Source organism: Sceloporus occidentalis, unplaced genomic scaffold, assembly GCF_023333645.1.
Source record: "Sceloporus occidentalis isolate IW3139 unplaced genomic scaffold, rSceOcc1.0.p SCAF_3, whole genome shotgun sequence".
Taxonomy (NCBI): Eukaryota; Metazoa; Chordata; class Lepidosauria; order Squamata; family Phrynosomatidae; genus Sceloporus; species Sceloporus occidentalis.
In genome coordinates, this window is record NW_028316983.1 from 159,997,966 (window position 1) to 160,286,323 (window position 288,358).

The window sequence follows — 288,358 nt, forward strand, 5'->3', positions numbered from 1 at the left end:
AAGGAAAATGATGCCAAAAGACTTACAAAATTCCAGCAGGCATAACTGGTTGTGCTCACCCTAAAGGCTGGATGGATGAGGAGGGAACTATGGTAAATGGTGGCTATGTGGTGTGTGTGGGGGGGTGAGGCAACCAGATGCAGGCGAGGCTAAAAATGTGCATATGTCAAAATGAATGTAAAGAAAATGGCAATTATCTTAACAGTGATTATAACCTTTAACTCTAACTCTGAGGGACACTAGTCAGATTGAGTCTACCCATCTGGAATGAAGTCTTCCTCTTTTCTTATTGCCCTCCACTTTACTAACATTATACAGCAGTTGTTTCTAGTGACTCCTTTCTTCTCATGATATGGCCCAAATATGACAACCTGTTTATAGTCATTTTTGCTTCCAATGAGAGTTTGGGCCTGATCTTCTCTAGGACCCATCTGTTTGTTTTTTAGCAGTCCACAATATTCTCAAGACTCTTCTCAAATGAGTTGATTTTCTGCCTATCCACTTTCTTCACAGTCCAGCTCTCACAACCGTACATGGAAATGGGAAATATGATAGTATGGGCAATCTTTACTTTAGTACTTAACAATATATCTTTACAGTTCAGGATCTTGTCTAGTTCCTTCATAGCTGCCCTTCTAAGTCCTAGTCTTCTGATTCTTGACTGTAGTCATCACTCTGATTGATGATTGAACCCAAGTGTGGAAAATCTTGAACTATTTCAATCTCTTCATTGTCTGTTTTAAAACCTTTGAATGTGAATAGACATAGTGAGATATCTTGAAGATGAAGCCCGAGTCAAAATTGAAACAAAATATTCATTTATGTTTCATATATACACTCATCCCTCCATATTCACTGGGGTTAGGGGCATAGGACCTCTGAGAATGTGGAACAATCGCAAATAAAAACACTATGCTTTTACCCAACTTTATGGTTAAAGTTGACCATAGAGTTGCTCTGGAGGACCTAGATATTCCTAGAGAAAACATATTAATATAATCTATGAATAATCAAATCCACAAAAATCAAAGCCGCAAATGTGGCGAGACAAATGTACCTTATACACACAGCCTGTAGGTTATCTGATATATAATATTTTTTTTAATATTACGCACTGAACCATCAGAAAGGAAAGGTGTCACTATCTCATGTGGACATTTTTGGAGTATTTAAGAATTCTGGATAAGAGATACTCAACCTGTACTGAATGTGGCCAAGACTTTCTTAAACCCACCATGAGCTGCATGATGGGCTTTCTGTTGCCTGTCGCCAGTGGTGTGTGAGAACTTTTCAATTAGAAGGGAAAATGAGGACACCTATCACCCAGCTTCATGTTTCATTGGTCCATTTGAGCTTAGCTTCAAGCCACATAGCATCTAAGGGTAGGGAGAGAGCTGAGTCATCCCAGCAACCATATATTATGGTGTGAGCTACACAAGTTGCAATGCAAAATACTGTACTTTGGGATGGCTTGGTTTTGAATGAGCAGGTTAGGCCCATTAGCTTTAAAACTTGCTCCCAAAAGAGAAGAAAACCACTGCAAGAACTGGTTTGTTAAAACTCAGCAACACAGCTGCCTCCATTTTTAGATTCTTTCAAGACCTGGCTATGGGGGCTATCATGATCAAGCATCTTGGAGGAAATCTAGATCCATTTCAAACTGGCTTTAGGGCAGGATACGGAGTTGAGACTGCCATGGTCACCGTTGTCAATGATCTCCATCTGGGAATTGACAGGGGAAGTGTGACCCTGTTGGTGCTTTTGGACTTCTCAGGAGCCTTCAATACCATTGACCATGGTATCCTGTAACGCCTGAGAGAATTAGGAATCGGGGGCACTGTCCTCCAGTGGTTCCTTCCTATCTCTTGGGCAGATTCCAGATGGTGATGCTGGGAGACAGTTGCTCTTCTAGGAAAGAGCTAACGTCTGGCATCCCCCAGGGAGCCAATCCTGTCTCCCATGCTATTTAATATTTACATGAAGCCGCTGGACAAGACTATCTGGAGACATGGATAATACTATTATTAATAGTATGCTGATGACACCCAAATATGTTTCTCCATGTCTTGGACTACTGCAGTGATTAAGGAAGGCATTTCTCCTCTGAATGACTGTCTTAGGTCGGTGATAGACTGGATGAGGAAAAGCAGACTCAAACTGAGTCCTGGGAAACCCCAAATCTTCTCCAATAGAGATGATCTCCAATAGAGGAGCACTTGCTATCAGCTGATACGCCAGTTGTGACCCTACCTAGACCAAGGGGGCCTAGAAGCAGTGGTACACACACTGGTAACCTCTCGTCTTGATTTCTGCAACGCGCCCTACATGGGGCTACCCTTGTACCAAGTTCAAAAGCTTCCATTGATTCAAAATATGGAAGCCAGGCTGGTCACTGGCAAATCCAGGTTCAACCATATATAACACCTGTTTTAAACTCTCTGCACTGGCTGCCATTTAGCTTCTGCAAATCTCAGGACTTTGGGGGAGTCACTAGAGCTGAGAATTATTAATACAGGAAACTGCAAATCCCAGGAGTTCAGGTTGAAGAGACACATCCTCCTTTCCCAGGACATGCCCTTCATCATCATCATCATCATCATGTTCAAGCTTTGTTTATAGAGCAAAATGTCTGGGGTCGGCCCTGGCAAGGAAGCCCCAGTGCCTCTCCTCCTCCTCCTCCTGCAGCCGTGCCCTTTGGTCTGGTGGCCTATTCCCTCCCGCAAGGCAGGAGAGGCGGAGAAGGAAGGCAGGGCCAGGGCCAGGCCAAGCAGAAGCAGCAGGGAAACAAAATGGCGGGGGCCGGAGGGCGATTAGGGAGGCTCCTCTCGCACCTCTCCCGCTCCTCCTCACTGAGGGCTGAAGCACTGCGGACCCCAGGGGCCTACTACAGGTAAAAGCCTCCTCAGGCCGGTAAAGAAGGAAGGAAGGGAAGCAAGAAAGACACGGCAGCAGCAATATATGCTTTAGTAACCATAAGGGGGGAGTAGGGGAAATGGCTGGTTCTTTCAGCTGCCTAGATTGCCGCACTAAGTGCCTCTATACTATTCCACTTCTATTGCTCTAGCTGCCTCCTGTTGCATTCTGGAGTTTGTAGTCCAGCGAGGCCTAAGAGCTCTCTGGCTGGGGATTCTAAGCGCCTTTCCCTCAACTGCAAATCCCAGCATGCAACGGGAGACAGCTAGAGCAGTTAAAGAAGACTAGCAGCACTCTTAAGTAGATTGCCACATAAACCTTGTTGTTGGCCATATAGCAAATCCAATAATATCCAAACAATGACACCTCTATTGGGCCAACCTCAAACTGGATTATTTCTGCAGTGTGTTTTGGGCCTGTGACTAACATCTCTTCAATTTCTTTCTCCTGTTTGCCTGATGAAGAAGCCAGTGTGACTTTGAAAGCTTGCAACATGTACTTGTGCATTTTGTTTGGCCCAATAAAGGTATCATTGTTTGGACATTATTAGATTACCACATTACACTCTTATAGCGCTGCTATTCCACTTTTACTGCTCTGGTTGCATTCTGAGGTTTGTAGTTCAGTGAGGCCTATGAGGATTCTCAGTGCCCTTCTCTAAACTGCAGATCCCAGGATTTCACAGCCAGCGCAGTTAGAGTGGAATAGCAGCGCTATAAGAGTGTAGTGCAACAATGTGGCGTGTGTCTCTCAGACAGCAACGACAGGATGGTGTGCCTTCAAGCCCTTTCCAATTGCATCTGCATTGCAGAAAATAATAATCCACCCTGAGACCGCTTGAACTGCCATGGGTCAAGGCTGTGGAATCCTGGGCATAGTGGCGCCAGTGACAGAAGGCCAAACGTCTCACAAAACTACAAATCCCAGGATTCGCAGGGTGACGGGTTGTCCTAACCGCAAAGGAGGTTAGGGAATGTTTAGGGAAGCATTCCACCTCAGAACCTGATTGAATGATTATTACTATGTGTCTGTGTCTGTCATGTTTCATAATATGTTTTAATGTTATTATTTTTGTTTCTTTAGATTGTACACCTTAGGCGGGTTTTTATTTTTTGTTTTAATTTTGTACGCTCAGCGTGTATGGGGCTGTGTAAATTTACAGCGCTTTATAAATAAAGTTTAGTAAGAATAAGAATGTAGGGCATTCAAGAAAAATGGAGGGCATGACCAAATAGAAGCTAAAAGCACTCATATAAATATAAAAAGTTCATGCTTCTTCATCCTGTTCCAAAAGGAAGACCTTTTGGGAACCTCCTCCTAGTCACAAGGTTGAAATGGAGGACATGTCCTGGAAATGTAGGACCTGTGGTCACCCTGCCATATCATTGAGCCATGGCTGTTAAAGTGGTGTTGTGTCAACCTGGATTATTTCTGCAGTATGGATGCAGCCATGGAGACTGTAAGAGGCAAACCTAAGCCAGCATGATTTAGTGGTCTGAGTGCTGTACTATGACTCTGGAGACCAGGGCTTGATTTCCAACTCGGCCATTAAACCCACTGGGTGACTTTGGGCGAGTCACACTCTTTCAGCCTCAGGGGAAGGCAAGGGCAAATCTTGCCAAGAAAACCCCATGATTGGGTCACTTTAGGATTGCCCCAAATCGGAAACGACTTGAAGGCACACAGCAACAAGGCAAACCTATCACGGGGGTTTCTTGGTAAGGTTTGCCCATGTTTTCCTTTGAGGCTGAGAGAGTGTGACTCGCCCAAAGTCACCCTTGGGGTTCCAAGGCTGATCAGGGATTTGAAACCTGGTCTCTAGAATCATAGAATGATAGAGCTGGAAGATACCTCCAAAGGTCATCCAGCCCAGCCCCATTTTGCCATGCAATAACACAGTCAAAGCATCACTGACAGATGGCCATTCAGCCTCTAGAAGACACCATCAGTCTCCAAGAGAGTATGTTCCACTGTCTAACAGCTCTTACTGTCAGGAAATTCTTCCTAATGCTGAGGTGGAATCTCTTTTCCTCTAGGTTAAACTTTAATCCAGCACTGTAACCAGTAAACCACCAGTTGCTGAAACAGAGCAGGGTTCAGGGAACTGGGCTATTGTTTAAGGCCTAGTGCCCTCCAGATGTTTTAAACAACAACAACTGTCATTTCAAGTCAGAATGGCTGGGCTGTGATTGATGTAGTCCCCCACTTCTGGAGGACACAATTTGGCTATGGGATTTGTAAATTATTTTCGTGAGGCGAATGTCCTCAAAGGTTACAGAAATATGGAATATGCAGGATCTGACATTTTTAACAAAGGCCTGTCCTCCCCTATGTGGTGGTTTGAAAGTCAGACTCATTGAAGTCAATAGTGTTTATTTCCAAGTAAATATGCAAGGATTCGGTTTAATTAAGACCTTGTTGCATTGATTTTTATGGTGTTACAGGTCACAAAACATGTTGGTTTTGTTAAAACAGACTAATATGGCTGCCTCGTGTTTTAACAACAGTATTTTCTACTGTTTCATAATCCAGGGGTCCAAAGCATAATGTTCAAAGTCTACTTTGTTTCATGGTTTAGCTATGCCCAGACATAAATGAGATTGAGTCTGTATCTTATCATAACTACAGTTGAGACATATATATATATATATATATATATATAATTTGTATTATCACTAAGTACATCAGTTATTGGCTCAATTGTTGTATAATTGCCCTCACCACTGTTGCCATTACTAATAATAAAATATTATTTGGATAGGGACCAGACCTTTGGAAAGTTACTTTTTTGGACTATTATTTCCAGGAAATGTACTTTCTGGAATAAAATTCACAGAATCCCTCAACCAGAAAAAAGCAACATTTTCAAACTCTAGTATGAACAAGGCAGCTAACTAGAACAAAGGAAAATAGAAAGCAGACCATATTTTTGGGAAGGGACAATCACACCTCTGGTTCCATCCACATTACATCATTATAGCACTTTGATATCTCTTTAACTGCCATGGCGGCCTCCTGTGGAATCCTGGTATTCTTAGTTTTATGAGTTACTTATAATTCTCCAGTGCAGTGGTTCCCAACCATTTGTTTTGGACTTCAGCTCCCAGAAACATCAGCCAATTTGGCCAACAGTCAGGAATTATGGGAGCTGAAGTCAAAATCATCTGTTGGACCAAACAAAGGTTGGGAACCGCTGCTCTAGTGCATTCCTTGGAATTGCAGCATATGAGCTCTCCAGCAAAGAATTCCCCAACAGAGTATTTGAAATACTGTATCTCACAAAAACTGGGGGAGGCTATCATCACAGTCCCACTTCCTCAAGTCTTACCTTTTATCCTTTGGGTGGGGGCAGGCTTTCCCCACATACCACACCAATTTTTGAGGATGCACAGAGGCTACAGAGAAGGAACAGGAAGAATTGTGAAGATCCCTTTCTCATTCATTCGCTCCAAAATGAGTTCCAAAAGTACTTTTCTGGATCTGGATTTTCCTGTTGATAATCTTTTCATCACTCAGGACATGTATGGTTTTTTTGAGTCAGGTCGTTTAGCAAAATAAAAACAGGATGCTATTTATTCTTCATTATTTCTGTTTATATCTTGTCTTTCTGTTAATTGACACTTATGTCAGCCTGAAAATAACCACAACAATTAAAGTACCTATCAAAAACTCTAAAGGAAGAGTGGCTGATAAATGGGTCTCTCTCACTCCTCTCACAAATCTAAGTCCTGGGTTAGTGTGTATGGAGGCCTCTTGTTTCTTCAGATTATTAACCCATCTCCTAAAAAGCCAACAGGAACATTAGCAGAAAATGTAGTGAAAGATTTCTGATATATAAACAGGCATCACTTGCTAGCTCACCAGGGACAAGTGCAAGTGCATCTGGTGAGCTGGACACCAGATGTGCCATAAATCCCAGCCCTTAATATCTCATTTCAGCTGCAGTTTTCAAGCTGATAAACAGCGGGCGTCCTTCTCTTATGGCTGCAGGAGTTCCCAGTGTTTCTTACCTTCTCCATAGCCAATGCTAATGAGAGAGAACCTTGCTTCTGTGCCTGTCAGATGACTGATCCTATAATTTGAGATGGAAATAACATTTAGGTGTATATGTGGTGGTTTTGAACTGTACAATATCCAAAGTTCTTTGTAAAGTGTACAGTGTGTTAAAATATAAAATACATACAAACAATGAAATAAGTAGTTTATATAGCACCTAATAATTTATATTCTGTTAACAAGTACCGTAGTAGTGCAACCTAGGGATGTTGCAGAAGGAGATATAGTGCACCTCCTTGCATAATTTCCAAGTACCAGAGCACACTCCCATTTCTATTTAGTGGCCAAGACTTGTTTGGGCATCATCCAGCTGCAGTTTTGTAGCCAGGAGAAAAGAGCAACTGTCACCCTCTTGGATCTAGCATAATGATTAGAGATCTAGGAGAAGGGTGTTAGCTCTCCTTTCCCAGTTGCAGAACTGCAGCCAGATGCTGCTTAGACTAAAATTCAGCCCTCCCTTCCAAGTCATTAAATGACCATGAGGACATACTCTGGTGCTTAGAAAATGCCTTCCATGAGGTGTGGAAGAGATAGCTATGGGGAACTATGGTATCAAGTATTGTATTCCACCAGCCTGATGTAGGATCACATTCAATTAACCATGATAAAACCAGCAAAGTATGAAAACACTGCCACATATAAAATAAGCAGCAAAATAAAAGGCTACTGTTATTGAAAAGTGCTTCATGTTATTTTGTTCAGATCTTACAGAGGAGCATCCAGTCTCAGTAGATTATTTACTTTCTTGTTAAGTATAAAAATATTTAATAATAGTAGCATGACTTGCTAAAGATTTTGCTGTAATTGATAGTGCTGAACATGAGCCATTTGTGTGGGAGAAGGATACAGATAAAACAGAGAGGAAGGATTGTGCTCAATAGTCCCACAATAGCACACTGCCGTTTCCTAGGATCTTTTGCATTGTTAAGGTCTGCACAACTGGTTGTATGAAAAGAACTACAATTTAATGTTCACCTAATGTAAACTGAAACTCATCCTGCCTACTCAGTCATATCACTGGAGTCTGGCTATTTAGGAGAGACTGAGAAGGATTGAATTGTGGTTATTCCAGTTCTCCTTGCAGATTAAGTATGAAGGGATTTTTTCCCCCTCTCTTGTTTATTCTGGATAAGAGCAGGGAATTTGCTGAACCTTAAAACAACAGACTTGTGCTGTGAGACCTATGGTGAATGTTGAGATAGCCTTATTTTCTTTATTGTCCAGAAAGCACAGAAGCTCTCCCATCCCAAAATAGCGATAAACCATCAAGTCATAAACCCTTCTTTCAATTTGTTAAAGCAACAACCTTAAAATATAATTAATGCTACAAAAGGATTCATCAACATTGTAAGATGCAGGAAATTCCAGAACAGTCAAAATCCACTTCAATGATGGCACTCTTCATCAAAGTAATGCATGGTATAGTCATGGTTTAAATGTTGGACTATGACTCAGGAGATTAGGGTTTGATTCCCCGCTCAGCCATGGAATTGTGTTGGACTAAGACTCAGGAGATCAGGGTTGGACTATGTTGTTAAATGTTGTTAAATGTTGGACTATGACTCAGGAGATCAGAGTTTGATTCCCTGCTCAGCCATTCTTCTGTGGATGAACTTGGGTCACACACTCTCAACCCCAGAAAACCCCAGGATAAGATCACTTTAGGGTCGCTGTAAGTTGGAAACAACTTGAAGGCACACAACAGCAACAACATAACCCTTTAATACTTTATTATAACTACCCAACAGTAGGCCTGGGCAACTTTGCCAGGTCTGGGAACCAATTACATATTGCTTAGACACCTCCACAGTCTGCTTAGACTATTCCCCCTCCTCTCCTAAAAAAAACCAAGAAGTACTTAGAAGTCCACTTACAATTTTGAAAATTTTGATCTTAAAATTTAACATTAAATGCTACCTATTTAGGGCCAGTATGGTGTAGTGGTTTGGGCATTGGACTAGGACACTGGGAAACCAGTCATGTAAACCAACTGAGTGACCTTGGGCAAGCCACACTCTCACAGCCTCAGAATTTGTGACTTGATCACTGAACTGAGAGGTAGCCACATCCCAGCACACATACAGATCTTCAGAATGAAGACTGAGGGCCTGAACAGACAGGCCAAAATAAAGCTGCTTGGGTCACTTTGGAGGTATGCAGTTTAAATGACACTCACATCTTAAGAGGCCAGAGGCTGCACCGAAACTGCATTTCAGTCCTTTGGCGCGGCTTCCGGCCTCTTAGAATGCAAGCATAATTTAAACAGCACACGTTCAAAGTGGTCCAAAGCAGCTTTATTGGTTTGTATGTTTGGGCCCTGAGTTAGCCCTTAATGATTAATCAAAAGGGCTCTTGTAGCTTCTTAGCTCTTTTGAGCCATGGTGCCAAACGTAGGGCATATCCATACTGCGGAATTTAAGCAGTTTGACCCCACTTTAACTGCCACAGCTCTAGCCTATAGCCTGAGATTTGTAGTTTGGTGAGGCACCAGAGCTCTCTTGACAGACCAGGCTGAATACCTCACCAAATTATAAATCCTAGGATTCTCTAAAATAGTCTGCAGTGTGGATACATTGTCAATTAATCACAATTTCATGTCACAAAAATGCACACACCATGGAGAAAATCCACATAGCCCTTAGAGCTTGGAATGAGTCAGTTAGCTGTTACTTTGGTTCATTCATTTTGGGGTGGAGAGCTGATTCTGGGATTTTAAAAAATAATTGTAATTTATAAAAATTGAAGGTAACTTGTTGTGAATACATACTACAGTTACTATAACAAATTCTATAAAATTCACTGTAGTGATTAATGTCATTGATTAATGTGCATATCAGCATTAACATTTTAGCATTACTCCTAAGTCTCCCATGTTCATTTAGAGTCTCTTGCTAACTGCTTCCCATTGCTCTAGTTTAAACTGAAGCTCTTTTTATCAAACAGATCATCTTGGGCTCTGAGCATTTGTGCACTCCCCTCATACACTCATGTGTTTCTTATATCAGTTGCAGTCAACATCTATACAGCCAATAACTACCCAGTTTGCTAAATCACTTCAGTGCAGTAAACCTAAAATTGTGAATTTTTCTTTGGGGGGATTTTTTTTTTCTAGCACAGTGGTAACCGCAGCAAAAATTGAAGTGAATGGCAATCACTTGCACTATCAGCAGACAGGAGATGGAAACCATGTTGTCCTACTACTCCCTGGCATGTTAGGTTTGTACCTTTTGTTTTATGTACAGTTTATCAGTGGCTTTCTTTTTTTGAACTACCGTAGGATGCACCCAAAAATCTCATAGTTCCTAGTATATCACAGTTTGGCAACATTTTAGAGTAACAGTGTAGGGAACAAACTCTGTACTACATATGTTTCAAAAGCATTAGTAGACTTTTTTTTAAAAAAAATGAGAATGGAGACTGGAAATTAATTGTTTTTATGAAAGCAGAAAGGAATTTGATAGAAGCATTGCTTTCCAGAGACTTTTTTCTTCTGTATCTACTGGTAAAACAGATTTTTGAGGTGATTCAAAATCCTGACAGACCTGTTTACCAGAAGTGAAAAGGGGGGGGGGGGGTGAATGCATACAGAAAAACCAGCAGCACTTAATGCCAAAGCTCCTCTCAGAAACATTATCTGCCTCTTGCCCTATTTTACATAGCCTCCTGTTTGGCATTCCCAGTGATGAGATTCAAACAGGAATGTATGTTTGGCCCACTTTACCAACTTTACTTATTTATTTATTGGTAGTGGCACAAAGATGGTAATGGATAAAGAAATGGATGCGGACACTAATGTGACCCTATAATGAGTTTTTCTTGGCAGGTTTCTCCAGAGGGGGTTTGCCATTGTTATTCTCAGAGGCTGAGAGAATTTGACTTGCCCAAGGTTACATGGCCGAACTGGGATATTTCCATCTTGCACTGCCACAGGAGAAATGAATATACAGGATTAGCCTAGATGGTGTTAGATTAAATGTAGCTGATTTTTCTGGAGGAGCAAAATGGCAACCTGTTTTTTATTCCATTTCCCTCCTTTAAAAACCATCCCAAATTGGATGAACTGAAGCATGGTTCAAGGCCTTGCGCTTTATGGCTGATTAGAGGTTTTGTCCCAGGTCCCCTTGGCCTAGATCTGACCATGATACTACACTTTAGGGATCATAGAGTAGGAAGAGGTCTCATGGACTATTGAATCCAGCCCCCTGTTTATTGCAGGATTTCCAGTTAAAGCATCCCTAGCAGATAGCACTCCAGCCTCTTCTTGAAGACGTCCAAAGAAGGAGACTCCACCAACTCTCTAGACCAGCAGTTCTTAACCTGTGGGTCACAACCCCTTTTGGAACGACCCTTTCACGGGGGTCGCCTAAGACCATTGGACACATTTTTAATTACAGTTATGAAGTAGCAACAAAAATAATTTTATGGGTGGGGGTCATCACATGTGACATTAAGAAGGTGGAGAGCCACTGCTCTAGACAGTTGATTCCATTGCTGAGCCGCTCTTACTGTTAAGAAGTACTGTCTAATGTTCAGTTGAAAACTACCCTTTTGTAACTTAAAACCATTAGACCTGGTTTTACACTCTAGAACAGCTGAGAACAGACCTGCTTCCTCTTCCCTGTGGCAGCCCTTGAGGTATTTAATAGAATCATAGGGCAATCAAAATGGTGAAGGGTCTGGAAACCATGCCCTACAAGGAGCAGCTTAAGGAGCTGGGTATGTTAAGCCTGGAGAATGACATGCTAGCTATGTTTAAATATTTGAAAGGATGTCATATTGAGAATGGAGCAAACTTCTTTCCTCCTGCTCCAGAAACTAGAATACAGAGCAATGGATTCAAGCTACACAAAAAGATATGCCACCTCAACATTAGAAGGAACTTCCTGACTGTAAGAGCTGTTCAGTAGTGGAACATGCTAGCTTAGAGAGAGGTCAAGCCTCCTCCTTTGGAGGTTTTAGACAGAGGCTGGATGACCTTCTGTCAGGAGTGCTTTGATTGTGTATTCATACTGATAGGGTGATGGACTGAATGGCCCTTGTGGCCTCTTCCAGCTCTATGATTCATTGATTCTGAAGAGTTGGAAGAAATCACAAGGGCCATCCGGTGCACCCATCTGCCATGCAATCATGTCACCCCTCAGTCTTCCCACCAAGCTGAACATGTCCAATTTCTGCAATCTTTCCTCTAACCTTTTTAAAATGAGCTCAAAGTGTACATCTAAGACCCCCACTTTCACTAGAATCTTGATATTTATCAATTGGATTTTAGTTAAAATAGTGGTTCAAAACAGAATAAGTAAATAACAGAATATCTCTGAGTAGATGGCTGAAATCAAAATCTGTTTTCAGTATCATTTTATGGTCTTTTTACAAAAAAAAAATCCACTTGCAGTTTTCCGCCCTGGTTTGCTTCATTTCAACATTCATGCTTTAGGTGGGAAAAATTAGAGTAATAAACTGTCCTCAGACAGTTAAATGTTCATTTGTATAAGCTTTTCCAACCATTTCTTAAAGTATCTTTAACTCTAGCTGAATAGTGTATCAACAGAACATTCAAACATGACCCATTTTGTGGTGCTATATACTTTGATCATAATAACCTTTTCATATTTCAAAACCAATTGGGGGAGGAGATAGAGAAGGAACCAAATTCAGGCCAAACTCTTTACATATTAAAAATCTAAAATGTTGTTTCAACTTATTCATACTAGCACATCCAAATAGCAAGCTATGAAAGGTCTTGTTTATGTTCAGTGATGCTAATGTTTGTTCTCTGTTAAAGTAGTATAATAATGGTAAAAATACTTTTAAGGTCATTATATAAATGATATTTAAAGGAGTGTGTGCATGTGGCCATGATCCATTTAGAGAGCACCTGTCTGTTTGAAGATATTCATAAAGTATGAATCCTAAAGAATTCGCCCCACATATAATAATGCATTAGAACTTGTGATAATTGTCAGTGACTCATCATTAACTCCCTCTCCAATTTGTCATTTACCAAGGAATCTATAGGATATAGACAGAGCCCGGTAACATCTGTTTTTTTATATATATTTTAAAAATGGAGGGCTCAACCATAGTTTGTTTTTCTAACCCAGCTGTTGTGGGGACAATTTTAGGTGCACCCTGAAACTATCCCAGCACTTAGCAGGGTGCAACTAAAATTTCTGCATTCTCTTTCCACATTCTTTCAGAAGTATGTGACTAAAGGGAGATTTCATTGCTTTAACATCAGCCAGGTGGTGGTTTTGTGTGTGCTTTTTAAAAAATCCCTTCCTGGTTAGTTTGTGCCACAACTCAGAAGCTTGCACTTTGCTTTGTAACATATTGTCAAACTGAATAGAGGTGATAGAATAATGTTAACCCTTGACAGGGATACACACCATTCTGTCCAGCTGATAACTCTTCAGAAAAGATAGAAAGTCACAAGAGGATTGATAGTAACTATAGGCCTGAGTTTTCCTTTTAGATATATTGCATGCATAAATGTTTTATCTCTCTGTGAAGACTTGCTTGTTTTTTTTAGGAAGTGGCCAGACTGATTTTGGACCACAGCTGAAGACTATGAACAAACAGCTCTTCACACTAGTAGCTTGGGATCCAAGAGGATATGGAAAGTCTATCCCCCCAGTTCGAGACTTTCCTCTAGATTTTTTTGAAAGGGATGCCAAAGATGCTGTTGACCTGATGCAGGTAAATCTTCTCTATGCTAAGAGACTGTTGATGTGAAACACTATTCTGATAAACTGTTACATTTTATTTTGTCAGGGTTTTTACTCAGCATTATCCATGGGAATAAATAAACAACACGTTTAACCACAGAGCATGGCTTGGAAATTTTGTAAGAATTAGGAACTATACACTGAGAGCCAGCATGGTATAGTGGTTTGAGCATTGGGCTAGGGCTAGGACTCTGAGAGACCAGAGTTTGAATCATGCTTGGCCAAGGAAATCTACTGGGTTACTTTGGGCAAGTCACACACTCTCAGCCCTAGAAAACCCTATTATAAAACCCCAGCCATAGGGTTGTCATGTCAGAAATGACTTGCAGGCACATAACAAACACAACAATATGCAATACATCTAGCAGTTAGGGGTATCTGGAACATGGTATGGAATTCTGGGACTTGTTGTTTGTTGTGGCACCAGAGCCCTCTGAGAGACAAAGCTAAATGTCTCACAAAACTACAATTCCCAGAATTGCATAGTATTCAGCCATGGCAGTTAAAGTGGTGTCAACCTGCATTATTTCTGCAGTGCAGATGCAGCTTGAGAAAAAAATGTAAGCATGTGACAATAACATCATCACTTTTCTTCTCCTCTCTGATTTTTAAACACCTTTTACCTGATGAAGAAGTCAGTGGCCATTCAAATAAATAACTTTACTAGCATGTCTAAAGTTTATTAACTTTTGGTAGGATGAAAGAACAACTCAGAGAGCCAAGGGAGCATTTGCACAGTTTGTAGTAGCTGTACCCATTCCTAGAGAAGTCAGATTACATCCTGTTTGGACTACTGAAACATATTCTACATGGGGCCACCTTTGGAAACTGTTCAGAAATTTGAACACATTGAAAATACTGACTGGGGCCAGTTACAAAGAACATATAATTCCCCTGTTGAAACAGCTTTACTGATTACTGGTTCGTTTCCAGGCACAATTAAAATTGTTGATTATGACCAATAAAGCCGTATATGGTTTAGGTCCAGACTATCCAAAAGATCATATCTCCTTATATGAACTTTCCAGAGTCATAAGATCATCAGGAGAGGGCTGTCTCTCAGACCCATTACCATCACAGGCCTGCCTGGTGAGGACATGGAAAAGAGCCTTCTTGGTGGTTGCTCCCAGGCTCTGGAAGGCAAAGACCTTCCTATTCAAGCAGGCTGTTAATGATTAACTGGTTGTGAGGAATCATTTTTAAGAGGTATGACTGTTGTATGTTTAACTTTTAGCTTTGTTCTGTTTATAAATGCTTTTACACTTTGTAAAATATAATGCCATTTTAATATGATTACGTGTTTAATTGTCTTTTAACTTAATTCTTGTGAGGTTTTTAGCTTTTTTTAAATTTTAGTACTTTTGTAAACCACCTTGAGTCTCATTCTGGGATAAAGGAGGGATATAAAGAAAAGAAAAGAACACAAAATAATTTCTGCCTTCCACAATGGGCACAGATATGCATGTGGGAAAGAATAGTTTGAAAACGTGCTAGCAAACCTTTTCCATCACCAACTCCACTAATTTTCTGATAGACCCAGCCTGGTACTTACCACCATGTTTGGCTGTTGCTGGAAATGAGAAGCTTTTCTGTGCTTCACACAGAAGAGGAATAGGTAAAATGTATCCTGTGATCAGCATGCAGCACCCAGAGTCATTTTTATGGCCCCAGAATCAAATTGGGGGGGGGGGGGGATTGAAAAACAAAGGTAGGATATGTAGGCTGTTGTCTCTCTCAAAGCACAGAGGAACAAGAGAACATATTAATGGGAAGGCTAATAGTCAGAAATTGCCTTCTGTTTTGGTAAATTGCTAGTTTCAGCCAGGGCCATACATGTAAGGCAAATTTCAATGGACACTACGCTTTGATAACAATTACATCTCCTTGATCTTTCAAAATGGAAGCATTCTTTCTGAACAGACATCTCTCTTCAGGTAAAACCATTCAGCAGTGAAACTCGGTTATTTTCGTTCTGTTTCTGTATTTTAAATAAGGCACTGAAGTTTAAGAAGTTCTCTTTGCTGGGGTGGAGTGATGGTGGGATAACTGCACTCATTGCTGCTGCAAAATATCCAGATCTTATCCACAAAATGGTGGTTTGGGGAGCCAATTCCAGTGTTACAGAGGAGGATGTGAAACTTTACAATGGTAAGTATCAGATGAAAGCAATGTCCCTAGTTTTCTTCTGTAAAGATTTCAAAAAGTGAAGTAACATAGGCAAAAGAATTCACCTTTTCGTCATGTTCATTAGAATACATTATGGAAAACGATGCATTCATCTTAATGCTTCCAAATAACGTTGTAATAATTATATACGTGATTGCCTGTTTTGTGCCTTTAAATTGTTTCTGACTTATGGCATCCCTAAGGTTTTTCATGGGGTCTTCTTGGTGAGATGTGTTTAGAGGGGGTTTGTCATTGCCTTCCTCTGAGGCTGAGAGTGACTTGCCTAACGTCACCCAGTCAGTTTCCATGGCCAAGGGGGAAATCGAATCCTGGTCTGCCAAAGTCGTAGTCCAACACTCAAATGACTACATGTTGGCTTTATATAAATGATAATCATATTATATTAAAATATTACATATTACATACATAAATGTATTATTATAGTAAATCATTAATATATAGAATTATGGAACAATAATATTGTTATATTATTTGCTTCAGGTAGTTTACCTTAAGACGTAAAATGTGGTTTCAAAAAATGGTCATTTTACACCAGAATACCAAGTCATAGATACTATATCGTTGATACTGTTGAAAAACCCTTTAATATGTATGTTTAACTTCATTATCTATAGGTATCCGAGATATTTCAAAATGGAGTGAAAGAGCTAGAAAGCCAATGGAAGAAATGTATGGACATGAATACCTGAGCAAAACCTGTGCTGCCTGGGTGGATGGAATCTCCCAGTTCATACACCAGCCAAATGGTAAGAAAAGAAGCCGGGAGGGATAAGGTGTAAGTTCACTCCAAATTTTTGTTGTTGTTAATTCCACTGTTGCCCTCTAAATAATGTTGATATGCTTCATATATGCATATGCTTTCTTCCCAGCAATTTGGCAAATATTTTAATTCATCTTAATTAATGCTGAATATGCATATCTGTACCCTCCCCCCACCCTGATAAAAATCAGTGCAATGTTCAGATAAAGTTATGCAGTTGGCAGAAGCCAAGGGAGATGGGCTTGGAGTCCAGGCTGTATTGTAGCCTCCTTAATAGGAATATAATGTGAAGTCAGACCAAAGGAGAATGTAGTCAAGAGTTTGGCCCTACCATTTGGCAGAATGAGCCATCTGCCTCAGGCAGGTGATATTAAGAGGTGCCAGTGGCAACTTCTCGACTATCTTGTGCTCTTGGAGGTGATACGGAAATACTTTAAATAAATGAATTTTCTTGACAAGATTTTTTCAAAGGAGGTTTGGCATTGTGAAAGGTCTGAAAAATTCAAGTGGAGGAAAGAAAGGGAGTACATCTACAGTGTAGAAATAATGCAGTTTGACACCACTTTAAGTACTGTAGCTCCAGTTTATGGAATCCTGAGATTTGTAGTTTTATGAAGTCTTTAGCCTTTCCTGCCAAGGAATGCTGGTGGCTCAAAAAACTACAAATCCCAGGAGCCATGGCAGTTAAAGGTACTTCTCAGAGCATATGTACCCTGGAAGAAAGGAATACTCTTTCTTTCTTTCTTTCTTTCTTTCTTTCTTTCTTCCCTCTCTACTGAGTCATCACTATCTTTGTTGAATGCTTCAGTGTTTAAAAATACAGTCTTCCAGAGTTAAGGCCCTTGTGCTGTGACAGTTGTGCTGTTGAAAGAATGGTGGCAGGTGGAGCTTTTTCCCACTCTGACAATAATCCGCACCTGCCGACATTCCCTCTTCTACACAATCCTTAAAGACACTAAAGCCCTCAGACTGCAAAGGGCCTGTAGAATTTATTTGCTGGGAGACAAAAATCACAGAAGCACAGCAGATACTGTTGGACTTGAACTGAGAAAACACAGGTTCAGATTTCCATTTTTGTCAGAAGCTTACTAAATGGTCTCAAGCCACAGATTTATTAAAGTTAAACCAGAACTTGGGAAATGTTGCTCTTTCTTTTTTCTTTTCCTTTCCTTTCCTTTTTCTTTTTGACTACAATACTCAGTATCTCCCAGCCAGAATGGCCAGTGGGAGTTTTCCAAAACAGTAACTTGTCCAGACTCTAGCTATCACAGCATAGTCTCCTTTCAGATGAAGTTGAAGTTATAATACAGTTCTTTTAAAATATATACTTGGGAGCCCGAAGGGCTGAAGAAATGGGATGCAGATATCTTAAATAAAGTTCGATAATGACAACCTGTGGCAGCAAGTAACTTAATTTATGGTAGAACACAGGTGAAGCTTTCCCTTTATATTGGCCACGGTTAAACAAATATAAATAATATATTCAAGGATTCACTAATAGTTCTTTGCTTAGCAAAGTGAGACTAAATGCAGAAACATTTCCCTGAACTGTGTCCAGTTTTGTTCAAACATTTGTCCTACCTACAAGACAGCCTCCACCAATTTGGTACCCTCCAAATATTTTGAACTGCATCTCGCAGTACTCCTGAGCTGGAAGGTCTTGGAAGCTAAGCAGGGCTGGCCCTGGTTAATACTTGGATGGAAGATCACCAATGAATACCAGTTGCTGCAAGATATATTTCAGAGGAAGGAAATGGAAAAATGGAAAGGAGAAGCCAGGCATAGTCAGACACGCATTCTAGACTTCAGGAGAGCGGATTTCAGTAAACTTAGAGAAATACTGGGGGCGATCCCATGGTCAGGAATACTAAAAGAGAAGGGAGTTCAAGATGGATGGGAGTTTCTCAAAAGGGAGATACTGAAGGCACAAATTAAAACAGTTCCAGTGAGAAAGAAAAATGGGAAGTGTCGCAAGAACCCAGGATGGATGACAAAGGAACTTTCAGCTCAGCTAAATTTTAAACGGAACATGTATAAGAAATGGAAAAATGGGGAAATCACCAAAGAGGAATTCAAACAAATAGCTAGCAAGTGTAGAGATAAGGTCAGAAAAGCCAAAGCACAGAATGAACTCAGGCTTGCTAGAGAGGTTAAGAACAACAAAAAGGGCTTTTTTGGATATGTCCGCAGCAAAAGGAAGAAGAAGGAAACGGTAGGGCCACTGCGTGGAGAAGATGGCAAAATGATAACAGAAGAAAAAGAAAAGGCAGAATTACTCAACACTTTCTTTGCCTCAGTCTTCTCAGAAAAGGAAAAGGGTGCTCAACCTGAGGATAATGGAGCAGAGGACAGAATAGGGGAAATTCAGCACAAAATAAGTAAAGAGATAGTACAGGAATACCTGTTTAACCTAAATGAATTTAAGTCTCCAGGACCAGATGAGCTACATCCAAGGGTATTAAAAGAACTGGCAAATGTAATATCGGAGCCATTGGCAATAATCTTTGAAAACTCCTGGAGAATAGGAGAAGTCCCAGCAGACTGGAGGAGGGCAAATGTTGTCCCCATCTTCAAAAAGGGGAAGAAAGAGGATCCCAACAATTATTGTCCAGTTAGTCTGACATCAATCCCAGGAAAGATTCTGGAGCAGATCATTAAACAGAGAGTCTGTGAACATCTAGAAGGCAATGCCATAATCACAAAAAGTCAACATGGGTTTCAGAGAAACAAGTCATGCCAGACAAATCTAATCTCCTTCTTTGATAAAATTACCAGCTTGGTAGATGAAGGGAATGCTGTGGATATAGTATATCTTGATTTCAGTAAGGCCTTTGACAGGGTTCCCCATGACATTCTCACAAACAAGCTTGTAAAATGTGGGCTAGACAAGGCAACTGTTACGTGGATTTGTAATTGGTTGACCGGACGAACCCAAAGGGTGCTCAACAATGGCACCTTTACATCCTGGAGAGAAGTGACCAGTGGAGTCCCACAGGGCTCTGTCCTTGGCCCAGTACTGTTCAACATCTTTATCAATGACTTGGAGGAAAAAATTGGGGGAATACTTATCAAATTTGCAGATGACACCAAATTAGGAGGAATAGCTAATACTCCAGAGGACAGGATCAAAATTCAAAATGACCTGAATAGACTAGAAAGCTGGGCCACAGCTAACAGAATGAACTTCAACAGGGAGAAATGTAAGGTACTGCACTTAGGGCGAAAAAATGAAATGCACAGATATAGGATGGGGGACACCTGGCTTAAGAAGACAACATGTGAAAGGGATCTAGGAGTCCAAGTAGACCACAAGCTGAACATGAGTCAACAGTGCGATGCGGCAGCTAACAAGGCCAATGCGATTTTAGGCTGCATCAATAGAAGTATCATATCTAGATCCAGGGAAGTAACAGTGCCACTATATTCTGCTTTGGTCAGGCCCCACCTGGAATATTGTGTCCAGTTCTGGGCCCCACAATTCAAAAAGGATATTGAGAAACTGGAGCGTGTCCAAAGGAGGGCGACTAAAATGGTGAAAGGTCTGGAAACCTTGCCCTATGAGGAACGACTCAGGGAACTGGGGATGTTTAGCCTGGAGAAGAGAAGGTTAAGAGGTGATATGATAGCCCTATTTAAATACTTGAAGGGATGTCATATTGAGGAGGGAGCAAGCTTGTTTTCTGCTGCTCCAGAGACTAGGACCCGGAGCAATGGATGCAAGCTCCAGGAAAAGAGATTCCACCTCAACATTAGGAGGAATTTCCTGACAGTAAGGGCTGTTCGACAGTGGAACACACTTCCTCGGAGTGTAGTGGAGTCTCCCTCCTTGGAGGTCTTCAAATGGAGGCTGGATGGCCATCTGTCGGGGATGCTTTGATCTGGATTTCCTGCATGGCAGGGGGTTGGACTGGATGGCCCTTGTGGTCTCTTCCAACTCTATGATTCTATGATTCCTTGCCTAAGAAAACCCTTTGAAATTCATGGGATCACCACAAGTCAACAGGCAACCTGAAAGTGCATAAACATACACAAATACAAATATCACGGTTAGCATCAGTGCATAGGATTCAAAGACATAGACATGTTAGTCTGTGGAATCAGAGTGCAAAGGGGTCTTGTATCACCTTTGAAACTAACTGAAAGAAAGAAGCTTGAGCCTTTGTAGACTTCAGTTTCTTCTTCAGATGTATCTTTGTTCTTGGAATTTTTTTGATTCATCAAAATGCTGGCTGATCCTGTTGTAGATTTTTGTTAGGTAAAAACCAAGTAAAATTTTAGCCAAAGCTGCCTTCAGAGTTGCACTGGCAATTCATATGCAAATAAACAGGAATTTCAACACTTCTGAAACATAACCCATAACCTTTGAGCTGCTAAAATTCATACATTCCTGTAGTTTTTAAGTAAGCAAGTTTGTTTAAAAGTCTGGGAGGGAAAGGACACACACTAATTGCTTATGTCCTGTGTTTTCTCCTTGTTCCAATTTAAATACAAATTAATTTTCCCTGCTTATACTTTACAGGCCAAGTCAATCATTACCCGTTCTAGTTAAAAAGCAATAACTGTCCAAGACTAATTCCTGCATTTTCCACCAAGGACCTTAAAAGTGCCTTCTGAATGGTAAATGCTTTTCACCTTATCAAAGACAGAAAGGTTAAATTAGTTAGGGCACAACATTGACATCAACAATAGGAAGTGAATTCAGCACTCTTAAATGCTAGCCACTGCTTTGATGTCTTGACAATTCTCATTATGGCCAGATAAATCTTGCAGAAATAACTTTGCATGTTAGTTCCTTTGGATAAGATGACAAATCCTGATCTGCAGTGATTTTGAACATGAAAATAAAACATTGTACTCATGGCACAAAAAGTTAAAAACAAAAAGTGAATTTCAAACTCGTGTTATTATTTTTTATTGTGTGTATGTCTATATCTAGATTTGTGTGTACGCACATACTGCTATTCCACACAAGAGAATAAAAAGTACTGTACTGTATACAGTATTCAACTTTTTTAATTAAAAAAATAAGTTTCTAGTCATCACATTGTGAACGTATGCTTATAATTGTATGCTTTCAGGAGCAGGTAAAACATTTGTGTGCTGTCAGGCTTTTTCAAACTTAGGGTTGGGCTTTTAAATGCTGTGCAATTCAGATCTTAAGGCTTGTGTATATTTATAGTTTTAATACATTTTAATATTTCTAATGTTTAATGTTTTTATTTTTATAAACTGTTTTTTAAACTTTTTATTTATACTTTTTAATACTTTTGTATTGTTTTTAATTTGTTGTAAGCCAACTTAAGTCCCTATATTGGGAGAAAGGTGGGGTAATCATTATCATCATCAACAACAACAAAAACGTATGATAAAATGTCAGACTAGAACAGCCACTGAAAAACATTCCAGGGTTTTGCTTGTGGCTGCTACCCATAATTAGAAGGAACATAATAAGTTATGAAAAAGGAGAACATTCAGAATAAATTAGGTATGCTGTGGACCGAAACAAATGGTCACAAAGGGGTGGCCTGAAGTTGTCCCTGCTGAAGATGCCTCAGGACCATGGCAAACACATGCTGTGTTCCTTAAGGTGCCCTCCGCTGCTGGCCCCAACTAGGAGCGTAAAAGACCTGCTCCTTTTGGGGCTGCTTTTGGGCTGCCTTAGGCAGTCCTGGCACAACCCCCAGGTAGCTTCTGAGTCCTCTGGGGGTGTATGTTGTCAAAACGGCACGCCCCCGGAGCAGCTTGAAGCCGCCCCCGTGTGATCGGCTGTTTTGCCCCAGGGTGGCTTCCGGGCATCTTGGGAGCATGCATCATCAAAACACCATGCCCTCAAGCTGCCCAGAAGCCAGCTTTACCAGCCGATCTGTTCAGGCCCTATGTTAAACAAGTTTGCATAGTTTGGTCAGAAAATTAGAATCATCATAGAATCATAGAGTTGGAAGAGACCACAAGGGCCATCCAGTCCAACCACCTGTCATGCAGGAACTCTCAATCAAAGCATACCTGACAGATGGCCCTCCAGCCTCTGTTTAAAGACCTTCAAAGAAGGAGACTGCACCACACTCCAAGGGAATGTGTTCCACTGTCGAACAGTCCTTACTGTCAGGAAGTTCCTCATGTTGAGGTGGAATCTCTTTTCCTGTAGCTTACATCCATTGTTCCGGGTCCTGTTTTCTGGAGTCATAGTGCAGATCTAGTAAATTATTACATATACATCCACAGGAGAATGGAACACATGAATGTAGAGGTGATAACAACCAGCAAAACCCAAGGAACTCTTATCATGAGGACTCAAGCTTCTGCAGACTAGTCTGGAAATACTCTCAGATTCTATCAAACAACATTTTTTAAAGCCAGAAAATGTAACTGTTTCACTTCCCTTGCAGTTCAGTGCTACTATATAGTTTTGTGGTTGTTTTTAAAAAACAAGTACAGGCATAATTCTGTTAACAACGTCTCTTGACAAAGAAATGTCTACCCAACCCCCTTTCCTCCTCATACTCTGTCTATCTGCAAGATTTTTTTGGCAGCATTGATACTAAGCGAATAGTGAAGGAGGGCTGGAGAAACACAGACTTTGGTGGTGTGTTGTTGCAGCTTGTATGTGGTAAACAATGCAATAAAAATCATGAGCTGGAAAAGAGCAGGATTCTACACTAATCAATTCTCTTGTAGCTGTGTGTGCCTCCCTACAAGCAAGGTGAACAGCAGCTGACTCCAGAACCCCTTACTGAGCATGCATGTACAGCAAAAGAGAGAAAAGAGAAAGTAGATAAGCCCTAAAGGTACCAGATCTTGTCTGATTTTGGAAGTTAAGCAGGGTCAGCCCTGGTTAGTACTTGGATGGGAGATTGCCAATGAATACCAGGTGCTGTGGGCTATATTTCAGAGGAACTGGCAAAACCATCTCTGACTATTCCTTGCCTAAGAAAACGCTATAAAATTCATGGGGTCACCATAAGTCAACAGCCTACTTGAAGACTCATACATATATATAGTCGTCCCTTCCTATCTGTGGGGATCTGCGAATATCAAAATGTGGGACCTCAAGTTCCATTGTTTCCTATGATGGCACAATGTGCATGTGGGTCTTTTGCACCATGTGCACACGTATCCATTAAAAACAACATGGTTTGTCATCTGCAGAAGCTCAAATCCGCGGATGGCAAGCCAATGGATAAGAAGAGCCCACTACACACACACACACACACACACACACACACACACACACACACACACACACGTACGTAAGCCTGGTTCACAATCTTCACCTAGCTTGTTAAAAAAAGAGATCTATACACTTGGCCACCAAAAATGGAAATTAAAAGAAAAGTGGAAGTTGCTGAAAGAAATAGTCAGCCCTAAATTCACTTTGGAAGAAGACTTCATGTGCTCCCTAGTGTTTTTACTTATATGCAAGGCTTATCTGACCTGGTTGTTTCTTTTTGCATATGCATATTGTTAGTTTGAATGAAACATTTGCTGAAACATATTAACAGCTCTTCTTTTTAGTGGTGTTGGATCCTATCCCTATCTTTCCCATGTTATTTCCGCCTTTGGTACCAGTTTCTGTTAAAGATGTAATACCCAAGAACACATCTGCTTTGTTAACTGGTATACCTGTACATATTTCTCTCTTTTTCTCACACCCCCAGGTAGCATCTGTCAGTCTTTACTGCCTCATATTAAGTGTCCAACATTAATAATACATGGTGAGAAAGATCCGTTGGTACCACGTTTTCACCCAGAGTATCTTCACAAGCATATCACAGATTCACAGTAAGTCACTTTAAAAAAATCTGGAATGAACTAAATATTTAATTAAACTGACATTTTTTTGGATGAAGTTGTAGGGTGGGCACCTTATAGCTCTTTCAGTTATGTCGGACTGCAGCTTCCATCAACCCTAGCCAGCATTCAGTGGTGATTGGAGTTACAGTCCAAACAATAGCTTTAGGGCCACATGTTGCTCATACCACCAGTACCTAAATGCTCAAAAGGAAGCAGGTCCTTAATGTAGTGTGGGAAGGACTGATATTAATCAGGATCTATTTGTGCACATAATCTCAAACTGTACCTTTCCCAAAATGGCAGAAGTTCCATTTGGTTCTGCTGTCTTTGGTGATGCACCTGGAGTTAGTCAACAGCATGCTATGAAACTCCCAACTACCTTTATTCCCAAATTATACCCAAGCCATCAGGAATGTAGTATTGTCAGTGAAGAATTATTATTTCTGAATCTCTAAATCTTATGTGAAAGTCTGGAGTGCTTACTACAAAACATTGCTCTCAATTAACATTTTGGTGTTCCAGCAGTAATTAGCACAACAGTGTTGTCATTGTTCAAATAAGCTGCTCCTGCCCCCTAATAAACCCAAAGCTGGAATTCCAAGGCCAGTTGATATAAACAATTTCCATGTCATTTTTAAAGAGAGAAATGAAGGGGGGCTTATTTGTCTCTAGCTGACCTGGACAATACTAGTAAGTAGAAGACTTAGGCATTGTACATCTTGACTTTGGTGATGAGCAGGAAAATGTCTTAAGCCAGTCTTGTTAACTTACAGTCAAGTAGACCCACTGAAAGCCTAGCCAATCCAATACAACTGTTTCAGTTGGGACTAGCCACTGAATTTAGGTCTGATTTCCACATTAAAATAATGTATACTGATTTCATTTCTGTTATGGTAACCTGGTTTCATCATCAGATTGGTTTCTGAATTGTAATGCAGTAATATGATGAGTATGTATGCCAGAAATGTTCATAGGTTCTCTGCACTCTGAAACTTACTCAGCACTTCACTTGCCTTTGCAGGTTATATTTTGTGCCTGAAGGAAAACATAATTTGCATCTACGCTTTGCAGAAGAATTTAATAGAATGGTGGAAAAGTTTCTTCTATAAAATTGCCAAGTTGGCCTGGGGTTAAGAGGCTAGCTCTCATGACAATACTGCCTGGCCAGGAGTGCAACCTACACCCCCAGTTTTCTTTCTACAAGTGTTGCTACTTAATACATACCAGACAAGCATTTGTTTCTTCACTGTTAATCACTGGACTGATATGACTTAACTAGTAGCAATGAGTGGGAGAAAAAGGGAATGAAATTTCTTCTTGTTCTTTACTTATTGTCCCCAAATTACAATATAACCATATTCCAATAGTTTTTCTGTGTGAAGAAATACTGGGGTTTTTTCTATACTTACTGTCTAGAAATTTTAGTTTAAAAATTGACCCTAAAAACTTGAGTTGACTTATCCACAGGTCAATGTAAGTACTGTATTTTAATTCTTATATATATATGAAAGAGTTTTACACACACACACACACACACACACACACACACGAGTTGCCTGGTGAAAGGCAAGATCTGTCCTTGAAGCACCAACTCTCCTCTACTCTCTCATCCATCCAGCCTTTAGTGCGAGTACAAAAAGTGATGCCTGCTGGAATTTTGTACATTTTTTGGCATTGTTTTCCTTTGCTTCATTTTTTAGATCCTTTGTTACATCCCTCTAAGTTTTACCTTTCACTTCTCCACGGGTCATATCAAAATCCATAATTTTGGCCCCAAAACCTTCCCTTGACTTATACAAGAGGTCAATTTGTAGTCGAGTTTATATGGTATATTAAATGAGGATTAAAGTCTACCATTGCTTAATGAGGACTGCTGTGTTAATAAGCAGCTCTAAAAGAATTGTCAAGATACCAGTTGCCAGTTTGAATAAATACTTTATTGCCAAAATCCATCTTGAAGAATAACAGAAGTCATTGTTCAGACCGCATGCCTTTATACAGAGTCCTTAACACGAACACCACACAAAAGCCATTGTATAATTTGATTTCATGACAGACATCCTTGATGAGTTTACACAATGGACAAAAGAATGCCAGCGTAACACACTGCCACAGAAAGCATGCTTCATCACTGCTATCAGAATCCATGCCTACTCTATTAGCATTCTACTTGCGGATGTGCCCACTCCCACCCCACCACTCACCCTTACTTCCCCACCCCCAACCTCTAAAAGTGCTAAGATCTAACTTAGATCCAGCTTTACTTTGAAGAAAACAGGCGCACATGAGATCTGCAGACTTTTCAGAAATATATCCTAACTATTGGACTGAACGATAGAAAGCCCATAACTATACAATCCAGTGGCAAGGGTCCTGCCCTATAAGACATATTTTTCCACAGTGCATAACTGCATCCTTTGAAGAGCCCAATTCAGCAATGGGAAACAATGAATTCAAGATGCAGTTAAAATGCTGTAGACTTAGCACACAATTCAACATTGCACATATAAACACTTTTACTCTGTGCATTGTGACAACACAAGGAAGACAAGGGGAAAGGAGTCAAAAGATCTGTATCAAATCTGCAATTCTGTTGTGCAGGGAGGAGCCATCCAGGTGTTGCACTGCCATTTTAATTAGACCTAGCCGACACAGAGGGCTGATGGTAGGCGTTGCAGTCCAACATCTAAAGCCACACAATGCCCCTGTCCTTGCTGTAGGTTATTGTTCCTTACAGTATCCAATTCATTGTTGTGGGGAGAATCCACTGCTTGGTCCTTAATGAGCTTCTCAAATTAACATATCTTAAGTTCCTACCTTTCAGTAGGGAAAAGGTAGTTCAGCCACTACATTTTTCCCATGTAAAACAATTTATAAAGTCTCCTTATTTTAGATAAACTATTAAAATATCTTTGCAATAGAATTTTTAATGCCAGCAATAACATTGATTGAGTGTTAACTTCACTATTACCTAAACTGCAGGAACTAAGAGTTGCTTAACCCCAAAATTTTATTTTTAAATTTTAAGATTTATTTACAGTTTATTTATTTATTTAGGCTACCCACATGTGGGGACAAATTCATATCACTCATCTTTTCTTATACTTTTAATGAGATGTCCTATGCATTTGTTACAACTCTTTCTAGAGCAGTAGTTGTCACTTTGATTCTCCAACTTGAAAGAATCCCAATTAATATAGATATATAGGGCTTCCAGAAGATGAGGTTGGAGAATGACTGTTCTAGATCAGATGATCTTCCAAATTAATATATGAACATACACAACATATAACTTACACAGCTGACAGAGGCAAGAGCAAAAATGACCAAGCGTAACTGAAAAAGCATGCACCAGTACAGCTGAACAGACCTCACCCCAGACACTTGTCTAATTGAAATAAATCAACTTCAATCCTAAGCCTCATCCTCCTCGCCTTCCTCTTCAAATTCGCCTTGCTCATCAGCAGTAGCATCTTGATATTGCTGGTATTCGGAGACCAGGTCATTCATATTGCTCTCGGCTTCTGTGAACTCCATTTCATCCATGCCCTCACCGGTATACCAGTGCAAGAAGGCTTTGCGCCTGAACATGGCTGTGAACTGCTCAGAGATCCTCTTGAATAGCTCCTGGATGGCAGTGCTGTTGCCAATGAATGTGGCAGACATTTTGAGGCCTCGTGGTGGAATGTCACACACTGCCGTCTTCACGTTGTTGGGGATCCATTCCACAAAGTAGCTGCTGTTCTTGTTCTGGACGTTGAGCATCTGCTCATCTACTTCCTTCATGGACATCCTTCCACGGAAAATGGCCGCCACCGTCAGATAGCGCCCATGGCGTGGGTCACAGGCCGCCATCATGTTTTTAGAATCAAACATCTGCTGGGTGAGCTCTGGCACTGTCAGGGCCCGGTACTGCTGGCTGCCACGGCTGGTCAGGGGAGCAAAGCCTGGCATGAAGAAATGCAAGCGGGGGAAAGGAACCATATTGACCGCCAGCTTGCGAAGGTCTGCATTGAGTTGGCCGGGGAACCGGAGGCAAGTGGTGACTCCACTCATGGTGGCTGAGACCAAGTGGTTCAGGTCCCCATAGGTCGGTGTGGTGAGTTTCAGTGTGCGGAAACAGATGTCATACAGCGCCTCATTGTCAATACAGTAGGTTTCATCTGTGTTCTCCACCAGCTGGTGGACAGAGAGGGTGGCATTGTATGGCTCAACCACTGTGTCCGACACCTTGGGCGACGGCATTACACTGAAGGTGTTCATGATCCTGTCGGGATACTCTTCCCTGATCTTGCTGATGAGAAGGGTGCCCATCCCAGATCCTGTACCACCACCAAGCGAATGGGTGAGCTGGAAGCCCTGCAGGCAGTCACAGCTCTCAGACTCTTTCCTGACCACATCCAGCACAGAGTCCACTAACTCAGCCCCCTCTGTGTAGTGGCCCTTGGCCCAGTTGTTCCCAGCACCACTTTGGCCTAGAGGAAAAACACAAACTCAAGTGATGAAGGAGAAGCTCCTTTACCTAAAATAATTTTCCATTGCTGGCATAATAAAGTATGTAGGTCTAATTAAAGGTTTGGTTGTTGTTGTTGGTGGGTTTTTTAAAAAAAAATCCAACCTGACAGCAATCAGGTTATGTTGCTTCCACCTGTATATCTTGATAACTGTAATTAGAAAGATGTTTCCCTTCATCCTTTTGAAAATCAGAGGGTGGAATTAAAGAGTGGGTTTATAGACAGCCGTATAACAAGTAACAGGCGAAAACAATGGCACAAGCTGTTGTTGGACTGCAATTTCCATCAGATCTGGCCAGCTTGGTAATGGATGATAGAAAGCACAGTCCAACAACAATGCTGCCCATAATATAACCTATGGTTAGTCAGCCTATAGCTGCACTGCATTTCTGCTAGTTGGCTCAGCAGTGCTCAGCTATTCCTTCTTGCATTTGCAGTGACAATTAAAAGTTATGGTCACAGGAAAGCAAAGCTGAATTGCTACGATTAGTCAAATGCTGCTTATGTTAGTTGAATTTAAGTGTCTACTACATAACCAGATGTCCCTGTGTTTTTGCATTTCATACAAAAAAGCAAAACAAAACAGGCAGATAAAACATTTGGAACAAGCAAGCATCAGTTGTTCTGCCAGAGCTATTTAAGATACAATTCCACTTAAGGCAATATCTATTATTGCAATCACTGAAGCAAAATTACATACCAAAGACAAAGTTGTCAGGTCTAAAGATCTGCCCAAAAGGTCCAGACCTGACTGAGTCCATTGTACCAGGTTCCAAGTCAACAAGGATTGCACGGGGAACATACTTGTTTCCTGTAGGGAGAACAGAAACCAACTTACAGACACATCAGCCTTATTTAGTACCTGCCAAATATAGTGTTCATGCCAATTTCACCATTAACCCAAAAAGGAAACATTAAACAACACTTAGTGGAACAGAGAATAACGTTAAATTTTATGTAAACAGATCCTAATCAGAAACTGCTTTATGTTCTCCAAGCAATGAGTCAACAGGTTGAAATCATACCCTAGAACACTAGCACCTCAATCCACAACCTAGTTGTAGTATAGTCTCCTGCTATGCATTTATATGGAGGTATATTCACAAAAGCAAAGCCATTTTCCTGGATCCCTAGTGAAGAGGTTTTCTCCTTTCAATCTTCTTTGGTGGTAAGGATGTGACATCTTAGCAAATTTTAAAAAAAACCTTCCAAAACAGCCATTAGAAATGAAGGCAAATGGACACAGATGTCTTCTATCCATTTATCATCTTTCAATACAGGACCTGAAGCACCAGTTGGAATGGGACAACATGGAAGCACATGTGACTTGACAGGATCAAGGATGACTCACAAGGGTTACAGTGAGTTACTGATGAAATTCATACTTGGTGAAAATGGGGTCTAGGCAGAAGGTGGGTGTGTAAGGAAGTTAAAGGAGAACCATGTAATTCAGGGCTCTTTCACACCACACATTTATAGTGTTATGATCCCACTTTAACTGCCTGCATCCTATGAAATCATGGGTTCTATAGTTTGGTGATGTACTGGAGCTTTCTGCCTGACAATTCTAAATGCCCCTTCCTAAATTGCAGATCCCAGGAATCCTATGGATGTTGTATGGTCAAATCTTATGGCTTTTGCATAGCATTTAAAATGGAATCGTATTACTGTAACTGTGTAGCGTGAAAGTGCTCCTGGCTTTCTTATGTGTGCAGAACATTTTTGTATGGTGGACTAATCAGCTTCCTCCAATCTGAAATGGTACATTCCACATAGAGATTTACCTCTACCTGCTTCTTGAGATAGCTAGACCTTATTTTAGGATACATCTACTTTCACGCAGCCACATACAAACCTTGATTGGGTAATTCATTGTTGAAATAGGTAATGCAATATAGTTTATTGCAGCTTTCTTCCAACCTGGTATCACTCAGATATTTTGGACTACAACTCCTACTAGTAGCCAATAGCGTGGGATGGTGGGAGCTATAATCCAGAACACATCTAGCCACCAGGTTGAGGAAAGTTGACTTTATCATGTTGAATTTCATCACTGGTGGCTCACTCAACACATTTGCTTTCAGTTACATATATCTTAAGTAGTCTTCAACATATAGAAGCAACCATGTTTATATTTCTCTGAAAGAAAAGCAGGGCTTAAATGATTTAATGAGCAATATGATACCTCATTTTGTTTTTTGTAGGTAGATTAAGATTTTAAGCCTACTAGGGTGGTCCCAATTTAAAAAACTAGTTAAAAAAACAAATTAATCATTTTAATACTCACAATAGGGATTTCTCCTAAATCTCAAACTGAACTTTGAGTATTATTACTCCATTAAAGCAGCTTCCTGTTACCTCATTCACTCTGATTGTACATAGTTATTTCATTGAAAAATCTGTTCAAAACTTAGACTTTTGGGTATAGGAATGGCTGACGGACATCTCTTTCTTGCCAACTATGGCAGTCGATAGCAACCAAAATGTGGGGGGGACACCACAGAAGCTTTAGGATTGAAGTCAGAAAGTGTAATAATTTTGTGAGTAAAAATAAAAATAAAATCCTGTATAAAAAAAAGGACATTTCAACATGGAATTATGAAGTAAACTCCTAAAGCTAGAATACTGATGGTTTTTGTAAATACATTGTAAGTAAAAATGGATTAAAAGAATGAGTCTGGTTTGGCTTGGCTGGAAGTGGTTTCTCATTGAGAACAAGCTGATAGTAACAATAGAGTTGAATTACCAAGCTGTGTCTTTGCTACTCTGTGTAGGAGGAGTCACTGTGAAGGAAGAAAGATTAACTCTTTGCAAGCCAAGTTCCCATTTAAAAGAAGAAGGCAAAGATACAACCCCAGGAAGAGGATTTTGTTTTAGTAACATGGCAAGAGATGTGACAGGATCGTAAACGGATGATTAATGACCTTTAGAACTATAGAATGAGATTTAGGATGAAATTTGGATTGGAAGAGGATCAAGGAGGGAAAATGGAATTCTTAGAGGAGGAAATGAAGGAAGCAAAGAGCCCTGGAATGGAAGAGCAACAAGGAGTCAGCTTGGAATGTGAAAATTAAATCAGACAGAGGTTTGTGATTGGACTGAAGGGCTGTTGAAGATCAGGAGGTCACCCTGGAGGAGAATGCTGGCAACATCCAAAATGATGAAGAAACAGCAAGGACTGTGCAGAAACTTCAGAGACTTGGGTTTTCCTCCGCAGTTCTTCTCAAAATGGCAACATGAAATTGATCGGGAGTACTTTGGTGTGTTTTCAGGCATTGGAGAAGATTTCCAATTGTCCAAAAATCATTTGTTTCAAACTGAGAACTTTGGGGACTGGCAGGGAGGCTTCAAGGACCACTTGGGTTTAAGAGCCACATGCAACCCACAGGCCACAACCTACCCACCACTGTTTTAGGTCTTTCCCTCCGAGGATGGAGCAGGGTAGATCTGACCTCACAAACCCTCCTGCCAGATCCTGTGCTTTCGGCATTCTTCCCTTCCTACCTCTGGAGCAAAATCCATAGCCTCTGCAGATATAAGCCCAGAAATAGGGGGTGCATGCCAGCCGTGAAGCTGGTGTACATAATTTCCTCTCATGGGATGCAATCGCAGATTGGTAAAGAAGGGGTGTACCCTTCAGGAGAAGGGGTGTACCCTTCCCTTCTGCCTGACTGAAATGACCCCTGCAAGGCTTTGTACAGGACAGTTCCCCTGTCTTTCCATCTTTCTTTCTTTTTTTTAAATTCAATTTATTTTTATTACCTATTAATAAAATCCATTTGTTACATTTTGACATCATGATATAACTTAAGTTGACTTCACTACATCATTTTCTTTTCTTAAGTGAGTTGACATATTAACACTAAATTATTTCCCTTGACTGTGTGTGGTCTTATATAATATGTATATGTATACATACACATGCTGCCTGTGTCATTTATATGTGTACATATATACATATAAATGCCTTTCAATCTTTCCTGACCCACTCCTCCCTGTAGCAGAATGGCTCTGCCTAATTCCTGCATCACAGGAATAGGATTAAATGTAAGAAAACCCCAAAAGGGAGAAACATTTCTAAAAGTTAAGCATTGCCTTTATTACCAGCTGCTTCATTGTAGTAGACGTTGATTCTCTCCAGCTGCAGGTCACTGTCTCCGTGGTAGCTGCCGGTTGGATCGATGCCATGCTCATCACTGATGACTTCCCAGAACTGAAACAAGATTTGTAGGCATTTGGAGAGCTATTAGCCATCTGCCTTCAGCAATGCCAAGAAGGCTGACCCAATACATACCGCTGCCACACCTATCCGCATCCAACAGCCATGCCCACCTCCTTGCTGAAGATCCCAGGGTGCAAACCTGCCTAATCCAGTGCCCTCCAGATGTGTCAAACTACTACTACTACTAGGGGTTGAAGATCATGGGAACTATAATTGATCTGAAAGTTGGAGAAGCCAGCAGGAGGCAAGCTCATCTTATGCTATTTGTTATTGTGTGCTTTCAAGTCATTCCTGACTTAATGGCAACCAATGAGCCAAGGTGCAGTAGTGGTATGTGTGTTGGATTATGCCTCTGGAGAGCAGGGTTCGATTCCCAGCTTGGTCATGAAACCGATTGGGTGGCCTTGGGTAAGTCACACCCTCTCAGCCTCAGGGGAAAGCCATGGCAAACCTCCTCTAAAGAAATCTTGCCAAGAAAAACCCGTGATACGTTCGCCTTAAGGTCACCATAAATCAGAAGTGACTTGAAGGTGCACCGCAACAACCTATGACTGACTGGGTTTTCTTGGCAAGATTCGTTCAGAAGAGGTTTCCCTTTGACTTCCTCTGAGGCTGAGAGAGGGTGGCTTGGCCAAGGTCATCCAGGGAGGGAGGGCTCCATGGCTGACCAGAGATTCAAACCCTGGTCTCCAGAGCCATAGTATGAGGTCCAAACCACTCCATCACACTGGCATATGTTACAGCTGTGTTTTATCTTTACAAAAAGCAGCACCAAGAGGGATCTGTAGACCTGCCACAGAGGAGTATCTCACCATTGCCCAAAATCATGGCGTCCTCATCTGGGCTTGAGTCAAGGATCTTTGAGATCATCCCCAGGGTGACCAGGTGTCATAACCACAAAGGAGGACATGACACCGCAAAATGTAGGGGAGTCCAGGAAAATATAGGATATGGCCAAAGAACAGCTAAAAGCACTTCCTAGAAATATAAAACCAGGATCAAAATGGAGGAACTTTTGGCATTCCACCTGGGCAGAAGGTGGCAAGGGAGGGCACGCCCTGGACAAGGAGGATGCCTGGTCACCCTGAACTCCTGGCATTTGCAGTTTCATATCCTGGACACGGGGAGATACTAAAATAAATGGCAGTACTTGCCCATAGAGAATATTGGGGAATATCTGCCCATAGGGAATCATTGGGGGACCACTGGCTATGGGCAAGTATTTTCTAATGATTCCCTATGGGCAAGTACTGTCATTTCTTTTAGTAGGTCCCTGGACAAGAAGGAGGCCTGGTCCCTCTGGATCTTCTGGTGTTCCACCCGCATCCATCCTCTGCAAAAGGGCGAGGCAAGCCTCCTCTCCCTTGAGAACCGAATTGTTTTCAGGGACTAAAAAAACGGTGGGAGTGCCAGGGAAAGGGGGATCTAGAGAATGGAGGCTGGTGGGAGGGAGGGGCGTGGGTCAGGGCGATGATCCTCAACAAAGGAAGGAAAGGAGGTTCCCTATTGTTCTCTAAGGAAGAAAGGCAACTGCAGGAGCAGATCCACTCCCCCTCCCAAAAGCAGGGCGAGGTTGGCACAAAAGCTTTGTTTCCCAAGAAATGGCCACCTGATCTAGATCTTATGTCTGACCTCGCCTTCCCACGCTTCCTTGGCCTGCTTTTCATCCTCAGGCCAGCATTTTTATTTCTATATCTATTTTATTTCTATATTATTATTATTATTATTATTATTATGTTCCCCTCTCCAGGTACCTTGGCTCCGATCTGGTTCCCGCACTGGCCGGCTTGGAGGTGGACGATCTCCCGCATGGCTCCGATTTCCCCGAGTCACTGCCTTCTCCTCCTCCTCCTCCTCTCGCCTTTTTCTAAGGGGAGGGAGATGCCCAGCTCCGCCTCCTGGCCTCCTTCACATGCACACGTGTCTGCAGGACCAGGCGGAGCCCTGTGGTATAATTGCAGCCTCTGGCTCATTATGGCGACCCTATCCTGGGGTTTTTCTTGGCAAGGTTTGTGGAGAAAGGGTTTGAACTTTGCCTTCCCCTGAGGCTGAGAGAGTGTGACTTTCCCAAGGACACCCACCTTTCCTGTGGTGGGCCTTCAAGGCCCTACTGATGTATGGCAACCCTGAGGTGAACCTCTTGTAGAGGTTTCTGAGCATGTTTCTTCAGAGGAGCTTTCCAATTGCCTTCCCCTGAGGCTGAGAGAGTGTGACTGGCCTAAGGGCATGGCCAAGGGAGTGTCTCTAGAGGGAGGTTGCCATTGCTTTCCTCGGAGGCTGACAGAGTGTGACTGACCCAAGGACAGGCCAAGGGAGTGTCTCCAGAAGGGGGTTGCCATTGCCTTCACCTGAGGCTGAGAGAGTGTAATTGGCCCAAGGGCATGGCCAAGGGAGTGTCTCCAGAGGGAGGTTGCCATTACTTTCCTCTGAGGCTGAGAGAGTGTGACTGGCCCAAGGGCATGGCCAAGGGAGTGTCTCTAGAGGGAGGTTGCCATTGCTTTCCTCTGAGGCTGAGATAGTGCGACTGGTCCAAGGGCATGGCCAAGGGAGTGTCTCCAGAGGGAGGTTGCCATTACTTTCCTCTGAGGCTGAGAGAGTGTGACTGGCCCAAGGGCATGGCCAAGGGAGTGTCTCTAGAGGGAGGTTGCCATTGCTTTCCTCTGAGGCTGAGAGAGTGTGACTGGCCTAAGGGCATGGCCAAGGGAGTGTCTCTAGAGGGAGGTTGCCATTGCTTTCCTCTGAGGCTGAGAGAGTGTGACTGGCCCAAGGGCATGGCCAAGGGAGTGTCTCCAGAGGGAGGTTGCCATTGCCTTCACCTGAGGCTGAGAGAGTGTAATTGGCCCAAGGGCATGACCAAGTGAGTGTCTCCAGAGGGAGGTTGCCATTACTTTCCTCTGAGGCTGAGAGAGTGTAATTGGCCCAAGGGCATGACCAAGTGAGTGTCTTCAGAGGGAGGTTGCCATTGCTTTCCTCTGAGGCTGAGAGAGTGTGACTGGCCCAAGGTCACCCAGTGGATCTCATGGCTGAGCTGGGAATTGAACCCTAGTCTCCAGAGTCATAGTCCAGTGCTCAAGCCACTGTGCCGCACTTCTCTTCATTTGACATTAGGCCAGGAGAAGTACAATAACACCCCAAATCCACAGAACAACCACACCTTTCTTGTGTTGGGCCTTTAAGGCACTACTGATGTATGGCAATCCTAAGGTGAACCTATCATGAGGGTTTCTTAGCAAGTTTCTGTGGAGGACTTTTCCCATTGCCTTCCTCTGAGGCTGAGAGGGCGTGACTTGCCCAAGGTCACCCAGTGGGTCTCATGGCTCAGCTGGGCATTGAGTCTCCAGAGTGGTAGTCCCCCACTCAAACGCTAGGCCACACTCCTCTCGATTTTGTACTAGACTCCAAGAAGTACAGTAACATCTCAAATCCACAGAACTGGATACCTTTCTTGTTGTTGTGGGCCTTCAAGTCACTACTGACTTATGGTGACCCTGTCATGGGGGTTTCTTGGCAAATTTCTTCAGAAGGACTTTGCCCTTGCCTTCCCCTGAGGCTAGAGGATGGGAGTGGGGAGGAAACTTGAATATACCCGAAATTTGGAATTCGTGGGGGTCCCGGAACAGATCCCCCACGAATTCCAAGGGAGGACTGTATATCTATGACCTGTGTGTGTGTTTGCCTCTGTGTCCTTTGCTCTCCTGTCAATAGAGTGGTGTGTCTGGAATGGAGGACTCAGGAGGGAAGGAAGAGAGGGAAGGGCAAGGGGGTGCCTCTCCTTTAAAACAATAGGATTTATGCCACTTTGGAATATTTCAAATATATCTGTGTATGTGTGTGTCTCGGTTAAACATTGCCAGAGTCAGATGGCATCCCTTAGTACACAAAAGGGCAAAGCCCTCAAGGGTTCCCAGCTGGAATTTATACTACTTTTCAATATTTCAAACATGTGTGTGTCTTGGGTGGCAACCCTTATTATACAAAAGGGCAAAGCCAAGGGTTCCCAGCTGGAATTTATACTACTTTTTAATATTTTGAATATATATATGTGTGTGTGTGTGTATTGTGTATACATATATATATTCTATGGGTTAACTTACACACACACACACACACACACACACACACACACGGAGGGCGTTGGGGTCTCCTTTGGAGGGTGATAGGTTGGAGGGCCAACTTTGGCGAGGGTTTGCATGGTGACTTCCTGCATGGCAGAAGAAGCAGATGAGACTGTATGGCCCTTGGGGAGCCCTTGCAACTCTAGGATTCTATGGTTCCCTGAAGATGCTGCTGCCTCCATGGAGCACAATGGAGTCTTCTTCTTTGGAGGCTGTCCTTAAGCGGAGGCTGGACAGCCATCTCTCCCAAGGAGGGCTTTGATTCTGTCTTTCTGCATGGCAGAAGTGGCTTGGAATTGATAGCCCTTTGGGGTCTCTTCCAACTCTAGGATTCCAATGAACCCCAAAGTTACATAAGATGGAGAGTGCCAGATGGCATCCTTCCATCCATCCCTTCAATGTATGTCCTGCCTTTCTCCTCCAGGGGACCCAAGGTAGCTTACAAAATTCAAAATAGCAATTTGGTATTACAACTGTACAATGCAAAGGTAAAGGCAATTCAGTATCACTTCTAAAGCTCATAGCTAAAAGCAGTTTAAGAATACAAGGACAAAACTAGATTCAACACGTTCAGGAGAAGCAGTGTTGGCCACAGAGCAAAACAGAACAAAATTCCAAATCCACAAAACAGCAATATGCTTTTTGGGCTAACTCAAAAGCCCAAAATTCATTTCCCATCTTTGTGAGGTGTCTGTCTCTCTCACACACAGCCCTTTCTCTCCTTCATCCCTCTTTCTCAGAGTTCCTGCATGGCAGGGGGTTGGACTGGATGGCCCTTGTGGTGTCTTCCAACTCTACAATTCTATGATTAGGTCACCCACCTTCTTCCTCAGAATCCTAATACAAAAGAGAAGAAGGAAATAAAGTTGCAGAAGAAGAAACAGAAATGGAAAGAAAGAAAACGATGGTAATGAATCAGCAGGATTTTTTTTCTTGGAGAATCCTCATCTTTAATACCTAGATGGCAGGCAGATACAAAGAGTAGCTGTACCTTTGGATTTGGCCAGTGGAAATAAAGTAATTTCAGTCCATTTTTTAAAAAATTACCTAAATGTGCAGATTTCTTCATATTTTTAAGCATAAACTTATGATTTAAAAAGTCCAAATGTGGAAAGAAACAAAAATGGAAGATTTCCCCATCCCTTTTCCTGGACTGATGGATAGGATGTTAGCCAACTGTCCCTCCTTCTATCATCACATCACCTTCTCTGTCCACATTTATTACACGGATGTCCTTTTTCTCCAACAACTTTACATCCTCCCATGCCCTTGCACTTCTATTTTCACAATAGTCCTTTTTGGTAGGCTGAAAGAGGTAGCAGGCCCAAGGTCACACAGGGAGCTCAGTGTCTGAGTGGAGATTTAATCTTGAGATCTGTGGTATTCATGTAAATACATCATGCTTATTCTTTTGCCCTTGCTGGTATAGCTGAGAAATATGAATTCTCTCTCATTAGCCATGTGCAGCTTCCAGGTAGCTGGATGAACATAATGCTGTGACTGGTTTCTTTCTTCTTGAACAAGAGAGACTTAAACACAACTCAGCATGGAAAAGTTATTTTGGGGGACTACATGGCTGTTGTTGAGAGATCAACTTGAGAAAACCAAACAAACTTTTGTTTCAGAAAAATAAAGTTTCTCCATTTTTAAAAAATGACTGCAATGTAAAATGAGGCATGCATAACTTACTAGTTGTTGATGTTTCAGCACACAAGGGAAAGTACAACCCTACATAACACTACAGAATGACACAGAAGTACAAGCAGACCTTCAGAGTGGACTCCCTTGGGCAGAAGGGACTTTGGGTGATCCCTCCCAGGAGCATTTCATCTCCAGGCAATTTAAAATGGCTAACAAATCATTAAAGTCTAAGAGCTCATTAAAAGGAGCACAGACAAGCACTAAAGTTGGTTTAGAACTCAATAGTCCTAAAAAATAATTTTAAAGAACAAGACTGAAACATGTTATGCGGTGTTGCTTTGCAAAATGATGTTGTTTGCTGTTGTGGGCCTACAAATCATTTCTAACTTATGGTGATCCCAAGGTGACCCTATCACAGGGTTTTCTTGGCAAGATTTGTTAAGAAGGGGTTTGCTTTTGTCTTCCTCTAAGCCTGAGAGAGTATGACTTGAGGAAGACCAGCCAGTTGGTTTCCATGGCTGAGTGGGAATTGAACAAAGCCACTACACATAGCACTTTTCAGATCTTTAGAGATTTGCATTAAATACCTGCAGCCTAAATACCCCAAAGGCACCATATTCCTCTGATCTTGCAAGCTAAGCAGGCTCAGACCTGGTTAGTACTTGAATGGGAGACTGCCAATGAATACTAGATGCTGTCAGTTATAGTTCAGAAGGAGGAGCTGCCAAAACTCTTTTGCATATCCCTTGCCTAAGAAAACCCAAGTGAAATCCATGGGGTTGCCATATATTGACAGGCAACTTGAAGGCCCATATACATTACAATCACCATTGTTCTGTGATATTATGTAGATTTGCTCTTGTATAAGCAAGAGATGAAGCCTCAGCATAGGCTGGTAGAATTATTTACTTGGGCACTGTGGAAGAAGTATCAGCGACCATGCTTTTGCCCCTATGCCACCTTATTCCCACCTACCCCTATGGTCCACCACATATCCAGTAGGCCCTACTGTGTGAAATGATATAGCAACCAGGAAGAGGTCAGCTAAAGCAGTGGCAGGTTAGTAAGATACTGGTGGGTATACATCCTGTCTATTGATGTTGTAGAAAGCTTTTGCCTTGTATGCATTGCCCTTACCAGTTTTTGTTCTGTCCACCTTCTCCATGTGGGACTTGCTTTACACCTCTTGAACTTCCTCTTGCTTCTTGCTTCTGTTCTCTCTTCCTGTTTCACCTTTCTCCTTTAAAAAAAATCTCCCCCCATTGCTTCTGGTATTTCTCATCCTCTTTCTCTTCCTTCCAGTTTGCTTCACAGGCCCAGTGGGGAACTGCATACCCTCACAGATGGCCTCTTCCTACAACCTGGGTAAGGTATTTGGGTCCTTCCTACCAGCCCCACCCACTATGGCCAATGGTATGGGATTGTATGAGTTACAGGCAAACACATCTGAAGGGTGAAAGCCTCCCTACTCTTTTTCTATATTAGTCTATCTGCATTCTTTGATTTACATTGGACATTCATAATCCCTTAGGTCCAGCTATTTGCAGGAATACCACACAAAGCATTTTATGGCCCAAATGTGACATGTCATTTTCATCATGGGAGAGCTGGTTGTGAAGATAGTTCAAGTTCTGGAAGAACTTGGAGAATTCTGGCAACAAAGATGATTCTTTCCCACCACTTCAAAGTATGCACAAGATGAATTTTCATTATGGACAGAGAGATTTGCAAAAAATGCACTTTTAGATTAGAGCCTTCCCCAGTATACTAACAGAAACAAGTAAACACACCAAGTGGCAAGTTTATTGACTCTGATTTTAAGAGGTTTCCTTATACCTTCTCTGAGATGTTACTCCACACTAAGATATTTCTGTACTTACTTTTATGATTTGCAGAATGGACATATTTTCTATCCACGCCCAAACAAGCAGTGGCAGGTGTAATCACATAGTGCCAAAGGAAGAAGAATACCTAGTTATTAACACCTTGTATCTTGTAATACCAACCTACATGTTCAGCAGCTTCAGTAAACATCCTATATACATCATGCCACCCCACCCACACCTTTCTTTATATGATTAACACTGAATGTTCATTTGTTCTCTGAAGAATGAGTTCTTTTTTTTTTCTCCACCAAAAAACCCTCCAACACTAGGATTGGAGCATGTTGTAAAACTGAATATTTGGCCGGATGAACGTGGAAAAAACCCAAGCCTTTCCTCTTCTACAGCACAGAAATAAGCTAACCCAGTTTTCTTGTTGCTAGTCAGATCTGTAACAGTAATGCTGCATGATGTAAAGGTGCTTTTTATGATGGGGAAGTAGTCAAACTTGACTTTTCCTTAATTAAATAGACAGGTTATGTGTATCACCCTAGCAAAACACACCCCTAGGCAGCACCAGGATTTCAAAATACACGTAACAATTTGATGGAGCACTTCTGCCTTACCACTGTGGAGAGCAACCTTTTGATTTCTCGTGGCAAGGTTCGCATAGAACAGGCCCATTCTTGTTTTACGTATGATCATGCTGATCATCTCCCTCTCCCTTAACCATCAGGTTAAAACTGAGGACTTCATTCTCACTTTGAAGACAAGGATGATTATTACTTAATATCATTCAGTACACATTAGGATATGGAGGGGTTTGTACTGAACAAACTGTTCTTCATGGCAGTGAACATGAGAACAATAACTCTGTAGATTAGCTATTTAGGTTCCAGATATTTGGCCTATTTTGAAAGCTATCTTTTGGTGTAGCTATAGCTAGGCAGAGTAACCACATTATTTTCCTTAGACAAAATGTCAACAGAATCAGCCTTTAGATGCAACACATTTTCAGCCAGATCACTGTAAATCTCATAAGAGCATGTTTTTTAAACACTTCCTAGGTGGATTAACAATAGGACCATAATCCACATTTATTACCAACATTTGGTTAGGTACGACCACAAAAGGGGAGTTAAAAATGAATCGAAAAAAATATAGAGGTGAAAGCCTGTTAACTTCCCTTTCATTTGATACTATTATTTAAATGGGTGAGGTATGTAGTACTCAAAAGATTGCAAGGGGACAGCTATTTATTGCATGTCACCAACTGGATTTCAAACACAGAACTCAACCAATAAACCACTCAACACCTTCTATGTCACTTTCTGGGAAAAGAAGAGTCCAGACACCAAGGTGAAACACAAATGCCTTTTATGTTTGAGATAAGATTTTTAGACAGAAGACTTTTTCAGAAGTATTTTGAAACTACTGTTACATAAAGGGTGAAGTTACAAAACTGCTGACAGAGGCAACAGTAAAAACCACCAAATATAACTGAAAAAGCATGCACCAGCACAGCTGAACAGACCTCACCCCAGACACTTGTCTAATTGAAATAAATCAACTTCAATCCTAAGCCTCATCCTCCTCGCCTTCCTCTTCAAATTCGCCTTGCTCATCAGCAGTAGCATCTTGATATTGCTGGTATTCGGAGACCAGGTCATTCATATTGCTCTCGGCTTCTGTGAACTCCATTTCATCCATGCCCTCACCGGTATACCAGTGCAAGAAGGCTTTGCGCCTGAACATGGCTGTGAACTGCTCAGAGATCCTCTTGAATAGCTCCTGGATGGCAGTGCTGTTGCCAATGAATGTGGCAGACATTTTGAGGCCTCGTGGTGGAATGTCACACACTGCCGTCTTCACGTTGTTGGGGATCCATTCCACAAAGTAGCTGCTGTTCTTGTTCTGGACGTTGAGCATCTGCTCATCTACTTCCTTCATGGACATCCTTCCACGGAAAATGGCCGCCACCGTCAGATAGCGCCCATGGCGTGGGTCACAGGCCGCCATCATGTTTTTAGAATCAAACATCTGCTGGGTGAGCTCTGGCACTGTCAGGGCCCGGTACTGCTGGCTGCCACGGCTGGTCAGGGGAGCAAAGCCTGGCATGAAGAAATGCAAGCGGGGGAAAGGAACCATATTGACCGCCAGCTTGCGAAGGTCTGCATTGAGTTGGCCGGGGAACCGGAGGCAAGTGGTGACTCCACTCATGGTGGCTGAGACCAAGTGGTTCAGGTCCCCATAGGTCGGTGTGGTGAGTTTCAGTGTGCGGAAACAGATGTCATACAGCGCCTCATTGTCAATACAGTAGGTTTCATCTGTGTTCTCCACCAGCTGGTGGACAGAGAGGGTGGCATTGTATGGCTCAACCACTGTGTCCGACACCTTGGGCGACGGCATTACACTGAAGGTGTTCATGATCCTGTCGGGATACTCTTCCCTGATCTTGCTGATGAGAAGGGTGCCCATCCCAGATCCTGTACCACCACCAAGCGAATGGGTGAGCTGGAAGCCCTGCAGGCAGTCACAGCTCTCAGACTCTTTCCTGACCACATCCAGCACAGAGTCCACTAACTCAGCCCCCTCTGTGTAGTGGCCCTTGGCCCAGTTGTTCCCAGCACCACTTTGGCCTAGAAGAAAAGGCAAAAGGTTGATGAATTAGTAGTACATACTTTCAACAGTCAATTTAATAAAGCCACCTCAACTTATGAAGCCACCTCAGACAGGTAGAACATGGTGAATGTCCTAAGAGTTAATCTTGATGGGAATTCAAGTGGTTGTGTGGGTTTGGCCTGAGGGCAGTTTTGATGGGACACTGTCTACAAGCATAGACAGATCTTCAGTTATGGTCATTTGCCACCCAGACAAGGATATTCAGCAAGAACTGTAATGTCTTTGCTACTTTTATATACATTTCAAAAAAATATTATTGAATGCTACGGAATATTTCCCTCTGTATCCACAGATTCCATATCCACAGATTCAACCATCCACAGCTTGAAAGTATTTTTAAAATATAAATTCCAAAAAGCAAACTTTGATTTTGCCATCTTATATAAGTGACACCATTTTACTATGCCACTGTATGTAATGGGACTTAATCATCCATGGATTTTGGTATTCATGGGAGTTCCTGGAATCAAATCCCAGCAAATACCAAGGGTCCTGTGTATGCCATTATTAAAGATGTCCTTTAATAAAGGGGTTACACAAAGGTGTTGGTATCAGGGAACAATCTAGTATTGAAACCAGATGTATGCGCCCCCTGTTCTTCATGTCCTTCAACCTACACATCTAAACTTGTTCTCTGAATGTCTTTGCATGTTACAAAAGGACAGAAAGAGCCAAAGTAAGTAAGTTGTGGTTCTGTGTTTTACTTCCACAATAAAACATCAAAAAGAGGGAAGGCTGGCACCTCCCCTGTCATAACGCCCATTAATGGTGTTGGCATAGCTTATATATCTCACTGTTAGAGAGGCATAAGAATTCTTCCTTTACTCATTATTCTAGATTGCAACTCTCATTTCATCATAATAAGCAAAGCAGACCTTTGAAGGTAGTGTGTTGCAAATAACTATGATATGTACCTCTAACAAATTGCAGGGAGAGATAACAAAATATAAGCGGAAAAAATCAGAAGTGATATATCATGTAGGAACAAAGTTACCTTTAGGTATAATGAGTTCAGTTGATAGTTATTTTTTAGAAGCTACCTTTTCAGTAATTCCATAGGCACTTTGATATTAAAAGCTAATAATGAACAGCAACAGAAAAACAAAGAACAACTTTATGAGTTACTCACCATGATGCTTCAAAAAGTAACAATGGATTACTTTTTAACCATTACAATGACTAACAGAAATGAATTCAATTTAAGAAGCAATTTACCAAGTCTGATGTAAAGCAGAAAAGCAACATCTGCCCATCTTATGCTTATATAATGCCAAAAAATGTACATAGGGATCAATGCCTGGTAATTCTATCTAATAAAGACACTCACAATATACGGCAAAATTTCCCAATTTGGTGCCTTCCAGAAGTGTGAGACTACAAAAACCAACACCTATAGCCGGTACAACCACCATTTTGGCAGTGGGTGATGGGATTTGAAGTCAAACCTATGTAGAGGGGGGACACTGGGATGCAAAAGGCTGATGTTTAACCATGCTTTGAGGGCAAGTTTTCACACTTGATCTTAGCCAAAAGGCTGAGAAGCAATCAGAGCAAGTGTTCAACAGAAGTCCTCCTCGCATCTGCTAGAACAGGACTAGGAGACTCAGACTGCATAGTGTGTTAAAGCAACATTCCTTTTTAAACCTTGCTACTTAGTACATGGAATGCTGGTGGCATGGGAAGAGGATGTGGCAAGCACTGGGCATGGTCAGTTCACATAGCCCCCTGCCCCTACTTGTGTGCTTATCGACACTGTTTAAGCTTAATGCCTGAACAATGTTTCTCACTGGGAAGAAGCAAGCAGGGGAACTACAGAAGTGGAACTGGAGCAGATGGTAAGGGCTGGACAGCTGTGTTCCGTTCTGAAGAGGCTAAATATTCTGAGCAGCAAAAAATTCAAGCAAAGTTGGCAACCCTGCCATATAGTGAGCAAGAATCATGTCCATTAACTCCAACTAGATCATTAGGGAAGAAATATGATGGGCATTAGCCTCACCAAGGAGATCAGATTTTTAAAAATTTGAGCTCTGTTCAACAAGACATCTCAGTTCTGTTGGCAGAAGTTTCCCAGTGCTGGCAACATATTCAAGAGGCAATCTTCTCATTTCTTTGTATATACCAATATCAGTCTTAAGCAGAATCAGCTTATGCTTACATATGCATTCTATGCATATGAGAAAATGTCAGCAGTCCTGGGCTAGCCCCAGTTTTCAGCAGTACCAAAATAACTCAAAATGGGGAGCTTTCAAAGTAGCCCAATGGAGTCTGAGCATGTTCAATGGCCATGGAATGCTGGTCACCTGTTTGGGAAGGATGGAAAAGGAATAATTGTCTGATAGGCTGAAAAATGATCCTGGACAAGAGCACTCCAGGCTGCAACATTTTGTTGCAGGACCCATGTCTGCCACTTGGTTTAACCAGGTTATCAGCAGGATAAACATGCAAACTATATTAAGTTATAGTAACATAACCAAATCCACAAAACAGTGATAACTTTATTTTACTATACTTTGCTGTGCCGCCAACATGCCTACCTCTAGATATATTACATTATGTTACTGCTGTGCCTTAGGTAAATTGTGTTAAAATAGAAGTTGTGAGTTTTTGTTGTTTTTTAACATCACTGGGTCCACTAATTGTATGCTTTCCTCTTTTTGGTGTGATGTTTGTTGCTAGGTGAAACAAAACTGAATCAGTTGAATTAGTCAGCTGAATTATCCAAGCATCCTTAGATAAAGAGACTTTTGTAACTCTAATGAGAACCATGCTGCACTGAGCTGGGAAAATCACTGAGCTGGGGTATGGTATTGTAGAAAGTAACTTGATAACACTCTGGTTACAGTAAACCATTTGTGTTTTTGTGCAACAGTGTACTAATTTCCTTTACAGCCCACAAATCTGTGTATGTACCAGAAATAATTTGTTCAGTGCTACAAGGCCAAATGGAAATTTGACCTCACACATCTCTAGCTTTCAGCAAGAATGTTTCACCAATGATAGTACAGTGGGTATTTTCTTTGTGAAGGTCTCTTCTGTTGCCAAGATACGACTGATCAGTTCACTAAGCATTTCAGCCTTGCTTAGACAGGCTGTTTTTCAGAACAGCCAATGTTGCCACACTGAAACACATACCAAAGACAAAGTTGTCAGGCCTAAAGATCTGGCCGAATGGTCCAGACCTGACTGAGTCCATTGTTCCGGGCTCCAAGTCAACAAGGATAGCGCGGGGAACATACTTGTTACCTGCAAAAGAGACACAAAACCAGCATCACAGACCTGCCATCAGCAGATTTTGTTCAGCCCAAGGCAGCTCCCGCACACTTGGCAACCTCATTACTATTCACTGGAGAGACACAGCAACTCTCCAGACAGATATAAGGGGGAGGTGCTGATTTAAAAGGGACAGGCTGATGAAACAAGGGCTTGAATTTTAAGAAGGCATTACGTCTTGGCCAAGGATTTCAAGCCAGCCTTTAAAGGGGCAGCCTTGTCAGCGCTTTTGTTCCACTGTGCCCGCAATAGGGTGCCTGCAAATATCTTTCAAGCACAGCATTACCCTATGCCCACAATAGGGTGCCTGTAAATATCTTTCCAGCAGATGTTTTGCAGTCTATTATCACAGGGGCTTGTATGTGTGTATGTGTGTGTGGTGGTAGGTTACCGGTTGCTTCATTGTAGTAGACATTGATTCTCTCCAACTGCAGGTCACTGTCTCCATGGTAGCTGCCGGTGGGGTCAATGCCGTGCTCATCGCTGATGACTTCCCAGAACTGGAATGGGATTTTTTTTATGCAGAGCTATTAGCCAACTGTCCTTGAAATGCCAAGAAGGCCAATCCAACACATGCCACTGCAGACACGCCTTGTCTAAAATTCTCTGGTCAGGGCCACTGGCGTCCCAGCTTTTAAAAAGTGCCTGAACGAAACAGGCAAAACAACACAGACCCACCCTGCCCTCCCTCTGCAGCAAACAGCTGCACCGAACTGGAGGGTTCACCTGACAAGTTACAAAATGACCCATTTAAATATAGAAGCACACAACAGGCTTTATTCTAAAGTCTCCATTTATAATGTTCAAAATTAACACTTGTTTATTAGCACAAGGAAGAAAATGAGAGAAGCTACAAGAGTTCTCAGCAATGTCTTCCCCTTTTGCAATGATTTCCAGGGAGCAGCTGTGTTAAATCTGTCGGCGCAGAGGCAACAAAGAGACTTGTGGCACCTTCAAGACAAAGCCATCTCATTCGGCATTCGCCTTTGTGGAGTCCAGCCCACTGCAATGCATGCCTTCCATTCAGACTCATGCCATCTGATGAAGTGGGCTGCAGTCAACAGAACAAATGCCAAATATAACTTACTCATCTTAAAGGTATCACAAGATCCTTTGTGCTTTTGAGGCCATTTCACACACACCCATGCTTCAAATGTCAGTCTCATACATTTATTTTTATTTTTTGCTCCATTTTAATGATGAAGATAGAGCTTACTAAAGAACAGACCTCAGTACAGACCCATGGATGGAGAAGAAAAAGGCAGATACAATTGTTTCCCCCATCATTCATGGCCTCGCCCCTGTGCAGTTGCTCTGCATAAGGTGAAGCTGAAGAAGCTACCAATTCTTGGTTCCATGCTTCCAGGATGCATTTACACTGTAGAAATAATGCAGCTTTATACCCCTTTAAATGCTGTGGCTCCCTCCTATGGAATCCTGGGATCTGTAGTTTTACAAGGTCTTTAGTGTTCTCTGCCAAAGCCTTACAAAGCAAAAAATAACCAGCACTCTGTAGAATGGAGCCATGGCAGTTAAAATGGCGTCAAACTGCATTCATTCCACAGCGCAGACGCACCCTTGGACCAAAAGTGCCCATGGCAAAGCTTAGATGTGGAGGGAGTCTTGCCTTTGTCCTTATCTGCTTGAGAACAGGATAGTAGGATGTTCCAGTGCCAGGAAAGCTCCCATTTCAGTGGAATTGTTTGGAAAAACACCCAGTTTGTGACTCTTCTGGGTGGGGGCAGCTGGAGAGGGTCAAGTTCCCTCTTTTGAATAACGTTGCAGATGTTTAAAGAATTAAAGCCCAGGCACCCAGAGTACCTCCTATATGCAAGCTTGCCCCACATCCTTCCAAAGCAAGGGGAATTGTTTTGCCTCCCCTGCCACTAGCCACAGCTGTGAGAGAGGGAAAGCCTAGATCTGCCCCCAACCCACCTGATCCGGCTTAAAATACTACGATTGCCAACTAGCTTTTGAGAAATGGTTCTTTGCAAGGGCAGTGATTGCCAGGATCGTCCCAGCTGGGAACCATAAGCAGCTGTAAAGGAAAAATAAGCAGATCCATCAGCCCAGGGATGGAAAGCGAATCGGACCCAATGGAGAACTCCTTCTCTCCCCATTCTTGTGTCTGTGTGAAAGAGGAAGGGCGTGGTCCACTCCTCTTGCATTTGCCCAAATCAAACCCCAGATTCTGAGTCTGGTGGTTCAGACAGCGAAGGGCACCAGCTGACAATCCTCTCCGATCTGCAATGCGAAAGGAAACGCCCCCCAACTCTCCTGGGGTGGGGACCCCTGTTTTAGAGAACCCCCCCTGGGTTTTGCTCAGCTTTGCGGGGGTCGTGTGAAGGGGGAATCGTGGGGGGGGGGTGAGAGGTGGTCGTGTAAATAGGGCATTATGAACGGGGCTATAGGGGTGGGAAAGGGGGTCCTGTGAAGGGGCAATGATGGGGTGTGAATGGGGAAACTAAGGGGATGTGAAGGAGGCAGTAATGGGGTGTGGATGGAGCAATAATGGGAGTGTCAATGGACAATAATGGGGTTTGAATGGGGCAATAAAGGAGGCGTCAATGGGGCAATAAAGGGTTGTGTGAAGGGCCCTCCTCTCTCCTCTCCCCTCCCCCACTCTTTCCACAAAAGAACGAGTTACAAAAGAACAGGTTCCAGAGGTGACAAAGACCCAGTGGGGGTGGGAGGCACAACACAATTATGGTTTGCTTTCCAAGGAAGACGATCGATCGATAGATCGATAGATAGATAGAGTACACAAATCCACACATTTCTGCTTCTATTAGGGAAAAAAGAAAAAGACATCGGGACAACCCTGGGCTCCTTCTTTACAGCTGGTCTCCTGCCTGGAGAGGGCCCCTCCTCCATTGCAGAGATGCGCAAGACCCCCTCCACCCAAAGCTTGCAACAATAGAGGCCGCGCCCTCCCTCCCTCCCTCCCTCTCTCTTTCGGTGTACCTTGGCCCCGATCTGGTTCCCACACTGCCCGGCCTGGATATGCACAATCTCACGCATGGCGCCGGCTTCTCCTCCTCCTCCTCGGGGCTGCCACCCACTCTCTAGCCGCGTCTGCCTCGGGCTGCTGCTCTTAGCCCCGGCCACCGGCAGCAGAGAACGCTCCCTTCGGCTGACTCTGCCTTTTATAGGGGCGGGGTGTGGCGCCCCGCCCCTTCCCCACCGAAGCCCCTCCCTTCTCCTTCGGATCCCTGGGTGATGTAATGCAAGCACAGGGGCCGAGGCCCCGCCCCCAGACCCACCCTGCAACAGAGGGGCAGCAGGGGATGCAAGCTGGCTAGCTTCCGCTGCCCCCCTTTGCCAGCTGTTTGCCCCCAGTGGGTTGGGTTGCCTTCTTTCCCACTGGCCCAGGCCCCTGTGCCTGGAGAAGCAGCCCCACAGGCAGAAGTCCAACCGGCTGCCTTTGTCTGAGCCCACCTCCACTGTAGGGAAAACCTCTTTAGGCAAGAACAAAGCCAGGAGGACTAGAATTAAGCAGGAGCAATAGAAGAACTTAGTGGTCGGAGTGTGAGGCTGGATCCACACTGGAGAAATAACCCCGGTTTGGCATCGCTTTAACTTTTTTCTGGCTCAAGGCTATGGAATTCTGGGAGTTGGAGTTTGTTGTGGGGCCCAAAGCCATCACCACCACTATCATCATCATCATCATCATCATCCCCAGCCCTATCCCTATCATCATCATCATCATGGTCACAAGAGAGCTTCCTCCGCATCCAGCCGCGCCTTCCTCCTCCTCCTCCTCCTCCTCACCTCCCCAAACCTTTTGTTTCCTCGAAAGCTCCTCCGCCCCCTTGAGTCTCTGTCTTCTCTCCCCTTCCCTTCCCTTCTTCCCCGCTGCCCAGGGGACCAGGGATGCTCCCACCGCCCAGGAGGACGAGGCACCGAAAATGGAGCCCAGTGAATAAGGGAGGACGTTGCCAGACAAAAGCTTAATACACACACACACAGACACACACAAATGCCTGCTTCTTGGTCCTGCTCCAAAGGGAGGACTTTTGGTGGGGATTGCTCTTGGGCAGAAGGTGGATAACGAGGACAGGTCCTGGGAAAGGAGGACGCCTGGCCCTGCGGAGTAGGGCGGCGGGAGAAGGGGCTGCTTGGTAGAAGGAGGGCAGCCAACAAGGAGGCTTTAGGTCAGCCTCCCTTCCCTTTCATCTGCTCAAGATGAGGATGTTGAGGATGATGATGGTGGTGATGGTGATGATGATGGTGGTGGTGGCCAAATGCGCCTTTGGGCACCTTCTTCTCCAGCCCTGGAGTAGTAAGTGTGTGTTTAACTCTGTTTATCTGAGAACCATTTTGCCTTCCTAGAACAATAGGAGTGTTGGGTGATGGGTGTGCCTTCGTTTCCGACCTTTCCTATCTTGGCAAGCTTTCTTCCGAGGAGGGTTGCCCTTGCCATCATCCTTTGAGGGGCTGACAGCCTGTGCCATCCTTTGAGGAAAAGGTACCTGGGGCGATCGCGCTACTAGGAGACCGCTCTCTTAGGCATTCCTGTTTCCCAGGGGAGGGAATGAGTGAACAGAAAAAAAGAAAGGGAGCAACCATCTCCTTGCGGGGAAACAATAAAATGATAGGAATGCCAGAGGGGCAAGGAAAAGAGGAAGCTGGTGAACTGCAAGGCCTAACTCCAAGGGCGATTATGGATTCTCTTCCTTGATTCCTTCACTGGGTTAAAGGGGGACCAGAAGTCCTCACTTCCAAGGAGGACAAGGCACCCAGAATGGAGGACATGGGAGGCAAAAGGGAGGAGATGCTCAGAGAAAAGTTCAACACACTCAAGAGATAAATCCATGTCTCTTAGTCCTCCTACAAACAGGGGGGGGGGGCTGTCCTTTGGGAATGCCTCCTGAACAGGAGGTGGGAATGTAGGACATGTCCTGGAAAAGGAGGACCTCTGGGCACCCCTGCTCTGGACATCCAGAAGATGTTTGATTGTCAGGGGAGCGTTTGAAATAGCAAGGAGCTGCAGGGGAGCTTTCAAAAGGATCAGCCTTTTGCCTTCTTTGGCACTCTTAACCCAAGGAGGAATGACTTTCTTCCCTCAGCCACGCCTTGCCTTTAGCTTTGTTCTCCCTCCTCATTATGTATTTATTGTTTAAGTGGACTGAGTTCTTCTGGATCCCCAGGAGGTCAACCCAGATTTTAGGGGAAAAGAAGTGGATTTCAAGGGAGGAAGCCAAGAGATGCATTTGAGAAACAGAATAGCAACATGGGTGGGGGGGGGTGCATTAGGACTGTGGCTTGGTTTCTTCTCCCAAATCCTGGTCTGGGTGGGTGGGGTCATTTGGAAGGGAATTCCTCCTCCTTCCCCACCAAAAATTGCACCCAGCCAGATCAGGTTCATTTTGTGGAGATAACAATGGGATCTATAGGGTTCTGTAGAGGAAAAGATGGGTGGCATATAGGATGGCATGGAATGTCCCCATGTTTCCTTAACACAATATCTCTCTCTTTCTGTGTGATAACTCTATACATCTCCAAGGTAGAGAAAAGAGCCAAAGGAATCATCCTTGAAATTGCTGATGGGAGCAGCAAAGGCTGCCCTGCTCCAGATCTGTTGTTTCTGTTGTGCTCAGCAAATTCAGAGGTTGAAAAGAAATCCCTTGATTCTGCCACGCCTCATGGATTAGGCTGCTAAATCTCCTCCCCCCCCAAAAAAAACCACATACTTACTCTGTATCTTCTCTGTCCATCCTAGGTGTACTTGCAAGGACCATCTGTTCACCTGAAAGGAGAGAAGGAAGGGGTCGGTGTGAGGGGTAAAATGCAAACCATTGACTCTAAATTCCACTGAACAAGCAAATGTTATTTTGGGGTGACTGTGGCCAGGGCAGCAAAATTGTAGACATTGGTTCATTTACTTGGGAGACCCGTTGAAGTGGGCTTAAAAACCCTAAAGGTGCCAGATCCTGCCTGATCTTGGAAGCTAAGCAGGGTCATCCCTGATTAGTACTTGGATGGACAATCATAAAGGATACCAGGTGCTGTAGGCTATATTTCAGAGGAAGGAATGGTCAAAGCCACCTCTTGTGTATTCTTTGACAAAGAAAGCACTATGAAATTCATGGGGCCATTGAAGGCACCTACACACACATTGAACCCAATGGGACTGGCTTACAAATGAAATTGGTCTGTACTACATCATGAAATAGGTCACCCTCCACTAGTCCTGGATCCCCTTTAACATTGGATCCCCGTTTATTTTACCTTATATCCCTTCCTCGATTATTTAACTCTGTGAGATAGGTTAGACTGAGAGTTGGTGACTGCCCCCAAGTTACCCAGTGAGTGAGAATTTGAACCTGGTTCTCTGCCCCGCATGGACACTTGTACCTTGAATACTGAATGTCTTGAGGTCTTAATGATTGCCAGATACTTGATAAATCCTTGATTTTTAGAGATAGCAAATTTCTAGTGCCAACTATTTTTTCTCCCAGGAATTTTCTTCATTCCTTCCATAGTCACCAAGTAATCCTGACCCCCATCCCTCAATCATTATTCAGCTAAATATTGACCAATATTGATTATTCAGATCTCGGGGGATGTTTGCATGAATCAATTTTACCCCTTTGTTGTAGTATTCACTCCTTTTTTAGCACCTTTCTTCTACATACCTGAGAGATCAGTTCCATTAACTGGTTAACTTCATGCATTGGTTGCAGTAAATAACACAACGTAATTTGGCACACTGCACTTCATTGAAATAAAATGTCTCTACACAGCAGTTATTTCTGTAGGAGAAATAATATGCTTATGCTATCAGGTATGATTATCCCACATGTTTATTATATTTTACTGTGTCTAAATAAATAAGCTGGGATACTGGACTGACAAGCTTCTCAACATATTTTACACCATGTTAAATAGAGAAAGAGATAGTAGTGGAGGATATTCAGAGAAATTTACACATACTCTTTTTTAAAAATGGAGGGAAGATAACCATGCAAGAACAGTCACTCTCTACAATCCGAAAGAGGTACAATCTACTAAGAGCAGAGTTTGGGGAATTACATTTTGCAGTGTAATTCCAAGAAACTTAGTGTGCATGGCCTCTGCTGGGGAAATTATAAGTGTTATAGTCCAAAAAGCAACTTTCAAGCAGCATTATATCACATTCTCCTGGTCATATCGCATGGATGTCAGAAACTGGACTTGCAAAGCTCATCATCTTGGTGATGGTGAAGGATAACTACAACCCAAAGTGATGCCTAGTCACAAGAGGACAATTCCATATGACTCCGATGACAGCTGGACCTGTTTAGGGCAGTGTAACACCATTACACTGAAGACCTGATGATTGGTGGCTTTCAGGCCAGTGCAGCTGTGAAGCCTGCACTGATGTTGTCCATAGGAACTTTAAAGGAGCTGTCCAACGTGCTATCCTTCCCCAACTGAGGCGCGTTACAGACGGCCCAGAAGGGGCAGTCTCGCACTGCTGCCGGTTGCAGCATCCAGGAACCGCAGCAGCCAAACCGCGCGGTTCCTGGACGCTGCAAAGAAGGAGCGCGATTTTCACGCTCCTTCCTGCGGCCCGGAAGAGACGCCGCAAGTGCCAAAGCGCGCACTCGCGGTGTCACTTCCGCCGCGTGACTTGCGGATGCAGAGCATCTGCTACGTCAAAATGGCAGTGCCCATATGTATGCAGCGCCACCATTTTGACGTAGTCATTACACGCGAGGGGCAAGGCGCGTCAGGAAGCGCTGTCCCTCGCGCGTAATGACGGCGCAATGACAGCGCCTCATGGGCCCATCTGTAACGCGCCTATTTCAGCATCTAAGAGAACTCTTTTAAAATTCTGATTAAATCCAGTGGGAGCTAATGATGCCCATGTCAGTGGTGCAGTGAATTCACACCAGGTTTCAGTTCAAAATTTAAAGGTGCTAGCCATTGTGCTGAGTTCAGCACCTTGGATAGTTCCTTAAAAGTCCATAATAAAATGAGATGGAAGTGCACTCTCTGCTGCAGAACACCACTCCAAGACTTGCTTAACTATGAGGACCTAAAGAAGGGACCCAGCTATACTGAGGGCCCTGCAGTGATGCATCATATTTGACTATCACAGCACAGCTGGCCTTCTATTAAAAGAAGATGTATTGGTGCTCTTGTTTCACAAGACAAAAGATCAGTAGCCATGTTTCCAGGTCTATGAAAGAGCAGAATACTAATAACTTAGGGCTAATAAACATGAGCCTCTAGGAGCCACAGTGAGGCGGCTGCCTCAAGCAGCAGATGTTAAGAGGGTGGCAGCAAGTAAGTGTTTGAAGGCCGAGGTGTGTGTGCTGTCTGATCTAAGCTATGCCTGCTAAATGAGCACATGGCCCTCCAATACAGTGGAAGATTCTGTCCCGTCTCCAGCAGTGAAAGAAAAGTGCTACTCTATTTGGCTCTAGTAGAAGAAATATGAGAGGAGTCCATCTGTCCTTGACCTCGGGCAGCAAAATAATTTAGGACACCCCTCCTTATGAAGAACAGTGCAGAGGCTTGGGCTTTAGAAAATATGAAAGATCAAAATGGGAGGTGCTGTATGTGCATATTTTTTGTGCCTCCCTCATTCTTCTGTGTGATTTATTAGTGAATGGAATAACTGTGATTTACAGATATCAGTGAAAACTGTTACTGTGATTTTAAAATATCTGTGATTCAAAACTGTGATTTTCTGTGATTTCTGTGATTTCCGTGATGTTCTGTGATTTCTGTGATTTTATGTGATTTCTGTGATTTCTGTGATCTGTACACTAGAGTGATACTGCTGCTACTGATCCAGAATCACAGAATTGTTTGTAGTAGTTACTCTGTCTTGTGACTGGAAGGTGGAAGCACCTTACCTACAAAGGACTGAATCAGTGATTTTCTGTTATTTCAGTGCTTCCTGAGTGATCTGTGAAAAAGTAGCAGCCAGTTCTGTGAAAATCACAGTTTGGAGCTCAGTAACAGAATGAATCACAGTCACAGAAAAAGTAGCAGTTCACAGTTTGGAGGCTCAGTAGCAGAATGAATCACAGTCACAGAAAAAGTAGCAGTTCCGTGAAAATCACAGTTTGGAGCTCAGTAACAGAATGAATGACAGTCACAGAAAAAGTAGCAGTTCTGTGAAAATCACAGTTTGGAGCTCAGTAACAGAATGAATCACAGTCACAGAAAAAGTAGCAGTTCTGTGAAAATCACAGTTTGGAGCTCAAGAGCAGAATGTGTGGCTGCATCCACACTGCAGAAATAATCCAGTTTCAATCACTTTCAGTGCCATGGGATTTGTAGTTTGTTGTGGCACCAGAGCTTGTTGACAGGGAAGACTAAATGTCTCACTCACAAAACTAAAGTTTCCAGAATTCCATAGATAGCACTGAGCCATGGCATTTAAAGTGGTGCCAAACTGGATTATTTCTGCAGTGTGGATGCAGCCACAGTCACTGAAAAAGTAGCAGTTCTGTGAAAATCACAGTTTGGAGCTCAAGACTCAAGAGAGTAGAATGAATCACAGTCACTGAAAAAGTAGCAGTTCTGTGAAAATCACAGTTTGGAGGCTCAGTAGCAGAATGAATCACAGTCACAGAAAAAGTAGCAGTTCACAGTTTGGAGCTCAGTAGCAGAATGAAATCACAGTCACAGAAAAAGTAGCAGTTCACAGTTTGGAGGCTCAGTAGCAGAAAGATAAAACAGTCACAGAAAAAGTAGCAGTTCTGTGAATATCACAGTTTGGAGCTCAGTAACAGAATGAATCACAGTCACTGAAAATCACAGTTTAGTCTTCCAGCCAGTCACAGTTCCAAACTGTGACTAGTGAATATCTGTGAAAAAGTAACAGTTCTGTGATTCTATTCCATTCTCTATGATTTATGCTTTGGAGAGTGTATTCATCCCCAGAATACAGATCTGTGTTTTGCCTTCTGTGTCCTTGAAGCTGGTTCTGGATACATAGTGCTCATTTGCTAGAATTTCTCTCTGTGGAGGCAAAAAAGATGACTAGTCCCATGAGTAACTACTGAACGTGTTGCTTAAAACTGCACACAAATAATTCTGAAGTTTCGATCACAGCTGAATACATTTTTAGAGGGAACAAATTGAACACAGAAAAGCATCTTCCATCCATATTGTAAAGAGAGCCCATCATGTTCATTAGCAGGTTCTCTATTGTTCTCAGTGTGGCACATGACTTTGTGTAGGTTTGTCCTGCTTATACGATTCAAACAGCTGTGACTTCTCTGATGCACCATTTCACATTCCCTTTGGGGTGGTGGTTGTGGAATATTTCTTAATTTTCTTGCAGGCTTTCTTTTTCTAGGTCTTTTTCTTTCCTCAGAGACACCCTTCCTCCTCCCATTGAAACTCTGCCTCAGCCTGGATACACATTCAATCAAATCCCACCTTCTGCAGTTTCCCAGGCAACCCGACCTAGCCTTGGAAACAAGCTGCATTTTAAAAAGGATCACCCCATCCCCCTGCACACCGTGTAATATTTTCATTTTTTGAGAATAAGCATCCCACTGCCTAAAAGCCGAGAGGATGAAAAATAGCTACTACACTAAAATGATGAAACCATCCTCTCTCTCTGGTATTTCCTACCTGGGGAGGGGAGATGTCTCAAGAGTTTTTTTGGAAGACAATGGACAGACCAAATTAATTTTATTCTGTTTTTGTTTGTTTGTTTGTTTGCTATTTGAATGCAAGTTTAACATCTTCAAATACAGAGCACCAAATGGAGTGAGGTCTAATCTGCACTGCAGTCTGACACTTCCTTAACTGCCATGTTTCAATGCTATGGAATTCTGCAATTTGTAGTTTGTGGGCTATTTAGCCTTCTCTGTCAGAGAGTTCTGGTGGCACAATATACTACAAATCTCAGAATTTCATAGCATTGAGCCATGCCAGTTAAAGCGGCATCAAACTGCATTATTTCAAAAAGGACATTGAGAAATTGTAGCATGTCCAAAGGAGGGTGACTAAAATGATGAAGGGTCCCTCGGAGATTGTAGTGGAGTCTCCTTCCTTGGAGGTCTTTAAACAGAGGCTGGATGGCCATCTGTCAGGGATGCTTTGATTGGGAGTTCCTGCATGGAAGGGGTTGGACTGGATGGCCCTTGTGGTCTTTTCCAACTCTACGATACTATGATTCTATGATTCTATTTCTGCAATGCAGATTAGACCTGAGTGAACTCCTTGTTTCATCAGTTTCTTGACCTGCCAGAAATGGCAGATGGGCTTAACTCCCAAGTTTCCCTGCCAGGTTCTTACAAAAGGTTGTTTCTGACTTGAGTAATAACAGCACAAGCTAGACTGAACACAGTGGACTTTACTTTTGAGTAGCTATATTCTATAGTCAAGATTACATTGAATATTATGTACTATTCAATTCACTGAAATTTACTTGTGAGTAGACATACACAAGGTGGCGGCACACAGTGGCATCTTGTATACCTCTACTCAAAAGTAAGATTCAGGCTCCAGTTCTACATCCACTTAGTACTAAACTCAATTGCATTTCATCTGAGTATATAAATACTCTAAAGGCACCAGATCCCATGTGATCTTGGAAGCTAATCAGGGATAGCCCTGGTTAGTACTTGGATGGGGTAGTTTCAGGAAATCTGAGGGCCACATAGCTGAGGCCGTTTTGCTGGTCTGGTTCAACGTTAAACTAAGAAAAGAATAAGATGCGTTTTCCAGACTCCGGGTATATAAGCAAAAGGTTAACTTGGGCTGCAGCTGCACTGCAGAAATAATCCAGTGTGACATCATTTTATCTGCCATGGCTCAGTGCTATGGAATTCTGGAAATTGCACTTTCATGAGACATTCAACCTCCTCTTTCAGAGGACTTTGGTCCCAAAACAAACCACAATTCCCAGAATTCCATAGCATCAAGCCAGGGCAGTTAAAGTGGTGTCAAACTAGATTATTCCTGTAGTGCAGATGCAGCCTGAATTTGTCTGTGTGTACATATGTCTGGGTTTGATTTGCCTGTCTGTCTGACTGGGTTGACCAATATGCCATGAATACTGCTGTTATGAAGGCTTGTTATTTTAACTGAAAGGCAAGGAAGTCACACGGAGAAGCTGTGCAGACATATGCATCAAGTCCCCACCTAAAAATTTTACATTATTTTTGAGCTCTGATTTTAAAAAAAACTATAACAAATCATAATGTGTTCTGATGCTCTGAAGAATCTCAGAGTATTAATGTCAGACATCCACTAAGGGCTGAAAGGAGTGAGGGCTTATCTGTCCACTAGATGGAGGAAAAATTGCTATTCCTGTCCTGAGACCCTTTATAAATATTTATGAGACACCCAAGTACTGCTGATGCAGTTATTTCTCTAGTACTATGGACAAGGCATACTGAATACTGTATAATGAGGAAATGTGTGTATTTAAAGAGTTCCTTTTCCCTGGAAAAGGAATAGTGTACACCAGAGTGGACAAATGTAGGCCTTCTTGGACTGCAATTCCTATTGTTCTTCACCATTTGTTTTGTAGGCCACATTCCATTAAGTTCATCAGAGGTGACAGAATGTCATGGGAACTCATTAACAGCCTGAGAGCCAGAAAAGATCTCAATGGGAGGCATCTCCCCTGCCCATAATGTGTTTTGAATATTGCTGTAGACTGGAAAAACAGAAAGAGAAAGGTGCTGGCTGCCACTTCCTACCCACAAGAAATCTGATGAGAGAGCAGTAAACTTTCAAGTACTAAGATGTGAAGTGCCACCTACATTCAATCTGTGTACATGTAAATGGATGTAAATATCATAAAATGTCAATAAAGTTCCTTTAAGCCTCCAAAGGAAAACAAATACCTGGTACTGACAAATAAATGGGTGCTAGAACAAATCAAGCCTGAATTCTCCCTAGAAGCCAAGATGAATAAACTGAAAATGCTGTACTTCGGCCATATCATGAGAAACCACAAATTACTAGGGCCCCATTCACACTCGTGTTTTTGTGCTGAGTAGATCTGGCAGAGATTTAATGTTGCAATGCTGAATCAAAGTTCCCACTATGTTTACCCTGATCGAATCTCTCCGTGGAAACAACACACAAAGCAGTGGCAAAACCCACAACCCCCCAGTGGCAACCACGCAAAAGCAATATATATATATATATATATATATATATATATATATTTAAAAAAATCCACCATCTCATCATATTCCCAGGAAACACCTCCTCCCTCGATTTTCAAGTTCTCTGGAAATCAGCTATCAGTAGTGCAGATGAAGTAAAGGGGATAAATTCACCGGCAGAAGAGAAAAAAACCAAGGCAGCACTTTGAAGAGACTGCACTCCAAGCTTGGCAAATTTGAATCTGAACACCTTCCAATGCTAACCTGAAGAAATGGAAGGCAGTGGAGGACATACCAACCGCATTTACAGAGCCACCTTCTTCACCCCACAATGCCACTTTGCAGGGGAGCCAAGACCTATGGGATGGATATGTCCTGCCCCATAGAACATAAGTCCTCCCTCCTCAGTGCTCCGAATGGAATTGGCATTGCATTCCCATTTGCTGCTCCTTCAAAAAACCCAGTTCTTTTAAAAAGATGCACTGGAACTCCCGCATTCAAAAGAACCAGTTGAAGTGGGCTTTGCACCGCCACACCCTGGGGCTCATTCCCACTTACATTTAAACCAGTTTGGGATTTGCCTTTGCTCCATGTTGGTAAATCGATTCCAAAAGGTCTGCCATTCCTACTGTGAAAGCGGATCTTTTCATTATCCCCTTGTAATCACATCTTTTTTGGCACAATTGTTGTCCCCACTAGTTTGTGCTGCTTCAAAAAGGATGTCAATCATCTGTGCGTCATCAATGATGTAAGCGGCAGCCTGGACAGCCTGGCTTGGGAACTGTGTGTGTGTGTGTGTATAATAATAAAGATTCGGTTCATTGGTTTTGCAATTACTTGCCTCACTGGGGATGGTGGATCTACCAAAAACTGAGGAAGAACGGTAAACACCTCTCTGCCATTAGTCCCTCCCCTCCAGAATGATGTGATTCAGATCTGTCATTCCTACTTGTTGAACACGCTCCAGAATTTATTCTTTTCAAAAGAACTGTGAGAAAAACTAGTGTTTTTGCATTTGCCTCGCTTTATCATGACAGAAATTGATCAAAGTACAATCGGAACCAGTTTCAAATGGGAACAATGGTCATATAAACCGATCAGCAATTCACTTTAAATTATAGTGAGAATGAGCCCCAGGTGTAATCTGTGTGAGTCTGAATGACCCCCACCCCTTTAACCCGGTTTCCACATTGGGTTAAATCATAGTGTGAATGAGACAATAATGCTAGGAAAGATGGAAGGCATTCAGAAGAGAGGATAGCATAGCAGATGGATAGATTCATTCAAGGAGGCCACAGCCCTGAATCTGTAGGACCTGAGCAGAACTGTTGGGAATAGGATATCTTGGAGGTATCTCATTCATAGAGTCACCATGAGCCGAGGTTGATTGGGGGGCAGTTAACAACTAGAAATGTGTTGGAGATGCTTCATGTGGAGATTCTGCACTGAGCAGGGGGTTGGACTCCATGGCCCATGAAGCCCCTTCCAAATCTATGATTTTATGACTCCATGACTCTAAAAGTTAAAGTCCTGATAAGTCTCACTGCTGTCTCTGCCAATATAAAACTAATTCAGAATGTGGGGGGAGGGAGGGGTGGGAATCCTTTTTGGGTTACAAGTTCCACAGTTCATCACCCACGCTGGTGGGAGGATTCTGGGAACAAAGTAAAATGTAGAGCTCTAAGATCAGTTTGGTTGCAGCTACTACTAGACATAAGTTCAATATTTAACAAGGCACCAAGAAATGTTGGCATCTTTCTCTCTCTCTAAGTATCTCACCTTACTTCCAATAAGGGCCCCAGGTTTTCAAAACAGATATAAGAAACAGGCAAAATTCATGACATGCAGGCTTGGCAATCAGGAAGAAACGATTCACAAGCTTGTGTTCTACTTAAATGCCAAATGAAAGTATTGATGACAGTTAACCGACCCATGCATTTCTCTGCAAAATGAACATGTTGCCCACATTCGTAAATTAAATGATGCAAACATTTCTATCTTTATGAAGGGCACTCATGGAAAAATACAAGATTTTCTAGACACTCGTTCGGTCTATAGATTTCCAATTTCCTAAATAAGGGGCAGCCCTTATAATAATGCACACTGGGCACCTTAGACCCAGGACAGCAATGTAAGTTAGAACAGTATGCAGTTAAAACAAATGATAATACAAAGGTTAAATACTATTAAAAACATAATTTAAAACATCATAATAATGATAAAAATACAGAACAGCCCAATGAAAATCCCTTCTGCAATGGACAGTTAACAGCTAAGGGGTAAATAGGAAGATGTTTGCTTGCTGGTGAGAAGAGAGCAGAGCAGGGGCCAATGTAGCATCATATTGGAGGGAATTCCAAAGCTTGGGAGAAGTCACAGAGAAGGCTTTCTCTTCTCATCATCAGACATGCCAGTGGGACTGAGAGAAAGCCCTCCCTTGAGTATCTTACAATTCGGGCAGGCTACTATTAGGAGATGTGCTCCTTCAGATAGTCTTGATCCAAGCCTTATAGAAATTTTTCGCTGGCATATGAAATGTTGCCATATATAGAAAGCCTTAAAAAAAGCTTGGGTCCTGGGTATCACCCTTTCCAATGGTGTCACCTGGTGCGATAACACACGGTGTCCCCCCCACTGACTTCCTCCCTTGTCATACCATACAGAATCCATAGTAAAAAAAATCGTACTAATGTAATGTTGCTCATAAATTGTAATTCCTGTACTGTGTAACACTGAATGTAATGCTAATAGCTGTGCTACAAACAACTAGTAGCATTAAAATTATACCTTTGAATTACAATATCATATGCACAGCTTAATGTATTTATATATACATAGTTTCATGTGGTTAAAGTGAAAATTTGGTAAGACATGATGTTTTTTAAAAGAAAATTTAAGAAGCATAAACATTTAAAAATGTCCTCCATTTTGAACATGTCCAAGAAGTGCAGCAAAATCTATATTTATATGAGTGTTTTAGATTTTCTTTGGTTACACCCCCCATTTTTTCTTGAATGCCCTACATTTTGTGTTGCCTTGTCCTCCTTTGTGGTTAAAACATATCTGGTCACCCTGTGAATGATAAAGACATGGAGTTCCCAGGACATGTCCTCAGTTTCAGTCTTCTGTCAGGAGGGGATTCCAAACCGTCCTCCATTTTGCGCATGACCAAGGGGCATGAGTCAAGATCCCTGAGTGCATGTTATCTTTTATTTGATTCCCTTGTGTTTTATCTGTTATGACACTTGGGTCACCCTCTCCTTCCCCAGGACATGTCCTCCATTTCCACCTCCTGTCAGGAGGAATGCCAAACCGTCCTCCATTTTGAGCATGACCAAGAAGCCTGAATTTCTGAGTGTGTTTTATCTTTTATTTTATCATCTGAGTGTGTTTTATCTTTCATGACACCTGGGCCACCCTCTCCTTTCCCACAAATTCCAATCTTCTGTCAGGAGGGGGAAGTTCCCAAAACGTCCGCCATTTTGAGGAGGAGGAGCATGAGTCAACATTTCTAGGCCTGTGTTTTCACTTTCATATAGTTTCCCTTGAAGGCCCTCCATTGGGCGGTGAGGAGGAGGAGGAGGAGGAGGAGGAGGCCCCAAAGCCCCCCAGGAAAGGCGGGGAGAAGGAGGAGGCGACGGCGGGGCTGGCAGCGAGGGCTTGGCGGAGAGGGAGGGATCAGGGAAGGGAAGAGGGAGGCGCTGCTGAGAGCAGCTCGGGGCCTAGTCGAGGAGAAGGAGGCCATGGCCATGGAGGAGGGCGGCCTCTCCCTGCACGGCTTCAGCGGGCGCCTGGCGGAGCAGCTGGTCCACTTCCACGCCATGCGCCTCCGGGACTCGCTCTTCCTCTGGGTCGGGGACCGGGCCCACCTCGGCAACCTCGCCGTGGCCATGTGCACCCCGCGCGTGAGTCCCCCGAAACAGCCACCGCCACCAAGACATTATTAGTTCTTTTGGACTTCAACTCCCAGAAGCCCTCAGCCATGTTGGACAACGGCCGGGGATTCTGGGAGATGAAGTCCAAAAGCCCTTTCTAAGAGCACAGTTTGAGAGTGATTGAAAGAAAGGAGTTTGCAGCATGAGCTTCCTCTTCAGTAAAAAGCATCTGAGGAAGGAGGCTGAAGTCTAGGGAAGCTCATGCTGCCTCTTTCTTTCTTTCAGTCAGTCTCAAAGGTCCCTCTGCATACTGTTTCTACAGACTAACATGGCTATATCTTTGAATTCTAAGCTTAACGTTTGGGGACCACTGCTCTACACACTCACAGTGCTGCCTCCTGTTGCATTCTGGGATTTGGAGTTTAAAGAAAGCCATTTAGAATCCTCATCCAGAGAGTTCTTAGGCCTCGTTGAACTACAAGCCCCAGAATGCAACAGGAGGCAGCCAGAGCAGGAAAAGCGGCCTAATAGAGCCATAAAAGTATAACGAGGTAATGTTCTCTTATGCAGAAATGTAAATTCATGCTTCTTAGTCATGCTCACAATGGACGTTTTGGGATCCCTCCTGGACAGAAGGCTGAAGTGGAGAATGTGTCCTGGATTGATGGAGAGTTCCTGCATGGCAGAATGGGCTTGGACTGGATGGCCCTTGTGGTCTCTTCCAACTCTGTGATTCTGTGGCATTTGTGAGACATTTGGCCTTCTCTGAGAGAGAAGGCTAAGTGTCTCACAAAACTACAAAGCCCAGAAATCCCATTCATTTGAGCCATGGCAGTTAGAGCAGGGTCAGACTGCATTATTTCTGCAGTGTAGATCCAGGTACTTAATGTCGGAAATAAAGGTTAGCAATTCATTCTTTGTGCAGAAAGAATGTGGCAGACAGAGAAAGCTAACTATCTCAAAATACTACAAATCCCAGCATTCCACATCCTTGAATCCTGGAAGTTTAAAGCAGTCAGATTGCATTAATTCTGCTATGAATGAAGAGGCATCCCAAATATGGTTATCTGCTCTGGTGCCACAACAAACTATAATTCCCAAAATTCAATAGCATTCGAGCCATGGCAGTTAAAGTGGTGTCAAAAGGGATTATTTCTGCAGTGCGGAAGCAGCCTTAATTAGGCTGTGTCTGCACTACAGAACTAACCCAGTTTGACAGCACTTTACCTACCATGGCTCAATGCTACTGGAAGAAGATAAGGGCAGCCACAGCAGCGGGTTTAACCCGTCTTGGTTTGAAGCAATGGCCTTTAAGGAGAGGTTGGTGTGCAGCCCAATCTCATGCATATTGAAGCTGAAGGTTGCATCTGCAATGCAGAAATAATGCAGTTTGACACCACTTTAACTGTTGTAGCTCAAGGTTATGGAATTTTGGGATTTGTAGTTTTGTGAACTATTTAGCCTTCTTTCTCAGACAGCTTTGTTGCCACTACGAATCCCAGGATTCCATAGGATGAAGTCAAGCTTCATTGTTTCTGCAGTGCAGGTTAGATTAAAGTCTGGTTGCAAACATACTGAAGAAGCATCAAGAGTACAGTGCTTGTGCTCTCAAACCCCCCCCCCCGCCCCCATAGGATGGAGCCATGGAAGCTAAAAGCTGTGTCAAACTGCATTGTTTCTGCAGTGCAGATGCTGCCGAAGTAAATTCAGAGGTTGAAGAAAGTAGTAGGCATGTTAGGGTCCTTTGATGCTGCACCATTTTCGGCCATGGGCTGCATCCTATGGAATCCTGGGTTTTGTGTTGTGGCGAGGCACTAGAATTTCCTGGCTGAGAATGTTAAATGCTGTTCCCTAAACTGCAGATCCCGGCATTCCTTAGGATGGAACCATGGCAATTAATGTGGAGTCATCATTGTGCAGTGTGAAAGGGCCCATATTAGTATTTTAGTGGTGAGGAACTTAGGTCCAAAACACACTGCTGAAATGATCCAATTTGAGACTGCTTTAACTGCCCTAGCTCAATGTTAGGGAATTCTGGGAATTGTAGTTTTGTGAGACATTTAGCCTTCTCTGTCAGACAGTTCCAGTGCCACACAAAACTACAATTCCCATGATTTTCTAGCACTGAGGCAGGGCAGTTACAATGGTCTCAAACTGGATTATTTCTACAGTGTGTTTTGGACCATAGTGATGTTGTTGGACTGAAGTTCCCATTAGCCCTAGCCAACTTGGCCAGTGGTCTTGGGAATTGGGAACCCAACACCATTAAGAGAACCATGCATTTCCTATCCCTTTTTTAAAAGGAAGGGCTTTATGGGAGCTTCTAAGTGTTAAGAAATCCTAAGAATTCCTTTCTTCCCTCGTTTGAGTCTTTTAAAGTAGCACCTCACCTCTCTGCCTTTAACTATAGAGGGTGCTGGTCATTTTGTATGGGTGAGGTTGCTTTTTGGATTCCTGGCAAGGAAGGAATGATGCTTTGGTGTAGAGCAAACAGAAAAGACATTTCCTCCCTCTTTCCCTCTGGCTGGCATGGTTGCAGCAATGTGTACTTCGCCTAATGTGTTCTGCTTCTCATGTAGAATTGCTGGCTCTGATTTGGGACTCTTCCTGTAATAGGGCTAGGAAAGCAGCAGTAGCTCCTAGGGTTGCACAGAGTGAAAACTGGAGGAGACACTAGAATTTTATGTGGTTATGAACAAGAGGGATTTCCATCAGGTATTATGTAGTTTTTGTGGGTTTTTGGGGATATGTGGCTGTGTTCTGGAAGAAATTATTCCTGATGTTTCTCCTGCATCTGTGGCTTGCATCTCTAAAGATGCCAGCCACAGATGCAGACGAAACATCAGGAACAATTTCTTCTAGAACACAGCCAGATAGCCTGAAAAACCCACAAAAAGCTATGGATGCCAGCCTTGAAAGCCTCCGACTTTCCAGCAGGTATAGTTTGTTGCCTGGTTGTGTGACAGGACCTGTTGAAATTCCCTCTTCTACACAGCCATTAAAGGTGTAGAAGCCCTATCCATTTACAACACTGTGTCCCAAAGGATTCACTTCAAGAATAACTGGTTTTTTTTTTTTTTTTGCATATACAAAGCTCTCGTGTCAGTTACTTTATTTATTTATATGGTTAGCTGTAAACAAAAAAAGAACCACAGGCCACAAGTTTCTTTACCCCTGGGTGGCTACAGTATGCCATATGAAATCTATATATGTGTAAAGTGACTTGTTTGGATACATGTTTGCACAGCCTAAGCCCTTATGTTAACTAGGATATTCTGGATCCATTCTGGATCCCCCCGTGTAAAGGAAAAAACGCAGAGGTGTGGCAGCGGCGTGTGGGGCGCATGCCGTGGGAGCACGCACCATCGTTTCCTTCTGGTGTGTGCCTCCCTCACTTCCGTTGTGGCTTCCAGGGTATGCTGGAATCCGCGTAAAACACGCCCGCGTGTTTTTTTTTCTCATCCTGGGTGGCTAATGTATGCCATGTAAAATTTATACATAAAATGATATATTTGGATATGTGCTTGCTTTTAAACTGGCTGTGGTTGGTCTGGTTCTAATCTATGTTTCAAGGTATATTCAGCACATGCCACGGAAGCTATCTCTTTCTCTCTCTAAAATAATATGTCTGAGGGATGTGCAATTAAACCAAAAGGCCTGTGTTTCTCCCGGCCTGTCATCATCTTGTCTGGAAGATGCAGGCCATTATCCCTGGGCCAGGATCAGCCAGTCCAGACACAGATCTGGTGGTCCCAGACCAATCCTGGCCTTAATGTGGAATAAAAAGACTGGCTGTTTGCCATTGATTTCCTGGAAACTCCACAGTAAGGGCATCACATGAATTTTGCACTGGGTGATACCAACCCTAGTGATGCCACTGCTCTGTAGCAACAGCTGGCAGACAGGACAACCCCATGCTCCCCTTACCTGTTGCCTTTGTGTCTGCTCCAAAGGCCCTTGCCACAGTTCACCTGGCCAGGCACCCCATTTCTGCAGGTCATGGCAGGGGCAATTGGAGGAGACATAATGTTGGCGGCAGATCCATGGTGCAGTGTGTGGGTGGGCATGTGAACACCGACCTGTTGCTGCACTGCCATGGGTGGAAATCATGGGCAGAATACCACGGGTTTGGACCATGGTATCCTACCTGTCTTTTTAGGCCCACTTTTTAGGCTTGCAGTCCTATACGTGTGTGTGTGTGTGTGTGTGTGTGTGTGTGTGTGTGTGTGTGTATCCCAAGAATTTCATTGGGTTTTCTTAGCTACCTAGAAACAAGATTTATTAAGCCGTGGGACTTGCTTCTATGTAGACCTATAAAACAGAACTGTTGACTGTTACTTGTGCTGTCTACTCTATTGTAGGGCTGATTGTTAGTTTTCAATTAAATGTTTGCTTAGACAACTCTCTTTGGGGGCGCAAGAACTCATCCCTATTCTTTTCATGCAACGTTTGCCTCTGACAGAAATTTTCTGTTAAAGAAGAAGTGCTGAGAAACACATCTCCTTTGTATATGAACACCTGAATATGGAAGTGGTGATGTTGCCTCATTTAAGTAAAACTAGCAATCTGGCTCTGTCTGGCAACAGCTCATAAGGCACTTATTTTCCAGACTCTGATCCTTTTAACTGGAGGTGATAGGACTCACACCCTGGACCTTCGTATCAAAAAGCTGTGATCTGCTTCTCTTCTGCAGATGTGCCTTAATCAGATGCGTCCCAAGATGGGGAAAAGCCACTATTTTTTAACATAAGTTAAAAAAAATCGCCTGTAGTCCTCAATAGTGCCAAAGCGGACAAACACTTGTTCCTATAAAAAGGCCTGAGACAAGGCAATAAAGTTGCAATGATGTATGATGCTATCCATAGTCTTACATAACCGTCTGACTGCTATATAGTTTTTACAAAAAATGTGGGGGAAGTAAACATATGAATGTTGTGACTTATCCATGTTATTCATCATTCTAAAAGAAAATATCCCATAATCCAAATGTAATCCAGAAATAAATGACTTTGGGGAAAAATTGGACATTTTTCCTGACCAAGGGCAATAACTTTTCTCGGTGGGATTGCATGTTTCTGTGAGGCAAGAGACTATACTGATGGCATCAGTACTGTTGGTAGGATCTTCCATTTCAGATAGGCTTTTGCTGAGGAGCCAGACTAAATGTGCCAAGCAGTAACAGCAGTGTGGGTTTGACACTGGCAGAGGAGCCCTGAAAGACAATGGCAGTGTTAGTACTGGGCAGAAGGAGGCACAGTAAGCCCCCTTTGAATGTCCTTTACTACAAAAACCTATGAGACAATCTAAAATGAAACAAAGTAAAGTGGAGGTGAATGCCACAAAAGTGGGCCCACCACCAAGAAAGCCCTGTTGCTCCTGGGCCCAAAACACACTGCAGAAATAATTCAGTTTGAGACTGCTTTAACTGCCCTGGCTCAAAGCTAGGAAACTCTGGTAACTGTAGTTTTGTGAGACATTAGCTGCCTGTCAGATTCTCTAGTACTGAGTCAGGGCAGTTAAAGCGGTCTCAAATTGCATGATTTCTGCAATGTATTTTGGACCCTAGTCCCACTGGTCTAAGGTCAGTGACAGGACTCACCTGTGCAGGTTTGCCTAAGCTTAATGGGACTTACGCCTAGGTAAGTATGTATAACATTGTAGTCTTAATAATGGTGGCTCTGCAAGCAGGATTCATAAGTTTGATTTTGGCATGCCTATAATATCCAAAGGTTGGAAGCAATGTCTGGATTGCTCAAGAAGCTGAGTCAACAGGAGATTAAATTATTTTGATTTTTCCTTTACTGCTGTGGTTTTTCTCTTCTAACCCATATGTCCCCCTCCCCATGCATATGAAAAACAAAAGTTTATTTATATCTCACCTTCCTCCTGGTACAGGGACTCAAATGCAGTTATCATAGCAGACAGAGTGCAAAACCACTAACTAACCCTCTTCTTTTTCCTCCAGGACTCCATTCCAGCATCTACCTTACTCTTTGGCGATGCATCTGACAGTACCTCCAGTTCTTTAGCTCAAAGATTAGGTATGGGTGTGTGTTAAGATCACTTTAAAAGTATGTTTTTCATCTTCAAGGAATGCTAAATCAGGGTTGAGCAACTGTAGGAAGCTAAGAGGTTGGATCAGCCACTTTGGAGGGCTGCACCTCCCACCACAGCTCCTCAATAAAAAAAAAGTCGCCAAATGTAGAAATTCCCAGGAGAGGCCTTTTTAGCAGCAGGAAGGAAAGAGAAGTCATTTCTTGTTTCCTTTCTGTTTTGCAAAAAGGCCTCTCCTGGGCCTTAAATGGCCCAGGGTGCAAAAGTGTGGCAAAAATCCCATCATTGCCCCTAGAGAACATTTGTGGGGATTTTGAGGCAAGCAGTTTTATTTCGTTAAAAGGTCTTTGACCCAGAAGCCTCTGAGGGGGCCACAAAAACAGTGCCTATCCCATTATAGATCATTATTCTGATAGTTTATCCGAAATGAAACCAGGTTCTGGCCCCATGCCAGACCTTTGGACAATTTATGCCAACTACTGAGAACTTTGAATTAGGTGTTTGTTTCTTGTTACTGCTAAATACAGTCAGCCCTGCATATCTACAGATTGGCATCTGTGGATTCAACGATCCACAGCTTGAAAATATTTTTTTTGAAGAATAATTATAAAAAGCAAACCTTTATTTTGCTATTTTATATAAGGAACACCATTTAACAGTACCATTGCATACGATAAGATTTGAGCATCCGCAGATTTTGATATCAAAGAGGGTACCTGGGCCCAAGGCTCAGCAAAAACTAAGGGCCCACTATTATCCTCTGGATTATCTATTCATTGTCTTTCATGCAAGGCTCATGGCTGTCTCTTTTGCTTGTGTTTTAGCCAGCAAGACTAAAAAACAGATTTTTGTCAGCTATAACATTCAGAACACGGACAGCAGCTTTATTCTACTTGTAGAAAACCGAATCAAGGAAGAAATGGCAGCTTTTCCAGACAAATTTTAGCATGGTGTCATTGTAGTATATGTGTTTTGTTTGTATGTCTTTTGTTTCCCAATTTATTTTTACATAAAGTGCCCATTTTTATGTTCTTTCTGTGGTGGAGTGACATATTTGGACAGCAAAGTGCCTTTGGCTTAGTTTAGCTGCTTTGAAGGAATGTAAAAGAAGGGAGGGAGAATACCTGTGGAAATGGATACAAGGGGATCTTAGGCATTTGTGCATTATCTGTTCCCTTGTAATGGATTTTCAGTGGTAAGAAGAGGCAGAAGAAACAGTAGAAAAGGATAAGGGTAGGTGTGGAAGGTGATGACTTCTGGACCCCTGTGAAATTATATAAATGGAGGAGTGCACTTCCCTGGGAACACCCAGTGTAAGGTAAAAAAGTTTAGGGGTCTGAAATTTGGGGCTCAGAAAAATGGAAGCAGTGGGGTTTGGGTGTGAGAACCAGTGTGGTGTAAAGGTTTGGGTTAGGATCCTGGAAGACCAGGGTTCAACTCCCCAGTTGGCCATGGAAACTCACTGGGTGACCCTGGGCAAGTCACTCTCTCAGCATCAGGAGACAAAGGCAACCCCCCCCTCTGAACAAATCTTCCCCCCCCCCAAAAAAAAAAAACAATAACAACCATACCCAAAAAACCATGATAGGTTGGTTCACTTTAGGGGTCAGAAGTCAGAAAGTACTTGAAGGCACACAAGTGTTTGGATAAGATTGCCATCTACTGGATATGGTGGGTATTGCAGACATGATTACTCAATTTCCATCTTTTCTGGTTTAGTTCTAAGTGGGATGTTTGAGGCTGTAACTCCCATCACTCTGGCCATAAACCCTGCTGACTGGGTATGGTGGAATTTTAATCCAAAATCTCTGGAGTAGTACAGTTTGGGAAAGGATGGTTTAAATTAGGTGGCCCACCAAATGATGGGAACTTCCCTCATTCTTGACTGTACTGGATAGATCTGCTGGGACTTGCAGTCCCACAACAGCCAACCCTTCTTTAGATAAATGACTACACTTTGTTATATTTTGGACTGAGCCCAGTCCACTAGGGAGTTCTGTCCTGTTAGTCTAATTAAATTAAACAGACACCTAACAAAGAAATAGAATAATCAAAACTATAGCATGGGTGACGTATTCCCTGCTCCCATTTGCTTACCTTTTAGTGATGTTGTGGATGAATTTGGACCAGATTTTCTCAGAACTGCAGATTAATTCTCCAAGGCAGGATTTGTTCATTATACATTTCTTTCTGCAGGAGATGTTAAATGCCTTCCAATTCTGGGATAAGGAAGTCTGATTTGGCCTTTTTACTCTGCAGCCAAACTATGGCTGACATCCTTTTCAATATTTACAAGATCATAAGCCTTTTCAGTATTTATGATTGTGGAACTTTTGGGACACATATTTATGATAAGTTGTTGCAAGCAGGACCCTGAGATTCTCTTCAGCTGTTTGTCTCAATGCACTGTCACCAGGGAAGTGCTGCCACTGTGGCTCATAACACCCTTGCTTGGTCCATTGTCTGGTTTAAGAGGGTGGGTTTTAGGGGTGGCATTGGCAGGAGTAGCTGGAGTAGTGGCCTTCCACCATCTTGGCTACGTCTGAAAGTGAAGGATCTTGGCTGAGGGTTTTTTGCCTTTTTTTTAAAGAGCATGGTTAAACCCGACCCTTTTTATTCTGAGTAACAGAGGCAATACTGTCATTTCCCCACTACAATCTCCAAGATGCAGAATGTCTTCCCAATCCCAAGTTGGACTGCTTCTAGCTATTGTTTGCCCCTCATGTTGCAGTGATGGGAGACTTTGTGCTGTATTTGCTCAGTATTACGTGTCCATCTGTTCTTGTTAAAATTAGAGGTATTAGTTCTTCGATTATTATTATTATTTATAGTATTTATACCCTGCTCTTCAGCCAAAAGGCTAGTATCCCCAAACTGTATCATGTAGTACAGTCAACAAATAATTCCTAACACAGACATTCATGTTGTGCCACCCCAATGAACACTTTTGACCATTATTTTCAGGGTACCTCTCAATACCAGTTGTCTCAAGAATACTGACAAAAGAAGATTTGATAGCCTTAGTCTATTTCTATGATGCTGTGATTGGTTATCACAAAAGTACTAGTCAAGGAAGACCTCTGGCTACATGTGGTAGGGTTTTTCTATTTGTAACTAAGACCTGCAGCCTTCCAAGTGTTGTCAGACTACAATCCCCATCATTCTGATCATTGCCAGGGGCTGATGGGAATCTAACAACCTCATGTGGTGACTGTGCTTTGGTTTAGTTCTCCAAGGAGTTTTTGGAGCCTTGAGAACAAATGTGCCATGGGTAAGAAACACAGACAAGGCATGGGATGCTAACCGGGCAATGTCTGTTTTTATTCCTGTACATTTACATACAAAGTTGTTTCAGTAGGTACACCGGGTGTAACATCATGCAGACACTTAGCTTTTAAGACTGTTCTTCAGTAGTTGATTTTTTTTAAGCTTGTGCTATGAAGAAGCACCAAACTACTCATGATCAAAAAAACCCATACAGTAACAACAATTAGTCAATAAAACTTCATCAGAAACTGGGGGAGGGGGAGGGGGAGGGGGAGGGGGGAATCTCACCCACTACAGACATTGCACGCTACTCTGTTCCCAAAACATTTGCACACAACACATTGAAAAATGAGGTTCTGTTAATTTTTCTTTTAAAAAAATCAAGTGTGAAAGATCTGCCACACTTTACTGTTGTCTTTCTGTCCCAGCTACAGATGTAATTTCATATGACATTCAAAGTTCTTTTGTTTTAATGGCACTTCTGCATTTGATGAATTATTTTTTTCTCCCCTTGTTTGGCTTTTAGAAACTGGCAACAAAAAGGAAATACTTCCAATTAAATAACAAACAAATGGAACCAACAGTTCAACACACCCAACTATAAATGCATTCCCACAAAGATTAATAAAGTAGTTATCTATTCCATGTAACATAATTTATACAAAAATGTAATTTCTTTCAGAGTTTATTCCAGATATTAATTTTCACTGTGTTAAAAGGTTCTGAGCAAATCATTTCAGTGCTTATTAATAACAGTAGTAGTTAAAAAGCAATATGGACTTGCTGAGCTTGGCTCAGAAAAAGGAAACAAGAGCCAAGTCAGGGGTGTGGAGCATTTCAGTGCTCCAGCTGTTGTTGGATTTCAGCACCCATTTTCTTTCATTATCAGTACTGCTAAAACCCATTGAGAGTTGCTGTCCAACACTGGGAGGGCCACATGTTCCCAAACCCTTGACCTGAATGGATAGTACCTTGAGCAGTGTTTTCCAGGTTGGGATGCAGTTAAGGGCATGTTCCTCTTGAGGGGGTATGTATTTCCCACTCTTGGAATAACAGTCTGCCTTGCGTCTTCAACAAACACCCTGGTTTTTTTTTTAAAACCATCTCTACCAAGTGCTATGTGCCACAGCATGTATGTGTAGTTCCTCAACAAAAGTGAGCATTGAGGTTTGAGCAGGCTTAGGGAGCCTTGGGACATTCGCTCCTAGATGTCCTGGTCACAGCATGGTCAATGTAAGGAATTCTGGGCGGTGTAGTCAAAACATGCTGAACACCAAAGGTACCCTGTTCCTAGTTCAGGGAATCTAGGCTGAAGCCAGCCAAAGTGCTGCTGCTGTTGAAAAAACAGTAGTGCCAAAAGTGTCATGATAGTAGATGTTCATTTCTTATTTGGCTTCTGCTCAAACAGAATTTTTCAGGACCTTTGAAGTGCAATGAAATCACTGCAAAACTTGTTCATCCAAGATAGCAGCTGGATGAACACCATCACTTTATCTTAGCTGCAGATTTCCATTCACCGGGGAAAGTGCCTATCTCACATCTCACTTTTGCTTTTATGCTGTTGCAGAGCCTCATTTACATTCTACAGAGTGGAATGTAAAAAAGTCCACTTGTCCTCCTGACAAAGGGCTAATGGAATTTGCAGCCTACTGGGCAAGTATGTAGTCCCATGATATACAGAGCCCACTACCCCTTACACCTATGGAAAAGGCGAAAGGCCTAAATCCAGGGTGGCCAGCTTGTGGCCCTCCAGTTGTAGTAGTACTGTAAATCCCTCCATTCTTTATAATTGTGTTGTCCAGGGCTTATGAGGGTTGCCACCTAAAACCATTTGGCCACATTAGCTAACCAATGGTCTAATTAAGGGCTACCAGACTGCAATGTACAATGGCTGAACCATTAAAGGCCCAGAAACTAAATGCTGGAGTGACCGATCTGAGTTAACATCAAAAATACCTAAATGAAGAGCTCAGTTATTTCACAGACTTATTTAGAAATTATGGCCTGACTCCTGCTGGGGACTTTTGTCTTTGAATGTGGAATTGCAATTAGGCAGTCTCATAATGCCCGTTTCCAATAAAGGGCTGCTATTACGTTACTACACAGGGGAGCCCACAAAGTGATTGATGCACAACAGGACCGATATGCATTGATCCAATTGCTCATAGGGACAATGACTTGGGAATGCCAATGCACATTGGGACACTTTCCACTTTCCCATTACACAGCTTTGCAATTCACGTGTTTTTTTAGTACCTCTGTTATTTAGCTAAGTAGAGTAGGCCCTCCATATCCATGGATTCTGCATCCATGGAATCAACCATCCATGGCTTGAAAATATTTTTAAAAGAAGTTCCAAATAGCAAACCTTGATTTTCCTATTTTATATAAGGGATACCATTTTACTATGCCATTGTATATATAGGATTGGGACTCATCCATGGATTTTGGTATCCACAAGAAGTGCTGGAACCAGATCCCCACTTGTATATGTAAAGTTATGTAATGTACACTGTGATAAGAAGATTTTAGCCAATATCTGTTCAAGTAGAGAAGTAGTCACTGAGACACTTCAGCAGGCCTGCAACAATTTGCAACACAGCAGCTAAAGTTACAAAAAAGACCTACTAAGGAAGGAAAGACCGAACAGTTGCACAGTGCCATTTGACCAGTTCTTCTAGGAGTTGTTTGTCTGGAGGCACCCAAGGATGATGTTCAAGTTATCTAGGGCAGCACTCAAGCATACTGTGGTGTGTTCTTTTCCCAAGCTGAGCATTTAAATTTTTGCCTCATCTCTTCACCAAGGGTGTCCTGAATCAGTTATTTAATACAAATTACTAGGCCAGTACTTAAAAAGGAAACACGCCAAAAAACCCTCTGAGTTCAAGCACTATGGAAAATTAACTCAAGTTACCTGAAACCCAGCAGACCATTAAAGTTTGGGATGAATTGTAAAGTATGAATTCTAAATGTCAGTTTTAAGACCAAAATAAAATCAAAAGGTTAAGTACATATGCTAATTACCAAGAGCTCCTGTCACCTCACATTTTTCTTTATACATGCTGACACCTTTCTCTCTTACTCTGCTGGTTTGTAAAGTTAAAGGAGCTTCACATTGGAACAGGAAAGTAGAAAGCACAGCAGGTGACATAAATGAGCACAACAGGGAATTCAAAATTGCTAAAATGCAAAAAACTCCATAGGCTGGTGAGTGGTTAGCATGACTAGTATTCTAGTCTACAGATATATGCACAGAGGTGGGAATTAAAAAGCTGTTCTGTACCACATGGACTGCAAAAGTGTTGTGTGTCAGCTCTGCAAGTTGACAATCAATTCTCTCGTCTCTCTAATGCTTCTCCAGGCCCTGCTCCACTGAAAAACACATCCAATTTGTCCTTCAGAGATCTTACAACAAATCCACTGTTCCTGATACATAGCTTGTAATAAAAGCATTATATAAAAGGCAAAAGGCATCACACAAATTTGGCACATGAATATTGCACAATTCAAAAGGCCTTGTTTTGTCTCTCCCCCACCCCCCATTAAAAGGTAAGGTTGTAATTGTCTAGACATTAAAAAGAACAGCAGAAAGATGGCCATTTGGTGGGCAGAGCCAGACAGTTTACTAGAGAGCAAAAAAAGGATTAGGCTCACACTTTTTTCCCCAGCAAGCCTCACAGCAGTGGCACTTCGAGGAGAGAAAAAACACAAGAATTGACCATTGAACAAATCCAGTGTTTCATTATGTTCTTTTCTTCACCGGGCTTGAGAAAGATTTCCCAGAGTGTCTCTTCCTCAGTATGAAAATTAGCAGCTTTAAGACAACATTATTTTGCTTCTCACATACATAAATTTGTGCCTCTTCCCCAGGCCCCTCTAGCAGATTTAGCCAGCCAGCACCAGAGGCTACTGGGCTACTTTGCTGAGTGACAAGCAGTGGGGTATTGAGCTCGGTGCAGGTCTTGGGAATGCAAAGAGCAGTCTGACAGAAGACGGGAAGAGAAACACAGATAAAGTCAAGTTAACAGACAATATTTAGAGCAAAGAAGGGACATGGCAGGGAGGGTGACTTAACAGTGAGCCCTGCCCTTTGCCCGCAAATGCAGGATGTATCTCAAACAAAGTGACTGTCAAATGAATGGTTCAAGACATCACTGCACAAAGGGCTGCTGCACACTTGTAAAATGGCTGTACTACTGGGCAGTCAATCACAAATGGATGGTCTGAGTAGAAGGGGAGGGAGGGAGAACAATTGACTCCAAGTTGTCACAAGTAGTGCAGAACCTGCTCACATGAACCTGGCACTAAATGGCTGTCCTCCCAGAGCCAACATTTAAAGAACCAGCCTTTGCAGAAGGGCAAATGGCTGGCAAAACTGAGTGTCAGCTCTTGAGGGAAGAGGAAAGTTCTTTTGCTTCCCCAACCCACTGTTCCTAACCCAATTTTATGCAGAGGCAAGCCCTGCTGAATTTCAGCACATGCTACCTCCTTTAGGAGTCAGGATATCAAGTGTCTATTTTCAGTCAAGTGATCCCATGGGACCAGCTGATTCAATCTACTGGTGGGTGAGTGGGGTGAGAAATCCTGCAAGAGCACTTAGGATTTTATTTTGGTGCACTTAATGGCCATTTCCTATAGGTTTTCATATTGAAGATGGCAGCCAGCTGACAATACGGCAATGCTATCCTTGAAAAATGGGAGAAATTACTAGTTTCCATACAAAGACTACTCTGGCCATCCAAAGATCCCCTCCAATGGTTTATTCCCCTCCACTTCTATTCCCCCAATCTGAAATTTTAATTTATTGTGTCAGTTCATTTACAGTGTTATCACTTATATTTATCCATTAAAAACTGAACAGTCTTAGGGACTGTAAGGGTCACACAACTGAACCCATGTTGGGACAGCCAGAAATCCAGCCTTGATGCTTCTGAAACAAGCATTGTAGAGTCCTTGACCCTTCTGGCTATCATTTTTTCCTCCCAACTTGGAGATACTCTTCTAAAATACCTAATCATTCTAACACTTCCTGTTAGGTTAAAAACCACTCTTAGTAAAGCACTGAGTTTACCACTTAGCAATGCACTTTTCCTCCCAGACATTGCTTATCATTGTGGATGAACACGTGCAAGACTTCTCTATGGAGAGACACATTTCCCATTTCAGTCCATATGCCTGATTTGCTTTGGGGTGGACGGGGAAGGCTTTGCTTGTGCAAAAGTTTGTTTTCAGCTTTGACTTGCAAGTGGACTCCGCTACCTCTAAAATTTGGAAAACGGCTTTTAAAAAATATACCAGGGCTCACTAGCTAAACTCTACTTCTGCATTCTAGAATTTTAATTTTGAAATTTTAAGTTGAGATTTTTGTATGCACACTAGGTAAACCAGGCTAGGATGAGCATGGGAGAGAGGGAGGACTGGGTAATTATGGAGAGACTGAGAAAATCTGATGAACTGAAAACACCAGTAGTCAATGAATTCATTGTTGCAGCAAGAGATACCTCATTCTGCCAACAAAAAACACAAGAGATGATTTAAAAAACAAAACAAACCCAAGCAAAACAGAAAAACAAACAGAACGAACCCCACAACTTGTTTCTTGGAATGGCTACTCTTCTGGAGAACAACATGGCTTCATGTTTATGGTCAACAAGAGGAAAAAAGGCAGTAAAGTGCTTCATGGAAACAAAAACAAAATCATAAAAATAAATAGAAATATTGAATGGAAGGAGGAAAGAAATGTTCTGATGGGCCTTTCTCTCCAGTCTGCTTGCTTTGAGGATGCCTTCCCCATGCCCTCCAAACACCTGTTTCCAAAGCATTTTGTACTCCAACCAAAGATTCCTACTAGAAGTGGATTTAGCAGCAGAGTCTGATTCCCCTGTGTATCCATCCCTTCTTTCACTGGTTTGTAAACGTTCTGCGGAAAGCCCGCCCATGGCAAAGTGCTCCTCCTCCAACCAACTACATTGCCTTCATCCCATTGGCGGTGACACTCTCGGCCACACTGTCATTCACAGCAGCTGCTGAATCATGGAGGCCGGAGTAATCCTTGAGTTCGGAGTTTGTCAGCAGCAGGGGCTGCTCCCCCTTCTTGTGTGGCAGGAGGGGCTGCCGGGTGTAATGTTCACCATCTGGAATGTTCTCTGGCAGGTTCTGGTTTTTGCTCTCCGGCAAGAGGAGGATACAGATGATGCAAATGAGGGTGCAACAGGCAAATATCACATGGTGGAGGAAGTAGCCTTTCTGGTTGTGGAGCTCCATGATGGGCGCAGTCAACATACCAAAGCCTGCACTGGCCTGGACAAGGCCAAGCCCGCCGCCCCTGAAGAAACAAGCATATCCTTTGTAACTACCAAAATGGATACCTTCAGTTTGTATTCAGTATGACTCTGGTATAATATACACAGCAGCTCCAAATGGACAGGATTACTAATGATATAGTCATCACCACAAAACCTAATCACCTCTGATATGGGTTACTTATACCTTGCCTTCCTTCAGTATGAAGAAAACCCAAAGAAGTGTAAGACCCTTATAAAATTTCTTAAAAGTAACAGCAACCCATACAAAACAAACAAACAAAAAACCCCAAAAGTATCTTTAAAAAGCAGAATTGTTCAAACGGAGGCTGCATCTACACTGCAGAAATAATGCAGTTTGACACAACTTTAACTGCTATGACTCAATGGTATGGAATTCTGGGATTTTTAGTTATGTGAACTATTTAGCCTTCTCTGTCAAAAGCTCTGGTACCACAACAAACAACAAATCTCCAGATTCCATAACACAGAGCCATGACAGTTAAAGTTGTGGCAAACTGCATTATTTCTGGAGTGCAGATGCAGCCTCCGTCTAGCTATAGCAACCTTACCCACCAAATGGCAAATGTGGATGAACCCCAAAGATTAATTTTCATCCCCCATGATCTACTGTAGGCCACAACAGCTCCTCCGCAAACCAAAACTGGAGGTGGATATAAATCCACTTCTGGTTTTTCTAGAATGCTTTTGGGGGATAAAACAAAGGAGAATACCTGCTCTTGGAGGCAGACCATTCTACAACCCTGCCACGCTGCCAAATTGCCAAAAGCCCATTTGAACTGGCCCAGAGAATGCTCATGCTCAGATGTGACTGGAAATGAGACTCTAGTCAAGAAACTTTCTAAAAACCTTCTAAACCAGTGCCTCCCAAACTTTGGTCCTCCAGGGGTTTTGGACTTCAGCTCCCAGAAACCCTAGCCAGTTTGGCCAACAATCAGGAATTCTGGGAGCTGAAGTCCAAAATATCTGGAGGACCAAAGTTTGGGAACCACTGTTGTAAACTAAGGACCTCTCCCTTCTTAGTGAGACTCCTCTCCTTGCAGGACTGAGGCCCTGACTCAGCAGACTTGTGCTGGGCACAGAGTGCAAGGACCTGTCCTTTTGCCTTGCAGAGATAAGGGTTTGTTACCTGCTTGGACCATCCCAGCTTTTATCATCTGACTGTCTATTTATTGTACTGCTTTAAATAGCTACTGTCCTGTTGGCCTAATACAGGAAGGATGTATTTTCCTGAGGAAGTGGGGGGCACAGATTCATGGAGTTATTGGAGTCATACAGGGCAGAGGGAGATACAGAGGGAGGAGACTATTAAAATATCAAAGAAGAAAGGAGCAGAAGTGTGCTTGTTACCCCGAAACTGTCTCCCAGCTCAATTAGCATGGATAGCCTTGGTGACAGCAACCCCCCCCCCCCCCCGCTGACCCTTCCTTCCTTGGAGGTCTTTAAACAGAAGCTGGATGGCCATCTGTCGGGGATGCTTTGATTGTGATTTCCTGCATGGCAGGGGGTTGGACTGGATGGCCCTTGGAATTCCAGATAAGGGAGACTCAATCTGTAACAACAACAACAACAATGGTGGTCCACTTGTCTCTTTTATTAATAAATCTGCTCTCTATCCTGATAATTTAGAAATGTTGACATGTGAAATTCTCAATGTCATCACTAGGGAGCAGGCTTTCCTCACACTTATTTAATGGGCAGCAAAAGATACAGAATCATTTTAAAATATCATGGTTGGGAAAAAAAACACCACCCCAAAAACCACCATTTCTAACCATCATATGCCCTTTGTATCATGCTGCTATTTCTCCTCTCATAAGAAACTCAAGGCAGGCCTTTTAATGGCAGGGCTGTTCACTGAATATGTGTGGCACAGTGGTTTAAGCACTGGACTATGATTCCGGACACCAGGGTTCAAATGCTGGCTCAGCCATGTAAACCCACTGGGTGACCTTGGGCAAGTCATATTCTCTCAGTCTCGGAGGATGGCAATGGCAAACCCTGTCTGAAGAAACTTGCCAAGAAACCTTAGGGTCACCATAAATTGTAAACAACTTCAAGGTACACAACAACAATGTAATATAGTACATGATTCATACATTTGCATATACATGAAAATACTTTGTGAAAAGCATGCCTTGCTTTAGCTAGTGGATATGGATGCTCCTGTTGCTGCAGACCCTGTTTTTAAAAAGAGGCAGCCTACTCCATGCATGAGGTGGTGTGGAACAGGATAAATAAACACCTATTTTGAGATGATGCCTATCACCCAAAATTTTGGTAACTTCTGGTTTTAAAAAAGAATGTAAAAGTGTTGAAAAGATCTTTGGCAATAATTTAAGAGCTTTTAAAAGCACAGTGGTCAATCACTAGTCTTGCATCAACTGTACTGGCTTGTAATTTGCCTCTGAACTCAATTCAAGGTGCTGGTTTTGACCTACCAATTCCTAAATGGCTTGGGACCAGGATATTTGAAGGACCACTTACTTCCATGTGACTCTGCCTAGAATCCATGTTCCTCAGCAGGGACCCTGTTACATGTCCCTGCACCCTGAGAGTCCAAGTTGGTGAGTATCTAAGATAGGGCTTTCTTTGTAGCAGCACCTCATACATGGAATTCCCTTCTGACCTCAGTCAAACTGGCTCCATTTCTTTGAAACTTCTGAGCACCTAGGACTGCACTGTTTGGTATGGCTTTTGGAACTGTTTTAATTGTGCATGTTTGCTAAAATGTAGCTTTTAAAATGGTTTTGGTTTATTTGACAATAATATTTTATTTGCCTTTGTCTGTTATATATCATTTCAGGGGTCCTGAAGGGCTGAGAAACAATAAATAATTAACCTACAAATCATTGCCACAGACTAATTATTAAGTCATCAATTAGATGGCCTTATAGAAGCCATCAGTATCAGGTTCCCATCCCACTCTTAATTTGTGACACTGGAACAATGAATGCTAATCTGTTTTGCAGGACTGTTATAGGGATTGCACCAAGAAAAAGTATGTGGAATGTCCTGAATGCTTCCATGTACTACTACAGTAATATGTTAATACTGTAGTAATAAAATAGTGTTACATGGTAATATTATGATATAATAATTATTATATTATAGGATAACAATAATTTGTTGTCAGCTGCCATCAAGTTGAATTCGACTTATGAGAGACTTATATATCAACAGCCCTACTGAGGTCTTGCAGACTCAGGGCTGTGGCTTCCTTGACTGAGTCTATCCATCTTCAATGCAGTTTTATTATTCTCTTACTGCCTTCAGTAGTAACCAGCATTATTGTATTTTCTAGTAAGTCATGTCTTCTCATGATATGACCAAAGTATGACAGTCTCAGTTTAGCCCTCTCCTGATTTAATTTCTACTCAAGCTGTCTTGTTCATTCATCAGAGATAAATAAATCCTTGTTAACCTGAAAATTTATCTTGTGGTCAGAGAGGTCAATCCAAAGTATTTGTTACTGCATGGGCTGCTGATTCTTTCAGCTTGTTTTGATACTGCACACATAATAAACCAAAGGTTTAAATGAATTCAAGGTTTTTTGTTGCCCAGAATCATGAGCTAGGGGCCCCTGGAGCAGACAGGATACCTTTTGTTCACTGCTGTTAATCTTCTGAAAGGTTACTAAGTGGGCAACGGGAGAGAAGGTGCCCCAAATGGTAAGAAATGAATGATGCCAACTTGTTAGCTAGTTTGTGAATGCACTCTCACTCTACTCTTTCTTTGCTTCTCCCATAATTAAATTGTTCTACCAAAAGAAGCCTGTTCATTGTTTTGTAGCAGAAAACACATAACACACATACACATACACAAAACACACACACTTGCTCCATCAACTAGGTTATTGCAGAAGGATTTGGAGTTTCATTTTGTTAAAGTGTTCAAAGCAGCTTTATAATTAACTCCTTGGCATAAGGAACCAGAATTCTTCAATGATGCCTAAGCTCTTGGCAGCGTGGGACTGGAGGAAATGAACTAAGGGAAGAGATCAGCATACTAAAAACCTTAGCAAATGACATTGTATCAAAGAACTTGCACTCTATTAGCTTGCATAGATGGGGGGTTGAGAACACAATTGTTCTTGTTGCTTCAATCTGTTTGCAACCAGAATTTCTAATTTGCACTGCAGAAATAATGCAGTTTGATACCACTCAATGCTACAGAATCCTGGAATTTGTAGTTTGTTGTGGCACCAGAGCTCCCTGACAGAGAAAGCTAAATATTTCATAAAACTGGTGAGACAGGGGCACTGCTAGCCTAAAAAAGTAGGGTTTTTGGGAGGCATTATCAGACACAGATATGACAGAGCTCTATTGTTGCAGTCATGACCAACAGTAGTAAGATTCAAGTAACTTCATCTCATGTTATGACACACTCGAAAATCCACTAACATTAGCTTAAACATTTGGAATGTCATTTTGAGGGAAGAGAAGCTTTACGCCAACTGCATATTCTTTTAATAGCCAAATTAAATACCTTTCTGTTTGCCCAGATAATTTGGCACCCTGGAATTTTTGGATACAATAACCGTCATACAAAACAAACACAATGATGCTCAGAATATCCACATAGCTTGCCAACTGTAAGCATGTCCAGTAGCATTCACCTGTGAGAGAAGTCTTGTGCAAGTTACTGGAAATGAGCACCAGTGAAGTATGTGAAGCTGTGACATTGGAACTCTTGGGCCACGTTCCCACTATGATTTAAAGCAAATTGCTGATAGTGTTATATGACCGTCGGTCCTGTTTGAAACCGGTTCCAATCTTACTGTGATCAGTTTCAATCGCAATGAGGCAAAGCAAACACAAAAACGCGTTCTTTCCTGACACTAGTTCTTTGGCGGTTCTTTTGAAAATAATTGATTCTGAAGCGTATTCAACAATCGGGAACAACAGATCTGAATTGCATCATTCGTACCAATCATAGACTTAAAAACTAAAAATAGTGGCTACCAGAGCTTTAAGCTACAAGTGGACTGGTTTTTTATAGTAGTATTTAGGGATGTCAGAACAGCTTTGCTCCTAGAGCAACCTTTCTGATGCCATACCTTATCACTGTTGGTGTGATTTCTGCACAGAAGAAAACGCTGAGACTTCCAACTGCATGTGATGAAAACATACCCACAATGGAAAATGCAGTGGAGAACTTCTCCTTTACGGTCTCACTCATACCTGTTAAGACACATGGAAAGGACTGTTAATTTCTATTCTACTAATAATTATCTATAAAACAGACTCAACCTGACATTTTTTAAAATAGCAACAGACGGTAGTGAAAGGAAGAGAAACCAAACTACCTGTTAGGTTTATTGTACAGCCTAACTACATCTTGGGTTTTTACAGCATCACATCAGGTAACACTGGGTGATGTACTAATTTGAATTTATTGTGCACCAAAGGGAGTTATCACTGAAAATAGTCCTCCTCTCCAAAAAAATTCAAGAGTAGCGTGATCTACAGAGGCAACACTCAGGGTGTAGCCACATTGCAGAACTAAGGCAATTTGACACTTCTTTAACTGCCATGACTTATCTTACAAAATCCTTGGGACTTTAGTCCTTGCAGGCAAGACCTTAGTCTCATACTAGTGGCTTTGTTTTTCACATTAAGTGAACAGCAGTCATTCATTTCTATGACTAACGATTTTTTTTAAAAAAAAGCCCTTCGGGAAATAGTTGTCACCAGAGCCTTGTAAAATGACCTTTTTAGGATTACAACTACAGTGGACCCTTGTTATATGCTGGGGTTTGGTTCCAAGATCCCCCGTGTATAACAAAATCCATGTATGCTCAAGTCCCATTAAATATAATGACATAGCAAAATGGTGTCCCTTATAAAAAATGGAAAATCAAGGTTTGATATTTGAAATTTATACTTTTTTTTGAACATTTTCAAACTGGGGATGCTTGAATCTGTGTATAAAAATTCCGTGTATAAGAAGGTCTGACTGTACTGACCACCACGCACCACCCTGGATCAGCATGTCCATTAGCCACATTAGTTGTGGAGACTGAGGGAGTGAATAATAATAATAATAATAATAATAATAATAAATTAAACTTTTCAACTTGCAGTTATTGGGGGAAAGAAAGGAGACAAGTTTGAACCTGAGAGGCTCAGTCTGATGTCAAGTATTGACTTGGTGAAAATGAAGTAATGTTGACATCATTTGGCTTATTAAAAACAAACAGATAAACCAAAATCACATCTAAAAAGGTAGTTTGAAAACTGTACCTGAGTCTGGAAGTTGACTGTATTTTCCTATCACTGGGTTCAAAGGGATTAAACATAAAAAAAGAAAGAAAAAGGACACAGAAAGAAGAGAACAATTAAATGGCAGTTATTTTAAAATTAACATGATAAATTATACCACTCTTCCCAACCTCCATTATCTCCAGAGAGCATGTCCAATGTTAGACTAGCTGGATTTCATGGAGTTTACAGTCCCTCAGATGCCTGCTTGGAAGGTACCAGATTGGGAATGGTTGATTTAATACTACAAGTTATCCTTTTACCCACATAATACATTTCCCTTTCAGTGCTAGCATAGGACATAAAAATTTATTGTCCCCAAATCACTTGACAAAGAGTGAAAATTTCTGTCTCATTTCCAATCAAAGGATAGAATTCTAATGAAGTGATAATGATAAAATGTAGGCTGGTAGAGGAATCTGGGTCTAGAATTAGAGCAGAGATTAAATCAAAGGCCATCACTTTGATAATGAAGAAAGCATTTAAAAATGAGGAGAAAAGTGATCCTTAGGTAGCTAGAATACCAGCTTCCAAGAGTATGACTTTATAAAGTTAAGTTTCAGGACTCACATTTTGTGGCTGCCACAGAACAGAGACCTCCTCTCTGCATCTTTTATTCTATTTTTGTACACCTTTATATCATTTCTGTATAACAGTTTTATGTATAATACAAGCAGACAGAAGATTTTAAAATAGCAGTGAGTAATTTTGGTGGGGCTGGGGGAGGCAATTTTCCACGCCAAAACAACCACATACCACCTCTTCTCATTACTCTTGTTATCTGGCAAGGAACCACAATGTCAAATCTGGGTAGCAAACCAGGAAACCCCAACATTAAGAAGCCCACTCCATCTGCCTTGGTCCAGGGCCTCAGAGGGAGAGAAGAACTGCTGGACCTAATCTCCTTTCCCACCACGATTCCCTTCTCCTTTTGTGTCGTGTCTTTTTAGATTGTAAACCTGAGGGCAACATTTCTGTCCAATGTCTAATTTCAACATTTTTTCAGAAATATAGGGGTGGGGCTGCATGAGGGCCACGGGCCAAATATTGTCCACCCTTGCTTTAAAGTCTGCCTTGTATGAGATTTTTAAAACTAACATGAAATAATTAAAGCATGTGTTTGGCCTCATGGAGGAAGACCTGTGGCATCCATGCAGCTATCTTGTGAACAGAATTCCTCTAACAAGCTCTAATGACTGGGGTTCCCTCCCCCCAGTCATCTGAGGACTTCTCCCAGACATTAAAAGGGTTAATGTTTCTTAGGGAAGGTGATCGAGAGAGCAGTCGCCTTCCAGCTTCAGTCGATCTTGGACGACACCGATTTTCTGGACCCATTTCAAACTGGCTTCCGGGCGGGCTATGGAGTTGAGACCGCCATGGTCGCCTTAGTTGATGATCTCCGTCTGGGCATGGACAGGGGGAGCGTGTCCCTGTTAGTGCTCTTGGACATCTCAGCGGCCTTCGATACCATTGACCATGGTATCCTTCTGGGACGCCTGAGGGAGTTGGGAATTGGGGGCACTGCTCTGCAGTGGTTCCGTTCCTACCTCTCGGGCAGATCCCAGATGGTGGAGCTGGGGGACTGTCGCTCCGATAGGAGGGCCCTGACATCTGGTGTCCCTCAGGGGGCGATTCTGTCCCCTATGCTATTCAACATTTACATGAAGCCGCTGGGAGAGATCATCCGGAGACATGGGGCGCGGTGTTATCAGTACGCTGATGACACCCAGATAATTTTCTCTATGTCTCCGACTGATGCAGTAACTAAGGTTGGCATCTCTCCTCTAGATGCCTGCTTGGCGTCAGTAATGGGCTGGATGAGGGAGAACAAACTCAGTGTGAATCCAGGGAAAACGGAAGTACTGGTGATAGGCTCCCCGGTTCCTGGTGGTGAGATCTGTCACCCGGCCCTGAACGGGGTCACGCTCCCCCTGAAGGACTCGGTGCGCAGCTTGGGAGTACTCCTTGATTCGTCGCTCCAGCTGACTTCTCAGGTGGATGCGACGGTCAGGAGTGCCTGTTATCAGCTTCAGCTGATACGCCAGCTGCGTCCCTACCTGGACCGAAAGGACCTAGAATCTGTTGTACATGCTTTGGTAACCTCTCGACTGGATTTCTGCAATGCGCTCTACATGGGGCAACCCTTGTACCAAACTCGGAAGCTGCAATTAGTGCAGAATATGGCAGCCAGATTGGTCGCTGGTAGCTCCAGGTCGGACCATATAACACCTATTTTAAAAGATCTTCACTGGCTGCCTATTCGCTTCCGGGCTCAATACAAGGTGTTGGTTTTGACCTATAAAGCCCTAAATGGCTTGGGCCCAGGGTACTTGGAGGACCGCCTCTCCCCACATAATCCACCCCGCACACTCAGAACATCTGGGACTAAATTGCTGGAGGTCCCTAGGTCTAATCTTATTCGGACCTCACAGAGGGCTTTTACTATTGCTGCCCCTGTACTTTGGAATAAGCTCCCTGCAGAGCTTCGCTCCGCCGCCTCATTAGATGTTTTTAAAAAACAGCTGAAAACATATCTATTCCGGCTGGCCTTCCCACCTTAATTTGTTTGTCTGTTTTTTCCTGCCCCTTTTTTTCCTTTCTGACCCTGGATCGATGAACGTTTTTGCATTTTTCTTCTGCCCCTGATATATGTATTTTTTATTTTTTCGTTTCCTGTTCCTGTCTTTGTAATAATGGTTTTAATTGCTGATTGAATTTTTAACCTGTATTGTAATGTTTTTATAACTTTGTAAGCCGCCCTGATCATTTCTTGGAAGGGCGGGGTAGAAATAAAATTTATTATTATTATTATTATTAAAGGTTGGGAGGGAAGGCATATGCTGTTGATAGTGACATCGTATTCTAATGAAAGTGTATATCACAGTTGATGTAATGCCTAGGTGACCAATCAGTTGACCAGAACCAGGAATTTCCAGATGTTTCCAAACAAAGATTTTAAAAGGACTTTCCCTCCACGAGGTCTTGGGTCTTTCCCTTTGTTTGCCTGGCCAGATGTTGGGCCATGCGTCCAGAGGTAGGCCCAAAGGATGCTGGTAAGAGCTGAAGCTATGGAGACCACAATCCCAGCATCCAGAACCATCAAGGACTACAAAGCCCATCTGAGCTTGTAAGTAGGTTAAGGATTATGTGATAGAAGTGAATAGTTTTTTGGTTTATTTTTCTTGGCTTGACTGAAATTACTGTTTTGTAATTATATCTTTGCATCTACAAGGCAAGGAGGTCTTGTATGAGTAATATCCTTTGCCCTGCCTTTGTTCTATAATTCCTTAGAATAAAACTTTCTTTTAAAAGGTATCTGCTCCTTCTGTACTGCTGTACACGTGCCTTTGGCTTGGTTATTGCTTGCTTAAGTTAGCAAGGGGAGGGAACTACAAATCTCTTACAAAGTCCTAGTGTGTTCATTCTTAATTCATTAGGTGGTGGCAGTGTGGTTTTGATGGTCCTAAGGGGTCCCCTTTAACTCAGCATGAGTGGGGAGGATGACCTAGGCGACTAGGAAAATCAGATCTCCTGTGGCAGAGGACCAAACCAGGTAACTGTGTTTGGCAACTGACTCAGAGACAATCACACAAGCATTAAGGATTCTGAAGAAATGGCATTAGATTAAATGTAGGGCACAAAGGTAAATGAGGATCAGTTTGTGGTTTGTTGTGCTTGGGCTCTTGTGTTTTTTGCTGAGATATTGCCCCCTCAGCTGGTCCCATGAGGTGGTAGGGAAGGTGACTTCAGTTTAGCATGGCTACGAAGGCTGACTCATTTTTATCACTGATGCTTCCAACAGAAGTGGTAGGATCCCTAGAGCTCAGGAAGAAGGTCTGCTTGCAATGGTGGAAGATTTATAGCATTCAACCACCTGGAACCAATTATCATCCTCCTAAGCCAATTTGGCTATGCTGTCTGAGGATGATGGGCAGTGGCTGTGCAAGACATGTAAACAGCAGCAGGCGGAGGCAGCTACCTGAAAGCACTGGGATCATGTCCTTCATTGAATCCACCCAGTCTAGAAACAGAGCATGCAGCCTTTTACAGAACAAAACATAAATCTGAGTGAGATTCAAACCCTGATTATATTTTATGCCTTCAAACTGACCAAGTTCAAATGCAGAGAATGATGGCCTTAGCTCAAAGGGGAGAAAGTTCTAAGAAAACACTTGCACTGTCATTAATCAGTGCTGATTGTAACTTGCTATTTATTTCACAGAAAGCCTGGGCCACTCTAAGAACTGCCAGTGAAAATGTACTTGTATATAAAGGGGAACCCTTCCTTTTGCCATAACAAGGTCCAGCCTACATGGTTGCTACAGTCCAGAGTGGTGGGATTTTCCATCACAGTTCTGATCACTGTGCAACTCCTTTTCATCCCATGGATATTTTCCTCAGTATGGGGAATTTATGTAAGGAAAAGTCCATGCATGCGAATTACATGGCAAATCAGAGCTAGTGGCTAAAGCAGATAAGTTAACAGTTTGCTACAACCAAGTGGATGAGACAGCATGTAGACTGTAGCAGCCGGATGCTGTGGGATTACCATTCTTTTCAGACCATTAGCATAGCCAATGGTGAGGGATGATGGGTGTTGCACTCTAATAATATCTGGAAGGTCACAAATCACTGCCATTTATGTGGACCAATCTTAAGAAAGAAAGAACAGAGAGGATCTTATTTATGTTTGTATTAACCCACTCTACTTCCTCTTTTATACATTGGATGACATCCTGTTAGTGACATATGCACATATGTCTGTTTTGGATAGAGTGCAGGAGACTATTTTCTAGCATTTCACATCTTGCCCCAAATGTTTCCTTGGCAGCTGTCAAGCCTTGAATGGAGCTACTGCTTATCAATGGACAGGAGAGGGAAAGGGGACAATTTAGATAATGAAGATTCAGCTGCTCTTGGCTCGGAAAGGAAAGGAGGATGCACAGTATTTGTGAGTACACTCTTATTTCTTCCTGCCAAGTTGAGACCAAATGTCTCTTCATCATCTGAATTGTCTCCGCCTCTCCATATCAGTAAGCAGCAGTAGTGCCCCTTCCTAGGATTTGAAAGGTGCCCACCTAAGGTGGGGGGGGACATGGGGTTGTACAGATGGAGCATTATGTGTTGCTTGTTTGAAAACATTGTCAAGACTTCATGGTCTTTGAAGTAGACCAGCAATGAGAGTTTCCATACAATGAGATATCTATGACATTTGAAACTTTAAGAAAATTTGAAACCTAGAGCTTTGAGAAGTATATCAAGGCATATAGTGGCTTCATGTCACACTCACAGTTGAGTAGGCCTAGTTGCAAAAGGGAAGCCAGAGCAGTGAGAATCATGAAAAGCAGCAGTCCGCCTCTTCGCCCAAGGAATCCAACCACTGGGCACATGGCCAGGCAAGAGGCCAGAGTAATCCCTGCCATGGTATAGTAGTCCGCATAGAAATTGTTGGTGAGAGACATCTTATCTTCATGGCCCATCATACTCTTTGCAAAGCAGTGGTGTATCCCAAATCCAGTGAGTCTGTGAGAGGCAAATAATAAGAGTAAGAGTGCAGCATTCCCAAATACTCAAGCAGACAAGGAACTAGCAATATTGGGAGGAGGTGGAGGGTTAGTATAACCCTCGTTCTCAAAACTGCCACCTGGGGTTCCTCACCTGTGTTTCCACCACAAACATGAATTGGAAATCACTGAAAGATGGAGAAAAGCAGCTGTATGGAGATTAGTGTCAGTCAGAAGCCACTCCTTTACCCCCCGCCCCCCAAAAGGCAGGAGGAGTCTGCCAATATAAAGGCAATATTTAGGTTTCCTTTGAGTTGAGTTTAACCCAGAAAGGGATCAGTTGACTTTGGGGAGGATGAAAAACCACCCAGTTTGCTACTATTCATTTCTTGAGTTTCCACCTAAAGTACTGAAATTATATATATGTGTGTGTGTGTGTATGAATGAAAGGGGCTACTGCTTATCAATGGACAGGAGAGGGAAGGGGGGCAATTCAGATAAGACCAATACAGAGACAATGTGTGTGTGTGCGCGTGTGTATTCGTACAGTCCGTCCTCGCCTTACGCGGGGGACCCGTTCCGGATCCCTCCGCGTAAGGCGAATTCCGCCTATGCTCGAGCCCCATTGGAAACAATGGGGCTCGTGCGCGGCGGTGTGGTGATGCTGGCGCGCGCGCAGCGCAACAGGCACGCGCACCCATTCAATTGAATGGGACGCGCCGCCCCTTCCGCCCCGTGCGCGCAGCGGCTTGAGCGCATATGCTCAAGGCCACGTATGGCGCGCCCGCGTATGGCGCGGGCGCACTGTATTCCTATTCTCCTTTCCTCTGGACATTTAATGCTCACTGTGTACTAGACAGGGACAGAATTTGAGGAAAATTACTTCTTTTGGACTATAGCTCCAAGAATCCCTTAGTCTGCATGGCCAGATAGTCATTGGGTTATGGGAACTGTAGCTTTTTTGTTAAAAAACAAAATTCTACAACATTTTTAAGTTCTGGAAAAGGAGTGTGGTAGTACTTACGAATTTACACAGAGCACAACTATGTTTTTCCAGAGATTCCTGGTTCCCACTACTTTAACAATGCAGACCTTCTTTGGCCTCCGGGTAAGTTCTTTCTCTAGCTCTGAAACAAAAGCAACATTTCATTTCTATTGAAGACATCCATTTTGGAATGATGTCAAGCAGCCCAGCAGCAATATAGATGTTCCCATCAGAGCTCTCTCACCCCTTCCACCAAGGTTCCAGAAAACTGTGAACTCTGCTCCAACTGGGTACAATGGTTGCTTTTCTGAACTACCAGATCCCAGTAACTATACTGGCTGGGGGATTTTGGGACCTGTAGTCCAAAATAGTAAGTGTTACAAGCTCCAGTTAGGAGTGGGGACAGGAAGGAGGGTATTACCCTTCCAATAAGAATTCTTCCCCCTGTAAATTATATTTTCTTTCAAATCCTCAAAATTGTAGCTCAACATTTAGAAATAAAGTTTAGGCATTTAAAGAAAAAAGACAGCTCAAGTTTTCAAGGGAATACAAACAAAGCAAATATATGAGTTTGAGGAGTGAATGATTTTTAAGGTCTCACACTCAGCAATGATAGAAATTTCAGCACTGAATGAAAATTCCATGGAGGCAGGGCAGAATTCTTATTTGGAAGAGCAATGCCATCATTCTTTCTCCTGATTAGGTACATTCCCAATTTAGGTACTTATTTTTTAGAAGACATTCTTGGCAAGCATCCTCTAAGACAGTGGTTGCATCTACACTGAAGAACTAATGCAGTTTGACACCGCTTTAACTGCCATGGAATTCTGTGACCTGTAGTTTTGTGAGATATTTAGGCGCGGGACAGACTTGCTTTGCTCCACAGGGAAGCCGCAGCCTCCAGACCGTGGGACTTCCCTGCGGAACAAAAAGAACTGGCAAAAAGCAGGTTCTTCTTGTGGCACGATTATGATGCCACAGTGCGCCAAAGGCACACACACGATGTCATAATCGTGCCGTGATGTGTGGACACTAAGGGCCCATCATGTCAAAATGGCAGCGCTCATCTGTACAGGGTGCCGCCATTTTGATGCCCTTGTCACGTGCGAGGGGTGTCTGGAAGCACCGCCCTCACACGTGATGAGGGTGCACTATAGCGCCTGTCTGTATAGAGCGTTGGCCTTCTTTGTCAAAGGGCTCTGGTGTCCTCACAAAGCAGGGTCCCAAAATTTAAAGTTCCCTTTTGCCACCACTTCTCCTTCACCACTAAGTGCCACTCTGAGCTACAGAAGCAATGCCCTGCACCCAAACCTGTGAAAGATTTCCCAATCGCCACTGCTAGCAAAAGACGTGACTAAGAAAGTGAGCTCATGTGGGGAAGTGAAGAGCAGGAGACACCACCACACAAAATGATCAGCAAGCCTCTGCAGTGATTTGAAGGGACTCTGAAAAGATATTTCATACAACCCTCACCCACATCTTTGCCCTTAAGCCCACTGGTTTCCCTTCCCGTTCTTATGCACCTATACTTTGACTGAAGGCCCTCCTGCTGTTCCCTTTTCCATTTCACCCCCCACTGCCTCCCTTCCCTCCCCCCCAATCTTTTCACCATACCCAGAGAGGCTTACCACCCACTTCGGGAATTACTGGTGTAGACCCAATGAATCAATGGAGTTTACTTTAAGTAATGAGGGCATGTCTACACTTGCCAAAATATTCTGGACTGCTCCCAGAGTATTCTGGCTCTGAAGCTGCCCTGAATTCCACCATTATCTACACATTCTGGAGCAATGCCACACAGTTGTCTACACAGTGTCCCACCCAGTGCCAGTGCTGCTGGTATAAGTCACTCCAAGATTGAAAATGAGATGCCCAGCAGCAATCACGTGGCTGGGTAACTCGTTGTGACCTCAGAGAGAGAATCATGCCAGTGGTGGCACTGCTGGGCAGAACAGTGGGACGATGTGTAAACAGCCACCCAGTGTTACTCTGGAGTCATTTAGATTTTCCTGGAAAATCCAGAGCAAAAGGTAAATTATTTTAAACCAGCTTAAGAGAGGGATAGCCTGGATTCAATGCAGAATTGGTCTTCCTCATGAAGATAGTCTGCAGTCAAATCAGGGCTTTGTCCCTGCCTTGTGAAGACTGGTTGTAGTGGGAGCAGGAGGAATGCTCCATACAGACTTGCCCTTAGCAAGTTTCATTCCTTCAATGAATCTGTTGTAACTATACTAGTAAGATTTTCTTTTTGGTATTCTTGTATGCCAAAAAAGTCATCTTCCATTAATTGTCATAGTGTATCCTTATGTAACCTAACTTTTTTTGCATCGTTCTACCCTAAAGAGGTTGCAAGAGTTTCCCCTATTATCATGGTATGCTTGAAACAAACAATATACTGGATTGAACATCATGCCATAATCTGGGAACATGGATTTCCCTTTTTCAATATCCAGAAAGAGCGCTATGTACAATTCAAAAGTTTGTATGTATGGCTACGTAAGCACCCATTAGTCCTAGTCAAGGCACTGCTGGCGCTCTCAGTTCCTACACCTTATCTTTCTAACACATGGAAACACAATATTCCCTCAAACTCAGAATTAGTAGAATTCCACCACAGAGACCCCACAAACACAGGAAATACCATTTGACATTTTTCTTCAGAGTGACGCAAGGAAATGTCCGAAAGGGAAAAAGATGTTTTACTCATCTTTATAATGGGGATTTCCTGTACACCACAGGCATCACTATTTGTAACTTTTCAGATTCAAAGACACAGCAGGAAAAATAGCATGCAGATATGCCATAACATAGGCTGCCCAAAAAATAGCACCATGTAACATCATACCTTAGAAGCAACGCATTCAGTATAGAACAGGGGTAGGCAACCTTTTTGAGTCGGGGGCCAGGTTGCTGTCCCTCAGACAGCTGGGGGGCCGAAGCCGGGGGTGGAGCTTCCACCTTCCAGGGGTGGAGCTTCCACCTTCTGGGGGCGGAGCCACATGCCAGGGTGGAGCTTCCACGCTCCAGGGGCGGAGCCACACACTGGGGGTGGAGCTTCCACCAAAGCATCATCATCATCATCATCACCACCACCACTATCATTGTTACAGCAGACCTTTGTTACAGCACTTTGGAAAGTCACACTGTCTCACCTTCATAAATAATAAAAATAATGAAATGAAATAAAAAGCAATAATAAAAATAATGAAATAAAAAAACAAAAATAAGTGTTATATATTTTTAAAAATTAATGGATAAAACCCAAGGCAGACCTGAAATGACTCGCCTTTCCACCTCCTCCCCCTCTTTCTCATTGAGAGGGGATTTTGCAGAAAGAACACCCAGGGCAAGTAGTAGTAGTAATAATAATAATAATAATACAACTAATAAAGTTACAAGCAAGGAAATTACTAAAATGCAATTGAAAATAAACTGCAGCAAGCATGCACACAGTTTCAACTCAGAAAAGCCACAAGGTGCTCAGAGGGGATTTTGCAGAAAGAACACCCAGCTAACCCCCTCCCCCAATGAACTGCCCTCTGGCCTTGCTGTGGCTGCAGCTGCCGCTCTGGCTCCCTGGCTCCCTGGCTCTGTACTCCTTCCTTCTTCTTCCTCCTCCTTTCCCTGCTCTTAGGGAGGCGGAGGGCGAGGTGGAGCCTGCTGCAGGCCTGCTGCAGCCCCTGGAGCCCTGTTGGAGTGCTACAGGGGCTGCACCATGCCTCCTACATGGGGCGCCGCCATTTTGTTTTTCAAAATGGCGGCCGAAATCTCACGTGACCTTTGCCATCCTGAGGTCACGCAAGACTTCAGCCGCCATTTTGAAAAACAAAATGGCGGCCGGAGCGGCGAGAAAACAGGGAAAATCGGCGGCAATCGGCGGCAGGACTGCGCAGGGGCCGGTAGGAAGGCCTTGGTGGGCCGGATCCAGCCCGCAGGCCGCAGGTTGCTGACCCCTGGTATAGAACTTGAGTTGGACTGAGTCCAACCCCCTATTCAGTGCAGTATCTCCATCTAAAATCTGCCCTGTTTTATAGTCTATCTAGGTCCTTTTGAATTCTGTCCTAACTTCCAATGTGTTAGCCTTTCAACCATTGCCTTTTCTAATGAGTCATGCCTTATTATGACGTGGCTGAAGTACGACAACTTCAATTTAGCCATTGGGCTTCAGGGAGAATTCAGGCTTGGGCTGTTAAGGACCCATTTCTTTGACTTTTTGGCTATCTGTGGCACTCTTCTCCAGCATATCTCAAATAAGTTTATTTTTTCCCTATCTGTTTTCTTCACTGTTCAGATCTCACATCCATACATGGTGATGGGGAATACAATGGCTTGGACAATTCTGACTTTAGTGTTCAGCTGTATATCTTTGCACTTTAGGATCTTGTCTAGTTCTCATTCCTAGTCTTCTTCTGATTTCTTGACTGTAGTCTCCTTTCTGATCAATGTTTGATCCAAGGTATCGGAAATCTTTAACTATTTTGATTTCCTCATTATCTTAAGGGTCATCATTTTTGTTTTCTTTATGTTTAGGTGTAGACTGCCTGTTCACTTTCTTCTTTGACTTTCTTTAGTAATTGTTCCAAGTCTATGATGCTTTCTGCTAATAGTATAGTGTCGTCTGCTTATCTTAGATTGTTGATGTTCCTTCTCCTATATTCATTCCTGCTTCTAACAATTGTATGATACCTTCTGTGTACAAGTTGAACAGATAGGGTGGTAAAATGCAGTTTGCTTCACCCCTTTGCCAATTCGAAACCATTCTGCTTCTCCATATTCTGTCCTAAGTACAGATTTCTCATCAGCACTTTTTCTATAGTATTGTATAATTACAGGGGGAAAACATTATGTCATGTTTGTATCTGCAACTTTTCCAGACAGTTTCCAAGTTTCCCCCCAGGTACTGAAGTTTATAGAGAGAGAAGTAAGCTAACACTCACATAGATCTGAGGAATATGGGTGATATAGGGTGCACTGTGGCAAATATATCACCATACCATCTTGAACACATGTGAGTTCATGTGATTACAGAGAACCACCAGGATTGGGCCTGGTTAACACTTGGATAAGAGGCTGCCAATGAATACCAGGGGTTTCCATTTAGAGCCAGGAAAGAATACTGCTTGAAACCCTGCAGAGCCATTGATTCTAGTCAGTGTTGATATTACAGGTTGATTAACCCATATCCAGAATTCTGAAATACTCCAAAATTGAAAACTGTCCACATGGATGGCCAATATAGTGACAGCTCTGTTTTCTGATGGTTCAATATACACAAACTTTGTTTCATGCACAAAATTATTTAAAATATTGTGTATAAAATTATCTTCAGGCTATGTCTAGAAGGTGTTTAGAAAACATAAATGAATTTCATGTTTATATTTGGATGCCATCTCCAAGGTCTCATTATATATATGCAAATATTTCTAAATCTGAGAAAGATCCAAAATCCAAGAAAAATCCAAAATGCTTCTAGTCCCAAGCATTTCTGACTAGATTTTGAAAATGCTATCTTTCTGGAATGCAGCTCCCAGTAGTTAGGCTCATTCTGGGACTGAAGTTCCTTGTGGGACTGAGGGAGCTAGAGCCCAAAACTGTAACTGTTCTAGGCTTTCTACTGGTCATACTTCTGTCGTTAAATGTCAATTTGTGTAGGGAATTCATTTTAAAACACAGGGGAACATTCAAACATTTAACCACCTTCTTTCCTTCCCCCTCCTCTGCTGCATTGCAGTCTGAAATGACACAGCTCAACAAACATACAAATCTAGTGAGGCTATTGAGCTCTGAGACTGGGTTTTGAACAAGCTGCAGCCTGGAGAAAATGTGCTTATACATTACCTCCAGTCTGGCTGCTTCCCACTTCCCCCATCGGGAACTCCCTGGTAGCAAAGCCACGAGAGCTCTGGGAAGGGTTGTCATTTTCCTCACTTCGTGGCAGAGCTGTGGGGGACCACCTGTGGCCTGCGAGAAGGAGCCAACCAAACAGGTAAATGAAGCTTGATAGATGCAAAGCCACAGGAAGTTGTCTCAGACCTTTGGGCAGCTTTACTGACTGGGCAGCAACTGTCTGGGATTTTATGCTTCCCTAGCTTTCCCTAGCAGTGCAGAGAACTAAATCTGGGACATTCTGCAAAGAAAGCATATGCTCCACCACTGAAATACAATTCCTCCCTGAAAGCACCAGCAATACCAAGAAGAGTAGCCTAGCTTCACTAGGCTTAACAGCACAAAGTCCATTAAAACAACATGGATTTGTCTGGCCAAATTTGGGTGCTTTCACACTAAACAATTACTGCACTATGATTCCATATCAACTGCGATGATTTCATGCTATATAATCCTAGAATGTATAGTTTGATGAAGCACTAGAGTTCTCTGGTAGAAAAGTCTAAATGCCCCTCCCTAAAATGAAAACCCCAGGATTCCATAGGAAGCTGCCATGACAATTAAAGTGCTGTAATTGCGTAGTGTGAAAAAACCCAGGTCTGTACAGTTTTTTTATATCTCCTCAAAAATTCTCTGACCTTCAAAAGAGAATTAAGTTAATATCTGATTGTAAAACAATGCTATTCCCTCCCATTTTTCCCATCTGAAAGGGAACGATACAATTTTGTTAATGGCTACAACTCTCCAGTTGCTTGTCTTCAGTCCCTCAGGGCCACAGCATGCATGAACTATGATTCTCCTTGGTGACTTCAAGATCATTCCTATCTTTACCTCTTTCCTACAGAGTTTAGCTTACAAATAATGAATACTACCCAGCTGTCTGTCAAAATGATGGGTGGAGTGGATGTGTCCGAACTGGGAAAATGTACTTTTGGCACACAAATCTCAGAATACCCACCCATGCTGGCTGAGATAGTATGGAAGGTGCAGCCCAAAACAGTAAGTAATGTTTCAAACTTTTATTTGTGATCTCAGTCATTGAAAAGCAAGCCTGCAATGCTCCCCAGACCTCACTTCTTTATCTGCATTGGCCCATCTGTGGTTCTATGTATTGGGCTGTATCTGCATTGCAGAATGACTGCAGTCTGACACTGCTTTAACTGCCATGGCTCAATGTGATGCAATTCTGGGATTTATAGTTTTGTGAGGTATTTAGCTTTTTCTGTCAGAGAGCTCATGCCACAACAAATTACCAATCCCAGGATTCCGCATGAATTAAATAATTAAAGAGTGTTAAAGCAGTGTCTGACTGCATTAATTCTGCAGTGTGGCAGTAGCCTTGGTCTCAATAGAGTTTGATGGCATCATGGGAGCTGGCAGCTTTTATGTAGGAGGGCCACCCACACTCATTGACATTTGGCATGGCAAATCAGAAGGATGGTGGGGTCAGCATATATGGCTCAGTTAAACTGAAATGGTAAGGATGGACTGAATTTTACAGGCAGATTAGTCAAGTCCATAACTTGTATAGTAATTCAATTTATCTCCCTTCCCCTCATTTGGGGGGGGGGGGGATGGTGCTGCAACTTTCTCATCTTATCTCTACCCCAAAAGTGTTAGAACTTCTTTACAATACACTGAAATATCAGGATTCTATCAAGTTATTTATACACCCAGAAAATTATGTGAAGAGGGGTGATGTGTTTCCATCTCTGGAGCCAAACACATCTCCCTAATTAAAAGGTCACCTGGAAAAACCATAAAAGCTAGTTTGACCTCTCCAGAAGGAATGGCAGAATATGAATGTAATGAATAAGCAAAATCAACAGGTGCTCTAGGGCAAAATTAACTGGTGGTAACTGGACCAGTGCTAGTCTCTGACCCATTGGCTGCAGGTCCCTGGCAAATTTCCAGGAACACAAATATACTGCAGATTGGAAAAAATAATTTCCAGTCCCACTCTTGGGTATATACAAATGCTAACTTAGCAGTTCTTCCATTAGACCAGTGTTTCTCAGGCTTTTCTGTCCTGGGCCCCTTTTTACATCTACATGTGCATATTGCCCCCCACTCTTTCAGTGTAGTACTTTATACAAATAATGTAATATTATATATGAATAAACAAAAAATTAGTGTACATATTTTCTTTCACACATTTATGTATACTTAGACATTAACATTTTGTATGAAAATAACCTTTTAAATTAGAACTTTTATGTAAGCAATAAATTCAATACCCAACTGAACACATTTATACTTTATGTGAGGCATGTGTTTGTTACTGAGAGCAAAGTTTACTAAACAAGGAGTCATATAAAAAAGAGCAACCCTGTTATGATGTCAAGCCTTGCATGAAACTTACCCTTCATAGCTGTCAAAGCTGAGGATCTAGTTTCACAAAGGTAGGTAGTTGCAAATGGTATGAGTACTTTCATAGCAACTCTCTTTACTGTCTATAAAAAGGCTGTGCATGTCTGGAGAAACAGCTGAGGCAGTAAGCAACTGTTGCTCCAACCATTTCTCCTGAAGTGTGTATGTTGGGAAGAAGATGGGTAGTGAACACCTTCCAGCTCCCTCCCAAAGTGCTGTCACAACACACACACACACACACACACACACACACACACGCCCCAGCTGCCTCACTACCCCCCCTCCCAACATTCTCTCTTCCTTTTTTACTCCATGCCAAGCAGTCTGAGCTGAAGTGGATGCTGAAAAAGTGTTCCAAATACCTCCCCTCTCTACAGAGTGAGCCTGAGGCTGGTATCCCTCTTGAGAAACTATGACAACCTGCTGGAGGTGGTGGTACACACCACCATTTGAGAACCTACCATATACAGTTGGCTTTCCACATTTGCGGCTTTGACTTTTGCAGATTTCATTATTTGCAGCTTTGATTAATATATTCTCTCTAGGAATCTCTAGGTCCTCCAGCACAACTCTGCCTGAAAATGGCCACAAAGTTGTGCTGGAGAACCTACAAGTTTCTAGAAAAAACACTTCTCTGGGCATTTGTAGGTCTTTCAACATGATTCTGTGATCAACCTCTGGCAGATGCTGATCATAGAGTTGCACTGGAGGACCTGGCATTCCTAGAGAGATGTTCTCTTGGGTAAAAAGTGTTTTTTTATTTGCGTTTTTTCCATATTCAAGGGGCTCCTTCACCTCTAGCCCCGGTGAATGTGGGGGGAACACTGTATATTCAGCTATAAGCTGACCTCACGTATAAACTGAGGGGAGGTTTTGCAGCCAAAATTATAGATTTCGATATTACCTGTGGCTAAGTAGAGGGGAAAACTTAGGGGCCTGTAACAAAGGATCTAAAGGGTGAAGTGAAGCAAAGAAAAACAATGCTGCAGAACTTCCAGCAGGTATAACTGTGCTCATAATAAAGGCTGTTTGGACGAGAGAGTAGGCGGCGGGGGGTGGGTGGGTTAGTGATTGCAAGACAGATTACAGTCTTGTCTTTCACCAGGCCATGGTTCCTTTTTAAAATAAAACTTAAAGTACGGTACTTACATTGACCCATGGGCAAGTCAACACAGGTATTTTGGTTCAATTTTTAAACTAAAATTTCCAGAATCATACAGTAGGCATTAGACAATTAGTCCAGCTGCATTACCCAACTCTAGCAACGCTAGGGGACAATTCCTTCCAACATTTTTAGGGTGGCAAATTATAGATTAACCAGAATTTTATTACAGGCCAGTGATAATATGCTGTTAAGTTGACTTCAGAATGCACTCAGATGGCAGTTTGACTCACATGTAACATTTCCACCACCAATCTATTTCACAGCAGCCCACAAAGTATGTCATGCAACTATGCAGAGAAGCAAGGGTATGGCTCAACTGCAAAGGAGAACAAGCGAACTCATATTTTGGCCTACTATGAAGGTAATACAAATTGGTTCTATGTGCCACATATTGTGTCAATGCAGCCTGGGACAGGCCAGATATTTGGTTCAGGAAGCAGAAGTGGGCATGTTCCTATCTTGGGCAACAAGAGGTTGGATCTGTTCCAATGAATACAATTTATAGTTTCTTTGGTTTGAACCACCATTCATGGACAAACCAAATCTGATTCAGGCCATCTGCTATTAAAATTATGTTGTGCATAAATGAATAAATAAAGCTATAGTGCGCCATTATACATGCAATTCATATACTGAGCCCATTGTCTCTTGGCCACTATCTGTGAGCAAACACCCTCCAACCCCATTAAATAATGTTTCTCAGGTTTTATTCTCTTCCATAGCATCTGCTTCCCTTTATGTGAAGATGGGCTTCCAAGGATTAAACTCTGTCCCCTCCTTATATCTGATGTACAGTATTTGATTAGAGAGAAACACTGCCCAAGTCCATTACTCCACTGGGCTTTGCTGTCATATTTTTCTCCATGATAATTATTTTACAGCAATGCAGACTGGAAGGCACTATATATGACTGGTGATGCTGTTTAAATAATGAAAGTGTGTGGTGGACATAAGAGCACAAGCTGATTCAGAAAGAATACATAAACAGATGTGTCCTGTTTCCTAAAAACAAGATCAACAAAACTTGCATCTAGTAAGACAGCACTGTATCTCTGCAGTTTTGACCTTTTCTCTAAAGCCAGATTAACTGTGTAAGCACTATAAAGTGGGTTACTGCTCAGTCCTGCATGTCAGAGTTAATTTAGCTCCCTCAGGTTAAATCAAGTATTATTAACTTCTTTGTTCAAAGAAATTCAGAAGCACATATCCCTTATTCAAAAACATATCTTATCTCTGAAGCAACACTTCAAGGCATGTGTGTGCGTGCGTGCATCCAAACCATTATTCCCCTCTGACTTTTCCATCTATTGTGTGAATATCCTGAAGGCAAACAGTAGACAAGCCTTCATTTCCAATGAAATCACGAGAGCACCATCACAAGCTAAAATGAACCAAATTATCTCCCTCAAAGCAAAGCAAGCCAGAGAATTCAATTGCTGCTCTGTCGACAACCTGAGATTGATTATATGATTGTCACTCCAGTACAGAAACCATTTATAACTTGTTTCTTTCATAGCCTATATTACATTGGCAGCCATAAAAACTCACCAGGCATCACTCCTTTGATATCACATTCTGTGCTCGTCCTGTTCTTGCGTGTTAAGTGAAGGATGAGCTTCTTTGCAGCTTCAAACTGCTGTGTGGCTATCAGCCACCGAAGGGATTCTGGGAAAAAACTTCAAAGATGAAGAATGTGTTATTGGAGGCTTCTAGGGGGCTCCTAGCAGGAGCTAGAATATGTATATGCAACAACTGTAAGTCTTGGTACATGCCGACATGTATGTCTTTTGCATGAATCAGGCATCCAAACGGAAGTTTACTTTACTTAGAATGAAAAGAATATTCAAAAACATACAAAAAATGGTTGAGAACATGTTTTTCATATGTTGAGACAGCCTAGTGAGAAGAATACTGAACTAAAAATAATATAATTCAGGACTCTCTCTCTGCAACATTTGCATGTGCTTCTTTTCTGCAGAAACAGGTTTTCCTGTGTATTTTCTTTGCAAAAGAAGCTGTTTCCTGTGTAAATTAAGCACTGCAAATTTTACACAGTATAACTCCCCAATTACAGTAATTTCTGCATAGAAAACAGCACTTTCTGTCCAGGAAACAGCCTTTTCTGTGTAGAAAATATTCCGGCATAGAAATATTGTCTTCTGCACAGAAAAAGCTGTTTCCTACGCAGGAAAGGTGTTGGCTATGCAAATCAACCACGTGCAAATTTTATGCAGAACAAGTTCTCAATTACAGCATTTTCTTCATAGGAAGCAGTATTTTCTGTAGAAATATTAATTCTTGTGCAGACAATACTGCATGGCTTTATGCTGGCACGTATATGAAGGTAATAAATATTTATCTGTCTACTGCATGGCTATAAAACCTGCATGATTGCGAAGAGTTTCTTGCACGGGAAGAAAATTGTTAAAATTACTTGTTGCTTCTTCCTAGAAGAAAATTGGTGAAGAATTGCATCTCTGACTTTACTTCATATTAAGCCCAGGAGCCAGTATTATTTCCTAGGAACAGCTTGGTCTGGTTCCCATTTCATTAGGTATTGAGAGCAGCCAGGAAGCACACCTGCACTAGGTGTTGTATACTTGTGTTGCTGCCCTGAGAGAAGAGTGTTAGCACTGAAGTGTTGATGTTGAATCTTTTTTTTAATCATTTGAGTTTTAACCATGTGGAATTTTTTTTAATGAAACCAATTCATTAAGCAACATGCTAAATCATTAAAAAAAATTAAAAAATGTTATTATTAAAAACAGTGCCACGTTAAAGTAACAAAGCCCATTAACTGTTACTTAAGTAACACAGTTGACGTTTCACCATAAAAAACAGAAAACTTTAAAATCACCATTGAAAATTCTTCCAAATTAAGGCTTTCACTGGTGGAATTCCCTCCTCCTGAAGGGCCAACTGATGCCAACATTAGTACCCTAGTGGCACAGTGGTTAAATGCCAGTACTGCAGCCACAATCTTGTGAGTTCCATCCTGAGGGCTCCAGGGTTGACTCAGCCTTCCATCCTTTCTTAGGTCGGTAAAGTGAGTACCCAGCTTGTTGTGGGCAACTGGCTTACACATTATAAACCGCTTGGAGACTGCTTAGTGTTCATTATGAAGCAGTACAGAAATATAAATGCTGTTGCTATTGCTATTTGTGACAATGGGCTCTCTCATTATCTGGCCAATACAGCTTGGAAGTATAATCCTGCTTCCTGATAAACAAAGGGCTAAAGCAAAGGGCTAATAATTCAGTAGTTTTAGGTTACATTTATTGGGGGTCAGAATCACGTATGGCAACAGAGATAACAAGAGACAATTGCCCAATGAGGGTGTCCAGTTTCAGGAGACATGTGGAAGCTTTGGAATGCTTCCAGGTTATAAAACATGGTGCCATGAGGCACTGACAGGGAGACTCTGGTACTGATAGAGAGGGAGAGGAGGTGCCACTTGCCTCAGAGTCCCAAGGGAAGCTTGGCTGTAGGCTGGACAAAGGGGTCCAGCTTCCCATGAGCATCCAAGATCCAGAACACCATCTGTTTTATCAGTAGTATAAAAATGTTCAGCTAGTTGCTTTGGGACTCATGCTCCTCCTAAACTTAGCTGAACATGACTTAGGCTGCTTTTGTAACTGCTCTTAAGTAACACTTGAAGGAATGTCCCCTTCACATAGAAGATACCTTTTTGCCATTGTAAGATTATCTGGTTAAAATAAAAGCTTTCCTTTAAAAATCTCCTCTTTTCTATACTCTCTTTACATGCCTTTACTCAGTGTTTGCATGTATATGTGTACACAATAAACCGATTTTTGAGCTGAATTGATGAAGCGCTTTAGCATCAAATAGATGTTCACACTATTCAAATTGTGATTAAATCTGCCCATTTCAATTTACTTCACTTCATGTTCACATTCATTAATAGCACTGAATCAAAATGGAGTTGCGTCACAGGAGTGTCTGTGCCACAGGGAACCAAATCCAATCCATAGCGTGTTCACACTTGCACTGAAAAAAGATGTGTGGCATGCCATGGATTTGGAAGAACCAGTTTAACTAGTGTCCAGCAAACTGCACCAGAAATCTGGTGCAAGTGTGAACAAGGGCCCTTTAAACTGGTTTACACCTGGTTTGAAAATCGGTTTATTATGTTGTTTGAATGAGGCCAAACGTATGTTCTGTCTGTAAATAAAGCTTATATTTCTTCTTGTTTACAGAGCAGTGGCTTGAAGTAATTTATAAATAACAATATAAATAACAACATCAAAAGCACACTACCAAAAATAGTAAAACACTTAATAGAAAAGGATACTGGGAGGCCATCTCCAAGACACTTATTAAGTGAATGGATAAGGAAAAGAATTGGGCCAGTAAAAGCACCAAGGGTTAAAGGGATAGTTCTGAGGAAAGAAAAGCCTCAGACTGCAAGTAAGGAGGGAAGAATCCTGTAAACCCAGAGAACACCCCCAGGATTCTGTAGGATGGCATCATGGCAATTAATGTGGTGTCAAACTGCATCATTTCTATGCACCCATATACTACAAAAGGAAAGAGGAAAGAAGAGGTAAACAACAACAACAACCCTTTCTCTGGACGATGGAAAGAGTTAAGCTGATCTCAGATACAACTTCTGGTACTAAAGGATGAAGCACAGTGCCTATAGTTGCTCCTCTAGTGTTTAATGAATTAGTCAATCTTTTTACTGCTATGAAGTTACCTCCTGAGATACAAGATGGGGTGAGGCTGTTGCAGCCTTTCAGTGGCTTCCTAGCTAATAGATGAGGCCAGAAAGTGCTGCTCTTTAGCCAGTCATGGGCTGGGCTTTTAATGGTACTGTGTTGTTTTGTGGTTTGTATACAGACTTTTAATGAATTTTAATGGTGTTAACTTTATAAATTGTTTAACTGTCTTTGAAGTAACCTTTGTATAATTATTACTGGGTTTTTTTATAGAGTTTTAATCTGCATCATTTGTAACATGTTGTAAGCTGCCTTGAATCTTATTATTGGGGAAAAAGGCAGGACATAAATGATACAAATAAATAAATAAATGGGGAATACTTGGAACCACAGACCATGCTAGCCTTAAAAAAGTAACTTTCTCAACCCCTGGGGATGCTCCTTGACAGTTCATTCTAAACTGCAAGTCAACACAGGAAGAACTGTTCTTTGAGCTTTGTGATCAGCATCATCATGATATGACCTGATTTAATTCAGATGAAGAAGAAATTGAATGCAGTGTCATAAAGGGGAGAGAGAGAAGCAGGGGAAGGCAGAGAAAAGAGAAACTGCCAGAGGAGTTCCTCGAAAAACAGGAAGGAGCCTTGAATACGTAAGGTCTGCAATTATGCATGACTGTTGGGTTACTGCTCTCTAGAAAATGGTTAGCTTAGGACAGGCTAAAATTATCTTGATTATGTTTTCATTCTTTTCCCAGGGAAGCTTTTTGTTTCCTGACAATCTCAACATCCATGACAGATATTCATATATTTCAACTGTCATCTCTAAAGTCAAAATGTGTTGGTTTATCTCAGGATTAGAGATGTAAAGGCGCTGGGGAGGTGGTTTGGAAAACCATCTCCACATATTTTTTTTATTTTTCCCTGAAGCCCCCGCCCCCTGAAAAATTGGAGACAGGGGAAAAAAGATTGTGGAATGTTTTGTTTCAGAATGTTGAATTAAATCTTTAAAACGAGGTGTTCACATATTTATTGCCTCAAATCACTTCTAAAAACCATATAAGAAGACTTCAGTGTAAGGCTATGGTCTTGGTTTCCTTTCCTCAGTTGTTTTTATGGGAATGAACGCACTATGTCTGACAGACACTATGCAGAACTAGTGGAAACAAAACACTTTTTCTGTATTATTAATGTTGATCCCCCCCCCCCCCCCCGTTTTTATTGGAGGCAGGGTTGGCTTGTGCCTCAATCTGACAAAAACAGAGACATTCTTTATAGCCTAGGTGCTTCGCACAGTTCAGGACCTTGTAATCCTGTTTGTACCTCATCCTCCATAAATTTTAAACGCATGTTCAATTTTTAAATTATATTCTGAATAATATTTAATATTACCAAACACTGTATGCCAAGCCAATCTAGGCTTAATGATTTTATGTTTCTAAAGTACTAAAAATCACTTTCAGACTGTAAAGCATGCTAATCTATCTTGTGAGACATCTTGAATCTCTTTCTGGGAGAAAGGTGACATAAAAATGAAATAAATAATTAAAATTTTCATTTTTCAATTTTCAATTTTTCTGATTTTTTTTAATGAACCCTCTCCCACCCTTTAATAAAAGTGTTATTTTCCCCATACCTTCTCGTATCAATAACCAAGAAAGGAATATATAAGGCAGCAGCAGGGAAGGAGCAGAATATATTAAAAGGAGGGGACATTTCACTTGATACAATAGGCACACGGGGGGGGGGGGGGAATGTTAAAAACAGAGCCATTTTTGCATCTCCTAATTTGAAAAACAACAAATCTGTAATGTGTACTGAACCAGGGTTGCCACACTTTTCTGCAGAAAAAAAAAGCTAGCCAACAATTTATATTGCACATACAAATGGATAAAAATCATTCAAACTTGTAAAACTAACCAGATAGCAAACCATGCAATGCCTGGCTTATTTACACCAGTTGTTTTCCTAGAATCCTCCACATATAGGGTTGCCATAACCCGGCTGCAACCAGGATTGTCCCGGTTTTGGCGGCACCGGGCCCCTCCCGTCCTGGATGCCGCCAAAAACCAGGACAACCCCGGTTGCAGCCGGGTTGCGCTGCGACCGGGGTCTCGCTGTCCTCCTCCTCCTCCACTGCGCATGGCTGCGCAGAGGAAGCAGAGGAAGAGGAGGGCCGCATGGCCTGGGGTGGAGGAGGCGAAGGTGGAGGCGGTGCCTCCTGCGCACGGCCACGCCAGCCTCCCCACGACCTCCTTCCCGGCCTCTGCGGAGGCCAAGGCCTCCGTAGAGGCTGGGAACGAGCGCAGGGGGCGCCGTGATTGTGGCGGCCTCCCCCCTCCTTCCCGGCCTCTGAAGAGGCCGGGAAGGAGCACGGTTTTGCAAGTCCTCAATCTTTTAAAAAATGTGTCTTACATTTGAAAATGTTATCCTACATATGTCCTACATTTGTCCCAGTTTGGAGGTCCAGATTTATGGCAACCCTGTTCACAAAGGACTACAACTCCCAGTGCATCTTGGGAAAAGAAATTCTTCCTTAATCAGTTGAACTCTGTAGAGCAGATACACTCTAATTTTGTTTCTACAAATGAACACTTTCAGGTTATATAACATGGCTCTACCCGTATCCTCTAAAGGCTTCTATTTCTATAATTTGTAGTTTCTTCACGTACTTGCTCTCTCTGTATTAATTCTGTTTTTGCTCCCAGCACATTTCAAAGTCTATATTGTGGTTATACTTTCTTTAGGCCCATCCCAAAGGGGCCACAAATGGTGCAAATTTGTGGCCCTTTTTAACTGTCCTGGTTTAATGTTAGGGAACTGTAGTTTTGTGAGACATTTAGCCTTCTTTGTCAGATAGCTCTAATGCCATAATAAACTACATTTCCCGGGAATCCCTAGCACTGAGCCAGGGCAGTTAAAGCAGTCTCAAACTGGATTATAGTGAGATAGTGACCTTTAATTAAAAATATTATGTATAAAATTACCTTCAGGCTATATGTATAAGGTGTATATGCAACATACATGAATTTCATGTTTAGATTTGGGTTCCTTTGCCAAGATATCTCGAATGAATATGAAAATATTCCAAAATCTGAAAAAATCTAAAATCCAAAACACTTTTGGTCCAAGCATTTCAGATAAGTGAGACTCAACCTGTAATAAAATTTAGTTCACCCCCCAAACTTTTGGAGCTTCTGTGGGGGAGAAGGAAAGCAAATCAGATAAGAGCAACTGTTGTGGGGTGGGGCACTTGCAGAGGATCTGGGAAACAGAAGAAGACCTCACTACCTTTCTTCCCAAGTTTTCTTCCATGCAAATGCCCCTCAACCATCTAAGTAATACAAGGGATTATAAAGTACCCCATCTTTCCTGATAGAATTAGGCATCCTGCCTTCTTAGCCAGAGCTTATGAAAATTACTTACTAGGACAACTGAGCCAGAATAGTGAGAGATTCTGTTGTAGTCCAAAATGTTAATTATTCCCAATTCTGCCACTGATTTTTTTTAAAAAATGAAACTTGCAAATACTTACAACCAATACAGTAACATCAACAGGAAAGGGCAGATGATGACAGCCTGGAGAATTTGCCAGTCCCTGCAGAGGGCAGCCAAACCTGGCATGAGGAACTGGCCTGCCATTGCCACAAAGCTTGCCACCATCGTGATCATGAAACGGTGACTGGGAGGGCAGAGCTCTATCCCTGAAAAACAAAAGAAAACAAAAAATACAATGATGAAACTCTAAAAAGAAAAAGAAATGGAGCATTTTTACTTTGAGACAATTGTTCCAGAGTCAGAAAATCAGTTACGATAACCCAAACAAAAAAACTGTATTTGAAATTGCAACTGAAATGTTCCACTCAGCAATACAGTATTTTTAAAGAGGGGTGCTTTATCCTTTCCCATACTTGATGTGATCTAGAGTAGGCAGAAGATAGAAAATTTACTTTATGGATTACAACTCCCAGAATCCACCAGCCAATACAATCATTGGCTATACTGGCTGGAGGATTCTGAGAGCTGCTGTTTAAACAGATAACTTTTCTAATACCTGAGAGCAGAGATTTTCAACCCATACCCTTGAGACCACCCGTGTTCCCTGGCAACTACAGTATGTGTTCATAGACCCATCTGTTTTCCCACACAGCTCATCTGATCAACTAGAAAAAATGTTAAAACATATGTTCTTGATATGCTAAACAACTCTTATTATTGTTATTAAAATATATAAGATTATTTTGTTTCATCTTCTGCTTTGAACACTATCAATTGCCTGTTGTGCCTTGCAGATAATTTCCTATTTCAAAAGACAGAGGAAGGAATAATGGGATCACCAATCCTGGACTTGATCCTAATCAATAGGGAGGAGTTGTTCACTGGAATCAAAGTAGTTCGTACTTCAGGCGGAAGTGGTCACATAATGCTAGAATTCACAATTGTAGGACAGGGCAAAGAAGAGTATAGTCAAACATAGACCTTGGACTTCATGAAAGTTGATTTTATTAAGTTCAGGAAAATAATGGGTGAAACCCCTTGGCTAGATACGCTAAAGGAAAAGACACCCAGCAAGGGTAAGACTTCATGAAGCTGGAATTGCAAAATGCACAATTGCAAACTATCCCATAGAAGAAAAAATTAAGGAAGAGTACAGATGTATAGCCCAAGCTTGCAAGGGTAGTATAAAGAAAGCTAAAGCTCAGAATGAACTGAGACTGGCTAGGCAATCAAGGAGCAATAATCAATCAATCAATCAATCAAAGGAGGCAGGTGAGGCCCAAGGCAACAGTGGGACCACTATTCAGTAAGGATGGTAAAAGGCTAACAGATCATAATGAAAAGGCAGAACTACTCGATACCTATTTTGCTTCAGTTTTCTCCCAAAAAGAGAACTGTGTGCTTCCATGCAGCAGAGACCTTAGCAAGGGATCTGGATTGCAAATTAAGATTGATAAGAAGTTAGTCTGGAATGACCTAATTAACCTAAATGAGTTCAAATTTGCAGGACCAGATTAAAAAAAAAACTACATCCCAGAATACTGAAGGAACTTACTGATGTTCTGTGGAACCTCTGTATTTGCTTAGCTTCTGTCTTGTTTAAAGTTATTAATTGTTTATTTGATTGATTTATATGTTGCCTTTTTCCTGTCATGGGGTCCAGGTAGTTTAGAAAGGCTAAAATTAAGATTAAAAATATGATAATAACATCACATTAAAACACTCTTCACTTTTTAAAAGTATAAATGTGTTTTAAAAACTTATCTGTTTGAATAAAGAAGCCTTTTCCTACTGGCAAAAGAAGAGCAGAGAGGTGGCCTGCCTAGCCTCCTGTGTTAAGGAAATTCCACAGGCTGCCAGCAGAAGACTTTGAGAAGGTTCTCTTGTCCTTTTTAAAACAACCCCCCCCCCCAAAAAAAAAGACCAAAAGGCATTGGATTAATTTCTAGATTAGAATTTTTTTAAAAAATGTCATGAGACCCCCTCCATCACCTTTCACATTTAAACTACAAAATCTCAGGCTTCCATAGGATGCAGCTGTGATGCTTAAAGTGGTATCAAAGTGCTGTAAGTGTGTAGTGTGAAAGGGACCTCAGTCTCCCTTTCATAACAAGGTGTTTTTCTACTTGAGTCCCTATTACATGAGACTAAATGATATCTCCTAGCTTTCAGTGGTGAACCATCTGGATTGGGGCCATAGTTGGTCTCTGACTATACTAGAATTGCAGAAAGATAAGCTCTTTTTGGTAACCATCATAGAAAATGAAAATCAACACTGTGAAAAAGCTATTTCCATTTAAGCACCCTGGGGTCACAATACGAATCTTGGCAGCCTGCCTATCTCGCCCTACTGACACAGTTTTTGAATGGCTGGACATGTCCATCACTGATAAAGTTAAATGGTGTCACTTATGTTATATGCTGCACTGTTATTATTTGGTTTTATTATGCACTGTCTCTAGTACAACAGTGCTTAGTGCTGAAGAGTCTAGAATGCCACAGAGTGGGCTGTAGTAATAGCGTTAGATAATTTGAATTACCTGAAATGTCCTCCCCACTATTCTCACTTATCCTGGATGTTGTGCCAATTCCTCTCTGAGTTCATCCCTACAATGAAGCTAGCATAGCATCTTGTGTAAATTTTCCATCCAAGAATGGTGCTTCTATAATAAAGCCTTTACTTTGTTTCTCCAAACAGTTGGTGTCCTTGGCTCTTAATCAGAGTCTCTAACTGCTGCACACACTCCCCATTATTTATTGTTTACAGGTTTGTATTTTACATTTTTTTAAAAAAATGTTCTGTACTTCATTCAGAGTGCTTTTGTTACCAGGTGCAATCCATCCGTCTTAAATAAGAGATTTCTATAAACAGGTAGCAAAGAGGTGGTTTGTGGACAAAAGTGCAAAGCATGCCAGTTGCTCTAGGTGTTATCAGATTGCATTGTTTGTTTAAAGACAAGGCCATAATAGACTCTGTACAACTACTGCTTCCAGTTCAAATTATTGTTGCTTACAATGTGATCCCAGCTTAGCAGCATTTATCCTCAGAGGAATGCAGGCAATTGCATGGTCCTTTCTGCTGCCAGCAGAGGCCAAAAAGGAAGCGCCACATTGTCCATTCTACTTATTATAGACACAAAAATAAACGTGCTGGTGGGAAAGCTTAATCACCCATGTCACAATGCACAACCCCCACACTTGCCTAAAACAAAGTAAAAAATTGCAAGGGAGAGAGAAGAAATCTACTATCCTTAAAGTAGAGCTTGGAAACATTACTTTTGGGGCTGCACCTCATAACTGGTGAGGAGGGGGAACAATGTAGGATTTGTAGTACCAAAAATGTAAATGGAAATGTTTTATTGTTCAAAAAGAAAAGAGAGCAATTTTTCTAGTGTTTGCAAATCTCTGCAGCCTCTAACAGCAAGTAAATACACCAGTTAAGGACTAAAAACTATTGAGTGACATCCACTCATTTAACTATTTCTAGGATGGTACAGGAATGCTCTTGAGCCCAAGTCCCAGATTATCTCTGGAACACAGAAGGCAACTAATATGTATGATAAAAGGAAAGAAAACCATTTACTGATCTACTTAAACCCATATGGGCCAGTGAGATGTCATAAGCACTCTTCTACAGAGGGTAGAGCATCTGGAGATGGACAGGAAGCAGGGTTGTGTTTGACAGTGAGGGAGCCATCCACCAGAAGAGTGGGCTAATGGATGTTACAGAAGACCCTCCCATATAGAGGCAACCAAAAACATGAATCAAGGAGGTGAGAAGCCATCCTGTTAGATAGTAGTGTGTATTAAACTATGCCTATGTTTCTCTAATGTGTCTAAATAAAGGTACCAGATCCTGTCTAATCTTGGAAGATAAGCAGGGTCAGCTTTACTAAATACTTGGATGGGAGGTCCCTAATGGCTACCAGGTCCTGTAGGTTACACTACAGAGGAAAGAACTGGCAAAACTACCCCTGATTCTTCTGCCTAAGAAAATCTATGAAATTCATGGTGTCACCGTAAGATGACAGGAACCTGCAGGCACCTATACACATACACATATTTTTCTGCCCAAGGTAGGGAAGCCTTAATGTGGCACGCAGTCTGGTCTCCTTCATTGTCATGCCATGTGACTAGGGCTCCACAGCTGCCACCATCTCCTATGATCATTTTTCTTCCAGGCTCTCATTTTCTGACATCTTTTTAATGCATCTTAAATAAATAACCTCCTGCATATCACAAAGAGCATGGTATTCAACTGTTGAGATATCACATCTGTAACTAAGATTCTATTTTTCAACAGTCTCTGCCAAAAACAAGGTGTCACAATGCTGCATTCAGAATCCTGGGAAACATATATCCCAGGTTTAATTGTTTTATGTACAGGGCAAAGTCAAGAAATCAGCATATACCTCCGATTTTTTGGATAGTAAGATATAACTGGTAACAAACATGCTAGACTCTGAGAGGCACATGTAGAGTCATAATAGTAAAATGTCTAAAAATCTGAGCTCAGAAAAATTACTATGGACTATACCTGCTAGGAACCCCCAACTAACATGGTAGCTGAGAACTGTAATTAAAAAAACAAAACAAAACATTTATTTTACTAGATCTGCTTGGAACAGACCAACATAGAACCATAGAAATTAATTTCTCAATTCATTTTCTTCTTGAATGTTTTACATTCCATTTTTATCTACTGTTTCATTCCAACAACACTATGTGCTGCTTTTAGCCCTAAGCTATCAAACCTGCCTCCTGCTTCCGTAATACAACCAAACAAACCATCCAAGGCCCCTAAACCAGATCTTTCTGAAACTGGTCCATTAAAAGAAACTATCTTGCAGAGATATGTACATATTTTTTTCTACACTCCCCTCCCCCAAAAAGGGCAGCGTTGCTCCTATTTTTGCCAACAAAATACAACTATTGCTAAATTTAGAGTTATAGATAAATTTGAATTTTGCACCACAGTGTTAGCTCTCTGAATCAAATGTTTTAATTTAAGGCAGTGAAACATAAAAATCTTTTGATACAGCTGAAAGTCTCAGAGCCACTGCCTAGGTTGGCCAGGGGAGTATACTGTATATACTAATATATGTCTAGAAATTTTAGTTAAAAAAGTGATCCAAAAAAAACCCAAAAAAACCAGAGTCCACTTATCCACACATCAATGTAAATACTGTACTTTAAATCATATTTTAAAAGGAACCATCCTCTGGTGAAAGGCAAGCCATCCAAAAAGGCTTTAGGGTGAGCACAAACAGTAATGCCTGCTGGAATTTTTTAAGTTCTCTGGCATTGTTTTCCTTTGCTTCATCCTTTACATTTTTTATTACATGCTCTAAGTTTTACCCTCGACTTATCCATGAGTCTTATCAAAACCCATAGTTTTGGCCACCAAATCTCTCCTCAACTTATACATGAGGTCAACTTATAGTCAAGTATATACCACGGTTTTTAGTTGAAATTAGGTATTTTTTCCTCCAAACACTGTCCAGAGGTCTGTTTCCAGTCTATTTGCTGCCCAGTGAAAGTCTTTCTGTAGTACCTGTTGCAGGCAATTCTCCTCCCCTCTCCCAATTTATAGCTGGTTCCCATTTCTTTCTTCTGCTATGCTATCCCTTGGGCAATGTTTCTTCCTTTTATGTTACTGTGCAGCCCACAGAGATTCCTGTTGGGGACTTTGCATATATATTCCGATTCCATTTCACCACCCTTTCAGGATCTTTCTTTTGCCTTAAACTGCAGCTAAGCTCTAGAGACAGACAGGGTCTCCAAACACCTAGGAGCTGTGTCTAATTCCTAATCATAGTCTGCCCATCCTTGTTTACTCTTATGGTAGCTTTAATCTCTTTTCCTGTTTAATTGAGATGTTGCAAACACTCCCATGTCCCCTTAGCGTATGCCAGTGACTCTGCTGGAAAATGGCCCTTCTATATACAGAAAAGATGAATTTGGCATAGCAGTCCTAATTTCCTCCTCTTTCTTTCCGTCTACTCTACATGCTCACAACATTGGTTTATAAAATTTAAAATAAATACAGCAATAAAACTATTTTGCAATTTTCAGCAATATTGTACATTCACAATATCCAGCAAAACTAAAAGCAAATAAGGTAAAACAGCATCCTATCAGCTCTGGAAAAAGGTATCTTTTTGGACAATTCCAGAAGCTGTAGTTTAAAAAAAGTAACATTCTCATGTGTTGTGCCAGCTAATCCAGCAACCTGAAAGTCACAATCACCTTTTTAAACCTTACAAGAAGCAGCAGACAAAACTCTCCACAATCAAGGGAGACTGGCAGAATTGGTTTCAGACAGCTACTTTGTTTGGGAGGGCAATTACAGATTTTCTGAACCATGACTGTTCAGATAGGTGATTACAGCACTTTGATACTACTTTAACCAGCACAGGTCTGTCCCATGGAACCTTGGGATTTGTAGGTTCATGAGGAATTTGGACCTCACCAAACAACAAATGCCAGGGTTCCAAAGGATGTTGCCATGGCAGTTAAAGTGGAACAAAAATGCTATGAATGTGTAGTGAGAGAGAAACTTCAGTAGCCTACTACAGCCCCATGCTCTCACCAGTATAGGTAAATCTCCAAACCTGCTGTTCTTGTCCTTTGCTGGGTCACTTGCATAGGCTTTCGGGTCTGTGCAGGTTGCTTTTATAAAATTTCAGTTTAACACATCCTGCAGTCATTGGCTGCTGTATATGCATCTAAACGAAGCATTCAAATGAGAAACTGGAGCTGGAAATTGTTTCTCCACTCTCTTAGATAATACACATGAAACATTTCATGGCTAGGTCTTCTAAAAATGCGAGACTGATTTTGGCAAAAAAAAAAAAAAAAAAAAAAAAAAAGGAAAAGGAAAACAACAATGCTTCAGTAAATGATTAGATGTGGAAACTATTGGATATGATGAGAGTGTATACACACACACACACACACACACACACTACATAAATAAACTTTTAGATTAAAAAGACTAAATATACATAAAGTACAACAGGACTGGGCCCCAACACTATTGTACTGTAAGAAGAAAAAATTAAACTTACCACAATTCTAAGTGTATGAATTAAGTGATCAAGACTAATTAAGTTGGTGGTTTAACACATAGAAGAATTGGTAAAATATTACATATGAATTGAAGACAATAAGATATAAGTGATAAAAGAGCATACAAACTAGACGAACATGGAAAGTCAGTTGTAAATATGTATATATTTGAATAACTAAGTTCAATGACTATTTTGAATGTTATTATTTTGTATATTATATCTTGTAAGAATAAAATTTTAAAAATGAATCTATTAAGTAGTTGTATTTATAAAATACTATTGCAAGTAAATTGTTGCTGGCGAATAATATTAAAAAAACATTTCCAGATGTCTGCCACACCTATGCTCATTGTATCACAACTTTTGCAATTTTTTTGTCTGCTTGCAATTAGTCATTTGCACATCACCTATTCTTATTAAAAACCTGAGTAAGTCTAGGCTGCCTTGGAGTCTCTCTGGAGAAAAATGGGATATAAACCAAATAAACAAATGAATAAAATTTCAGCTCTGATTAAGGGTCTTGATCGTTATACCAAAAATGCAAATAGAATCAAATTGTTCTTGCAGCATGTTTAATTTATTAATCACTTAAAATCACCAATGGAACAAAGGACACATTCATTAGGAATCCTTTGTGGCAATTTTATGTCTCCTCAACAGTAAGTGCTTTTCCCCATCAGTCCTCTGTAGAGTTCAATTACTGTCACCCTCTGGTCCACTGAACAAAAAAAGAAAAGAGAAAGCGACAGCTAGCTATGAAATCAAAATATGGAGCACAGGCAGTGTTATACCCAATAGTGGGGAACAGAAACCAGCCTCTCAAAAACAAGACAGTTTTGCCTCTCTGGGCACCATGTCTAGGCAATAAGCAAGTGCACTTAAGGGACAAAATTGTTTTTCACAGTCTGCTTCATTCAACTGAACAATCTTTCCACAGCTTTCTGGTTCAAACTTTCCCCTACCTCACACTGGAAATTTGCAACCAAGACTGAGCACTGAATTAAATATTAAGGGGAAAACATGTGCCCTGCTGTAAATAAATTTTTCTTCCTATACAATAAGCCTGTGAAGCCAAAGCTTCCAAATTAAGCTCATGTTTACCTCTCAAGACCAATCACAAAACAAAGCAGGATAAATGTGAAATAAGTACCTGAGGACAAACATGTGCTATGATAAGCAAACATCAGTCATCCACTGAGGGAGTACCTCTTCTAAATATTGAGCATAATTTTGTTTAATTTGACCCGAAGGCAAGTAGAGTTGAACCATGCCTTAAAAATCATGTGGATACATAAATATAACTTCCAACATTTTGAAAATAGAAGCAAACAATTCCTTCCAGATGTGTTGGCCTACACATCCCACGATGCTGAGAATTATGCAAATTGTAATCCAATACATGGATTACAAAATCCTCTGCCAGTGTCACCCCCATCCCTGACTACTGCTGCTCAGTAGCTCTTTGGCACATTTAGTCTGGCTCCTAAACAAAAGCCTGTCTGACACGAAAGATCCTGCTCACAGCACTGCTAGAAGCAGCATAGCAGCTTGCCTGATAGGATCACACTTCTGAACTCTCCGTAGAAGCCAAAATGAGACTATTGTACTTTGGGTATATCATGAGAAGACATGACTCACTAGAAAAGATAATTATGCTTGGTAAGATTGAAGGTAAGAAAAGAAGAAGACTGCATTATAGATAGAAAGACTTGTTCAAATAAGCCATAGCCCTGAGTCTGCAAGACATGAGCAGGGCTGTAGATGACAGGATGACTTAGAGGTCTCTCATTCACAAGGTTTCCCTAAATTAAACTTAGGGAAACTTGATGGCAACTAACCACAACAAAATCCAATATGTTTCAAGTGTGCCAGTTTGGAGAAGGCTAATGTGGAGACATTTGATAAATCTATTTAATACTAAGGATTACTGCCTAAGGAAGGGGCTGCCTAGTCCTAATCACACTGAATACTGTCATTAGTCAACACTTCAGTAATCTGTACTATGCTGAATACTCAACAAGAGTAGGTCAGTAAATTGACCATCCCAGTTAAGCCTAACCTTAAAAGACTGATAAAGTGAACTACTGACCTGAATGTTCTTAATGTGGAACAGATGTAGTCTGGAAACATTCAGTGATTTATGCTACATTCATCAGCACTGCAGCATAGGGTGGAAGATAAGCAGCACACTGACATTTTTTGTGGCGTGTCCACATGTATGCATCTATGCATACTGATTACTCAGAAATGTCAATTAGAAGATCAGAGGACATGCCTCAAATTTGAAAGTGCATGTGTGAGCACTAATGGCACAACTGCACATCATTTGTGATCAGGATGGACCCAAGTTCAATATCAACTGCACAGGAATGGAACAAACTGACTGCGACCTCAGCTCAGAGGTTTAATATTTCTCCTCACATGCTTATATCTCTCCCCACCCCCACACTCTTACAACCTACAATTTGATTCATGGGAAAAATATAGGTACCCAAAGACTCCCCAAAGTCAACATATGAAAGCACTCTTGGGCAGTTTCAAGCTAGTGAAAACCTAGAATGGATTCACTGTCCCACTAACATGAGAGCTAACAGCCACCCCTGTTTTTTTAATGCATATAAAGGTGGTTTTTTTTTCTGTTAAGGATGGCTGGTAGCTTTTTCTCTAAAGATCTCAAAACCAAGTGTTGGCATACTTGGCCCTTGGCCTGATGTGATCTATTTCTCAGCCTAATTTTGGAAGCTGCTAGATGGGTAGGAAGGAAGGGGCAATGGGGCTAGGTTTTTGGTGGGGGTGGGTGCATTCTGTGGCTCTAGCATCACACATCACCAGCTTCTGGCCTCCAAGAGATTACATCTGAGGGAATTCAGCCTTAAGAGAGAAACAGCTGCTCACCTTTGTGCTAAAATATAATAAATGAAATTATAAATAGCAATAGAACTTAATGTTAGTATATTTCCTGATTTCATTTATTTATGAGAATCATGGGAGAATGTGTTCAGTGCCACATTCTTGTTTGCTCTAAATGAAATAAGAAAGCTGTATCTGATGGCCTAATGGTAAGTCTTGAGGTGTTTTATGGATCAGGCACTTCGATATCCCCACTGCTCCACACAACAAATCATTATGTCTGAGTTGCAAAAGCTGCTATAAACCACTGCAAGTGGTATGGTCAAGCTGCCTAAATAAGTTAATAAATATGCACGTGGTTAAAAAATGAGGCCACATTTGACTGTCTCTTGGTCCAATGGTTCCTTGAGAAAGACTAAGAATGTTGTCAAGAACAGGCATGTCTGAAAAGGTGAGGTAACGTGAACAGTGGGATATTGACAGCATAAATATTGCCTGCTGTCTTCCATGTGTATTCACCTTTGCCTGTCACTGTCAACTTGCACCAGTTGCTGAAGGATGAAGACTAAAATGCTAGAGCAAAGCCGAAGTTCAGACAGCAGCTGTTGCATACTGTAGATTACAGCCATGTGGCATCAGAAATTACTGGTTTGGGAATGTGGACTAACATATCAAGATATGCAGGAACTTGTCAGGGCTAAGATGTGGGCAGCTGTTAGAAGTAAGCCAAGAACCAGACGTTCTTCAAGAAATAAAGCTTGAAAAGAATTTGTTAAAAATTAAGGTTGGCAGAATTCGGTTGGTGCACCTTAATGGAGTAGACACAGATGCAGGCAGTAGAGTCAGGAGGAAAAATGCTTCTCAGAGCTGGCAGATTACTGGGGGTCTTTCACACGACACAACTTCAGGGTTACCATTCCACATTAACTGCCATGGCAACATCCTATGGAATTCTGGGTACATAGTTTGACAAGGCCATAGAGCTCTCTAGCAAAGAATCTGAAGTACCCCTCCCGAAACAGAACAATGTCCCCTTAATAGCTTGCCATGGCAGTTAAAGTGGACTCAGAACTGCTATCATGGTGTAGTATGAAAGACTCTTGGGGGACTCTTGTCATTGTGCATCAACAGGATTACAGCTTAATTCATTACCTCTAAATAATTATGCATTTTCGTTGACAGTTTTCAAATTCATTACCTTAACTGTTAAACTTCACTGACATTGCTTCTATATAACAATGAAACGTTTCTGACTATTTTAACCAACTAGTGGACATTTCTGAGCCAGTGTAGTGCAGTGGTTTGAGTGTTGCGCTATGACTCTGGAGACCAGGGTTTAGTCCTGGCTTGGCCATGGAGCTCACTGGATGACCTTCAACCAGTCACTCTCTCTCAGCCTCAGAGGAAGTTCTATGAAGAAATCATGCCAAGAAAACCCCATGATAGCTTCGCTTTAGGGTTGCCATAAGTCAAAATGGACTTGGAAGGCACACAACAACAAAACAACAAATGGATATGTCTAGTCATTTTTTTAAAAAAAATAATAATGATACAGCTGATAAAAACAAATGTGCTGTTTTAAAAAACATATGTAAATGTTAAATATCAACAAATTTTTATTCTTTTACCATTCCTTTTACAATTATTCTTTTACAATATTAGCACTCACACTAATATTTCTAAGCTCTAGCCAAAAGATTATGGCAAAGGGATCAAGCTGAGAAATTCACCAGAGACAGCTCTTAGTTAGCAAAAATCCCAGCCTAAACAGGAAGCATTTTATAACACTTCCTGTCCCAAAGGGACAGAATGGATAGTTGGGACCAATCTAGAGCCTGAGAATATTTTACTTCTGAGGAAAGTTTCCATACTGGAGTTCTAGTAGCTCAGCACATGGGGTAAGTGAATGAAATGTCAAAGCGTCCTGGTTTTAGCAGTGATACTCAAAAGAAAACATGACATAAATGTGTCAATATTAAGCAGGGGACCATGTACTATACTATTCCTAAGGTAGACATTTTGTACAAAGAACACTAAAAATAAATGTATCATTTTACTTAACTGGAGGGCTGCAACTTTCCATTACCACTGTTGTTATGCTTTCACTTTATAACAGATGATACAAACAATCATTTTGCTCATATATATAACTCCTTATCTTTTCCCTTCATACAAGCCTCAATCCATTCCAGTAACTATTAATAACAGTTTTGAGATTCAGCTGAATTAATCCAAACTCAGAACATGTACAAACTCCAAGCTGTTCTCTCTGGTTCTAGAATTTTGTTACAGTTTGAGCTGCTATTTTATTGTGCAACTATATTGTCACTACTAATTTTTCAACATTGTTTTTATTACTATGTTTTAGCCTTTGAGGGACCTGGGAGACTTTATGGTGGAAAATAGGGCTACACATTTTTATATAAATATGAATATATATTATTGTCGCTACTTATTGTCATTCCCCAGCTCTGTATTTCACAGAAAATGTTGCGAAGAAAATTTTGTTTTCTGCACAAGAAACAGCATGAGTGAATCTGTACAGAATAATTTCTGAACTGTGCAGTTTTCAAACAGAAGAAATTTGCTAAAATTACTAAATGCTTCTTTGAGAACAAAATTAGTGAAAACTTACATCCCCAATATCTAGTATGTGACTGTCAAAACCACACTGTCAAAACCACTTAGACTATTCATGTAGTGTTTTCCTCCTACATCTTTCTGGGACAGAAAAATACTGCATATCATAAAAAAGTGAGCTGCATATGAACATGCAGAGCTAGGTTACAGACTCACAATTCAAGAAGGCTTAAATTTTACAGTTTAGTTTCATCCACTTTGTAATGCAATCACAGAAGATCACAAGCTCAAACTAGAACAAAGCTGCTTAAAACATGGTGTGGGTGTGGGTTGGGTGTATGTGCCTTCAAGTTGCCTATCGACTTATGATGACGCTCTAAATTTCATTGGGTTTTCTTAGGCAAGGGATACTCAAAGGTGGTTTTCCCAGTTCCTTCCTCTGAAATATAGCCTACACCACCTAGTATTCATTGGCAGTCTCCCATCCAAATACTAAGCAGAGCTGGCCCTGCTTAGCTTAAATGATCACATGGGATCTGGTGCGTTTAGGGTATTTAGGCATTCACAGGATTAAAAGTGTAGGGTTTAATTCAGATACTGCTAAAACCTTACTCAGAGCCCAGACTGGAAAAGGTTGTGTACCTTTACTAAAGTCAAGGCAGTAAGCAGTTATTGGGAGACCATTGGGTTTTCCTCTTTACAGCAGGGTATACCTGTAATAGCTTGATTTTGTTTTACTGTTTAATAAAGATCTTGTTTACTCAGCTAATTTTTCAAGTCTCTAGCTCCTCAACTTCAACCTCTCATTTGTTTATTCATTCAAATTGTTAATTGCAAGTATTCTGAAAGCAATAAAAGCAATCAGATTAATTAGGTGGTCTTGATTTGGCTTTGTTTTGTCTACACACAACTTGTTACGGAAATAGCTGTAAAGTCATTTCTTAAAGGATACATAAAAATTGCAGGCAGCTAAGATGGAGCTACCTAGAGCCAGAACCAGACATGTTCCACCACAAAGAGCAGGCTTCCTTCTGCTAGTGGAAGGAACTGTGAGCCAGTGGAGGAAAGTGATGGGCAACCATTTCCTCTCATTACCTCATGCCTCTTTAAATTACTAGTACCACTTCTCATGTTTCTTGGGGAAAGGAGAGACAGGATACAAGGGAATGAAAAGAAGCACAGCCCTATAGGGATGTCAACCTTCCTTCATTTTGTCCTTCGGTGCAAGGACAATTTCAATTTTTTTCACCCTGTTGTGTGAGATTCCAAGAGTATTTGTGAAGTTTTTACAAGGCTTTCCGCCCTTGTACTTCAGGATTGATTTTAGGAAAATTCATGTGTGCAGGTATTATGCATAGGTTTTGTATTTTCCACAAATATTGTTTCCTGGAAAAAAAATGTGTGTGGAAAAGAAATGTATAGAGAAGGGAAATAGTGCACCTACAAAGATATACTGAAAGGGCAAATTGCAAAACAGAATATTAAAACTCAAAAGGAATTAAATGAAGAAGGCCATAAATTAGGATGGGTTGAAAACAGGCAATTATAGGGCCCATACAGACAGGCCAAAATAAAGCTGCTTTGGGTCACTTTGGAGGTATGATGTTTAAATGATGCATGCGTCCTAAGAGTCTGGAAGCTGCACCAAAAGCATGCTTCAGTCTTAAGGACTGGAGCGCAGCTTTGGTGCATCTTCTGGCCTCTTAAGATGCATGCGTCATTTAAACAGCATACCTCCAAAGTGACCCGAAGCAGCTTTATTTTGGCCTGTCTGTACGGGCCCATAGTGTAGCAATGGGTCCTTCTAGGGGGAATTTGGGATATGAAACTATTTGGGATTGAAGAAAGAAATTCAGAATTGGAAATATTTTGTGTAGCAAGGGGAAAAGGGGAAGAATAGGTGTATGTTACAGAGGTTTGCTAAGTTATATGCAAGAACTGTTTCCTACATGAAACATCAGCCATAGGTGACAACAAGCTTTTTTTTTTTTTTTTTTGGCAAGGTTGTCGTGGATGCAAGCATGCACATGCATGTGCCTGGTTTTGAACCAGTTGAAGAGCCCTGTGGGATTTATATTGCTTCATGTCTTATTGTGTTGGATATTACTTAGGCATACTAGAACATCTATCAACATCCACACCCTCCCTTTGCTTTCCAAAGTACGAATTTCATGAATCTGAAAGCATGTAATGAGTCCAAATGGGCCTCTTCCACTCTTCTTAATCTGCCAGACTTCACACATGTGACAAAACAAGCCAATATCTGGTGGTAATGTTGGATTTAACACTTCAGAGGCTACAGGTGGGAACTCGATGACTGAGCACTGTCTCTAAAATATCAACAGCACACAAAAAATATCCTGTCCGGAAAAAAAATCTATCCATACCTTCTCTTTGTATGAAGAGACTTTTGAAATGAAGGGTTTGATATGAAATGGGTTTCATAAAAGATAGAGAATGGTTAAATATTGAACTCAAATATTTATTGCATTTATATTACTGGGGGAGAAGTTTGTGGGATTTTGTGGGGGGCATTTTCTGTTTTCATGTGGGCATGGAAAATAATTTGGGCTCACTTCACTTAGCCGTTACAAAAATTACTAGGAAAGAATTACTGACACTTGAGGAAAGATTTCAGATTTTATCCATGCCACACACACAAAGGTGGAAACCATGAACAATACATTATGTTAAAGATATCAGGAGGAGGGGGAAAATACATTCTAAAACAACCACTGAAATGATATCGTCTATGGAAAATTGCTTAGGGCACATCTACACTGTAGAAACAATGCAGTTTGACAGCACTTGCACCCCTCGTCTCATAGGCTCCTGCCACAATACAGAATTAATGCAGTTTGACACAGCTTTAACCATCAAGGCACAATCCTATGGAATCCTGGAATTTGTCATTTGTTGTGGCACCAGAGCACTCTGACAGAGAAGGCTAAATATCTCATAAAACTACAGATTGAAATGGAGGAAGAAACCATTAAAGAACCAAGGATTAAATGGGCAAGAAGTATAGGCCACCCAATTCACTTGGAACGATGGAAAAAAACATGATTGAGAAAAGAGGGGGAACTTTTACCATTTTTGGTAGAAGTGTCCATGAGTTAATATTTGATGGGAGTAATGGAGCTTATAAATAGTATCGTGAATATCTAACTAAAATCAGAATTATTTTTATTAGGAATAATGGAAGACAGCTTAGAAAAGAAATTTGGAAAGGTAATTTATTACATGATAACTACAGCAAGGATGACATATGCACAAAAATGGAAAAAGGAAGACATTCCCACAAACCATGTCTGACTAATAAAATTATATGAAGCAATAGAAATGGACAGACTAACATGTTAGTAGATTAAGGAAGGGGTTGGAAAGAAAGGGTGGGATAGGTTGATAAGAAGATGATTGAAGAAGAAGGATGACGAATGCGTGAGGAGGCTACTGCAAGTTGGTGTGTTTTGATTTATTTTGATGGCATTATGTATGTATGTATGTATGTATGTATGTATGTATTAAATCTAATAAGAGTTAAAATTATAAGATGCTGGGAGATAGGAGGGGGACAGATGGGTGGTGGGTTTTTGTCTCTTGATGGTATTTTATATGTCATATTAGCAGATATCTCTTTATATAGATTTGCAATGTGTTTTCTTTTGGAGTGTTATGTTTATGTGGAGTTTGGATGTCTGTTACAATTGTTTGTTTGTTTTTGTTTGAAATTAATACAAATTTATTAATTAAAAATAAAAAATAAAATTACAAATCCCAAAACGCCATAGCATTGAGCCATAGCAGTTAAAGAGATGGCAACTGCATTCTGCAGTGCAGCTTTAGATGCAGGGCCACCTAGTCTCACATAAGACAACTGCTAACTCACACTTTATCACACATCTTTTCTTCTCTTTCCCACACACACCTTCTGCTGGAATGTCTGCACCACTCCCTATTCTGGTCTTCATATTTTAAATAAGGTATTGTATAAGGAGTGACTGAGTGTTGCCTTGCCCTCAGGGAACACTAGGCACTGCAGACCTATTTCTCATCTATCAGATTTAGTGGTTTTTGATCTCATATGGGTGAGAATTCTGTCACTTTCATTTTCATCAGAATTTCCCCAAATTCTTCAAATTGAGGATGGAGAGGACATGAGGATTTTTTGGAAACAAACTTAACATGGGAGAAACCGAAGTAGACAGATGTGTCTACCCAGGCCTACGGCTTTTCAAGTCTGGATTTGAACCCTTGTTTCCCCAACTTTATTAGGGGTAAACTGAAGTCACCACCTATTTTTTTCTGATATGCTTCTCATCTTTAGCATCTATGACAAAAACAGCACCTCTCTGCACTGGGAACAGCTGCCCCTCTTAAATTTAGCAGATGCAAATGGATGGTGAAAATGAAGACGTTCATGTCAATGGCGTTTTTGAAGGATTTAGCCACACATTTCTCCACATTTGAGAGGAAAAGTGTTCTGGCTTTGTTTTGTTTTTTTAATGGAAAAAGGGAAAATTAAAGGTTCTTCCTCTCCCTAATCTCATAAAGTGTTTTAGTCACTAAATCAAAATGGAAAGTCTCTTTTTCCTTGAGTTGCTATTTATGGAAAAAGTCAAAAAACAACTGTCTCTCTGAGTTATGATCCACTCCTTCCATGGCCAATCAGGGATTCAAATGCTGGTCTCATAAGGTCCTAATGCAACATTCAAATCACTACATCATGATTGATCTCAAAATGAATGAACTCCTCAATTTTTGCACAGTTTCACCATAGTTCTGCCCTGTCAATAAGCCTATAAGAATTAATGGCCCATTAAAAGCATTCATACATACACACACACATATACAAATATCCATTAGCCCATGCTAAGATGGTCCTTTTGCTACTTGACTCGGAGTGGCATAACGCACTGGTGTTTTGTTTGCTTAGAAAACAAGTATTTCCAACAGAAAGCAGTATTTTCAGCACAGGTAGCTTTGTACTTGCAGAGATGGCCAGTATGTAAATATAACTAATAACACAAATAACTAATTAGGGGCAAAGTAAGCTTTTAAGCTACAGAAAAGTCTGTAGCAAAAACTGACCACGTCTTCATCTTCTTTGAACAGTCCATCTGTTGAAGTATTGTACAGCATCTTGTTCTTAAATTGGAATTGCAAATTGTTTGTCATTTCAAAAGGAATGCCCTTTGTTTTATAGCAACCCTTCTCACTGAAGACTACAGTTACAGAAAATATTAGGAATAACTATTTCTTACCCTCATCAACTCAGCCGCTCCTGTAGTTCATAATTTTGTATGTTTGGGAACTTGGGAAAGTTTCTCGTTTTTGAACTACAGCTTCCATCATCCTCCAGGAAGTAGCCAAGCTGAAATAAGCACCACTAGGTTCAGGAGGACTTAAGAGTGCATCTCCATCACATACTTACTTGGTTCCAATTTCAATTGCCATGGCTCCCTCCTAAAGAATCCTGGGATTTGTAGTTGGGGGGCAGTACTTAGAAGTCTCTGTTAGAATGCTCTAGTCTTGTATATCAGGAGAGTGGACTACAGCTCTTCAGCATGGGATTCTAAGTACCACTCCAAACTATAATTCCCAGAATACAATAGTATATACATGTGATGTACTTGCCCAGCTAAGCTTCATTAAAACATACCCTTTTGATTCAGCTAAGTTGCATGGAGTTCTATTTGGGAACTATGTTTGCTGTTCAGGTAATGAAGAAACCTACATTAGAAAAATATGTTGTCTCTACAAATAGAGATACAATGTTCCATGCATCTTAATAAGGCATGATGAGAAACAAAGCCATCTGGCTCAGCATTTAGCTTGCCTTGCTATTCTAAATCCAGTTTCCTTTGGATTCTTTTTTCATCTGTTCAGGATTTCTCTTCTTCTATACTTTAAAGAAATGCTAGAGGACATACTGCTCCAGAGCACTCATTTGGTTCCCAAGGTATGGGGCAGTCGCCTCAGGCAGTCTTGTACCATGACACCCAAATATGGATTGTTTTCAAGCTCCCATCTGTTTGGAAAACAGGCGGAAGGGAAAAGACAGAGGGAAGAAAAGTGTGAGCTCCTCTCAGGTTACTGACACACTGCGGAATTAATGCAGTATGATACTGCTTTAACTGTCATGGCTCCATCCTATGGAAACCTGGTATTTGTAGTTTGTTGTGACATCAGAGCTCTCTGACAGAGAAGGCTAAATATCTCATAAAACTATGTACCAACAGAGACAGAAAGACTTGGACTGAAGCCTTGTCTGAGGACTCTTCCACACTACACAATTATAGCACTATGATTTCATTTTAGCTGCTATGGTTACATCCTATGGAATCTTGGGACCTGTACTTTGAAGAAGCACTTGAGTAATTAATCTGGAATCACAGTATGACACGTATGAAAGGTCTCTCAGAAATCTATGTGGTGTTCCATAATAATTTTGACTGCAACTCCAAGAGATGGCAACCGTCTCTTTACTAGCCTTCCACACCAACTGGTACAATCGTGCTTAACTTGCTTGAGATTTCACTAGACTCTATTCCTGGACACATGTTGAATTGAAACAGGAATGGAGTGCTCATCTTACAGCCAACTTTGTAATTCCTGGCAGTAGAAACTGGAAAAGCAGAAATACATGTCACCAAATGGTATCAGTGAACAACATCTCCAGACTCTATTTTTAGTCGGTAGCCATGATACACTCTCTGTCATTATGATTATTGATGAAACACATTCGTTTCCAAGTTCCTCTCTTTTTTTAAAAAAAGAGTGCAAAGATACTTGTAAGTGAATGGAATTTATTTCCAAATAAATGTATTTGGGATTAATAATATAAAATACTGATTTGACAAAGTTACATTCTGTATTCATAACCCAAGATAGTATGTACTAATATGTGTGTGTGTGTGTATAATGAAATTACATGTGCATAAACAGTGGCTTTCTTTTTTCAAAATATTTGCAGGTAATGTACAAAAAAAAAATGGAGTGTGTTTTGTGGGTACAGTATTCTGAAGAGTTAAAAACCAACATGTTTTATGGTTGTTAGGTAAACAACTCTATATTCCTTATGCCGTGGGCATTTATATGTAAATATAATTTGACATTTAAATCTGATTGTCTTGAGACAAGTTTTCTATTTTCTATTACTGTGCACACCATCCTGAAAATGTTTTATGCTGAATAGTGGGATATAAATGTACTGTATATAATGAAGAAAATAAATAATACAAAATAAAATGAAGAACCTGCCCTGTAATTGCATGACACTGGCTGTCCTAGTGCTTACCTCTTGGTATGGGGTTGTATTACCAGCACTGAGAAGTTTCCTTTTTGTTGACTACAAAATCCATAATATCCCAGCTAATGTTTTAATGTTTAACCACAGAGGATAGGGTAAGAATACTGCTGGTGTAGTGGTTTGAGCATTGTTTGAGCATTGAGACCAGGGTTTGATTTCCCACTCAGTCCACTGGGGGACCTTGGGTGAGTCCCACAGTCTCAGCCAAAGAAAACCCTATGATAGGGCCACCTTAGGGTTGCTGTAAGTCAGAAATTACTTAAAGGCACACAACAACAGCTGGTGTAGCACCTACCACACTACCACACTGACCTGGCAGAGGGAGATCTTGGACTCTCAATGGAGTTTCCCAGGATGACTTTCCACCCTATCTGGGGGCAGAACCTCCTGGCTGCCAAAGCAACCATGGGGCAGTCCTAACACGTACTCAGACCAACACACATGCTCAGTACACCCAGTGAATTGGACCCTCTCAAGTAGTCAAAGAGATAATAATCAGCTCTGGTAAGGAGCGCATACATTGCTGTCCTTGGCTAGCCCTACCCTTCACTAGTCTGCTGAGTCACATCAGGGTGTTGCCAGTTAAAGGCATATTTAAAAAATAAATAAACAAAAATCGCTTCCAGGATCTAACACCTCCAGGCTAAAAAAAACTTGCTCATAAAAACCGCTTAAGAGGGATTTCAGTTTACAATGTTGAGTCTAATACCTGACAGGGCATAAGTTTCACTAAGCCCGCAGGGAAAGGGGATAAGGCTCATCTTTCTGAATGCTTTCAACCCATTTCCAGAAACTAGGGCCACTCCTTTGTGTTTTCCCATCACCTTGCTGCTTTCCCCTGTAAAGTCCAGGTATATTCTGCCTAATTACAGGATCAAAGGTTGGAAATGTTTAAGCTGAACTGGCTTTTCTGCCTGAGAGAGAAGGAAAATATAAACTTATATAGAAGACTGGATGGCCCTTGTGGTCTCTTCCATCTCTACAATTCTATGGCAGCTTTCCCTGAAGTGATACACTCCACTTAGGCTGGACCACAATTCCCATCATTCCACACCCACTACCTATACAGTCAGCCCTCTGTATCCACTAATTCTGCACCCATGAATTCAACCAACCACACACAAAAATTACAAAAAGCAAACCTTGATTTTGCTGGTTTATATTTGGGACATCATTTTATTACACCCTTGTATAAAATTGGACTTAAGCTCTATGGATTTGGGTATCCATAGATGGCCCTGGAACCAAACCCCAGCAAACACTGAGAGCCCACTGTACTGCCTAGGGACAGTGAAAGACCAATACATACAAAGGGTATCAAATCAGGGGAAGGCTTCCTTATTATTAAATATAGTAAAAGTAACAGTAAGAAGAAGATGGCCAGCAAGGGATAATCCAGTTGTCCCTTCCCTTATGTGGGGGATCCGTGCCGGATCCCCCCGCGCAAGGGAAAAAACATGGATGCTCAAGCGCCATTCAAGTGAATGGGGTTCATGCCTGTGGCGGCACATGCACCATTGCCTTTTCTGGCACATGGCGCTGCTCCTTCCAGTGTGACTTCCAGTGTATTGTGGAAGCCGCATAAGGCGTGCCTACATATAATGTGGGCGTACTGTACAAAATGAGCAGCAGGAATTCTGAAGACCTGTTGGAACATATGTTTCTGTGTATATACACACAGCCTTACATGCCCTTCCAAAATGGCCAGTCCCAAAGATTTGTTGTCCTTCCCATAGAAGGCAGTTTCATTTTTAAAAAGAGCAATGCCCAATGTAGGTCAAGGAACCTCCAAGGACTCTTCCACATTACCCACTTATAGCTCTTGATTCTATTTTAACTGCCATGGTTCTATCCTATAAATTGTGGGGTTTGTAGTTTGGTGAAGGATTAATCCCAGGATTCCATAGGATGAAATCACTGCTGTCAAACTGACATCACAGCACTATAATTCTGCAGAAAGAGACCCAGCCTTTTGATTGTCCACCAATCAAGCCAGCAGAGCCAACAGCCAGAGGTCCAGGTTGTTACAATTGTTGTTGAACATCTGGAGGGCCACACATTCCCAATATGAGGTTTAATGACTATCTTATCTTGTGACAACTAAGGGCCAGAACAGGCTGGCTCTAAAAGCCAGCTTTCTGGTGGCTTGGGGGCATGGCATTTAGTTGCCACATGCCCCCAAGACATCTTGAAGTTGCCTGGCTGCCCAGACATGCGCAGCTTCATGATGTTCCAGCAGTGCAGCATTTACATGCCACATGCCACCGGAGCATCATGAAGCTGCCATGAGGCCACAATGAAATGGGAAAAGCTGGCTTTTTGCCAGCTGAAAAATTATTGGATCTTTGCCGCTCTTTTTTTGGCTGGTTTCAAGGAAGATCAGGGCCGTGGTATGTGTTTGCTACAGCCCCAATCTGTCTTGGGAAGGGGCAGCTTCAAGATGCCCCATCCGCCCATCTGTTTTGCCCCATGTGCACATATAATAGGGAATTCTATGTTGACCACATGCTACAGCCACTGAATTTACTCAAACATGCAACACAATAACCCAGTATTTGTGAAGTAAAGCAACTTTCTGAAAAATCTTGGACAAAAAGAACCGCAAAGTTGTAAAGTTGTAAAGATTGTCTTTTGGGGAGTGTGGCATCTCATCTAGAACTCAGATAAGGCCATGTTTTGCAAGATTACTCAATTTTTTGTCATAAACATCTGCAACTCATGTGCCAGTCTATTTTCCATCATTCAATCCATTATAACCTCCAGACAAGCACTGTCTTTCAGACTTCACTGCAACGTCAAGCTCTAATGGAAAGAGAAAATTTAGATGCAAGTTATCAGTGTATAGATGAAAACTCTACTCTGTCTTCCAGACAGCCTCTCCCAGTGTTTTCAGGTAAATGATAAATAGTATTTGGAAACAGACAACATCCCTGTGGAATCTTAGTAAAGCTACAGATGCAGAATGGAATAGCAAAGGTCTACCCATAGTGCCTTTTAAAGCTAAGGAAAAATATGACTTCATTTAGGAATGACCCTCTGGGACACTGATCACCTATGACAAGCAAACAAAAGAAGCATGAATAGTGCAGGGACAGATGCTATAGGTTAAGAACATCAGACATTGGTGATACCATATCAAGAGCCAATATTTGGAACTCTGAAGAAAAACACTCAAGGGTCAGCTAGGACAATGGCAGTACTGATCCATACATAGTGAGTTTCATATTAAATATCTGCCAAATAGCAAGCAATCTCAAGATTTGTTTGCTAGCAGTGGAAACACGCTAAGGTGTCTCACACTTTGGTTAAAGATCATTTTATATAGCTTGGCCGGGGTGGTGAGGGGAGGTAAGATGTGAATACAAATTTCAGGGGTAGAGGATGCTTTTCATCTTCTGGACTAGGATGTGAATTCTTCACTATTTCATCTTTGCATGTGAGGACAAATTATTGTGACAGTTTTCTCCCTTTTGCAGGACAAAACTAATATTCTTCTGCAGTATTCTCGCTGTAGCTGAACATCTCGAAATGTTGTGGAGGAATTATTTTGCAGAGAAAAGCATGTGTACAAAAAACCACTCTCCATTTCTTTGCAGAAAACAGCCTCCTGCATAGAAAACAGTGTTACCTGCACAACAGACCCTTCTTACAAGCAGAAAAATACTTTAGAATAACATTTGTATGCAATAAACCCACATGTTTTTCTCTTTATTTCCATTACAATACTTCAGGATGTTCTAATACCAAGAGAAAAATACACAAAATTCTTGCTGGTCTATTATTCTTCACAATGAGGATTCCCAACAGTAAGGAAATCCATTTTTGACCTGGAAATGAATACTGTAATTAGGAATATTCTTTGCATCTTTCTTGGGAATTATTCTTTCCTACCTTAACTGAAGATTCAGTTATTTATATTTTCTTTTGTATATATCAATATTTAGAATATATGAGACAGTACTTCAAGCATGGACGATACTCTTTTGGGCTACAGCTCCCAGAATCTCCAACTAGTCATAAAGTCTGGGGCACACATTCTGTGAATTATAATCCCGAAAGGTAACTCTTTAAAGCTCTAGATACCTGGGCGGCCTCCGATGAATATAGGATACTGAAGTAGATGGGCCTTTTATGTGATCCAGTACTGTTGTGTTCTTTACGTGAAATTAATGTTTGACCAGGGAAATCTGGTCTTTACTTTGGTGGCAGGGGAAAAAACACTCACATACCTAAGTAGGTCCAACAAATTAACAACCTTTAAATTATGCAAGATGTGTTTAAATTGCTGGGAAAATAAGTGTAGATTGTATTCAGAGCCTCAAATCACCCAGCACTTTAAACATTTATTAATATTGCATTAAGAACCACTTATGCACTGGAAGGGAAGCCCCTAATAAATAATCCATTGGGCCACAGCAGAGCTGAATTACATGCCAATAAGACCGCATTTAATATTTTTTGCATGGATCCTGTCTGTACAAAAACAGGAGGCCGGAATGAAATGTTCTCCAAATCTCTCAACAGAAACCTTTTTTGCACCTGTTTCCATGCACTGGCAGCTTCTCCCTCTTGCAACACCTATCCTCTCCCACCTTTTAATTCCTTTTCCTGTTCATTACACTGTGATTCCAGATTTATAGGCAATTCTATGTAGAAAGTGAAGAGGTCATACTGCTGATTAACAAAATTTGATTATAAGATAACAAATGCAAGTTAAAGGGACAACAATACAGTGGGAATCCACAGGACTTTGGTTCCAGGATCCCCCATGGATACCAAAATCTGTGGATGTTCAAGTTTCAGTAAATACAATGTATAGTAAAATGGTGCCCCTTATATAAAAATATCAAAATCAAGCTTTGCTATTTGGAATGAATATATATATATATATATATATATATAGAGAGAGAGAGAGAGAGAGAGAGAGAGAGAGAGAGACGGATGCTTGAATCCGTGGATAAAGAATCCATGGATAAGGAAGACTGTATTACCTAACCTCACTGTGGGCTGGCTTCATGAAAATCAGCTAAGTGGCATGATGGTACATGATGGCACTGCAGAGCAAATTCAGAGCAAGGGCAGGCAACATTGCCCTCACTCTGAAGGAAAGCTGCCAGACTACAAATGGGCTTGCATGGTTTGAAACATACACACATATACAGGCACCCCCTTTGTTATTTGTTATACAAACAATAATTGTCCTTTGTCCAAATGCCTCTGTATAGCCTATAAATGGGCAAAGGAAAAGAGGAAAGAGAAAACAGAAGCATACATCAATTCAAGATTTGTTTCTCAGGCCCTTGGCTGCTGCCCAGCTTGCTTAAGCGATGGTGCTGGCCCTCCATTATTTAGAAACTTGGGGAAACAGAAGTGTGGGAACTGTGTTCGCTTTGTTGACAATTAAAGCTTTGTATTTATTCATTCATCTTGGTTTCATGGACTCTGTCATCTCTGCCTCACACCAAGATGTGGGGGGTGGCAAATCCCTAAAATAAAATAAATGCTAATTCAAGATAAATGTGTTATGTGTCTCTTCTTTTCCTTTGCAACAACAATCTTTTAAATGTTCCTCAGATTCTAGCAATGTAAAGACACGCTGACACTATATTCATGCCAACTGGCACACATTCAGTCACTGCAATTGTTTTAGCCTTTACTCTCTTGAGATGTAAAGGTTTGCTGACTTCATTTTTGCATGTGAGAATAACAATTTCCAAAGTTTTCTTCTTGCTGGGCAAAATTATGAGAGTTTTTGTGGATTTTTCAATGATTTTTTTGTTCATAATTTCTTTGGAGACATTATCCAATGTCTTTTTAATGCAAAAAGGTCATTTTTTAATGCAAAGAATAATTGGGTTTTGAACAAAATATTGTATAAATAGAAGAAATGGCTAGTGTTTTTTTGCATTCATGCAATGCCAAAACTTGTTTTAATTGGTGTGTGTGCATCAATATGCCAAGAAGACATCCTTTTTCATCAAAGACAAGAAAATGTGTAAATAGTCTTTACAGTTCTACTGCTTTGAAAACCTTGGGAATTACTTCCTTTTTTAGAGGTGCAACAGAAGAGGACCTTTGGATAATACTATATGTTAGAAAGGCAGATAAATGCACAAAGATACTGACATGTAGGGATCTACACCACTCTACCCAACCATGAAGATGCCAGCCACAGATGCTGGAGAAACATCAGGAAGAAACTCTTCTAGAAGCCACATAGCCCCAAAAAACCACAAAAAACTATAGTTATACTTTGTTGTAATTAATTTCTCAACAATTAAGGCATAACTGAGTTATATTATCATGGTATCATAACAAAAAATAACATAACTCCTTTTGTAGTGTTTTAGCTATAGTTACAGGATGTGTGCAGTCTCACAGATCAAGTGTGATCTGCACTAAAGGCCAGCGGATTGTAGCATTTTGTTAAGAGTGTGTAAAAAAAAAAGCAGCTGGAAGTAACTACCCTTTTGAGCAGGAAGAAAGAAAGAGGTTTTTTTTTGGGGGGGGGGAGAAGGAGGAAAAGAAAATGTAGTTATTATGGTAATCAATTCCTTTGAAGGTCTTGAGACAGTAGCTGTAACTAACTGCTTTTTAAATTGTCACATTCCAGGCTTTCCTCTATAGTGGGCAATGCAATACAGAATGAAGGTGATTTTTATTACTTTGCAAACACACCAGCAATAGTCAAGGCTCCAAAGAGGCTCACATAAGACATTTATTTGCCCCAGCTCTCATTTTCTACATGCTACCAAAATAAGAAATGAAATACTATAGAGTAGCTGGCATTGCCTCAGTGGAGAGCGGCACACATGCATTTAAACCCACTCAGGATGATGAGCTAATTAATATTCTGTGGTCTTTCCCAGCAACTAGAGGCTTATTTTTAGATCATTCCAAGCTATCATGGGAAGCTCCAGATAGACTTCCTTCCATGCAGGCTTCTGTTTTAACATTCTGATAAATAATTCAGGCCAGTTCTGAAACACCTTCAAATACAGCTTTTACTCAATTGAGCTGGAGATAAGAGATAACAGAGCTGGAAAGATAAGCAAAATGCCATTTATGTCTGTCTAGTCTGAATGCCATGGATGCATCCCCTGGATTCCTTCCTGCCAGTGCTAAAATTCCTCCTGCTGCGGCTGATTTCCTCCAAATTTCATACAAATTGGTGTTCCCCCGATGTTGCTAAAACAAGGAAAGAATGTTCTTCGGGTGAGAACTGAGAAACCCTCCACTCCATAAGAGAATGAGAGAGAAAGAGAAAGAGCAAACCACTCCCTCTGACAGGAAAGAGGATTCCTGGAGTGTGTGTGTGCGTGTGTGTGTGTGGGGGGGTAGGTTTATGTGTGAAAACATGTCAATACTTGGGAACCAAAAATGTGTGTGGGTACCCCTTGATCTAAACAATGCTTTCAACCCAAAACCCTTTTGTCCTTCTTCTCCAATAATATGAACAGGAAGAGATCAGAGTGAATTATGATTTTATGATCTCATTCACATATGAGACTTAGAAATCACATTCCTACCCTAGGTTATTTTAAGTGTGCCTCTTAAAAAGTGTGAATGTGTGTGTACCTACATGCCTTTAAGTCATCTTACTTATGGTGACCCCAGGACTTTCATAAGGTTTTCTTAGACAAGGAATACTCAAAGATGGTTTTGCCAGTTTCTTCCTCAGAAATATAGCCTGCACCACCTGGTATTTGTTGGTGGTCTCCCATCCAAGTACTAAACAGAGTTGATCCTGCCTAGCTTTCAAGATCAGGTAGAATATCGAAAAACTGGGAAGGCAGACACATACTTTACACACAGGTACGTGTGACTTTACAGATAACAATGGTGGCAGCCATCTGGTGAACATACAGTCTGTGTGAGGCCAGATTTAAGGTGATTTAACCCACCAACAGGGCCTCCTTGTGCATGTGGGAGAGTTTGTCCATTGGATGCAAGGTTTTGCAATGCAATAGGTTGAGCTTATAAAGATGCAAGGCTAGAACGAGCCCCTTTTAGGCCTTTTAAGCCCAAGAGCTCTGGCCATTATTATGACTCCTGCTGCATTCTCTGAGACTTGTTGGAAGGCAAAGCTCACCTGGCCCCACAATTCTTGCAGATTTGTAAATCCTGCAGTATGTTTTCCATGCATACAACCATGCACAGGGAGCGGGTTGAGAAGGGATCAATTAGTATTTTGTTGTATTTCTAATGCATTTTTACTGTTGTAACCCACCCGGATTCCTAGTGATTCAGCGGGCTATAAATAAATAATTTATTTTTATTATTATTATTAAAATACAAAAAAACATGCTAAGATGCTTATTATTGGGGAAAAATATATAGAAACACACTCCAGTCAATGGAGAAAATGTATAGAAAACTAGTCATTAGAGAAAATGTATAAAATGAGCACTTAAAAATGTACACACACTTTCAAACTGAAAGAAAAAAAACCCCAAGAATCTCACAGCCTAACCCAGGTTGGGAATGCAGGTGGGATTATGAAAAACAGAATGAAATTGACATCGTTTCTCACATCCCTAGCTAACGGAAGCATTTCCACTTTGCGACTGGAAGGAACCACAGCTGCTTGGATCTCTTCCAGCAGTGAGAGCAATGGCCATTGCCTGGAGCTGTTTTGCATTTTCCATCATCTATTTCCATCTGCTGGGGGGGGGGGGATTGGGTTGAAAAGCTGATGAACTTCTCTGATAAGCATGCACATCCTTTGACCAGTTACCTGGCAACATTCCTAAACATAAAACATTGATACACAGGCACAAATTTGATTTCAGAGATGCTTTACAGCAATGCTTCTCGGGTTATATGAAGGGGTGGGGAGCCAGCCATTATTTTCTTCCAGTGTGTTCGGAAACAGCATTACATTTGGGTCCACTGTTTTTCTTCCTTTCTTGAAGATTCACCATGGACTAGCAACTGCAGTCCAAGGGTCACCACTTTGAGTAGCACTGTTATAAAGAAACACTGCTACTCAAAGTAGCACTTTGAATAGCACTTCTATAAAGCATCCAGAATAGAGTTGCTACAAAATAAAGTGTTTGATAGTTGCAAATAGGACACAAAGTATACAGTATAAACTTCTATAATGTACTGACAGAAAATAAAAATGTAACCAAGTTTCCTTAATTATTAATGCCACACTCATTTCTTACATTCACCAATAACAGTTATTTCCCATGCCACATGGATAAATTGCCAACAGTGAAACAGATATGAATACTTTCGTCATTTCCAAAGTGGGTACAATTGAAACCATTCCCAGTAACCAACAAAAATATCCAGGAGGAGCTGGATTGGCCATATAGCAAAGTACAATAACATCCCAAATCCACTAAACAGTGATACCATTGTTGGACCAACCACAACACACATTATACATGTTGCAAGTTTTCAAAGCTCCACTGACTTCTTCGTTAAGCCAAGGTGTAAAAACCATAACGTATCAATCATACATCATTCTATTCTTCTGTATTACCTTTGCCTGTCAAAGAAGCTAGTGGAGCTTTGAAAGCAGTAAGCCTCAAAATTCTTCATCTGCTAAAAATTTAGAATACAAATATCAAAGTGCAACCACTCTCTCTCTCTCTTTCTCTCTCTCTCTCTCTGCAGCAGTCATTTTTAGCCCAACATACAAAGGATCAGTGTTACCCCACTATTAGGGATGTGCAACTAATGGTGGACCCCAGCAAGACTGTTGAAAACAAAGAATGTGGCTCTTTAAAAATATCCAGTCTTTTTACCAGTTCTTGCTCCCTACTGTAGGCATCAAATAAAACATTACAGTACTCCCACAATTCTGGGAACAATCTTCTTTCCTAACAGCCTGTTCTCTCCTTCTTTCTTTCTCTCTCTCTCTTTCTGACCTGCTACATTTAATTGCATAGTCACACTGCTGCTTGTTTATCAAGACTACACACAGTGTGTCAGTAACATTACACTATTAACAAGCTGTTTGTTCCATAATTCAGGGCCACCTTGTCCTGAAAACCTGAGAGCAGGGCTTTATCAATCAGGTTTTACATGGCACAAAAATTAAAATGGCACAGATTGAGGCACAGCAGCTGTGGCTTGTGCACCAGAATTCAAAAACAGTGCTGGTCTCAGGAATAACAAAAGCGTTGCTTGGTCCTAAAGAGAAAAGGGGGGGGGGGGAATATGTCAAAGTAGATGACAAAGTCACTTGGGATGAGATGGCATTAAACAGCAAAATACAGCTTGTGAAGAGACTTTTGGACATTTTGCTCATATGGTTAAAAACATACACAAAGCTGATATTAAAACAGTATTAAACCAATAACAAAATAGAAGCAATTTAAAATATTACTTTAAAATGAAGAATAAAAGCAGTATAGTACCTCCTACTCAGGTTCTTGTACATTCCCCAAAACTTGCTGGAATAAAAAGATCTCCACCAGCCGCCAAAAAGGCAGCAAGAAATGGAAATGTATGGTCCTTCAGATAGCCAGGATTTGAGCTCTATTAGGATTAATATTAGGATTTATATATCATAACCAGCACTTTGAATTGTGCCTGGAAACAGGCTGGCAGCCAATGTAGGCAGGACTCTCAATGCAGCGAGGGTCCATGCAGAACTTGTCCTCCTTCTTCCAATATCTTTACCATGTTTTGTTCTCGCCCACAGGAACAAAAACATATCAAAACATTTCTACCCACTGTGCAGAAATTATAAACATTTTTGTGGATTTAATTTTTTTTAACATTATGATACGTTTTGTGAAAACTTTCCAAAGAATTATTTTGAGCAAAAACATATATTTGTGAAAAAAATATCAATTTTTTCCCATTGGTCCATGATTATTGCATCAAATTGCTCTTTTTCAAGTCACCCCAAACTAGAGATGTGAAGGCATGGGGAAAAAATGCAGAAAAAAAGTTTTTCCTCTGAATCTTGCTAAAATAAAAAAATCCATAATTGATTTTCTTCCTTTTTCAATTTTTTCCATTTGTTTTCTGTTTGTTTGTTTTTTCCCCATTCTCCCTGGGCTCCCCCCCCCCCCCCACATCTCTACCCCTAACACAGCTCACTGGATTTAAGTTTCCTCTAAAATGGGTCATGAGTTTAGCTATTATGAAAAATAACATAAACTCTTAAAGTTGGAAGGGTTCCCCCCTACAAATCCTACTAGCCACCAGCTGTAGGGCCATGCTTGGGAGATTCTGGGAGTCGTGGTCCATCAAAGTAACTTTTCCAAGCACTGGGAGAGTCCAGCTGCCAGTTTGATGCAGGAAGAAAAACTTGGTGCTTTTAATTTAATCTCTACATCAAAGATTTAGTAAGACAAGAGACAGTTTAATGGGGGACTGAAATGCCATCAAAATATTTGCAACATGATGATCAAAATGCCTAACTCTGATAGACCTGAAGGAAAGTACATTTTAGATTGGTAGATGCAGAAGATGGAACATCACCAGCATCCATTTTCATCTCTTGCCACTTCAATCTAATAGTCCTAACAGTTTTCTCAATGGAAATTTTTCTATCTCCTCAGAATGGCACACATGCTGTATAATGTCACCATATGGATACAGTCCCTGGCCTTATTTTGGCTATCACTGACACAGAGTAGGGCTGGGAAAGCATGTGTTTTCCATTCATGAACAGTATTTGCACCATCTTTACACACAGAAAGCGTAACCCCACTATGACAAGGGCATGGTTAAGATTGATATGAGTTCCACCTTTCAATAATTACTTCAGAATTGGTTGCAGTTATAACCAATCAGTGCCAAAAAGTAGCACCTTTTCAGTAAACATGGTTGCCTTATGAAATATGTATTACGACAATTTAGATATCTGTGGTGTACTGGTTTGAGCGTTGGAGTATGACTTTGAAAGACCATGGTTCAAATCCCTGCTCAGCCATGTAAACCCACTGGGCAAGTCACATTCTCTCAGCCTCAGAAGCAGCAATGGCAAATCTCCTCTGAGGAAACTTGCCAAGAAAACCCCTCAATAGGTTCACCTGAGGGTTGCCATGAGTAGAAAATAACCTGAAGGCATTCAACAAGTTCTTTCACCACCAATATAATAATAATAATAATAATAATAATAATAAGGCTACTAATATTCAAAGAAACTGAACAAAGCCATCAATGATGGAAATCATTTAAAATCCAATATTGGTAACCAATACAGTTGCTCTTAAAATGGACATAATACATTTATACAGCCATTTAACTGGGATCATCATAACTGTAGCCTTCTGATTCAATTCTACATGGTGTTGCTTCTGGACTCTTGTCTGAGGCAACCTCATATAAATTGTGCTGTAGTAATCCAAGTTTGTGCCATTATGGTTGGGTAACACTTTCACACAAATGGATAGAATTGGTACCACAGACTAAGATGGGCAAAGGCATGCTGGCTATAGTGCTATCTGGTCACCCAGAAGCAATGCCACATCCAGGAGAAAATGCAAACTATTAGCTTCATCATTCAAGGGGAGCCCTGCCCCATGCAGAACAGGCTAAAAACCTCCATCAGGAAAGTCTACATACAAAAATTCAGCTCTAAAGATATCATCCATGCCATTACTGCCTTTGGGCACTGATTCAACCATTTTTCCTGGAATTCGAAATGAAAAGACCAAGGACAATGTGACATCCACATATTATTGACAAAACACCTCAAATCCCCGGGCAGCCTCTCCCAGTAGTTTCATGCAGATGTAAAATACTGCAAGGGACAAAAGGGAATCTTGTGGGACATGATGTGTCAAGGTCAATACATCAAGAAGACCAATTAGCTTTATACTCTGAAACTGGCCTCCAGGAAATATTGAAGCAAACCATCACTTCCAGACATTATAGAAGAATATAATGTTAAGTGGTAATGAAAGTGGCTTAGAGATCTATTAGAATTCACATGGACATAGTTCTACTAAACCTTTTTTTCAATCTCCCCTAAGTGGGGCTCTACTTCCTAGCAAAGGTCAATGCAAGCAACCAAAAATTTCATCCCAAAACCAAGCTCTCAAACAAGTTAAAATGAATCTACATCACTTGTTTCATCCTGAAATTGAAGCTGTTAAGCACTTTGTATGAAACTGAAACATTTGATATAGGTAGTGTATAAGGATTTAAGATTCAAGAAAGATCAAGAAACACAATTTTCATTGTTTTATCACGGACATCTTAATGCAACCGCACTGCCATGAGACATCCAATTTCTAATTTAATTGATCTGAATGTTATTAAAAATACATATTCATAATCTCAAATGTCAGTCTTTCTCATCAGGTTTAAAAAAAATGCTCCCAGGAAATAAGGGGTAAACATGACAGAAAATGATGACTACACATCCCGACTGGTATGCCAGATTTTCTCCATTTATTTTCTGTCATTTCTAATAGATCTTCCTTCAGTTTGAAGCATCTTCAGCTATACTTGTACTTGTGCCAGATAAACTGACAAAGATGGATGGCAAATAACCACTGATCCATCACATTTTTATTAAATAATCACTCTAAACAAACAAACCAACTTGGCACAAGAAGCTTTACTAATAACAGAATTCAAAGACATAGCTGTGTTAGTCTGAAAATCAGTATGCAAAGGCATCTTGTATCACCTTTGAGACTAAATGAAAGAAAGAAGCTGGTAGTCTGAGCTATTGTAGACGTGAGCCTACTTCCTCAGATGTATCTGAGGAATCTGAGATGTATCCTGAGATGTACAGTATCTGTGGAAGTAACCTCAAGTCTATGAAAGTTCATGCTGTTAGTTTCTTTCAGTTAGCTTCAAAGGTCCCTTTGTGTACTTACTAATGACAGCATCACCAATCCAGCAATGGTTTTGAAGTAGAATTTATGTACAAGTTGATTCAAGGGTATCATGTTCGGCAACAAAATGAGAGATCTTTGTCCTCTGTGTTATATATGAAACTAGCCAATTTGCAGGTCCATGGTATGTGAATTCCCACATTTATGAATCACTGTGGTTTAAACTATGTAGGAGATTTGTGAAGAACCAGCCAGAGCCCAATACACCAAGGGATAGATTAGGTTTCATCCTTCCAACATGACCATACTCTGAAAATATTGTGTTGATATATAGTATGTCTTCCAAATCAATTTCTTAGTCATATGCTATAAAATGGGGGGGGGGGGGGAGAGATAATAACTGAATTTAACTTGTGGCGATCCATATTGAAATGCACCTCTGTTTCATTCTTGGGCATGAGGACCACAGGTGATGCTCAAGCCCTGTAAGAAGGCCAGAAAATCCTGTCTCCAATATCTCCTTCACCCTCTTCTGTATCACCTGTTTTCCTAGGAGACACATGCTGAGGCTCTTCTGTGGCTTGCTTGCTGTTGTCTACTGCCACAACATGTTGAGGATCAGAGATAGGTGAAAACATGGAAGGCAAATTAGCTGTCAGTTGTAAAAACTGTTTGCATGGCTTTGGGCTGAGTGTTAACATCATCCAGGCTACCCCTGTTCCTCTGTTAGATCACAGAAAGCACCATCAGGCCATTCTTCTTCTGCCACTTCTCATCTTCATGGGAAGATGGCTGCCTCTGTTGTGGAAGGGCTTTGCTGAATTCACACGATACATCTTAGGCTTAGCACCACCCTCTGGGAACTTTTTGATGTAGTACAGAGTTCCAACATGGTCAGCTACAGTGCATGGTGCCTCCAAATATGTTTCCCTTTCATTATAATGGGTTGCCTTCACAATCATTACCTGATCCCCTTTCTCAAAACAATGTACCCTGGCAAACTGCTCATATCAGAGGTTTTGTTCTGGCTGTGCCCCTTGGAGATTCTCATGGGCAGCTTACTTGAGAGTATTCTGTAGGCTTTTCACAAAATCTTAACACATTAGTCTCTGGAGAAGGCATGATGAGGTACGAGGCAGTAGGAAAGGAGGGAAACCACATTACAGATAGAAAGACTAAATCAAGGAAGCCACAGGCCAGAGTCTGCAAGACCTGAACTGGGCTGTTGATAAAAGGGTGAACTGGAATTCTCTCATTCATAGGGTCACCATGTCAAAGTCATCTTGATGTCAGTTAATGAAAGTTTATCCTACAATAGATGCTTAGAGCCTTACTGCAGGAGAAAAGAAAGCAGAAACAGAGCTAAAGAACAGTGGCTTTCAACGTGCCTTACCACATGATGTTGTAGCACTTCAGTTTCCTTCTCATGGAAGACAATTGTAAAAGCACATCTTTTTTTCTGACTGGAGAAATCCATTTGATGAAAGACACACTATTATGACCCTCCCCTATGGAAAGAGAACTGAAACACTATGACGTCATGCAGTAAGGCACAGAGAAAGCTGCTACTCTCTGGCATTGTTTCTGCTTTGTTTTCTTGTATGATAAGGCTTTTACTCTTTAAATGCCACAGGATTCTTTATTGTTATTCTAGCTAAAGTTAAGAAAAAGTACTGAGTTAAGCTAATCAGAAATCGCTGTCATTGCACCCAGACTTTTGAAAAATTACTTTTTGAACTATAACTACCAGAGTCAGCATGATCAGCATGGTTGTTGTTTATGCCACCGTAGAGAGTTGTTGACCAATAAAATAGCATTTATGCCTGACATATTTCATAATTTATTCTAAATGCTCTCTCACACACAAAATATGAGGAAGCAAGTACTAGTAACAGTTATTCGCAAAATGTGGGCCTTCAAGTGTTTTTGACATCAGATCCCAGAAACCATCACCACTAAACAAGCTGACTGGGATTTCTGGGAGCTGAAGTCCAAAACATATGAGGGACCATAGTTTGAGAACCACTGAGAACTCCCCACCCTTCTGGAACAAATTTATGAGGGTGGGCTGCATGAGGAAAGGGGAAGAACATCCCACTGCAATCTCTACAGTCCCTTTGAATTTTGCCCTATATTGCAAAAATGAAATTTCTTTGTCCCCTTCAATTTGAAAAACCATAATGGTACCACCAACTTATCATGTAACTAAATCTAAGTTTATCACTGCATTACTTTAATTTGATTTTAACTACTTTGTTTACTCAATACAATGCCACCCTTGGTGCATCAGAATTGCTTGGATTTATGAACCATGACTATTGTACTTGGCAAAGAACAAATGTTAAGATAGCACAGCCGTGTTCGCCTTGCAAGGGTATTTGGTTCTTATGCAGCCAAATACAATCTGGAGAAGCACATGACTTTTGTATAGTACTCAATCTGACAGGAGGTCAAAAACCAGCAACAACTCCTTCATGGAAAAATTAAAAGCAGTATAGCTTTGAGCCATTTGAAAAAGCAGAGCAAATGTCTGTGCATATAATAAAAACACTGTCTGCCCAACATTACTGGAATAATGACATCCAAATGTTTGATTTACTAGGTCTGTTGACTATCTTAAGCTAGCATGTTATGTCAAGGACTCAGGAAGGAAGAGAAAAGCCTGACATAGCTACAACATTTTAGATAAATGCCTTCTGCAAAGTGGTTCTGAAAAGTGTTTGAGTCAACTGAAGTCACTCCATGGAATATCAGCTATTTTCTAGTGGTGGACAACTGTATCTCTTCAGTTGCTGTTCCAGAGTCCCTCATCAACAGCTATGGTGGCTAGGCTCATGGGAACTGCACTCTAAAAACATCCAGAGGACTACTGTTGCCTCCTTGTTCTAAAGCAGGGTTGGGCAACTGCATGGGGGCCAGAGCACAATTTCCATCCCCAAACCACATTGTAGGTTGCACCCCACAAACATGTCTGCTTTCCTCTACAAGTCCAAAGATGTCTGTTTTCCTCTGGAGCCCCTCTCAAAATGATGACACAAAATGTTTGGTCTCCATTTTGAGAAGGACTATACCTCAGTTAACAAAGGCCCTGACCAGACAGGCCATGACTATGCCCATGGTATCCTGGCCTGGGTACCAGTATGGATCAGTTCCTGGGCCGGCACAGAACAAGGCAGGTGTTTATATGCTCCCCTGTACCACAGACCCACTTTCGCCATGTGCCCCTTACCTTACTCAGTTCTTAGCATTAGTGAGAAGCTCCCCACCATTGTATCTGATAGGGAAATAGGATGCTTGACCATGTGATGCAGCCATGTATCCCGCTTCCATGTCAGACACAGCAAGGGGGGGGGGCTTTTTATTAGCAGCAATGGCTGAATAGGGTAAGGGCCATGCAGGGCTGTATATTTTGCTGTTGTTTGCTATGGAGCGTCATTGAGACCCACGTTGAGGCCCCTTTGTACCAGGATTGGACCGGATCCACCAGATTCCCATCTGGTCTGCTGGATCTGGGCCCAATCCCAGCTGGGAGCTAAAGGACTGCATTGTTCAAACAGGATGATGCAAGGCAGGGGGAAACACAGGCCTTTTGGTCCATGCAGACAGCCCCAAATTAGGTGTATTCCTGGATATTATCACTTGAACAGAAAATCTCTGGTACCAGAGACAGAAAAAGCATGGAAGCAATTGGGATAGATTCCTACATTACAAAAATAAAAGAGCAGTTCAACCAACTTTCTATTAAAAATCAACAATACCAACAGTGTAAAATGAAACAGCCAGATTAGGAAAGCCTTGCACAAATAGTAAAAAACATATGGAACCTTCAGGGGCTACTTGAAAGAACTTTCCAAAATGCATCCAGGGATCAGGGGTTTGTTTTTCTTTCACGAGTCTCCACTTTTCTTACGATTTCTACTTTGGTGGCCAGACTATCAGTCTTTATCATGATGGTCGTAAATGGTGATGCATGTTATCTGCTTCCCCTGTTTTTCTCTGTTCATGTATGCTCAGCAAGGGATTCTGGAGACAGCTGCTGTTTATCTTGTCCTTTGCAGGCAAGCACACACAGCCGCATCATCATCATCATCATCACCATCACCATCACCATCACCATCACCATCATCATCATCATCATCATCATCATCATCATCATCATCATCCATCTGCCCTTTCCCCAAAACTGGGACTCAGAGTAGCTTACAAGATAGGTGCAATAGGTCTGGCTAGAGCGGAATCCCATTATTTCCCCAGCTCAAGCTTTACTGCATTGTTTACTGCAGACATGCTGCTACATGGAACTGAAAATCTGTGTTTCTCCTTCATCATCTTAGTGTTGATTCTACTTAAAAATCATCCAGCTAGGCAGTAGACAAGGAAGAAGAGGGCAGCTAGGCAGGCATAAAATGGCTTTTTAAAAAAGAGCTTCTTTGTCAGAGATTTTTTTTAAAAGTAAGGTATGCCTATACCAAAGAAAATATGTATTTGGGGTGGCAAGGGGTTCTGGGATGTTTGTGGGGGGCAGAGGGCATTTTCACATTCTTTACACACTTGGAGGCTTTATCTGTGGGTTTAGGGCAAAATGTGCCTGAAAATTGTTCTGAAAAAGATTAAATTTGGGTGGTTGGGTTTGGGGCTTCAGAGCCCACAAAAACTGGGATCCAGGGGCTACATGAGATTTGTAGGACTCACTTTGCCCACTCCTGCACTAAAACAACATCATTCAATTTAAAAGAGGGTCACAGGAGAAGATAAAGGTAGTCTTTTACTCAGGGATGTATCAGAAAGAACTGAAGCCTAAAGGCCACCTTAACACGCACAAACAGAAGCAACTAACATTTCAAAAATCCAAATATTAAACAATTCTTCCTCTACATGTTGCTGTGGAGTTATAAACACCAAACAGCTACATTCAGAACTTCAAAAAGATACTTTTTAAGACTACAATTCCGAGAATCCACATGTCAGCAGGGTCATTTGGGATTAGGGGAGTTATTCTATTTTATTGCTGGGTGAAGGATTCTGAGACACATCATTCAAAGAAATAATGTTTCCATGCTCCAGGCAAGATAAAAAAATTTACTCAGCCATTTAGAAAATTGTAGCCATTCTCTTTTTTATGTATAGCACTGTACAAATTGTAGCATACAGCCTAAGGATGTGGCAGGGAGCTAGGCAAGACGGATTCTGGGTATGGGTCCTGCAGGTACCCTTGGGGTTTCACCCTGAGAGAGGTGAAACCAGCAACCTTGCACCTTTTATTCAATGTACATTTACAAAATTAATTATCTCCCAAGATACCAACCCAAGTAAAATTAATCAGAGTGATGAAGCCACACTTTAAACTTTTGCTCAATGCGGTGCTCCTTTACTACTGTAATGTTAAACTAGTGGTTTATGTTTCTCTTCCTAAGGGTACAATAACTGCCAGATCTCTGGACAAAATGCTTTGCTCCTAGGGATAGATTATTTACTGGCATCTGTTCACTGCAGGCTCCTACTTATTTTCAACTCAGTCTCTTCGAATGCTGGTGAACAAAAGCTTACTGTGCATTAAAGCTGCTCCCCAGTCGGTCCAGTAATTGAGAACTGATGACACTGGTTTTCCAATAAAGTTCAAATCCCCAATTGGGGGACAAGGCGACAGCCATCAAGCCTCTGGATGAAGTCTTCTTGTTCTGAGACCTCAAGTGTGCTGAACTAAATGAAGGGTCTATAAAAAGGACATAATTCTGTTTTATGAGCAGCTGTTTAAACATTTGCTGTCTTAAGACAGAACTGTACCAGCTATCATATAGGAAGCTCAAAAGTGGCTCAAACTGAACTAGCCAATTCAAAGAAAAGACTGGTTTTCCAGACTTCTCTCTAAAAACAGTTCATTTTGCCATGGTGTGTGATCACAGAAGCAACTCTACCAGGAAAAGTAGATTCACAAGAGGACTAAGCCTTCAGTGACAGGCTAAAGTGGAGAGGGCATTGCATTTGAAATATAGAAAACCCAACAGTCCATCAGACACAATGTTTCTAGTGCCCAAATGTGTATCAAATCTCTGTGAGTCTATGACAAATGTTAGACTTTTTGGTTTTGAAACAGAGAGTTGATATCTATGTTCCCTGTCTGTGTATGACTTTGTTTTTCCTTGGATGACTTTTGGTATTCCTTTAAGACACTCAACAAATCTTGGATCACTTCAAGAACTTTATTAACCCTTCATGGCACCAGCTTGAATCACACAGATTCACCTTTCAGAGCTACGGAAACTGAGGTTAAGAAAGGTTAGTCACATCAGTCTTGAATTTCCTTGGTCATCAATCAGTTTGGCAGCTCTTGGGGGCATGGAGCTATGAGGTTCAGCCAAGGAAATAGAGACCATCACCAACAGTATAAGATATACAAATCACTATCATATTTCAGATATTTTAGGAAATATGTCATTAACCCTCAGTAACAGTCTAGAGTTAGCTGTGATGGCCATATAGCAAATCCAATAACATCCAACAATGATACCTTTATTGGGCCAACCAAAATGCACAATTACAATTTTTTCTAATATTGGCACTGATAGGCATGCTTTACCACTACACCACCTAAAGTTTTCCTGATGCAAAACATGAAGACTTCTTGTGCAATTCAGTGTCCTCTACCTGCATAGGAGCCTGTGGCTTCACAAAGGAAGGAGACATGCTGGATTCCAACGAAACATCTTCCTTGAATTGCAAATGGACATTAAATTTCCTTGAATTTGAAAATGTACTAGTGACCACATGACCAAAGGGGGAAGTGCCAGTCTGCAGATAGCCCTTCCTACCATCTGAACTAAGACCAGAAACAGAAAATGCAGGCCTATGAGTAACATCTTCAATTTCTTTCTCCTGTTTGCCTGATGAAGAAGTCAGTGTGACTTCAAAAGCTTGCAACATGTAATTGTGCATTTTGGTTGTCCCAATAAAAGTATCATTGTTTGGATGTTATTGGATACATAGACAATTTTCAAGTGGAAAGTCTATGAAGACAGGGATTACTGAAGGATATGAACTAGACAGTTTGTTTCATGGGACATAATGATGCTATGTTGGAATTTCTTGCATCGTATACATATACTTTTTTCTCTAACCTTGGTTTAGGCAGCCTACAAAATCTGGGATCTACTTTTTGTTTAACACTAAAATACTGAGATCCAGCAACCAGAGTCATGACCAAAATCAGACAGATTTTCTTCTTCCTCCTGTTGATTTAGCAACTACCCCCCAAAGAGTTTTGGAGGTCCCAAAAGCATGAAAATTATTTTATGCTATCTTGGTTGACCTGTTAAAGTATTGCTCTGATATGGTGTATGGATGTCAAAATTAAAGGTTTTTGATCCCAGGTTTCTGATCCCACCCCACTCACCCAAGTACCAAAACTAAACATTGTTCAAAATCTCTCCGTACAGCAAGCCAATCCTAATTCCTCTCAGCTTCTCTCATTTCAACAATGTAATTTAAGGTGGAACTATGCCATTTTCTAACTGCTACTGTCACAAGGATATAGCTACAGGGTGATGGGGGAATGAGGGCAGTGCCTCTCCAAATAAGAATCCCCTCCTCCATAAACTTTCCCTTCAGTCCCCAAATTCCTAGCATTGCAGAGAATGAGCAACTGAAAATTGTTCACTCCTAGAACTCCTACACTTGCTGTGCCCCCATATCCTTTGCTTGCTCCTTGTGTTTTGATGCCTAAAGTGTTCTTGTAAGGCTAGAAAGTGACTGGGAGATGAAGGAAAATTTCATCAAGGGGGTACAACAATTCTTAGTGGGAGGCCAATATTCTCATTTTGTATTGGCAGAAATGCATGCTGACCTAATGCACACCATATGGAAGTGTCCCGATGCATCTTGATACACCTTCAACCCATACTTGTTCCAATCATGAGGATTTACTGTTCTTACAAAGAACTCTGAGCCATATGTAGACCTCAAGGTCTCTGCTGACCACATTTATCACTGTCAACATCAGCAGTGCTGGAAGAAAGTGCTGCCAAAATTCATTAGTGCTGCAAACCCCTTATGTTCTTATCCAGTGACTGTGGGCCAGTCACTCCTCCCTCAGCCTGAACTATGGACAGGTCTGCACTGGCCAGAATATTCTGGACTGGCCTGAATTTGCCCCTTATCTACTCTCTTATGCTGTAGCTTTTTGGCTTTTGCAGTGAACAATGGGCAACTGCCTTCCCATATACTCCCCATTCAACAGTGCAGGTGAGATCAGAATGAGGTACTCAGCCATCCTATCAATGCTGGGTGCCTTATTCTGACCCCAGAATGACTCGCACCTACAGCAGTGCCAGATGGCTTGCAGGGACCAAAAGTGAAGGCAACCGCAGCCACTGCTGCGAAGACAGCCAAAAAAAAACCTGCGGCAAAAGGCAAGTCATTTAAATGAAGGTGAGAGAGAAGAAGTCCTAAACTGAGTATGCATCTTGATTAATAATAATAATAATAATAATAATAATAAAAACTGGAACTCAGGACAGCTCACAACATTAAAAAACAGTACAATTAAAAGCATACAATAATAGTACATTAAAATATTAAAACAAGTTACACGTTAAAATAATAAAATACAGCCCGGTACAAACGGGCCCTCAGTTACGCCCTCATCATGTGCTAGGATTACCTTGGGGCAGAGCACCCACACGCCTCACAACACTAGCACATGACAAGGGCATAATAATGGTGGCACTTTGTATACATGGGCCCCACCATTGTTACATAAGCGCTGCACGGCGTCTGCATGGCACTGCACAGCGCGGCATCCGCATTGTGCCACATGGTGCTTACGTAATGAGTGCGCCACTGGTGCACTTGTTACGCCACCCTTGTGGCGTAAAAAGAACCCTCTTTTCGTGGGTTCTTTTTCCATCGGAGGGAAGCTGTACGGTTTGGCGGCTGCAGCTTCCCTCCGGTGGAAAAACAGGTGCCGGCAGGCCGCCATTTTTCAGCAGTCTGTACAATTAAAAATATAAAATGTTAAAAATACTTTAAAAGACAGTCTTCACTCAATTTGGGGCAATTAGTCCATGTAGAGAAGCTCTACATGACAGAATTACTGTGGAGAGGCAGATCATGTACTGCTTTGAGCTCAGTGGAGGAAAAGCAGGATATAAATGTAATAAATACATATCAACCATGAAGCAGATAAGGGGAGGGGGGACAGAGGAGAATGCCCAAAACAGAATACACTAATGGTGCTGTTATTCTTCAGAATTAAAGTGGTTGTACAAACAGCAGGTACTGTTGGCGATATTTCAGAGGAGGGAACTGGCAAAATCATCTCTGAGTACTCCTTGTATTAAAAAAGCCCTACGAAATTCATGGGGGCACCATAGGTCAACAGGTGACTTGGGCCACATTACTGCACTACACTCTTATAGCGCTGCTATTCCACATTTACTACTTTGGATGCCTCCTGTTGCATTCTGGAGTTTGTAGTTCAGTGAGGCCTAAGAGCTATCTGGCTGAGAATTCTAAATGCCTTTCCCTCTACTGCAAATCCCAGAATGCAACGAAAGGCAGCCAGAGCAGTTAAAGTGGAATAGCAGTGCTATAAGAATGTAGTGCAGTAATCTAGGAAGGCACATGTGCAGACACACACTTTTCCCCCTGGGATTTGCCCTTTGGCTGTTAGAGAAGCATGACATTTCTGTCAGTCTCAGCACTTTACCAAAAAATGCAATTTCCATGATTCTTTAGGAAATCCCAAGCTGCCAAGTGGCATAAAACAGATAAAAGTTCATAGATATAATCAAGAAATAGAAAAGATGAGAGATAAACAAAAAGCAACTGTAGCAATAAAAGAGGGGAGACTGGCAGAAAAGAAATGTGATTCCTTTCTGAATTGACCCATCTGGAATAACATGTTAAGCCTCTTACTAGGAGTTTTTCCAAGCTCCTAGGATACAGATCAAAAGCAATTCTGCATCTATTGAGCCTCTCTCTCCTTAATGGATTTTCTGTTGGGGGAAAAAAGATGGTAAAAGTGGTGGGAAAGCATGGCAGGGTTTGCAAACAGAAGCCTCAAAGCTCTGGACACTGCAATTCTGCAAACAAGTCAGGGAAATTGCAAAATAAGGTATTCCTATATACACACACACACAGGGTTCTTCAGTATTCTGAATGCTGCACTGAGGAGCTTTCCAAGCACCTTGGGAATAATGGTTTTAGTTCTGAAGCTGCTTGAAAAGGATGCCTGGGATCTCAAGACCACAGCCGGCTGCTCAGCTTCCTCCTGAGCCCAGACATCATCCAAGAGGCTTGTGAACTTCACAGCTAAACCTCCATCTTGAGTCTGACATGAAGCCAAACCCAGAATTTCTGCTTCCAGTATACACTGCATCAAAATCATCTGTAAATATTTGCTCTTTGTTCAATCCCAGTCTTTGCACTTTGGAGAAGCTCCCTGGCCTCTGGACTTACAAGCTTTTCTCATGGCAAGACCTGATTTGCCTTTCTCAAAGATACAAGTTTCATACTAGAACCTCATTATTTGTCATCTGGTTTATGTGTGCCTGCTTTTTTTTCCTTTTTGGTAATTCTAATTAACATTTTGAAACAAAAAATAATAAAATAATAAAAAGACAGCAATCTTTCAAGTCTCTAGGAGATTTAGGATGCTGCCACAATGAAGAATTAATGCAGTTTGACACTGCTTTAACTGTCATGGCTCTATCTCATGAAATGCTGGGATTTGTAGTTTGCTGTGGCACCAGAGCTCTCTGACAGAGAAGGCTACATAACTGACAAAACAAAAATCCCAGAATTCCACTGTGTTGACCCATGGCAGTTAAAGTGGTGGCATCTTGCATTAATTCTGCAGTGTAGATGCAGCCACAAACAAACAAATGACCTCCACACAATAACACCCCCCCCACAAACATCACCACGGCTATGCACTGGATCACATTTAATGTATGAAGAGGCACTTCACCAATCCTTTTGCCACAATGTTCATGACAGAGCACAGTAGTTCTCCTAGCAGCTTTTACAGTTCTGCAAATTACAGCAAAACTGTATATCCATGGAACACTGGCATAAAGCTCAACCATCTGGCATGGTTAGGACAGGAGAATAACAGGGAAGGCATACATTCACCTACTGAACTAGTCCCATGAGGTGTACTCATCCTGCAATCATTTCAAGCAACTGCCTCTGATCTTTTTGTAGTATGTGGGTGACCTAGTAGACTAGGAAGTGTCAGTTTTACTTTTCCCCACGTTTTAAAAACTGGGTTTTTCACTGTCTCAGACACAAAGACATCTGTGTATTTTGATAAATCCTTTAAAATTTGACTGGTACAAAATTCTCCCTAGTTCCAGTGACCAAATTCAATTTCTATAGCTATTCCCAGTATAAACAAGACCATATTCCTACTTTCAAATATATACTGTTGTTGTTGTGCCTTCAAGTAATTTCCAACTTATGGTGACCCAAGGCAAACCTACCATGAGATAAGGACTGCATTCCTTCACTCAGATACACACACACACACACACTCTCCGTCTGTTATTATAAAATCTAAGGACAGTGTACAAATAAAATCAATTTAAAAGATTTTTTTAAAGCAAGGAACAATTTAAACTCTCAAAGCAGATTAAACTATGGGGCAAATCCTGGGGAAAAGAAGTGTGTGTGTGTGTGTTGAAATGATTTTAAACCATGCACATGTACTCATTTGGCAAAATTGTTACTCCCCAAAGGCTTTGATTTAAAAAACACATTTTAACTTAGTGCCAGAATGAAGCCAGTATGGATGACAATTGGGCATACAAGGGGAAGGTATTCCATAAACTGGGGACAACAGGAGAGAAGACCTTCTCCAAAAGCTTCAGACTCTGCACTACTCATGCTGATGGGATAAAAAGGAGGGTTCCCACTCTCACCCCACCAGCAGACTTCAGGTTTTGGGAAGCACTGAGTTGCCACATATTTCATGTTGTATTTGTCAGCCAAAGAAATACTAAAGATGAGAACGTTCCATAGTTCATCACTGAAATGTTTGAATGTACAGTATTTCAAACCTTTTACGAGTTAACCTCTGAAATCCCTGAGCCTCAGCGGATGAATGTCAGTTTTCCCACATTCTGACTTTTTTAAAAAAATATTTCAGGTTCTTTCCATTTTGACAGTGAAGTTAAGTTCTAATTCTTGGTAAATTCTTATTTTAAAAAAATATGTTGAAACAAAATTCTCACTCATCCTTACTGTGCATGTTCTCTCTCACACACACACACAGAAATAGACACACCACACACAGGGGCAAAATCATCTGATCATATCCATGTAGATTGCCAAATGTTGTGGGAAGTATGCAAAACTGCTTGACAAACAGGAGAACACGATTCAGATAACAGAAATTCTGTTATAGATCCACATAGGAATTCAAGCATGTTTAAAAATAAAATATTGATAATGTATGCATTTAAGATATTTACATTCCACCTCTCAGTCCTACCAACTCATAAGCATATGAACTCCAATAAAATGACAAAAATTAGAAAAACAACAATTCAAGGAGAAAGCATAAGAATGGCAGCAACATCAAACCCACAATCTACTGCACATTTCTTGAAAGCAGGATCCAGAGAGATTTCCTTCTGACTCAGGAATTTTTTCTTAATAAGTAACATTAGTAAGCATTCAAAAAGATTGCATTGTATGTTAAAACCTGCTTCTAGACACTGCACATTTTCTCACAAAACTTTCTTTCGGTAATACAATGACAGGAAAGTTTTGACTGAGGCTCCAGGAGAGGTGATCTAGTACTTCCTATCAGATCAGAAATGTATATATTCTGCACACAGTTCCTAGCTCCTTATCTTGGGAACAGGATATACAAGATGGAAATGAGAAATCCTCTTTTACCCACCACTTCTTGCAGTAAGATGCAACAACCACAGATTATGCAATGAGTCTGAGGATGTTGTTATTGTTAATCATTTGTTCTGTTCCATACAAGGAAAGCCATCTTGGTAGCTTTAAAAAACATTTCTGCCTTGTTTCCTGTGGGAATATTGATGAAGCAGCAAAAATGTGCTTGATAGGCTTTTCCCCCTCTCCTCCCCGCAAAAGCCATTAAAGGTTATCTTTCATTCTGGCAATCCAAATTATGAGGTTATTACAATCTCACCTAGAAGACCCTGTCCTTTAAAAATCTGCATTTTCCTATCGCCCTGAGACTAAGAGACTAAGAGGTACCTGGAAGCCACTCCAACTGGTCATCTGCCAGATGTGTTGTACTACATCTCCCATCATGCACCACAAACCCAGACAAACTGGATGTGATATCCAGCACATCCAGAAGGCACCAGTTTGGAGAACGCTTTTTTTAAAATGAAAAGCAGGATATGTCTTTTTGACTTGATCAGCTGGGCCACGGTGTATCATGTCAAGATCTGCCTACTCACTTTTACTGGATGTGTATGTGCCTTCAAGTCACCTGTCAATTTATAGTGACCCCAAGAATTTTATAGGGTTTTTTTTTTTAGTCAAGGAATATTCAGAGACAATCTTGCCAGTTTCCTCCACTGCAATGTAGCCTACAGCACTTGTTATCCCTTGGTGGTCTCCTATCCAGGTACTAACCCATTTAATCCTATTTTCACTACTTGTTGGAAAAGAAAAAAAGAAGTCTTGGGAATTAAGAGACAGACTGGCTCTCTTTCACTGCATTCTGCTTAATTTGGCTTGTGGAGAGGATGCTATCAGGCCAGCCATCTGTCACTTGTCTGATCAAGAGTCCTGGCAGGAGGGTGTGCCTGCTGGCAGCTATGCCAAAACCAGGGACTGTGTGTCTGTCAACATAACTAGTCAAGCAAGCGCAAAGCAAGAAGTAAAACAAATCTGACAGATGTTGACTTTTTTTTGTTTTCTGCCTAAGCCTTTGTAAGAATGTAAGAACTTCCCTTGTGACACTGAGCAACCAAAACTATACAAAATATAATGAATCCCTCCATGTTGTCAAGTTATATAAAAGCTCTGTGATTCTGGCTGCTTCAATTTCAGTTCTTTTCTCTTAAGCCCCAGCATCCAACTTCCTCCACTGACACTACATATATTGATGCAATATTTTATCTGAATTATAAATCCTATTACCCCAATAACTTTTTCTTTAGGTAAGGACAGCCAGTTCAGATTCAATTAGTTTGCTGTTTGGAGAGCTGCTGCTGTGTTGCTCTTAGTATACACCGCCTTGTCTTTACTTATATCAAACTCCATATGCAAAGCTTGGAAGTTATTTAGAGGCTGTTGGTTGTTTTGTCACGCTGGCTGAGGAATTTTGGGAGTTGTACAAGGGATAACTTTTCCAAGCTCTTCCCATCTGTAGATTTATTGCCCTTTACCTAATTTACCCCTTCACCCAGTCAACATGATTACTTTATGCACCCAGCAATAAGCTCAAGGCAAAAATCAATTGTATACACCAACGACAGGCTTGGAAACCTTGACCTTAGCTCTGTATACAACCCTAGTATCATATTAACACAACCCATATTTATTCTGTGCTAGCAGATCCAAATCTTTTCTCAACCCCACACCCATTCCTCAAACAGAACTTCCTTCAAATGGGAAGCGCTTGTTTGCTGCTTTTCACTGCAACCTACAAGTGAAACTGCAGCTGATGGATTTCCATACTACCAAGGACAAAGTACTTCTTTTGCAGACACATCCCACTACATTCCATCCCCATCAGCAAGCATGCTTTCACACCACAAAACCATAGCACCATGATTCCACTGTAACTGCCATGGCTACATCCCATGGAATACTATGGGATACCATGGCTACATTCCATGGAATGTTATATGGTGAGGATCTTTCTTGCTGACCATTCTAAATATTTCTCCTTAAACTGTAAATCTCATGATTCCACAGGATGTAACTATGGCAATTAAAGTCAAATACAGTCATACGGCAATCATAGCACTATATATATTTTTAGTGTGAATGGGGGCCCAAGTTGCATCAGAGCTACTGCAGGTGGAATGTGGGAAGGTCTAGTTCACTGAAGCAGCCATTTTAACAAATACAAATACAAATACAAAAACAAAGCAATCTTTAAAAGAGAAAGAAAGAAAGAAAATCAATTATATATTTAGTGCTAATTGCTTATTCATTCATCCATGGCTGCTGCACAACTAACTCATGAAATGTCATAAAGCACAGCGATTAACCTTTGTTCTGGATCAGGAATACTTAATTAGAAAAATTAATGGGGAAATGTTTTCACTCACTATTTGGAAAAATTAGTGTCATAGCGTAGTAGTGGTGTAGCACTCTTTAATTTAAGCAGAAACTCACTCATGAATATGTTAATAGTTCAAACATTATTGGTATAAAACTATAGTATGAATGAAAATATTTTAAAATAGGACATGTTGTGATAAAACAGAACCCACCACCAAAGACTATAGTAAAATGTATGTTGAATTCTGACATGTTCATTTGACTGCCCACAGTGAAACAGGTCCTCTAGACAAATGAAGAAAAAGACACCAAGATCTATGAAAATTGCCATACTGGCAGGGAGACCTTGGGAAGCTGTAGCGCCTAGAATTATTGAATTGGATGAGATCCCAAGGGCCATCTAGTCAAACCCCCTGCCATGCAGGAACTCACAGCCAAAGCACCCCTGACAGATGACCATCCAGCCTCTGTTAAAAACCTCCAAATACTCTGCCACACTCTGAGGGAGTGTGTTCCACTTTCAGACATCTCTTACCATCAGGTAGTTCTTCCTAATGCTGAAGCGGAATCTCTTTTCCTGTAATTTGGGGGGGCCAAAGTCACCACATGAGTTTCATGACTTTGGAGATTTAAACCTGGATCTCAGAAGTCCCACTCCAAAACTCTAACATGGTTCCTTTTTTGGTAGGGTACAAATAATCTCAATAACCTCTTAACCTCATTCCTCCCATTACAGTGGACACTTCGCATACACACTGGTTTGTTTCTGGGACCCTCAGGGATGGAAAAATCTGCAATTGCTTAAGCCCTATACTAGCCAATGGGCAGTGACATGCATGTTTTTGTATAAGTACATCTGCAAGCATGCACCGCCACTGAATATGGGACATGGTAAACTGCAGATGCTCCAGACTGTGGACAGCTAGCCTGCTGATGCAGCAGGCCCACTGTAGAACTATTTTTGACTAAGTGGCTTAAGTCTTGCAACCTAAAATCTTGTAATTTCCCAACCCTGAGGAACTAACAAAAAAACAACCAGTAGTTTTGCAAAAATTCAAGCACTAGACTTTGGGTAAAGAATCAATAAGTAATGAAAAATGTGTTGATTCTTTAGAATAACAGCACATTTAATTACTGTATATACTCATGTATAAGTCTAGAAATTTTAGTCAAAAAACTGACCCCAAAAAACCTGAGTCATTTTATCCATGGGCCAGTGTAAGTACTGTACTTTAACTCTTATTTAAAAAGGAACCATCAAAAAAAAAAAAAAAAAAAAAAAAAAGGCAAGAATATAATCTGTTTTGATCTCCCCTCAAGGTAAAGTCGATCTCATGTAAAAGCTGAGGGCAGGTTTTGAGGACAAAATTATGGATTTTGATATGACTCTGGATAAGTCAAGGGTAAAACCTAGGGGCATGTAACAAAGGATCTAAAGGATGAAGGAAAGAAGAACAATGCCAAATAACTTACAAAATTCCAGCAGGCATAACTGTTTGTGCTCATCCTAAAAGCTGGATGGCCATTTGTCGGGGGTGCTTTGATTGCGAGTTCCTTCATGGCTGTGAGTTGGATTGGATGGCCCTAGAGCCCTAGAGCACCTCTATGATTCTCAAAGGCTCACAGGATACAGTACAATTTTTATGAACGGGTTTTCCAAGTCATTTCAAATGCTAGGCCTTCCTAAGGGGGAATAACTTAAAAGGAAACAGCATTTGTTTAATATATTTTAAAATGAGATTTTTTTTGCCCAGAGAGCAGATTTGGTCAGATATATCAGAGCTGGGTAGGTTCGGCATATCTAAAGATGATTTTTAACCCATTAAGAACTGTCATAGGCAGCACCCCTGCCAAAAATGCAATCCCCCCCCCCCCCCCCCGAAACCTTCTTGGGATTCTTCACAGCCACAGATGCTCTTTGATTCAGCTTCCATCATACCTATTAATTGACATGATCTAGTCACTAGGGTTTTTCATCTGTACTAAACCCTCTGTCATAGAATCATAGACCTGGAAGAGACTTCAAGGGCCATCCAGTCCAACCCCTTGCTATGCAGGAACATACAATCAAAGCACCTCCAAAAGATGGCTGGCCAGCCTGTCTTTAAAAATCTGCAAAGAAGGAGACTCCACCATATTCCAAGGGAGTGTGTTTCACTGTCGAACCACTCTTACTGTCAGGAAGTTCCTAATGTTTAGGTGGAATCTCTTTTCCTATAGCTGGCATCCATTGTTTCATGTCCTAGTCTCTGTCATTAACAGAAACTTTGGTATCAGAGACAGAGTCAAAAATAACATGGAAAGAATATTCCATAATAACTCAATACACCATCCATTCTATAATAACTCAATACACTACAAAAGACCAACACATCATCATCTTGACAAAATGCATGCCTGTGTCTAACATTATTTTTCTCTCTTGTATGATTTTTTTAACACTGATGAAGAAGCCAGTGGAGCTTTGAAAGCTTGCATCATATATTTTGTGCATTTTGGATTGTCAAATAAAGGTATCGCTGTTCTGTGGATTTTGAATATTATTTTACATGGAAAGAATAGGGATAGATTTCTACACTATAAAAAAAGAAGGGCAGCTTGAATATGTTTCTGCAGATATTTTTTATTCAAAACTAAAGATAGGTACAAGTGAAATGAAAAACCAGGTCTGGTAACCACTGAACAAGTAAACAAAAACATTTGGAATCTTCTAGAAACCTCTTCAAGGCTTCTTCACAATGTATTTAGGGATTTTTTTCCTTTCTCTTACTAGCTTCCACTTTTCTAATAATGCAGAGCCTCTAATGCAATTGACATAGAGACCACATTCTCCTAGCATTCTTCCTTGACTACATTTCAAAGCACAAAGGCACCAGCTTCCTCGCACCAACAGACACAGTGACTTTCTGCAACAAAGCTATTTTCAGAGCCCAGTCTGGCCACCTGCTTAGTCGGCCCATACTTCCTAATTCTGGAGGGTAATTTTTAGGTCAGCAATCCAGGAAATTACTGAACACTCTGCAATTGTGTGAAAATCTTGTGCAACTGCGATACTGCTGTGCACACTAAGATGAAGGTTATTACAAAGATGAGAACACAGCATTTTCACTAGACAGGCTTTAAAATTGACAGGAGCTCCTACCTGAACAATGTGAAACTCTTTCCACTTACATACCGTATTTTCCGGCATATAAGACGACTGGGCATATAAGACGACCCCCAACTTTTCCAGTTAAAATATAGAGTTTGGGATATACTCACCATATAAGACTACCCCTAATCCAATGCACACCAAATAATTTTTTTAAAAAAATCAGATTTGATTTCAATATGGTAATTTTAATTCAAATGCTTATGACATACAGGTACTTAGCAGGAAAACTTGTTGTATACAAAGCCTGCTTGGATTGGTCAGCTCTCCCTGCCTGCCCAGCCCTCCCTGGCTCCAAGATTTTCTTCTACTGTACTTGTATAGCGCCACCCTTGCTGCTTTCATACAGTCACCATATGCGGCGACTGCAGATTTTTCAGTCCGGCTCAGAAGTTTCAGCTCTATAAGATGACATCCAGCATATAAGACGACCCCCGGCTTTTGAGAAAATTTTCCTGGGTTAAAATGTAGTCTTATACACCAGAAAATAAGTAGTTTTATTTTACTTCGCCTTTCTGGGAACACCTACTACTACATTCAGGCTATCCTCTTAAATGAGCCAAGGAGAAGGGAGAGAGGGGCTTACAAGAAGTACCATAGCATGCAAAAGCTACCCTTTTTGGACAGTAAATTCTAGTATCCCCCAGCCAGACCGCCTACTCAGTAATGAAGGACAAGCATATTCATATGTTCACAAGCACTTTCTTGACTCCTTTCATGGCTGAACACTGACACAAGGGCTCATGTTGGTTCTGGGACATTTCTGTATCAGTATGAAGGGTGAATATTCAAAGGGGCAATTAGGCAACTCCTTGATGTTCACCACCTTGGCTCTGAAATAACTTTAATAAGGATTCTAAATGGTGTGGTACAGTTGGCGCAAAAGCGCCATGCTTCTGCTGTGCTAGGGTTAGGGACCATGCAGTTGCTGAGTGGTCCCGTAACCCTAGCATGTACTGGCGGCGGCATAATGGCAGCATGCTGTGCACATGGGCGCTGCCATTATGACGTAACGGATGCATAGCGTCCGCACATTGCATTGCACCAGTTACGTCACGAGTGTGCCATTGTCACACTCGGACATTACTGGTGCAGCAGAAAAAGAACCCGCTTTTTCCAGGTTCTTTTTCCTCCACAGAGAAGCTGCGTGGTTTGGCGGCTGCAGCTTCCCTGCAAAGGAAAAAATGCCACCATCGCTCCAGACCTTCAAGCAGGTATGTACAGGCCTTAATCATGAGTTGAATCCAGATTTAGACATCTGTACAGAAGATCCACTGAAAATCACTGGGACTGAAATTATTTGGGAAAAGCTGATATCCTACTAATTTCAATAGACATTTTCTGAACATAACCAAATCTGGATCCAACTTGGTGTTTGTTCCCCCTCCCTGGCCAGCTAAAGACTAACTATGATACCACTAAAAATCCTAGCTTAAGAGTACTGCCATTCAAGACAAGGTTTTAAGCGAAAGAATGATTTCAATAAATTACATGCCTGATTTGCCCTTTGAAAATAATCCTGCTGGGACAGGAGTGTGAACTCTGTAATGCTCCTGATATTGTTGGACTATAGCACACCGCAGGCTTCCATGGCAACTATTCTGGCTATGGTTACTGGGAGTTGTAGTCCAACAACATGTGGAGGGCCATATGTCTCCCCTCACCCTACTAAGAATTTTTGTGTCCCAATGTGACATAGAAGCACAGAAGCATGCAAAGTGCCATTGGATAAGGTTATAATGAGTGTGGTTCTGAAAATTATGGGATATATTCTTCAGAATTTGCCTAGAGTAATAACTACAAACTTGGTGCATTAGCATTGTCTTTCTATTTACCTTCATGAAAAACTACCTGAAAGGAACAAAGTGTCATCATGCATAACAATATTTGTGACCAATGGAATCTCAGGAGGAATTTCCTACTAAAGTTGAAGATGAGAATTTTAAACATGACATATAATCTAAATGAACAGGATGAAATATTACTGGCTCCTAATTCAATACTGGTGGTTATTAACATTATGTAGTTATGCTTCACTCCATATGACTAATAAACAGAGAATACAATCCTGTATGCTTGGTAAAGTAATCTGATCCACATTTCTTAGATTAATGTGTACATTGGAATATACTAATCTTTTGGACTTCACAGACATCTGAATTCTGTAATGTTATTTGCATCTTGAGCAAATAGACCAAAATGAATGTAAAATGTGTTTTGGTATAAAATGTGAACCTTGAAAAATAATACATTTAACCATAGCATTTAAATATAACTTTGCACAGTTCTTTTTTAAAAAAAAAGAAAACTGTAGATAACTGCAGAGACAATAAGCACACTGATGAATTAGGATGTGTGAAATTGACATGGCCTGGAAATAGACTAATTTCATTCCCACTTAAAAATATCTCAGTTTGCATCGTCTCTCCTGCATTCATGCTTCCTCTTCTTTTGGTATCAGACTGCAAGATGTTGGCCTAAATTACCAGAGGACAGCAGTGCAGGAGCAGAGACTCAATGGTTTTTCCAGTTGTGCACAAAGTAGCACATTTGTACTCTTGGTGCCTAGGCATATTACCACTTGCAGATACAGTTCAGCAACCATTGGCACATCTGGCAACTGTACTAGATTCCCTGCTTGAGCATAGTCCAGAATAAGGTTTCTGTGTACACAGCATCATTTCTGCAAGTGGAATGACAATGTTGGATGCTGGCCTCCTCCCTACCCACCAAGGGAATTAAAGGATATTTTTTTCACATTATAAAACTGTATAGTCCTTATTGTATCCCTATTGCTTGAGACTTTTCTTTTCCAGCAAGCTTTTTGAAATTGATTTTAACAAAAATGGCTTTTAAGTGCTGTACTGTTTTTAGTCTTGTTTATAGTAAGCTTTTAAATTACTTTTGTTTCCATTGTTATTTAATACTGTATAAACATTTTGTCCACTGATTAAAATGTGGTATAAGCTTCATCTTGTAACAAGGCCTGGGAAGGATGAATTTGGTATTTTTACCTAAAATCAAAACCCCAATGAAATTCTTTCCCAACTCTTTCCCTGCGCAGAAGGAAACATCACTGAATTTCATGGTACTTACTTCCCAGTAAGTGGTTATAGGGCTGAAGTAGGTACGGTGGAAATTATCACAGCAATAATAATAGCTAGTTGAGAGAGTTTGAAAGAATGTTTATATACATTCAAAGAGAGATAGAAACAGTTCCTAAACAAGAAAAACAAAACCACCTATCTGACATCTACAGACACCACAAAGTAGTATCTGGTACAGGGGTAGGCAACCTTTTTGAGCCGGGGGCCGGGTTGCTGTCCCTAAGACAACTGGGGGGCCTAAGCCAGGGGGTGGAGCTTCCACCCTCCGGGAGCGGGGCTGCGTGCCGGGGGTGGAGCTTCCACCCTCCGGGGGCGGAGCCACATGCCGGGGGCAGAGCTTCCACCCCCCCGGGGCCAGGCCTCCTCTTCTTTGCCAGCCCCAGGCCCTGTCAGAGGCCGGGAAAGAGCTGGTGGGGGCCGCCAGCACTAGAGGCCTCCACCTCTTTGCCGGCCCCTGACAGGACCCCAGGCCCCGTCAGAGGCTGGCAAAAAAACCGGCAGGGGCTGCCAGCGCTGGAGGCCTCCTCCTCTTTGCCGGCCCTTTTGCCATCGCTGGGGCCCTCCAAGAGGGCCCCAGCAAAGGCATCGGGCCTCCCAGTTCACACTATATTTGCCATGATCAAATCTCTCTGTGGCAATTTAACCCTGTTGATGATCACATTACCATTTGTATTGATTTAAAATGGAGCCACCATATTGAATACATTCGATCATTCTCAGGTTTATTTAACTGTCAATCAAATGAAGAACATCTGTGTCATTCCACTTTTGCTGTCATAGTTGGTGACATGACTTTACATCAGGACATGGGAGATCCTGAAGTCCTGGCAATGGGGGAGGGGGGAGGGTTCCAGGAAAGAGATGGGAGAATGGAGGGATGGAAAGAACGAGGCCAAATAACACCCTCTATTTATTCCCCCCCGTCAACCCCTGGGAGGTTCTGGCTGAGAATTGCAGGAACCTTCCTCTGTGGAGCTGGTAAAGAGAAAGAGAAAGAGAAAGGGGAGGTTGAGGCAGCTGCAGAGGGATTTTTGGACAGGAGACCCCCTGCTCCATCCTTCCAGTGCCAGGCTGCGGCTTCCAGGGGTCCAACTGCAGAGAAGACCCCAGCCAAGAGGTGGCTGCTTCTCCCTAGCCTGTCTCAGCCTCAGAGGATGGCGATGGCAAGCCCCTCAGAAGAACCCTTGCCGAGGAACCCCCACTATACGTTCGCCTTGGGAGAGACTCACACTGTCTCAGCCTCAGAGGATTGCGATGGCAAGTCCCTCTGAACAACCCTTACCGAGAAACCTTCGTGATACGTTCACCTTGGGGGGAGTCACACTGTCCTAGCCTCTGAGGATGGCAACTGCAAGCCCCTCTGAACAACTCCTGCCCAGAACCCCCCCACCCGGCATGGGCCCACTGAAGCCATGCAAATGCAACTATGTGCATATACTGTCAAACTTTTTTTTAAAAAGCTTCGCCATGTTCCCAAAAGAACCCCCTCCCCAACTTTGGCGACGTCTGAACATCAGACATCAGTGGAGATAAAGCAGAGTAATTCACCAGCAGAAGAGGAAAACATCTCTGCATTAGTTTAAAGGAATCACTTGGGTGAAAGCGTGGGAAATTCATACCCTTTGGATTTAAAGAGCCAGTTGCGAACACTGAGAAGGGAAAACCAATGGCAGTTTGACACCAAGCCAAGACCTGTGGGATGCAGTGGGTATATTCTGCCCCTCTGCCCATCCAAATGGGGTTGGAAGTGTGTTCCCATTGGTGGCTCCCTAAAAACCCCAGTGCTTTTGAAAAGACACAGAAAATGCCTCGGTTTCAAAGGCAAGGGTTAAGGGGGAATCCCCAAAATTTGGGTTGGGAAAATCTGGCCCAGGTATGAATGCCCTCCTTTTAAAACCATTCGCAAACCGTAGTGTGAATGGGTCCTAACAGTGAAAATGGTAAAAATGCCATAGTAGGATTTTGTATTAGCACTGCATTTCAACTACAAGATTCTTCATTTGTTCAGTTCTATCGCCCACCACACCCTTTCATCTTTAACTTAGTAAACCATGCCATGAAATCTCTGTATGTTTGCTATAATGCTTTAAGCACAATGCAATATTGTTTTGGTAAGCTGCCTTGAGGTGTTTTATGGTACAATAATAGAGTAGGCATTTATAAACAAGCCACTGTGCCACACTGTATTGCCACTGGCTTGGTTTATCTTTTTCCACTACCAGACAGACTGTTCTAGTCATGGGATAGCTATTTTTGGCTGAGCAGACGAATAAAGAACAATTTGATATGTAAGAATAAGAACAAGAATGATTTGATTCAAGTGCCAAAGGGCAGCAATTTTTTAGGTATTTTATCAGCATAGGTTTGCCGTCAAGGATGTGGGATTTTCTGCCTTATGTGCCAACAGAGCATGGCTGGTTCTAGGCATCTTGACTTGTGTCTGAGGGTATATCTATCTACACTGTAGAAATAATGCAGTTTGCCATCACTTTAATTTTCATGGCTCCATCCTACTGAATCCTGGGATTTGTAGTTTTGTGAGACACCAGCACTAGCAGAGAAGACTAAAGACCCTGTAAAACTACAAAACTACAAATTAGGATGGAGCTACAGCTCTTAAAGTGGTGTGAAACTACATATTTCTACAGTGTAGATGCATCCTGTGTGTAAGAGTCTATTTGCTGCTCTGCCTCAGAATGCAAAGTATCTTGGACCACTCCTGGCTTTTCCCAAAAGCTTGCGTGGATCAATAGAGATTATATGCTACTCCTTGTATTGTTTCTCAACATATTTCTTCAGACTGCAACACAACAACAAGAAACATTGCAGAACTACATTGTGAGATGTGTTCTATTAGCATGGGCCAAGAGTTCACTGTTTTGGGGAGCCAATCCATTGTTATGACTTTTTAGGTTATGCAGTACAATACATTATGTGCTAAATTTTTAGAGTAACTGCTAGACTTTACTCTCAGAGGGTTTTCTGACTGAACTATTCTGAACTCTCCACTGGTTTAGAAAAGGGATGGATTTTAGTAGAATGCTGTGAATGGGTTTTTGAGAGCTGGCAAAGAAAACATACTTCCCCCTTTTACTCTGTTTCACATCTGGATTAAAAATGAAAAGGCAGAGGGAAGTTAACATTGCAGTATACACACAAAAAGCAGAAAATCTGAATTCATCAAGATTCTCATTGAGTTCAGGAACTCCTAGAAAGGCTTCTAGAAAGTCAACACCTGCACTACCACATTGTCAAAACACACTCATTGTCAAAACACATAGGAAGTTAAATTGTACCAGTGAAAGGAATGGCTTCTTTCTATTACCATGATCACAAAAATTGCTCTTGACCATTTCTGTCACTCATTCAGGCTGATGAATAATATTTATTGTGCCAAGGAAACAAATGTCTTTTTAGTCTTCTTGTGTGATCACTTACATGAGTCATGTTTTTATAAACTATTAAATAGATTTAACCACAATCTCTTTTGAATGCAGCATTAAACTGCAGTTTAAATATATACCCAAGAACTTGTAGGCCATCCCACTTCATACTCATCCAGATCTTCAGCTTTTTCTCCTCTTTTCATTTAACCATGAATTATTGTTATGTCTAATTCAAAAACTGTGGTTCATCTTAACTACAGTAAAATAAAGTAGGTTCATAAACTACAATTTGAAGTTGGCTCATTTTACTAAACTACAGTTAAGACTAACCACCATCTGTTTGGGTTCAGCTATAAAAATATCACCATAATTAGTTTAACTACATCCTTCCTGACAAAATTGCATCTGAAATCCAAAATATTCCAAAATCCAAAATTGTCCACATGAGTGGCTGAAATGTGACATCTCTGCTTTCTGATTGTTCATTGGGCACTAATTTTCTTTCATGCAAAAAAACCGTTAAAATGTTGTACAAAACTACCTTCAGGCTGTGTGTATAAGGTGCACATGAAACATAAATGAATTTTGTTTTTAGACTTGGGTCTCAACTCCAAGATCTCCGTCTGGGCATCGACAGGGGGAGCGTGTCCCTGTTGGTGCTCTTGGACATCTCAGCGGCTTTCGATACCATAGACCATGGTATCCTTCTGGGACGCCTGGCAGAGGTGGGAATCGGGGGCACTGCGCTCCAGTGGTTCCGCTCCTACCTCTCCGGGAGGTCCCAGATGGTGCAGCTGGGAGACGTATGCTCCGACGAGAGGGCCCTTAAAACTGGGGTCCCTCAAGGAGCCATTCTGTCTCCCATGCTATTTAACATTTACATGAAACCGCTGGGAGAGATCATCCGGAGACATGGGGCGCGGGGTTATCAGTACGCTGATGACACCCAAATAATTTTCTCTATGTCTCCGACTGATGCAGTGACTGAGGATGGCGTCTCTCCTCTCGTGGCCTGTCTGGAGTCAGTAATGGGCTGGATGAGGGAAAACCGACTCAAGCTGAATCCAGAGAAAACGGAGGTACTCGTGATAGGTTCCCCTGGTCCAGGAATGGCGGTGGTTCCACCTGTCCTGAACGGGGTCACGCTCCCTGTGAAGGACTCCGTGCGCAGTCTGGGGGTGCTTCTTGACTCGTCCCTTCGCCTGACTGCTCAGGTGAATGCGACGGTCAAGAGCACCTGTCATCAGCTTCGGCTTATCCGCCAGCTGCGCCCATACCTAGCCCAGAGGGACCTTGAAACTGTGGTACACGCCCTGGTAACCTCGAGACTGGATTTCTGCAATGTACTCTACATGGGGCAACCCTTATACCAAACCCGGAAGCTTCAAATGGTGCAGAATATGGCAGCCAGGCTGGTCACAGGTACGTCCAGGGCCAGCCACATAACACTGGTATTAAAAGATCTCCATTGGCTGCCCATTTGCTTCCGGGCGCAATATAAGGTGTTGGTAATGACCTATAAAGCCCTAAATGGCTTGGGCCCAGGATACCTGAAGGACCGCCTCTCCCCATACACTCCGCCCCGCACCCTCAGAACATCTGGGCAGCAATTACTTAGGGTTCCCGGGGCGAGATTGGTCTCCACTACCAGGAGGACATTTTCCATCGCCGCCCCGGCCCTTTGGAACACGCTGCCCATAGAGCTCCGCTCAGCTACCTCCCTGGCCCAATTCAGACGGGACCTAAAGACCTTTCTGTTCCGGACCGCATTCCCTGAATAAGGTCCTATAGGCCTCCTCCGCCGCACTGGCAACGGGACTGGCTAATCCTGGGGCCTTTTGTTTTGTATTTATGTCTTTTGTAATGGTGGTATGCTTTTAATTGTGTATTATTGTATTTTAAGTGCTGTAAACCACCCTGATCTGATGGAAGGGCGGTATATAAATAAAATTTTTATTTATTATTATTATTTAAGATATCTTATTATGTGTGCATATGCAAATACAAGTATTCCAAAATAAAATAAAAATCCAAAATCCAAAACACTTATGGCCCCAAGCATTTTGGAAAACTCAACCTGTAAATTTTGTGATGCAGATGTCCAGATGTGCAGCAACTAGCCCTAGTTTAGATTCCGTCAAACATGTTCTGAAACAGCAGGCAATGAAGGAAGCAGCTAGTTTAGCTGGTATTCAAAAAAGATGAGACAAATTCATGAACTCTCTCTCTCTCCCTCTCTGCATGCATTTCCCATTATTAGAAACAATCCTCCACAGATTACTGAATGTTATAAAGAAGCACCTGGCTGCACTATGAAACATCAGCAAATGAAATGAGTGGACTTTTAATGCAATCTGTACAGAGGTGTACATATATTGAAAAAAAAGTGCTGCATCACTTCTACTTCTTTGTGCATCTGCAATAATGCAACAACCACACTGGGAAATTCAACATGTTTTTGAGCAACCTGACACATGAAACAACTTTAATAAAACATCTAAAATTAGCATGTGATCTCACGCCTACTTTGGGACAGTCATATTGAAATATAGTCTGCAACGAACTGTGGCAAAGTGCAACTCAGACATTTTTTAAAATTAAGCAGCTAAGATGTATGCTGAAGGCAATACTCACTCAGTGCATACAGTGAAAGGATTATCCCAGCCAGGCAAAACCCTTCAAAAAACCTGAGTGTGCTGAACATTGTCACGTTTACTGAGAGGGCCACCGTCAGTCCAAATATCAAAATGAATAACACAGAGAAGAGTAGCACTGGCCGACGACCAACCCTGGAAAAAAGGAGAGAGGAACAAAGCTAAATGGGTTTTTATTCCAGACTCAATATTACACCTGAATAACTCTGTATTTACAGCCACCTTTTCAATAGGTTTTATTTTTACCTTAATCTGTACGGTACAAAGGGGGAACATTTTATAGGGGAACTCTGATCAGGATCTGCTATTTTTAAAAGCAGTCCTCAGGCTTTGTGATTTTATGTGATGCCTAAAGGTTACAAGATCAGGTACTCGCTGATGATTCCTGGGGAAGGCAATTTCACAACAAGAGTGATGCAACCAAGGTGACCCTGTAGCCCACCTCACTACAGTTGGTGGGATCACTGAAAATAGGGCTTCTAATAGAAATCTTAATGGCCATCCAGGTTACTTCCACAGTGGCCATTTACACCAGTTAAACAGTCATGGATCCATCCTATGGAATCCTGGAACTCTCTGAGAGAGAAGGCTAAGTATCTCACAAAACTACAGATCCCAGGATTCCATAGCACAGAGCCATGGTAGTTAAAGCAATGTCAAACTGTATAATACATCTGCAGTGTAGATGCAGCTACAGACCTTTTATTTAAATATTGAGATTCAAAACAGGTCCTACAACATACTCAATTAAACATCTTATCCTAAAACAGTACTGAATTAAAAGCAATTTAAAAACAAACTGAGGGAAAAGGACAGATTTCAAGGTACCTTGATTTAATCCTCTGCCTCTGTTCTCAGGGTGTGTTGGGAACTTAGTTCAGGGGACTAAACATTCTAAGCATCTAACTAAACTACAAATCCCAGGATGGTTTAAGATGGAGGCGTGACAGTTAACATGGTATAAAAGTGCTATAACTTTATAGTGCAAAAACAACTTTATTTTATAATATTCTGTAGACTCAGGGAGAATTACAAATCATTTTTAGTAACTGATCCCAGTAGTTGCTTTGAGGAAAATCAAGCAATTAATAAATTCATTTCTTTCATCTAAACTTTCTTCACATTACTCTTCACCTCCTCCTGCAAAAAACAAAACAAAAACAAAACCAAAACCTAATAATAATTACTTTGAACAGCCACTGGACTGGACTGGCCTTTTCCAAATGGCCAAAGAAATACTTTGGCATCATTCCTTTCAATATTAATATTCAAATTAAACTGCTCATGCAGTGCAGGCATTAGTTCTGGTTCTCCCTAATCTCAGTTCTCCATCCTCAAACAGAAAAACAAAGCTAAAAGTAAATAACAAAATACAGGAGACCCTTCAGATTTTCTCCCCCATCCCAATAAATTATATCTGGCTGTTAAACAACCTGTTGTGTGGCTCCAGCTAGCGAAGCAGAAGCTGGTGTTTATGACAGATGTGCAATAGATTGCAACCATTATTGAGATCAGATCAAAATCCTAACATCTCATCTAGTCTCAAGTACCTAACATGTTTAATAAACCACAGTCTCAGGTACTGCAGGTTACCAAGCAACTGGAAGATGCTCCGATTAGGGATTTCACTTTTCTTATTTTGCTTGACTTCATTGTAAGCAAAATCATTACCTGGAACAATATACTTCGCATTTTGTAACTATTTGTTGAGAAACAGAGGGACAGGGATGGGAGATGGTGCATAATTCTTGTTCACCATTCTTGTTCTCCAGTGAGAATATTTGCTATGGTTTCACCAAAGCATAAGAAAAACACAAACTCTCTGGCAAGATAGAATATATATTTTGGAGATTTAAAAAACATGAAGCTCAGGACATTTAGAAGCACCAGAGGCTGGTAACTCTACACATGAAAAGATTATGAGACAGATTTGACCAGCTAAGGAGATACATGTGCGTAATCAGTTTTCTGTACACATATCAAATGCAACATCAGGAACCCAAGAGCATATCTGATGCACATCTGAATGCACATCAGAGCATGGATGCTGTCAGGAGGAGATTAATAAGAACTGAAGATCTCTATCTGCATTTTCATACCACTAACCATAACAAATCTTTTAAATGAACAACTGAAATGGGATTAGAGTACAAGAATAAAGTTTGGCTTGTTATTGTTTCTGGAAAGAGAAGAGGTTCAAAAATGCAAATGACAGTTGCAGTTCTTTACAGCCATTTTTAAATCACTTTTGTTCAGAGTTGTTCATGATTTCTACATCATCCCCCGATTTTCTTACTGGTGATGAACCCCAGCACTGGAATTGAATAAATGTTTATATATTTGATGGAATTAAACTTATATATTGAGAAAGGAGTGGCACCTTTGTGTTCCTGAAAGCCTGAAAACTTACTTTTTAGATTGTAATTTTTATTATCCTCTGGGATTGTGGTTCAAAAGAAATAAAGTTTTCAATCTCTGTTTTTCCTCACTCTCTCTATTACCCTTTCTGATGTTATGTACTGAGATGCCATGTCTCCCGCATTTGCAATGCTCCTACACCTGAATAAACTTAGTTGACAGGCAGTCTTAGTACAAGTACATCAGTTTAAGAGATCCATGTTATCTCACAATACTTTCTTTAAACAACTATTCCTTCATTTTCCACAACAATATCAAGCTGTGCTTTTGTGGCATGTTTCAAATTCAAAGGCTTTAGTGGGGAACATGTGGCCCACAGTAAGAGATGTGATGCAGGAAAGAAATGGAGCTTCTTCATGAAAAATAATCTTGTAACTGGGATAGGCAAACTTATTATTTCCCGTCTTAAAAGTACATGTGAATTCTCACTTACCAGTCAGCTATACATCCTGTTATTAGGTAGCCAAAGATTAATCCTACAAGCAGAGAGAACTTTGCAATGTGGACTTTCCAAGCAGAATCGCAGACAAGATCCCACTAGAAAAAGAAGAAAAGAAAGAGGCATTTAAAATGTACTTCAGTATTCACCAAACACTACAAGCAGAACGCTGTACAAAAGGGACAGAGAACATGTAGCCCTCCAGATGATGTTAACTCCCATGATTTCCTCACCATAGGGCCTGGCTATGATGGCTAGGGATGATGGGAAATGTAATCCAACAAAATCTAGAAAGCCACATGTTCCCCACTCCTGATATAAAGGCATCCCTGATGCCCTTCAAGATTTCAGTTTATTTATACATATAAACTAATCAGTTTAAGAATTTTATCAAACATTATAAACACTATAAAAATGTAAAATGCACTCTCTTTCCGGGGGCAGACCACAGTGCTGTTCCTAACCAGGGCCAGCCACAGCCTTGAAGCAATACTTTGAGAATAATAACTTACTGCAAACGTGTTGTCTTGTTTCTTTTAAATAGTGACAGGGCACTGACATCCTTTTCCTGCACACTCTCGGCACTGTTGTTTTGATAGGCAATCAGCAATTATTTCCCATTTTTAAAAAATGTTATTTTCAGGATCATTTACAAGCTGTGTGGGCAGCTATGTGTTTTTCAAATGGATGCTCAGGATACAGCCCATAAACACCTCTGACACTGCCACCCTGCCTACTCCACAATGACTGCACAAACTCCTAAACTGCCCCTCAACATTTTCTCTTTCTTCCCTCCTCCAATTTTAATTAATTAAAACAACAAATTAACATAATTCAAACAATTTACATATTGACAATTACAATCTTCCCATCACCTGCCTCTTCTAGAAACACCAGGGACCAGCAGAGAGACTCTGGAGGCACAGGAGTCCTGGTGGGTTGGGTTTTTTTTTGGGGGGTGTCTCTTTTCCCCCCTCTATGGTCCTAGATTGTAATGTTTTAAGATTGCATATTGTTTATACTATTTTTCAGGATAGGGATGGGGGATTGAGAATGGGGATTATTTTCTATTTTACTTGTTTTGTTTGTTTATTGCTATATAATCTGCTTTGTTAATTTTATTGCTGCTGTGAATTGCTATGTGTTTTTTGCTATTTATTGCTATTGTAAATGGTTTTAATATTGTATTGTTATTGTTATTGTTTATTTGCTTTGTACCTCCTTTACTGTTGTAACCCGCCCTGACTCCTTGTGATTGGGAGGGGTATAAATAAATAATCATCATCATTATTATAAGTAATATAGTAATATAATGCTTTGTCTTTTCTTTCTTTTGCTTCCAAATCTGTAACCATTCTTTTCCCCCTTCTATCTTCCACTTCATTCTCTGAAGATGTGGATAGGATCCTTGGAGAAGTGAGAGCCACCACATGCATACTGGATCCTTGCCCTTCCTGGTTTTTGAAATTAACTAGAGGGGGACTGCTGAGTGGGTAATGGGAGTGAATGCTTCGCTGCTGCAAAGCAAATTTCCATCTTGCCTAAAGGAAGCTGTGGTGAAGCCATTACTGAAAAAACTTCCCTGGATTCGGTCATCCTATCTTGGGCAAGGTTCTGCAATGAGTGGTGGCCTCCTAGCTCCAGGGATTTCTAGATGAAATGGATTATCTAGATCTATTTCAACCTGGCTTCAGGCCTGGCTATGGCACAGAGATAGCTTGGGTCGCCTTGGTGGATGACCTTTGCAGGGAACTGGACAGGGGGAGTGTGTCCCTGCTGGTCCTGTTAGATCTTTCAGCGGCTTTCAATACCATCAACCATGGTATCCTTCTGAGCCGCCTTTCTGGGATGGGACATGGGGGCACTGTTATACAGTAGTTCCAGTCTTTGTTGGAGGGGTGGACCCAGAAGGTGGTGTTGGGGGACTCCTTTTCAACTCCTTGGCCATTGGCCTGCGGGTTCTGCTTTATCCCCCATGTTGTTTAACATCTACATGAAACCGCTGGGAAAGGACATCCAGAGTTTTGGGGTGCAGTGTCATCAGTATGCGGATGACACCCAACTCTCTCTCTTTTCCGCCTGACTCCAAGGAAGCTGTCTCTATGCTGAACCAATGTCTGCTGACAGTAATGGACTGAATGAGGGCAAACAATTTGAAGCTTAATCCGGACAAAACGAGAGGTGCTCCTGGTCAGTCTTAAGGCAGATCAGGGAACTGGGACTATGCCAGAGCTGGATGGGGTTACATTCCCCCTGATATCTCAGGCTCTCAGCTTGGGTGTGCTCCTGGACTCCAATCTGAGCCTGGATGCCCAGGTCTCAGGAATGGCCCGGAGTGCATTTGCACAATTAAAACTTGTGTGCCAGCTGCACCCATTCCTTGAGATGTCAGATTTGGCTACAGTGACACATGTTTTGGCTACATCCCATTTGGACTACTGTAACGTGCTGTACGTGGGGCTGCCTTTGGAAACTGTTCGGAAACTTCAGCGGGTCCAAAATGCCATAGCTAGAATGCTGACCAGAGCCAGTTACAGGGAACATATAACTCCTGTATTGAAACAGCTTCACTGTCTACCGGTTTGTTTCTGAGCACAATTCAAAGTGCTGGTCATGATGTATAAAGCCCTACACAGCTTAGGTGCAGACTATTTAAGAGACAGTATCTCCCCATATGAACCACCTAGAGCCTTAAGATCCTCAGGAGAAGGCTTTCTGTCAGCCCCACCACCATCCCAGGCTCGCTTGGTGAGGACACGAAAGAGAGCCTTCTCAGTGGCTGCTCCCACCCTCTGGAACTCCCTTCCACGGGAGGCTAGACTGGCCCCCTCACTGCTGGCCTTTCACAGCCAGGCAAAGACGTTTTTATTTAAACAGGCCTTTTAAGATCTGGCGACCTTGGTTTTATTGGGGGATGAGAGGGTTGGTCTTAGATTGTTAATGTTAACTTTGTATGCTTTAAGTTTTATATTTGTAATTTTTATATTTTAATGTTTTCAATTGTACAATTTTAATTGTTGTGTTTTATATGTTAGCTGCCTTGAGTCCCACTTTGAGAGAAAGGTGGGATACAAATAAAGTAAATAAATATAAATAAAATAAATAAATATAAATTCTTCCCTCCACTTCTCTTTCATTTCTTTTCCTTCTTTCATAATCTCCTCTTACAACCTCTTTTCCCATTCATCTTTCATTTGCACCTTTTTCAACTTCTTTTTTTCCATCTTTCTATACATACATCTTCCAACATTCTTATACATCTACTTTACCACATTTGATTATCTACATTACATTACAGCCATCCTTCTCAAACTTTAACCTCCCATGTATCTCTGATATTATAAACCTTTATACAGCTCATTGGATATTTTTCCTGATTGTTTACTTTCAATTTAGTCTCAGACAGCATGTCTATTGAAAAGCTTACTGATAAACTCATTTAACTTCCTATTTTATTTTTTACAAAATTTGAATACAGGAGCCCATCTCTTGTCCACTATATTCATGTCTTTGATATTCAACCTAGCTGTTAGTTTATCTATTTCAGATAAGTCTATCGATTCCAATAAGTTATTGAAACCTTTTCTCTCTTTCTTGTTAAGCAAGTAAGTGTGCAGAGCTCAGCAGGTGACAGCTTGTATGAAAGGTCAACAGCACTCCAGGAAGCCTCCTGGAAGCATTAACATGCAGAGACTGAACAGTCAGGACCACCAGAGATGGGAGCTATATAGCCAGAGGGCAGAAGTGGCAGCCTGCATCTAAAAAAGAAATAACAGGCTCTGGTTAGGTGGACTACATCACTGTGTGGGTCTTCCGAGACTCTGAGTGCTAGGCTGCCACCGCGCTACAGAATTAATGCAGTTTGACACTGCTTTTAACTATCATGACTCCATCCTGTGGAATCCTATGATTTGTAGCTTGTTGTACACTCAGATATCTCACAAAACTACAAATCCCAGGATTCCATAGCATTGAGCCATGGCAGCCTTATGCAGCCTGGTTAAAAGCAAGAAAAAATGGATAAAATGTTTTGGATAAGGGCATGTAGTTATCACTGTGACAAACTAGGAAGGAGAAGGACTCAAGGGCTACCTTATAATTAAGAACACATTAGGTTACTTGTTGCTCACAGGCAGCTGGTAATAAAAATGAACCATGAGGAACAGTATATTAACATTTCAATATTTCATGGGCAAATCATTCAGTTTTTATCTAATGTTACCAAATTCTTTGGCCAGCTAAGCTACTCTTACAAGCTCACAAGCATGCCTGGTAGTGATGATCTCACTGTCTTGTCTTCAACATTCCTTGATCTTGGGCTGTTTCACACTATACAATAATAGCACTATGGTTCCACTTTAATGCCTGTGACAACATCCTATGGAAATGTGGGATTTGTAGTTCGGTGAGAAATTAGAGCTTTTTTGTTGAGATTTCTAAATATCTAAAGAGTGAGGACTCAGGGTGAGAGAACTGCCTTGAAAAGTTTGTTTGTGGGCATGTGTGTTCAATTGTTAGATTTCCTCTTTTAAAAATGTAAATGACATACCCTGGGTGGGGTGGTTAATGACATTACCAATGTTTGCCTCTTGTAACTTCACCTTTGTAACAATGAATCATTGACTTGTAGAATTGGAAGGGACCCCTGAAAGCCACTTAATCCAATCTCCTGCCAAAGTGGACATCCAGCATCTATATTAAATACTCTTGCAAGAAAGAAGGATGTTTTTAAACAACAGTTGGATGCCTACCACTCAAGAGAACATCTCTTAGTCCACCCCAGTGACACTGCAAAGGTTTGTCCTTGTGTCTCAGGATTTGGCCTGCCCTGAAATTTCAGGGCCTAGGAAACTCCTGCTCTGGCAACGTTACTTGTCTCTAATATTTAGTATTTGGAATTATTTATGCAAATCTTTGCTTACTTTATTCTCACTCATTTTAACGTAACAGTTCGGAAATTTTCTCTTTTGAGTGAGGTTTTTTTTTTGTTTGGTTGGTTTTTTTACATTTTTATCTTTCTTTCTTTTTTGCATTTCAGGACTCTTGTGTGAAAATCTCATGTGTTAAAACAGGAAATATTGTTTTCCCAAGCATAAAACGTTTGGGAAACAGACTCCCCTTTTGCTCAAAGTGAAAAAAATCTCCCAGCATTTGATAGAACTGTGGGGCCTTGATGTATTGAAATCCCATTTCTCATTGAAGGAGAGAAAAATTGTGACTACTTTTGACACCCCTGCCATGAATATGGAGAATCCATTCAGCTTTCATGGCTATAATAGTCCATAGGTTTACCTATCATTAATCCATTTTGTGGCATAAAATCTGAGGTACTAAAATGCTTTTGAAGAAGTACTTCCCTTCTGCACTGTTGTTCTTGATGTGTCCCTTCAAATAATTTATGGTTTATGGGAACCCTAATACAAACCTATCATGGGGTTTTCTTCGCAAGATTTGCTTGTGGGGGAAAGGGTTGCCATTGTCTTTGTCTGAGTCTGAGAGAGTGCTACTTAGTCAAGGTCACTTATTGGATTTCCACCACCAAGCTGGGATTCAAACCATGATCTCCTGAACTCCTCATCCAAAATTCAAACCAGCATACCACACCACATATGTATTATTCTGCTTATCTGATGTATACACTTCAGTCTCCACTCCTATAAATGTAGAAAACATTTTGTGTTTCATTTCATACATTATACTTGTCACTCTTTCCTAAAAGAGTCCAGGTTGTTTTTTCTAAGATTGTTTAGCTGTGGGAGATTAATGGAGGCTTCCTCAGAGACGTTTTATTCTTTGGTGTAGGAAATAACTAGGTACACATAGATGGTAAATAATTCAAAGACTTAGCTGTGTTAGTCTGGAAAATCAATACGCAGAGAGATCTTGCAGCACATTTGAGACTAGCTGAAAGATAGAAGTTGGTAGCATGAGTTTTCGTAGACTTGGGCCTACTTTCTCAGAGGCTTGTGGGGAAGTAGGCTTAAGTATATCAAATCTCATGCTACCAACTTTTATTTTTCAATTAGTCTCAAAGGTGCTGCAAGATCCCTTTAGGTATACATAAGTATAAATAGCATATGTCCATATTATTGCTACATTGTCCTAATGAGAAAACCTATGTCCAAACCTGGCAGGGTCATCTGAAATCAAATATTCAAGGGATTACTATCATAAACTAACCCAATAAAATAAAACAAACAGAAACTGAGGAGAATTCAATGACACATAGACACATCTCAAGATGCTGAGAAGGTACATGTTTTAATAGTAGAAAAGTCAGATGCACTTTGGTTTATGTGTACGTTTTAAGAACTTCCTCAGGAGGCTATTTAGAATCAAATTTCAGAATTTTCTGATAAGTACGGTTCAAAGACACTTTGCGCCTCTACAGACCAGTGTTATATGCTGGCATGGGGGCATGGCATATGCACACCAGCCACCTCCACACCAGCATCATGCTGTGCACCCAACTGTACAGCGGGGCGTCAGAGTGCTCTGTTGGTGCAGCATTTAAATGCGCTGTGCCAAAGGAGCACCGAAAAGCCATCGCCATGGCAGCTAGGAAACCCTTTCACAGCATGTAGTTGCTGTAACCCCAATCCAGCGAGGAAAGAGGTAGCTGAAGGCCGCTCCAAAGATGCAATCTGTTGCGCCCCTTTCATCCTGTTAAAATTGTGCTTTTTAGCAATGTGCAGTAAAGTCCTTGGATACTACTTTAAATATCATGCCTCCATGCTATGAAATGCTGGGATGTAGTTTCGGTTGTACTTAGAATTGCCTGCTAGAGAGTTCTAGTCCTCTCCCCTGAACTTCAAGACAAGAATATTCTAACAGAGACATAAGCCTTACCAATCTACAGATCCCAGGATTCCACAAGATGGAACCATGAGAGTTAAACTGGTATCAAGCTGTATAGCATTGGTACACTCTAACATTCACTCTCAACAATCTGTTCTGATTTTTTATTTTTATTTTTTGAGTGAGAGGGAATAAGCAGGAGACAGAACCAGAGAGTTTCCCCTCTGCTTCCTTCATACACGAAAGTAGCATTTCCCAGGCACACAGACTAGCTGAAAGGCATACAGAAGCCAGAGCTGCTGCATCACAAGGCACAGTGGCTAAACCACAATGACAAGATTCCCCTAGATTTCTTCACAAAGGGTTTTTTCATCTTCAATACAGCCTGACCAGTTTTCTGCACAAGTAAGTTTGTAAAGGATAAGAGATTTGGATCTCCATACATGTATGAAACTTGCAAGGAAAACAGAATCCATGTAGACAGGAATCTCCCTTCTGCCTGTTTGCCAACATGCCCACTGTGTTATATTAACACATTTTTCTGCTGCAGTACTAGCATTGCAAATAAGTAGATGTTCTTGCTATGTTATGCAGTTACTAAGCAGCATAAGGAAGCCTTAGGTCTGGAGTTGCCAGAGCCAGAAGGCATATGAGAAGTCTCTGGAGAGAAGCTGTTCTGCAGTCTCAGGGGGTACATTGAGGAAACACAGTAAACCCCAGCAGACACTGCTTTCCATCTGAGCTCCAGCCATCTTGCAGCTGCCATGCATATTAATATACCCTTGCTGCCATACACGCCATTCCTCACCATCACCAATCACTGGCACACCGCTGTACTGCCCAGCACTAGGCTGGCATCCTGTGGTGTTGCAGAATAGCACTTACATTTCTATACCACTTTATAGTGCTAATCGCTCTCTAAGCAGTTTACGTTGTGTTAGCCAATTGCCCCCAACAAGCTGAGTATTCATTTTACTGACCTGTGAAAGGATGGAAGGCTGAGTCAGCCTGGAGCCCTACAGGAACAAACTCATATTTTGCCTACAGTACTGGCATTTAACCACTGTCCCACCAAGACTTGCTGCAGGTTGAATACTCCAGGCTGGGCATTCAGGACTGGCATTGTGCCATACCACTGAAGCCAAGGTGTGGGCCAAACACTCCACAGCCAGGGCAGAATTCTGGCATTCCACTGGCTGGGCATTCTACATAAATGCTGGCAACTGGTGAGCTGGTCTCTCATTTGTTTCAAATACCATATTTTGACAAAAAGAAAAATAGCAGTGGCAGCAGCCTGCCTTTCTCTGACTGTGTTGGCTGACAGCTGAAAGTCTGTGCTAGCCCATCTGGGCAGTAGCCATTATGTGAAACCCTCCCAAATGTCACTCAGTCAGGTCAGCATGGTAGGGGGAATAGAGGAAGCAACAATGCTAAGGTGGCAAAGTAGTGTGGGCACCTGAGCCTTAAAGCAGAGCCCTAAGCAATATGAATTGGTTTATTGTTCTGCTGCTGCTTCACAGTCCAGACTTTGTCAAACTGATATCCTACAGATATTGTGGACTACACCTCCCAGACGTTCTGACCATTAGGCATGCTTGCCTGGGCTGATGGGAGCCAAAACCCAAAACATCTTGAGGAACATTCAGTTGCAGACACTCATACAGCTAGACTAGCCTATCACTATAATTGGCAACGTGCGGGAGAGATGAGAGGAAGAAGATAAAAATGGGACACACACATTCCTATTCTTGATCAATTAGCTCACCAGTATATTGTTAATATCAGGGCCAAACTATAGGGGGAAGTAATTACAAACATACAATTAGCATTCACATTTGACTTCTTTTCTCCTTGCCTTAGAATATCAGACTCCATGAATTTACATTGGGAGAGATGCCTCTATTGGTTCAAGCAGGAACTCAGTGAGGCAATTTTAGTCAATACTATACCAGTGTGTTGAAGGAAAAGTTTTAACAGTCTCCCTTTCCATACCCACACTGCTGCTCAGTTCCCCCTTGGATCTGCTACATATTTATTTTTCAACCCTGTACATAGATTTCATTCAAACATTTAATGCCACATCTTGGTTCACAGCATGAATGGCAACAAGATCATGCACTTAAGAAACCAGAAAGGGAGGGGGGAATCTATATGTTACAGATATAATCATATGATTTTTATTTTAAGCATAATTTGTGCCTAACTTTTCCAAAATTATATTTAAAGAAGAAGTCAAAATCCTAAATCTAGTAAACCTAAACAGAAATGTGAAACATTCTTTCTAGATGACATATTCAGAGGCAGGTTGTACAACAATAAAACTAAATCCACACACACACACACACACACACCGAGATACATCTTTCTACAACATCTGCACAGACTAGGCTGAAAACAATCTTTCTTTCTTTCTTTTTTAAAAAATGAAGTACTGGCTCTAAAGCCAGGCCAATACAAAGAAATATACCTTGACTTCCTCTCCCCCAACAGACTGTATGCCTTGGTGAGATTCTAAGCTTTTCCAATTTTAAAAGGTCAGAAGAACTGATACAAAGGTCATCAGCACTCCATGCATGACCGACAACTCAATTTTAATACTTGTTCTACTAGCTATCTACTAGACATGGGATACACTGCCAATAACTACGTCAACACAACATTAGAAACATAATATTTTACCACCATTACAGCAATGTATCAGCACCCAAGATTAATATCCTTCTGCATGCAAAGATTACAGTTGGGGGAAGTAATAGATGGAAAGTTATCACTTTCTGAGCAAGAGAAATCCAGTTTTACAGCTAGTGTTCCTTCACTGCGCTTTGATATTTCATCTCCTGACCTTACATTTACTCAAAGGTGATTTTTATCTTCACTACTTGTGATTAAGACAAGCTTTCCAAGAGCTGAGATGGCTCAACTGAAGAAAAGCATTTCTATAAAGCAGGTTGAAAAGAATCTGTGATTATTAAAATAAAGCTTGCACAACCTGAACTGGTGGATTGGTGCAGAACTAGCTGTTATACATTGGCACAGCTAGTTTCAAATTGTTAGGAAGTCACCTAACTGTACTATTTTAAATCATGACAATAAAGAGCACTTTAGATTCAATTAATGGAGTAAGTCTCTGAACAACACTCCATGAAGAGCCTTCAGTTGCCTGTAGCAGCTGTTTGCTCCAACCAACGCTACTACAAATATCTATGCAGTTTCTTTCAAGCCAGGAGAGAATGCCAATCATTTTTTTTACTTCAAATGTCCATCGTTTTATTTTTTGTCTAGGAGTACATATACAGTAGAAATAAAGCTGTTTGACACCACTTTAATTGCTGTGTTTCCATCCTAAAGAATCCTGGGATTTGTAGATTTGTGAGGTACCAGCACTCTTGATATAGGATAGGGGACACCTGACTGAACAAGACTACATGTGAAAGGGATCTAGGAGTCCAAGTAGACCATAATTTGAACATGAGTCAACAGTGTGATGCGGCAGCTAAAAAGTCCAATGCAATTTTAGGCTGCATCAGTAGAAGTATAGTGTCTAGAATGATCAAGGGAAGTAATAGTGCCACTCTATTCTGCTTTGATCAGGCCTCACCTGGAATACTGTGTCCAGTTTTGGGCACCACAATTCAAAAAGGATGTGGAGAAACTGAAGCATGTCCAAAGGAAGGCAACTAAGATGGTGAAGGGTCTGGAAACCATGCCCTATGAGAAATGCCTTAGGGAGCTGGGGATGTTCAGCCTGGAGAAGAGAAGGTTAAGGGGTGATATGATAGCCCTGTTTAAATACTTGAAGGGATGTCATAATGAGGAGGGAGCAAGCTTGTTTTCTGCTGCTCCAGAGACTAGAACATGAAACAATGGATGCAAACTGCAGGAAAAGAGATTCCACCTCAACATTAGGAGGAACTTCATGACAGTAAGGGCTGTCCAACAGTGGAATACACTCCCTCGGAGCGTAGTGGAGTCTCCTTCCTTGGAGGTCTTTAAGCAGATGGCCATCCCCGTCAGATGGCCACCTGACGAGGATGCTTTGATTGGGAGTTCCTGCATGGCATGGGGTTGGACTGGATGGCCCTTGTGGTCTCTTCCAACTCTATGATTCTATGATTCTATGAAAAAGAGTTTGGATTCACTACATCTCTGTCACAGAAGCCCTGTATCCAATGCCACTAACTGCACTGGATGGGACACCTTAATGGGACAGTGCACTGTGACATCATACTTCCAGATGATACTTTAATTATACTTGTCCATGCACTGGTGACTTCCTAATCAGACTACTGCAATATACTCTATGTGGGGCTGTCCTTAAGATGACACCAAAAAGGCTGCCATGTAGCCCTTCCTCCTAAAAAGGCAATTCTAAAACTCTGAATCAAATGCTAGCAAAGCCAGGGGACTAGAAGGTAACATAGAGTCCATACAGACAGGCCAAAATAAAGCTGCTTCGAGTCACTTTGGAGGTATGCTGTTTAAATGATGCATGTGTCCTAAGAGGGCAGAAGCCATGTCAAAGCCATGCTCCAGTCTTAAGGACTGGAGCACAGCTTTGGCTCAGCTTCTGGCTTCTTAAGATGTGTGTGTCATTTAAATAGCATACCTCCAAAGTGACCCGAAGCAGCTTCATCTTGGCCTGTCTGTATGGGCCCATACATAGACCATCTGATGTCTCATATTTCTTTTACACAAATTCAAAGCCTCAAGGTTGCCAGCCTACCTGGTGAAAGGTAATCACTTAAATAAAGCTCATGTGTTTTGGTAATTTCTAACTTCCACTGTCAAAAATAAAATGAGATAATCATAGTTATGCCCTTTAAAAGAGTCAGGTAGCATTCCTTCTGTTATATACTGCACAGTTGCTCACTTCCCCAGGCTACTTTACTGAATATTTTGAAATGCAAAATCATGCGGCATGGTTTCTTCTTTTCTCTTTTTATGTAAATGAACAGATTCATGACCAGATGCTGTCTTTAGGTTTCATATTTTCAAATCACACACAGCTACCTAAACAGCATTGCATAGGCTGAACACTTTCAATTAAAAATAATCCCCACCGTCATCACAACTGCCACAATTCTATTTTTCTTGTGACCAGAGGATCTCCAAATGAACCAAAGCCTAATGACATGTAACTGCATTTAAAAAAAATCTTTAAGATGTCCCTGTAGGGATGGGGGGATCATTGTTGGACTTCCAAATGTTGTTGGACTGAAATTCTCAATAGCTCTAGTCAGGACAGCCAATTGTAAGAACATTGGGAGTTGCGTATGAAAACATCTTCTGAGCCACATGATTCCTTTGTTGTTGTTGTTATCCACCATCAAGTCAATCTCGACCTATGGTGACCCTGTAGAAGAGACATCTCCAAAATTCCATCGTCCACTGCTCTGCTCAGTTCCTGTAAATTCATATCTGTTACCTCTTTTATAGACCCCATCCATTTAGCATGTGTCCTTCCTCTCTGCTTCCCTCCACCTTTCCTAGCATTATTGTGTTCTCCAATGAGTCATGTCTTCTTCTGATGTGGCCAAAGTACCACAGCCTTAATCTAGTCATCTTAGCTTCCAGTGAGATTTCTGGTTTGATCTGTTCTAGCACCCATTTGTTTGACTTCTAGGCTGTCCAGGGTATCCTCAAGCAATCTTATCCTGCACCACATTTCAAATGAATTTCTTCCTATCTGCTTTTTTTACTGCTCACACATCCATACATGGTGATAGGGAATACAATGGCTTGTACAATTCCAGCTTTTGTGCTCATTTGTATATCTTTACATTCTATGATCTTTTCTAAGCTTTTCATAGCTGCCCTCTCCATTCTTAGTCTTTTTATGATTTCTTCACTGCAGTCTCCACTCGAATCAATGTTTGATCCTAGGTATGAGAACTGTTACTATTTCTGTTTCCTGTTTTAAGGCTTGATTGTTAGCCTAAGGTGAAGCTCTAGTCTGAGGATTACTGAGCACAAGGCTTTGAAATTCAATTTCGTACCTCTGTGTCACCAAATCCAGGAAGTGTATAGCCAGGGCTGCCCCCCGCCCCCCGAAAAGTTTACCAGACTTTTCAAACATCAACAGAGCTCTCTGTTGGCAGGCCAGCTCAAGGTGGTACACATGAGATAGGTCTATATAAAGCCTATTGTTGTTGTGTGCCTTCAAGTCATTTCAGACTTATGATGATCCTATCACAGGGGTTTCTTGGCAACATTTGTTCAGAGGGGGCTTTACCTTTGCCCTCCTCTGTGCCTGAGAGAGTATTACTGGCTGAAGGTCATACAGTGGGTTTCCATGGCTGAGCGAGGATTTGAGTCCTATCTCCAGAGTCATAGCGCAACACTCAGACCATTATACCATGGTGGCTCTCCTATAAAGCCTGCTTAGGTCAAAGATTAGACTTGTGGAAATCTCAGACCCTAATGAGCAGCCCTTCTCTCACAAGACATGGGGCTGGCTTTGTTATTTTTCTGCATCACCTGGGCCTGTAGACCATAGAGGAGGAAGAATGGATGCCATCCATGCTCACAACAAAGAGACCCTGCAGCATTTGGTATGTAATTTAAGGCCATTTTGCTGCATACCAAATGCTCAGGGGTCATTCTGTGGGGTTAGTATGTGCTCTTCCTGCTCTCACTGGACCCCAAAACATGGGATTTAGGGTTGTTCTGTCCCAAAGGAAAAAAACATATGCTACATGACTGGGCTGCATGCCACTTTCCAGACCACCAGGCTCCTTTACTTTGTACCAACCTTTCCCACTCTCATTGGCTTTGTGTATTGTAGCTGCCTCCTACAGGCTGAGGCCTGGCATACTGGTTTGAGCGTTAGGCTATGACTCTGGAGACCAGGATTGAAATCCCAACTCAGCCATGAAAACTACTTCTGAACAAATCTTGCCATGAAAATCCTGTGATAGGTTTGCCTTACAGTCACTATAAGATGGAAATAACTTGAAGACACACAACAACAACAATGATTCATTTACCTGAATTAGAATCACAGAAGTGTGATTCTTCTGGAGTCACGTGGATTCTGGAGTTCACTGGATGGGAGGACAGCCATCTTTAACCAGCCATGTCTTTGTTGCAGTCTGATTACATTTTAGATTCCAAGAAGAAGGTCAAAAAACAGGGATTCTATTATAGCAACAGAATTTAATTCTTGTTTCCTATGTCCCCTTCTCTCCTCTCCTAAAAATCTTGTCCCTGGGAATTTTTTAATATAGTTCAAACATTTGACATTGTTACTAGTGGATTTAAACAGGCACGGCAAAAATTCATGTCATTTGGCATCTCAATTTATTTGTTTACTTAGTGCAGCAGAGAAATGTGCAGCCTAATTTAACAAGATAACCTGCCCCTTTGGCATTCTGGCAGAGCTCATAATATTATTTCTTGTTGCAGTTCATAACCTTGCCACTGATGGAATTCCCTCCCAACCATAAGCTTTAGCATTCAAATGTCACTCAGCCCATTTCAAGCATACTTTGAGCATCTAATAGACACCCAGGTGGTGAACCATTTTTCAGCAGAACCATGGCCTGCCTAATTGCCAGCCTCACCCATTTGCAAAACATAGCAGTAGGCAATGCTCCCAATTCCAATTTCTAACCTGTTCATTTTGCTCTTGTATTTGGCAATATAAGGAAGTACAAACAGAGAGATTTGAAAAGCACAGCTTTTCACTGCAGGCAAAGGGGCTGCACTACAGCCATCTGTCATTTTCATAGAGGAATATCTTGTTCTATATCCTCTGGCATGAGGGGCACACCTCCAGGTTGGTGCCAGGCATGCTAGTTGTGCCAGCTTCCCCAAAATGACCTAGGATGACACCACTGTACACAATATTTATCTATTACATCTATATCCCCCTTTTCCAACAATAAGTAAACAGCTTTCCTTCCATGGTATTTAATGCAGGCATCATCTTGGAGACTCCTCACTTATTTAATTTCTGGAGTCCACCACTGGTAAACACACCCGTGTCATATGTGGGCATGCTATATGTGGCTTTCAGCTTACACTGAAAGCGTCACATGCATGAGCCCCATTGTTTTCAATGGGGCTTGAACATATGCAGTATTTGCTTTATGTGTGGGGAGGGCGGTCAGGAAAAAAAAACCCATGTAAGGCAAGGGCGCAATGTATATTTTTGGAGGACATTTGAATTTCTTACCCCTGAACTGTGCTGTAAACACTATTTAAGGTCCCTAGTACAACATTCATGCCCTAGTTGGCATTAAGGGAAAAGATGAAGACAGAAGATACTATAGAGAGGCAAAAATTTGATGGGTACTATTGCATGGTTCAAGTGCTGGCACATGGTATGCCTCATACTCTGTTGTGGGTGGTGTGGCAACCACATGACAGATGGCAAGAGAGTGTTGTGTACCACAGTGTAACAACTTTAAAAAAATTTTTTTAAAAGTAATCAAATGGTAAACTATTCTAGTTACTTTTGAAAAATGGGAAAGAGAAGCATTTTTCCATTTCTAACTATAATTGTAACCAGCCCTGCAATGGTAACCAATTATTTTTTTAAAAGTAATGTGCAAGCTATAATAACAGTCACCCTTCTCTTTGTGCATATATGCGTTCAAGTTGCCTGTCAGCTTAAAACCCCATGAATTTCATAGGTTTTTCTTAGGCAAGGAAAACTCAGAGGTGGTTTTGCCATTCTACAGCAGCTGGCATTCCTTGGCAGTCTCCCATCCAAGTACTAACCAGGGCTAACCTTGCTTAGCTTCTAAGATCAGACAAGACCTGGTGTTTTCTAATACCCAGGTATTAGGAAAAATAAAAGAGCATCATGTCTACATGCCCATGATAGGATATTTGGGGTGCTCTACTCTCCAAAATGGCTACTGATGATTTATCTAAGAACTGTGTTTTATCTTCTTAAATCAAGTTCCTGTGATGCACCATTATGATTTAAATTTCATAAATGCATCCACAAGAACTTGTAACAGTTTAGAGATCTGTGTTAAGTAATCCTGAGCAGGCAGTCTTGGCTAGATCTCAGAAAAGTTACTTTTTGTACTACAACTCTCAGTATCACCTAGCCTGGGGAATTTTAAGCACTGCATTTTAAAAAGGGTATTTTCCAAGCTCTCTTTTTAATCCCAAGCACTAGTGAGCAAGACAAGAGGTGCACTCCTAGGCCACTCTAATCAGAAAATGGACAATAGTCTACCAATGCATCACTGTCAAGTGATACAAGGCTACTGTTCACTGGAAGAAAGTTTTGGAAATCAAAAGCCAAATGAGCCCTATCAACCATGCAGTTTCATGTGGAAAATTTAAAGAACAGAAAAAGAGAAAAATGTTATAAGCCAAAAGGAAGAATCATTCTGTGAGTAAGAGAACAATTTTAACAAAGATAGACAGAATGGAACAAAAAGGGCCATTCCAGGCAATTCTTAAAAGCATGCTAGTCTCTGTTCTTTTACAGGCATGATTCTAGCTTCAGTAGTACATCCACTACAAAGTGAAATAACATAAAACCATTATATCATAGATCTAACACAATTGTCTGCTTCTAAAGAAAAAGAAAAACAGGGGAGCTGGATATGCCATTAGCAAAATATCAAACTAGATTTTTAAAAGAAAAGAAGGGATTTTGAGAATGGTATGACAATGCCCAGCTGGGTATGGGGAGCTATTTGGGATTGGTTTAATAACCAGTTAAGGAGTTCTTGTAGAGCCGTCATGAGCAGTGGTTTGAGCGCTGGATCTGAAGACTAGAATTCAAACCCCTGCTCAATGATGGAAACCCACTGGATGACTTTGGGCAAGTCACACTCTCTCAGCTTCACAGAAAGGCAAAGGCAAACCCTTTCTGAAAAAATCTTGCCAGAAAAACCCCATGATAAGCTCACCATAAGTCAGAAACTATTTGAAGTCACACAACAACAACAGATCCTGCACTACAGAGACTGTACACAGAAGTATTCCTCCTTTAAATATGGGGTTGGTGTGGATAGGCTTGCCATATCCCCCCTGGGGGCGGGACTTTCCCGGTTTGGGGCAGGTCCGCACGGTCCCGCCCCGGTTTGGCCCTGCCCCCGGGATTGCCCCCGCCCCCGGGCGAGATATGGCAAGCTGAGGGAGGCTTTCCCTCGCAGCTTGGGCCAAGGCCTGCAGGGAAAGCCTCCCTGAAGGGGAGGACTCCCTCCCGATTGGGCTCCACCCCCGCCGAGGGTGGGGCCCAGGCCAAGAGGGAAAGCCTCCGAGGCTCCTATTCAAATGTAGGACACAAGAAAAGTGTCCTACATTTGAAAATTTTGTCCTACATTTGTCCCAGTTTGGAGGTCCTGATGAATTGCAACCCTAGGTGTGGATAATCATTCATAGAATGGCAGTGGGAACAGCTGTAGTGCTTTTCTATACGTAGCAATGTCACAGGCATTGTGGAACAAATGTCTGTGGCATTCATGCAACACACAATCCTTGTGCCTCTTATGCTAGTTGTAGGGTAGTTGCACAGCGAGAGATTGACTCAACAAAGCAATAGTTTGGGGCGGGTTTCAGCCACAAAAAAATCCTCCTCCTCTGAGCACTGGAAAAACATACTGTCTCCCAAACAGACCTGCTACACTGATGTAAATGTCTGAGTTGCCTGTAACAAATGTATTGCAAACATGTTCATGGCATGCATGAAGAAAAGACTTGCACACAGATTTTTCAAAATGCTACAGTCAAGCACTCAGACATAAGGGTAAAAGAATAAACTGAAGACAAAAGGACTGTATTTGCTACACAAGTTTCTAAATTTAGATCCTCTTCAGGAGCATTTTGAAAGATATAAATAGCTGTCTTTCTTTTTTTAAAAACACACACACACATGCACAAAACACCTTCATGCAAAAGTCAAGCTGGAATATAAAAGGTTATAAGAGAAATAATTGCAGCATGGCAATTCATTTTCTTGGCATACATACTGCCCACTGTCACTGGATTATATAAAAATTAAATGCTTTCTAAACATTTTGCCTATGAAAGTGCACTTTCCATTCAAATTGTGACAAGAACATTGACTGTACTAAAGCCTAAGCCCAATGGTTGGTCCAACTAGAATAGATACATTGCATCAGTGGGAGCTTGGTTAAGTCAGCGCTTACAAAAATTCCACTGATTTAATTAATGCATATGCCTTAGTTGGGACTAAACATTAGGTTTAGGCCTACATGTTTGCAACCTTATTGAAGCAACAATGGAAAGTGCAGGATTAAGAGAGGAGAACTATACAAGAAAACCCTTCATGCATTCAGTGAAATGGACTGCAACCCACAAAAGCTCATGCCATAATAAATACAATAGTCCCTGATGTGCCACAAGTTTCTCTGCTGCATTCTTAGAGTACATCTGCAGTATAGAAATAATGCAGTTTGACACCACTTTAATTGCCATGGCTCCATCCTACAGAATCCTGGGATTTGTAGTTTTGTGAGGCACCAGCACTCTTTGGCAGGGAAGGATAAAGACCTTATAAAACTGCAAATTAGGATAGAGCTACAGCACTTAAAGTGGTATGCTGTGTTCTTTCTGTAGTACAGATGCACCCTTAGGTAGATCTGTATCATCCTGGAGTTACAGATCAGAAAATAAATTGATTGAATTGCTTCCGGTTTCAATGCAGGGTTGAACACATAGAAAGGGGGTAATGAACTAGCCCCTCTTCCTTATTCAGAGTTTCCATCACTCTCCATACATGGTGGGTGACCTTCTGAGGTTCAAGAGTCACTTTTATACATGGGGGGCTAACCATGTAATTCAGGACACTGATTTTTTTCCAGTGCCTTGGATTGTGTGGAGAACCTCCACAAACAGAAGAGGTTCCTCGCTTTGACAGGTAGAGTGTGTTTGAAGGACTGATATGTCCCAAGGACTTCTAAAGTACACATTGCCCTTTGCTAGGGAAACTTTGTCAGTGAAGGTATGAACGCTCAATATCAAATGAAAGAAATGGAACCATAGGTACTCCTTTTTATGGGAGAAAGTAAAGGAGTTAACCAGGGGCACCCTTAAAACAGGAACTAAATCTGCTTAGGCTAAACATAAACCTATTACAAAGCCCATTATATCTGACTATTGCCTGCAGGAACTGAAAAGGTTGTGGAACACATTCAGGAATCCTCTGTAACATGCATTTCCAAAAAAATGCTCCAACAGCACCATTTGAGAGCTCAGGAATTCACTCAGCTGAATAGGATGAGAGTCCTCAGACACAGAAGGGCTAGTCTTTCACATTTTGAAGTAAATAAACACACCTTGCCATCTAAAGAGGGGGGAGACCATAAGCATGGCACTATACTACTTTGTTTTTTGTTTTTTAAATGGAAATATTTGACTGAAAATGATGGAATGTAATGAGGGAAAGTTTCAGATACATGCAGTGAAGAGAGGGCTGTAAATTGGTTTGATTCACAGCAGTTGTAGTTGTGTCTGAGTCATTAGAAATGTGTGCTATGCAGAACATGAATATATATATATATATATATATATATATATATATATATATTACATTACCTCACAGTAATGAGCAACTGGCTTATAAAACCAAGTGCCAACATTATAGGTATTCTTAAGATAAAATTAGTAGTTGATATTTTTCCCCACTGTCAGTATGATTTAAAGGAAATGAAAGACATACAACTAAATGTCAAGAAGTCAGTATCTTCAGATGTAGATAGTCTGCTGTCATGAACATCTCCTATAAAACCTGGGATCTGAATGGAACATTAAGAATAAGTTCTATTCCTTTTCTTAAAAAAATAATCATCTCCATACAGACCCCAGTTTGAATCTGTTATCCTCATAATCATGAACTATTTGCTGTTTATATTTACCTTCCTTTGAATACTGATTTTATATTAATGGATTCTGCCACCATGAAACTGATTAGGATTCTTACATTGTCCATAAATATTTATGGGGGGCATTCTTTCCCATGCATGACTGAGTGTATAAGGGGATGGTTAAATCAAGGAATAACTAATCCAAGGCAATGGCAAACCTGCTCTGAACAAATCTTGCCAAGAAAACCCCATGATAGGTCTGCCTTCAATTCACCATAATTTGGAAATGACTTGAAGGAACACAACAACAACTGTGTATGAATGAGCCCCTTGTTTGTTAAAATACAAACCCACTAGGCAAAAACGACATCACTCTGGGATCAGGGCAATCTTCTAGTGTACTGATGGAAGTGAAGAAATATTTTCATACTGTAGATTTTATAAACAAAGCAATTATGCCATTCTACTTAATCATCAGACTTTCTGAAAGCAAATTCTGCAGCAAGAAATATCGTTTGGGTAACCAGTTCCAACTTTCAGTCCTTCCCAACCCTGCAAAGTGAATCATATTTCAGGAATATCCTGAAGTCCCATATAGCAGTTCATCTGATTAAGGCTGTTAGTCTTTGAGCCACTGGCACTTCTGTTGGGATTTACTAAGGAGTTAGCCCTGTGATTAATGGGTTCCATGACTATTCTAGCTTGTAGTTGTAAATATCCAAATGGTAAAGATAGAAACTGCTGGAAAGTGGACACAGGAGGGACATGTGAAATTAATTTTCTATATTGGAATGAAAATGAAAATCTGGGAAACACGTGACTCCATAAAACTGATCACCTGTTAAGGATATGCCACAGGTCTCACAATGCAGTTTGATGCACATATATGTTTAAGTGAAGTCCCATTGGGCTCAACAGGGTTTTCTTCTAAATAAGCATCCTCCAGATGTACAGTTGGCCTTTCTTATACACGGGTTTTTTATATACAGATTCAAACATCCACAGTTTGAAAATATTCAAAAAAGTATAAACTTCAAATATCAAACCTTGATTTTCCATTTTTTATAAGGGATACCATTTTGCTATGTCATTATATTTAATGGGACTTGAACATCCAGATTGTTTTATACACGGGGATCTTGGAACCAAACCCCAGCGTATAACAAGGGTCCACTGTAGTAGACTACAATTCCCACCTTTCCTTGTCAGCATGTCAAGGTAAGGGTGATGGGAATTAACAGTTCCAAACATCTGGGAATTAAGGTGGGCTTGCTGCTTGGATTCGTGCACTACTTGGCTTGAGAGATGGAAAAGCATCAAATTGTTAACAATTTGCAATTAAGTTTTCAATGCAGCTTTGTTTTTCTCATGACTATGCTTTTTTTTCATACTGAAGATATAAATTACCAATAAACATCTATAAAAACTCCTGTAACAGCCAGCTAGCACTAATTAATGCAGAGTGATATGTCAGAGTTTTGTTCACTGAAGACATTTATAACTAGACAGTTCACACCTTCTAGGCCTCATCAGCACTTTAATATTTCCTCAGAAATAAAGTGCTGAAGAGCAGAATTAAGTTTTAACAGTAATATGCAATACAATTAAAAGTTTATTTAAAGAAATACAGATAGATAAATCTGATGAAAGACTGAATCACTACTTTGCTGTTCTTTGCCTTCAAGTCATTTCAGACTTATGGTGACCTAATGTGAGATTTTCTTGGTAAGATTTGTTGAGAGAAGTTTTTCTATCGCCTTCTTCTGAAGCTGAAAGAGTATGGCATGCCTAAGGTCACCCAGTGGGTTTCCAAGGCCATGTGGGGATTTGAACCCTGGTTTTCCAGATGCCTAGTCCAACATTCAAAGCCCTACACCACAATGGCTTTTGCCTGCACTAATTTATATAAATTATACCCAATCTCAAGACATCTACCCAGAACTGTGATTAAATAAACCCATTGATAACTCTGATTTATAGCATCAGTGCATTTGAGCATCATAAAGTAACCTGTGTGCTATATATCATCATGTCCAGTCCCTAATGACTACAGATGACAGTTTTATTTGATGGAGGACTCAACCACAGAACATGTTCTGAATAACAGGGCTGAACACTAGAATGAAGGAGCAACAACAGAAGGAGAAACTGCCTCTCATCATTGAGTATAACCACACTCATACATCTGGGATGAGAACAGCAGCAAAGCTCCTATGTCAGAGAACATGCTTTCCACACATCAGTGGTGACTGGTGACTTCCACATCAGTGGGATACTGAATCTGCTCTGGGTTTTAGCCTGAAATTTAAAAAGTTATTCAAAGCATTGTGTCCACTGAAAGGGATAGGGTACAGCACCCTGGATAAAAATGTTCAAATTCAGTCTAACACCTGGAGTGCATCCACTATCACACTGGCATGGGAGCCGCCAGTTACCACTGGTCTTGTTCCACAGAGAACAGACTTCCTACAAATGGATCCTGATATATATTTTGGGCCACGGATCCCCAGAATGCCAGTCAGATAAACAGAAAATATGGGAACATCTGTTTGTTTATTGAATGTATATCACGTCTTTCTTCCAAAAAGGACACTCAAGGCAGCTCACAGCAAACAAAATAAAAATACAATTAATGCAGGCTGCATCTGCATTGCAGAAATAATATAGTCTGACACCACTTTACTGATCATGGCTCAATGCTTTGGAATCCTGGGATCTGTAGTTTGTCGTGGCACCAGAACTCTGACAAACAAGGCTAAATTTCTCACAAAACTACAAACCCCAGAATTCCATAGCATTGATGCAAAGCAATTAAAACACTGTCAAACTGCATTATTTCTGCAGTGCAGATGTAGCCATAGAAAATAAGCTCAATAAAAACACATCAGTCATCGATTATTTTATTTGCTTTAAAAGATCTTCTAAAATAAGATTAGGCTGTGAGACAGTGACTGTCACAAGGTCATCTGTTCCCCCCATATCCTGACTCAGTGTAATGCCTCAACTATCTGAATAAGAGATGTGAAATACAGGGGAAATGGTGTATGCATATGGGTGTACACCTTTGTACGGGTTTCTCAAATCTTCATATCTCTAAGGATGCTGCAAGATGCATAACTCTAGCAGCAAATACATTTCTCTGCGCAATCCTGTACCTCTGGATGATCCAAAAGGACTGTGCAGGGAAGGAAAGCCATGTGCTACTTCCATGCATGCACTCAAACTCAACATGGCTGTCAGGTAAGCAACTCTCCCTAATGTATCACCACTGCAACATACAATGTCCATAACTGGATTTTTAAAGAGACAGGAAAAGGAACACCTTTATTATAATACTGCATATTAAACTGCTGTTACAACAAAGAAAATTATAATTATGAAATTGCACCATATCTTTTCACCACAAGTTTGCTCTGTTTAAATAACTATTGAGGTTTCTTCCAGGGCCTCAATACTGCAAGCCATTTCCCCCTCCTTCTTACTTTTTGAATGCTACTTCACAAGAAAGTGTTCAGAGATCTTTGAGTGTGACACATCAGCATGTTACATGCTATTACATATAAAATGTCAGCAAGTTACATGCTGTTACATGTAAAATGTTACTCTGGGAGGAAAGAAGCAGGCAACAACATTTTATGTGCTTTCAAGTCACCTGTCTACTTATAACAACCCCATGAATTTCATAGTTAGGCAAGGAATACTCAGAAGTAGTTTTGCCAGTTCCTTCCACAGCAATGGAATACAGCACCTGGTACTCTTTGGCAGCCTCCCATCCAATTTCTAACCAGAGCTGACCCTGCTTAGTTTCCAAGATCAGACAGGATCTGACACCTTTAGGGCAGTGATGGCGAACCTATGGCACGTGTGCCAGAGGTGGCACTCAGAGCCCTCTTTGTGGGCACATGTGCCATCATCCCAGCACAGAGTTTGCCAGACTTTGTTACTAGAAAGCCAGAGGGACATGGCACTTTGCAATAAATAAGTGGGTTTTGGGTTGCAGTTTCGGCACTTGGCCTCAAAAAGGTTCACCATCACTGCTTTAGGGTATTCTGGGCACAGTACAAAGTGTTGGTTATTACTTTTAAAGCCCTACATGGCTTGGGCCTGAGTTACTTGAAGGAACGCCTCTCCCTACACAATTTGCCCCACACTCCTCAATCCACAGGGAGAGGCAGGAAATATAAATAAAAAGGCCCACAGCATTACTTTGAAAAAATAACAATTATTTTGCGGGGCCTTTGGTGGGTATATAAGATGTGAACCAGTGTGGTATACAGTACGATTCTCATGTCTGTAAATTCAGTATCTGCAGTTTCACTTATTCACGTCTGAAAAAAATATGTTCTTTTTAGGCATTTCTAGGTTCTCCAATGTAATTCTATACAGTGGACCCTTGTTATACGCTGGGGTTTGGTTCCAAGAACCCCAGTGTATAACAAAATCCGTGTATGCTCAAGTCCCATTAAATATAATGACATAGCAAAATGGTGTCCCTTATAAAAAATGGAAAATCAAGATTTGCTATTTGAAATTTATACTTTTTTGAACATTTTCAAACCATGGATGCTTGAATCCATGTATAAAAAAATCCATGTATAAGAAGGGCCGACTGTAGTCAGCTTCTAGCCCAAGCATACCATAGAATCGTGCTTGTAGGCCCATATAGTGACTGAGTGACTTTGGGCAATTCACACTCAGAGGAAGGTAATGTCAAACCACCTCTGAACAAATCTTGCCAAGAAAACCATATGACAGGGTCACTGTAAGCCAGAAACAACATTAAGGCACACAAAAACAACAGGTAATATTCACTTTCAAAGCCTCAGTTTTGCAGTCATTTTGAGGAAATGATGACATTTCTTACCTTAAGTTACATTTTTTTTTAAAAAAAAATAATAAATAGCAAATTACTGCTAAAACGAAAAAAAATAACACAAACACACTTGTTTTTTGCAATAACATTTGCAAGCTCTACCACATAGACACCAATGGCAACTGTGCAATGTTGCTATCTTAGCTAACATGCTTGTAATTGAATTACCACAAAAATAAAAGAACAATTCTCTCCTCACCTTTAATAGAAGCATTTGCTGTGTCAGCAACTGAATATAATTATTTCATTTTTGATGGGTACACGCTACTGTAATAAATCCCTGTGCATCTGTCAAAAGTGATACATAAACTTAAGATTCTTCATTTCTAAAACCATGATTCAAATATTGGACATGAGCTACAGATAGGCATGCTCCTTCCTTTTATCTCCTGATTGAATTCCAAATTCCTTTCCCTTAAAAATCATGGTTCAAATCAAAGTTTGATATCAGGGTTAGAAAATGGTTTACAAGGGTTGGTTAAATCAGTACATAATTGAGATAAAGCAGAAGAGGCAATTGACTAAAAGTGCAAAATGTCCAAGACTCAACAACCATCCTTTAGGGTATGAACAAAATGCCTCCCTCGACACAATTGCTTAAAGGAGCTTGTGGGGAATAGGACATGGTTCCAGAGGTTACATTCCTTTTGAAGAAAATTCCTTCCCTTCACCCATAGTATTTTCACATTTTCCATATTTTATTAAGAATTTTTACTGTCAGACCAACCATAGCATTGTAACCTTTGAAGTTCTGATGGCTACTATGTATTTCAGGATATGTTGCTTGATGCATCATCGTCATTCCCATTTATTTTCAAAGAAAGCATTAACAGGATGCCAGTAGCCAGCACAGGTGGCAAGAAAAAGCAAGTATGTAGTCACTCGATTTCTGCCTGCCTAATTCACAGCACAGGGAGTCCAAACACAGAATCTCCAGGAGAAATCAATTTTGCTGAGCTTTGGGGATTTGGGATTCGGGGAACTACAACCATGATGTAACAGTTTCATTTTACACTGCACTTGTTTACCAGAGTGACACTGGAAAGACAGTGTAATAGAAGAGTATCCTCCATGCCATCATTAGGATGAAAGGCTCATCTCCAAAGATAAACTCTAATCTCATACACTATATATCAACTTAATCAGAAACAGTGTTAGCTTTCAATCATTAGTTCCAACTAATGTAAACCTAATGGATCAACAGAGCTTATACAACTGTTGATTTATGAAATTCCCATTTCTAATAATTGGATATAAACCATTGGGGGGAAAAAAGGACAAATCTACAGCAGAATATTGCAAGGCACCGTTGTGTTTAACAATAATTAGCCATGTTTGGGTGTAGGGGAGCTGTCTGTAGGGTTGTCAGGTATCCCTTATTATAAGGGATGCCTCCTATTTGAGGGCTGGAAAGCAAAATAAAGTCCAACAACCTATAGGCATAGTAGTTGGAATGCAACTCTAGAGACTAGGGTTCAATTCCCCACCCGATTATGAAACCCACTGGATGACCTTGGGCATGTCACATGCTCTCAGCCTCAAAGGAAAGCAATGGCAAACCTCCTCTGAATAAATCATGGGGCCAAGATAACCTCATGATAGGTTCATTTTAGGGTCACCATGAAGGTACGCAACAACAACAATATGTCAGGATGTGCACCATTTATAAAGACACAAATGTGTGCATTGCATAATTTATAAGTGTGGATAATATGTTAATTTTATAAAGAAATACATGGCTAGGCTAACTAAAATAAACACTTTTATTGGCTATTCAGGTGGAATGCAAGCTTGTTAACAGCTACTTCCTGATTGTGAACTCTGCATGCCATGGATTTCAACTGTCCCCTACCAGGGACGTAGCCAGGATTTTAGGAAGGGGGGGGGTCCAGACTAAGTGCCACCATTATAATGGGGCTTGGGCGCGGCGGTGCAGCAGCACGCACCATTCATTTTTCTAATGGAAGGGGGGGTCCAGACCCCAAGAACCCCCCCCCCCTTGGCTAAGTCCCTGCCCCTACTGCTATTTTGAAAACCTGGCAACATTTGTTGTCACCCTGTCCCCTTTCCCAACTTTCCAAAAACATCTTCTGCTGTGCTATATAGTGCTAAAAATGCTACTATTCCAAACTGGATATCAGAAACCTAAACAATGTATTGCAGAGAAGTGAGGTTTCTGAAGAACAGGGGAAAAAGAACAATGTCCTTTCCCCTTTCTTGAAAACATTGAGTCTTAGGCCTAACATACATTTCTCTGATCCTAGTCTTGTCTTCCAACATATGATATACCCTTGCAGCCTCAAGAAGACAAGCTCCCTCCCCTACATTTCTACCCCCCTTCAAATGATACCTTCCACTTTCCATCTCTCAACTGTTCTCAATATTCTATAAGGCATGAAAATCACTCGAGAGGAGTGGGGGTGGCTGTGCTTTTTTTCAATCTTGTTTTTAAAAAAATTATTCACAGAACAAAACATACCTGTGAAATTCTATGACGATGCAGAATCTGTTATGTTGTTTTGAGCTAACACCCTTTTGCTTCCATACTGATAAGCATGGCACCACCCAACCACAGTGTTAGAAAGAATGATAAGAATTCAAGGTTGCTCATAAAGGGTGGGGCAATACAAGCTGATGCACACTTACTTCACAGTAGGTCCCACTGAGCTTAACAGAATCTATGGCCCCATACAGACAGGCCAAAATAAAGCTGCTTCGGGTCACTTTGGAGGTATGCTGTTTAAATTATAGATGCATCCTAAGAGTCCAGAAGCTGCGGCAAAGCTGCGCTCCAGTCCTTAGGATTGGATTGTGGCTTTGGCATGGCTTCCGGACTCTTAGGACGCATGCATCATTTAAACAGCATACCTCCAAAGTGACCCAAAGCAGCTTTATTTTGGCCTGTCTGTATGGGGCCTATGTCTAACTCAGGGTGACCAGACATCCTCCTTTTCCAGGATGCACCCTACATTTCAACCTGGTCCAGAAAGAATTCCAAAATGTCCTCCATTTTGAGCATGACCAACAAGCATGAATTTACATTTATATGAATGTTTTTAGCTTTTATTTGGTAATGCCCCATATTTTTCTTGAGAATCCTACATTTTGCAGTGCCTTATCCCCCTTTGCCATCTGGTCACTCTACATCTGACTAAACATACATTACACAGATTCACACAGTAAATGTACTGGCTCTGCACAGTGTGTTTTATGCACTGCCAGCTGGTTGCCTGGGTGAACCCCATATCCTGTATTTAATATAAAGACAAATAATACCTTGGGAGCCAGTGTGGTACAGTAGTTTGAGCACTGGACTGAAGGGAGCACTGGATTATGACTCTGGAGAACAAACAGGGTTTGAACAGGGCTCAGACATGGAAACCATTGGATGACCTTGGGTAAGTCCCTCTCTCTTGGCCTCAGAAGGAAGAAAAGGCAAACCTCCCTCTGAACAAATGTTGCCAAGAAAACCCCATGATAAGGTTGCCATAGGTCGGAAATGACTTAAAGCCACACAACAACACCTTATTCCGAGGGTAAAAGACTTTTCAAGAGAAAAATAGCATATGAAAACTGATTTTTGTACTTTTTGAGGAATCTTGCATCCACATTGCATGGTTATAGCACTTTGATTCCACTGCAGCTTTGATTTCAAGCCCTATGAGGAACAGCCTGTAAAACTAGGTATGTTTAGCTTGGAGAACAGAAGACTGAGAGGTGATATGACAGCTATCTTTAAACATTTGAAGGGATATCATATGGAAGGTGGCGTGAGCTTGCTTTCTGCTGCCGTGGAGAGGAAGAAAATGAACCAGTGGATTCACATTACAAGAAAATATAGTTCACCTAAACATTAGGAAGATAACTTCAGTATACAATCTGTTTGACAGTAGTACAGACTATTTCAGAGGATGATGGAGTCTCCTTCCTTAGGGGTCTTTAAACAGATGTTGGATGGGTATTTCTCAGGAATGCTGTAGTTGTATAGTATGTTCCTGGACTGGCAAGAGGTTGCATTAGATTGCTCTTGTAATCCCTTCAAACACTATAGTTCCATGCCATGGCTCCATCCTCTGAAATCCTGGGATTTATACTCTGCTAAGGAAATTAGTATTCTCTAGTGCCCACTCTGGAAATACAGCACTAGATCCTCTGGGAGATCATTCTAAGTATCTCAAAGAACTAAAAATTCCATGATTCCTGAGAGTGGAGCCAAGACAATGATAGTGGTATGAAACTAATATAATTGCGTACCGTGGATACACGTGCAACATATTTAATTAGAGGCTATAGGAGGGCAAAAGAAACAAGTGCATACATCAGAAGAAAAAAACTACTCTCAAATCTCTTAAAAGCTATTATCCTAGTTAATGTGTAACTCTGCATCACAAATAGACTGGATGTGTTTGCTTCCATTTTCAACTAACTATGGTTTGTTGCTATCCTAACCAGGAAATTGTGGTCAGTGTTAACTATGGTTTAGTGAAAACAAGCCAGGATCATTTTTCATGGCTGGTGTTGGCTAGTTTCATTAAACAATAGTCAACACTAACCATAACGTCCAGTTCAGCCATATTAAGGTGCCATGGATAGATGAAAATAGAAATGAAAGCTCCACATCATTAAACACCCCTGCATATGCCATACTGTATGTTGGGGTTCTCGTATTTTTATATCTCATATCTGGAGATAGCACATTTTTGAGAGGTCAATAACCTTTCAGGTACACTAGGTCAGGTTCCCAGGGGAAAAAAAGGATTGTTTTCCCCGAAGCATGTGTACATCCAGGTAAACAAAACCATCAAATCTAAAGTGCTCCTCCTTTCCCCCAAGTAATCTGCACTTCCTCTTGAAATGTGAGAAAGGATCTCTTGCACCCGGAACAGTAAGCCAATCTCTCTCTGCCTATCCCCTGTTGGGCCCCCAGCCAAACCTCTCCATCCCTCTATCTTAGGGATATCCCAGCCCAATCACTGTTTTTGTTACACTAGAATTAAAGCCATCAGCCAGACCTGAATCCCATTGTTAATTCCTGGGACAAGTCATTCAACCTTCGCTGCAAGATAGCCTATCGCCTAGGGCTAGTCTTAAAGTATAAATATGGCTTCAAAACCTAACCTCTGTGCACACAGATGGCACATAGCCCAGCTTGCATACACACCTGCACTCTGAGTATGTTCTGTGTCACCCCCCAGACCTCCCAGCCTGAGGCACTCCAGCTTTCCGCAGTCTTCCCATTGGGCAGGTGATTATAACCCCTTTGAAAAACCCCAAACCTCCACTATCCCTTTTCCATATTTCCATTTTGATTAGCTCTGTATGCTGTGTCTGAACTGCTATCTTGTGTGTATGTGTGTGTGTTTGCACTCTGCATTTTTCTAAATAAAACTTTTTTAATTCAACCAAACCCCAGTTAGTACTGGTATACATTGATGCAAATGATTCAAAGGTTACCCAATCCTCTTGCAATAACTAATGTATTGCTGACAGTTGGTGGGGAATCCCCAGTCCCCCATCACCACCGTTTCTTTGGGTAGCAAGGATGCTACACTATTTTGCTTTGTTCTAAAATCAACTAGTTGCCACTTGCGATCAAAGATGGTGGCTTCATTTTCATATAATGTTAAACCATTGTTTGTTTGTTTATTAATTAAAATATTTGTACACTTGTACATCAGGGCAATGTACCAGCAAAGATAAGATAATAATTATCATGCAAATAAAATTAAATTTAGCAATCTCCTTTTCAGCGCTGTGTCTAAGGAGAGGAGTTAATGAACACAAACATGGTATAGAGAATACTAAATGTAATTGTACTTGCACGATAATTATTATCTTATTCTTGCTTGTATATTGCCCTGATGTACAAGTGTACAAATGTTTTAATTAATAAACAAACAAACAATGGTTTAACATTATTTGAAAATTAAACTACCATCTTAGACTGCAATTGGCAACTAGTTGATTTTAGAATAAAGCAAAATAGTGTGGCATCCTAGCACCCTTAACACACCAGACCAGGATCAGCTGACAAGGTTAGTGTTTTCTTATCACTGTTCATAGAAAATAATTGTTTTATAGGATATTCCTAAGCAAAATAAGTAAGTCCTCTTCTCTCAATGGGGACAACTCCCTAGTATGTTTGAGATCAAGACTGTACATTGTATTTTCCTTGTGTTTTAAGCTCATCTTGTGACATCTTACCTCCTTTCGACAAACAGTAACATGACAAAGATGCTTCACTAGTCAAGGGAAGTTCATTATTGAATTCTCACACATGTAGGTAAATAGACATAGCTTATGATTAATAAATGCACACACTGTGTCATACATAGAAACTCACATTTGGTAAGTAGATAAGGTTTCACAGCATCTTTCCTAATCCTACTTGGAGATTCCCTAATGATCTCCCATCTAAGTAATGTTTAAGTTTTGAAATCAGGCCAGAGGTGGTGTGTTTAGGTCTGAATGGTGGGATGTAAATATTGTAACACAATATCATATAGGCACCTTCTAAACCCAGGGATAAATACTCATCCAACACTGGTCAGGTATTGTTGGTCTGGGCCAGAAAGGAGAACTACATCTGTCTTTTGTAACCTCTTGAGTTAATATCAAATACTGGCATACTAGGAAGAACGTATAAAATTACTCTAACACTTACAGTGTATTTCATGGACTGAAAACATAACAAGAACCTTAATACAACAGAAAGTTGTATTCTGTAGTAAGTAGAGAAGTCATGCTGGGATGTCTGCACATGACATCACTGAACACAACAATCCTGGTAGACTGGGTTTTAAAAAAAATATCTATGGATGTGGGGTAAGTTGTGAATATTTTAATTAATAAGCAATAATGTTTGAATGCAGATGTCCGACCCTCCAGATTGACTCTTAGCCAATACTGTCTTCTCTGTTCAAAGAAATGCCTTTGGAATCCACTTGAAAAATGTGTTCAACTCAACCATCATCATTAAGCACTTTCATATGGGGTGTTATGTGCATATGTGTGTTGTGTGCCTTCAAGTCATTTCCAACTTATGGTGACCCTAAGGTGAACCTATCAGAGGACCTTAATTCTGAATGGAAGGAGATGAGTGGCACTGAGAGAAAAGTATCTTGAATGTGCTCAGATGAACTTTCCCATTATTATCCCAAGTCAGTTGAGATGTTTGGGCTGCCCCATGGATGCCCCCAGAACCTTCTTCCTAATCTTTATTACAATTCCTATGTAGTTGGAAGATAGGAAGCTGACTTGTCTTGAGTCAGACCAATCGTTCATCACTGCAATGTGATGCTGGAGGATAATTCTACAGATGCCATGGACTGCTAAAAATATGAAAATATAATCATAGGAGCAAACCAGGCATGAATTCTCCCTATAAGCTAAGATGGTTACCCTGAGGCTGCCATACTTTTGATATCTCATTAGTAAAGGCAGTACGAAAAGGGGAAGACCACACTACCTGTGAATTGATTCAACCAAGGAAGCCATAACCCTGAGTCTGCAAGACCCGAGCAGGGCACTGATAGACGTCTCTCATTCATTAGGTCACCATAAATCACACTTGATGGCAAATGACAACAGAGTGATCCATCTAGGCTGCTATGGTCAACAATGACTGGCAGCATCTCTCCAGGGTTTCAAGCCAAAGACCAAGAACTGATCTAGCTTTGGTTTTGAAACCAGACAAGATCTGGGGCATTTGAGAGGTCTTTGTGCAAATGGTTATGGCACAAGAAGCACTGTGTAGGCCCTTGTGCCTAAACAGAAATGAATCAGAACATCCACCCTAATAACCAGGAGCAGCCTTTGCAGGGCTTCAAGCAGGATTCTTGCCTAATCCTAGCTGGAGATTCCCTGATGATCTCCCATCCAAGTAATGTTTAACTTTTGAAATCAGGCCAGAGGTGCTGTGTTTAGGTCTGAATGGTGGGATGTAAATATTGTAACACAATATTTACAAGTCACTCCTTCACAAGCATCACAGAAATGCAGAAGCATGCAAACTAGGGCTGACATGGCACTGCAGGGGCACTGCAGATATAAAGTGGCTTGACACCACTTGAACTTGGTGCTATGGAATTCTGGGATTTGAAGTTGTGTTTGAGAGCTCTGGAGCACTACCAATCTACAAATCCCAAGATTCCACAGCACTGAGCCACCACAATTAAAGTGGTGTCAAAGGGCTTTCTTTCTGCAGTGTGGCAGCAGCCTTTGTTAGACACAGAGACAGAGGGACCTTATGGTGAGAGATGTTGGGGTCTGCAGGCCCACAACGCCCAGTTCAGGATCAGACCAGGAGAAGGTCTGGAAATCGTGGCTCTTGCAGGGGAATGAAAATGGAGAGGACTCCTGTACGTTGAAGAGCTGTAGGGAAAAGGGAAATACTGCAGGAGAAGCTGGGAGGGCAAGGGAGGCCTCCTGACATTCCCTCAGAGGCACAAGACTGAGGAGGAGGCTGCCCTCTTCCTCTGGGGGCCTCTTTTCTTCCCGCGCTGGAAATCCCAGCAGTCAATTGTGAAAGAAGGAAAGAAAGAAAGAAAGAGACTAAGGAGGGAAGGAAGGAAGAGAGGAAGGGAGGGAGAAGGCAGGCGGGAGGGGGAAGGGAGCGACAAAGAAAGAAAGAGAGGAAGGAAGGAAGGAAGAAAAGGAAAGAAGAAAGGGATAAAGGTGGGGTGGAAAAGAGGAAGGGACAAAGAAAGCAAGAGGAAGGAATAGGGAAGCAAGGAAGGGAAGAAGAGACAAAGGAGGGAAGGAAGGAAGGGATGAAAAGAGGAAGGAAAGAAGTGAAGGAAGGAAAAAACAAGGAAAGGAAGGGATGAAGAATGGAAGAGGAATGAAGGAAGGAAAAAAGAAGGAAGAGGGAGGGAGAGACTACAAAGAAACAGAGGGAGGGAGGGTCGGCGAGAAGGAGGAACGAAGGAAGGGAGGAAGGAGGGAAATGAAGGAAGGGTGAAAGGGAGAGAGAAAGAGTCAAAGGAAGGAAGGAAGGAAGACAGGGTGAGAGAGAGGGACGAAGAAAGAAAGGAAGGAAGGAAGGAAGGCAGGCAGGCAAGAGGCAAGCAAGCGAGGAGGGCTGAGGGGGGGTGCCCTCCCTTACCTTGCTGACGACGTTCTCCCGGAGGCCGCCGGTGATGCGGTGGAACCTGTGGCTGCACTCGCAGTAGGCGCTCTGGTTCCTGGCCTCGGGCGTCGGGAGCTCGGGGGCGGCCTGCATCCCGCGGCTGTAGCTGCTCTGGTTGCGGGGCATGGGGGGCTGGCTGGGGGCCAGTGCCCCGCGGGGTCCGGGCCATGGGCTGCCGGTCCAGTTGCCAGGGCCCTGGGAGTGGGGCTGCTGCTGCTGCTGCTGGTGCTGCTGGTGCTGCTGGGAGGCGCCGGCGCTGCACCAGGAGAGGGGCTGCCCCAGGAGGAAGCTGTCGGAGAACTGGCTGAAGCCGATGAAGAGGGCCGGGATCCAGGTGAGCAGGATGAGGGTCCTCTGGTGCCCGCCGCCCAGGCCCCCCAGCAGCGGCAGCACCGACCCGTCGTAGTCCAGCAGCAGAGGGCTGCAGCCCGAGGAGGGGCCCGAGGAGGGGCCCGGGGCCGGCAGGCGCTGGATCTCCGAGGCCTCGGCGGCGGCGGCGGCGGCGGAGGGTCCGGGGGGCTGGCGGGGGGCCTCGGGGTCCGCCTCTCCGGGGGGCAGAGCCCCGTTCTCCTCCGGCAGGGGACGGCCCTCCTCCTCCTCCTCCTGGCCGCCCCCTTCGTCTCGACGCCGGTCCATGGCCATCAAAGCGGGGCAGCGGGAGCCGAGGCGGGAGGAAAGGAAGGAGGAGGGCTCACATGGCCAGCAGCAGACACACAGGGACCTTCCTGCCTGCCTCGGCCAAGGCCCCCAGCAGCCTCCCCTTGGCCAGCGGGGAGACCCCCCAGAAAGGCTCCTTCCTCCTCCGCCGCCGCCTCTTCCTCCACATGGGGCTCTGCTCCTGGCCTGCCTCCTTCCCTGGCCGCCGGGGAGTTCGCCTTGCAGCTCCTGCTCTCCCCGCTGCCTCCGCTTCGCCCTCAACCTGCAAGGCCAGCCTCCGCCTCCGCCTCCTCTGGCCCGCCTCCGCTCCCCGAAGGAAAGGTAGCCGCGCAGGAGGAAGGCAGGCAGCCAGGCAGGCAGGCTGCGACAGCAGCAGCAGCAGCAGCACCTGCTCCTCCTCCTCCTCTTAGTAGTGCTGCTGCTCAGCCTCAGCGGCCCCCTGGCGCCCCCTGCAGGCAAGAAGAGGAAGAACTGCTTCTCTCCCTCCCTCCCTCCCTCCCTCTCTGCGCCATTCCTGCCCTCCCCTCCTCCTTCAGGGCCCTCCTTTTCCAGGACCTGTCCTCCACTAACATGGTGAAGGGTCTGGAATCCATGTCCTATGAGGAACGACTTAGGGAGCTGGGGATGTTTAGCCTGGAGAAGAGAAGGTTAAGAGGTGATATGATAGCCCTATTTAAATATTTGAAGGGATGTCATATTGAGGAGGGAGCTTGCTTGTTTTCTGGTGCTCCAGAGACTAGGACCCGGAGCAATGGACACAAGCTCCAGGAAAAGAGATTCCACCTCAACATTAGGAGGAACTTCCTGACAGTAAGGGCTGTTCAACAGTGGAACAAACTCCCTCGGAGTGTAGTGGAGTCTCCTTCCTTGGAGGTCTTTAAGCAGAGGCTGGATGGCTATCTGTCGGGGATGCTTTGACTGAGAGTTCCTGCATGGCAGGGGGTTGGATTGGATGGCCCTTGCAGTCACTTCCAACTCTGTGCTTCTATGATTTCCACCTTCCATCCAGGAGGAGTTCCAAACCCCCCTCCACTCTGAGCATCACTACAAAGCATGGCTTTCTAATTAAATAGACACTATCCCACCCTAAGGCCCTGCCACTCAACAACAGAACAATACACAGATTAACATGGAAATCACTTCTCCTAACCCAGGGTCACACAATACATGTGTGTGTGTGTGTGTACCCCACTCACTCCCAAGCCAGCATTCTCTGAAGATGCCAGCCACAGATGCTGGCAAAACGTCAGGAAGAAACTCTTCTAGAACATGGCCACATAGCCCAAAAAACCTACAAAAAACTATGGATGCTGGGCATGAAAGCCTTCGACTTCACATTATTATTGTTATTATTATTATTATTTCTCTTGAGTGTATTTCAGCATTTAGTTTTTGGTCATTCTTCCTTGAATGGCCTACATTTTGTGGTGCCTTGTGCCCCCCTCCCCAAGTCTTGTGGAAAAAGAGTGGGTTGAGGGAGGCAAGAGGAGGTCCCTTCAGGAAATATAAAGCCCTGCCTACTCTCATGTTTGCTCTTAATGGCAGCTATGAAAGAACAAGTTGTTTTTGTTGGGTGCCTCCAAGTGGTTTTGGACCTATGGCGACCCTAAGGCGTTTGCCTTAGGGTTTTCTTGGCATGTTTCTTGAGCAGAGGGGGTTTGCCAGAGAGTGTGATTTGACCAAGGTCACCCAGTGGGTTTCCATGACCCAGCCATTTGGGATGTGCTGCAGGAGAGTGGTAAAGATACCACAGATAGCCAAAAAAGATGAACAATTAGGTCCCTGGAAACTAAGATAAGGCGATTGTACTTTGGCCACATCATGAGAAGGCAGGACTCACTAGAAAAGACAATAATGCCTTGAAAAGTAGAGGGTAGGAGGAAAAGAGGTAGGCCCTATACCAAATGGATAGATTCAGTCAAGGAAGCTATGGCCAAGAACCTGAAGGAACATTGCAGAGCATTTGAGGACAGCGGTGCTTGGAGTTGTCTCATCTATAGGGTTATCATGAACTGAAGTCCACTCAAAGGCAATTAACAACAACAACAAAGTTCCATTGAGTTTTTTGTGGCCAGGGAGGGGCACAGATCCTCAGTTAAGTGTGCCAAGGATCATGGGCAACCTTAGGCTCTAGGCCTTGATTTCCAAAGATAGACCCATGAGCAGGCCAATCCTGTTCATGAAGGCCCACAACATTAACAGGAGAAGATTTGCACTGAGGAACCCCACAAAACACCCCCTTCTTTAGTTGCTCTGTTAATCTCTGTGCCAATCTTGTCATTTTGCTCAGGAACCCCTTCTGCTCATGGCACATTGCTCAGGGGAGCCAACATCACAACTGCACTGGCACCCTAAACTTTAGGGCTGCCCTACCCAGGAGTGCCCAGAAGTCATACCTATGGCATCCAAGGAAACCCATTCTCAGTTCATACTGGAAAAAGAGAGGAGTCTGGTATGAAAGCATTGGCTGTAGACCATAAAAGCTTTGGCTTCCATCCCATCCATGATTTGTTGTTGTTGTTGTTGTCATGTACCTTCAAGTTGTTTCAGGCTTATGGCAGTCCTAAGGCAAAGCTATCACAGGGTTTGCCGAAGCCTGAGAGTGTGTGACTTGCCAAGGTCACCCAGTGAGTTATTATGGCCAAACATGGATCCAAAACCTGTTCTCCAGAGTCTCAGTCCGAAACTCAGGCCATTATGCCATGATGGCTCACCCATCCATTATTATCCAGAAGTTCCATTGAGCCAGGGTGGTGTACTGGTGTTATTGCTGGACTAGGAGTCTGAGAGATCAGAGTTCAAAACTCTGCTTAGCCATGGATGGCCTTGGACAAATCACGCCCTCATAGCCTCAGAGGCAAACCACCTCCAAATAAGTCTTGTCTAGAAAACCTAGGGTAGTATCATTATAAATTGTGATTGAGTTGAAGGCACATAATAACAAAGAAGTCCAATTTAACTTAATAGGGCCTACTTTGGAGAAGACATCCATAAAATTGAAACTGGCCTGAACGTCTTGGTTTCAGATTTCAGGGCAGAAGTGAGAACTGTGGTCTCCAGATGTTATTGGATGACAACTCCCAGCAGCCCTAACCATGGGTGAAGAATTCTGGGAATTGACAGCAAGTGGAGTACTGCCCAGTTCTGTACTAAGTTTACAGTGTTGAATATCTGCATGAACATCCTTTAAGGCCGCCATAAACACCAAGTGAAATAATCATTTCAAACAAGATGAAGGCTCTGAGTTTCTGACATTACTTCTCCTGTATGACTTCTAACATCTTTGCCTAATGAAGAGTTCCAGTGAGCTTTGGAAGCTTGTGTAATGTATTCTGTGCCTTTCACTTGGCCTAACAAAGTCATGGAGAGCCAGTTTGATAGTGGTTTGAGCACTGCACTACAACCCTAGAGACCCTGCTCTGCCATGGCATCCCACTGGGTGACCTCGGGCAAGTCCCTCTCTCTCAGCCTCAGAAGAAGCGGAGGCACTCCTCTGAACAAATCTTGCCAAGAAAACCTCGTGATAGGTTCACCTTAGGGTCATCACAAATCGGAAGTGACTTGAAGGCACACAACCACAATAAAGTTATCATCTCATTGCATATGTTGGATTGCACTGGGTCAGTTCATCCTGTAGCTTAACTGCTAAAAGACCTTGGTAAATGATTGATTAAAAAGATGTTCTCACTTAGTGAAAACAATAAAGAGTCTTGTGACACCTTCAATACCTGTATATTTATTTGAGCAAGAGCTAGATAAACACTACCTAGATGGCCTTCACTGTACTAGAATTCCTGTTCAGCCCCATGGCCATTAAGCTGTAGCAGGACTCCATTTTATCTCCCATGATCTTCAATATCTATATGATAGGCCAGGAGATCTTATTAGGAATTTTAGAATGAAGTTCTCTCAGTAAGCTGATAACACCCAGCTCCATTTCTCCTTGTCTTTAGATTTGGCTTGGGTTGTGCAAGTGCTGGACCAGTGCCTGTATGCTGTAATGGGCTGGATAAGAACCAGAAGACTGAGACTGAATCCTGATAAGAAGGGGTGGTTGTCTCTGGAGTGATTATTTTTTGGTCCAGGAACTAACTGAAAGTCTGTCCTGAAAGGGGTTGCACTCTCTCTGAAGGAACAGGAACATAGCTTGGTAGACTCTTGGGTCTAATCTGCACTGCAGAAATAATGTACAGTCAGCCCTCAGTATTGGTGGGCTAGCCATCCACAGATTGAAGCATCCATGGATGGCCCCACTCCATTATCATCAATGGTGGTGCATGCACACGGCAGCACCGAGGTGGCCATGCATATGTTAGCATCCATTGATGGTAATGGGACTTGGGATCCCATGTTTTTGGTATCCATGGAGGCTGGCTGTAGTTTGAGACTGTTTTAATTGCCATGACTCAATGCTGCGGAATTCTGGGTTTTGTAGTTCTGTGAGATATTTAGCCTTCTCTGTCAGAGAGCTTTGGTGCTGCAATAAACTACAAATCCCAAGATTCCCTAGCACTGATCCATGGCAGTTGAAGTGGTATCAGACTGCATTATTTCTGCAGTGCAGATTGGACCTTGGAATGCTTGGGGCCAACTCTGGATTGCCTTTCTGGAAGTGAGATCACTTAACCACAGTGGTACATCTACCTGTAGCCTCCCCATACTATAATGCACTCTACATGAGGCTGTGCTTCACTCAGAAACTACAGACTGCATAATGCAGCAGCAGAATTTCCTACTCCATAATATCATTCTTAAAGGAGTTACACTGCCTCCCAGTTCATGTCCAGTATTATTTCAAGGTACTTGGTGATGACATTTAAAGTCCCAAATAGTTTGGGACCTCTGTTTGTTGTTGTGTGCTTTCAATTCATTTCCAATTTATGGCAACCCTAAGAGGGACCTATCATGTGGTTTTCTTGGCAGGTTTGTTCAGAGGAGGTTTGCCATGCCTTCCCCTGAGGCTGAGAGCATGTGACTTGCCCAAGGCCACCCAGTGGGTTTAATGGCTGAGCTGGAAATTGAACCCTGGCCTCCAGAGTTGCCATTGAACATTCAAACCATTTTGCCACGCTGGCTCTCTGGGACCTCTGTATTTGTAGGTATATAGATATACCTACCTGAGGGCTGAAGTCTGCTAGAGGAGTTCTTCTCTGTGTCCTATCAGTGGAAGAAGATATAGAAGAGGATATTCTCTGCTCTGGCACCAGGCGTGTGGGATGCCTTTCCCTTAGTAGTCTTACTGGTGACAACATTGGTTTTTTTCCATTGCCCCATAAGGCAACTTGAAGGCACATACACACATACACATATTTAATTGTAAATCGCATTGGTTTTTAGCTGGATTTTATTTTAATCTGTGCTGTGGAGCCCATCTCTCTATGTTGAGAGAAAGGCAGGATAGAAATTAAATGAATAAATAACATATAAGATGACAGTGTCGGACTCTGCTTTGGAAAACCAGCCTGACCCTTGCACCATCCAGCCCCACCTCCAACTGAAAGGTTATTAACAAACTGGTTAAGCCAGTTTTCGAAATGTCCTGATCCTCAGTCTGTGACGTGTGCATAGAGCTTAAAAGTTCAGCTATTTTAGAGGAGAAGACCCAGAATCCCCCCATGCTGGCTGGGGGATTTTGGGAGTTATCTTCCACAAAAGCAACTGTTTCCAGATTCTGTGTCTAAGCTTGGCTGTTCTTATCTCCCATCAAGAAATGCACAATGAAATCAAGTCTTCAGATTTCACATCTGAAATAGGAAGCCTGAGGGTATTTGTATAAATCTTTATTTTCACAGCAAGGATTGCTGTTTGAGCTGCTTCCCCCGCCCCCCAGCCCAGCCTAGGATACTGCTGTTCTTTTCTAGCCGTAACAGTTTACATTTATTTCCTTTAGGAAGGATGTAGAAGAGGATATTGTAATCTCACAATTGATCTCAATGTACTTCCAGAACAGCTGCAGTTTGAAACACGTTTGGCAACATTTGCTGTCTGGATAGGCATTTGTGGCCAGTGAGTGGGTGGGGGAGGGAGAGAGAAAGCATAATGCTAGACTGTGTCCCCATGAGTGTGATTTGTGTATTCAAATCAAAAGGGCATCTCTTGCCTTTTCTAAAAATCTAATTTCTAAACCAGGAGGGCCGTGACCTCCAGATGTTGTGAGGTTACCTTTCCCATCAGCAGTAGCCATGGGCCATGTTGGCTGGGGTTGATGGGAGTTGTAACTCTGGAAGGCCAAAGTGGTGGAAAGTGGGATAAGCCTTAATCAAGGTTGCAAACAATGTCTTGCTACTCCTGCTGCCTGCACTAAGGATTATGTCAAGCAAGGCAGCAGTTACAAGCTGGAAAACACATGCAGTGGTTTGTTACTCTCTGGCTGTTGTTAGTATACTACAGATAACTAACATTGGGCCCAAACAGACAGGCCAAATTAAAGCTGCTTCGGGTCACTTTGGAGGTATGCTGTTTAAATGATACATGGATATTAAGAGGCCAGAAGCTGCACCAAAGCTGTGCTCCAGTCCTTAGGACTGGAACATGGCTTTGGAACAGTTCCTGGACTCTTAGGACACATGCATCATTTAAACAGCATACCTCCAAAGTGACCCGAAGTAGCTTTATTTTGGCCTGTCTGTTCAGGCCCATTGTTTCATTTAGAACAGATTACATCCCAGTAGGGGTTTAGATCCACAACCTCCCCACATTACCGCAAGACAGAATTTATCAAAAAAGCATTTTCCCTTTTACTTAAAATGGCCCTTGCTCCTGTACCAGCTTCCATGTGCAGTGTTACTCTGGGCAGATTTTATTTTCTTCTTTCTTTTCAAACACACATGCACACACAAACCAACTATGATCATACAACCTTCGAACCATACAAAATCACACACGCACACAAATTGTCATCAAGGGGGAAAAGATGCTGCAGTTAAACCATCTTTTGTTGTGCAGAGCACCACTATGATCTCCATCACTTTTCCCCTTGGGTGTAGTAGATTGGGATCAATATGATAACAATAGATTATGCTACCATCTCTCTCTCTCTCTCCCCTTCCCACCCGGTTATTTCTCCCTCTCCCTCTCCCTCGCCTCCCCATCCAGCACCCAAGATATGAACTGGTTGTTTGGAAAGGACTTTTAAATTAGGCCGAGGACTAAATGCAGCTGTAGGACCATGGGTTGCCCATCCCAACCTAAGTTCTTTGCAAAGTTCTGGGCCAAGGTGAGGTGGCAAACAATTGTGTTCTGCAGTCATTGGAACAATTGAATGTGATCCTATCTAGCTGGTTCATTCCACAACAGAAGATAAAGAAGAGCTTCGTGTCTGAGTATGCCAGAAACAGTAGTAAATGGATTTCAGATTTATTAGTGGGTGGATGTCATTTCCCCCCCAGCCCATTCTGCCACAGTTAAAGCAAACATCCCTAACCATGCCTCTCCCTCTCCCTCTCCCCGTGTGTGTGTGTGTGTGTGTGTGTGTGTGTGTGTGTGTGTATGGCATATGTATGCTAGTAACGTGAGAGTCAGGAAGTTCCATCTTCAATAGGTCATTACAGTGGAAATGCAATCAACTTGAGCTACAGTGCTATGTGAAAATTATTCTCTATGGAAGGGAACACAGTATAAGAGAGGACAGTCCTCTAAAGCACAGAACTGCTGGGAAAACTGGCACATTTTAGTTGTTGCATTTTTTTTAATGCTGTTTCTTGAGACTTCCAGAGCTGCTGGTGTGAGGCAAAAAATCTGTATCATGATAATAATAAGCTCTAGGTGAGAATTGTCAGAATGAACACCAGTGCAAGGTGTTTTAAGCATCTGCTTAAAAACAAAGATTCCCACTCTAGAAGGTAAACACACACATTCACAGGCAGGTTCAAACATGGATCTCCCCCATTTCTTCAGCAGGACGGATGTCATTCCCAGCTCCTTGCCCAAATTCACGTTCAAGGACACACATTCCCCCACTTATCAGACAATCACTGATGAGCCATTAAACAACCATTTAAATAGCAAACCCAGACTGTGATTGCCAGCAAGACTGTAGCTAAAATGGGCTACAATCAAACCAGAGGAAGATATCAGCAGTTCAGAGGCAAATGATGCTCACATACACTTCTGTAAAGAGAAATCCATTCTTTCCTCAGAGAAAAAGCTGAGAAACATTATTTCATTTTGTCATTTCTACAACTATATACTATGATTTTGTTAACATTTTCAAAGTGAACCTTTCAAATCAGAGCACTTTTCCAGCATTAAGTCAGTAATTCTTACCACAATCCTAACCCTGCGTCTGATCAGCATCAATGTCTCATTTGCAGAGAGGATTTTGGCACATTGGGTAGGTGCAGGGTGTGCAGCAGGGTGATTTTAAGATTTTAAGTTTGTGGACTCTCCGTTCTTGTAAAAACTAAATCCATTGAATACATGCATCTCCTGCAATTGTTAAATGTATAGGAATTCTGTAAGAAAAGAAAAAAGGCAGGGAAACAAAAGGAATCCTGGCCTAGCACAAAACACTATGGTTTGCAGGCTGTACACCCCGACATTAAGTGCTGAGTCTAAGAAAACCTAATTTTCCTTTTCTTCTCTATAAAGCAATTCTAAAAGAGTGCTTCAAAGTGAGAAATTTGTGGTGTGTGTGTATGCTGGTCAACCCTTTAATGACCCACATGATTTGGATGAAGAGGAAATAATGTGCATACTTTGCAAATATAGCTGTCTGGATTTGAGGAACTAGAATATGGCAAGCCTGAAAGATGACTTATAAGGATGGTGAGGAGAATTTAGAGATGAGAAGACTAAATGAACATTAAGGTGGAAGAAGAGAAAGTCCATTTAAAAGGGAGGTTGAGGGAGGAAAGAAAAGAAAGAGGGGGGGGGCGAGAGAAAAAAACACTTAAGGAAGGAACTAAGGCTTTTACACTGTTCCATCTTGGAGAGGCTGGTGAACAAACACTATGGTGGATGAAAAGGAGAACTAGCAAGCAAAAAATGTAGGTGGGGAAAAAAGAGAAAGTACTTGTCTGGGGGTGGGATAATGGGTTTTGAACTCAGATGAAGCTGAGTACATTTGATATTAAATAAATAAGTGTGAAGACCAATATTTTAGATTTAGACTGTTTATTTAACTTATTCCATTTCCCTCTATACCAGATTAAACAGTTCAATTTCTCTGTAAGCAAAACTGTTTTAGACTAACTTAAGCATAAGAACAGTTATTTCTTCCCCTTGAATAAAAATGCAATCTAATTTTTTTGTTGTTGAAAAAATCTCTTATGTGAGTTGAGAAATCATTTTTTCAACAACAAAAAAAAGTTAAAAGTTCCACTTTCATCTTGTTCTTTTATGCATTAAAATATAATCTCTGTTATATGCAGGGTTGCCATAAGCCAGGACCTCCAGACCGGGAGAAATGTAGGACAAACATAGGACAACATTTTCAAATGTATGGCACATTTTTATAAAAATGGAGGACACGCGAAAAAATTTGATGATTTTAAAAAAAAATGTTAATCTAAATGCATGTTTCTAAGGCATGATCAAAATGGAGGACATTTTGGCATTATTCATAGACAGATGGCTGAAATGGACTTCCCTTTCTGGCCATATTTATATATTTAATAATAAAAATAATGAAAAATAAAGCAATAATAAAAATTAATAAAATAAAAATTAATAAAAATTAATAAAATAAAAACAAGAAATAATTAAAATTAATGAAATAAAATATAAAACAAGCAATAATAAAAATTAATGAAATAAAAAAATACGTATTTTATATTTTTAAAAATTAATTTAAAAAACCAAGAAGCCCAAGGTCACCCAATGAGTTTCCATGGCTGAGCAAAAACTTGAACCCCAATTTCCCAAAGTGCCACTCAAACCACTACAACACACAGGTTCTCTATGCTTTAACATATACAGGTATACTTCAGTTAATGAAGTAGATGGGTTCCTGGATATTATTTCTTTAATAGGAAAAGTGGTACCAGATAACCAAATAACATGGAAAGACTAGAAGAGAGAGATTCCTGCACCACAAAAAGAGTGTTTCAAAATATTTAAGCAAACTTTTTACTGAAAACTAACAACATGCACATGTTCAGTTCAGGTAAGCCACACATGTAAGGAATTTTGGAGGCATCTGTTGTTTACCATTCCTGTGGTAAACAGGCATGCATGGTTATAGCAGGATGTGCTACAGAATCATGCTTTTTCCCAGCTCAAACTTTATTGTATTGTTTAATGCAAATATGCTGCTAACAATCTGACACCAAAAATCTATGCTTCACCAGCAGGAGGGTGCAACAGAGAACCCCTCACACAGGCATTTCCATTTGTTTGTTGCAACATATGGAGTAGTTGTAAATTATGGAATGGTGGGATGGTAGGAGAATTGTTATATGCCTCATACCTGATATAATACATATAGCGTACATTCCCACTATGAAATAGAGCGAATTGCCGATTGGTATAAATTACCCTCATTCCCATTTGAAACCGGATCCTGTCGTAATGTGATCGATTCCTGTCATGATAAAGTGAAGCAAAGGCAAAAACCCAGGTTTTTCCAGACAGTAGTTTGAAAGAGTTATTTTGAGAAGAATCGATTCTGAAGCAAGTTCAATAAGTGGGAATGACAGATCAGAATCGATTCATTCTGGAGGGGGGGGGAACTAATGGCAGAGGGGTGTTTACCATCTCTCCTGAGTTTTTGGCAGATCCACCATCCTCCCCCCAGCGCTGCCTTTGTACTTGTGCCAGTGCATTTTTTAAAAGTAAAATTCATAGAATATTCAATTGATTGATTGACTGATTGATCGATCGATCAAATATTCTATCAATTTTACTTTCAAAAACCATTGTCCCCCCCCCCCCTTCATGTTCCCCGGCTTCTCCCTCCACATGGTTTCATGTGGAGTCACTGAAACAAACACATTAGTTGTGAGGTAAATTACACCTTTTATTGCTGGTGCACAATGGACATCTCTTCTTTCTTGCTTATAATCGGTTACATAACACTGGAAAGCACTTTTTGGAATACTGAGATGTCAAAGATGTACTTGCATTTCACTTGCATCTCTTAAATGTTCTAAAATGGGTGGGAATTGTGTGGTCCTCCTGAGGTTGTTGAAATGCCGCTCCCACCATTATTCACCACTGGCTATGCTGTCTAGGGCTGCTGGGAGTGGTAGTTCTACAAAATCTGGAGGCCTTTGAAATCCCCAACACAGCCTCATTCTTAAAGAAAACAACCTCTTATAGGCTGGATACAAACCGCCATATAGTACGTATAGGATACGTACTAGGGTTAGGAAGGGGCGGTGCTTCCGCACCCCCCTAACCCTAGTACGTATCCTATACGTACAAGATGGCAGCGCCCCTTCCACATGGGCGCCGCCATCTTTACGTACTGGACGCATAGCGTCCAGACGTGTCGCGGCACCTATGACGTCGCGAATGCGCCAGCGGCGCTTCGCGACATCATCAGTGCGCCGCAAGAAGAAGCTCCGAAATGGAGCTTCTTTTTTGCTCCGCGCGGGAGCCACGCGGTTTGGCTGCTGCAGCTCCTGCGCGGAGCAAGCGGTGGCGGCGGGGAAGCGCCGCAAAGTGGCGGTTTGTATCCCACCATAGAAGACCTAAATGCAGCACATTAAACTCAGGAATAGACTCCCTTAACTTGGGGTGCATCTACACTGTAGAAACAATGCAGTTTGACACCACTTTAACTGTCTTGATTCCATCCTACAGACCTCTGGGATCTGTAGCTTTGTGAGGCACTGGTGCTTTTTGAAAGAGAAGGCCAAAGACCTTGTAAAACTACATATCCCAGGATTCCATGGGATGGAGCTACGGTGTTTAAAGTGGTGTTAAACTGCATTATTTCTACACTACAGATGAACTCGATATCTGTTAGACTACAATTCCTATGATGGGATTGTCTAATACATCTAGTGGGCAGGAAGCTGGGAAAGGCCAGCTTAGTATGAATGTTGGTCAGAAGGTTTCCTGAAAGCAAGCTGCTCATAAATCGTCGTGACAGATAGCTTAGATCTCCATTGGGCCCTTCAGAATACAGGATTTCAAATATTTATTCATAGATCACCAGCATGAACTCTGCCCATGTCAATAGTATTTATTAACTCACTGGAGTCTGATATCTACTAGCTTTTCACCATGACAGGCAAAGTCTTGAATGAGTCTTGCAATTTACATTGTCTCCAGAGTTTGTTAGCAAAAGGGCAAGGGTTAAGCCAAGGATGAGAATTTTATCGCTGTCAAGATGTTGTTAGACCTCATCTCCTAGCATTCCTCACCATGGGTGTGCTGGCTAGGGCTTCTGGGAGTCGTAGTCCAGCAACATTCAAAGGGCTACATGATTTCCATCCCTGATCTAGCTCAACATCAGCAGAAGTTATTTTTCCCAATTGACCATGTTGGCTTTTCCCGACACCATTATTTTGTGGTTTTCTAGATATTATATCCCCCACCTTAGGAAGGGTTGGAAGGGAACACTTCTCCTAAGGTATGTGCTCTAAGAACCTCCATATGTGGTTTGTTTGCAGGACTATTTCAGGGCAGAAGCAAGGGAAACATTAATATCTCAAATGGTGCAGTCTTTGTTGAACATAGTGTTTATTACACTGCTATTTTCTCTGCTGGATACTTGAGACCTATGGGAAAGCTAAGAAGGCAGCCTTAGAATGAATCTCCAGGTGCGTTTATTTATCAGGAGATTCATTACAGTATCGATGGTTTCCATATTTCAGAGAAGACTGTGTTTCCATGGGAAAATTGTATCAGAAATAGGGAAAGTTTGCAGAAAAGAGAAATGAAAGGCTGCTGCTTGCCTAGCTTCTGTTTTATGCAATCCTGGGCTTTGTAATTTGGTGGCATACTTAGAATACTCTGTTCTGATAACATAGTTCAATGGTGTGTGCACCAGAGCAGTGGTTCCCAAACTTATTTCCTTAGATAAGGGTGAACTACAACTCTCGGAAGTCCTGGCCATTGGTCCTGCTAGCTAGGGCTTCTGAGCTTTGTTGTTTACTAACTAATGGTGGTTGGTGACTCCCATGTCAGTGGGGCAGTAAATCCACTCCAGGATTTCAATCACTTTAAAGGACCTCAGTGTCTTGGAGAGCTTCAAAATAACAGGAATTTAGGTGCAGTACACACGGCGCTAAATGCCGTGCTGGCGCTGTACTAGGGTTAAGGCACCACACGGTCCCTAACCCTAGTACGGCGTAGTGCCATAACACTGGCGGCACCACATGTATTCTGGCGCCGCCATTATGACGTGACGGACGCATAGCGCACTCACGATGTCCGCCCTGCCGGACAAAAAGAACCCACTTTTCATGGGTTCTTTTTCCTCTGCAGGGAAACCACGTGGTTTGGCAGCTGCGGCTTCCCTGCGGAGGAAAAACAGGCACCGGCAGGCCTCCCTTTTTGGGAAATCTGTACCACACCTTAGTAATGAAAATTTTCCCCATTACTCATGTCCCAATCAGAAAAAGCTTTGCCTGTGAAATTTCTGTGTGTCTCCACAGTTGAAGACACAGGAGCAATCCAGTGGAAGAACATTAACATGCCTTTCCAAAAAAATGCTTTATTGTGTCATATGAGTACCCAACTAGTTAATGTGGAGTAGACCACACACACCTCCTCTTCCTTGGCTTGATAAGCCGCCCGAGCAAGATTTTGTGGTTGTACTGAACAAAGTCCAAAGTCTATAACCAAAATCCACCTTCACCAGTACATAATCCGTAGAGGCCAAGGAGTAATTTTCACTCTACCTCAGATCTCCAACAGCTTCCAGCTGGGCTGGAGATTACTTAACTCAGGTGCTATGTTTTTGAAAAGATTGTTTGCACCTGTAGTCAAATACATACAAATATGTATTCATTGCCATTCCCTCTTCAAAGAGTCCATGTTAGAAATTTGTTTCAAAGCGCATCTTGTATATGTATGACACTGTGTATCTTAATATGTAATTCTGTCCATTTGGCCTGATGGTGCTGGATATGTAAGGGAAAAAAGATGTCCATGTTTGTGGAGCTGGCCTCATGTTTAAAATGCAGCTGTTGCTTCTATGTGTACAGTGTTGGTTACTTGTCTGTTTGGGGGCTTGTGTTAGCCAAGAAAACTGAACCTCAACCTTCCGCAATTAAGAGTGCATCTACGCTGTAGAAGTAAGTGCTGATGATCCAGCCTATGGAAACCTGGGATTTGTAGATTTACAAGGTTTTTAGCCTTTTCTGCCAAAAAGTGGTGGTATCTTGTAAAAACTACATAATCCCTAGATTCTGTAGAAGGAGCCATGGCAATTAAACTGGTGTCAAATGGCATTATTTTTACAGTGTAGATGTATCTCTAATGACCTTCAAAATGTTGGACTACAACCGCCATACTTCACACAATTACATGTATTTCAAGAGTACCAAGTTGGGGAAAGCTGCTGTCAATGATTCGGGGCCTTACAAGCTATCTCCTCCCATATGAGTCTGTCCAAACAATGGTCACACGCACACATTATTCTAATAGTATGTTAGCCATTATGTCTTGTTACGGTTGTTTAGGTTAGTCACAAATTGTCCTGAAGATGACAAAACAAGGTACATTTTGTCACACACACACACAACTAGGGTTGCCATAAGTGAGGACCTCCAAACCGGGACAAATGTAGGACAAATGTAGGGCAACATTTTCAAATGTAGGACACATTTTTATAAAAATGGAGGATGTGCAAAAAATTGAGGTTTTTTTTTAAAAAAAATCTTAATATAAATGCATGTTTTTAGGCATGATCAAAATGGAGGACATTTTGGCATTATTCTTAGACAGATGGCAGAAATGGATGTGCCCTCGGGTTCAACTGTACATCTCAGAAGTGTGTACTTGGGCAAGGGACTGTGGTTTTTCTTCACTGCGCATGAGTTTGTAAAAATCACAGCAAGTTACATTGGCCGTGCCTCAGAGGCTTGTTGATATCAATATCATCATCATCATCATCATCATCATCATCACCACCACCACTATAATTGGCCAAGAAAGGCAGACTTGTTAGCATTCAACGCACCATAAATACACAAAAAATGCACTTGCATATATTTAATAATAAAAAATAATTAAAAAATAATTAAAAAACAAGGCAGGGGTGTATATATTTGATAATAAAAATTAATGTAATAAAATAAAAAACAAGCAATAATAAAAATTAATAAAATAAAACAAAAACAAGCAATAATAAAAATTAATAAAATAAAACAAAAACAAGCAATAATAAAATTAATGAAATAAAATAAAACAAGCAATAATAAAAAATTAATAACATAAAAAATAAAAAGCAATAATAAAAATTAAAAAAATTAAATAAAATAAGTATTTTATATTTTTAAATATAATTTAAAACCCCCAAAATACCAAGGCAGACCTAATAGCCACTGACTCAGCTTTCCTCCTCCTCCTCCTCCTCCTCCGGCGCAATTCTGCCCTGGCCTTCAGGCACCCTTCCTCCAGCTCCTTCCTCCTCCTCCTCCTCCTCCTCTCCCCCCTCCTCCGCCTTAGGATGGCTGGCGCGGGAGGAAGGGAAGCGGGGCAGGCACGCGTGCGGAGGGAATGGGGAAGGCGCGCGCGCTGCCACTGGCCCCTACTGAGGCCTGGGCAGCGCGCAAGCTCTCTCAGTGGGGGCGTGGGGGCAGCGGCGCTTCTGCCGCCGGCCCACCGAGGAAGAGGAGGAAGGTGGAGCTGAAGGAGGAGGAGGAGGTGGGTCGGCGCCACAGCAGCCGCATTAGCGGCAGTGGCAATGGCCGGAGCGGACCCCCCAAACCGGGAACAAGGCACAGGTGGGGGCCCAAACCGGACCGTGACCGGGAGGGGCCCCCCGAAACCGTGAATAGCACGGGGGCCACCGGGTTATGGCAACCCTACACACAACCCTCACATCTCTTGTCTGTTTCTTTCCTAAATCTTTTGTCTGCTGCCATGATGAAGAGTCAGAGAAATAAATGAAGTCACAGTTGTGCATTTGGATACTACATCAAGTCAAGGTTTGAACAAACCAGAGTTCACAAGCTAACAACAAATAATGGCTTCTAATGTGGTTTGCAGCTGGCTAACAATCCATGGTTTATTTGCAAGGATAGATTTGGGCACAAAAAGAAGATGGAGTTGAACAGATCACAGTCTGACTCACCATTATGTGAAAACCTGTCCACTGAGATTGACATGGGAGGCTTAGCATCATATCACTCAGCTGTCTGGTTTGCTGTAGGTGGAAATCCAAGAGGCAGGGTTTATTCTATTGTGCCTCCAAGGAGAATTCATCTTTTCTTACCTTCTAGCAAGCAAGGAAAACATGTGAGCCACAGGTATATGTTAACATGTATGCAGATATGATATACGTTTCTCTGGAATCTTGAGAAAAATGTGAACATTAAACACATGCATACACACACACACACACACACACTCAGGAATTTTGACAGTACCACTAACCCACTGTGGTTTTGCTGATATCTGAATCTAGAACCAATATTCAGTGTAGCTTTGCTGCATGCTGTTAGGTAAAGGAGGATGGGAATTGAATAAATAGCATTAGAATGCCCTAGGCCTTTTCACATTACACACTTATAGCACTTTTATTCCACTTTAAATGCCATGGCCACATCCTATGGAATCCTGGGACTTGTAGTCTGATTAGAAATGAGACCTCTTTGGTTGAGAGTTGTAGGGATCCCTCCCTAGGCTTCAAATCCCAGGATTCCATAGGATAAGTGTCCCATGGCAATTAAAGTGAAATCACAGTGTTATAATTGTGTATTATGAAAGTGGCCCAGAACAGCTTTTTGGACACCAAGCCCCTGGTTCTCCCTGTTAGCATAGACATGAGCAGGGAGATTTGAGAGAGGGAGCTCACCTAAAGTCTGAAGATTCATCTTGTTGCTGGATTACTACACTTTGAACAACATATTGTCTAAAGATCCATTCCCTCTATAAGACTCCTGTCCTAAATCCACTTACTAGTTTAAACTAGATCAATGGAACATACATAAGTATTGAATTAACATTCAGAAACTGATTAATTGGGTGTAATGTTTGGACATATCTACATCACATTTGCCTTGAATTACGTACAGAATATAAAAGGAAAATAGGGGCGGGGGGTTGATTGTGTCTCAAGGTCAGGGACAATTGCCAAAATGATTCCCTTCCCAATAGGTCTCTATCTTGAACTTATTATAATGAGCAGAGGAAGCTTTTCCATGCCTAGGTGGTAAAAGCCCTAACAGCTTGCCAGGAAAACCTACTGACCATACTCACTAGCCATGCTGGCTGGAGGATTTTAGGAGCTGCTGTCCAAAAAAGTAACTCTTTCAAGCTCCAGTTTTAATGTTTACATTGAAATAATGAAAAAAGTGGCTCACTGTTTTTATCTGAACAGCAGGATATCCCTTGTGAGGAAGGAGTTAATCTTTCTCTTTTCTCCAAAGCTGCTATATACCTTGCTGGATTTTTCTCCATTAAAGTACTTAATTTCCCTTGAAATTCCCAGGGATTTATAGCACATACACACACATCTCCCTGCTGAATTGTTGTGAGATAGAGTAGAAGATATAATTTGGCTTGGAGGCTTCTTTTGTCTGTTTAAAACAAGAATGGAATTTGCGTGGCTTTCCAGGTGTTGCTGCATTGCAAATATCTCAAAAGCCCTGGCCGGCATGGCTAGTGGTGAGGAATGCTAGGAGCTGTGGTCCAGCACCATCTGTGGCCCACCACCTGAAGGGAAAGATGATTCCCACCCCTGGTTTAAAAACAAATCCAGTTTATTCTGTTAGTTGCTCCGGGTTTCATTTTTCAAGGGGATATCCAGCCCCAGCGAGCTCTTTAGAAAGACCATTTGAGAGACCTGTCAAGCTTTTCAGAGGCAACTTACCAAAGCCAATTATTTCCCATTTTCAAAGGCTGTCTGGCTCCTATCAAGAGATAAGCTGGGAGACAAAAGTGAACCAGGACACCCTGCTCCCTCATTACAGCCAGGAAATTAAATTGGGCTAATTTCAGCATTTTATTTATTCCATGTTAGGCACCTGTTAACAAGCTGCCATTTCCTCTCTCAGGTTCTTCAGTCCTGGATGTTCAGCCACAATTAAAGCAGCAAATTCTGTGGACTCCTTTCGCAGCTTATGGCAAGCAGAATCTCAGCAGCTTAAGCATTTCTTTCCTTATCTGTCATCACAGAAACTGTGCCTCCAGAAAAGCTTCATCTACAGATTTTCTGCATTTTGGGTAGCCTTTAAAGCAGAGGCGGGGATTGGGCTCTGGAGCCAAACTTGTCCCTCTTGGGATTTCAGTCCAGCCCTCTGGGATCCCCAAAAGGCCAGTTCCTATTACACCATCATTGCTTGCACATGGTTTTCTCCTCATTTTTTAAGGCTTACATGCTTCTTCTTTTTTGGTGCCACATTAATCCCACTCACCACTGGAGTTTGGCCCCTGAGGACCTCCCTGGAATTGAATTTGAGGATGCAGAAGAAAATCAGTTTTCCAACCCTGTACAGAAACCTTTAAAAAAACAACCCTAATATTTATTTTAAAAATTCAAAACAAAAAAAGCAGCTAATACCATATCATATTAACTCAAATATATACAATATGTACATTACATTGAATACTTCATTGTTACTGCAATAATAAATGCTTTGTTTATCCATAATCTTTATGTCTTATTCAGTTATGCTGCATTATTGTGTCTCTCATTTTAAAAATGAGAATACAGAAACCTTGCCTAGAAACAATGGTGACTTTAGGGTACAGAGGGGCAGGAGTTTAGAAAGACGGGGTCAGGAATGCATCTAATCAATGTAGGCCATAGTTTGCTCATTCATCTCCAGTATTCAGAGGGGTTCCTTCTGCAATCTATTCCAGACAAAATCATCAACGAGGACTGGGGAACTCTGGGGCCATTCAGACTACCTTTTACCCCGGACCAGGAACCGAATTATATACATGAAGTTCATATTTGCCTCGAATCTCCAACAAGCGAATCCGAGGCTTGCACACCTGTTCTGGGGCAAATGTCCCTTAGCGTGGGTCATTTGGAAGCAGAGTAAAAGCTGTATCTTTTTTTTAAAAATGGTTTCGGCGAATATGAACTTGTCCCCGATCATGATTGGGTCAAATTCAGGGGAGGGATTTAGGACAGAGGGAGGGCAGTGGGCAGAACATTCTCTCCCCTTCATCAGGGCAAAGGAGCAGGAGGAGGAGGAGGAGAAGGAAGGAGCCGGGGGAAAGAAGGGATGCCAGGCAATTGGGATGACTGACAGAGCCAAGGAGCCAGAGGAAGGATACAAAGAGCAATCGGGGTGAGCAAAGGGCAATGGGGGTGCCTGAGAAAGGGTCAAATTCAGGGTAGGTCAGAGGGAGGGCACAGAACAGAACAAGCCTCCCTCTCGCACCAGGCAGCTCTCTTTTTATTTTTTATATATTTGACAATCTATGCGCACAGTTCTACAGATAGATACATATATAGATAGAATGTGTCCGCTTGTGCTTTCCCTTTCATTTGCTTGCTCCCAGCAGCACGCACTTTGCAAAAGGCTATTTTTCTAAATTATTTTTATATGCAAATGCTACAATGCGAATGCTACAAATGTTTCCCTCCCAATTTGGGAAATTGATACATGCTTTTGCTACTGTCTGTAAGGAACTGGGCTGGCTGAGGGAAAGCAAAGGATACAGAGATGGTATTCCGAGGTGAGGAATTAATTATTATTATTTATTATTATTTATTATTATATGTGTATGAGGCATTGGGGTGGCAAGGAGGAAGGATGCAGATGCATTAGATTGCATTTTGGGGTTGAAAATGGAGGCAGGGGAGAGCCATAATCTGTAGTGACCCGAATACACACAACACACACACACACACACACCTGGAGGTTTTTAAATTTGACAGCATCTGTTCATACTGGTGCCTGTTTGTTTTTTTAAAGGAGGGAGGAAGCACACATCCAGTGGCCCAATCGCTGTAGGAAATGTCACCTTGACGAAAGCGGAAATAAATTTGATTGACAACAAAGGAGCCTTTTTTTAAACCGGTTCTGCAAATGAGAACTCTCCCCAGAGCTGCATGGCATTCAGGTTAAAGTACCCTGAAGTAAATAGTGGACACTTGCTTCTGGAGGGATTCGGGAGGAGGGCATCTGGATCTACCCAGTTCCATCCAGCGCAAATAAGTAAGTCTGAATGGGGCCTCAGTCAGTTTTACTTTCACCAATATGCAAAGTTCTTTTCATTCTAGTTATGAAGAAATCTGTGAATTTTCAGTAAAGTCATTAAACATATTTATTTAACTTCTATCCAATTTTTTCCTAGCGTGGGCTTCAAGGTGTCTTACAAACAGGTTTTTAAAAATGATATTGCTAAAAAACCTGATGATAAAAAAGTTTAAAAGACCAATTAAATTAGCTATGCCAATAAATACCAATAATTTTAAAAGTATAAAATCATTTGAAAAACCCAACTAATACTGATAGTGCAGTAGTGCAGTGTAAGTCCCCATTAAAAACTCTTCTGCTGTTCAACAGTTACTCACCAAATGCCTGTTGAAATGAAAAGGTCTTTGCCTGCCAGTTCAAGGAGAGCTGGAGAGAGGAAGCCAGCCTAGTCTCCTGTGGTAAGAAATTCTGTGCCATGGGGCAGCCACAAAGAAGACCCTCCCCTATGTCTTTAGCAGATCAATCTGTGCCAGTGGTGGGATCAAGAGAAAGCCCTCCCTTGAAGAATCTAAGACTCGGGGCGCATATAAGGGAATATGGTCTTTCAGATATTCTGGACCTAAGCATATAGGTCTTACTCAGCATTTTGAATTGTGGCCTAGAGATGTGAACTGAAACAAAATTCACTTCTATTTGTAATGGCCAAATTCTGATCCTGCCTGATCTTGGAAGCTAAGTAAGGTCAACCCAGGTTAGTACTTGGATGGGAGACCACCAACCAATACCAGGTGCTGTAGGCTTTATTTCAGAAGAGGAAATTGGCAAGCCACCTCTGAATATTCCTCGCCTAAGAAAACCCAATGAAGTTGATAGGTGTCTGGAAGGCATACACACACAAACACACACCACTGGAGAAAACAGTGGCCTGTTACAGACCGCCTAAAGGCGGTGGTCTGCCGGCGCTGCCAGTTGCTCCGCAAGCGAGCCGCAGCAGCCAAACTGCATGACTCCCTCACAGAGCAAAAAGAAGCCGCAAAATGGCGCTTCTCTTTGCAGTGCAATTATGATGCCGCAAGGCGCCAATGGCGCACTCGCGGCAACATATGTGCTGTGCAATGTGTGGACGCAACGCATCCACTACGTCAAGATGGCGGTGCCCATGTGGAACAGGCACCACCATTTTGTATGGACTCAGTCCATATTAGGGTTAGGGTCATCCGGAAGGGACGCCCCTTCTCAACCCTAATACGCACCGAGTCAATCCTGCTACGCCGCTTTGGCATGTCTGTAACGCACCTAAGTTGTACCTACTGCCACACAGGTTAAAGATGAGGGATCTCTCAGAAAAAAGAGACGGCGTCGGCAACCTTTATTCAGTAGGAGAAAAGATGAACAGACACAATTTAATTCCAGGCTTTTAAGAATTATGCAGTGCTGGATCCAAATGGACAAAACTATCCATTTCATTTTCTCACACGTTCATTTTTTTTATAAAAAACACCTGAAGTTCATTTCATGCTAAATATGGATGAACTTGCTCCCATTCTCAATAATTTGGGGGAATTCTCCTCACACATTAAAATGAAATTCTCACCCACCCCTACCACCTGGCTAGTTTGTCCCATAATATTTCTTACACTGACCATTATGTACTACCATGTTAAACCCAAAGCACAGGGCTCCAGACCTTAGTTATCTCTTGCTCTTCTTTGAGATCCAATCTTGAAACTGCTGACCCAGAAGTCTCAGAGTGTTAGAACAATGGATGTTGCTGCTGCTACTTTTGTATTCATCTGTCATTAGACACTTGCATTGTCAGCACTGCCATTTTCTTCTCTGCTGACTCTTGCTCCTATTATTAGATATCTTTTCCACCTAGTATACTCTCAGAGAGAAATATTGACAGGTTACTTGCCTCCCTAAGGTGTATCTTGTTGTGTACCACAGACACTTAACCAGGTTCACAGCATCAGCAGAGTAGTACAATTGCACTCCTTGAGACCATTTTGGCTTCCCCACAGAGTGCTGAACACTTGCTAACTCAGCATGAGAAAGAAATGAACTCCTGATTTCTTCTTGCCAGGGTGATTAATATGGCTGCCCTCCTTATACTTTGGACTGAAAGTAAAAAGTGATAATGTTACCTGTAAGTTTTTGGAGGACCAATGAAGGGGCAACAATGTTAGTTTGAACTGATGTAATGTTTAGCAATATACTCAGCCTCAGAGAAAGGCAATGACAAACCTCCTCTGAACAAATCTTGCCAAGAAAACCTCATGATAGGTTCACCTTAGGGTTGCCCTAAGCTGGAAATGACTTGAAGGCACACAGCAGCAACAAAACATGGGTATATTAGTGAGAGACAGTGTAATTCAGTGGTCTGAGTGTTGGACTAGATGTTTGAGAGACCAGGGTTTGATCATCACCTGGCCAATGGGTGACATTGAGAATGTTACACTTTCTTAGCCTCAGAGGAAAAAGCAAAAACAAACCCACTTTCAAAAAATCTTGCCAAGAAACAGGCTTTTCTTAGGGTTGCTATAAGTCAGAAAAGATGTGAAGGCACACAATGCCAAAAAGAGGGAATTTCAGCAGGTGGTGCTTGTTACATAGTTGTGTGATGAGCAACACCTGCCAAAATCCCCTCTTCTATACAACCCTATAGGAGCAATGAATAACACTCATGTTTGGTTTTTTGGGGGGTCTTTTGTGGGGAAGTGGGGTTTAAAAAAAAAAAAAGTACTTCAGCAACATACTGCTACAAGCATTATCCCACCGTTGCTTTGATTGTATTGTTTGAATTGTTTGAATTGTTAAATGCTATATATCTTACTGTTGTACTTTTATTGTATATATATACCGGTCTGTAATCCCGCCTCAGTCCATCTGGGAGAAGCGGGAAAATATAAATAAATATTATTATTATTATTATTATTATTATTATTAATTATTATTTGGTACTTGCAAAAAATTGGTAAAGTGTTATTCATTTCAATAAAGTAACACTAGTGGTAAGACATTAGCTCTTGCACCAACGTGTCCAAATTCTGCCCAACATTATGTCTGGTTTGTCCCTGATAAAGATTTTCCTCAGTTCCCATTAATATGCCCTTATTTTGAACTATGACAGTAACTGTAGTTCCTTAATTCCTTATGACAAGGGTTCCCAACCTTTTTGACTCGGAGCAATAAGGGCTCCATGGAGCTTAGGCTGGGATCTGCAGGGGTTCCCAACCTTTTTGAGTCATAGAGCCTTAAAGGCTCCATGGAGCACTGCCTTATGATATAATGGAGAGCTCCAGCAAAGGACTTTCATCAGTGGTCAAATTATTCATCTCTATCTTCTTTTCTTCTCCTGTCATGGGGTGGGAGTAATATGGTCCTCAAGATGTTGTTCAGCAACAGCTCCCAGAATTTTTCATCACTGGCTTTCTGGCTAGGGCTTTTGGAAATGGCAGTCCAACAACATCTGGAAGGCCACATGATTCCTATTCAATCTCCCCCACCCCAGCTACTTTCCTTGCCCTTTAATATCCCAAAGGTTGTCACCATGCTACATTTCAGCAAACCATTTCAACATTTGGGATCCATTCTTCCTTTTCTTTTTCTGTCTGACTTTGTGGCTTTATGGGTCTATCCTAGTTGGGATGAGCAATTGGATTTAGACCAGTCTGCATATTAAACAGAAAGAGGAAGCAGAATATTCAGTTAACGGTATACTAGACAATAATACCATATGCTCCAAAATTTCACAGAAGAAAACTGGAGTCCATGTGGCCAAGTGACATCAGAATGTGGTCAAGGTGGCAAAAGATATTAATAAGAAAGAACAGACAAGTGATGAGAGGCTGTAGGGGTTTGCTTTTCCTTAAGCCTATGGGAAGGAAAAGATTCTGTCCCCTCCTGTCATTTCCCTGGACCAAGTTAATTGGGTGCAAACTACTTTTGCACTTTGAACTCAGTTTGTAACAACTAAACTGAGGACAAAGGGGGAAAGTGGGAAGAGGAAAGAGAAACCAGGGCCTTTTAAAAGCAACTAAAATGGTGGGATGACAAAGGATTAATCAGGACTGTTCCTGCCAAATTAAGACACTTGAAGGGTATGGTGTGTGCACAAGAGAGAGGGGCCTTCCACAGGAGGCTGGCCTGGCCCCTTCCCTGTTTTCCTTTTGTCAATGGGCAAAAATGTTTTTGTTCAGATATTGTCCCTCCAAATAAGAATTCTATCCTCAGTGAAATTTTCCTTCTATTCCCAAATTTCTAGCACTGCAGAGTGAAAACATTGAAAATCATTCACATTTAAACCTCGTACTTCCTTGGTAATTGCCCGCCCCATTTCTTTGGACACCTAAACGCTTATTCCTAAATGTAATTTTAGATTATTGCAATGGTAGAAATGTGGGGACAGAAGGAATATTTCATTGGGGGCAACATTCTTATGGGGGGCAATGTCCTAATTTTTCACTCACCCCCAATAGCTACACCCCTGAGTGCTCTCAGTGTTTTACCTCCTTCCCTGCTTGTCATTCTTAGAAAGCTACATGATCTCCTTCAGCTCCCCACATTGTAAATTGCCTTGGGGGTGGTAATGTGCTGGGAGCAGCACACCAATGGTAGGTGAGATCAGCACAAAAAATAGGTGAGTTCACCATTTCCCTCTCCCTCTCCCCTCCTCAGTATTCTCTCAATTCTCCCTCTCTGTCTATTTTTCTCTGTCTGGCAGATTATTCTTGCCAAGACCTGAACTGATCACTTGCAGAGGGCTTTGGAAATTAGACTGAGAGCTGGATACATCCCTGAAGGCTCAGGTTATGCACCCCTCCTCTCATTTGGCCTAAACCATTTCAACCACTTATTGTCAGATATCACTTCTGATCAGTTTGGGGTGACAATTATGATGGCATACTATTATGGCCACTAGCAATCATTATTACCATCCTCTTTTTCCAGCAACAACACCACATTTTCATCTGTAATGTGGCACTTTGAAAAGTATTCATATTAGGAACTGCAGAGACAGAATGCTTCCCTGCCCCCTGCTTCAAACTCAGTGTTCCTTCTCAATGTGCAAAGCTCCACAGGCCCAATTACTGTAGCTATAATACTCTCCATGCTTCCAGCAGAGTTCTTTTATTCTCTCTGTGTATGTGTTCCTTCTGTTTTGCTTCTCTTCAGTATTATTCCAGCCAGTTGCTTGGAACATTTCAGCAGGCTGCCTATTATTTAGTTCATTCACCCCACCTCCATCTATACTACATTCTCAAGTTGTTCCCAAACTAATGGCATGATTGTCTTAACAATCATGTTTATCACATTACCTAGTAAATGCAGGTACAAATGTTAACTTCTTTCTTTATGATGTGTTTGAACAATAGTGATCAAAAGGGCAGGCCTAAATCCTGTAAAGTAAGTGTAGAGTCAGACTCAATGGACGTTGGTCACACTGCTATTATGTAATTATATGGCAGCTCCCAATGGGTAAAGCCACAGCATCCCTCTTGCACCTTTAAATTTTTAAAACATAGGAAAGTAGTTATTTAAATATATATAACAGAACATTGGCTACATTCTGAACAGCATTATGAAATACAGAGAACAGAATTGGAAATCATGCAGCCCTCCCAATGTTGCTGGATTGCAACTCCCATCAGCTGTAAACAGTCATAATGAGGGACCATGAGACTTGCGGTCATACTGTGGAGAACCACTGTTGCCCACACCAATATAGAAAGACAAGTATCAGAGGAATCAGTAGAACTTTTGCAAATGTCCCTAAGCACATCCAAGTGTCCTCCAGAACTGATGGCCTACAGTTTCCCCAATCTCCCCCCTACTCAGTATGATCTGCCCCTGGCTAGGAAGGATTGGAGCTGTAGACCACAGGAACTGAACAGCTCTACACAAAGGGATCTTGTAGCTTGAGCTCAGTTAGGGCCAGAACAGATGGGCCATTAAAGATGCCTTCTGGGCATCTTGGGAGTGCGGCGTTTACATGCCACATGCTACCGGAGCATCTTGTAGCCACCCAGGGGCTGTGGCATGGCCAGGAAAGCCAGATGTTTCCCAGCCCAAATAGGAGTGGTTCTTCTTCACTCCTATTTGGGATGGGTTCAAGGCAGATTTCAGCCACAGTGTGTGTTTGCCTCAGCCCCAATCCATCTTCGGTGGGGGCAGCTTCAAGCCAACTCTTCTTGCTGATCTGTTCTGGCCCTTAATTTCAAAGGTGCTAGAAAATTTGCATACACTTTCCCAGCCACGTCACAGCCCCAGCGTGGCTTCAGGATGCTCCAGCAGGGTGTGGCATGTAAATGCCATGCTGCTAGAAAGTCTTGAAGCCACCTATGTCTGGGCAGCCAGCCAGCTTCCAGGTGGCTTCCAGGAATTATTGGTGCATGTGGCGTGTAAATGTCATGCTCCCAAGATGCTCAGAAGGTGTTTGTTCCAGTCCTAACTGAGCTCAAGCTACAAAATCCCTTTGTGTGGTACTGTTCAGTTCCTTTGATCTACAGGTCCAATTCCAGACTAAAACAGCTATGTCTGAACAGTACTACATTGGGGAAGTATGTTTTATGTTTTAAATTCTACATTGTTTAATTGTATTTTAAGGGGTGGGGGTGGGTTTAAGGTTAGCACTGTATATTTTAATCTTGTAAGTTGCCCCAATTGCATTTTGTAGCGAGGTGGGATATAAATAAATATTATTATTATTATTATTATTATTATTATTATTATTATTATTATGGCTGTTTTGGAATTCAGCAATGATGTGGATGGAGATAATGAGCACAAATAGCTGGCTTCATTTCTCTAATAGCCTAATATGCGAGACTGCTGTTACATCAGACCAAAAGTCTGAAGTCTGGTAAAAGAAAGCTGAAATGGATCAGCTGAGTTGCAGCTTTCTGCTTGCCTCTCTACATGCTGTTGTAACATTTCCATTCTCCTTCCTGAGGGAGACTGTCATAAAAGCATGCCTTTTGCCCAATTGATTTTTCCATCATGACTATAGGCATGCTTTGATGACCATTCCCCTCAGGAAGAGAACAGAAGTGCTTCAACAGCACGTGGAGAGGCAAGGAGTAAACCGCAACTCTGGCAATCCATTTTGGCTTTCTTTTCTCATGTAATCCAACATCTTGTTTCTCAGTGTGGACAAACCAATGTCTCTAGAGAATCCCAGAAGCAAGATATAAAGGGGGGAAATGTGGCCTCCTACATGCTGCTGGACTATAATTCCCAGGGTCTCTAGCTAGTACAGTGAGGAATGCTATGAGTTGCACTCTAGCATCATCTGGATGGCCACAGCATTTCTGTGTTAAAGCTGACCAATAGTGATGTTGTCTGCATGGGCCAAAAGGCCAGTCCCCACCCCATCCCATTTTTCATTGTTCTTTTCAGACAACAAACAGCTGAAACCCCAGTTCTGATGTGCACAGTGTGGACCATGGTTGGCATGTCCTGCACAGAACCACACAACAGAGCAAAATAATAACAACAACAACAATAACAACAACCTTACCTGTTACTCTGGATCTTCCGGGAAGAACTATTTTCTTGGCTTGGCGATGTAGTGTGAACAAATTATTCTTAATTAATTAATGACAGCAGATTAGGTACCCTATATTCAACAAGGAGTTATTGTTTAACTATGATCTTTGACTTATTTTCTTGTTACTTTGTCTCCCTAAATGATGGAGACAGAATATCACAAGGGGCATGGCTGGTTTGTGTTATTATTATTTTAAGTGCATACTTTAAATTGTTTCAATATGGTTAATAGTTTGATTTTATTTTAATGTGGACTTTTTGTACATTTTTGATTATATTGTAATCATTTTCATTTCTAAACCGCCTGTTTTCCAATCTTGGGAAAAGGCAGGATATAAATAAATGATGAGGGGGAGGCAGAGGGAGAGAGGAAACAGTAAAACAACAACAACAACAACAACAACAACAACAACAACAACAACAACCCCTTAAACCCTGGTGTTCCTTTTCTTCCATCCTCATGGGCTCTTGTCAGCAGGACATCTCATCATGAAGCTTTCTACAGCACTATGTAGCATTGTCCTGTAAGTTCTGCCCTTTTCATTTTCATGGCTACTAATAGGTGTTAATGATTTCTAGCCATACAAGATACACAGATATCCAGATGATGCTTTGGTTCTTGCTGGTTCTTGTTTGGTTCCTGCTCTCTATGATTTCTCCCTATCCTAGGCCTTCCTCCACCGTGTAATTCACAGAACAGATCTTGTTGCTAGCAAGTTTGTATTGTTATGCATATACAGGAATGGAGGTTATCTTTAAAACTTGGGGCTGAACTTGGGTTTGATAACTGTTTGTGGCTGTCCTGTATTTGTACAACCCACCTTAAAATGATCGTTCAAATTAAGGAGGGCCACAGAAATGCCATTCTAAGCTTCTGGAAATGAGACAGTGTTCCAGAATTCAAAGGTGCACTACCCTGAGTATGTTTTCTTGTTTCTAGACAAGAAAGATCTCATCCACTGTGTTTTGAGAAGCAATGAAAAGGATTGACAGTAAAGTCTGTCTGTTTCTTTCTGTCAAAGGAACCCCCTGCTATTTCCATTTCCCTTCTGAGTAAGTTGTTTGAGATTAAACAGCTATAATAGCTTGGAGGGAGTTCCTGCCATTTTTACAGGGTGAAAGGATTTGGAATCAAATGCTAATTTTCTGCAGTTTGAAGTTTTGTAACCAATATCAGACTATCTTAATGTTAGTGACTGGCTGCATTAATTGGGTATTTGTTTTATATTCATGGCTGAAAGTCTGAAGCCACTAAGTTAGGACAAAAGAGCATCAAAAATCTGTCGGCCATATTAACAAATATCAGAGAGTGAAAGAAAGAATTTTGCTGTCATTCTTACCTAATACTCAGGCTGGCCATGAGTGCACCATCTAAAACATATTGTTAAAGCAGCACAGAATAAATAAATCTTAAAAATATAATTCTGAAGTAATTGCATAATGCAGACAAATACTCCTATAAACAGCAGCAGTAAACACAATGGCCTGGATCCTGAGTTTAAACTCTGTTTACAAATGGGAGAAAGGATACTTTCTACCTCATTAGCATATAAATAATAATAAATAATAAATAATAAAACTTTTATTTATAGCCTGCTTTTTGTTAAAACAATCAAAGTGGCTTACAACAGTTAAAATAGTACATCCATATATACAAAGTATCCCCCCTGAAAAAAGATTAAACAATATAAGATTTAAAATTACGTAACAATTCAAAACCAGTAACAGTAGCAGAGTCATCACATATATGTGGGGGAATCACCACATGGCCAAATAGTTTATTCTGGAAAAGCTTGTTGGAAGAGATCTGTCTTGACAGCTTTCTTGAAGCTGTCTAAGTTGGTAATTTGACAGATCTTGTCCGGCAGGCGATTCCATAGACTGGAAGTGGTTGCAGAAAAGGTCCTCTGGGAAGTCGCAGTCAGTCTGGTTTTTATAGGTTGCAATAAATTCTTCCCAGAGCACCTGAGTGTACGGGGCGGATTATATGAAAGTAGGTGATCTCTTAGATAAATTGGGCCCAAGCCATATAGGGCTTTAAAGGTGATAACCAGCACTTTGTACTGTCCCCGAAAACTAATAGGCAGCCAGTGGTGTGACTTTAGTATTGGTGTTATATGGTCGCTCCTGGTTGTTCCAGTAATCAACCTGGCCGCCAGATTCTGTACCAGTTGCAGTTTTCAGATTAGGCACAAGAGTAGCCCCATGTAGAGCGCATTGCAAAAATCAAGTCTTGAAGTTACCAGTGTGTGTACTACAGTTTCGAGGTCCCCCGGTTCCAGGAAAGGGCACAGCTGGCATACCAGCTGAAGATGATAACAGGCACTCTTGACCATCGCATTCACTTGATTTGCCATGTGAAGTGATGGATCAAGAAGCATCCCCAGACTGCAAACACAGTCCTTTGAGGAGAGTGTGAACCCCTCTAGGACTGGAGGTTGCAACCCAATACCTGGTTTGGGCCCCCGACTGTGAATTCCTCCGTTTTGTCTGGATTCAGCTTGAGCTTGTTTTCCCTCATCCAGTCCATTATTGCCTCAAGACACTGATTGAGGGGAGAAATGCCATCTGTCATCATTGCCGATGCCCGAGACATGGAGAAATATATTTGGGTTTCATCAGCGTACTGATAACACCCTGCCCCATGTCTACAGATGATTTCTCTCAGTAGCTCCATATAAATGTTAAATAGCATTGGGGACAGGATGGTGCCCTGAGGGAACGCCACAATTAAGCTCCAGTTTTGAAGAGCAACTGTCCCCGAGTATCACCCTCTGGAACCTGCTTGAGAGGAAGGACCAGAACCACTGCAACACAGTGCCTCCAATTTCTAACTCTCTCAGGCGTTCCAAGAGGATGTCATGATCTATAGTATCGAATGCTGCTGAGAGGTCTAGAAGCACCAGCAGGGTCACGCTCCCTTTGATGACAAAGGTCATCAGTTAAGGCGACCATGGTAGTCTCCACCTCATATCCTGTCCTGAAGCCAGTTTGAAATGGATCTAGATAATTGGCTTCATCCAAGACCACATTAGCACATTTTCATCTGTTCTTCATTTGCTTCTCACTTGCCCACTGTGGGTTTTGCAATACTTATGCACAAATATTGCTTGTGCGCATATATTACTCAGAGAAACAATAACAAACTAGAGTCCCAGTGAGAATTAATTTATACTCTGCCTTTCCTCTAAGTAGCTCAAGGTATCATACACATTTCTCCTGTAAAGAGGCTGATTTAGTGGAAGAAAGAGAACTAGAGGTCTTCTAACTGGTTACATGGCTAAGAGAAAGAATCTACTGTGGCAAAGGATCAAAAAGAATGTGATCACATGATAAGAACAAGTATTGTCTGCATATGATGAAAAACAGTGAAATGGGACAGATTGTCAGAAGAAATAATCACTGAAGCAATGGCCCAGACTGAAAGGGAATCTATCAGGGATGAGCTATAACGGGAGATTCTACTAAATGTCTTACAAAAAAACTCTCCAATCTGTAGAGCAACATCCACAACCTATTTTTTTAGCCAAGTAAATAGTCAAGATGTTCAGACTACAACCCCTAGACTGCCTAACCATTGGGCAATACTCTCTGGAGAGTATGGAATTTGCAGGGTGTTTTGCACTCCAAAACACCCAATTGCTTCCCTCTGCACTAGAACCTACTAGTTGCTGGGGTGACCTGAGTGCCAGAATCTGGCATACTTTGGGAGCTTGTGGCTTTTTTACATTAGGAATGAAGCCTAGAAGAGATTAACCATGCCCCTGATACAGACACTGATGCCATTCTTAGCTGAAGAGCGAGAGCACCATGCTTTCTCAAACGAGACACAATGGCTTCACATTGCTGCAAAGCTTCCATAGGAGGAGGCAGGGTGGTGGCACCATCTGCAGCAAGCAACTCATCACTTATTCAGGGCACAACACAGGTAACCAATTCTGTGCTTGACACGTCCAACTCCATGCTCAAGTTCTGCACAGCAGGGCTCAGTGGAAGTTAGCCGTGCCTGATGGGTGATTTAGTATGGATGTAAGGGAAGTGAATGAGGGTAGCCATTCTCCTCTCATACAGATGAGAATGCTGATCTCCGTTGCGCACTTCACACACACACACAAGCGAGGCACAAAAGCACAGTTCTTCTCCCTGCAGCCAATCAGAAGGCTGTAACTGGGTTGCTGGGTAGTGCTAACCATTCAAAGTCTGAATAATTTAGATTGAAAAACAGAAAAAAAAGGAATAAAGAAAGAATTGAGCTGTGCATTTCTGACTGCCATAAAATGGCTTATATACAGTACTGCCAAGTTCATTTATCTACAGATTTTAGGTGCATTTCCCCCCTTGCTGCAGAAGGAAATATAGCAGTGAAAGGAGCAAGAGGGCTGGATGCAACTTAAAAAGCAGATTACAGAGGATTTAGGAGATGGAAATGTCAATAGAACGTTTGATGGTAAGCAGGGACACAAGGAAAGCCAAAACAAGTTTGGAATGGAAGGAGGGTTGTCTCTAGAACTGAAGAAAGCTGTTTGGTCTTTGCAGCTGTTCTCTGATATTAATTCTTGAACAGTGTGGTTTTTGTTGTTGTTTTTTACTTGGAACCCCAGTAGAATGAACTCATGAAGCTTTGTCCTCACTGCTGCATGTGAGGAAAAGATTTGCCTCTTTAATTTTTGTTTAGTTGACAGAAGATGCAGAACTGCCCCCACCTTGGCAGCAAGCAGGTAAAGACAACAAACATAGAAAATACCACAGAGGCAGGGTTCACTTGTTGAAATAAGGAAATGTATCGTGTTGCTCTGTAGTGACCTTTAGGCAACCAGTGAAAAGAATGGCAGCACGGAAAAGGCCTGTCAAGGGAAATTCCCTCTGGTCTACCACAGCTAGGGTTGCCAAATTTCATGCTGGACCTTGTAGCTCCCCCTTAATATCCATTTGCAGCAAATAAAGTAGCAATGTTTAGCTCTGTAAGGCACAAGGCTTGGTTTGCTGCATAACAAGTCTTTGGTAAAAAACACATCAGCAGGTCAGGTAGGTCATTTTATAACCTCCAGCTGTCCTGATTTGGCAGGGACAATCTAGATTAATCCTTTGCTATCCCACCTTTTCAGTTGTTTTTAAAATATCCCGGTTTCTGTCTCATCCTCTCACTTTCCTCTTTTTTGCTCAGATTACCTCAATCCCTACAAGCTGAGTTCAAAGTGCAAAATTAGTTTCAACTCTTTTAACTAGGCAGGGTGGGGTGAAGAGGAGGGAAGGGACAGAAGCTTGAACTTCCCAGTAGGCTCAGGCAAATGCAAACTGCTGCAGTCTTTTCTAGCCCATTTGCTCCTTCTCATTAGTAAGTTTTGCTAACTGGACCACACTGTGATGTTGCTTGGCCGCACACATGTCCTGGTTTTGCATCTGTGAGGAAATGGTACTAACTTTAAGGTGAAAATTGGGTGGAAAATCACATGCTGTTCCACAAAAACCCACACAATGCAGTGCTTTAGCTTTGTTCTTATTCCCCACAACACCTCCCATTAAAAACATCACAAAATCAACTGAAAATAAAGATACAACAGAAATTTTCATCACTTTTTGAACGCATGGCTGCAGTTTTGAGGGGGGGGAGGTGCGACTATAGCAGCAGTTCACCAGGGAGATGAAGTTATTGTCCCCAAAACAAGAACTCTGCCTTCCATTAAATGGTCTTTAAGTCCCCAAATTCTAGTATTTAGTACAGTGGGTCTTTAGTATCTGCTGGGCTTTGGTTCTAGGACTCCCTATGAATACCAAAACCCATGACTGCTCAGATCCCATTATATACAATGGTATAGTAAATATAAAATAGCAAACTCAAAAAATTACTTTTGAGAATTAAAAAACACATATTTTCAAGGTGTGGTTGATTGAATCCATGGATGCCAAACCTATGGATATGAAGGGCTAACAGTAATTTAAAACTTCTGTTGTGCATTTAGAGATACAGTGTGTGTGTGTGTGTGTTTGTGTGTACCTTCTAGTCTCCTGTCAACCTATGGCAACCCCATTAATTCCATGTGGCTTTCTTAGGCAATAACCACAGCAAACCACCAGTTGCTGTGAAGTTATTGTAGTTATGTTACTGATTGCTAATAGGCTGTGTGATGAAGTAGACACCATTTCCTGCTACAAATAATGGCATCACTGATTGATCTTGTGGATGGATACCTCCTCCACTCAGGAACAGATTCAGATTTGCTTCTTCTGACTGCTCGCTTTCAAAATCTGAAAAAAGCTGATGAAAAGCTGCGGCTGCTGACATGAACTGCACAATTGTATAGAGAAGGAAGGAGCAGCACATCTCGCTAGGAAGCTATCTGTCCCTTTGTTGTAAAGATACACTAGATTTTCTCAAACAACTCAGTGTATGGAGGAATATGCTGGCTATGAAAGTTGAAGGCCAAGTTTCTGGTTGGTTCATTGCTGTTGATTAAATTATTATTATTATTTTTATTATTATTATTATTATTATTATTATTTTATCTCAGGGACCAATATAGCATTCCAAGTACAGGATAAATGAAAATTATACACACATATATATATATATATATATATATATATATATCCCAAAGCAAATTGGCATTTTTATTTTAATTTTTATTAATTATAATCATACATACAACCAAACACTCATTGCATCACATCACTATATTACCCTCCCTTTCTTTTATTTTCTTCTCTTACCTTCTTGTCTTATTATGTGACCCGTGTTACCATTAACATTTTATACTCTTCCCAATCACCTCTTCATCATTTCCCTTACCCTCTGTTACTTACCTAATCTTCTTAACTCTATCTTCTCTACCTCTTCCCATTCAATCTCTCTTACTGTTTCATTTCATTTTCATTCTTCTCCTTCATTCATTCCCAATGTAGGTCCCTACCTTATCGTTTGCTATTTATAACACACCTTTCTTAAATTCCTATACTTCTTCTCTCTTGGTTCTTGTTATATCATCTATTTTTTCACTCATTATAATTTGCTACTTTCCCCGGTTTCATTGGGGATTATCCATTTAAACCCCGACATCCTTAATATATTTCCTACTATCTAATGATCATATCTTCTTTCGCAATCTACATTGATATTACTTTCACCACATTATACTATTATCTCACCCCATTGTTCCTTCAAAAAAGCATATACTAGTTCCCAGTCCTTATCAAAATTCTTTATTGAGTTATTTCTTATTAGTTGTGTTAGTTTGTCCATCTCAATTATTTCTAATGGTTTCATTATCCAATTTTCATCATCTGGTATGTCTACAATTTTCCATACTTGCGCATATGTTATGCTTGCTATGGTGGTCATATAAAATAATGCTTTCCCATGTTTCTTGTCTAGTTCGTCCTTAAACATCCCTAACAAAAAGTATTCTAGTTTCATTTCTAATTTTATGTGTAAGATATTGCATATTAATACCTTTATATTCTTCCAAAATTTCTTTGCATATTTACAAGTTCCTTTTGTTTTCTTACACTTCCAACATTTATCATCCTGCTGTTTATAAATCTTAGCTATTTTGTCCTGGGTGAGATACCATTTAAAAAACATTTTATACCAGTTTTCTTTCAAGATTTGTGAAGCCATATGCCCTAGTCCTTTAGTCCACATATATTCCCATTGGCTCAATTGAATGGGGTGGCCCACATATTTTGCCCAAGCAATCATTACATCTTTTACTACTTCATCTTCCATTTCTATTTCTAGGAGTTTTTTATATGTCTTACCTAGTATATTCTTATTTGGCCCTCTTAAGATTTTTTCCAATTCCGATTCATTTACCTCTACGCCAAATACTTTTTGATCTTCTGTTAGTCTTTCTTTGATTTGTCTATAGGCAAACCATCCTGGATCAAAACCGATTTTTAGCAATTCCTCCTGTGATTTAAGTTTGATTTTTCCTTCCTCTTTCTCTGTAATTTCTTTATATGTGAACCATTTTTTTCTCTGTACATTTCTTTTCTATATAAAGCTTTTTGAAGTGAAAGCCACATTGGAAATTTTAGTACTATTTTTTCTTATATTTTTTCCATACCTTCAATAGCGGTTTCCTTATGTAGTGGTTATTTATCAAATGATTCATTTTTTTCTTTTTCATATAATAAAAATGCATGCAAACCATATTTCAAACTTTCTCCCTCCAATTCTAGATTCCTTCTATTCTCCAGGTTTATCCAATCTTTAATCCATATTAGACAGCTTGCTTCGTAGTATAATTGCAAATTAGGGACCGCCAACCCTCCCCTTTCTTTTGTATCTTGTAATATTTTAAATCTTATTCTAGGGCGTTTCCCTTGCCAAATAAATCTTAATAAGTCTTTATTCCAGATTTTAAATATTTTGTTATTATTTATGATTGGTATTACTTGGAATAGATATAAAATTTTTGGTAGTATTACCATTTTGATCGTTGAAATAGTACCCAGGAGTGACAGATGCATTTTTATTCCAATTAACTAAATCTTTCCTTATCTCATTCCATAATTTGTGATAGCTATTATCAAACAATTCATTAGTTTTCTTTGAGATTTGGACACCTAAGTATTTAACTTTTTTCTTTATCTATACCCCTATACCCCTTATGCAACTCTTCTTCCTCTTTTTTATGTATATTTTTTGTAATAATTGCTGATTTTATTTTCTTTATTTTACAACCTGTAATTTTCCTGAATTCTCCAATTATTTCCATTAGTACATCAATATTATTTATAGGATCCTCTAAGTTTACCGCCATATCATCCGCAAAGGCATTGACCCTGAATTCATTTTTTTTTATTTTAAGACCTTTTATCTCTTTCTCCTCTTTTATTTTTTTATTTAATATCTCTATCACCAATAAAAATAGTACGGAGAGAGAGGACAACCTTCCTTGTACCTCTGTTAATACTGATTGTCTTTGTCATTTCTCCATTGATATTTATACATTCATATTGTCTTTTATATATATATTTTGATCCAGGTTCCAAAATTTGTTCTGACTTCGAATTGTTCTAAAGTTTCGAATAGCACCTCCCAGTTGACCGAATCGAAAGCTTTTTCTATATCTAAAAATAATAAACCTATTTTTTTCATTATGATTTTTGTAGTATTCGATTACATTCATTACATGACGTAAATTATCTTTTATCTGCCTGCCTGGGAGAAAACTTCTCTGATCTTCATCTATTAAGTTAGTCAACTTCCCTTTTAATCTTGAAGCTAACATGGATGCAAATATATTACAGTCAATATTTAAAAGTGATATTGGCCTGAAATTTGCAGGATCTAATATATCTGTTTCTTCTTTAGGAATTCGTATAATTTCAGCTGTTCTCCATGTCTCTGGAATATCTTCATTTAGGGCCAAATTCACTGTTTGTTGTAGATAGGGACTCAGAGTTTCTTTAAAAGTTTTGTAAAATAAGGCTGTAAACCCATCTAGGCCTGGCGACATATCAAGCTTTGCTCTATCAATAGCTAGCATCACTTCCTCTTTTGTTATTTCCATTTCTAAATTCTCTCTTTGTTCTTCATCTAATTTAGTTAGCTTTATTTCATTTAAATGATTTTTTGTGTTGTTATCCACTTCTTGCTTTTTAGCGTATAATCTTTCGTAGATCTCACTAAAGATCTCTTTGATCTTATCTTGTTGTGTGAACATCTCATTGTTCCTCTTTATTTTATTTATCTGTTTCTTTTCTTTTCTTTCCTTTCCTTTAACCTATTAGCTAGCCACCTCCCTGGTTTGTTAGCATTTTCAAATTTGTCTGTTTAATAGTTCTTAATTTTTTCTCCATCTCATTCACTAATTCTACTGATATTTGGTGTTTTTTTTAATTATTTGTATCTCATCCTTCACTTTTTTATTCCCAGGGTTCTCCATTAATAAGGTCTCTTTATCTTTTAGTTTGAGTTTTAATATTTGCATTTTCTTTTCTTTTGTTTTCCTTAGAATAGGGTTTTGTTGCATGAAGACCATGTCCTGAACCCAACTGCTAGTTCTGACTAGAGTAAACCCATTGAACCAGTTGGATTTTTTAAATGTGTTGATTCACCACTCAACAGTTTATTCAATCTGTCTATTCTAATTGGGTCTAAACAACAGGATTCAGGTTTATAGCTTGAGAACACTTCTGTAGGTACTTCAGTAATAATTTCCAAATTCATTTCAGGTCATATATATCATTATGTTATGTTAAAGAGGAAAGGCATCCTTTCCAGTATTCATGAACTAATTCAGGGTTCCTTAACAAACATTTTGGACTTCAGCATCCACAATCCTTCACTATTGGCCATAAAGAGCTGGAGGCCTGTAGCTAATGTGAGTTGCATTCAAAACCATCTTAGATGGTACCAGGTTGGAAATGCTGGATAAATGCAACAGCATTTATTTATTAGAGCTGCATATGTCAACCTTTATTTATTTATTTGGTTGACTTACATTCCCCCAAAATGCGACACGATGGTTCACAATAAAAGTCAAAAGACCAATGCAATTACAACATAAAGCCAGTTCAAATATTAAAAATTAAACACCCAGTTTGAAGCACAACAATAAAACAAGATATTGCACCCCTGTGACTAATATCCCTTTCCCCAACAAATGAGGTTAGTTGTCAAAGACCTCTCTGATTTATTTTTAAAAAATCTGTCTGCTAGCAGCAAGATCACAGAAATGAAGCCAGCCTAACCTCTCTTGTGTCCCAGGCAAACATGCCTCTGAGGCTGGCGTGACTGAGAAAAGGGACTATGCACAATGCCATTGCTGTTGTTGTGTCCTTCAAGTTGTGTTTCCGACTCATGGAGACTTTAATGCAAACTATCATGGGGTTTTCTTGGCAAGATTCATTCAGAGGAGGTTTGCCATTGCCTTCCCCTGAGGCTGAGAGCATGTGACCTGCCCTAGGTCACCCAACAGGGTTCATAGCAGGACAGGGAATTGAACCCTGGTCTCTAGGGTTGTAGTCCAACACTTGAACCACTACAGCATGCTGGCTCTCCTAGTCTCTCTCCTACGTGCAGGAATCCTTTGTACACTGATTGAGACTAACTCAGCTTTGTCTTTGAATATAGTTACTCTAGTTATGTCACCCAGCATGGATAGCTGAATATGACAAAACTGCAGGAGTGTGAATGGAAAGAGTTGTTTGCTCACTGTGATTTTGGGGGAGCTGCAGAGTATACAGGGTTTTGATCTGAAGCGGGAACCGAAGGTGCTCCCCAGTGGACTAGAAAGAGCCTCTCAAAACCCATGTTCCTTCTGCAATAGAAACGGCACCTGTTCTTTTCCCTATTTTCTCTCTCTTTTAAAGCAAAGAAAGAAAGAAAGAAAGAAAGAAAGCTTGCTGCACAAAGCTCAATAGGGAAACAAATTATTGGCTACCTGTTATTAGGGGGAATGAAGGGTAAAGCTAGCACTGTGACATGCAGAAGGAGGCTTTGTGTGTGGGTGGGTGCAGAAAGAAGAGCTGGCACAGACATCTTCTGACAGTTCACTGCAGGGAGCAGGGAAAAGGGCAAGCTATGCTGGAATGACAGCCCTCTTTCTTATGCTTCAGCACAGGTTTCAATTATCCTGTCCAAAAGAAGAGCTACTAAATAATCTTGCTGGCTTGTGTATAGACACACGCTGTATTTTTGGATCAAAGTCTAGACTGCTGTTTGATCTTTCTGTCCTCACTCTACCACTATATAGGTAAATATATCCTAGGTATAGGATACAGCTTTCTCTCTCAATCTGCGTATGTGTGTGCCTACTCTGATTATAAAGTCCAAGTATTACATTTGTATGTGTCAGAAGAACATTCCCTCCTATCATTTGATGCATCTTATTTATTATTTTCAAGATTTATTTATTGAATGCAGGTTTTGATTATGTATTTTGTATGTATTTTATATTTTAGAGTAAATTGTAATTTATTCTATGGGCATATTTATCTTGAAAGATAAATGATAAACTTTAGGAAAACAGCCAGTTGTTTCCTTTTGTTTCCTTCATCTCCAGCCATTGCTTTTATACCATTTGCCCTTCTGAAACCCCCTTTTTCCTCTCTATTGTGGGAATCATGGGATAGATTTCATGGTGTCTCACCCAATTCAACAAAGTCATTGAAATTTCAGAACATGTTGATGTCACAAGTGACAAATGAAGTCAATTCAGAGTGAGGACAATAAATCATTTTTTGAAAAATCACTGAAAGAGTTTATGTCTCAGCAGTAAATGGAGAACCTGGAACATTTCCCCCTCTTTTTAAACCACATCTCTCAGGATCATCAGCCGAAATGAATAGTCGCCACGTTGATAGTGGTGTTACTACGGTTTGTGTCACTCCCCTATTGACCTCCTTCCGTACCACACCGTACAGAATCTGTACTTATGTTTTTTGTACTAATGTTACTCATAAATTGTGATTCACATATATCACTTAATGTAGTGGTAATAGTTGTGACACAGGGATGTAGCATACTGGTGATTTGGAGTGGCCTCTGGCTGCTCTAGCCCTGGTTGCCCCCCAAACGGCACAGGACCATGGTGACTGGACAGCCCACTCAGAAAACAGGCTGCTGCCACAGTCCCAAATGGGCTGCTGGCAAAGAGCAGACTTTCCCCGCTATTTCTGCTAGTAGCCCAAGGCTACCTTAGGCAAACTCAGAGCAGGTTCTGGCAGCATTACCCCCAAAGTGGCCAGAAGCTGCTTTATTTGGCCCGTCTGTTTAAGGTCATCAACAACAAGCAAAATTAAAAGTATACCTTCAAATTATGGTATCATATGCACAACTTCAATGTATTTATATGTACTCAGTTTTTATGTGCTTAAAGTGAAATTTTGATAAGATGAGATTTTTATTTTTTTAAAAAATAATAATAATTAAAATAATTTTAAAAATTAAAATTTAAAATATGCTTTTTAAAAAAAAAAAAAGAAAGAAATTGGGGTCTCTCCTTCCTCCTCTCACTGAGCATCAGTCCACTCTTCAGCATTTTAAAGGGATGTAGGCAAATGCCACAGCCAGTAGGCAAATTTTTTGGGAGCAGTGGTGTCAACCCTTCCCCCCATTTAGGTTGTCACCATGTGCAGCCTGAACTCCTGTACACTCTGCCTGTTGGCTGAGGTTTTATAGAGCTATAACAAAAACATAACTCCTGCAAGCTCTGAATCTATGAAATACCATTTTACAGACTATGAAACGCTCCCCCATTTATTGGCAACATTTGTGAACAGAACAATGTGTCTATGTGTGCTCTGTGCAAACAACATCACCAGGATGTTTTCTGAGTCACTTGTCCTTGGTGATCCTCATATCATACACAGGGTTTTGTGCCCATGCTCAACAATATCTCATACAGCAGCCCAGCATGCAGAATTCTTTGTCACATAAGATTTAATCAGAACTACTGGAAACTGAGCCTAGTTGCAACCTTATTTTAGGTCAAAAACACAGTGGGACTTTTTAAACTCTGATCTTCATAGTCCTAATCCAACATCTAAACTGATATACCACAGTGGCTTTCATCTTTATTTATTATGAATTACAATTTGATTATACTTTCCTACCAAACAATAGCATTCAGAGCAGCTAACTACATCACTAAGAGTTAAGTAAATAAGAAAATGATTAAAATCAAATGTCAATAAACATGTGGGAAGAGTTTGGTGTTGGAGGATGCTTTCAAGCAAGCAACAACTTAGCACATACAGACTGAGGTGGAACAACCCCACCTGAGAGGTCTGTGCCTTTTTGACTAATGTCTGTGAGCTTTCAGGTGGTTCCTTTCTGAACATCCCACATGTTTGACTGGGGCACTGAAAGATTAATGGATGGTTTGCAATCCAGAGAGTGGACATCTTGTTTTCAGCACTGCACCCTTTAGCAATTTTGATAGTCCCATTCTAGAAAAATGGGGAATACAAAAGAGTACACAAGACATTGACCATGTCCACTCAATGCAGGGAAAAACTATGTACACAAGGCCAAATTTGAGTGAAGACATGTGGTGGTGGTAGCAATTGTGGTAGTGATGGTGGCAGGTAGTCAATGTGGGGGGAAGCAACATGGGGGATAAAATAAGCTGAGGCCAGCTCCATTCCATACATTCCATTGTGAAATATGTGCAGTCTAGAAACAAGCATTAAGCTGACGCTGACCTTTTTCAGGGCCAAATTAAAGCTTGATTGCTTACCCACAAACCTTTTGGGTCCCAGTGAGAACAGCTTGGCTGTGACCTGCTGAGTTGTGGATTTCTGTCCATCATTTTATTCCACTGATTTTTTAAGATATTTCTTTCAGCTGTGTTAATGTCTGTATCCCTCCCTGCAATTTCCAGACACAGTATGGGAAACAAATATTTTAAAAAAGCAAGCAAACAAATATGTGTCATTTGATCACAGTGGTTAAATGCTAGTACTGCAACATTCACTCACGAACCACAAGGCTGTGAGTTCAATTCCAGCCAGGGGCTCAGGGTTGACTCAGCCTAGCATCCTTCCAAGCTCATTAAAATGAGTACTCAGCTTGTTAGCTTACACACTGTAAACCACTCAAGAATGCGTAAAGTGCACTAAGTGGTATAGAAATGTACTTGCTATTGCTATTGCTATCGGAGCTTCTTTAGTTCCTACACAGCCTGGCCTCTTGTTAGATTCCTTAAGCCTCTTCTAAAGTCAGGCAGGGTAAGTAGTGTGCAGCTGCTACCTTAGTGGTGGTGTGTTCATTCAAGCTGACAACCCAAACCTCTGAGATGAAATATTAACTGGGTTTTCTTGGTTTCAAATACAGATTTAAGCCATCTGCCAGCGTGAGTAAATCTCTTTGTTTCTATTGCTTTGGTCTGGTTTTAAGATGTTATCTTTTCTTTTTCTGCAATCAACGTAGTCAGAATGTGGTAAGGCTTGCTGCAGTGTTTTATTTGGACATGAAGACAGTGTAGCATGGAGATGTGTTGATTTTTTTTCCTGAAAAGCAAGAAAAGTGCTGATAGTGAATCAGTATGATAGTATAAATAGACCTTTTCTTTCCCATCCCTAACCCATAGATTGGGTTGGTAGACTTCGATATTACAAGAACAACTGTCTACTATACAGAAAGAGTGGCCATTTAGCCATCTTCAAAAGAGAGGAAGCCATTCCCAAAGGGCAAAGAGGACATGGATTTGCATTAAAATGTTCATGTGAGATCTCTAGATATAGATATATACAGATATAGTCATAAATTAAACGCAGGCAAAAAGCACTTATAACAGGTTTGTTCTGGATTGCAGGAGGAAGCAGTTAATCACTTCAAATATATTTATTGGCATGATTAACAAGCAGAACTTTATAAGTATGTTAGCAAAACATTTCAGCATCTGCCTTCTTCAGTTGTTTTTTGTTTCTTAATCATAACCCCTCAACACATACACATATGAGGGAATAATTACTGTAATTTATATCTCCGCATAGTGAAGAAAACTGTGGGGCTGTGTCACTTGCATCCCTGCCAGCTCAGTCTTCTGCCCAGACATTGATAGGTGATGGGGAATGCCAAGCCATTCTTCTCTCTCATTTTATGTTTCTTTAGCTTTAAAATGGACTTTGGCTGCATTTGTACTGTAGAAATAATGCAGTTTGACATCACTTTAATTGCCATGGACCCATCCTGGGTTTTGTAGTTTACAGTGGCACCAGAGCTCTCTGGCATAGAAAGCTATATATCTCACAAAATTACAAATCCCAGAATTCCATAGCATTGAGCCATGGCAGTTAAAGCAGTGGCAAATTGTATTAATTCTGCAGTTCAGATGTAGCCTTTGGCTGGACAGCCCTTCAAATCATGGAGACCTCTAAATGTTGTTGGACTGCAGATCCCAGCAGCCTTAGCCAGTAGACTCAATGGGGATGGACAACATGCAGAAGGTAATTTTCATTCCTGGAACCAAGGATGTCTTAAAACAAAAGGCTGTATTCTTTGCAACCCTTTATAGTCCTGTCCCTCTAATAAAGTGCCATAAAATTTTTGTTCTGGTTTATCAAACCTGTCTCATAAATCTATTCAAGAATTAGCAAAACTTCAGTAGACATCATCATAATCTAGAGCAGATTTTCCAGCCAAATTTTGACTACACTTATTTCTGTTCCTAGAACAGTTAAAGAAGCCATTCTGTGTATGGTTTTGAGATCCATTAATTCAATTGTAAAGGTCTTACATTCATATGAAGATTACATTATGGTAAATATATTTCATATTATTTATTATATTAAAATTCTCACCAATATTCAGCATAAAAGCATGATAAAATTGGTCAGCAGTCATTTAAAAAGACAGTCTATAACATTTATTCCAGACTACGGTGATTCCTCCACAAGTTTTTCTAGTTCTCATATATGTTTCCTAAGTGGCTCTGTCAGTTTGACAGCACAGTATAAAACAGACAGCAGAAAATGAAACAAATCCAGTTGTGAACATGTGAAGCAAAGTTTATTAGTATTTTGAAAGAGCAGAAAAGGTTACAAATGTATTTTAAAAGTCTTTAGTAACTAGTGATTCAAGGCAAAGCTCATATATCATCTGTTAGGTTTATTGTTTTATGTTCAGCTGTATAAAGGGATTATCAGGAGGTTAGTCAACAGGAAAGAACCTCTGACAAATTTTAAACATACTTGATAGTTGACACGTACAGTGAAAGAGAGAAACTGGCCTACTTCCATAGATGAGCCGGTTTACCTGGAGGCAGAACAAACCATGCCAAGTATAAACCCCATGATAGGTTCGCCTTAGGGTCACCATAAATTGGAAACAACTTGAAGGCACACAACCACAACAAAGAGGGACCTGTGCTATAGTAAGCCAGGTAGACACTTCTCTTGGGCTCAGCTTCCTCACAGCCATTCAGTCACAGCCATATCCATTACATGAATATGCAACATCCTGCAGGCAAAATGCAGAACTGTTCCCAAAGTACTTTTATAGTGGGACCTTCCCTTATGCGGGATCATAAGGGAATTTCACGTATGCTCACACCCTGTTGCAAATAATGGGACATGTGCACACAGCAAGGTGGCATTTGATTGTATATTAGCTGACATGATGGAAATGGACAGATTTACATAATGGCTCAAAGATAAATCCACAAAGAAAGTAGATACAGATTGGGAACCAGTTTTTCTATTTTGGAAGAAAAAAATGGTTGAGCTTAAGAGACATTAAGAAAGAGTAAAGAGATGAGAATATTGAAAATATTTGATTATAAAGAATTACATTACTTCATATAAGACCAGTTAATAGTGAAAGAGAAACTAACCAAAATAGTGTAAGAACAAAAGTAAATGTCATGAAAACAGGAAGAACAAGAGAATGGGTGTATATACATACATACATACATATATATATATATATGGAAGATCATAAAGACATTGAGAAATACTGACAAGAGTAGATGGTAAATTGATATAAGCAACATTTAATAGATAATAGTATGCAGAAATATGTTGAAGGGATGGGGAAAATGTTATTGATAATGAATTAATTAAGAAATATTTTCCCTCAAGGTGATTTAATGTTTGTTTGTTTAAATTTGTTTTATTCATTATGTTTTTTTGTTTTGTATTCAATATGTACATATTGTGTTTGTGTCAACAAAAATTATTATAAAAATGTGTTGCTGCTGTACTGACAAAAAAGAAAAAAAAGAAAAACATTCTAATGAAAATGTAATCAAGCTACAAATAACATTAAAACAATTTAAAACATAAGCACAAAAGGAAAAATAAGTTTAAAAACACAATAGCACCACATTTAAAATCCTTTTAAAATACTCAGTTCCTGAAAGCATGGCAGCATAGTAAGTTGTTGCTTGCCAGCAGGACAGATAAAAGAAGGGAAATCTAATCTTCCTAGGAAAGGGAGTTCCAAAGCTTAGGAGCAACCACCCAAAACACGCTCTCCTCTATGTTCACCAATGTGGCTGTGAAAGTGGTGGGACTGAGAGAAGAGCCTCTCCTACCATAGATCTCTAAGTCTGAGCAGGTGTGTATGGGAGAATATGATCCATCAGATAGCCTGGTTGTAAGCCACATAGGGCTTTATAGCTTAAAACCAGTAATTTGAATGATGCAAGGAAAGAAGCCAATAGATTTACATTTTGAGAGCAAAATCTTTAACATGTATATGTTAAATATCCTCCCTGCTCTGGAGCCCCAAACTGACAACGGGATCAAATAACCAGAAGTGTCCTGGTAAACAAACCAGAGAAGCATGTGAGGAATTGTATAATACTGATGGGGAAAGACCTCTCTGAACACAAATGTCAAAAAGTGAATTTTTGTTCATAACAACAGTGTGCTGAAAGTCTTTTTCCTAAGCTATGAAAAAACAAACAAACCATATTCTCCTGCTGGGAATTGTGACAGGGGAAAGTTCAAATCTTTTCTTCAGCATCATGAGCTCTAAACAAATAAAAAACAGAATCATGGAGTGTATGTGTCATAGCAAAGGATTTTTATCATGCAGAAACACCCAAAGTTTCACTGTATGTGTCAGGCAAATTACAGCTGTTAAGGAAGGACATATACACAGTGTGCCCTGAAGGACAAACAATGCAATTTAGAAGCAACTCTGACAGCTAGTTATCTGATTAAGGTTATTATCACACAACTGAAATAGGACATATAATCCAGTGTCATCCTGAATGTAATCATGCGTATTCACGTTATTGGGCGAAAGGTTATCAGATGCATTCGCTGGCATTCCGAATGCATTCACGCATCAATCCACACTTAAGTAAATTCAGTGAACTAGGGAATTCACAAATCCTATTCCCAGGCTACTTCGCATTCAATTTGGTGTTGTTTGGTGTGATATGCATGTCTGCTGTGGCCCTGGTATTCCCCCCGCATCAATTCCCATGATCCTCCATTTTGTTTTGGCTTCCGGGGCTCCTAGGTCTTCCTGGGCAGCAAGGAGGAAAAGCAGCTTTTTTTGACAGGAAAGAGTGGCTCCCCATGAGGCGCCCTGCAAGCTCTCTCTCTGCCCAAAACGGTGGACTTGAGGCTTGCCCTGTCAGGGACGTAGCCAAGTGGGGGGGGGGGTTCTTGGGGTCCGGACCTCTCCCTTCCATTAGAAAAATGAATGGTGCGTGCTGCTGCGCCGCCGTACCCAAGCCCCATTATAATGGTGGCACTTAGTCTGGAGCCCCCCTTCCTAAAATCCTGGCTACATCCCTGGCCCTGCTCCTGGCCCCTTGTGCCTCTCAGGGACCTTTTTCCCTCCCTCTCTCCCTCCCGGGCCAAGGGGCTTCAAAAAGAGAGAAAAATCCCCCCTTTTTAATTAGCCCCAAAGAGTTTTTCTCCTTCCTTCATTCCTCCTTCTTTGGGGGAGGATGGAGTGGGGCAGCCTAGGGAATGTGGGTCTGTTTTCTGCCCCTCAGAGACATCACTCTGGGCTCACAACAAACTCCGACTTCCAGAATTCCATAGCCTTGAGCCACAAAGAGTTAAAGCGGTGCCAAACTGGGTTATGTCTCCAGTGTGGATGTAGCCTTAGTCGCCAGCTCTGGTTCCTGCCCAGCGTCCCCTCCCCTTTCCCCCTCCTCCTCCAACTCATGGCGAGGGGGCAGTGCCATTGCCTTCAGTGGGACTCCCAATGGGCCAGGTGAGAACCAGAGAGGACCCAGTCCTTCCACAACGTCATTGCAGCTAAGCTCTCCCAAATGAAGGGACTCCTCTCCCCCCCATTCCCCCCATAGCTGGAGACTTAAAGGCACAGACACAGTCTCACACACACACAGACCACACACACACACACACATACACACACACACACACACACACACACACACACAGAGTCATCTGGAGACCCCCAGCCTGCTTTTTGGGTTTTCTTGGCAAGAGGCTGAGAGAGTGTGACTTGCACCAGGTCACCCAGTGGGATTCCATGCCTGCCTTCTAGAGCCATAGTCCAATGCTCAAACCAAGTACAAGGTTGCTTTCGACTGGTTTTGAATTGGTGAATTGCCTAAATAACATGAAATGAGGGGTAATGAATGCACAAATAAAGTGCATTGCCTAAATAATGTGAAATGAATGGTAATGAATGAACAAATAACGTGAATTGCCTAAATAACGTGAAATAAGGGGTAATGAATGAACAAATAACGTGAACCACGGGAAATGGAGGCAAGACCCACAGGAAGTGTAAAAAGGTCATGATCTGATTCTGCCCTCACTGCACATGTGCAGAGATATTAATTCGAACTCTAGATTATGAAAGGTACATACTCATATGATAACTTCTTTTGCATTCACACTACTTTGACTTTAGGGTGGGCGCTGTGTTCTTTTGTGCGTTTGACAACCATTTTTGTAATAGCGTTCATTTTCGAATTGGCCCTACTTTCTTTTTTTTCTTCTTCAAATTTGGGAGACATTCCTCCCATGTGATTTTGTCCAAAGAGACTAACAGACTGTTAAAAAGACAAGTAAATGGGTCCTAGAGCAAATCAAGCCTGAACTCTTTTTAGAAGCCAAGATGACTAAACTGAAGCTGTTGTACTTGGGCCATATTATGACAAGACATCACTCCCTAGAAAAGACAATAGTGTTTAGCAAAGTAGAAGACAATTGGAAAAGAGAAAAGTTGCATTAGAAATGCATAGTCTCAATCAAAAAACTGATTCTGCCAGACCTGACTTGCCAGACTTGAGCAGAAAGGCTGAGGATAGGGTGACTTAGAGGTCTCTCATTCATAGGGTCACCCTAAGTTGAAGTCAACTTGACAGCAGTTAACAACAATAAGCCAGTATAAGAGTGATAATGCTACATCTAGCAGAAGACTTTTTAAAAACAAAAGAAAAAGGATAAAATTGTTTGTTGTGTTGTTTTTAGTTGTCCTTGAGTCAACTTTGACTCATGGCAACCTTGTGGATGAGACATCTCCAACACTACCTGTCCTCCACTGCTCTTTCCTCTGGATTCATGCCTGTGTCCTCCCTAACTGAGTCTACCCATCTGATGTGCAGTCTTCCTCTTTTTCTTCTCCATTCAACCTTTCCCAGCATTATTGCTTTTCTATTGAGTTGTGCCTTCTCATGATGTGGCTTAAGTACAACAGCCTCATTTTAATAATGTTGGCCTCCAGGGGTATTTCCAGCTTGATCTGTTCAAGGACCCATTTGTTTGTCTTTTTGGCTGTCCACAGTATCCTGAGAGCTGTTCTCCAGCACCACATTTCCCATGAGATTATTTTCTTTTTATCTGTTTTTTCCCCCCACAGTCCAGCTCTCATATCCATACATAGTGATTGGGAATACTATGGCTTGGACTATTCTAACTTTAGTGCTCAATTGTATATCTTTACTCTTTAGGAACATCTCTAGCTCTTTCATAGCTGCTCTTCCCATTCCTAGTCTTCTTCTTATCTGTTGACTGCAGTCCCCATTCTGGACTATGTTTGATCCCAGGTACAAGAAATCTTTGACTATTTCAATTTCCCCATTGTCTAATTCAAATTTATGTAGATCTCTCTGATTTTTTTTTGTTTTCTTTATGTTCAGCAGCAAGCCTGCCTTTGTACTTTTTTCCTTAACCTTCCTTAGTAACTGTTCCCAGTCACTGATGTATTCCACTAGTAATATTGCATCATCCGCATATCTTAGATTGCTGATGTCCCTTCCTTCTATCTTCTCCTCCTTTTAGCCCTGCTCTTCATATGATGTTTTCTGTGTACAGGTTGAACAACTATGGTGATAATATGCAGCCTTGCCTGACTCCTTTGCCTATTGGGAGCCATTCTGTTTCTCCATATTCTGTTCTGACAGTGGCCTTTTATCCTGAGCATAGATTTCTCAACAGAACTATCAAGTGTATTGGCACTCGCATGTCTTTGAGAGCATTCCATATCTTTTCATAACCGATAGTCTATAAAGCACATGCTGGTGTTGCAGTACTTTGAGCATAATACAGTGCAAAAATCTAAAACATGAGTGGCAACTGAGTGTCCCTCCAGATTTTATTGAACTGCAGCTCCCACCATTCCCCACCATTGGCTATACTGGCTAGCACTGATGGGAACTGTAGTTTAACAACATCTGGAGGGCATTATTTCTACCCCAATGTAACACTCCCAACAAGAATAGATTAATCCCAACAAGAATAGATTAACTGAATTAATAGAATTTATATAAATGCAGCCATACTGGGTCCTCATTGATTTATTTAGTTTACTGTAGTTGGACATAGTAACTGGATTTAAGCTTTAAAGCACTAAAAAGAATTCCTAAATTCCACATTAAAAAGACTGTCACCTTGCATCAAGCAGTTCGTACTGCAGGTTCCAGTTGAGCATCTCTGTGCATTCCACAGATAGGATGCCAACACTAAAGAAACCCTCTCTTTGGTAGCCATTTACTTTGCTTCATTGGATGGCTGCCTGAAAAAAAGACATCACGTAACAGCCTTAAAATGCTTGTAGATTGTCTGTGCTGTTCCAGTGTCTTCCCTGACATTGAGGTAGTATTACCATATTACTAACTGAGGTGGATTTTCAATCTAGGCATAACAACTGGTCCTTTTTTGTACCATTAGCTGGCCCAGATTCCAAGCTTTCATTTCTTTTCTTTTTTTAAAAGGGAGTTTCTGTAGGAGATATGGTGCAAAATGTAGATTCATTAATTTGATCAACTTTGGGTGATGATGCCTTATGTTACTGAAAAGCTTGGAAGGTGCCAGATTTGAGAAACCAGAATATGACATCCCTAAATCAGAGTCAGATTGCCCAGTCTGCTGTTTCTTGGATCCTCTTTCTGCATTTTTTTTAAAAAATTACATTTCCCAGTCCTATGACACTTTGCCTCTTCTCCAGAGCTGAATCCACATCAATTCTAAAAGATGATAGCTGAAAAAACACCAGCAAGTTACTTTAACAACTGCAAGCAGTTCATCTGGCCCTGCAGCGATAAACCAATTTACAGTAGCTTGGTATTTGCTGAACTCCTTTGAACGTTATCAGTCTTGAAACCCAAACCTTCACCATTCACACTGTTTTTGTGAGATTGCAATGTGTTTCATGAGCAGCTGGACTTTCCTATCACCTCAGTACACTAGCCCGATTAAGTAGCGAACCTACCATTTCGTTCAATTTCCTCCCCTTATGAAGAAACCTGAAAAAGTCCCCTTTTCAGGAAAAAAGAAGTTGCAGTCCATGACTTCATTTATTTGTACTGTCATCATAGGAACTAAGAGGTCTGTCCTAATATCAGCTCTGTCATGGTCATAAGGTCCTAGTGACCCTAAGTTAGCTTCCTTCAAAATGGTGTCCCTCCTAGATGTGCCAGACAATGACATTAATCATCCCTTTAAAATGCAGTTGAGCGATGATGGGCATTGTAGTCCAACACATCCAAAGACTGCCAGGTTACTGAAAGCTACCTTAAGTAGCCTAATATATCCTTGTCATAATACTGTACATCCCCAATTGTCCCAATTTAGCATCCCACTTTTCAGTACTTTGAAAATGTTCCTGTTTGTCTCTCCTGCCCACTTCCCCCTCTTTCTTCAGCTTACTTCATTAGCTGCCAATTGAGTTCAGATTGCACCAGTAGTTTGTACTCAGTTAACCCAACTGGTGTGTGTGAGGAGACGAGAAGAGGAGTGGAGTTTTTACCTTTCCCAGTAAGCTCAGGCAAAAGCAAATTGCTGCAGCTTCTCTTAGCTTGTGTATGCTTCCTTGTTAATAACTTTTGCCTTGCTGAGCCAGCTTTCACTTGTGAAATGTGTGTGCCTTAAGTGAACTGATAATACTAATATAACATCCTAGTTGTCCCTGAAACCTGTAGAAATATGGATGACCAGTGGGACTAATAACTAAGCTATAGGGACCAATGGTTTGATTTGATCTAAGGTAGTTCCTTATGTTCCTATGTAAGTAACAACCATCTAACCTGCAATCTATTTCCCCCACTCCTTCATGTTTGGGAACTCTACCTGGCCCAGCATCAGCTTTCTGCATCTCTAGACTGAAATCAGGCCTCCCTGTCCTTTCTCACTTGGTGTTATCCACTAGTGGGCAATGGGGACCTATCGGTTTAAAGTTTCTTTTAATGTTCTTTAAACATGCAGTATTGTGGCATTATTGGAAGGGGAAATGGTAGGCACTACTTCTGCTTGCAAGCACTTGTGGTGGAACCATCAGAGTGGTACTGATGTCAAGCAGTAGCAGTTGGTGGTTTTCATGCCAGTAGGGCACTGAATCGGCTCTGGGTTTTAGTCTGTACTTCAAAAGAACTATCCAAAGAGCTGAGTCTTATACCAAAAATAGCCTCAGTACCTTGAATAGACTCTAAAACCCAGTGCAGACTAAAACCCAGGGCAAATTTAGTATCAGTGCTGGGAAGGACTATGTTGGGAGGGGGCTCCAGATGACAGTTTGACTGGGGATAATCAGAGCCCCTTCTCTTTTGATAGTTATGCAGCGGTGAGAAAAGGCACTTTCTCCAAGGAAGTTTTGTCAGTTCATACCTTCCAGGGATGAGCTCTGGCACTAAACACACACATTGATTCTAAACCCTATTGCCATGGCTATTACCCAAGACATTTTACTGTCTATGATATACAAGGTAGCTGAAAGGAGAGTCAATTACTAATCTTCTATATATAGAATATATATTCTATATACAGAAGATTAGTAATTGACTCTTCTTCCAGCATCAGCAATAGGATAGGAATTCCTACCATATCTGTGGGTACCAGGCCAGTTTATAGGGTGTAAGAAAATCAGGGTTTGATTCCCTGCTCAAGCATAAAAACCCACTGAGTGACCTTGGACAAGTCACACTCTCTCACCCTCAGAGGATGGCAGTGGCAACCCTCCTCTGGAGAAACTTGCAAAGAAAACTGTATGGTAGGTTTGTCTTCAGGTTGCTTATAAGTAAAAATTTGACTTGGAGGCACATAACAACAACAAGCATGGATGACAGTCCTACTAACACAGGCGTAGAATCTAACTAATAGCACAATCATCATCGTCACCATCATCATCACCATCCATCTATCATATTTATCAGCTGTTCTTCAGCCTCTTACTGGCAGACTCCAGCCAAGAAGTTAAGGAGATGATTTAATAATATAACTGGATTGTGCATGAGGGTGTCAAAATTTCTGTATGATTTTGACACTTGGCAGTTAATAATGATTCATTTTAAAACATCTCTGCGGTTTGGAGGATTGTGTTTGGGTGGGTTTCCCAGCAGTATGCACTCGTGATCAATATTTTGAACAGGCTCAGAATTATTTTCCCTCTCTTAATGTTAGATAATAAGTCAGACATCACATCTAGTCTGTTATTTTGGAAACCTACTCTCCCCATTACCATTTGAGAGAGCCACTGAGGTGTTGTGTAGTGATTTGGGACTTGGAAAAGCCAGGCTCCCATCTCCACTGAACCATGCAACACACTGGGTGATCTTGGGCCAACCACTCTGTCTCTCAGCCCCAGCAACCTTACAGGGCTGTTGTGAAAATAAAATGTGTAGACCTATGTATTGCACCTTAAGCTCATTTGAACAAAGGTGGAATATAAATATAGCAAATAAATAAGCAGCAGAGCAAATGTAAATCTGGCACATAAATCCTACTTTCCTTCTTAGGTTTTTTTTTTTTTAAATTATTGGCTTTTAAAACAATAATACAAAGAAAGCAGGAAAAAAAGGAAAGTGAAGGGAGAAATAAGGAAAGAGAACTACATAGCATATCAGAGGCTAACTGTATATATTAGTAAAAGTAGATCAAGGCCTGGATCCTATTATTAACTCTCTGCTAAACTAGACCCATTGACTCAGTAGGATTTCCTTGCATGTCAACTCATTATTTAATACTTATTTCAACTGGTCTAATCTAGTTGGGGCTAGAATTCAGACCCACATCTCCAAAAATACATTTACTTGGAGTTGTTACTTATAAAACACATGTTTATTTGTGGCTAAAGCAGTAAGATCTTCTCACTATGGAATGATGGATTATGAATATTTATCTTTCCAACCATGAAGTCTGAGTCTTTTAGTTACAGTAAATCCACAGCTTCCTTCATTCTAGAAAACAAGCATGGTGAAGGCATTTTAGGACACCAGAAAGAAGCACAAATGGTTACATAAATGATTAATTAGCTTGTATTGTTCCTTAAACACATTTTTTTTAATCAGCTGGATCCTGATAACAAGCCTCTGTATTTGTTGACCCTCTAATTAGGTTCTTGGTGTTCTTTCACTCCAAACACACCCTTTTTGCAGCTGTGTGTAAAAATCCTAGTATCAAGGTTATACTTAAATAAACAGTATGTAAAGGGATCTTGCAACACCTTTGAAACTAACTGAAAGATAGACATTAGTAGCATTTTTTTCATGCAGGCTTTTAAATAAATAATCATGAGAGGGTGGCTTTTATAACACATAACACCTGTGCTTAAAGACCTTCATTGGCTGCCTATTCACTTCCGGGCGCAATACAAGGTGTTGGTTATTACCTATAAAGCCCTAAATGGCTTGGGCCCAGGGTACTTGGAGGACCGCCTCTCTCCGTACAATCCGCCCCGCACACTCAGATCAACTGGGCAGCAATTATTAAGAGTTCCAGAGGTCAGATTAGTTACAACCACCAGGAGGGCCTTTACCACCTCGGCCCCCAACCTCTGGAACTCGCTGCCCACCGAGCTCCGCTCAGCCACCTCCCTGGCCCAATTTAAGAAGGGGTTGAAGACATATCTTTTTGAGCGGGCCTACCCCTGATTCTACCCCCCAGTATACTCTCTCTCCCCTCCTTCGTCAGCTGGTTGAGCTGGCATGAGTTTGCTTGTTTTTATTGTAATGTTTTTAATGTATTTTAATATGTTTGATTGTATGGATTGCTTGTTGTACACCGCCCTGATTTCTAGAAGGGCGGTATAGAAATAAAATTTTATTATTATTATTATTATTATTATTATTAGGAGTCTGTGCTTTAGTTATGTTTTTAACTTCTGTATGTTTGTATGTTCATTTTATACTGTTTTAATGAGATGATTTTAATTGTTTTTAAATTTTTACTGTAAAGTTTTTAAAATGGTTTTATCTTGTGAGTTGCCCTGGATCGCTCTCTAGGAGATAGACAGCATAAACATGAAATAAATAAATAAATACATATGAAAACATGAGCTTTCATAGATTTGAGCCTACTTCCTCAGATATATGTGGTGGAATGGAAAGCCAGGGATAAACCTATATAGCAGTGTGTGTGTGAGAATGTCCACAGGAATGCAAAACTTTGTGGGTGTGGAGATGAGTTGACAAGTTCAGATTTAACAATGGTTGTTGGGGGGCAAGGCAAGATTATAGCAAAAGTTAATCGATAACCATATGAATGAGTATTGGCATGTAGTGTGGAAGCCAAAAAGATTATGTGATGAACTGGCCAGGAGAGGACCTCAGAACAGAGGTCCTTGAATAAAAATACTATAAAGGAAGATTAGAAAGAGAAACAGCAGAAATGGAGTATCTGCAGTGCGCTCTACATGGGGCTACCCTCATGCCAAGTTGGGAAACTTTAATTGGTACAAAATATGGCAGCCAGGCTGGTCACAGGCACATCCAGAACTGCCCATATTACACTGGTTCTAAAATCTCTCCACTGGCTACCTATCAGTTTCTGGGCAAGGTACAGGTGTTGGTTCTAACCTTTAAAGCCCTACATGGCTTGGGTTTTGACTACCGGCGGGAGCTCTTACTTCCATATAATCCTCCCTGCACACATTCCGGTCCTCTGGGAAGAATCTGCTACAATCTAAGAAGACCAGACTTTTAGCGGTGACCCAGAGGACCTTCTCATCAGCCGCTCCCAGGCTCTGGAATGACCTGCCGAACAAGATCCACCATATTACCATCTTGGAAGCCTTTAAAAAGGCTATTAAGATAGATCTCTTCTGGCAGGCCTTCCCAGACTAGGTTAGATCCATTAGACTTGCCTCCCCCTTCTGTTGACACTTCTGTTGCTACCGATACCAAAATTGTTTGATACCATCACCCCCGTCCCCCCCTCGTCTAGAGGAAGATTAATTTCTTCCGCTAATCTGCCTGAAATGTTAATGTATTTCTATTGGATAGTTTAAAATTTTTTGATGTTTAATCTCTTTTTATGGATTGATCACTGTTTTTATGATTGGGGGGAGGGTTGGGGTTTTGGGGTTTTAAAATTATATTTTTTAATTGTTTGATGTTTTATTTATACTGTTGGGATCCGCTTTGATTCCTTTGTGAAAAAGCAGAATACAAATTATTATTATTATTATTACTATTATTATTATTATTATTATTATTATTATTATATCTATGAACTGCAGTCCATCAGCAGTAGGTTGAATAGACAATAGTTTCCTGGTACACTGCACACATGATAACACTAATTGACCTCCTAGCCTCATAGGCGCTGTCATGCTTTGACACCAGGATCTCTTCCAACATGCTGTTTAATCCAGGTGTTTCCAATTTACTGCCCTCCAGATGTGCAGAACTGCAGTTCCAAGTGCTTTCTATAGCACATACACACACATACACAAACAAATCAGTGCTATGTCATACATTTATAGAGGGCACCAGATCGGGAATACTGATTTAAACCAACACAGATATAAATTTACTCAATGTAAGTCCATTAGTATACAGAGGATATAATAATTCATCTACCTGGCAAGACCCTTTTCTGATTCCCTTGTTACAGAATACACAGGTAGGGTTGTTTTGTTTTCTTCAGGATATGTTCAGTCTTGATGATATCCTTAGTAGACAATTACACATATTATTTGCAGCAGAGGATTCCATTTCAAGTCAACATCTCAGTAATCTCCACTCCAGCAAAATAAGTCTCTATGTACAGATGTATATTCAGTTATTTTGTTTGAAGTGTGAGTTTTGGCAGTCTTATTTAGGTTCTAGTCTAAATGTTAACATAACTTAAGAGAGCCATCTGTCTGAAGCAGGGGTAGGCAACCTTTTTGAGCCGGGGGCCGGGTTGCTGTCCTTCAGACAACTGGGGGGCCGAAGCCAAAAAATAAATAATTAAATAATTTTTTAAAAAAATAAATATATAGATAAACCAGGACAAATGTAGGACAAAATTTTCAAATGGAGGACACTTTTTAAAAAATGGAGGACATGCGAGAAAAAATGCTGATTTAAAAAAAATATTAATATAAATGCATGTTTCTGAGGCTTCTATAGACAATTGACCCCCAAAGGCCCCGGCGGCAATCGGCGGCACGACTGGGCTGGGGCCGGTCCCAAGGCCTCGCCGGGCCGGATCCGGCCCACAGGCCGCAGGTTGCCTACCCCTGGTCTGAAGGCTTTTTACAGTCAGTGCAGAAGTTCCATGCACTTTCTTAACTTCCAAATTAGCTGTTTCTCAGAACCAGAGAGATAACAGTGACACTAATGCTTGGTAACCCCAAACGATTTTCCAAATATGATCTGGCTAGGTTTTCCACAGTCGGGGTGCTTCTTAAGCTAGCCACCTCAGCTTTGCTTTTAATATTATATTGATATCAAATATGAAAAGGGTGATAGCAATAGCATAGAATGTACATTTATATATCACTTATCAGTGAATTCTGCTGGTATTCATTTTACCAATCTATGAAAGGATGAACGCTGAGCCAACTTTGGAGCCCCTGGGATCAAACTCACAACCTTGTTGTGGTTGTTGCAGGATCGGCATTTAACCACTGTGCCACCAGGGCTCCCTGCTGCGCCACCGAGGCTCAATGGTCTGACCCAGGAGTAATACATAAAAACTAGTCTGAATCTTCATCTGAGTAGTTGCCATCAACACCTGGCAATTTTTGTATAGCCAGTCACACAGGTGGGCACCCACTTTACTGTGGGACACATATGACCCTCAATTCTTCTCCCCATAGCCTACTACACACTTTCCCTCAGTTATCAGCTGGTGGGGGGAATGAGAAAAAGAGAGTGCTTGGCCATGGTCATACTGGATAGGGAGTTGTAAACCACCCCACCCATCAAGCCCACATATCCAAACTCTGGAGGCAGACCTGTGTTTCCATGCTGCTAATAGTGTTCGGGGGAAACAGGAATTTTAACTTCCATCTTCTGGCAGATCATACTCCCACCAGAACTATGAGCTATGCAAAAACACACTAGGATAATGACTTTATTGGGGCCAACTAAAATGCAACAAAGCAGTGTAAATACTTTCTTTGGACTGAGTAGTAAGCAAATAAACAATAATAACAACAAAAAGGATAGGTGAAATCAAAGTGAGCAAGTAAGCAACATATGACTGTATGTATCTACAAAACAAGACAGTATGTATGGCTGTTCATACATGTGAAAGTAGCTTTCTATGGTTCACTCCCTCTCCACTGAACAAGATCAAACCAATGCAAACAACCTAGGTATCATAAAACAATCTAGTTTGTATCACAACAACAGTCTGGGAACACAAACTGGAAGCTAGGAATTCAGCACAACGACTGGAAGCAGGGCAACCAGTCTTAAATGACATTGTAGTTCATATAGGGCAAATAACAACTCTTTTGTCCTTAAATGCTTTGAATTTCTTTAGTTCATTCAATTATTTGGTCTTTATTTATACCCATGAAACAGGGAGAATCCAGAGAGTTTGATGTGTCCCAAGGGAGCACCCCATCTTTCCCTTTTATCTTGCTGAAAATAACTCAAACAGATCATCAGTCTGCTTCCATGTACACAGATTAATGTATATCAATGAGCAAGAATTCTTCCTCTTTCTAGAGATGTATGAAAACTCCCGCAATTCATATGTGGCAGTAAGTTAACAGGTATTTGTGTTTCAAGGCAGATAACATGTTATTCCAGCTGCAGCTGTTTTGCCCCACCAGGAGAAGATCTTCAGAAATCCTATAACAGAAAAGGAAGATTTTTGAGAGTCATCTGTATAAGGAGTAGTACATTTTAAAAGGGTACTCACCAAAACAGTCCCCATTTAGATACATCCTCAGAGAGAGTACCAAAGTTCAAGTGATCAAAATCAACAAAACAGTTCTAGCAGTCTACTTCATCTCAACCAGGACCACTATAAACCTAATGTGATTTAACAACTCATTTAAACACCAAGCTGGCAGCACTTTGCCAAACACAACATCATTACAGTTCAACAAAGGCATCTCACAACAATATAGTGCTGCTGCAGAAATTGACATCAAGTTGCCCAAGATCACCCAGTGGGTTTCATGGCTGAGCAGGGATTCAATCCTTGGTCTCCAGAGTCATAGTCCAATGCTCAAACCACAATGCCATGCTGGCTCTCAGCTTGTCTTACCTCTGCCTTTTCTGCAGAAGGGCAATATTATTTCTCAAATCATAAGAGTGTCACCACTGACTGCTGGAAGTGTTATGTAGAAAGTTTTTTTGGTTTCCGATATTTTAGCAGGCCCCGCACATCTTTTAAGCTTACCTTTACAAGGCTTACACTTTTTTAAAAAATGAAAGGACATCAAATTCTTTGCTAAAACCACATTTTGATTCCTTCTTTGTGGAATGATGATGGCAGCTACAAAGGGAGGGATGAATCTGCCAGTTTTCTGACAGATTCTCCTACATGTCTTTTCTCCTATGCTTCCTTCTCATAATTCGACCTTTAAAAAAATGTCATTTCCCCCAGTCAAATATATGAAGATGCCTGTGAATCTTGGCAAAGTATAAAAATAAATGAACCAAACAAAATTGCTCTGGTGGAATTCAGTAGGTAAAACTATTCTCTGCATGGATGGGATTATGTTGTACCTATCTGTCACGCAGTTGTTAAAAATGAAGAACAGGTCAGTAAAAAAAAAGTGGCAATCCTAATTTTAGTACCACACATATGTTTAAATACACAAGCATTCACAGCCAGGCTTTCTCCCTAGGGGTGTCTAGATTAGACACATTTAGACCTTCTGCATTAAGATTGCCAGATCTAAATTTTCCCTTTACATGTTTCATGAGTACAAATTCTCCAATTTTGGTGGGCTCAGCTCCAGCCAAGAAAAAAGCACTGTGTGCAAATTCTCAGCTCAGCTAGCTTGCTAGAATTTCCAAAGCTTGTTTGGTTGCTGCAATTTGCAAAAACTCTTCAGGATGGAAGTCTACTTTTCCTTCCCAGTCACTGTATCACAGGGTTCACTCTCCACTCTGTTCTTCACTCACCTTCTATCTGCAAGCATATAGGCTAGATTAAATGTTTCTTAATAATAAAAAAATAAAACTTTTATTTGTATACCGCTTTTCCTCCTGATCAAAGCAGTTCACACTGTGCAAGCTAAGTGACACATGTCACAATACAAAGCAATACAATATAACAACAATTACATCAGCAATTATATCGACAATTCGTACAATTCAATAAAAGTCTAAAACCATCTACAGAACAATTAAAAACTATCAGATGTGGTAGGACATCCTGATCTTAATTAGGGTTACTACCTTTAAAGAGAACCAGGAGGGTATGCTATCTGAAAAGATAGGTTTTCAAAGCCTTCTTAAAGGCTTCCAATGTGGAACAAAGTCGGATCTTTTCTGGAAGTGCATTCCAATGAGCAGGGGCTGCCGCCGTATAGGCTCTCTGATGAGTTGCTGCTAATTTTACCCTGGGGTATTCAAGTAGGTATTTCCCCGTTGTTCTGAGGGGGTGGGGCGGATTATGTAGGGAGAGGCGCTCCCTCAAGTAACTCAGGCCCAAGCCATGTAGGGCTTTATAGGTGACGACCAACACTTTGTATTGCACCCAGAAGCTAATAGGCAGCCAGTGAAGAGATCTTAATACCGGTGTTATATGGTCCGATCTTGAAATACCCATGACCAATCTGGCTGCAGCGTTCTGGACTAGCTGAAGCTTCCGAACCTGGTACAAAGGTAGCCCCATGTAGAGCGCATTACAGAAATCCAAGTGAGAGGTTACCAGTGCATGTACTACAGTTTCAAGGTCCTTTCGGTCCAGAGAGGGACGCAGTTGGCGTATCAGCCGAAGCTGGTACCAAGCACTCCTGGCCATCGCATCTCCTTGAGATGATAACTGTAGAGATGAGTCCAGGAGTACTCCCAAACTGCAAACTTTATCCTTTAGGGAAAGCATAACCCCATCAAGGATAGGGTGGCAAATTTCCCTATCTGGACTTGGGGTACCTATTACGAGTACCTCTGTTTTCTCTGGATTCAGCTTGAGTTTGTTTTCCCTCATCCAGCCCATTACTGACTCCAGACAGGCATTCAGAGGGGAGGTGTCATCCTTAGTTACTGTATCAGACGGAGACATGGAGAGATAGATCTGGGTGTCATCAGTGTACTGATAACACCGTGCTCCATGTTTCCAGATGATCTCTTCCAACGGTTTCATGTAAATGTTAAATAGCGTGAGGGATAGAATGGCGCCCTGGGGGATGCCCGATGTAAGCTCTCTTTTACGAGAGCAAGTATCCTCCAGCCTCACCGACTGGAACCTTCCCGAGAGGTAGGATCGGAACCACTGGAGCGCAGTGCCCACGATACCCAACTCTCCCAGGCGTTCCAGAAGGATACCATGGTCGATGGTATCGAAGGCCACTGAGATGTCCAAGAGCACTAACAGGGTCACATTTCCCCTGTCAATGCCCAGACGGAGATCATCAACTAAGGCGACCATGGCAGTCTCGACTCCGTGTCCCGCTCTGAAGCCAGTTTGAAATGGGTCCAGATAATCGGCTTCATCCAAGACTGCTTGGAGTTGAGAGGCGACTGCCCTCTCAATCACCTTGCCCAAGAATGGTAATAGGGAGACCGGTCTATAGTTACTCATTAACAGGGGATCAAGGGAAGGTTTCTTCAGAAGAGGTTTTACTATTGCCTGTTTTAAAGGCAGTGGAAATGTACCTTCTCAAAGAGATGCATTTATTCTAAGATGTAATGCAATTTTTATAGCATCTTCTCCCTGAACAGTCAACCAAGAAGGGCAAGGGTCGAGAGGACAAGTCATCCTTTTCACCTGACCAAAGGAGCTTGTCCACGTCCTCGGTACAAACAAGCTCAAAATGATCCAGAATAACCTTGTTTCCAGAGTCACTGGATGCCTCTGCTATAGGTTCTGTCAAAAGACTGGCGTCAAGATCAGCCCTTATCCTGTTTCCCTAAGTGAGAAGGGATAAACTCCTCTTTCCCCCTTGCTCTGAGAACTGCCCCTTTAGAAAAGATTTCTGTTGTAATTTCTGTTCAGGAAAGTAAATTCTCTATGGCTGCATCTGCAATGCATAAATAATCCAGTTTAACCCCACTTTAACTGATATGGCTCAGTGCAACGGAATATCCTTAATTGTAGTTTGTTGTGATACCAAATCTCTCAGACAGAGAAGACCAAGTATCTCACAGAATTATAATTTTCAGAATTCTAGAGCATTGAGCCATGGCAGTTAAAGTGAGGTAAAATTGGATTATTTCTGCATTGTGGATGCTATGTGTGTTTGAATGACAAAGCTTTGAGAAACACATAACGCCATCATCAATGGCTGCCCTGATTTTTAGGTTTGGAAACAAAAATGTCAAGACCTTAAATTATCCTGAATTGGCAACTCTACTGTGCATTCATTTTTTAACATCTCAAATTCTTTCTGTAAAATCAATGAGAAAATTTGTGCATTTTTGAAAGTTCGTATTAGAAAATCACCTAAAGAAATCCCCACGGTTACCTAATTCACAGCCAGCACCCTTCTCAATTAGTCTAACTGCACCATTTCTCCTGTAGGATGTCTCATATATTTCCTGTGCTGGACTGAGAAGAATGGGGAAATTTTTCATTGGACTGAACAGTCAGGCAATTTTGTCGTTCAAGTCAAAGGCTGCCTGCTAGCAATTTGAATGGCTGCTGAAGCAATCAGACAAAAGGTTTGAACACAATGTAGGAAGTACCATCAAATGACTTGATTGCTGCACTGAGAGGAAAAGCTTGCAAAAATCTGGCCCAGGATTCATTCAGAGTGGGTGAATCACACAAATAGCCTTGCTTCCTCACATTAAAAAACCCCCAATACTCCTGCCCTCAAACCACTGCATTTTGACAGCTAGCACACCAGGTGGTGGGGAAGTTGTAGTCTTACAGATGCTGGAAAACTACAAATCTCATTATCTGTCAACAGGAGCAAGGCTGACAGGGGATGATAGGAATTCAAAGCAATAATATCTGAAGAACTAAAGATGTAACACACTACGGCATTAGAAATTAGGCCCAAACCTTTCTTCATCACGTACCAGCTGTCCATAGGTACAGATTGACTGAGTGAGTGAGGTGTGTGTGTGTGTATTTATTGGGTCAGGGAAGCATTCAGATATATAATTTCCCACATAAAATCTCAGTAGTACATTCTGCAGCATCTACTGTCTTTTACCATTAGGATAAGCAGTTTTTGAATATTCTGTGTGATATGGTCTGATGAGTGCAAACATGCCTATCTAGCTATGACTCATAAATATGACTGGAATTTAATAGTTTTAGCCTTTTTCTCAAGGTTGCAGTGTGTGCCCAGTACTAAGGGGCCAAGAAGAAAATAAGAAGAGACAATGTACACAACAATTTCTAGACTATAGTATTCATGTCACTTACAAAGGCAGGGAAGGTGTTATATATCTGAATTTACTCTGCACATCACACTAAATCCAAGGATATCTAGTCTCATCTAAGTCACATCTAGGCTTTTTTCTTGACCAAGCAGTTCCATGCTTCTGTCACATCAAAGTCTGGCTCACTAATCTGTCATATAATCATCTCTTGGTTGTCATACTGTTATTGTAGGATTCTCTTGAGACAGACAATATTATACAGTTCAGCTCCCACAAAAACATTGTGATACACCATGGAAGATGTACCAGAGCTTGGAAAAATTTCCTTTGTGAATTACAACTTCCAGAATGCCCCAGCCTACAAGGCCAATTCCTAGGCTGGTTGGAGGATTCTGGGAGCTGAAGTCTAAAACAGTAACTGCTTCAGGCTCTGGAGTGTATATGCTTATCCACTGTCAGCCATACATGGTTTTTTTGCATGTGGGCAGAAGATATAAAGTTGAACTTTGTCACATCTTGGTATAAGCCATTCTGCTATCTAAGGCGAGTTACAGACTGCCCATTTGGGGCAGCCTGTAACTGGCCCTTTTCCCGCTGTATCGGGGCCTCAGCTGCCACAGCGGCAGCCTCTGAGGCCCCGATCTGCCGCTATCCAGGCTGCGGGGTAAGTGGCAAAAGGCCGCTTCCCTGCAGCCTGGAAAGGGGTATCCTTGGGGTTTCATGCCCCAAGGACACCCGATGGTGGCAGGGAGCAAGAGAAAGGGGCCGCTTGGTCCCTTTCTCATTTGCATTGCTGGCGCAGCCGTGTAGAGGCTGCGCCAGTGATGCAAATCCTGGAAGGAGCTCCGAAACTGAGCTCCTTCCTGCGCTACCAAAAGAGTGCCCCAGGCGCTCTTACGTGGCATGAGTACATCACTTCCGTGCCGCCTCGTTTGGAGGAGGCGCGGTCGTGATGTAGCAATGACGCCCCCCGTGTGGAACGGGCGCCGCCATTTTGTACAGACTGGGTCCGTACTAGGGTTAGGGGCATCAGGAAGTGACGCCCCTTTCTAACCTAATACAGACCCAGTCCGTACTTTTATGCCCATCTGTAACAGGCCTTAGACAGTAAATAAAAGTGATTCCAAAATTATAGCAGTGGGGTAGATAACCAACACTTTTATGGATGTTTGTATTTTTGCATTCGAAGTGGCCCTTCTCACCTGGTGAATACAGGCTGTTTAAAAGGTGAATTGTCAGTCCTAGAGGCTGCCTAACTAAGGGCATCGTACCTAAAATTTCATCCAGGACAGTACTGGGCCAACCATAAAGACAATCTTGACAAGTGACCAAAATTGCCTCATTCAAAGCAGCTTTGACTGATATTCTTTGTGGGAAAGCCAAGGTATAAATCCAGTCAAGTAAATAATTTGTTGAGAATGCCATAGGTATTTTAAATTAAGCTCCTTAACTGGATTAGTTTAAATTACTTACTTTCTAGGAGATGTAATCAGTAAAGAGCCTTCTGGCTAACATTGGCTATTCTTGATATTGGCACATTCTTAAAAAGAAGGGGGGGGGGGGAAGAGAGCTTAGAAAATTTACCTTTCAGATTAATACCCTATCTACCATAGCCATTTCAAAGTTTATTTTACCAAGCTCTGACAGAGATGTTAAAAAGATTAAATCCTTAAGCATAAAAATAATAAAATTGTGTCTCAGTCAGCTCTTGATAACTTAGAATGCAGTCCTAAACACAAGCTGTATAGTAAATATAGATCTTGCTTAGAAAACCTAGTGGATCTTACTCTCTATTTCATTCTGACCTACCCATAGATAAATGGCAAAATACTGCAGCCTTAATGAGTTATTGTTCTGTTATTCATATTAATACAGTACAAGGAACACTTGGATTGGCCATAGCTGAAGGCTTAACACAACCACCAGATATTTGTGTTTCACTAGATATTTTAGGCGATTAGTTCCAAATTGTCAGACGTGATTGCAGCAAGTAGCTTTTGAGGTTTTCCTTTTCATACACACAAAGCCACTTTTAAATTATCTTATCTGCCTAAATAGTTTTGAAAGATTGTCTGGCAACCTCTTTCTGAAGTAAATGCGACACATGCCTTGATTAATACCAGGATTTTATTTTTCAGTGCCTGAAGTATCAAGCAAAAGCAGGGAAACGGAATTAGTGCTGCGATAGGAGTTTGCCTTCAGGGCTGTCCAGGATCACTATCACCCCTTACTTCAAAGCAGCCTTTCAGGGAACAAAATTTGATTCAAAATGCTAAAACAGAGCAGAACTGCAGATTGCTATGCAGTGACCTTTTCAGAAAGCTGAAAGGTAGACACATGCATTGATCTTCCTTTCTCAGAATATTCCCAGCTCTTCCTTATACACAAAGTGAAGGCTACATTCAAAAACATATTTGCTAGGGAATACATCTCAATACCTTAAAGGCACCAGATCCTGTCTGATCGTGGAAGCTAAACTGGCCTCACCCTGGTTAGTACATGGATGGGAAACGGTCAATGAATTTCAGATTCGTTAGGCTATATTTTAGAGGAAGGAACTAGCAAAACCACCTCTGAGTATTCCATGCCTAAGAAAACCCTATGAAAGCTTATATAAGTTGACAGGTGACTTGGGTTACATCTACACTGTAGAAATAACTGCCATGGCTCACTGCTATAGAATTCAAGGATTTGTGGTTTTGTGAGATATTTAGCCCTCTCTGTAAGATATATAACACCTTGTGCCACAACAAACTATAAAGCCCAAGATTCCATGGGATGGAGCCATGACAGTTAAATTATATTAATTCTGCAGTGTAACAACAGCCTTCAAGGCATGCACACACATGCATCATGTTACAGCTGTTTCAAGACTGTTAGATTTAGCTTACAGATTCCAACAGACATTACTTTTCAAATAAACCTTTTACGTTATGGTCAAATACGTAGGCGTGTTACAGACCGCCCCTTTGAGGCGGCCTGTAGGCGCTGCTTTCCCCGGTGTATCGGGGCCTCAGCTGCCAGACCGGCAGCCTCCGAGGCCCCGATCTGCCGCTTTGCAGGCTGCAGGGAAGCGGCAAAAGGCCGCTTCCCCGCAGCCTGGAAAGGGGTGTCCTTGGGGCTTCAAGCCCCAAGGACACCCCGCGGCGGCGGGGAGGAGGAGAAAGGGGCTGCTTGGCTCCTTTCTCCCTTGCGTCGCTGGGCACAGCCATCTAAAGGCTGCGCCCAGCGACGCAAACCAGGAAGGAGCTCCAAAACGGAGCTCCTTCCTGCTCCATGGAAAGGGCGCACTAAGCGCCCTGGTGCGGAGCAATGACGTCACATCCGCGCCACCCTGTATAGAGGCGGCGTGGTTGTGACGTTGTCATGGCGGCCCCCATGTGGAAGGGGCACCGCCATTTTGTACAGACTCAGTCCGTACTAGGGTTAGGGGCGTCCGGAAGTGACGCCCCTTTTTAACCCTAGTATGGACTGAGTCCGTACTTAAAGGCCCGTCTGTAACGGGCCTAAGTTTTCTTCTTCCCCTATTTCTTTACAGAGAGGTCTTATACACTGGAATTAAAGGTAGAATTCTTTTGGTGACCTATGCAGATACAATCTCCCTTTACACCTTCATATATGTTTTCTAGACCAATGTGGGAGTAGACATTTACTGCAGGGGTATAACTACAGGGAGGGGAGAATTAGATGTTTTATTTAAAAATTAGTATTCTATCCATCAATAAAATGTTCCTTCAGCCCCCAAATTTCTAGAACTGGTATAACACAAAACTTCATGTGGCCATTTAGAGAAACTGTGTAGGCATTCAAAAGGAGAGGGGCATGCGAAGGCACCAGAGCGGTTTTCAATGAACACTTTTACGTGTCCCATTCTGCAATGCTAGAAATTTGGGAATGGAAGGAAAAATTTAATTTGGGAGTGTAGAGGCCTTATTTGGTGTGAACAAAGCCTTCATCCCTCCCCCCCCCCTACATTCTTGATTCAGTCTCTCTTTGTGCAATGACTTCCCCATCATGTGCAATCTGAACTTGTTGATGCCAGGGCATACCCAACCTACATGGGCAAATAGTGGCCAGGGAGACATGGGTTTCTTGGCACCATCTAGCTGCTGCTTTTGCAACTGGGAAAAGGGAAGAGTCATAACCTTCCCAGAGGTACTGTTGAGATCCAAAAGGGTAACAAATTATTTCTTCCCCTGCTACAAAATGGCAGTCAGATTATGTTTGGGAACCAGTACCACTGATAGGTTGTTGAGGTCCATCTGGGCTCAGGTGAACTGTTCCAGCTTTATGTTCTGCCCTCTCAAGAGAATAAAGGCCATACAATCCTTATTTTTCAGCACAAATAATAGTACAGGTTGAGTATCCCTTTCCCCAAATTCTGAAATCTGAAATACTCCAAAATCCAAAATCATCCACATGGGTTGCTGAGATACTTATATCTTTGCATTCTGATGATTCATTGTACACAGACTTTTTTTCATGCACAAAATTATTTAAAATTTTATGCATAAAATTACCTTCAGTCTATGTCTATAAGGTGCATACATAAATGAATTTCATGTTTAGATGTGGATCCCATCTCCAAGATACTGCATTACGGATAGGCAAATATTCCAAAATCTTTATAAAAAATCTAAAGCATTTCTGGTCCCAAACATTTGGGATAAGAGGGACTCAACCTGTATATACAAATGAAAAAAACCACACCTGTTTCTAGACTGTAATAATAATAATAATAATAATAATAATAATAATAATAATAATAATAATAATTTTATTTATATACCGCTATTCCTTTTTTAGATCATAGCGGTGTACATACACGTTAAAAACAATATAAAAACAGCAAGAACTATATAAAAACAGCAACAACCCTCCAACCCCCTCCCAGTATACAAACCCCGATAGCCAAAATGACAATACAATAAATCATAACAGACTCAAACTCATGGGGGAAAAGCCTGGCGGAAAAGGAAAGTTTTAAGAGTCCTTTTAAATACATCAAGGGAGGTGGCTGTGTGGAGCTCGTCGGGCAGGGTGTTCCAGAGACGAGGGGCTGAGGTGGAAAATGCCCTCTGAGTTGCACTGTAACGTGCGTCTGGAATGGTTAAGAGATGTTTCCCGCCTGACCTGTAGTTAAAACTGACCTTTTTTCTTCTATTTCATTTGTCACCTGGCACTCTATGCTCCAGTTTTTAAACACCTAATTTTCTTACTATTATTTAACAGAATGCAGTAAGGATCAAGCCAGTGTATCTTTGTGGTCTCCATAGTGGCAGGTCTTTCATGAGTCCCAGAACCCAGAATTTTTGCTTATTATCTGCTCACCAGTTAATTGGCAAAGGCAATTTTAATCTGCAGTTTTATGAATTCCCCACACCAATTAAGTGATGAAAGCTTGCAGCTCTATGAAATATGATAGCTTTAGTCCATAGTAATTCTTGTGTGTTACTCAGAACCTGGGGCCGTCTTTTCAATAGCAGATATTCTATTTTCTCTGGTATCCCTTTGTCAAGACTTTTTAACCCTCATATTTATAACATATTTGATGGAGAAACTGGTTATGACCATATTAACTGCAACATGTAATTCATTTTGATATTTAAGTCAAGAGCTTTATACTGAAGCTAAGAAAGCTGATACTGAAAAATAGCAGTGTTATTTTTCCTTTTCTCTTACCTTGGTAACTGCCTAGCATAGTCATGGAAGGCATGGTGGGGAGAGCCATGGGATGTGATAATTTCATCATCTGAGGGTTTTCTCAACTGTACAGGCTTCAGGACTGGATCAGGGAGTGAGGAAAGAAGATGAGGTGATAGGTTTTGTATTACAGGTTAAGTCTCCCTTATCCAGAATTCTGAAATCTAACATACTCCAAAATTGTCGACATGGATGGCTGAGATAGTGACATCTTTGCTTTCTGGGAGTTCAATATACACAAACATTGTTTCATGCACAAAATTATTAAAAATATTGTGTATAAAATTACCTTCATGCTCTTTGTATAAGGTGTATAAGTAACATAAAATGAAATTTGTGTTTAGACTTGGGTCCCATCTCTAAAATATCTCATTATGAATATGCAAACATTCCAAAATCCCCCAAAACTCTGAAATCCAAAACATTTCTGGTCCCAAGCATTTCAGATAAGGCATACTTAACCTGTACTACTTACAAAGTAGTAAAGCAGAGAAAGAAGAGGCCTCAGTGCCTTAAGACTTTCAACATTAGTTGCACACAGAGTGAATATTAAATATTTTTGTTATTTATTATGTGAGTCTCAGATTTACAGAGAACAACGATGCAAGAACTGGAGGAGGAATGGTATAGTACTAAAGTAGTAACTTAAATTGCTATAACTGTTACTATTACTGTTATTATTACTAGCGCTATCATCAGTTTCACTCTACCACTGAAATTCTGGACCATCATGATTAACATTCTGTCCAACAAACTAGGAATAAGTGAACAAAAATCCACCAGTGATACTGTTATTGGCCAACCAAAATGTACAATATACTTGTTGCAAGCTTTCGAAGCTCCATGGGCTTCTTCATCAGACAAGATGTTACAAACCAAACAGGAGGGGAAAAAACAAATTGGAGATGTTAGTCAGATGCCTGCATGTTGTATCAGTCTTTAAAGATGGTATACAGGGGGGATATATTTTGTACAGGCAGGCTCCTCCTCCTTCTGACCATGTGGCAATAGGGAGGTTTTCAAAGTCCAGGAAATTTAAATTCCATTTGCATCTCAACAAGGACCCCTCTTTTGCAATCCAGTATGCCTCCATTCCAGTGAGGTCACAGGCCTCTTTGTAGAAAGAGAACAATGGATTCCTCAAGAAGTCTCTATGTTTTTGCATCAGGAACATTTTAGTGGTGTAGAGGTAAAACATGTGAATTGCCTGATGAAGAAGCACATGGCGCTTTGAAAGCTTGCAACAAGTATATTGTGCATTTCAGTTGGTCAATAAAGGTATCACTGATGGATTTTTGTTTGTATTTGTTAAATGGCCAACACAGCTACCCCTGCATGTTTTCTGTATTGTGAGATACCACATTGTAGCTGCAACAGGGGAACCATGAAGAGTGGCCTGTGGACTGGGACCTTTAACCAAGTTAAAACAATTTTCTTCTTCTTAAATTTGGACTGAATTCACATGACTACTGATGAGGCCTGGCCAGCACAGAGTATAGTGAGACTATGGAGGTTATCGCACCCGGAAATCCCGCTGGGATAAACACAGGCTTGAAAAGTCAAAACCAGATGTTATCACATGCATCCACTCCTATTTTTGAAAAGACGCTGCTTAAGCATGGCTGGAGTCAGGGCTGCATACGGGTAACACTCACCCAGCTGTAGCTGTATGTGAAAACACCTGGGATTTTCTTTGCAATAATCTCCTGTTACTTCCCTCAACTTGGAAACTATGCTTCTATTAATACAGGCCCAAATAACATTTGCCCTTTTTGCTGCAGCATCACACTGCTTGCTCATGTTCAGTTTGAGATCAACAGTAATCCCAAGGTCTTTTTGCATATAGTACTGCTAACCCATGTATCCCCCATCCTATATCTGTGCTTTTGAATTTTATGGCCTAGATATAGAAATTTGTATTTCTCTCTATCACATTTCATTGTATTCATTTCTGTCCAAATTTCTAGTTTACCGAGAGCCTTTTGAATTCTGTTCCTGTCTTCCAGTGTGTTAGCCACTCCTCCCAGTTTTGTGTCATCTTCAAATTTGATAAAGATTCCCTCAACTAAGTTCAAACTCTGTGTATTAGTATATAAACATTTGAAGCTTTGTTTGTTCTTGCCTATTAGTTTATTGTCAGTTTTTGTTGTTGTTTGATGAATCCCACTCTCTCTGTGTCAGAATACTCTACACCAAGAATCAGGAACCTCTGACTCGCCAGATGTTTTGGTCTACATCTTTTATCAGCCCCATCCTGAATGACAAATCAAAATTGTTTTCTGGGTGTTAATAGTCTAGCGGACCAAAAAATGCCATACTCTTGTTCTAACGGGGAAACCCAACTAGTCTTCAGCTATGGTCATCAACAAGGCTCCGGGGAACATTTAATAGCATTTAAAATATTCAATTTCTTCAAGATCTTAGAGCAGGTAGATGAAAACATTTTACTATCATTTATTCTATATAGCTGTTTAATTTACTTTATCCCAGGTAGCACGGTGAGGTTGGGAGATAACATTCATAAAGTGACTTTAAAGTCTGAACTTGAAAACTATATAATATAGATGAGCATACACACTTTCGTACCATTAGTCATTTGGGCTATTTTAATGTTTTCCCTTGGAATGCATTCAAGTTTATACTTTCACAAGCCTCCAGAGGATGGGATGATTGAGGAAAAACAGCTTGGCAGAGATCAAGGGAGGACTGGAGGTGGCAGTAACCAGGGAATGGGCTGCAGTGTCTGCAGCTGTTGTTATCCAGCTAAGATAAGAGAGTTTGGTATGAGTCACTCACATACTGCAGTGTTCTTTTACCAATATTGGTTCTGTCTGTCTCCCTGCTCCATAAAAAGCAAGCTAGTCATTCTTTCCATAGGCCATGTTGTTAGCTGGTGTTGTTCTGGATTAGCTCCCCTCATTGCCCAGGCCCTGTTCTGCATGGCTGTTCATGATGTTACTAATTTCTGTTTACCCACACAATTGCCCCATATTCACTGGATGGGTTCTCCGAATGCAGGCTTTTCAATAACCACTTACCTGGTTGCCTAGGTACAAAGTCTATTTTCATTTAGGCCAGAAATGACATAAGTATGTGTGTGGGCAGATAGGCTAGAACAAATGTATAAGCTAGTTAAGGACTTATTTTGTATATCAGCCTGAATGCACTTCCAGCTGTGATCTCTACTGGGGTAAAACCTGAACCTGACCCTACCTCAAGCAGGATGGAGGGGAGGGGGACCCTGTCACAGCATAGGCTGCCCTATGTTATACAGGATCACATGCTACAGCCTCTTCCAATTTGGGAATGACCTCCCAAAAGTTTGGGATGTACATCCCATCACCACCAGCTATCACTGGCAATGGTCAAGGATGATAGGACATGTGGTTCAAAGCAGTGATTCACGGGCTTTTGGTCCTCCAGATATTTTGAACTTCAGCTTCCAGAATCCCTGACCACTGATCATGTTAGCTGAGTCTTCTGGGAGTTGAAGTCCAAAGCATCAAGATGATGAAAGGTTGAGAACCACTAGTCTGAAGCATCCAACCCATCCTGTTGTCTATAACAACAAAGGCGAGACTTGAAAGAAAGCCAAGAGCTGTCTTTTGGGGCTTTTAATGTGGGTAAGAGTGGATAAACAGAGATCATGACTCACAGTCTTCCCCAGAGTCTAGTTTTTCTTTCTAAAGCTTTAACCCTTTCTAGATACTTCTCATGCCTCCAATTCTGTCTGCATATGCAGCTGCCTGGGTCATGTGTTAAAGATAGTGCTAGAACTCTGTTCGCCTGTTCACTCAGGCAGAATGAACACACATTTGTTTCTGGGCAGTGCACCTGTCAGAGCTATCAGATGAGACAGCTGGCCCAGAATTCCTTCTTACCTGTGTTGCTTACTTGGGATTGCCAATCGTTGCTGAACATCCCAAGGAAAGATTAACTTGAGGTGCAAGTCAGTGTGAGAACAGCATTGTGGGAGGAGGCCAGATTCCTCCCTTCCAGTCAAGACGTATTCTAGATGACATGTTTTGCAATTTTTTGTACATGCAACAAATGCTCTATTGGACACCAACAGATATTCATAGAATCATAGAGTTGGAGGGGAGGGGACCATAAAGGCCATCTACTCCAACCCCTTGCTTGTGCAGGAATCCATGGCTAAGAGGTGTGCATCTAAGGAGAGTCTGCCATCATCTGACACAGTCTATTCCACTGTTAGATAGCTCTTACAATCAGGAAAGCATTCCTAATGTTAAATCTCTTTTCTTGTACTTTGAATCCATTTGTTCACTTCTGTCCTTGTAGAAGCAAAAAGCAAGATTTCTCCACATTCTATATAAAGTCCCTTAAAATACTGAAGGAAAACTATCATATGCCTTTTAAACCTTCTCTTTCCCAGGCTAAACATATCCATCTCCCTAAACCATTCTGCATAGGGCTTAGTTGCTAGACCTCTGATCATCTTGGTTGCCTTCCTCTGTTTGTTCCCCAGTTTGTCTGGATTGTAGTGCTCCGAATTGGACACAGTAGGTGAGGTTTGGTTAAAGCAGAGTCAAGTAGGATTTAATTTTCTCTCAGTATGGACTCTGTTGATGCAGCTTATAATTGTTTTGGATTTTTTTGGTCACTGCATCACCCTGTTGACTCATATTTAACTTGTGGTCCACTAAGTGGTCCCTGGATCCTTTTCAAGCAGAAGTGTGCTGGTAAGAAACCAGTATAGTGTAATGGATTAGACTAGAACTAGTGTTGGATTAGTGTTGTTGGATCTGAGTTCAAGTTGCACTTGAGTTGTAAAATTCACCAGGGTCAGGGTTGGTTAATATGTAGATGGAAGTCTATCAGGGAATAAACACCAGGGCTATCCAGGTACGGCTAGAAAAGAAACCTTAGAAGGATGCTGCCGCTGAGATTTTATAGTCTTGGACTAGTCTGACCAATGGTCTGATTCAGCTTCCTATGCTCTTCTGTTATTGTCAACATAAAATGGTGGTGGTGGGAGCAAAACACACTGCCTGGAGCTCACTGTAGGAAAGGCAGATTATAAATATAACTAATTCATTCTACTTCTCCTTGTCATCCAGGTGAGAGTCAACATCTTCACCAATGGTTTGAATCAGTATAAGGATCCTTCCTGTGAGTTAGAGAGAGGAGAGTTCCAGCAAAGTAACTGGCTGAAATTGGTAGGCCTGTTCAAATCAGAAAGCAGACAGCTACCCCAACTGACAGGCTATCATTAATTTCCCCCCACAATGCTCAGAGAAGATGGACAAGCAATCACCATGGAGCAAGCCAGGCAGACAGAACTCTGGGTCTACCAGTCTCATTTGACAGCTCTGACAGTTACTCTGCCCAGAAATGTCTTCCAAAGAAGCAACACATTTCTTTTGCTGATCTCAGAAAAAGTAGAAGACAAAGGGTGTTGTTGTTATTATTGTTGTTAAATGGCAGGACAAATTCAAAAAGCAACATCTGTGATGTCTTTTACGGTTTTTCTCAGATACCAATGCATATATTTATTTTAATTATTTCAAGTAAATGTAATTGTTTTAATTGTGCTCATTGGAATGTAGAGGCAATGGAGCTATTACTATTTATTTAAATATTTACGTACCCCCTTTAAGGCCCATGCGGCTCTTTCAAGGCAGTTCAACAAAACACTATATTTTTAAAGAGACATATAAACATAAAAGTATAAAATCAGTATAAAAGTTATCAAAAAAACATACACCAGCTAAAATAGTAAGCAACAATTGCAATAGTCTCAGTATATGGAAGTGTAAACAGCCAAGCTTTTAGAACCTGATTTAAAACATATACAAAAGGGAGGCAAAGCCCCTGCACCTATTACTAGCATGCTATAATCCTGTACACATTTAAGCATTTTTTAATCCCATCAAGACAAAAGAGGTTTAACTGTGTGTCTGGTCACAGCCAAATAAATAATAAAATAAGTCTGTTTACCAAGAGAGAAACATTATCCATTGTTATTTATGGCTACCAGTCTGATTTGTTGGAAAGGGAGAGTATAAATAAATGTAATTATTGACAAGTTCTCTACTAAGTTATCCAGAGATTCACACATACCACATATGTCATAAAAAGTTTGACAACCTTGTAGGGTCTAACTCCCTTGTGGCCCACTAAGGTTACAGTATGTAGCTCTCTAAAGTGAAGCTTTTAAAGTGATGCATATGTGGTGGGAATGCCAGAAAGCAAAATCATTCTGGACAATGATAGATAAAGAACTACAGGAAATCATAGACAATAAAATTGACTTTGAACCAGCTCTGTACTTATTGGGTATGGCAAAGAAAGAATTAGAAAATTAAGCGGGAAAAATTATATTCTATTTAACCTCAGCTGCACGAATAATCTTCGCAAGAAAATGGAAAAGTAAGGAAGAACGTTCTAAAGAAGAATGGATCAATAAAATCTATGAAATAATGGAAATGGACAAATTGACAATACTTTTGAGAGAAGGCAGTGTGGAGAAATTTAATAAAGACTGGTCCTTGGTAATAAAATATCTACACAGAGAAAAAGGAGAAGAAAGTGTAATTGCCTTTAAAGATTAATACTACTAAAACTCTTTTGTGTTTGGTTTTTAATATCAAAATTTCTATATGTGCATATGTTATAGAATATGAATGTTCCACATCAATAGATAAAAAGACTAGGATTCGGAGATAGCATGAATTTAAATAAATTAAAGGAAAAAGGATTATTAACAACATGATGGAAAAATATTACAAGAGAAGGGAAAATGGGAAAGTCAAAGTTTAAGTTATCAAAATTTACTATACAATAACCTCAATAAAGGAAGGGAAGTACTTTTTAATTTAGAGTGTTTTTTAGAACTTAGTTTTAGTTGTTGTACTTATAAGTATTGGATATATATGTATGGTGGAGGAAATGTTTTTGTTATATGTGTATTTTTTAATAAAAAAAATAAAGTGAAGCTTTCATTAGTGCACAGACCTGAAGCAAGTGAACTGAAGTGGTCTGATACCCACTTTACAATTTCTTAAATTGCCTATCTTGGCTTTCATTTGAGATTTTGCACTGATAATTATTTTAAAACATCCATCAATCAACTTTACAGATAGTATTGTTGGGACTGAAGTGGCAGATATTGTCAAATTGCAACTATCAGAATTCCTCACTGTTGGCTAGCTCTGATGAGTCTCTGTAGAGGAAAAGATTTGGTGCTGAAGTCATCTTGCTTGTACAACTTCAAAGCAAACCAGTAGTAGAGATATTGGTATCAATGACTTTTGGACATAATAACTAAATGCAATCATTATATTCCAGAAGTCAGAATCACACCATTTTTGAGGCGACACCAATAAAAATATGGTCACACTTTGTTCTGCTTGTCAGTTTTCTACTGATTCTAGCTGGCAGCCATTGGAGACACAGACCTGGCCTAGTTGTTGTATATACTCATGCATAAGTCTAGAAATTTTAGTAAAAAATTGACCCAAAAACTGGGGTTGACTTATCTATGGATCAATGTAAGCACTGTACTTTAATTCTTACCAAAAAAAGGAACCATCCCCTTCTCTGAATAGAGTGGTGAAAGATGAGAGCTTAGGCGGGTTATAGACCGCCCATTTGGGGCGGTCTGCACCCGCCCCTTTCCCCGGTGTATCGGGGCCTCAGTGTGCAGAGCGGCAGCCGCTGAGGCCCCGATCCACCGCTTTTCAGGTTGCAGGGAAGTAGCAAAACACCGCTTCCCCGCAGCCTGAAAAGGGGTGTCCCTGGGGCTTCAAGCCCCAAGGACACCCCGTGGCGGTGGGGAGAAGGAGAAAGGGGCCGCTTGGCCCCTTTCTCTTTTAGTCCGCTGGGCGCAGCGTCTGAAGGCTGCAAACGGAGCTCCTTCCTGCTCCGTGTTCAGGGCGCACTAAGTGCCCTGGCGCGGAGCAAGGACGTCACGTCTGCGCCGCCCCGTCTAGAGGCGGCGCGGCCGTGACGTCCTCACGGCGGTGGCTGTATGGAAGGGCCGCCGCCGTTTAGTGCATGACGAGCACACACTAGGGTTAGGGCGGTGCAGAAGCACCGCCCTTTTGTAACCCTAGTGCGTGCTCGTCACGCACTAAAGTGCCGGTCTGTAACCGGCCACAGTCTTTCTCAGAAGCATCTAAAAGAAGCACCAACCCCATGTACACTCTCGATTGTGGTGCCACTTCTGGCCTTTTTGAATGCCTGGGTGGGAAAATGGCAGCAGTATAAGTTGTTTGGCTTCATTTTTTTTTTTTTAATATCTTTATTGGTTTTATCGACAATATCACTATCAATTACAGGCTAACCGAAATGTAACAAATAACAAATAAACAACTTTATACTATCAAAATCCTTGATGTTTGTTTCTTCTTCTTTGGCTTCCTGTCTTCTTTAAAGAATAAAACATTCTTGGCGTAGCTTTTCTTGAATTTCATCTGGTTCTTGCCTAAGAATAATACACAATTTTACCATATTTCTATTTCTATTTTTATTCCCCACCTAAAAAAGATTTCAATATCAAGTGACGCTAACTTAAATTGCGTATTGCTCTTTGAATCCTCCAAGAATACCTGTTTATATAACCGTGTTTTTCCAAAAGGGACGCATTATCAGTTCCCACATATCCTCATAGCTTAATATTTAACTTAATTGTTCCAACTTGTCAGGTTTGTATCTAGACCCCACCTTGCTTGAAGGAATACCATCACTTGTGTCCATTCCTTATCCATTTTTCCTTTCTTTTTATCACTCAACTTATACGTTAGCAAATCCATTTGTCTAATATTTATTAATTTCCTTAACCATTCCTCTATCTGTAACTCATTTTCATCCTTCCAATGTTTAGCTACCACTGATCTTGCCAAAGTTACCATATAAAGAAGGATTTTCCATACCTTTTTTTCTTCCTCTGAGTTTAGAAAATAGGTCATAGTTAAAAGATAAATTTCAGGTATTTTCTTAAAACTGATTCCTAGCATTTTTTGTGCTGCCTCATGGACTTCATTCCAATATTTCTTAATTTTGTCACAACTCCACCACATGTGGACTGTTGTACCCTTCTCCTTATGGCACCTCCAGCAGTTATCTGATTCCTTATTAAACATTTTTTTGAGTCTAGCTGGAGTGTAATACCACCTGTTGCTAATTTTTAAATAATTTTCTTTTAATTCCTGACTACATGTAAACATATTTGTTCTTTTCCATGCTAACTCCCATGCATCTATAGGAATTCTTCTTCCCAAATCCTTAGCCCAATCTATCATAAACTGCTTAACTGGTTCTTTTTCATATTCCAGTTCCCTAAATAGTTTGTAGTATTTAGAAATCTTTTTTCCAGAGTCGTCAAAAATAATTCTGTCTAATTCCGTGTGCTTTAACTCAATTCCCGGTATCTTGCTATCCTCTAAGAATCTTCTTTTTATCTGAAGATATGTATACCAATTTATCTCATTTCCTTCCCCTATTATTTCTTCTCTGGTTTTTATTAGCAAATTTGCAGTTTGCGAAGGTTTTATTAGGTCCTCATATCTTAACCATTTTGTCCCTACGTCCCATCTGTTTGCATATGCCTCCTGTGGGGATACCCACCCTGGAAATTTTAGGTAGAATTTATCTTTAATGATCTTCCAGGTCTCCATTAATGCCTTCCTAAATGGGTTGTTAGTGAAGTCCTTGTGGATATCCGCTTTCCTGTACCATAGATAACCGTGCCAGCCGAACCGCAAATTCTCCCCCTCTAAATTTAATGCATATTTATCCTCTAGTTTTATCCAATCCTCCAACCATGTCATAGTGCAAGCCCATCGATGTTTTGAAATCTGGTAGGGCATAGCCTCCTCTTTCCTTTCTTTCCTTTAAGTTATTCCATCTAATTCTTGCTTTGCCCCCCTTCCATAAAAATCTTCTCATATCCCTATTCCATTGTTCCATTATCTTATTGTTAATATTAATTGGGAGATTTGAAAACAAAAAGGTTAATTTCGGGAGTATCATCATCTTAATTACATTTATTCTACCTAGAATAGACATTTTTATTTTTGTCCAACCTTCCATCTTTTTTTTAACTTCACTCCATGTCGCCTTATAATTATTTTCAAATAAATTCGTGTTATTGCTAGAGATAATTATACCTAAGTATCTCACTTTGTTCGTTATATCACATCCCGTTTTCCCCTTTAGAGCTTTCTTCTCTTCCTCTCTTAGATTTTTAGTTATCATTACCGATTTTCCTTTATTTATTTTGAAACCTGATAATTTCCCAAATAAATTCAGTTCAGCCCATAATGCCTCAATGTTTTTTAGCGGGTCCTCCACCATTAATACTAGATCATCCGCGAATGCTTGCAGCTTATATTCTGTACCTTTCACTGTTAGTCCCTTGATTTTTTTATTCTTCCTAATATTATTTAATAGAAATTCTAATAAAAATATAAATAATAGCGGGGACAGAGGGCAACCTTGTCTTGTCCCCCTCTCCAGGTCGAATTCTTGAGATAATTCACCATTTATAACTATTCGTGCCGATTGTCTCTTATATATCTCTTCTATGCTTTTAAGAAATTTATCCCCTGTATCCATTATTTTGAGTAATTTCAACATAAATTTCCAACTAACACAGTCAAAGGCTTTTTCAGCGTCAACAAAAATTATTGCCGCCTTCTTCTCGTTATGTCTATTATAATAATCCAACGCATTTATTATAGTTCTTATATTATTTTTTATTTTCCTTCCTGGTAGAAAGCCATTCTGATCTTTTTTTATTATTTCCATTAGGACATCTTTCAGTCTTCTGGCCATAATATATGCGTAGATTTTGTAATCATTATTCATTAATGCAATAGGTCTGTAGTTACTTCTCAACTGATCATCTTTCCCCTCCTTTGGAATCAGGGTTAGAATTGTCTTCCCCCATGAGTCTGGCTTTCCTTCAATGTGAATCAGGTTGAATACCTTATGTAAGATACCCTGCAATTCTGTAATAAAAGTTTTATAATATTTAGCTGTCAATCCATCTTCTCCTGGGGCTTTCAGATTTTTGAGGTTCCCAATTGCCTCCCTTATTTCTTCAAGTGAAATCTCTGCATTTAACTTTTCTTTTTGTACTGCATTTAATTTGATTTCATTATATTGCTTAATTTTTGAATCCCGCCACTCCTCATTTTGGTACTTATCCCTTGCTTCAAAAAGATCTCTATAAAAGGTTACAAAACTATCTTTTATTTTCTTTTGCTCTGTCATCAAAATATTATTCACATTAATTTTTGTTATCATTTTCTTCTCTTTCTCTTGCTTCAGCTTGTGGGCTAACCACTTGCCTATTTTATTTGCATTTTCAAATTGATCTTGTTTCATCTTTTTAAGCTTAAGTGCTAATTCCTCTGCAATTTTATTTTCCAATTGTTTCCTTAACACCTTTATTTCCCTTTCTAGCTTTTTAGCATCCCTTTCTGATTGTTGTTGTTGTTGTTGTTGTATTT

General features: G+C 41.3%; 5 protein-coding genes across 6 annotated transcripts; 2 read left to right on the top strand and 3 right to left on the bottom strand.

The window, feature by feature from the left end:
- The first annotated feature begins 2,789 nt into the window (after positions 1-2,789).
- Positions 2,790-26,384, top strand: BPHL (biphenyl hydrolase like). The gene is made up of 7 exons (XM_089516648.1): positions 2,790-2,890; positions 10,082-10,185; positions 13,499-13,665; positions 15,689-15,842; positions 16,496-16,627; positions 24,297-24,420; positions 25,454-26,384. Exons 1-7 carry the CDS (start codon positions 2,790-2,792, stop codon positions 25,539-25,541), a joined length of 870 nt encoding a protein of 289 aa, XP_089372774.1. The 3' UTR covers positions 25,542-26,384.
- LOC149317002 (tubulin beta-1 chain) lies at positions 26,354-35,019 on the bottom strand. The gene is made up of 4 exons (XM_089516647.1): positions 34,923-35,019; positions 33,051-33,159; positions 29,647-29,757; positions 26,354-28,907 (listed from the first exon to the last, which is right to left on the bottom strand). The coding sequence occupies exons 1-4, from the start codon at positions 34,977-34,979 to the stop codon at positions 27,847-27,849; spliced, it is 1,338 nt and encodes a 445-aa protein (XP_089372773.1). The 5' UTR covers positions 34,980-35,019; the 3' UTR covers positions 26,354-27,846.
- A 7,088-nt stretch (positions 35,020-42,107) lies between these two features.
- Positions 42,108-49,812, bottom strand: LOC149317003 (tubulin beta-2 chain). Its single transcript, XM_089516646.1, has 4 exons — positions 49,664-49,812; positions 47,086-47,199; positions 46,562-46,667; positions 42,108-43,386 (listed from the first exon to the last, which is right to left on the bottom strand). Exons 1-4 carry the CDS (start codon positions 49,718-49,720, stop codon positions 42,326-42,328), a joined length of 1,338 nt encoding a protein of 445 aa, XP_089372772.1. The 5' UTR covers positions 49,721-49,812; the 3' UTR covers positions 42,108-42,325.
- Positions 49,813-63,469: 13,657 nt separating this feature from the next.
- PSMG4 (proteasome assembly chaperone 4) lies at positions 63,470-70,738 on the top strand. The gene is made up of 3 exons (XM_089516649.1): positions 63,470-63,683; positions 69,619-69,694; positions 70,532-70,738. The coding sequence occupies exons 1-3, from the start codon at positions 63,522-63,524 to the stop codon at positions 70,651-70,653; spliced, it is 360 nt and encodes a 119-aa protein (XP_089372775.1). The 5' UTR covers positions 63,470-63,521; the 3' UTR covers positions 70,654-70,738.
- Positions 70,739-73,004: 2,266 nt separating this feature from the next.
- On the bottom strand, positions 73,005-208,191 carry SLC22A23 (solute carrier family 22 member 23). 2 transcript variants are annotated; one of them, XM_089516650.1, is made up of 11 exons: positions 207,173-208,191; positions 173,593-173,696; positions 170,722-170,876; positions 109,684-109,852; positions 103,019-103,146; positions 97,888-98,010; positions 92,089-92,191; positions 90,851-91,083; positions 85,543-85,575; positions 84,357-84,480; positions 73,005-79,299 (listed from the first exon to the last, which is right to left on the bottom strand). In XM_089516650.1, exons 1-11 carry the CDS (start codon positions 207,836-207,838, stop codon positions 78,939-78,941), a joined length of 2,199 nt encoding a protein of 732 aa, XP_089372776.1. In that variant the 5' UTR covers positions 207,839-208,191; the 3' UTR covers positions 73,005-78,938. The 2 variants fall into 2 exon arrangements, with proteins under 2 accessions (XP_089372776.1, XP_089372777.1); XM_089516651.1 differs by lacking the exon at positions 97,888-98,010 and having other exon boundaries at positions 207,173-208,190.
- Between the last annotated feature and the right edge of the window lie 80,167 nt (positions 208,192-288,358).

Coding starts and splice junctions, on each gene's coding strand:
- BPHL (XM_089516648.1), top strand. CDS start 2,790: ATGGCGGGGGCCGGAGGGCGATTAGGGAGGCTCCTCTCGCACCTCTCC. Junction 10,186..13,498: donor ACTACTCCCTGGCATGTTAG/GTTTGTACCTTT, acceptor TGTTTTTTTTAG/GAAGTGGCCAGACTGATTTT. Junction 16,628..24,296: donor GTTCATACACCAGCCAAATG/GTAAGAAAAGAA, acceptor TCACACCCCCAG/GTAGCATCTGTCAGTCTTTA.
- LOC149317002 (XM_089516647.1), bottom strand. CDS start 34,979: ATGCGGGAGATCGTCCACCTCCAAGCCGGCCAGTGCGGGAACCAGATC. Junction 33,160..34,922: donor GGAACCAGATCGGAGCCAAG/GTACCTGGAGAG, acceptor ATCTTGTTTCAG/TTCTGGGAAGTCATCAGTGA. Junction 28,908..29,646: donor ACCTGACAACTTTGTCTTTG/GTATGTAATTTT, acceptor TTTTTCCTCTAG/GCCAAAGTGGTGCTGGGAAC.
- LOC149317003 (XM_089516646.1), bottom strand. CDS start 49,720: ATGCGTGAGATTGTGCATATCCAGGCCGGGCAGTGTGGGAACCAGATC. Junction 47,200..49,663: donor GGAACCAGATCGGGGCCAAG/GTACACCGAAAG, acceptor ATCCCATTCCAG/TTCTGGGAAGTCATCAGCGA. Junction 43,387..46,561: donor GCCTGACAACTTTGTCTTTG/GTATGTGTTTCA, acceptor CTTTTCTTCTAG/GCCAAAGTGGTGCTGGGAAC.
- PSMG4 (XM_089516649.1), top strand. CDS start 63,522: ATGGCCATGGAGGAGGGCGGCCTCTCCCTGCACGGCTTCAGCGGGCGC. Junction 63,684..69,618: donor TGGCCATGTGCACCCCGCGC/GTGAGTCCCCCG, acceptor TTTTTCCTCCAG/GACTCCATTCCAGCATCTAC. Junction 69,695..70,531: donor TTCTTTAGCTCAAAGATTAG/GTATGGGTGTGT, acceptor CTTGTGTTTTAG/CCAGCAAGACTAAAAAACAG.
- SLC22A23 (XM_089516650.1), bottom strand. CDS start 207,838: ATGGCCATGGACCGGCGTCGAGACGAAGGGGGCGGCCAGGAGGAGGAG. Junction 103,147..109,683: donor TTGATGTTACTGTATTGGTT/GTAAGTATTTGC, acceptor TCATCTTTGAAG/TTTTTTCCCAGAATCCCTTC. Junction 84,481..85,542: donor CAGTCAACTTCCAGACTCAG/GTACAGTTTTCA, acceptor GTGTCTTAACAG/GTATGAGTGAGACCGTAAAG.